General features: G+C 44.2%; 1 long non-coding RNA gene across 4 annotated transcripts; it reads left to right on the top strand.

Annotated features, from left to right (window-relative positions):
- The first annotated feature begins 48,132 nt into the window (after window positions 1-48,132).
- LOC115086456 lies at window positions 48,133-260,783 on the top strand. 4 transcript variants are annotated; one of them, XR_003855304.1, is made up of 5 exons: window positions 48,133-48,414; window positions 101,889-102,046; window positions 119,488-119,591; window positions 123,472-123,578; window positions 258,901-260,783. It is a non-coding gene; the product is annotated as an uncharacterized LOC115086456 (long non-coding RNA). The 4 variants fall into 4 exon arrangements; XR_003855300.1 differs by having other exon boundaries at window positions 101,889-102,228; XR_003855299.1 differs by lacking the exons at window positions 119,488-119,591; window positions 123,472-123,578; window positions 258,901-260,783 and adding an exon at window positions 117,436-117,865.
- The last annotated feature ends 27,575 nt before the right edge of the window (window positions 260,784-288,358 follow it).

Here is a 288,358-nt window from a genome sequence, read left to right as displayed (position 1 = left end):
TACACAGTTTTTACTACCGTTCAGATACGAAAGTTTTATCAAAATGTTCCCAGGATATGGAAATCTTTCCACATTAGGGTTGGTCATTTATAGCATTTGCTACTGTGTTAGACCCATTGCATATCAGGAGTGTAAGTTGCATCAATATGATTATCTAATTTATTATATTTAAATTGTCAGATTCGTTACTGACTTGTGACTAAACTATTATATATCAATCTGGTAGCTAGTTGTTGCAGTAATCAACTTTGTGTAAGACTTTTGTTTATCTTCTTATTGCGCTGTATCTTAAATAAACTTTAAATAAAAGTTTTCCTGTTCTGTGCCTATTCAAAAGTTCTTTTTTTTACATTATTGTCCTAGCATCTGATTAAGGTGTTTAATGCTAAAGCATTTCTCCCCAGGTTTTCATCACCCCAGAAGAACAAGGCTGGTGACAGACACACTGGGGCCCAGAGCAGATTCTAAAGAGGGGGCTCAGTCAGTGCCAGGTGCCCTGAAGCTCTGCCTCAGTGATGCCACTCACTTTCAACAAGGAGGTCCCTCAGGGTGCTGGGGCACCGAGGAATTGCCCTGCTTGCCCAGTCCCCCAAAACACTCCCGATCCAAGAGTAACCCCTGGCAAAATATGTAACTATCAGGAAAGCAAATGGCCATCTGCAGAAGTTTGAAATCCTTGAGAGGTTATGGCCTCCGTCTTTGTCATTCGCTCTGCAAGAAAAACATAAAAGGTTTGCTGCCATCCCTTATTTATTCATTTAAAATAGTTCTATGCTGCCTTCTCTCTGTGCCCTGCCCCCTCCTCTCCCCCCAGGTGACTCTAGAAAGATCTGGACTGCTCGACCAGGGTGGAGAAGAAATTCTGGGGTTCCATAGAACGGGAGCAGGAAGAGGACACTCCTGCAAGGCTACTGAGAGGAGATTACCACAAGGGGAAAAAAATGCACTCCACTCCAAAATAGTTGCTCCAAACAAACGTTTACTCAAAAAGATAGCCAAGTGCCAGGGGGTACAGCAAAACACAAATCCAGAAATAAAGAACAGAAGTGTGAAAAGATTGCAAACATTACTTCCATGCTGGCAGTTCTCATGCAGAGTGAGTCTCTTCATTTACTGTAACCCTGCTCCTCTTCCTACAGGTTTTCTTTTGAATCCCAAAGGGAAATGTACAGAGCTCTTCTTAAACAGGCTTACAGTGCTGGAGTGGCCCCCAGGAAATCTGCCCCGCTTGCTTCTGGTGGACAGACGTTCCTGGCACAACCTTTGACTCTCTACAGAAAGGGTCTTTTCCAGACATTGGAAAGTTAGACCAGGGGTACCTTCAGCTTGTCGCCCTTCCTTGCCTTCCAGTCCCTTCAACACGTTTCTAACCCCTTGTACAGCTTCTCTCTCTCCTGTGCCTTGTGGGACCTCCACCTGATCCATCCCCTTGGAGGGGGTAGGGAGAGAGAACTGATTCCATTGCTAGAAGATTCCTGCCAAAGCCCATATCAACAAATTCTAACCATTAATAAGGCTAAGCTGCCCTATATATAAAATATAGATTAAAAAAAAATTTGCACAAGGTGGATTGCATTGTTTTTGAAGAGAGGGGAAATAGAGAGAGCCTGCACCCTATGACCCTACCCTGTTCTAACCTCCTTCCCCTCCATCTCTCCAGGCAACATTTGCCTGGGCTGCTCCCTGTGTGACTGGCACTGAAAGCCTCTGCCAGCAGGAAACGCAGGGAAGCTGCTGATCCAGAGTCAGCAGGCCGCCTGCTTTTTGGGAGACTGCCTGGGGAGCATCTGGATCAGACAGGTCCACACTCCGATGCTCCTCTGCTATTAAAGTGAGACAGGGGAGGAGAACAGGGATCAAACTGGGAGGAAGAGTGGGTTTTTTCCAAACTTAGCCACCACTTCTCCCACTGCTGCCAGTCCTGTGTGGTTCTTTAGATCTCAAACAGAAGAAAACAAGAATGCACACAGTAGAGAGATAAGACAGGCAGAGAATGGATAATATCCAAAAATTCATAAGAAAGTGTCAGAAGAGATAATAAACACAGTGACTGATATAATTAGAATCTCAGTTTAAAAGAGGTGTATTGTATTTAATATTACTCTGACATGTAGGGACGATTTGAGAAATAGTGAAAGGAATGTGTATTCCTCAAAGATTAATTTCAATCTGGAAAACAGATAACAGTAAAAGGAGTATTGCAAAGTCTATGCAAAGTTACAGAATGATATCGTGAACTACCAAGACCAGATTCAAGATAGCAAAACTGCATTAAAAAATTAATTAATTTTTAGATAAGTCCTGGAGAACTGGCAGGCAGCAGGTTCTTAGATTCTAGGTGAGTTTGTGTGTGTCTTTGTGTTAGTTAAACTTTAGCACATTAGCTGTATAGCTGAAAATATTCTGTAGCCAAACTCTGGCAACACAAAACAGGGATTTGTTTGAGACCCACGATGTTCTCCTGAGAAATAGAGAATGGCTAAGGAGCCAATGCACTAGGACCCACAGAAAAAAATGTCTAGCATGCCCATCATAAAATATTTAAAATACACACTAAAATGCCAATTACATAAGAACTTAAGATATGCTATACTGGATCAAACAAAGGGTTCATCATGCCCAGAATCCTGTTTCCAACAGTGGCCAATCCAAGCACAAGTACCAGGCAAGTACCCAATTAACGGGAAGGTACTATATACTGTGTGTGCCTGCTAAAATGCGGCTGCTATAGTGGGTGTGCAAAAAAAAAAAAAAACCCCATGCATACTAAATAACAGATTTGTGTAATGTGCAACTCCATGTCAAAACCCCCTGTGCTGACCAGCCCAAAATGAAAAGGCTGATTCCATCCCCCACCCCCGAAGACAAGTAGATCCCCTCACCTCTTCCTACCTTTTCCTGACCCAAGAAATAAGAGGCCTTCCTGCTCTGATCAACCTTTCTCCTTACCCAACATAAGAACTAAGGGGCAGCTGTGTCCACCCGACCTAGCACGAGAAGAAAGGGACCTCTGACCTGACTCCAACCTCCAACAAGCCCAAGGCTTGTTGGAGGTTGGAGTCAGGTCAGAGGTCCCTGGGCCAGTTTTCTCCCCATCCCTCCAGAATGAGCAGGAAGGGCCTTCTGTGCCCTGATCCCTCCGACACAAGAACCCCACCACCTTCTAATTCTCCTGGGGCCGAAGAAGAGTGCTGCTGGATTGGCCCAATGGAGCCCATCTGGTCCAGTGAAGAGAAGCGTTGCTGATACTTATTTATGTATTTATTTGTTTATTTTAGTGCTTTTATATACCGGTAATCATTTGAAACATCTAATCGGTTTACTTAGGCCCTAAGGTGTTTCTACCATATTTGCTTGATTATAAGGACTCATTTCCATACTTCAGGCTGTCTTATTCTGGCCAGTATGGTATTTTAAATTGAGTTAGTACTTTCAGTAACTCCTCCTCTGTAATAAATACAGATTTGAGATAATTTTAAAATCAGTTTTGCCCTGTATCCTGTCATGCATGCATCGTCTTCTATGTCTTCTGCACGGACTGAGCAACATAATGTAAGATTTCTACAGTCTCCTGTCCTCCGCCACTGTTAATCCCATGTTCTCCTTTATTATATCCCTTTGGGATTTGTTTAACTCTTCCTTAAGCATCTTATTCTTTTACTTGATTGGTCAACTTTCACTTCCTGTAGGTCTTTGCTCATTTCAATGCTTTGTCTTTCTCCATTTGATTTTCCTAATAAATTTTGTCTGCCCCTCCTCCCCAGGTTAATTTTGGGTCCAATATTCAAAGATATCTGGCTGTCTTACATACCTGGATATAACTTCTCTGGTTAATTTAGAAGGGATATTCAGTGGCACCACTATGCCTCTGAATATACTTGGATAGGTTCTAGTTAAGCCAAATAAGTTATATCTGGCTAACTTTAGACCTGCTATGCAGCAGGTCTAAAGCCCTATACGGGCTATAGGGCTGATGAGTAAAGATGGCCGGTGCCATCTTTAAAGATGGTGCCGGCCATCCAGTGCTCCTACCATGTGACAGGGGCCGGCCAATGGCACGGATACCCTGTCACATGGTAAGGGCAAAGGGGCATCGGCGCCATTTATTTTTTAGAACAGCTGATGCCTGGGAACGGGAAATCTTTACCCGAGGCCTCCCTGGATCTCTCCTCTCACCCCAAGGCCCCCCTGGATCTCTCCCCAAGGCCCCCCTGGACCACCAGGTAATTTTAAAAGGTTTTGGGGGGGTCGGGAGGGGGGGTCGATTTAAAGGGTCGGGTGGTTTGTTTTTTTTTAGCGGCGCGGGCCTCCCTAAAAAGAAAATAAGCGATGTGAATTGGAATCAGAAATGATTCCAATTCACATATCTTAACGATCAGATTCCCCCCCCCCAGCCGAATCTGATCGTTAAGACGATCTGGCACACGATTCACATCTCTAATAAATAATTATCTGGCTAAGTAGTGACTGCCATTTTGCCGAATAAGTCCCTATTTATCTGGCTAAGGCCTGGATTTATCAAAATGTGACAAGTATTGCATGCAATAGCGGTGTGGTTTATGCTATTATACAGTTTATTGCAATAATTACCTATGCAAAGAGCTAAGTTACCACAAATTGTGATAACCTTTTCAATATGTGCCAGACCTGATGTATTTCCTGCATTAAACCACAGAGAGAGAGAGAGAGAGAGAGAGAGAGAGAGAGACTGGCCATAATGTCTTCTCCCTAGATAGGTATTTGTATCCCTATGGGATGCCCACCTAGTAACTGAAGGTGAGGTTTAGGTATTAGTGTAGGGGGTTAGGGGCCAGTTTGACATTCAACATGAGACGTACGAACAGAACAGTGCTCTCTTGTGAAGATTTGATGACCTTCGGAGTGAGGAAACTCACCCAAATATGAGATTTGTGCAATGTTCTCTCAACCTAGCTTGATGGTCTCTCTACCTGGGTAACATCAAGCTAGGTAGAGACTAAGTTACTAGGTGGGCCTCCCATAGGGATACAAATACCTATCTTGGGAGAAGACATTATGGCTAGTTTCTCTCTCTCTCTCTTCACATTGCACCATACAATGTGGTGAAAACACATTTTGATAAACGAGGGGGTAAGTAGCACTAAATATTGGCCTCCCCATATTTTCTGGATATTAGTATGCTAAGGAGTATACTCCTGTAGAAGGGGCTTTCTACACAGTGTACATTAGAGAAATGTACCATTGTAATCCAGTTGTTTTAAATTATACTTTTGGGGTGGTATGTGGGGTGGGAGGGGTGGGAGGTATGACAGGAGATTTTTATGTTGTTACCTATTTTACACCACTTTGTGGTATAGAAAATGAAACAAATAATATGTCCACGATACCTGCATGGGAGGCTGCTGTGAATTAAAGGTTAGGCAAGCAGGAGCTTTTAACCTCCTGCTCCTCTGTATTTAATTCTGCAGGTCCAAGGCCTTGGTGAGGATCCTACGAGTTGGGCAAAATATTTGCTGCTAGTTCACACCTGGTGGCTAGCAATTCATTCCTCTTGTAATTTTGTTTTGGAAGGAGATAGATTACCCAAGATCTGGATAAAAACCTCAGGGGCTCTAGTCCTTTGCAGAATAAGGTCTGGGAGTATGTTTTATAAATAAGGAGTTGGTTTCTAGTGGCTGGAAGATGCTTTGTGTGCTTCTAGAATACTTTTAATTCACTCATGTATTTACTGAGCCTCAGAGATTTCATGCTAACATGGCAGAAATTGTTTGAGGGCATGAGTGCCAAACTGTACCACATTTGGAGGAGAAAAAAAAACACATCAAGCTACCCATCCACTGCTCACCCAGCAAAGACAGAGAGGAGATGCCCAAAAGGTAAGCACAGAGAAGAGAAGTTTTGTTTCAGCATCAAGCAAGCAGTGAATTCCTGATATCAACAAAGGGAAACCTCAATAGGAAGGAGGAGCCTTGCCAATTATGGTAGGCACAGCTCTGACGTCTTGGAAGGTGCTAGAGATATGCTGTCCCTTGTTTTATTTTCTTCGGTATGTGCTAATATTTTTAGGGCATGCTAATTTTTTAGTGAACACTAAATCAAATTAGCCTGCGCTAAATTGATTTTGAGCATGCTATTCTGATTTAGTGTATATATAGAACATATATATACATATATATATAACGTACATTAAGGGGTAAATATTTAGCCGCTAAGTGGCTAGTTAAGTTAGCTGGATACCCATATCCGGCTAACTTAACTGGGATATTCAGCGGCACAGCTGCACCACTGAATATATCCGCATAAGTCACAGTTAGCCAAATATGTGACATTTGGCTAACTTTAGACCTGCACTATGGCATGTCTAGAGTTAACCGGCTAACTCCGCTCCTCCCGACTTACCTGGCGAAATTATACAGCTAGAAATTACCCAGGTGAGCATTTAAAAAAAATGCAGCTAAGCCATTTAGACGGATGTCGGGAATGTTATCCATCTAAACAGCTTTTGAATATGAACCCCAGAAAATGGAGTGCACACTAAACTAAAACTAAAAATAGTGCAAACAAATGAACGTTTTTCAGCTGTATCGCCCTAGAGGGTACAGAGGGTCTCCACCAAAGGAACACACCATCACATTTAATGCTTCAGTTATATATTATGGATGAAACAAGAAAGGAATGTACAAAGTAACAAACTGTTTCTGCTAAAGAACTGATTCATTAAAAACGTTATGTTGGAGTATTGAATTGTTATTGGCGCACTACACATAGAAGGCAGAGTGAATGTCTTGGGCCTTGGAGGTTAATCCGTCTCTCTGTCAGAATCCATGCCATGGTTGGGAGTCAGCGAGTCAGGAATTCAGTCCTGGTACTAAGTGTCAGCCCCGTATCCCAAGGTGAGTCCTGGGATGGGGGTTCCACTCATTTTTCCTCTTCCCTTTGCTAACCTGCCATGAGCAGAGATTTGGTGGCATCTTAATGATTTTTTTTTTTTTATTATTTTATTTTTGCTGCCCAGAGGTTCTTTGGGCCTTTCAGAACCTTGCTATCTCTTTGGGTTTATTCACTATAATCAGCCACAAATTGACATGTCTTCTTAACTCCAGGGCATCTGTCAGAATGTACTGTAGAGACAAGAGACAAAAGATCATCAGCCCGTAAACTGTCCTCCTGAGACTCTCAGTTCCAGGTTCACTATCAGGTCCTCATGGGTGGGATCTTTAATTTGTCACCTGAAAAATGCCCACCAGTATTTCAGATGAATATAAAATTTGACTGGATATTTGGAATTATGAGTGGTGGAGTTATTACCACAATTTTCCGCTTGCAGCTGGGTAAGCTATGGCATGAGATGATAGCATGACTTTCTAATGGATATCATACGTTTATCCCAATGTTCAGGAGCTTACTTCTTTGACTTATTTTATACCAATAGCTTAAACACTGGGGTGAATGTGATTGGTAAATGCTGAAATTCATGGACTATGTTTAAAAAAAAAAAATACATTTACAGTCACAAAAGAATCCTGCTACTAGAGGCTCTAGAACAATGGCGGCTGCTGTGGCTATAAAATACTTTGGTCATTTGCACTGTATATGATTTATCTTCTGGAGCCCATTACAAGCTGAGTGGGTTTTGTGCCAAGCGCCATCCAAGTTAATCTTCCTGCTCTGGTTCAGATAAAATGCTCAGGCAGGATGTAAAGCCTGTGCTCACACCTGCATTTCCAGCACAAATGGAAGTAAATTGCTTAACCAAACGTTGAGAGTGTTGATGCACGCCTATGCGCAGAGGGTGAAGGGCTTCATTTCTCAGTGCTCTCTGTGACTTTGCAGGTGCCATGGGAACTGGGCCAATAGCTGTGTTTGTTGTTCCTGCAGATGTCTTTCAAGCCTTGTGATCTGCTGCTTCAAATGCCTCTGTGACAGTGCCAAGTCTTCCATGGTCCACTTGGCAGGAAGACCTGGAATTCCAGTCTGGGACTAAGCAGAGATTTCTGGGAGAGATGAAAAACTCTGGCACTCCTTAATGAGAATTAATGCACGTTGCAGAAGCAGCATGGCATGCCAGAATGTGAAATAATGCTTCCATTAGTTTGCATTAATTGCAGTTATTAAACTGTTCTTCTACTCCACGGCACCATGTTCCATAGTAACTAAGGAATGTTTCTCCTTGCCTTGCATTATAGATGAAATGTCATGTTGGTGGTCTTATGCTGTTCTTTTTGAGAGATAGCATTTGCTGCTGACAAGCATTGCCTTTGATCATAGAGCGGAATGATCAACCTTAGCATCCCCAGTACTGCAATAAATATGTTTGCTGCAGAGTCAGACTATAAAAATGGAATTTATCCAATAATGACTGAGCAGTAAGAATACTGTTAACAACCTCACTTCTAAGACGATTCAGTACATGCTTTTCTTGTGAGATGTTACATACTAGAGATGTGTGAAATGTTTAAAGCCAAATTCCAACAAGGCAGAAATCTACTTTAGGTTTAATGGAAAATTTCAGAATTTTTCTTCACCAAGTCTGCCAGTTAAAATCTGATCCAAAGTCTTTCTGCTTTCCTTGGAAATCTGCTTTGGGGGTTTTATTCAACAAAATTAATTGAACCAACCATAGGGCCACCTGGGCCATGGCCCAAGCAATTTTAAGCATGACAACCATGGTTCTACCATGTCCAGTGAGACTGGGGTAGAGCTACATCATTAGAATTATGTTACTGTACTTTTGTGGGTTTTGATGATGACGTGTTGTACATGATTAAATTGATAACCTCTTGGGGCCATTTGCTCATGGAAGGTGATCTATAAATATGAAAACGAAAACCAGGCAGAGCTCCGGTGACCCTGGGCCCTGGCCGACACAGCCACGGCAGAAGAAGGGGAAAAGGAGCGTACTTCACACGTCACGTCCCCCCATCACTGGGATAAGAGAGCCACGCAGCCCTTTCCCCGTCGCTTCTCGTCATCACCGCATCTGACAAAGGAGGCAGCTGTGTGTGCCACTGCCCGTAAGGAGGACAGACTTGGGGGCTGGATGTCCGTCTGATGGCTGGGAGCCCGGAGCAGAGGAGAATGAATGTGAGTGCTGCCGGACAGGAAGAAGGGAGTTAGGGGCTGTTGGGCAGGAAGGGGGTAGAAATGGGGTTCGGGGACGAGAGCAGGCAAATCTCGGTTGACTTGTTTGGCCCGCTAACTGAAGAGGTAGTCCAGGGCTCCTGGAACTGGGGAACAAACCTTCCCCTCCCCCCCACCAACGAAATGATTCATTAGGGATGTGCAGAGCAAAATTTTATGTTCATATTTTTTATGTCCGAAAGGGGGTCCCACTTGCGGCCAATATGGACATAAAAAAAATCCAATGAGTTGGGTATATGTACATATGTGCAAAAAAAAAATTTAAACCCCCTCACCCTCCTTAATCCCCCCCCCAGACTTACCACAACTCCCTGGTGATCGAGCGAGGAGTGAGGACGTCATTTCTGCAATCCTTGGCGAGAAGCATGTGACGTCGGTGGCACGTCGAGTGACGCGGCGTCACGTGATTCCCGGCTCGTTCGCGCCGGACGGCTCGTTCGGCCCAAAAAGAACTTTTGGCCAGCTTGAGGGGGTCAGGAGGCCCCCCCAAGCTGGCCAAAAGTTCTTTTTGGGCCGAACGAGCCGTCCGGCGCGAACTTGCCGGGAATCACGTGACGTCGGCGTCACGTGATTCCCGGCTCGTTTGCGCCGGACGGCTCGTTCGGCCCAAAAAGAACTTTTGGCCAGCTTGGGGGGGTCAGGAGGCCCCCCCAAGCTGGCCAAAAGTTCTTTTTGGGCCGAACGAGCCGTCCGGCGCGAACTTGCCGGGAATCACGTGACGCTGCGTCTGAGTGACGCGGCGCCACGTGATTCCCGGCGAGTTCACGCCGGACGGCTCGTTCGGCCCAAAAAGAACTTTTGGCCAGCTTGGGGGGGCCTCCTGACCCCCCCAAGCTGGCCAAAAGTTCTTTTTGGGCCGAACGAGCCGTCCGGCGCGAACGAGCCGGGAATCACGTGACGCCGGCGTCACTCGACGTGCCGCCGACGTCACATGCTTCTCGCCAAGGATTGCAGAAATGGCGTCCTCACTCCTCGCTCCATCACCAGGGAGTTGTGGTAAGTCGGTGGGGGGGGATTAAGGAGGGTGAGGGGGTTTATATTTTTATTTTGGCTCAACAATCGCGATTTCCCACATATCGAACATATCTATGTTCGATATGTGGGAAATCCGATCGTTTATGTCGAATCAATTTTTTAAGTAAAAAAAAAATATGAGTTGCGTTTTACTAATGCGGTCAATCCGAATGCACACCCCTATGATTCATACTCTTCCACCACATACGAGGGATGCGTGGGGTAATTGTTATGGGTTTACTTTGCCTCTATTCATGTTTAGAACATGTTTTGGCCAAATTTTGTTTTGGGGATTATTTCATGTGGTTTTTTTTTTTTTTTAGGTTATTAATTTTCAGGAAAAGGCACACGTTATTAATAAAATAGTGCATGCTCATTCCCAACATGAATAACCCAAAACTCTGGACTTTCTCAAGAGGCACCAAGCATTTGTTATGGGTAAAATAAACAAAAAACACAAATTGGCTGTTTTGGTTCAGATTACCATTTGTTTTAATTGAATGATATCCCTATTACATGCTATAAACCAGGGGACGGTGATTCTGCAATATATTCTTTTTATAATGTGCTCTCTGGGGGCAATACTCAGTAGGCCGTTTAGTGGGCAAGTTATCCAGCTAAAGCTAGCGGGCTATCTTATCCAGTATATTCAGCGAGATAAACAGCCTCCTGAATACTGCCCGCAGAGAGCGCGTTATAAAAAGAATGTATTGCAGAATCACCCTCTGCCACTGCATTCAGATACAGAATCTCTCTGGGTCCTCTCTGGGACCATCTAAAAGGGTTACACTTCATAAAGAAGGGCCCTGTCTAAGTTCACATATCACTTCAGCATACGGATAATATGTACTGTTTATCTTTAGATTTAACTGTATCTTGCATAGGAGTAAATGGTTTATTTTTGGGAAAAAAAACACATCTTGGTGTCGATAATGGATTTTTTTTTCTTCTGTTTGGTGTCGGTATTCTAATGCTGAGGGGCCTGAAACTATTGCTTCACTCCAGCTAGCTAGCTGATACCTTGCAGGACCTGACGTGACTATGCCCCTTTGTACTCACCAAGGGTGAAAGATGGGTTACATGAATATTGTAGGTATTAAATCAAAGAGCACAGCAAATAGATTTATTTTTTTAATTATGCTGGTCCCAAATTCTATAATGACCTTTCTAAAGAGAGCAGGGCTCTTAATAAACTCCTAATCTAAGAAAGTATAACTATGCTTTTCCAATTTGCTTTCCTAATTCAGGGACGTCCATAATACTGTTTATTTATTTATTTATTTTTAGATTTTTCATTTTCCACTTTTCAGCACTTCAAAATGTACAGTAAAGCAGATTACTATTCAGGTACTATAAGTATTTCCCTACCTAAGTAGTGGATTTTCAAAAAACATGCAAGCGAGTCCATGTGTGCACGCTACCCAGCGCTCGCACATGGACGCGTGATTTTCTAACATGACCGCGCTAGGGCATGCGTGTTATAAAATTCTGGGTCAGCCTCTGCAAAGGGGGGTGTAATTTAGCAAAGTCACATGGTGATGCATCGGGGCCTTCCCCAATTCCCTCCCAGTCTCCTCCAATTAAGGAGCAGATTGGGAGGGAATTTCCCAACCCCCTACCCTAACCTCCCTTCCCCTTCCCCTATCCCTATCCTAGTCCCCCCTCCCCACCCCATTTTCTAACTCATGTTTTGCTCCTGCAAAGGAGCAGGAGCAAGTTGCAGGATGACGGTGCCACTTTACTGGGTGCCTCTAGCCCCGCCCCCTGGACCGCTCTGCCCCCACCCCTTTACCACCCCCTTTTAATGCCCCGGCACTTACACATGTCCCGGGGTTTACATGTGTGGCTGGGCCCGTTTGAAAATTGGCCCGACGCATAAGGCCCGGCCATGCGCACCGGGGTTTTTAAATCCATCCTTAATTTTGTACCTGAAGCAATGGATGGTCTGGTTTATTTGTATAATAGACCCTTCCCATGGTTTCACTAAATGGCCTGCTCTCTCCAGTGAGGCCTAGGATTCACCATACAGAATAGCAATAATAATAAGGTTTATTTCCTTCAACCGAGAATGCCAAACTGTAAAACTGATGTCATACATAGAAACATGCACGTCAGTCATAGAAACATGCATGATACTAATATCTTTACAAATTTTGCAGTCAGAACAATGATGCAGAGACAAATAACAGCAACCATTATCTTTGAGAGAGAAATCTAAACTGGGGCTTCTCGCAGGATTATAGCATTAGAGGTGCCAAATGCAGAGACAGGCAGAACTGTACCAACAACACATACAATTGAAACATGCACAATTTGAGAAATGATATTGAGGAAAATTCGAGAAACATTCCACATATTTCACTTGAACTCCACCACTTCAGGGGTAATATTGTTGCTGTTCTCTGTTCATCGGTGGGTAGTGATTTGTGGTAGATGGATATAGCTCTGTTACTAGGTGGATAAAGTTGCACCTTTGATCGTTTAGTTTGTATTCAATTAAATGTTTTTTGATGATTTAGAGTAACATTTTTGTTCTTGGAGTCATGCCCTGGCTTAAAAAAAACTTAGTCTAGTCTAAGTTTTATCTTTGCTTTTATCCATGCATTATAAATTATATGTTGACAACTTTATAACTCACTTCAAGCATTCTGTCAGAAAGGAAGCAGATGCGACATGCTGAAGTCAGAAGCCAGTATAAAGAGAGGCATAATAAAGATGGCACAGCTCACCCACTGGAAGCTGTAAATATTATAACATTGCTGAACCAGAAAAACACTGGAATCATGATCCTGACAGTACTGCAGAGAATGAAGATGTTGTGATCACCTGGGACAATCCCTTTCCAATTGATGAAAAGCTTAATGCAAGAAACCAGACACTGAAGTAAAGAACAAAAATATAAGAACGGCAGCGCTAATAGAATCTTCCATAGAAAAATAAACTACTCTGTACCATGTACGGAGAGAAGATCATAGAATAGACGTTCAATGGGAGACCAAGAAAATATGGCAGAAAGATAAAGAAATATTCCCACTTACATTGGGCACCACCGGCTTGATTAAAAAAGTTAAAAAAAAACAAACCCTTCCAAGAGTCCCTTGAAGTATTGCCTGTACATGTTACATCCTATGAACTCCAGAAGGCAGCTGTCTTTGGAACAATGCAAGTATTAAGATGAATAGCAAACTGAAAGACTGAAATCCTTACCCAACGTACAGGGTCATTTTTCAAATCGCCTTAGGGAGTTATCGCCCACGATAAATAACACATTGCGAGATGTGTATGGAAATTTTAAAATGTTTCCCAAATGGGAGGAGTTTGGGTGACGTTAGGGCAGAGGAAATTAAAATGAGGGGGTGCTTAGCACTGCATGCGATAGCGTAACGCACATCATCATTGGTTTTAATGTCGGAAATAACTACACCTTTTTTCCTGGCGTTATGCTATGCGATATACCCCAAATGGGATTTGTGCTAAAAATCACAAATCCCGTTTTGGGAAGGAGAGGGGAAGGGAGGGGAGGAGAGGGGGAGTAGGAGAGAGAGCCTCTGGGGAGGCACACATTTTAGTCAAGTTTTTATACCACTAGTAACTAGTAATTCATAGTGATAATTTGGGGTTGGTCTAGGTTTGAGGGTGTAGATAGGTAAAGAGTACATCAAAACAGGTCAAGAGTACGTTGTACAAATCTTATCTTTGTGTACCTTTCCTCACTCCAAATCATATCAAATCTTCACTGATTTGTACTGTGCTGTTCGTACCTCTGCCTGTGCATGTAAAACCCCCCAAAACCTAGACGACAACCAAAATCTCACTCCAAGTTACTAATTGTCCCTCCTACAGTGGTATAAATAGTTAACTTGTACAACAGCCTTATAAAGAATCTCTCTCTCTCCCCCCACCCCCTGGAGTGGTCATTTTGTGTTTCGCTGATGTCATTAAGTCCACCAATAGGACAGAACATGTTGAACATCTGTGTGCCATTGCTGAGCACAAAATGGCTGCTCCAAACCCTAGTAAGTCCCAAAAGCATACAGGTCTAGAAACTACTTTTGGGTCTCTGTTTTGTTTTTCATCTGGCTGGACAATAAAATGGCAAACTGCCCTGATATTCAAGCATGAAAGTTCAATATTAATATAAATATTGATAATACCCATTTCAAAATACATTTCAAAAGGGAAATTATCTATAAATTCACTCCATTATCTTCTCCATCTATTCTGGAATAGTTTAAGATTTTACAACTGGACTTTCATGTGCTATGGTTCTACCTTACAAGCAGCATAAAAATTCCAGATTATAATTGGTCACTAATGGAAAGATCTTATATTAACATGGATCAGGGTATAGTATTGGGCTCTCTTAGGGATAAAGAGTTGTGAAGTCCAACAGAGATATTTTGCAACTTAATGGCTCATTCCATAGCTGAAATAAGTTAGAGACTTTGTTTCCACAGACATGGTTTTTCTTCCCTTTGATACTACTTTTTCCCTCTATATTGATTTATTTTCCTATTATTATGTATATTTATAATACGTTATAATAAGATTACAAGAAATCAGAAGTTAAACATAGGAAGATAAAGGAAGATGCCAGCTAATAATAGTAGAGATGTGCATTTGTTTTAAAAGAATTAGAAAATTTCAACACAATTGTCTAATTTGTCATGGTTTGGGAGTGCTCAAAAATGAAAGACATTTTTCTGAAATTTCAGAAACATTCATATTTCTTTTTTTCTCTTTTTGCATTTTCAGATATAATTACAATATCCATTAACATAAGAGATAGAGGTTATACAGATTATATAACTTATTCATATCCAAAAACATGTCAAGGAAAAACTCATTAACTTAAATCTCTAAGCATTAAGGAAAAAGGGTGCCATAAATGAAATACGGAAAAAATGAGCTCTCACTTTTAACAAAATTAGTAATGGAATTACCCTCACATAAAATACAATTCATGCCAAATTATACCCCAGATTTGCACCTCGCTACTTCCCATCCAAAAACCCTCTAAGTTGTTCTGGTTCTAGGAAAATGTATTTCTCATTATGATATTTTAATAGACTTCTGCAGAGATACCTCAAAGTCATGCTGGCCCCTCTATCTATGACTTCTGCTCTCATTGTGATAAACGTTTTCCTACGCTCTTGAGTCTGTCGAACAATATCCGGGTAAATCCAAATCTGTTGTCCATAATATAATAGCATCCTATTTCTAAAGAAATATTTCAGCACTAGATTTCTGTCATATTCCAGTGAAAAAGTGACTAACAACATTCCTCTTGTTTTAATCTCAGTTTGAGTTGACATGACATCTTTAATAACTCTGTTATATTCAATGTCTGTTGTTCTTGTATCTCTGTATCCTGTAATATTATTGACTTCCTGGATATAAAGAAAGCTTTAGTTATAACGAGAATAGCCTCCTTTTGTATTTTAAGGCATTCTATCATACACTCCCTAAACATTTCCACCACCAACATTTTCTTCACATCAGGAAAATTAATCACACGAGATTGAGGTAATGCAGTGAATTTTCAATATTTTCAAATTTTCTTTCCGTGATGTTATTTGATTTAATTAAGTTGGACTGAACTTCTTCCATCGCGTTTATCTTTACTTGTACTTCATCAAACTTTTCCTGTTGCTGATAAACAACTTTCTCCAAATTTATATCTCTTTTATTTGTCTCAAGAAATGCCTTAGTTAATGTTGATATTGCAAGTTCAATTGACACTAAGGCAGACCATACAGAGTCTAGCGTCATAGTCGAAGGTTTATTCATAGAAACAATTGTACCTGAAATCAGTCTTTGAAGATCTTGAGGTATACTGGGTTCAAAGATTTGTGTTGCCAGTAGAGCCTTGGTATAGATATGTTTTCTCCCAGAAGGATTCTCACATCTCCCTCACTCGCGCTCTCTCTCCTTCTGCTCCATTCAATTCTGGGGACATTGACTCCCTCTTCCTCTCTCTCAGGGATCGATTTAGTTCTTCCTGCTCTGCCCCAGTCTGTCCTTGCGGTGGAGACTGTATCTCTGGAGCCCCCGGGCTCAACGAAATCATCTTGGCCATGGAGTGGGAGCCGAGCTCTTGGCTCTCTCTCTCAGTGGCCCTCGTTTCTGGCTTGTTGGCTTTCAGCTCGAAGAAGCTCTCAGTTTTTGTTTGCAGGATGTTTTCTTCTTTCCCAGGTAAAACATTTTTTATTTTAGCTTTGCGCTTTGTGTGCGGCATCCTGCAAAACTCCTGTTTCAGGAAAAAATTCAAAAGGAATTTAATCTACGCTAAGAGAGCTCCTCCGACGTGCCTTATGCGTCAGCCATCTTGGCTCCAGAAACATTCATATTTCATGTTAGGGCACCCTAACATGAAATTTGGGAACCACAAAAAAAAAAAAAAAAATCCCGAACCACAGAAAAAATGAAATTACCCGCAGGGGACCAGAACCAAACCACAAACCGAAAAAAAATAAACAATACTCATCACTAATAAATAGAATAGTAATAAGGCAATATTATATATTTTTTTCCAATAATCATTTTAGGGGAGAGTAAGTTTCAACATAAGGGCTAACAATTGAGAAAAGGAATTTTAGAAAAGAGGGTTGCCAATTACTTACATTGAGGGGAATTTAAAGAATGATATCATTTTGATATAATTTTCTCTCCTATAACATCCTATTGATAAGAAACAGAGGAAGTTGCCCAGAAATATAACGCACATTCTGAATTGACAGAATATTTGCAAAGAAACATAAGTAGAAATAAACGGGTAGATTTTAAATCCCCTGCGATCGTAAATCCCAGGATTTATGTGTGTGGCCGGGCCTTACGCACCAGGAATATTTTCAAGTGGGCCCGGCCACGCGCATAAACCCCAGTATGTGAATAAGTGTCGGGGCCTGAAAAGGGAGTGAGCCAGGGGGTGGGGAGGGGCAGGGCTGGAGGCGGCCGGTACAGCAGCAAATTCCCTGCTGGCATGCACAAGATACTAGTGCTCTGGAAGAGGAGCAAAGGTTAAAATACAAATGTGGGTGTTAGATAGGATAAGGATTGCTCCTCAGGAGGATCCATCCTCTACCTCAACTCCCGTGCCAGTAACAGCCTCCAAGCATCCCTGATCTGGAGGAAGGACTCGTGTTATTCTCAGCTGAGGAAAGCAAGTGGGGCATCTGACAAATGCTGGTATGCATCACTTACCAAAGGGGAGGGTGGCAATACTAGCCTAGGGATCACTTCTGCCACTCCAAGTCATAGAGAGGTTGAAAAGAGGAAGCTTTTCTCCCCAATCTGATCCCATGGGCCTTCCACCATTCAGGTGGCAGGCCATCAGTCCACAGCTATGCATCCAGAGTGGCAACCCACCTTAAATAAAATGGAGGGGTGTTCTATAACACTGTACCGGGACAAAAGGCAGGCAAAATCTGAAAGAGTAAAGAGGTACATCAGAGAAATGATTGCCCTTGATGACCAACTCCTGCAGGTAGCTCCCAATGACAAAAGTCCCTTGCAGGAGTACATTTAGTAAGAATGTCATCACATCCTGTACGAGCAATACTGTAGTTGCATGCATAGGGGAGTGGCATGCATTTAACCAGTGATATATGGACCAGCACAAATGCTGTGCATGCTTACTTCTCCCTGAAGGTGCACTGGTGGGACCTGGCTGAGGCAGGGCTGACAGCAGCTCTAATGAGGACAGAGCATCAGGGTGAGTGCTGCACACTCAGTTGATGGCTAACCCCCATATCAACCATAAGAAAAATGATGGAGGGTTAGTAGCCAGACCGGAGAGCCAGGAGTATTCAGCCAGGTCACTTTGAGACAGACGGCAGTACAAATAGGGGCAGATTTTTAATATTATGCGCAGGGGGTTCATTTGTGCGCGCTACCCGGCGTGCACAAATGTACACCCGATTTTATAACATGCGCGCGCTGCCGGGGTTGGCATGCAAGGGGCACATTTGTGCACCTTGCGCACGCTGAGTCCTAGAGGAGGACCGATGGCTTTCCCCATTCCCTCCAAGGCCGCTCTGAAATCAGAGTGGCCTTGGAGGGAACTTTCTTTTTGGTCCCCCCCACCTTTCCCTCCCTTCCTCTATCTAACCCTCCCCCCCCAGCCCTACCTAAATTCCCCTCTACTTTGTTTCATTGCATTACGCCTGCCTCTGTTAGGCGTAACTTGCACGCGCCGGGCTGGGTGCCAGCGCGCCAGACCCCGACACAGGCTGCTGTGTCGGGGTACTCGACTACACCCCCGGACCACCGCCATGCCCCTGAACCGGCCCCGCCCAGGCCCCACCCCTTTTTTCAAAGTTCCAGGACATACGCTCGTCCCGGGGCTTGCGCACTCCGCTGAGCCTATGTAAAATAGGCTCGGCGCGCGCAGGGGTAGGTTTTCGGGGGTTACGTGCGTATCTTACGCACGTAACCCTTTGAAAATCTACTCCATATGGTAAAGGCAAAAGAAGGTGAGGGATTTCAGGGTATCCATTGCTTTACAAATTTGATGCACCTGGAAGTGAGGGATGCCCTGATAATGGGGGCCTGTGATGACAGGAATCTTTTCCTGAAGGACCTGATAGAGAGGTGCTGGAAAATAGCAAGGACTTTCCAGTGAAGTGTGAAGATGGGGTAGCTTTTCCATATAAACCAGGAAGACGATACTGGGATGCCTCTCAAGCATCTGATTCAAGATGTTGGCACATCCTGGAATTCTACCTATATGATTAAAACATAAGAAGATAAGACATGCCATGCTGGATCCATAAAGCCCAGTATCCTGTTTCCAACAGTGGCCAAGCCAGATCCCAAGTACCTGGCAGGATCCCAAGGGGTAGATAGAGTCCAAGCTATAGTGCTTATCCCAAAATAAGCTGTGGATTTCTGCAACTCTACCTTAATAATAGTTTATGGACTTTTGCTTTAGGAACTTGTCCAAACTTTTTTTTTTAATGCAACTACACTAATGGCTTTCACCACATCCTCCGGCAACAAATTCCAGAGCTTAATTATGAGTTGAGTAAAAAAAATATTTTCTCTTATTAGTTTTAAATGTCTTACCCTGTAACTTCATTGTGTGTCCCCGGTCTTTACATTTTTCGAAAGAGTAAACAACTGATTAACATTGACCTGTTCCATTCCACTCATTATTTGATAGGCCTCTATCATATCTCCCCTCAGCTGTCTCTTCTCCAAGCTTAGGGAGTCCTGACCTCTTTAGCCTTCTTTCATAGGGGCATTGTTCCATCCCCTTTATCATCTTGGTCACCCTTCTCTGTACCATTTCTAATTCTTCATGTAGTGGACTCGCTCTCTGGTCCTGCAGGCTGGAAAGGTCAAACTCCAACGCTTGGACTGGGCACTTTAGATAAACAGTCCTTTAGTCTCTTGGCGTCCTTTACTAGTGTGGGCTTCAACTTTTAACTGGGCACCCAAAAAAAACTCACAATAGTTCTGAGACTTGTTATAGTCTTGGGGTTGTGGCTTGTTCATTTCACCCCTTTATAGTCACCAGGTCACAGAAATTATGGGGTACACACAATGGCCTGTGCCCCTTTCAAAAGGGAAAAAAAATCCTCTCGTCCAGCTGGAACTCCTCAGGTTCGCTCCTTCTGACTGGCTTACCGAGTCCCGTAACCCACAAGAAAAGGAAACGTTTTACACTGCCTGGCAAAAGTTATTCCACTGGTAACCAGGGAGCTTGAACAAGCACTACTTCCCCTCCCCTACCTTCAGCTGCCACACAAGGGCAGCCAGGTCCCTCCAGGGCTGTAAATGTCTGTAGTAGTGTCGTCTGTCAACAGAGTCCAACCAAAATAGAAAGAGAACAGTTTTACTCCGCTTAGCAGTCTACAGTGCAGTGCGGACTATCAAAACAAAAAGCCCCTTTAGCTGCTCCGGCTCTCCATCGTTTAGGTGAAGGATTCCCTGCTTTGACTGCTGCAGCAGTAATTAGTAACTTCACCTGACTGCCGCCCCTTTCAATTCATGCCGTTGATAACAAACAAGCAAAAAAAAAATGAAAGTCCTGACAGAGCCTCAGTCACCAAGCAGTGAAACTGCCAGCAAGGTTTTTTATATATATATATTTTTTTTTTTTCAATTTTTCAGTAACTGGCCTGCAACATAGTTCTCCTTGCAGGGAGGTCCATTAACAGATCACTCTTGCACACACGTGCCCTCCTTCAGCAGTGTAATGCCGCTGGGGATTTCATCCTCCCATTGAAATCCAGCCTGCATGCCATTCTCTGATGTCTTTATAAGAAAGCTTTCTACACTGACTCCCCAGCTAGGGCCTATCTCTGGTGTTATTCTCTCATGTCCACGAGCTCAGGATTTTCTTGGGCGTCCTTGGTTTCTCCAGTCTCCATGGGCTCAGGAGGTCCCAGCTCTGCTGCCTCCCTTGCCTCTACAGGACGTCCTTCTTCCGTTTGGGAAGTAGTCACCCCCTCCCCCTCTCCCCGTGCAGTACCTCCTCCCAGTCTAGATCTTGCCTCTGCCTCCTGAATGGCACCTGAAGGGCACTGCCCCCCAGGTTCTCCCCCTCCCCCGGCTTGCCTCCAGCTTCTTTTTGCCTGAGGGACCCTGGGAACTGCCGTTTTAGGGTGTTTTTCTTTTAATCTGGGCATTCTTCATCTTAGTCTGGCTCTAGGGGCATTCCCAGATGCTTACGGACTCCGAGTAGGGACAGAGAGAATCCGATCTTCTTCAATACACAGCTATATCATTTTTGAGATGTGGTGACCAGAACTGCACACAATACTTAAGATGAGTTTGTACCATGGCACGATACAGAAGCATTATGATATTCTCTGTTTTATTCTCCATTTCTTTCCTAATAATCCCTAGCATTCTATTTGCGTTCTTGGCTGCTGCTGCTGCACACTGAGCAGAAGATTTCAATGTATTTTCAACAATGACACCTAGATTCTTTTCCTGAGTGATGACTCCTAATGTGGAACCTTGCATTTTGTAGCTATAATTTGGGTTACTCGTTCCTAGGTGAATCACTTTGCAGTTGTCCACATTAAATTTCATTTTCCATTTGCATGCCCAGTCTCCCAGTTTTGCAATGTCCTCTTGCAATTTCTCACAATCCTCTTGTGATTTGACAACTTTCAATAATTTTGTGTTTCTTCCCCTTTCTAGGCATTTATAAATATATTAAAAAGCAGTGGTCCCAGTACAGATCCCTGGGGCACTCCACTATTCACCTTTTTCAATTGTGAAAATATACCATTTAGCCCTATTCTCTGTTTTCTATCTTTTAACCAGTTCCCAATCCACAATAGAACACTGCCCCCATCCCATGACTTCTTAATAACCTAAGAAGTCTTTCATGAGGAACTTTGTCAAATGCTTTCTAGAAATCCAGATACACTATATCAACTGGCTCATCTTTATCCACATGTTTATTTACACCCTCAAAAAAAGTAGCAATTTTGCGAGGCAAGACTTCCCTTGGCTAAATTCAAGTTGGCTTTGTCCCATTAAACTACACTTTAGAGATGTGCTTCGGTTAGAATTTCAAGTCAGGCTTCGTTTTGGGGCCCCCCCATGGGAACTGCATTTTTCCCGTGGTTCTGGGGGTTTCGGGGGCCCCAATTTCCGGGTTAGTGCACGCTAACTCCTGATAGCACACACTAACATGGCAGAGTTAGCGCGCACTAACCCGAAAATTAATTTTTTCCAAAATTTCGGAAAAAATTCAATAGTTTTTCAGTTCTCCCGAACCCAATCAACGACGGCGCCATATTCAGTGTCTCACTACATTCCCATACCACGTGCGAGAAGAACTCAACATGTGATGCTGTAAAAGACTTTGTTGGTCTATTCTGACCCAGAACAAACTGGGCACACTTACATTTAAGGAGTGGACAAAATCATCAAACATACCAATGAATTGAGAGATATGCAATTTTGTTATCATCGAACAGGTTCAACCAATGAAATGAGAGATACACAATTTTGTTACCTGGTTGCATAAGGAAAAAAACCTTATATAGAACTGAGTCTGTGACCAAGATTCTGGCACATGACCAGAGAATCCATCAGCCACAATGCAAATGATATGAGCATCCAACCACGCCCCAACGTGAATATGACCAGAAGGAGTCAGACTACAACAAAGATCCATGGAAAAGCAGATGTGACTAGACCTTTGGCATATGGGCATCCAGTTAGCCCAGGTGCAGATGTGACCAGAAGGAGACAGACCTGCAAGGAGACATGAGGATGTAACATGAACTCCTGGCTATGTTACAAGATACTTTACTTCAGGAGCTGTAAGATAGGAAACTGGGTAGATAGAAAGCACTATTTGCATATTATAAAGTATGGGGAATTGAACAATTGAACTTTGAAATTAGACATACCTATAAATATTTACTGAAATAAATTATTAAATGCATTATCTCAGAATCTTTGAATCTGTGCCAGGTTATATGTAAAGTGCTAGAGTGAGTGTGTACTGCGCGATCCATAGGGACACATTACCTGCCATCCTATTCGGCAATTGGAATTTAACCATAAGGGTATATGATCAATACATGATCTATACATTCATCATATAACAGGATAAGTGCCCAACCCTTCCATTAATAAAACTTCCTGTAACAATGTAAGTGTTTAAGAGGGTATTTAAATGAGGTAAAGCTGTGATTGAAATGAGGGCAAGCTTTTTTTACTTCCTTCCCTAAGATGTATTGGCATCAGTCCTTAAGTAAGCTCTGTGCGCTTCCTTTGTTCAATTCCAGATCTTGCTGACATCATCAGAGTGACTTTGCATGTCCTTATAGGAATAATGAACCTCATACATATGTAAATGAGGAAGGCAATTTATTCCACTCCATAGGTGGAAACCTGCATTAAATCCATCATTATCTATTCATCGCTTTAAGTCTCCCATTGACCTACTTTTCAAGTTCAGGATAATAAATCAAATATTTATCCAATCCTCCCGAATATTCCCCTTAGAATCTTTGTCAGCTTCTAAATGAATGAATCGAACCTCTACCGATTTAGGAAGTTCTGTATTACAGTTAGCAAAAGAAAATGAAAAGTGTGTCATCCTGACAGTTGCAAGAGAGATGTGTTCCAATTACCAATAATAACTGTAGCCTACAATACAGAAAATATTGTCTGTATCTAGCTTTAGGCTGAACTGAATCTTACAGAAGAAACAATTATTTAGCACTTTGAAATCTGTTTTTATTCTTGTGCAAAAAGAAACATCCTAGGCCTTATCGTTTAGAAAGCCTTAGTACAGTAGGGAAGAAACTCTTTTAAAAGTAGAGTCACTATGATGCATACTTTGTAGTGATTTGCACGTTACGCCACAGAAAATGAGAAGCTGCATGTTACTGTAAATATGAATGCATTAATATTTTATGTGGCTTGTGTAGCAAATTGTATTTGTGGTCTATTTTATTATCAGCTAATTGCACTCATTCACAAAAAGTGTGCTTGAATGGCATTTTGGTTAAGATCTAAACAAAAGAACAGCAAACATTGATAAATCAGTGGTTAGGTTTTTCCTTGGCTTTTTAGTCCTTGATTTCATCAGTATAAAATGTAGAGCTATGTATTCTTGCAGAGGCACACCTACCATGTCTGGTTTTCAAAATATCCTTAAAGAATGTGCGCCAAATGCATTGGTGTACATGAGAACCCAAGTCTGTGCAAATCTGTTTCATGGACATTCATTGTGGCTGTCTAGAAAATCAAACTGGTGAAGTGTTCCTTCAGGACTGGATTAGGAAAGGCGGCTCTAGAGTGACCCGAAATAGACTGATAAAATACAGCACTGTGACAGAAAACACTTTGGGCCTGATTTTAAAAAGCATTTACTCGAGTAAAAACCAGGTTTACTGGAGTAAATTCACTTTACTTGAGTAAGTGGGTTTTTGAAAATTGCTACAATATATGCCATTGACTTGTCTATAGGATTTAATCACATAAGTGCACTTTATTTGAGTAAATGGCTTTTGAAAATTGCTATAATAGTAGCTACATTTACGCATGTAACTCCTTTTGAAAATTACCCCCTTTATTTGTGGTGAGAGCCTTAACCTTTTGCATTACATCTATATCATAAGTATTGGAAATTGTTACCCCAGCCTCATCCTAATATTAATTAAGCCACATTTTCAGGTTATATGGAGTCTTTGTACCAGTAGTATGGGAGCAGGAGGGGCTCTACTTTATGCCAGACTATTTGAAGACCTTCTGGTTCTTCTTAAAGAGATTAATAATGTTCAAAGATGTATGAGATCCAGGAGCGGTTGGGGAGTAGTGCAAGAGATAGAAGGGCAAGACTTTTGAAGACTCACCATCTCATGTGAAAAGGGAGCGAGTTGGAAACCTTCCTGGGCAAGCATTCAGATTTAGCCAGTTAGCTCAATATTCAGTGCTGTCTGGCTACATCTAGCCAGATAATTCACAGTCATGCAACTAGAAGACCTAAATCTATTGTGAATAGGTAGATTTAGCTAGATATTTAGTCAAAAAAATGAATAAAATGCAGCTGAATATGCTTGTAAAGATATCAGAGGAAACGCACCTAGTTTTCTGCTCAGTGGGTAATAACATAGGGACTTGATACTAGCTGTTCGTGCATACATACACATACTTGCCCCTCTCTCCCTGAACAAAATGCGCATAACAACAATGTGGCATTAAATAATGGCCGCAGTTTATTAAAACATAACCCGAGCCAGCAAATTATACAAAATTCCAAAGTTAATTCCCCCCAACCATTTAGCTAGATATTTAGTCAAAAAAATGAATAAAATGCAGCTCAATATGCTTGTAAAGATATCAGAGGAAACGCACCTAGTTTTCTGCTCAGTGGGTAATTAAATATCTATCTACCGTAAAATACCACAGTAAACACTGTTGGACAGGTCACTCTGTACGTACAACAGTACTATGCGATGCATTACTACAAGATATATAAAATGTTAAATATGGTACTTATTTAATGTCCTGTTGTTTTATTTGCGATGGAGGCTCTGAGGACAAAATGCCCTGCTCGTACGAATATGGAAGAAGTAGACTTCAAGTTGCCCATATGATTTAATCTAGCAAACTGTCATTACAGGGTAAATTGTGTTTTCAGCAATTTTATTTAATTTCACTCGATATTTTATTGGCACAGTCTGTAGGACAGATACAATCTCTGTTGAAGTATATTCAATTTCAACAACACATACTCCCTGTCTCTCAAATTCAGAAATAGTTAGACACTGCCAGAAGCACTACATTTAAGAATCTTTACACTGGGCTTGCATTTCCAAAAGAGAAAAAAATATAACCATGTCTTCTAGCATTATCTAAGCAACAGCTTTATAGAAGAGTAGCCTAAGGGTCTGAACAGCAGGCTGAGAACCAGGTAAAGCAGTGGTCAAATCCTGCTGACGTTCCTTTTGACATTGGACAAGTCACTTCATCCTCTATCACCTCAGGCCCTGAATCACTGAAGCTTTTCTGCCATTCTGAGCCCAATATTGAGTAAGCTAGTTAATGGACAACTTGTTCGGCTAAAGTTAGCCAGATAATTTGTCTCGTATATATAGTGGGATAAACATCTCGCTGAATATACTTGTCTAAAGTTAACCTGCTACAAGTCTTTTAAAGAGATCCGGTTAAGTAGGAAGTTATCTGGCCGCACAAGGCCGGATAACTTTAGCCCTGGTCTGAAGCATAAGAACAAAAGAACATAAGAAATTGCCATGCTGGGTCAGATCAAGGGTCCATCAAGCCCAGCATCCTGTTTCCAACAGAAGCCAAACCAGGCCACAAGAACCTGGCAATTAACCAAACACTAAGAAGAACCCATGCTACTGATGCAATTAATAGCAGTGGCTATTCCCTAAGTAAATTTGATTAATAGCCATTAATGGACTTCTCCAAGAGCTTATCTAAACCTTTTTGGAACCCAGCTACACTAACTGCACTAGCCACACCCTCTGGCAACAAATTCCAGAGCTTTATTGTGCATTGAGTGAAAAAGAATTTTCTCTGATTAGTCTTAAATGTGTTACTTGCTAACTTCATGGAATGCCCCCTAGTCCTTCTATTATTCGAAAGTGTAAATAACCGAGTCACATCTACTCGTTCAAGACCTCTCATGATCTTAAAGACCTCTATCATATCCCCCCTCAGCCATCTCTTCTCCAAGCTGAACAGCCCTAACCTCTTCAGCCTTTCCTCATAGGGGAGCTGATCCATCCCCTTTATCAGTTTGGTTGCCCTTCTCTGTACCTTCTCCATCACAACTATATCTTTTTTGAGATGTGGCGACCAGATTTGTATACAGTATTGAAGTTGTGGTCTCACCATGGAGCGATATAGAGGCATTATGACAATTTCCGTTTTATTCACCATTCCCTTTCTAATAATTCCTAACATTCTATTTGCTTTTTTGACTGCTGCAGCACACTGAGCCAACAATTTTAAAGTATGATGCATAGATCTTTTTCCTGGGTGGTAGCTCCTAATATGGAACCTAACATCATGTAACTACAGCAAGGGTTATTTTTCCCTATATGCAACACCTTGCACTTGTCCACTTTAAATTTCATCTGCCATTTGGATGTCCAATCTTCCAGTCTTGCAAGGTCCTCCTGTAATGTATCACAATTCGCTTGTGATTTAACCACTCTGAATAATTTTGTATCATCCGCAAATATGATAACCTCACTCATCGTATTCCTTTCCAGATCATTTATATATATATTGAAAAGCACCGGTCCAAGTACAGATCCCTGAAGCACTCCACTGTTTACCCTTTTCCACTGAGAAAATTGTCCATTTAATCCTACTCTCTGTTTCCTGTCTTTTAACCAGATTGTAATCCACGAAAGGACATCGCCTCCTATCCCATGACTTTTTAGTTTTCTTAGAAGCCTCTCATGAGGGACTTTGTCAAACGCCTTCTGAAAATCCAAATACACTACATCTACTGGTTCACCTTTAACCACATGTTTATTAACCCTTCCACTATTTTTCCCTGCACTGAAGTCAGGCTCACTTGTCTATAGTTACCCGGATCGCCCCTGGAGCCTTTTTTAAATATTGGGGTTACATTGGCCACCCTCCAGTCTTCAGGTACAATGGATGATTTTAATGATAGGTTACAAATTTTAACAAATAGATCAGAAATTTAATTTTTGAGTTCCTTCAGTACTCTAGGATGATACCATCCAGTCCAGGTGATTTGCTACTCTTTAGTTTGTCAATCTGGCCTACTGCATCTTCCAGGTTCACAGTGATTTCGTTCAGTTCGTCTGAATCCTCACCCCTGAAAACCATCTCCGGAACTGGTATCTCCCTAACATCCTCATTAGTAAACATGGAAGCAAATAATTCATTTAGTCTTTCTGCAATGGCCTTATCTTTCCTAAGAGCCCTTTTAACCCCTCGGTCATCTAATGGTCCAACCGTCTCCCTCACATGTTTCTTGCTTCGGATATATTTTTAAAAGTTTTTATTATGAGTTTTTGCCTCTATGGCCAACTTCATTTCAAATTCTCTTTTCACCTGTCTTATCAATGTTTTACATGTAACTTGACAATGCTTATGTTTTATCCTATTTTCTTCAGATGGATCCTTCTTCCAATTTTTGAAGGATGTTTTTTTGGCTAAAATAGCCTCTTTTACCTCACCTTTTAACCATGACAGTAATTGTCATGGTTTTGCCTTCCTTCCACCTTTCTAAGTGTGTGGAATACATATGGACTGCGCCTCTAGGATTGTATTTTTAAACAATGTCTATGCCTATTGAACACTTTTAACCTTTGCAGCTGCACCTTTCAGTTTTTTTCTATTTTCCTCATTTTATCAAAGTTTCCCTTTTGAAAGTTTAGTGTTATAATATAAACATACAGGACCACACTCACTCGCAACCACCCTGAACATAAAAATGACTCCAAGACAAATAAGTTGGGAAAACAAAGGCCGCAGCTTTATTCACAAATGGTCCGAGCCCTAAAACATCAACCATTTATTGTTATGGGATCTCAACATTTCCTCCCCCCGTCTATCCGCCACTCCGGCAGGATAGCCTTCACCAGCCACCCGGCTTGCATAATTGGCACTCACTCCAAGTTCCGACCTCCGTTGTCCTCCGACAAGGAGCCAACCTGAGTGGACCCCTGCCTCCGCCTGCCAGGGGTCTGGCCCCAGCGGTCCCCGCCTCCTTCCAGCAAGGGACCACCCCCTGACAACAGCCCAGTTGTCAACCATCACATGCCTCATGTTGAAATCCCTTTACCATCACCCATCGCTTTAACTCTGCTGGCTCGGACCAAGCGCCCCAGCTGCGACGACCTGCACAAAACACAACTTGTTCAGTTCCATATACAAACAGTGAACAATATCACGAAATAGGGTGGGTGGGAGGGAAGCAAAATTGTCTCTCTTATACCGCCGCCGAACGACTAACTACTGTTCCCTCATGAAGTTCTGCAAATTCAAATTGCTTTCCCCCCAATCAGATGCCATCCACTCACCCCCAGCCAATCGCAAGCTGCCACACAACCTCCTGACCTACGCTACCTTCCCCCATACCCGGCATCCCCCCCCCTCCTCAAACGGACCTCTAACAACTCGCGCTCCTTAACTCTTTCCCTCCTCCTTTCTCGCCCCCCTCCCCCCACCAACGCTCTACGAGTGTGCCCTTAGTCATATTATCAGGTCTCCGTGGACACAAGGTCCACTTTGACCGTCATAATATAAACATACAGGACCACACTCACTCGCAACCACCCTGAACATAAAAATGACTCCAAGACAAATAAGTTGGGAAAACAAAGGCCGCAGCTTTATTCACAAATGGTCCGAGCCCTAAAACATCAACCATTTATTGTTATGGGATCTCAACATTTCCTCCCCCCGTCTATCCGCCACTCCGGCAGGATAGCCTTCACCAGCCACCCGGCTTGCATAATTGGCACTCACTCCAAGTTCCGACCTCCGTTGTCCTCCGACAAGGAGCCAACCTGAGTGGACCCCTGCCTCCGCCTGCCAGGGGTCTGGCCCCAGCGGTCCCCGCCTCCTTCCAGCAAGGGACCACCCCCTGACAACAGCCCAGTTGTCAACCATCACATGCCTCATGTTGAAATCCCTTTACCATCACCCATCGCTTTAACTCTGCTGGCTCGGACCAAGCGCCACAGACACAGGCATCCTATGTCCTGTGACCCCCCCAAAGATGCGGCCCCGTCTACTTAGGAAATAATACCTCCAGTACCTCCTGAATGGAATTTAAGAACAGATCAGTACCCAGGAAGGACAAATGAACCCCATCGGAGCCAAATAGCCCCGTACTCTTACCCCATGACCATTCATGGCGGACGTGCCTCCCCCCCAAGCGAGCCAACCAGGAACCAATCTGCTGGTTAGCTTTGGACCTGCTACGTTTCCACATCACATTTTCCCATTCAGTAGGTCTAGCGATTATATCCGACCAACATAGGACGGTGGTAGGCAATAAGATTGAAACAGTCATCAAGTCCTTCCGGACAATGCTGATGAATTGCCTACCAGCCATCCGTCCCCAGTCATTTCCCCCCAGATGAATCACCACAACACGAGGCGGTCTAAGACGTGTGCATTCCTTCTTCACATACGGAACCAACTCGTCCCATCGCATGCCTCTCTGCCCCATCCAATGCACTCGCACCCCTCTGTTCTGCAGATCCAAATGGGGACCATAAGGTCGACCCTGCGCGTGCTTATGTGCCCAATGAATATATGAATGTCCGATGATCCAGACCAACATATCAGCGGACACTGCACCTAAAAGAAACAACAATTAGTCGCTTTTCTTTGAGATCCCCCCTTCTGGGCGGATATAGCCTTTATAGGCACTGGACCTCCACCGTCCGATCCTCTGTATCACCCCACTGGACAATCCCGCCCCCGCTGCAGAGGTTGCCGCTCCAATTCGAAACGAGTGAGTTCCGAATTGCCTCCCCTCCAATCCTATCAGGACCAGCGCCCGACGAAGTACCGCTTTAAATTGGTACCTGGTCAACGGACTTAGATTCTCGTGCACCAAGAATGGAGACGCCCCCCCAGGTAGCGACTGACAGAATTGAATTGCATTTGCCACCGGGCAGGTATCCAATCCTGGCACAGCAGTCAGCACCACAGATGACCCGCGACCTTGCTGATCTGTCTTAGAACGTGGAATACCAAGTACCACCGATCGATTTGTCACAATGACATTCTTGGCCAAGAGTCCCAGGCAGTCCTTGCTACTGCCCGTTCGCGCCACTAATTCGCTTATCCTGAAGGCCCCGAAAAAAGCGAAAACAAAAGCCAAACGGAATAGCAGTATTTCATAATTGGACGAGCAGAGCGTACCTACGGCTCCCCATAACCGAAGCAAGATATCATGCGTGATGGGCAAACGATAGTCCGATCGCTGCCCCACTTCTCGCTGCCAACCCGCCAACAACCTTCGTACTACAAAACGCCCCGAAGGAAAACCCCAGCCATGAACACGCATAAAGAAAGAAAATCCCGCCAATTGCTGACTCACCGACGACCTCGCATAACCATGTACCCTAGCTTGTTCAATAAAACGCACCAGAGCCACGTCAGAAATGGGACCACCATGCCAACCCAGAGACGACAAAAATGCCGTCACCCTTCGAGCTCCGTTAACGTAACCTGTCCATGTCGATGTTGCTAATGAAGCTCGCAGCATACTCCAGGCTTCAGGGCACCAAATTTCCAGAGGGAAGTAGGAACCGGCGTTCCATAAGGCTCCGCCTCCGGCGCTAATTCTCGAAATGTCTCCCACTTGAAACGAGAAAGAGAGTCGGCCACACCATTAGAAACCCCCGGCACGTGCCGGGCCCATATCGTAACATTCAAGGACATACAATATAAGATCAGAGCCCGCAACAACTCCGATACTCGAATGCATTTTGCCGATCTTTTATTGATAACCTCGACCACCCCCATATTGTCACACCAAAAGACGACTCTCTTTCCCCGTAACCGCGCACCCCAGACATGAACCGCTACCACAATTGGGAACAATTCCAAGAATGTGATATTTTTTGTCGCTCCCGCTTCCACCCACGCACAAGGCCATCTCGCCGCGCACCATGACCCTTGAAAATAGGCACCAAAACCCGTAGACCCTGCCGCGTCAGTAAACAACTCCAGATCGTGATTAGACGACGGATCAGATTGCCAAAATTCCACACCATTAAAACCAACTAAAAAGGTATCCCAAATTTGCAAATCCTCCCGCATTCCTTTGGAAACCCAGATGCGATGATGACGCTTCCTAACGCCGGACATGGCGTGTGACAATCTCCTCAGGAATACCCGACCCATAGGAATTACCCGGCACGCAAAATTAAGGCTGCCCACTAACGATTGCAATTCCCGCAAGGTCAGTTTATGCCTGCCCAATGCCTCACGCACCAAACTCCGCAGTCGCTCCACCTTCACGACGGGCAGCCTGGAAACCATTTCCGCTGAGTCTAACTCAATTCCTAGGAACGTTAATTTCGTACAGGGTCCTTCCGTCTTGCCCTCAGACAACGGAATACCAAATTCCCTCGCCACGTCTTGGAAAATGCCCAACACATGTTCGCACTCGTCCGAGTCGGCCCCTCCCACACACAGGAAATCATCCAAATAATGCACCATCTTATTAGACCTAGCTCTTATCTGAACCACCCAGTGCACAAAGGAACTAAACGCTTCGAAATAAGCACAAGCTATAGAACAACCCATAGGCAAGCACTTATCAAAATAGTAACCCTGCTGAAAACGAAATCCCAGCAGATGAAAACTATCAGGATGTATAGGCAGCAAACGAAAAGCCGACTCAATATCAGCTTTCGCCATCAAAGCGTTTGGACCACAACTTCTCACTGCCCGAACTGCCGAATCAAATGAGGCATAACGCACTGTACATAACTCTCGAGGAATCCCGTCGTTTACAGACTTACCCTCGGGAAAAGACAGATTATGTATCAGCCTAAATTTTCCTGCCTCTCTCTTGGGAATAACAGCCAATGGTGATAAGACCAAATTTGGAAAAGGTGCCTCCGGGTAAGGACCCGCGATCCTGCCTAGGACTAGCTCCTCACTCAATTTTTTCTGAACTACTCCCACTAACCTTCGTACGGACGGACAATTACTCCCTCCCCCCACGTCCCGTCCCCCCCGTGAAAGGAATGCGAAAACCTCCTGTAAAACCTTGCAGAAGCAGCCCCGCCGCCACTTGGTTTGGATACAATCTTAACCAAGGCGACATCGCTGCAATACGAATCGGCGTCCATGCCAATTCAAATCCCTGGTTTGTTCCCACCCTTGGCCTGTTGGGGCGCAGGGGAACCTTTGCCTTGCCGTTTGAGGCATCGCAAGGCAGGGTGAGCTGCTCCGCATATGGAACAGGCGTGCCTGAATTTGCAATCGGGGAAGTTGCAATTGGAGCGATTAAATCGCCAGCAGATGTCACTACGCGCAGCCCCTCCCTTCCCCCCCCCCTCCACTCGAGAACTCTTTCCGAAAGGACCGATTTAAATTGGCCCCTGAGACCAAACTCTGCCCTGACCCCCCACCCGACGCCTTGGAGGCCATCTGGGTTAACCACAGGCCTACGTCCTGTGTACCCCAAGTAATAAATTTATTTTCCTCCATCCTGTCTCGGAACCTTTCGTCATAGTTTAACCATGACCACCCTTCGTAAGTTTTACTAGCTGCCAGAATCGAGTCTGCGTAAGCTAACAGCGACCCATACTGAGAGGGATCCTTTTTCCCCACTACGCTAGCTAACCTCAGAAATGCTCTCATCCAATTATGCATATTTCTTGCAACTTTTTGTTGCACCCCCGGAAAACGGTCACTCTTACTTTTCTTCTTCTTTTCTTTACGCCTTCCCCGTCTACCTTCCAACAACTGGAAAATATCTATGAATTGCCTGCACCAAATACGCTTGCGAATGGATTTTGGCACCTCCTCCCACAGTTCCGTTAAAGCCACTAATGCTGGGGCACCTCGTACCATAGCGCCTCCCACCATCTCGCCTTTCTTAGACGCCCCTTCCTCAGATGAACTAGAGGACGATGAAGAAGAAGATGAAGAAGAGGAAGAATCCGAAGAGCTAGAACGGGCCCTCCTCCGCTTCCTCTTAGTCTTCCCTGACCCAGCTGACCCCTTTTTTCCACTACTATCGTTGTCAACTTCACTGCTCTTCCGACCTTCACCTACTTGCCCCGTACCTGCCCTCCGCTCCCCCCTATCCTCATTACTACCGGAACCCCTGAGCTGTTGAACATCCCCCCCACCTTTCTTAGGGAAAATTACCCACTCACCAGCTGGATCAGAATCCCCCACCATCGTGTCTGCTAGCATCATCCTTTCACGCTGCCCAGCTAGAACATCCCTCGGTGCCACGCTCCTCCATGCCTCCTGGCCCGAAGGACCCGGCAATTCTCCGTCATCCTCCGTCTGCTCCACCTGTGAAGACAGCGCACCAGAAGGGGAAAAAAGCCCAGCACCAACCAACGCGCTCCGCCCTCCCGCCATGCCCCGTCTCTCCGCCCCCCGACTGTTCCGCAGCTGAAATTCCCTCTCGCTGCCTGCCCTGACGACACTCACTCCACCCAGACCCGATCCATCGCTGGTCCGGGAGTCACCTGGGGCCCGCTGCCTTTCACCCCTCTGCAGTGGCCTAAAACTCTCCTGCCTCGCACTCACCGCATTTCCCCTCTTAAATGCCTTCCATCCAGATTCCCATGAACCGACGTCCCCAAACGAGGAGAGCAATTGCCGGTCCCGGCCCATCCCCCTCCTAACTGATCCGCGCCCCCCCACTGACCGAGCCGACTCCCCTAACGCCTTTAGCAGCGCCTCCTTCTATCTCCCTTTCGGACCCACTGCTAACCCTCTCTCCTCGTGAAGCCCCTCTGCCCGACAAAACACCCTGCCGGACTTCCAACCACTCATCCACACCTCCCGAAGGCACCCTCACAGCCTCTCTCCCAACTCCTTCAGCTACCACCGCAGAATCTGCCCAAAAAGCAGCCCCTGCCCCACTCGGCCCCGCCCCCCTGCCTGCCTCCAAAACTGGTCCCCCCACTCGGTCACCACTCACTACCCCTCTCCGGACTCCTCCCCGCCCGAACCCTCGAGGCCGAACAATTCGAACGGACCGCCCCCGCTCCGCCCGCTCTGAATCTCCAGCTGTCTTGGTAAACGAAAAGGAGCTAAGGCTCCCGCCTCGGGCTAATACCCTCCCCCCGGCACTTCCCATAACCTCACCTTGAAGGCCGCCTCCACCCCCGCCCAGCTCTCTGCTCACCCAGTCTCTACTGTCTTCCTCTTCGAACTCCGCCTCCTCGCCAATGCCGGGCACCCAGGCCGCCTCCTCCGATTCAGGATCCGCCGCCATTTCACTGCTGCGCTCCCGCTCTGCCTGCTCCCATGATCTTGTCATGCCACCGACTCCGAACGCCGATCACTGCGCGTCCCCAGTGGGAAATAACAGCCCCCTACGACACAATTCAGCACCAATCGAACTACACGCAAAACAGTAAGAACCGAATTATCCCGCACAAGCAAAATTGTCTCTCTTATCCCGCCGCCGAACGACTAACTACTGTTCCCTCATGAAGTTCTGCAAATTCAAATTGCTTTCCCCCCAATCAGATGCCATCCACTCACCCCCAGCCAATCGCAAGCTGCCACACAACCTCCCGACCTACGCTACCTTCCCCCGTACCCGGCATCCCCCCCCCCCTCCTCAAACGGACCTCTAACAACTCGCGCTCCTTAACTCTTTCCCTCCTCCTTTCTCGCCCCCCTCCCCCCACCAACGCTCTACGAGTGTGCCCTTAGTCATATTATCAGGTCTCCGTGGACACAAGGTCCACTTTGACCGTCAGAACTGCAGATTTACTTATTGTCCCCCTTCCAGTTATTAGTTTAAATTTGATCATGTTATGATCACTGTTACCAAGTGGCCCCACCACTGTTACCTCTCTCACCAAATCCTGCGTTCCACTAAGAATTAAATCTAAGATAGCTCCCTTTCTTGTTGGTTCCTGAATCAATTGCTCCATGAAGCAGTCATTTATTACATCCAGGAACTTTATGTCTCTGACAAGTCCTGATGTTACATTTACCCAGTCAATATTGTGGTAATTGAAATCTCCCATTATTATTGCACTGTCAAATTGGTTAGCTTCCCTGATTTCTCTTAGCATTTCATCATCTGTCTGACCATTTTGTCCAGGTGGATGGTAGTATACTCTTATCACTATACTCTTGCCCAACACACATGGGATTTCTACCCGTATAGATTCTACTGAGCATTTAGTCTCTTGTATGATCTTTATCCTGTTGGACTCTATACCCTCCTGGACATAAAGTGCCACACCCCCACCAAGCTGATCCTCCCTATCATTGTGATAAAATGTGTACCCTGATGTAGCACTGTTCCATTGGTTATCCATCTTCCACCAAGTCTCTGTGATGCCAATTATGTCAATCTCATCATCTGCTGCTATACACTGTAACTCTCCCATCTTACTTCTTAGACTTCTGACATTGGCATACAGACATTTCAAAGTGTGTTTTTTGTTTGTATTAACAACCTGCTTTTCAGTTGTTAGGGATAATTCGGAAATCATAAGCTTCAGTGATTTTTTACATATAGGCACATGAACTATGTTTGCTTTTAATGGAACCTCTCTGTTGGGATGCCCTAACTCTCCTGTTTCATTAGTATCCTTCAGGGATACATTTCTCCGAACCATGCACTGCTGAGTGACTGTCAGCTTTGCCCCTTGTTCTAGTTTAAGCATTTCTAAAGTTATCCAGATATGTAACTGGATAGAACTGAAAATTGTCTAAGTTAACCAGATAACTTACTCCTCCCTAAAACAGCCCCAGAATGCTTCTGTTTTATCTGGGTACATTTTTGCCAGATAATAACTTATCCTGGTAAAATCTAGCCAGATAAGTGGCTGAATATGGCAAACTTTCCCATTTAGATGGATAACCTTTGGAGTTACTGTGAACCCTGTCATCCAAAGCAGGAGAATTAATCAACACTGTACAACAACCTCCACACTGTATATTTTAATAATATTATTCTGTTGTATTGTCAATCATATACGTCTGCTAATACACACTGTCAATCATATACGTCTGCTAATACACACTGACATTTTCACTCATCGCACAATAAATCTCTGGAATTTGTTGCTAGGGGATGTGGTTAGTGCAGTTAATGTAGCTGGGTTCAAAAAAGTTTTGGATAAGTTCTTGGAGGAGAAGTCCATTAATGGCTATTAATCAATTATACTTAGGGAATAGCCACTGCTATTAATTGCATCAGTAGCATGGGTTCTTCTTAGTGTTTGGGTAATTGCCAGGTTCTTATGGCCTGGTTTTGGTCTCTGTTGGAAACAGGATGCTGGGCTTGATGGACCCTTGGTCTGACCCAGCATGGCAATTTCTTATGTTCTTATGACATTTAAAAACCTTCATAAAACAGGATCATTACATCGCTCCTTCAATATATAATCATCGGTCCAAGAAAATAATACCTTCTGAATCTTTTTTTTTTAATTTTTAAATTTGCAATTAAAAATATCCATCTTTCAACAAATATTTGTATACAAAAAAGATGTATCTCTTGTCAAAAGGAGTTGACTGCACTGGTGTTAGATACGTGGCTCTTGTTTTAAGTGGAAAATCGATTACAGGAATCCCAATACTGGCCGTGTTTCAGAAGCAACATTTCCTGCAGACCCCGTATGGATTTCCTGGGAGGTTCAAGTAAGTTCCCTGAATGTAAGACTTGAAATATTTGAATAGATGATGCAAGAGCACCCATGGAACGCTGCTTGATACACACACACAGACAGTTCTCTCAGATACATTTTCAAGGAGCATTGCAACTAACGCTAGCATCTGGGAAATAAAGATAGCGAGGTGAAATTTTTTCCCCTGATACAGGAAGCATTCCTTCCGAAACACAGCTGATGTTGGGACTCTGGTAATTGTTTTCCCACTTAAACAAGAGCCACAGGTCTAGCACCAATGCAGTTGGCTCCTTTTGACACTAATGTGATATTTTGTGATGTGAAGTCCTGAACCCTTACAGCAGGCGCATAAAACAAATGATATGAGCTTGTGTCTACGGACGCCTACATAAATGCATCTCATTCGTTTTATGCACCTCCTAATTTTCTTCTTCTCCTAATTGCTCATATTTCTTAGATTACGTAGATTGAAGTTGGTTCAGTCCTCCTTCCTCTTCCAATTTAATTCTTAAATCTTCCCAATGGACGGGCAAGATGGCGGCATAGGCAGACGGCTAAACGCAGGTTGCCCGAGATTCTCCTGGATTAATACAGCGATTTGAGTTATGCCTTCTAAAAGAAAGGGGAAAGTAAGGATCTATCCACCAGAATCCTTACCTCCCTCGGGGCAACTAGACATCCTGCGGTTTATGCGTCAGCTAGAGCTAGAAGGAAGAAGCGCCGAGGAACCCGATGTGAGACCCAGCGTGGGAGAGCTGGGAGCTCCGATGAACGAGGCTTCCCTCAGCCCTGACACCAGACCTCTGCCAGCGCAGCGTGACCCCGACAGAGTTTTTACCCAGTCGCAGGTCGATGACACAGCCGGAGCGACTGGGGGGGTGGAAACAGACTCTGTTACAACGCCGGGAATAGAGGAACTTACCCGGGCAGAAGCTGATTTGGCTGCTGGTGTGGGAGCCTCGGGAACCTCCGGATCAGAAGTCTGCCTCGGTAGGAGGAATGAGGAGACTTCAAGGAACGGAGGTCAATCAACAGCATATCCCGGCGTGTTCGGTGAGTCCCCAGAGTTACCATCTAGACCGGACGCAGTGACTCTCGAGTCACTTTGGGACTTATTCGCGGGTCAAGGACATTCAATGAAAAGACTGGAAATTAAAATGGACTCCTTAAATTATAATTTTCAGCAAAAAATATTGGGAATTCAGGAGCAAACCACGGAGATAAATAATAAAGTTTTAGAGACTGAAAGCAAAATTCAGTCTCTTCAAGCTGTTAACCTGGCTGTAATTAAAGAACAAATGGCGTGCTCCAAACGTTTGGAAATTCTAGAAAATAACATCAGGCATTTAAACCTTCGAATACTAAATTTTCCTAAAGTTGCTGGGGAAATTCCCTTTATTACACTAAAAAGGTTGCTAAGAGAAGGTTTAGGTTTTTCTGACAATTATATGCCATCTATTAATTATTGTAGATTCCTGAATATTAAACCTTCCGAAACAGGAATGCCTGCAGCACCCACTATTCCATTAAATTTGACCAGCTTCCTGGAAAATTCAGATACGGATGTATTAGAAAGAAATACCTTGTTAGTAGCATTTATTTCTGTCTTGGACCTAAATAATGTGATGCGGAGATTCTTTCGAAAGTTTCCTGAATCTTTTTATGGTCAAGCGATAAGAATATATCCTGACTTAGCACAGATTACACAAATAAGGAGAAGAGAATTTCTTTTTCTCATTTTTTATTTTTGAATTTTACATTTATTACATGCATTGTTCCCCAAGAAACACGGTAATAATACCCAGAAAAATTCACAAATCATATACATCTGTCAATATATATATACTATTTTAAGTGTATATTAACCTAAATATAGGAATTATTGGGGGCAAAAGAAAATTGAGCGTAAAAAGGCAAACATAAAAAGATATTACTATAGGTATTCGATAGGTTCTGACAGTACTTTCTCATTAAGCCGATCGGGAGAAGAGAATTTCTGTCTCTTAGGCAGGATGTTGTATCTCTAGGATATAAGTTTACTTTACGCTATACCTGTAAGTGTATTCTCAAAAAAGGAGATGACTGTTTTATATTTCTTCAGGTAGAACAGCTCCGTCAGTTTGTGAATGCCCGTAGGCCTACTACTTCTTCCCCAGTTGATTAAATAAGGGCAACTTAAAAGTAAAAGCTCTGGTATGGACCTATGTTAAAGCCTAACGTATGTTGTAGATTCCTAGGATTCTCTCATTAAGTTTTTCCCTTGCCTCTCCTTTTATTTACTTCTTGTGAAAATTTAAGTTGTTTAAAAGGTAGAATGGTAAATGATTTATTTCCTTTACGTTTTGCCAAGGAGTTATAGTTTGGATACAATTAATAATTATTTTCTCTTGGACTAATTCGTGACATAATAGAGGTTTCTGTTATATCCATTGTGTTAATTCTACCTATATAAAACTGTTTTCTTTGTATAATAGTAAAAATGATAAATAAAGAATTTAAAAATAAAAAAATAAAAAAAAATAATAATTCTTAAATCTTCCCACTGATGGTGGTTAGAATATTAAATCTCAATATTTAATAAGAACTTAGGCCCAGATTTAATATCTTCCAAGAAATCCTTTAGTCATCCTTTAACACTTCTAAAAGTCCCTCTAATAGCAACACAGTTCTTGTTACTTTTATGTTGTATCTTCTTTGATTCTCTTGGTAGTGCACTTTACTGGGATCCCTTGCTTTAGATATAATTTGTATCTTTGTATCTTCTGAGTCCCAGGAACCACGGGTTATCAGTTCCAAGTGTAAAAAATATTAGTCAAACCCAAAAAGCAGAAAACTTAGGCAAGAAGCAGGAAGGGTGGAATAAAACTTCAGTAACTCTAACAGAAGAGAGAGCTTAAAACAGTTAATGCTAAAATATTCCTCACTGTGTATGCTCATTAAGAGACATATCACAAGCAGGTCTTCCTTACCCCACATCAGGCCTTGAATACAGGGACACCACAATCCAATGCAACCAGAGAGATGGGATCTCACTGGGAAATCCTCACAAATATGCTTGACTGAGTCTAAACCAATCTTTAAAGATATTTCAACTTGTGGCTGACCTCTGAAAAGGGAACTCACTCCTTTCCATTAAATTAGGAGAAAAAATTACACAGCAAGAAACAGGAAGTGTCTTACTGCTTGAAAGTCTAACTAAAAATTCATGAGGGTAGCAGGTGTTGTGGGATGATAAACAGCACACACCATTTGCATGTTCCCACTGGGAGGCAAAACCCACACCTCTCTCAAATATCTCTGCACAGAATCTCACCCCCAGCTTAATGGTACACTCCTTCAGTATGGGGAAACCACAGGTCCCTTACACTACTTATAGGTAAATGTGAAGGAAGATCCAGGACTTACACTGAAATGCCTAGACATTGCCTTTTGAAAGGAATCATAGAAACCTATGTTCAGCACAAGACAGGCTCTGATGTGAAACAGCTGGAGCATTCATGGGGAGAAGTTAAGCCTTTGACACTCCCTGATCATAATGTTTCACTTCCCAAGAGCAGAGGAAAACCCATCATAGGGATAGGGGGTGAAGAGGAGAGGAGAAGATGGAGGAAGGATAGTTAGGTAGTTTGTAAATTTCCCTCCCAGTCCATTCCTTAATTGGGCATTGCTTATGCTGTCTAACTCCATAGTCTGCCCGTCCTGAGGTTTAATCTTAACATCATCAGTATCATTTCTCTCCCTCGATATTGAACTACAGGCTAAGACATTACTGACTCAACTTCTAAAATTCTCTAGCCACTGCTATTACTGGCATTAGTAGCATAGGATCTAGTTAATTTTGGGGTACTTGCCAAGTACTTGTAACCTAGATTTGTCACTGTTGGAAACAGAATTCTGGGCTTGATGGACCCTCGGTCTGAACCAGTATGGCAACTTCTTAGGCCCTGATTCACAGAAGTTCAGTCAATATTCTTGCTTAGGATCAGCTGGTGCAAATACTGCCTTTACTGCCTCAGAAGCAGTAAGCAAAGAGAAACGTACTGCAGGCTTTGTGCATGGCAGTTCTGCTATCCACATTCTGATTGTGCCAATCTTGGATTGCTCTCCCACATTTTTCCTCTGCTTCAAACAAGAGGAAGACAAACAAAAGGTGGTAGCACATGCTCTACAAATTCCAATATCTTTTGTATTGTCCATTGACCTGCCTTCCTATTCTGCCATTCTGGACCTAAAAAAACCTTTACATTTAAGTGCAAGACTGTCATTTTTTTTTTTTTTTTTACTGACTCTGCCAAAGTTGCCAACCCTGTCAGGATTCCATCCTCTCCCTTTTCCTGACATGATATAATGTGTTGAAGTGCACTGCTTACTAGGGTTTTGGATATTAATAATGAATTTATTTAGTGATACTGTAACCTTGAATAGAGAACAATGTGTCATACATGCACACAGACACACATACTGTGTGCACTACTGCTGATTGACTTCATACTCAAAAACCCCCCCAAAACTTTTTAAACATAAATAGACAAAAATACAGGCTGCCTGTTTAGAGTCTTCTCTTCAGTCTCTGAGTATGCACTGCTCATCTCACTGTTGTCCAGACAGAGTCATAAATATCACTAGCACTGCTGCAATTGCAATCTATACACTATCTCCCACCCAGGGCTGGCTCTAGGCTAACTAGCACCCAGTATGAAAACTGAAATTGGTGACCCTCACCCTCCCTGAATAAACCCACAAATAGTTTTTACTTATTTATAGGGATGTGAATCGTTTTACGACGATTAAAATTATCGTCCGATAATTTTAATATCGTCTTAAACCGTTATGAAACACAATACAATAGAGATTCTAATGATTTATCGTTATAAATCGTTAGAATCGTGAGCCGGCACACTAAAACCCACCCCCGACCCTTTAAATTAAATCCCCCACCCTCCCGAACCCCCCCCCCCAAATAACTTAAATTACCTGGTGGTCCAGCAGCGGTCCGGAACGGCAGCGGTCCGGAACGGGCGCCTGCTATTGAATCTTGTTGTCTTCAGCCGGCGCCATTTTCCAAAATGGCGCCGAAAAATGGCGGCGGCCATAGACCAACAGGATTCGATGGCAGGAGGTCCTTCCAGACCCCCGCTGGACTTTTGGCAAGTCTTGTGGGGGTCAGGAGGCTCCCCCCCAAGCTGGCCAAAAGTTCCTGGAGGTCCAGCGGGGGTCAGGGAGCGATTTCCCGCCGCAAATCGTTTTCCGTACGGAAAATGGCGCCGGCAGGAGATCGACTGCAGGAGGTCGTGTATGGCCGGCGCCATTTTCCGTACGGAAAACGATTCGCGGCGGGAAATCGCTCTCTGACCCCCGCTGGACCTCCAGGAACTTTTGGCCAGCTTGGGGGGGCCTCCTGACCCCCACAAGACTTGCCAAAAGTCCAGCGGGGGTCCGGAAGGACCTCCTGCCATCGAATCCTGTTGGTCTATGGCCGCCGCCATTTTTCGGCGCCATTTTGGAAAATAGCGCCGGCTGAAGGCAACAAGATTCAATAGCAGGAGCCCGTTCCGGACCGCCGCTGGACCACCAGGTAATTTAAGTTATTTGGGGGGGGTTCGGGAGGGTGGGGGATTTAATTTAAAGGGTCGGGGGGTGGGTTTTAGCGGGTTTTAACGATTTTAGCGGGTTTTAACGATTTTAATGATTTATCACGATATTTTACCCCCCCCAAATGGCAACAATACGATTCCCTCCCCCTCCCAGCCGAAATCGATCGTTAAGACGATCGAGGACACGATTCACATCTCTACTTATTTATTATATTTGCAAAATATATTCATAAAAATTTCAAACAGAAAAATAGAAACATAATGGCAGAAAAAGACCATATGGCCTATCTATTCTGCCTATTCATTCAAATATTTTAGCATTATAATTACCTTAGATACTCTGTATTTATCCAATGCTTTCTGGAATTTTGATACAGTTTTTGGCTCTATTACCTCCACTAGGAGGCCGTTGTATGCATCTACTACCCTCTCTATAAAGAAATATTTCCTGAGTCTGCCCCATTTCATCCCCATCATGAACCCCTCATTCTAGAGCCTTCTTTCTGATGGAAGAGGCTCACCTCCTATGCATGGAAACCTTTGAGATATTTAAATGTCTCTATCATATCTCCCCTCTCTCACCTTTCCTCTAGGGTATAGATGCTTAGATCTTTAAGTCTATCCCCATATACTTTAGAACAAAGACCTCTGACAATTTTAATAGACACCCTCTGGGCCATCCTGTGTATATCCTTTTGAAGGTGTGGTCTGGAGACCTCCATAAAATAAAGTAGGGTTAAATAAATAATGAGCCCCTTCTTTCCCTAAAACAATTAAGTACAAAATGCATTTAAAGGAGACATATGAATCTTTTTTAAAGAAGTATTTTATGAATCTGTTTGCTGCTTGCTGCTGCTGAGGTACTGTCAACACTATCTTAATTTAATTAACATAGTTCCCATTATCCAAGAGGATCTCTAGCATGTTTGCAAATAATTCATGTCAAGTTAAGATATAAATTGGCAAGTAATGTTCAAAGCAAGTCCCTTTTGAAAAGGAAGTCACTGTAAGCAATCAGAACAAAACTAAGAGCTAAGAGGAAAACAATAACTTTAAGACTGCCCAAAAATAAAAGAAAATAATATGCTTTTAGAGTGCACTTCCAGCACACTTCCATTTCTCAGCTGGAAAGCATCACCAGAAGTTACAGCTAACAACCTTCCAAAAGACCATACTACTAATTGCAAAGGAGCCGGTATAAGCCATACCACTATTATAGGCAGTGGCCAGCAATCATGCAGCAGCTGCCTCAACCATAGCAACAACAGCAATTTAGACCATGGAACAGAGCTCAAAGACAACAGAGGAAGACTCAGCAGCCTCTTCAAAGACCAGTGTCTGCTTGAGGACTCCTATATGATCAAAAACCAAAACCCATTTACAGAAATTCCATTAAGGGGGAGATTACAATTTTCAAAACCCACTGCAGTCTAATCATTATGGACAAATGGCTTTTGAAAATTGTTAACAAAAGATAATCTCCAAACTTCAAAAAAAAACAACCACCACAGAATCTACCAGGTTACTAATATCATTCAAGCCAGGAACTGGAAGTATTAAAAAAGGTGATGAGGTCTTTAATGAAATCAAGAACCATAGAGTTATTTCCACTAAAACTGAGGGAAAGGATTCTACTCAAGATACTTTCAGATTCAAGGGGGGGGGGGGGGTAGGATATTTTGGGGGTTAGAGGGTCACATGATGAACTGATCACAAGCAAGTGTCCAGGTCTAAAGCCTCTCTCCTTCCCAACAAATATTGTTAATTGTTCTAGAACTGCATAAAATGCTGAGAGACACTACCAAGAAATCTGTCACAGTCCTCTGGGCAGATCAGGCCAGCAAACCACAGTGAGCTGGAAAGAAATCTGCCTCTAGCAAGCCAGGTGCTGTAGGTGATCAGGTGAGGAATGACCTACCTTGTATATTCCTCTGGATACTGCTCCAGACAATGTTTGAGAAATTGTCTGATAAACGCATCTCTAATACTGATGACAAACTGGGAACTGTCATTGAAAACGTTGCCAAGCATGTGCCTTCGAGCCGTGGTAAAGTGGATAAGTTAGAAAGGAGGCTCAAAGAAGTTACAGAGAAGCTTGATGGTTTGGAAAACAGGGTTCAGAGAAGGAATATGAGTAGTAGGACTCCCAGAGGGGGAGGAAGGAGCAAATCCAACAGTCTTTTTTCTCTATATAGATGCCTGATGTCCTGGAACTCTTGGTGAAAGGAGGCTTTTTGAAAACCCACTGTGCTCACAGGGTGCTTGTGCTTCCCCGAACCTGGAGAGGTCAACCTAGTATGGTGATAATGCACCTGCACTACTATGTGGACAGAGTGCATGTTCTAGAAAAGGCTCAAGCTCAAGGATCGATCATCTACAAACACCAACAAACCATATTTTTCCAGGACCTGTTTGTGGCATTGCAGAAAAATGAGTGGGGTACATCTCCACCAAGAAGGCCCTTCAGCACTGCAGTCTATATGTGCTTATTTATCCTGTCAGGCTTAAGGTCTTTGATGATAATAAATAAAGATCTTTGATATGGCAGGAAAGGTACAGAGATATTTGGATCCTCTAGGTGACTCATTGACAAAGCCGGAATGTGGGTGGATCAACAGGCAAGCAAGACTCTATTAGTAATTGTGCATAACCTTTTATATGGAGAAAATTGACATTAAAAAAAAAAGGACTCCATTTGTATACACCTTCTGAATCGTTGAGATCTATGGGCTTTCATTTATTAGACGTTCCAAACGTGCAGAAATATACAAGTGCACAGATGAAGTCAAGGGCTTTTTTTTTCATTACTCCGACAATATGGAATATGCTTCCTGTGAAGTTAAGGAAAGAGATCAGCATAAAGGATTTAAGATAGCAGGATGGAGAAGGGTTTGGCTGAAACAATGTTTGATTGATTTTGTTTTATTGATTTTATTTTTAATTATTTATTTATGAAATTACATTAAATAGAAAGAAAGAAAAAGTGGTTCGGAAACAACTGACAGAATATCTGGAACCAATGATATCCTTTACCCAACGCAATTCAATTTCAGAAGATACTTTAGTACTGAAACGCTACTTTTATCCCTTTCAGATACTGTAATTAGAGGATTTAATAGTGGACATAAATATGTTTTAATATTGCTAGACCTCTCAGCGGCGTTTGACACTGTGAATCACACAAGTCTTCTGCAAAGACTTTCAGAGATAGGGCTCCATGATAAAACCTTGCACTGGTTCATTTCTTACCTGAGCAACAGATCACATCAGGTTAACAACATGAACAATAGGGATGTGCATTCGTTTGCAATGAAATAGGAAATAAAGACGATATTTCCTATCTCGTTGCATTTCAGGGGGCTGACAAAACAAAAGGAAAACCCACGAAATTTCGTGAGGTTTTCCTATCATTTTTTTTGGGGGGGAGAAAGGGCACATTTAACCCCCCCCCCCACCAAACTCACCCCAACCCTTCAAATTTAATTAATTACAAACCCCCACCGTCCCGAACCCCCCAAGACTTGCCTGACCCCACAAGACTTAACGATAGTCCCTGGTGGTCCAGCAGAGGTCCCGAGAGCGATCTCCCCCTCTTGGGCTGGCAGCTGCCAGTAATCAAAATGGCACCAGTGGCCCTTTGCACTTACCATGTAACAGGGGCTACTGGTGCCATTGGTCGGCCCCTGTCATATGGTAGGAGCAATGGATGGCCTGTGCCATCTTAAAAAATAGCGCAGGCCATCCAGTGCTCCTACCATGTGACAGTGGCGGCCAATGGCACGGATACCCTGTCACATGGTAAGGGCAAAGGGTCATCGGCGCCCACCTTCTGAAATCTAGTCTCAACAAGAAAAACTGTCTATGTTTCTTCTGAGTCTGCCTGGCCACATCAGGGAATAAATTACAAAATAGTCTCAGTCTGATGCCAGAAAAGAGCCAATGTCTCAGGTTCCAAAACCTCAGTATTCACATTCACAAATTCCAACTCAGTAATATAAACTCAAAACAGTTCAGCTATATTGAAGGGACTGCCTTTCCCTTATTATTCAAGATCAAATCATAAGCCTGTCCTTTCCTAGAGTCTGGGGACTCCCTCTTCTCTCCTATCAGCCCACATTATATCGCCGGCCCAGAGGAGACAGTCTGTACTAGAGATGTGCAAAGCCCGAACCTTTTAGTTCGGGCTTCGTTTTCGGCGTGCCGTGGGAAATTTCGTATTTCCCGCGGTTCGGGCCTTTGTAATTCGGGGGACCCGAATTATGGGTTAATTTGGTTCAGTTTTCGGGTTCCCCGAACCAGGACGACTGAGGCAATGTTGTTGAAATTGCCTAATTCGTCCTAAACGATTGCACATCCCTAGTCTGTACGCAGTATTCCCTGTTTTAAGGTGGACTGGGGCCCGATAGCTAGGTCCTGTCCTTAAGGTGTTCCATGGTCCCTGGGTATATGCTCTGTCATACCTTGATGCTGTTTATACTTTTTTATGATTATATTTTGTCATGGCCCCAGCATGAAGGGATCCCATGGCTGAGAGTAGCAGTGAGGCGGCGGTGGTGGACCTCTGCTCAGCACTCCATCCTGCTGACTGAAGCCAAGGCAGGGAAGGTGTGAGGGGAGACAACAGGGTTACTTTCTGCCGCCACAATGATGAGAGGGAGCGTGCAGAGCAGTGGGAGCAGGCCCATGGAGGTGACCACTGCCACTACTGACATAGAGCTTCAGAAGAAAGAAGGCACCGGCTGCAAAAAAAAAAAAAAACTGCTGAGGGGCCTGGTGTTGGTCACAGTGGCTATGCAGGAATGGAGCTGCCCTGACCAAACCAACCGTATGATTGACCCCCACAAGGCATCTGTGACTATTTAAAATGGCTCCAAGGGCCCATTTTACTATCAATGGGTTCGGGGTAGGAGTAGCATTAAGACACCCAACAACTTACTCCAGTGCTGAAAATGCCACATTGGGAGATCTCCCTCCAATGCAACTTCTGCTTTGTTTCCCAGGCTAGCTGCTTCAGGGGAGGGGGGAGAGTGTGGCATCAGGCATGACTTTTGCAGGGCCATACATTTTAGACTGCTGGTTGCAGCCTCGTGTTGGGATCAGTGTAAGCACCGGCTGGCGAGAAATAAAAAAATAAGGGCACTCGGAAACGAGATACTGGGAACACCATCACATTGCACCGGCACATGAGTTCTGGCACCCTGTGCGATCGCACAGGTCACCTAACTGAGAAGTCAGCTACGCTCCCACCCTTGCCCTCCCCCAGTGAAGAGAAAAATCAAAACCAGCGACTGTGCCCTGCCTCTTTTTTTTCTGGCATAAAGAGTGTTTGTCAAACTTTTCACTTAGGCTGCATTTATCTGTGATCAAGAAGACTATTACCCACAGAAAACTCTAATATCACTATAGCAAATATGCTTCATGTCAGTGGGCAAAGTCTGATATTGAGACATCTGCAATATGTTCAAGTCAAAAATCAATACAGGACAGCAAGTCAACATTTTCCTTATCTTCTGTAAAACCTTTGTCACAGCACTGCCAAAAATAACCTAAGAATGTTCACTCTGTTTGAATGACAAGGTTATTGAAAGTACAGCCTTTATCACCATGAAAAAAAAAATAGCTTTTAAGAATGATACCAATTCCGAATTATTAAGAATTTTCTGTTAGCCATTGGCTGGTCTGCATGGAGGAGCATGAAAAGGCTTCTGACCCTTAGGACATCGATGGACAGTGATTGAACATTTTTCTGAACACTGTAGAGGAAGGAAATGAACAATTGTTAAATGAACCATTTTGGATTTTTACCTTAAACACCATTAAGCCACATGAAATGAATGAGGACCTGCAATGACATAATAAGCACTAATCAGTTTGTAAAGTGATTCCTTGCATGTCTCTTTGCCTCTAGAACGTGCTTGCTGCTTTAAATTCATTGGCATTTTAACACGTGACTTGGACTTTAAAATTGTTACTGCTTTGCTTTTCTGTGCAGGAAGCTCTTAGGTTTCAAGCAATATAAGAATATACTTCTTGAAGCAGATTGGATCTCAAATCATAGATGGTCGGGTTGCTTGAGTACTGTTAATGGACTTCCATTATAAAAAGCTTACTACTGCTTCAATAACTATTATTTTATTGCATCAAAAAATTGTTTTATTGAAATGTTTAAGAGATCTATGATTATACTGAAGTCATTGATATTGCAAGCTTAGTATTGGCACATTTGTCTGACTCCTATGTGAACATCTTTCAGTTTAAAAACTGTTATCTATGTTGCAGACGTTTGGTAGAATTCTTCTTCTTTTATTGGTGCATTGAAAATTCTACTTATTTAGTTTTTTTTTGTCAGTTATAAGAGAAATTCCCAAGGTTGTGGCTAATTTTTGGCTTGTGACCACAATTGGCATGCTGGGGGGAATCATTAGTTGGGAGTCAAACTGGGAGGGGAAGGGGGAATCTGACAGGGAAATGGTATTATCTTTGGAGGGAGGCTGGCTTGGCAGCTTCTGGGTCTTGATTCAGGGAAGTGGGAGCTAAGTCAGAGGCTTCTGACTCTAGTGGAGTTGTCTATCTCAGGAAAGCTTCTCCTCCATGCTAACTAGCCTTTTTCAGGGACGGATTTAGGATTTTGCTGCCTCTAGGTACTTTTGATGTTTTCATTCCCCACCAGCACCACCACCACCTCCTGTAAGGGTCTGTTACAGAGTAGCAACAGATTCAACAGAGCTGAAAGGTAGAAAATCTTAGCCAGCCTGCTGCCCCTAAATGTTTGCTATCTTAGGAATATACATTATGGGGTAGATTTTATAAATTTACGCGTGCGCGTACTTTTGTTCGTGCAGAAGATACGCGCGTAGTCGCGCATATCTTATAAAATCCGGGGTCGGCACGTACAAGCGGGTGCACATTTGTGCAACCTGCGCGCGCTGAGCCCGGCGCGTGCTGCCTGTTCCCTCCGAGGCTGCTCCGAAATCGGAGCAGCCTCGGAGGGAGGCCTCCTGACCCCCCCAAGCTGGCCAAAAGTTCCTTTTGGGTCCAACGAGGGTCCCGGAGCGAACCCGCGGGGAATCACGTGATGTCAGCGTCACTCCGACGTGACGCCGATGTCACATGCTCCTCGCAAAGGAGTTCAGAAATGGCGTCCTGACTCCCCGCTAGACCACCAGGGAGTTTTGGTAAGTCTTGGAGGGGGGGATTAAGGAGGGTGAGGGGTTTAAATTTTTATTTAGGATCAACAATCGCGATTTCCAACGTATTCAACATAGCTATGTTGAATAAGTTGGAAATCCAATCGTTTTCGCCTCATCACTTATTTAAGTTAAAAAAAAAAAAATAAGTTGCGTTTTACCTATAAGTTCAAAACGAATGCACACCCCTATTAGTTAGGTATGACAATCTAAAACAACTAAAATTAGATATATTTCCACTCTTCATATGGAGGTCAATATTCAAAATCTATTTAGATGCATAACTTTAAGTTATCCATCTAAATGGCAAGGTTTGGGAGATTCAGTCCCTTATCTGGCTAAAGTGTAGTTAGATAAGTAATTATTTGGTTAGAATAAGCTGGATAAAAAAAGAGGTGTTCCAGGATGTTTCAGGGAGGAATTAAGTTATTCGGCTAACTTAGACATTTTTAATCAAATCCAGCTAAGTTAATCTGGATAATTTTGGGCCTCCTTCAGAGCAGGCCTAAAGTTATCCCGCCTTGCATAGTTGGACAACGTGGGTGGTGCTGCAAAGCCTGGTAAGGGGTTGCATCCAGGGAGCCGATTGCATAGTATGCAGCCGTGGCTGGCAGGGGAGCATCCTCTGCACGTCTCCCTCCACATTGCAGTCTTGGCCTCCATTGCATCATGAGTTGATGGTTCACATCCCAGAGCACTGAAAAAAAAAAAAACCTGATTAGTGACATTTCAGACCTGCTCTTAGTAATTTGTAAACTCTCATTAAAACAGTCTATAGGACCTGAAGACTGGGAGGTTGCCAATGTAACGCCAATTTTTAACAAAGGTAGCAAGGAGTGATCCTGGAAACTACAGACCAGTGATGAATCTGATTTATGTGCCAGGAAAAAAGGTAGAAAGTATCATAAAGAGCAAAATTGCTGATCATATAGATAATGGGACAAAGCCAACATGGATTTAGCCAAGGGACGTTTTGCTTTACCAATATGCTATATTTTTTGAGGTCATAATTAAACACATGAATAAAGATGAGCCAGCTGATATGGTGTATCTGGATTTCCAGAAAGCATTTGACAAATTCCCTCATGAGAGACTTCTTAGGAAATTAAAAGTTATGGGATAGGGGGCAATGTTCTATTGTGGATTGGGAACTGGTTAAAAGAAAACAGAGTGCAGGGATAAATGGTAAATTTTCCCAATGGAAAAAAGGTGAATAGTGGAGTGCCCCAGGGATCTGTTCTGGGACCACTGCTTTTTAATATATTTATAAATGACCTGGAAATGGGAACAACAAGTGAGGTGATCAAAATTTGCACAGCTTCCACTCTACAAAAATCTATTTCATACACATGCATTGTGGATACCCTGAAAACCTGGCCTGTTTGTGGTTCTCAAGGACTGGAGTTAGCCACCCCGTCATATGTATTGGGAGGGACTGGGAACTGAGGGAGTCAGAGCAATAGTGAAGTGAAGAAAAGGAAACAGTCTAGGGTAAGACAGTCAACAATTTGGGTGGGTCTCATGGAGATGGAGTAAGCTTCTTGTTGTTTTGATTTTCTAAAGTCAATTGTAAATTTGTATTGGGTGACTCATAAGATTGTATGGAAAAGACTAGGCATATACGGGTAGATTTTAAAAGAAGCACGAGCGGCATACATGGGCGCGCGCTACCTGGTGCGTGCACATGTACATCTGATTTATGTGCCAGGAAAAAAGGTAGAAAGGTATCATAAAGAGCAAAATTGCTGCACGCATGTTATAAAATTGAGGGTCAGCGCGCACAAGGCTGTGCACACTTGTGCACCTTGCATGCGCCAAGCCACGCTGCCTTCCCCCGTTCCCTACCTCCCCTGTCCTTTCCCCCCTACCTTTTCCTTTGCTTTTTTTTTTTATTTCACAACTTACTTCAGCCCTGGGGCTGAAGTAAGTTGCGCGTGCCGGCCGACTGCCGACGCGTGATCCCCGGCACAGCGGCCGGGAGACTGACCTCACCCAGCCCCCTCCCCACCCCTTTGCAAGCCCCGGGACTTACTCGCAACCCGGGGCTTTACGTGCGTCGCCAGGCCTTTTTAAAATAGGCCCGGCGCGCGTAACCCTTTTAAAAATCCGGCCCATATATCTCTGCCTACTTGCAGACTCCTCTCTCTATCATAATTAGGCCACAACTATGGGAATGCACCAATAAAGGAAGGATCCCATATCCAAATCTGATTGCATCTGAATATGTTATCACCTGGGGGTGCAGACAATTAAGAACTCTTTTCTTAAAGGTTAACCTAGTGGTGGCCCATGGGAAATGATTAGACGCAGCTCAGAGGTCAACGGAATCCTTTTGTTTGATTTAGAGGAGATTCTAGGATGTGTTGTGTACCTGGGAGGAATGCAGGATAAGGGGAAATCTTGAAGGCCATGTCTGGTTCCTCCGTCAGAAGACCTGGTTGGAAAGGATTAAAGAGAAAGGTCTTTCAAAGTATAAAATGAAAATTTAAATCTCCTCAGGTCAATGTTCTTATCATTATTACTAAGTCACAAATATTGATTTCTTTTTTTTTGCAATGCCCAGATCAAGACAATATTAATTCCACATCCAGGCCAATGTTTGAAAGGAAAGAAAGCAATCTTGTTTTAAAAAAAAAAGAAATCAGCAAAACCAAACATTATAGTGAACAAAGAATGAGCACCAAGTGTCTCCTTATGTCAATAATCCTTACTTTAGCTGAAAGGAAATAGGAGGCATGTTTATTTTTATCCGGATTTTGTCATGAACATGCCCTTTCAATTCTGAGTCAAACCAGTACCTCCAATATTTGTAACCTTTAACTGTATTAATCTTTTGACCCCCTCCCTAAGAAGCATGGATTGTCTGCATTTCTGCAGAGTTATTTGCTCTTGGGCTTTTATAGCAAAACTCTCAAGACTCATTTTTCAAAACATACAGCGGTCCACGTAAACCCTTCATGGGGGCTGGAAAATCCTATTTTAATTTTTGAAAAGAAAGAACAAAACTCTGCTTACAAACCAATGGTTCCACAAAATACTGCACCAATATATTTTTTTTTTTGGGGGGGATATCAGTGAACAATATACTGCTGTTATGAATGTTCGGATGGGTGTCTCATGTGCGTGAGCTTTATCACTATCAGAGCATTAATGACAGTTTAGCGTTAGCTGAGTAAATAGCTGATCTGTAGGCAGTAACATATTAGCATAAAAAGATCAGCTGGACCCCTCAGCCTGCCCAGTTATTCCTGCCTGCAGTGCAAAGGCTCCATCCCAGCTTCCAGCCATAGGGCACCGCTACCCATAGGATATAATTCCTTATCCGTGACCGGGGAGTGAACGCACAGGGGGAGAAGGGAATGTAGAGGGGGGGTGAGAGAGGGAGGTGGAAGAGTAAGCTGGAATTCTAAGAGTCAGGGGTGAAATATGGGAAAGGAATGGTGAATAAGGAGGAAGTGAAGAGGAGGTGATGGAAACAAGAGAGAGAGAGAGGCAGAAAAGTAAAAAAAAAAAAAAAAAAAGGGGGCAAAATGATGTGCACTTCCGCTGCCTCGGAGCTGCTTCAGCCATTGCTTTGTTACTCCTCTCCCCCATCCCCTACTAGTGTTAAAGTGACAGATAAAGGGCAAGGCTGCTGGCCCCTGCAGCCCGCACACAGATGGACACAGCCAATAGGAAAACAGGAAACGAGCTCATCTTATGTTATCGCACGTTCACACCATCTTCCTTCAAAAATATGAACCAAAAGCGGTTCACAACAAGGATGATAAATACAGTCATCAATTTACATCTATATAAATAAAAATGTTAAATAGTTTGTACCAAATTGCTAATCTCAGCAACCACTTAACTGATTGCGTTCAAATTTGGACACAAGTTTCACCTCACATACGGCAAGGATCTTCTACACTTACATTACATATATGTCACACCGGGGGCTGGTAAAAAAGTTTTAAAATTTGGTTCCACAAAACAGCGACATCTGGTGGATGTAAGCGGAAGCTCTTACACCTTGCACAAATGCTCACCCCACACACACGTGACCAATGTTTGCGATTCACACACCCTCCGAGCAGACACAAATCCACCCTCCTCACAGACACAAATCCACCCTCCTCACCCCCCCCGCACACATGCCAATTGTACTTATTTCACACACCCTATTTTATATTTAATATTTAATATTTAATGATTTACGTTCTTTTGTTCAAAAACTCTGTTTAATGTAACGCCTTACCTGCGACAATTTTGTTCTATGGAAACCGACCTGATTTGATATTTATATCGAGAATGTCGGTATAAAAAACCCCTAAATAAATAAATAAATAAACACCCTCAAAAAACACAAAAACCCACTAAATACCATCATGCTACACCGAGAGGCCACTCGCATGCCACATGTTTGCAATTCCCACACCCTAGGAACTCACATACAAACACCCTCCTCACACCCCTCACGCACATGACCTTTCTACTTACTGCCCTCAACCTCCAAAAGCACGGAAAACTGCAGAATAGTTTGGGCTGCTCCAGCGAGGGGGGGGGGGGGGGGCAACACCGCTCCGGGACACATCGCATACACTACGGCTGTCGGCTGCCAGGAACGCCAATAGCGGCAGTAGCCCATGTGACATAGTAAGGGCGAGGGCCCGTTGACGCCACTTTCTGAACTGGCAACCGGCGCACCTTCGCCCTTACTATCTCAGTGAGACGACCGCTCCCATTGCTCCACCTTGAGGGCCCGGCACCAATACTTCCATGCCGGAACGAACGCCCGCTCCACCAACTACCATTTTTGAAAGGTATCGTCGAGCCTGCAAGGGGGGCGGGGGGCGTGGGAATGTTCTTGCGTCCATGTTCGGGGGGGGGGGGCCAGGGGGCAGTTCCGAGATTCTACAACTCTTGTGGGTTGGTCTATTTCGCCAGCCTGGGGGGGGGGGGGGGGGGGAGGCTTATATAAACACAACGTTTCTGTGGGGATTACTTTGGGGTGCAAAGGGGGAGGGCACACACAAACGCAAACACAAAATGTGCACCATTTCCGAAAGGTTACAAAACAGCCCTCACCAGGTGGGGTGTCACTGAGGTGACAGTGAGGGGAGGGAGAATGGGGAGGGAGGTAACTGTCAGGGGAGGAAGAATGAGGGGAGAGGTGAGTGTGAGGGAACAGAGTTGGAGTGGGGGGGGGGGAGGGAAGTGGGGGGGGGGGAGTGACCAAGGGGGAAGAGGATGAGTGACTGAGGTAAATGAGCAAGGGGAAGGGGCAGGGAGGGCAAAGATTCTGACTCAGCCACTGCAACGCGTGGCAGGGGTCCGCTAGTCAACAATAAAAACACAATAATTAATAATGTAACCCCTGCTATAACTATCAAACGACAGGGGGACTGGGTCTCCTCTCCCTCTGTGGAATGTGATCATAAAGATGCCTCATTTGCTCTTGCATTTCCTAAAAGATTCTAATTCAGAACTTAAGGCTAAAGCTTCTCTTCTTGTGATCTATGTAAATGAATCAGATAAGTGATGGACTTTAAAGCTCTTTTATTGTAAGGTCAAATTGTATTGGTCATAAAATCTTTGAGGTAGATCTTAAATAAGTACGCCGGAATTTATAAGATACGAGCGAAATCGGAGCGGCCTCGGAGGGAACTTTCCTTCCGCGTCCCCCCACCTTCCCCTCCCTTCCCCTCCCTTCCCCTATCTACCCCACCCTCCCAGCCCTACCTAAATCCCCCCCTACCTTTGTTGGGAAAGTTACGCCTGCTTGAAGCAGGTGTAACTTGCGCGCGCCGCCTCAGCATCCCCTGGCACAGGCCGCAGTGCCGGAGGACGCGGGACCGCCCTCCCAGCCCGCCCCCGAACCGTCTCCATGCCCCCGGATCCGCCCTGGACTGCCCCCTGACCCCGAACACAAGCCCGGACACGACCCCTCCAGCCCCTTTTACGAAGGCCTGGGACTTACGCACATCCTGGGGCTTTGCGCGCACCAGCGGCCTATGCTAAATAGGTGCGCCGGCGCAGGGCTTTTAAAATCTAGCCCTTTATTTTTCCTGACATGGTGAAGGAAACTCAGTCTCGAAGGAAAATCTTTCTGGAAAGAAGTTTTAGATACAGGTGCAACATTCCTGCTGAAATTTCCATGTAAATGTATGCTCAAGTTTCAAGATATTAGTTATATTTTCTATGACCCATCCCAGCTGGAAAACTACTACTTTTCATATGAATGCTTTTCTATAGGTGTATACATAGATCTAATTTAAAGGTGGCTTAGTATTTTATGTTTTTAGTTAATTTTTCCTCGTAATCTTTCCCCATTATAAGGTCAGTATAATAACCATCTCGTATATATTAAGTACTGAGTTTGTTTGCATTTTTCTGTAGCTAAGAATTCTTGGATGTAATTATTTGAAAATGTATAAAGATAAAGTTAAAATACTCATACTAGCGCCATAATATATTGAACATCATAATAAGAATCATCAGATTTTGCTACCACAATAAAGATCCATCTGCCTTATATATATATATAGGTCATACTTCTGAATATTGTGCTCCTATTTATTCTTATTTTCTTGTGCAATTACATTTTATTTAAACTTATCTCAGTGTGATGTCCAGAGATCCAGATGTGTTGTGAAGCTGCTTTCTAATCTTTGTAAAGCCCCAAATTCCAAAACTAATTCTTTAAAGAAATGCAAAATGCTCACAGTTCCTGACATGGATCTGTGTTTCAAACATTCGTTCTTCTTCAAGGGAATAGTCAACTGACTAGTTAGGATTAAATGTAAGAGATATTTGATGGAAATCTGCATATTGTTGGCTTGCCAGGGAAGGTATTCCTGTGTTTAATTAAAATGTATTTCCTACCATTTCGGCAGTACTTACATCTTCGTACTGAGGATATGAACTTAACTGCTTTTTTGGAATCTTTTACCTATTTATTTATTTATGTATTTATTTATGCCTTTTATATGCCGTCGTTTCAAAAGTAAATCACAACGGTTTACAAATCTAGCACTGAACTACATTTCAGAAAGATAATCAATTTCAAACTGCATTAATATAAAAAGTATGAAAATATATAAGAATAAGAGCGTTATTAATTACAGACAAATAACAGAGGAGAATAATTCCAAGGATTTATTTAAACAGAAAGTTTATGAAAGTAAACAAATCAAAGAAAGTTAAGAGTGAGATTAGTCTTTTTACTAAGTATATTAGAATCATTTCAGGTGAGTTCATAGGCTTTATTGAAGAGCCATGTTTTTAGATCTTGTTTGAATTTCCCTTTTTCAGTTGTTAGTCTTAGTAAATACCTACAGAACCTGAATGTAAACCGATGTGATATCTCAGATTGAATGTCGGTATATACAAAAAAAGATAATAAATAAAATAAATAGTAGACTAGGTAGGGAGTTCCAAAGGCTGACCATGATTTAAGTTTTCTTATGAAATGTTCTTTCAAAAATATGAATTCTCAATTCATGGGGGCAAGCGATTAGACTTTCTCCAGATGTGGCCCGAGCTACTCAAGATAGAAGAAAACACTTTTTGGCTTTACATCATGAGACCCATGCTTTGGGGGCTCTGTTCTTGTGGAGATATTTCTGTAAATGCATTGTCAAATTTAACAAATGATTGTTACATGGTTTGTTCCCTGAGCAGTGAAAACGTTCTACAGATTCTAAGGAGTTAACTTTATCATCTGTTTCCCATAATTTGAGCCTAGAATAGTCGATCCTTGTCTATACAGGAGCTTTCTTCATGCTAAGGCTATTTCCTTTTTAGTTTTCTCCTCATTATCTTTTCTTTTTCCCTTTTTTTTTTTTGTGGTCTAAAGGTTAATGAGATATATTTCCTTTTGTCAATATTACTTTAATGTGAATCTATTGTACTCTCATTTGTGTTCCTGTGCAAAGTGTTGTTTGCTTTGTAAAGTTATGCCATAATAATAAATACAAAGTTAAAAAAAAAAATATATATATATATATATGTACTGGTGAGCATACTGTAGAACTTAGAAATGTCTGCCATGGCAGAACACTATCCAGGGTCATTCATCAAAGTGCATTAGGCCGTTATAATAGTCTAACGCCTGTGAATACGCATGGGTTATTTTTCGCATTGTGAGATGTGAATGCTAATGTATTCAAAGGAGAGAAGATTATGAAAATGAGGGGCATAAATGCAGTGTGTAATAGGGTAATGCATGTTTTTAGTGCTGGAAATAACTACACTTTTCTTCTCGCATTAAGCTGTGTGATATGCCTGAAATGGAATTTGTGATAAGATTGTGAATTCTGAGAGAGAGAGAGATTGAGAGAGAGAAGAGAGAGAAGAGAGAGCACCTCTGGGGTGCCACACATAACCTATTTATATACCACTAGTTCCCATGTAGCGATGCATCAAGCTAGGGTTCGAGAACTTTGTAGAAATCTCTGCTCACGGTAAAGATGAAGGCCCCGGTGAATGTGTGTGTTTGTGTGACAGGAGAGGGAGAGGGGTGTGAGAAGGGGGAGGGGGTGAGCAGAAGGGTGTGTGAAAGATAAGAGAGTGGGGGGGGGGATGCTTGAGTGAGGGAGCCAATATGAGCAGATTGTGAAGGAGTGTGTATGTGTGTGAGAAATTGGGAGCTCGTGTGTATGAAAAAGGGATCGTGTGTATGTGAGGGTGCTAGCCTGTGTGAAGAGATTGTGTATGTGTGAGATAGAGCCTGTGTGAAGGGGTGCGTAAGAGAGAGACATAGGTAGCCTGAGTGAGGATGTATGTGTGAGAGAGAAAGGGAGCTTGTGTGGGTATGTATGCAAGAGAGAGGGGGCCTGTATGAGGGGATGTGTGTGTGCGAGAGAGTGAAGGAGACTGTATGAGGGTGTGTGTGTGCGTACTAAAGAGAGAGAGCATGTATATGAGAGGGACAGAGGGAGCCTGTGTAAGGAGCAGTACTGAGAACGGGGTCAAACTCTGGGACTGGCGATAGAGTGGAAGAGGTTGAGCCTAGAGGTGGAGGGCAGAGATACTGGCAGGTGGAGGAGTTGGGGCCTGAGAGGGTAAAGTGACCAGGGGAATAGGGAAAGCGAGTGGAAGGGACACTCTTACAGTGAATTTCTAGGGAAATTCTACTCAAAATATTTAAAATTCTGCATCTCTTTTTTCTGTATTAATTTAAAAAGTAATTACTTAAAGACTGTCATGTAAATTGTGTTATTTTGACCAATATAAAGGTTGCAGAATTTTGCAGAATTTTAAATTTTTTTGCACAGCTTCCCAAGTAAAAATATCACAGGCCCCAATAACATATCTTTGCAACGCACTAAAATAGCACACAGTGCAATAACTCAAAAAATATCCTAGCCACAACCCTTTTCCTTAGCATGGGGATTATCCATGCAAAATTTATAGCACTTTGATGAATCTAGGGAATAGATTATTAAAACAGTGGAAAATATATATTGTTACTGTATAGTACTTATTATTTGAAAAATGTATATAATACTAAAACATATGTATGAAAGTATGTATGAGTTCATAAACTCCCTCAATGATAAGCAAAATTAGAGAATAAATAACGATGTCCATAAATCCTAGGTGCAATGCTGTCCGCATGTGTTAATCTATAGGGAAAAAAAATAAACAGCAAAACGTAACCTGTTTAGAAAAACTGATTATGTACGCCAGGGCAATTTGTATGAGAGAGAGCTCTGAAATTCTCTGATGTATTTCATTTTTAATGAATCAAATGAATTCTAACATCTGTATTTCACATATTTGTCAGATGGCATTTAAAAAATACTATAATTGTTACTGTAATGATATCGCTAGAGATATCAGCGAGCCTTTATTTCTTGATTTTGTGGCTTCATAAGGGACCCATAATATAATGCTAACACTATTTTCTTTTCATGCACTTAGAATATCATTTTCCTCTACTGCTGTGACCAAAGTCCACTTTCTCCAATAAGCATTACATGGTCATATCCTACAAGGGCATCCTTCGCTATGCTAGAAATCATTTTCAGAACATCTGCTGACTTTGTATGCAATGAAAATGTATCAAATGGCTCCTCAGAAGCTGAATTACCAGCCCACTCCAGACTAAGGGACAAAAATGCTGGGGGATTCCGATACAATAGTAAGAATTAGAGGAGCATGAAAAATAGATGGCATTCTAGTAAGTCAACCCTGAAGAGAGCGAAAACCTGATAACTTGGCATTGAACTTCTTAAGACTGCTTTGATAGAAACTTACATGCCAATGAAGCCCATGTCCCTTTTGAGTGGAAGCAACGTGCATCCCTAACATTTCCTTTGTGTGCTCAAAGATCTGTTTCCTTTCTGAGTCTTCAACAAAGAGGAAGAGGCAAACATAGCCTTCAATGTACTTCTGTCAGGGAGGGGCTTATTTATTTAAATGTGCTAACACATATTTGGGATAATTTTCAAAAGGATTTGTGTGTTTGAAACTGGATTTTACGCACGTAAGTAGGCGTTTGAAAATTGCTACTATAAATGCTATTGAATTCTCCATAGGCTTTACCTGCATAAGTGCACCTTAAGCAAGTAGATGGGCTTTTGAAAACTGCTGCAATATGTGCTACTTTTACACACATGAAGACATGTGCACACCCAGAGGATTTGAAAAGCTGCCTACAAGTGTATTCATCTCCCAATGCATGAATATCTCATTCTGATTCAAAGAGGGGCATGGTGTGGCCATGGTTTAGGTGGGGCGCCGGCCATCCAGTGCTCCCTCCATGTGACAGGGGCCGGCCAATGGCACGGATACCCTGTCACATGGTAAGGGCAAAGGCCATCGGCGCCATTTTTATTAGTGGCAGCCGACGGCCCGAGAGCGGGAGATTGCTCCCGGGACCCCCACTGGACCACTAGGTACCTGTAAAATGTTTTTGGGGGGGTCGGGAGGGTGGGGGAAGCAAAGGGATTAGTTTAAAGGGTCGGGGTGGGTTTTTTGTTTATCGGCTCGGGCACAGCCGATAAACAAAACCGCGATCGGGCCCGATGAAAAAAAAACCACGTGAATCGGAACCGGAATCCGAACCGATTCACATCTCTAGTTATAACACTTCCCCACTCGCATGGCTGTGCACACCAGTTGCAAAATATGTGTGCCCGGGCTATTTGATTAGATACATGTGTATGTGCACGAAAGTTATAAAACTGCCGTGTCCCTGGACATGTGCCGATGTACACAAGTGCACCTGCTGAAAGTTACCTACAAATAGGGACGATAACTTTTTTTTAGCAGCACACGGGGGCACGTGTGTGTGTTCAAGGCTATTTTCTAACATATATGCGCTCATGCCATAAAACAGCCTGGCCGCGTGCACATGTGCGCTGATTTTTAAGTGGGCACATGCAGATGCATGTAAATCCCTCTTCTACCATGTATTTGGGGGAATTTTAAAAGGGCCATGCGTCGATGCCATTGCCAGTTTCTCCAGTTTGTTCCCAGTTCTCCCAGTTAAGGAATAGGTTTTCAGTTCCCCTTGCTTTAATAGCCTTTCTTCCCCTCCTGTTAGCCCCAACCCTTAAAACCCCGCTCATCTGCCTAGATTAGTTTTGTTTTATCACGTACACGTCATCCCCAGCAGAAGTAAGGTTCGCAGCAGGGAACCCCAGTGCACACCGGCTCACATAAATATTTACGCACACCTTTCAGGTTAAAACCCCACAATGCCCGAGTCCTGCTCAGATCCCACCCAAGCCCTGCCTCTTTTTCAGATGTTCATAGCGGCATTTACGCGTGTATCCGGGCCGCCCAACATATTCGCGCATAGAGATGTGAATCAGAACTGGAATCAGTTCCGATTCCGGTTCCGATTCACATCGTTAATTTTTTTTTGTGTGGCCTGATCGCGGTTTTGTTTATCAGCTGCGCCCCAAAACGTTTTACAAGTACCTGGTGGTCCAGTGGAAGTCCCGGGAGCGATCTCCCGCTCTCGGGGCCATCGGCTGCCACTAATAAAAATGGCGCCGATGGCTCTTTGCCTTTACCTTGTGACAGGGTATCCGTGCCATTGGCCAGGCCCTGTCACATGGTAGGAGTAATGGACGGCCGGCGCCATCTTTAAAAATGGCGCGGGCCATCCCCACTTAAGTGGGGAAATTTTAAAAGACGAGCGTGCCGACACCATTAGTCCTTTTCACAGTTTGAACCCAGTTAAGGGATAGGACTTCCAAACCCTCCTAGTTTAATAGCCTCCTTTCTCTCCAGTAAGACCCAACCCTTAAAACCCCACTGATCTGTCTAGATTTTTTTGCTTATAACTTGCACATTCTCCAATGCAGACGTAAAGTTAGGCGCATGAGTATTTATATGTCAATTTCAAGTTTAAATTCAGGGACGCCCATGCCTTGCCCAGACTGTTTCTGTGCCCCAGCCCTTGTTTGGATATTTCATTTGTGCGTGTGGCGGGAGATACGTGCACACACGTACGGCTTTTAAAATCCACTCAGCCTGAGCTGGTCCGACTTGCGTGCTTATCTCCCAGTTTGGGCACGTGCCAGGAAATTTGCCTTAAGGCATACTAATCACATGTCAGTACATGCTTACTTTTTGATGCATAAGCCTAAAGCCTCACACAATGATGTGGGGATATTCTTTGCATGTTCAGCTCAAATTGTTTTTACATGCCGACCCTCTGTATGTCTTAAACAAAATTCTGTCAGCAGTATTCACTTTTTTTGTTTTCTTTAGGAAGAGTTTAAAGCTTTCCAGTTTGACTTTAAGTTGTGCCTCCAGAAATGCACAGATATCAACAGATATTCAATAATAAACCAGTATTCAATGAATACTGTCAGCAGTATTCAATAATAAACCAGTATTCAATAATAAACGCCTTGATAAAACAAGCCCTATCAACAGATAGGGCTTGTTTTATCAAGGCGTTTTCCTATAGACACAGGCATGGCGAGAACATTTGGGAATAAGGCCGCAGAGGACTCCCATCATCCATACTATGACCAGATTTAAGGCTCTGCCCAGTGTTATTCGCCCTGCCATTTATTGCGTTTATGCTCATGAAGCCTGAGAAGGAAATACAAGCTCAGAGCTAAATGTGCCCAGTTTCAAAATTGCAGAAAATGAATTATAGATTTCTTTTTGTGTGCTGAAGAGATTAAGGGGTGTTAGTGGAATCAGGCAAGAAACATTTTTTTACCTTCATATAAAAGGGAATAACACAGAAGGATTATTGCTAAGTAGTATGGAGAAAGATAAGACTAGGATCTTGGCACAGTTTGATATATCTAAGGCCTTTGACTCAGTAAAAAAAAATGACATTTGTTTCTCACCTGGAACATCTTGGTATCTCCAGAAAAGTGCTCATATTTGAATTACAGAAACTTGAATGGATTTGAACCATTCTAGTTGGCAACAAATAGAGTATGGGGTACCCCAAAGATCATCTCTATCCTTTGTACCTTTTAACATTTATATGGCAACATTAGGATTTGAAAAGGCAAGAATGAATATGTGTTTTTTTAGAATATGCACACGATGTACAGGTTTATTTACCTAGTGAAGTCTCAGGGGAAATGCCATTACTGTCTTTCAATAGATGTCTCATTTATTAAACAATGGCTGAGATCAAATGGTTTATTATTGAATTACTGAGTATTGAATACTGAGAAAACGAAAGTATTCAAGTCAACTCCAGTTTAGTAACTGAAGATAACCAGATCCAAATTTTGTCTGAAATTCACAGCCTGGGAGTAGTCTTAGATCTTTCTTTGTCAATGAAGTCACATGTTAAGCTGTGTATCATGACCATGTTTTATATTGAGAGCAGTGCACTCTTTCTTGCCCAAGGGACTATTTATGACTGTACTTCAGTTGCTGATCTATATAGAAACATAGAAATGACGGCAGAAGAAGACCAATAGGCCCATCCAGTCTGCCCAGCAAGATTTCATACTTATTTTCTCATACTTATCTATTACTCTGACCGCTGATTTCAGGGCCTTATTGGTAACTTTTTGGTTCTAATTTCCTTCCACCCCCGCCATTGATGCAGAGAGCAGTGTTGGAGGTGCACCTAAGTGAAGTATAAGGCTTAATGTTTGAAGGTAGCAACCGTCGTATCGAGCAAGTTACCCCGATGCTTGTATACTCATACTGCTAAGATCAATGCTTTGTTAGATGTTGTCTAGAAGTAAATCCTATTTCTTCATTCCCCTCCTGCTGTTGAAGCAGTGAGCTGTGCTGGATATGCTTTCAAAGTGAAGTAACAAGCTTAATTTGTTAGGGGTAGTAACCGCTGCAATAAGCAAGCTACTCCCATGCTTATTTGTTTACTCAGACTGTGCAATTCTGTCCTTGCTGGTTGTTGTCTGAATGTAAAACCTCTTTTCTTCATTCACCCTGCCGTTGAAGCAGTGAACTGCGCTAGATATGCTTTCCAAGTGAAGTAACAGGCTTAATTGTCTAAGGGTAGTAACCGCCATAACAAGCAAGCTACTCCCACATTTATTTGCTTACTCAGACTATTCAATTCTGTCCTTGTTGGTTGTTGTCTGAAAGTAAATCCTCTTGTCTTCATTCCCCCCTGCCTTTGCTGGATACGCATTGAAAGTGAAGTAGCTGGCTTAATTGGTTTGGGGTAGTAACCGCCGCAACAAGCAAGCTACTCCCACGCTTATGTTGGTTGTTGCCTGAATGCAAATCCTCTTTTCTACATTTCCTTTTGCCGTTGACGCATAGAGCAATGTTGGAGTTGCAATAACCATGTGAACATTTATTGAATAAGGGTATTAATCACCAGGCAGTAGCCATCATTCCCGCAAGCCACCCCCATACCTCTTCTCTTCATTCCCATCCTCCAGGCTTTATGGATCCACAGTGTTTATCCAATGCCCCTTTGAAATCCTTCACAGTTTTGGTCTTCACCACTTCCTCCAGAAGGGCGTTCCAGGCATCCATCACCCTCTCCATGAATAAATTTTATTTATTTATTTATTTTAAGTTTTTCTATACCGGCATTCGCGATGAGTATCGCATCATGTCGCTTTACAATTAACAAGTGAAGAGGTAACAAGAGGTCATAAATAACAATAAATAACATAAATTAAAAAGGTAGTAGTAATAGTAACAATATACAAGTGAAAGTTAAGGGTTGCAGTTACAATAAAACAAGGTAGTAATATAACTTGGAACAGAGAAAAGAAGCTGGGGTTTTTAACTAGATACATATGATACATATATGCCTATCAATGCATTTGAGGTAATTACGAATTGCCCTAATGCTGTGGAGTTAATTTCTATGTTAAGGTAAAGTCAGAGTGATTAGTCAAAGACTGATTGAGGTTCAGTTTAGGTCAGGAAATGCTTTCATAAAAAGCCACGTTTTGAGTCTTTTCCTGAAAGTGGGGAGGCAGGGTTCCTGTCGCAAATCTGGTGGGATGGAGTTCCACAGTGTTGGTCCTGCGGTGGAGAAAGCCCTGTCTCTGGCTGTTATGTGTCGCATGGTTTTGGAATGTGGTATTTGTAAGGATTCTTTGTAGGACTCTCTGATTGGTCTGTTGGAAGTAAATTTTTTGAGAGGAATTTGAAGGTTGAGCTGAGAGTGTTAAATATCACCCCTGCACCTCCTTTCCTCCAGGGTATACATATTTAGGTTCTTCAATCTCTCCTCATAAGTCATTCGATGAAGACCATCCACCTTTTTGGTCACCCTTGTCTGGACCGCCTCTATCCTGTCTCTGTCCCTTCTAAGATACGGTCTCCAGAACTGAGCATAGTACTCCAGGTGAGGCCTTACCAAGGACCTGTATAAGAGGATAATCACTTCCCTTTTCTTACTCAATTTTCCTCTCTCTATGCAGCTCAGCATTCTTCTGGCTTTAGCTATCGCCTTGTCACACTGTTTCGCCGACTTCAGATCATTAGACACTATCACCCCAAGGTCTCTCTCCTTCTCTGTGCCCCTCAGCCCTTCACCCCCCATCGAATACAATTCTTTTGGATTTCCACAGCCCATATGCATGACTCTGCACTTCTTGGCATTGAATCTCAGCTGCCATAACTTCGACCAGTCTTCGAGCTTCCTTAAATCCCATCTCATTCTCTCCTCTCCTTCTGGCATGTCCACTCTGTTGCAGGTCTTAGTCTCATCTGCAAATAGACAAACCTCTTCTTCTATCCCGTCTGCGATGTCGCTCACAAAGATATTGAACAGGACCAGTCCCAACACCGACCCTTGAGGCACTCCGCTCATCACTGCTCTCTTTAGTGTAAGTTCCATTAACCATCACACATTGTCTTCTGTCCTTCAACCAGTTTGCTATCCAGGCCACTATGTTGGCACTCACACCCAAGCTTCTCATTTTATTCACAAGCCTCCTGGACAGGACCGTATCAACAGCTTTGCTAAAATCCAAGTAGATGACATCGAGCGCTCTTCCTCGATTCCTTAGTCACCCAATCAAAAAAGTCAATCAGATTTGCCTGACAGGACCTTCCCTTGGTGAAACCATGCTGCCTCTGGTCCATCAATTCTGCTGCTTGTAGATAGTTCACTATTCTTTCCTTCAGCAGTGACTCCAATACTTTTCCCACCACCGAGGTGAGGCTAACCAGCCTGTAGTTTCCAGCCTCCTTTCTGCTCCCACTCTTGTGAAGCGGGACCACCATTGCTTTTTTCCAATCACTCAGTACCACTCCCGTTTCAAGGGAACTATTGAACAGGTCACTCAGCGGAGCCGCCAGCACATCTCTGAGCTCCATCAGTATCCTGGGATGAGCCTCATCAGGCCCCATGGCTTTGTCCACCTTCAGTTTTCCTAGCTCTTCCCATACATTCTCTTCCATAAATGAGGTTTTATTCATTCCACTCCCCTCCAATTTCTTGTTAACTAGCATTGGTCCTTCTCCAGGGTTTTCTTTAGTGAATACCGAACTGAAGTATTAGTTTAATATTTCTGCCATTTCTTCATCTGTCTCGACCCATTGATCCTTTTCACCTTTCAATTTCCATATACCACTTTGGACTTTTCTCCTTTCACTGATGTATCTGAAAAAATGTTTTGTCACCTTGCTTTACCTCTTTGGCAATCCTTTCTTCCGCTTGACGCTTTGCTTTCTTGATTGCGTTCTTTATCTTCTTCAGTTCCACCAGATATTCTTCCTTGTGCTTCTCCCTTTGGGATTCTTTATATTTATCGAACGCTGTTCTTTTAGCTTTTATTTTGTCTGCCACCTCTTTTGAGAACCAGATAGGTTTCATTTTTCTCTTGCTTTTCTTTACTTTTCTAACATATAGATTAGTTGCCTTAGTAATTGCTACTTTTAGTTTGGTCCACTGTTGTTCCACATCTCTCTTGTTCTCCCAGCCTTCTAGTTCTTCCTCCATGTACTTCCCCATTTCGTCAAAGTCCATGTTTTTGAACTGCAAAACTTGGGTCTTTGTGCTACTTCTCCATATCCTATTTGTGATATGAAACCATACTGTATGATGATCACTGGTGCTGAGGTGGGCACCCACCTGGACATTAGAGACATTATCTCCATTGGTGAGCACTAAATCGAGTATAACTCCCTCCCTTTTGGGTTCCATTACCATTTGTTTGAACAGAGCCCCTTGCAGGACATCTACTATCTCTCTACTACTGTTAGATTCTGCAGAAGGGATTCTCCAGTCTACATCCAGCAAATTAAAAATCTCCAACAATCACCACTTCACCCTTCTTTCCCATCTTTTGGATGACTTCAACCAGATCTCTGTCAAGCTCTTCTATTTGATTTGGTGGCCTGTAAACCACTCCAATAAAAACGGATTTCCCATCATCTTTTTTTTGGTCGGCCCATAGTGCTTCTTTGCCCCATCTTCCTTGCAGCTCAGATACTTGGATATTGTTTCTGACATAAAGAGCCACTCCTCTCCCTTTCCTGTCGTCTCTGTCCTTCCTTAATAAGTTATAGTCCAGTATTGCCGTATCCCAATCATGAGATTCCGTGAACCATGTCTCCGTGACAGCAACAACGTCCAAGTCTGCCTCCACCATTAGGGCTTGCAGATCTGGGATTTTATTGCCCTAACTATGAGCATTTGTGCTCATAGCTTTCCAGCTTTTCTCGTTCAGGTTACTGCTTTTCTTGGACTCATTTTGTGACTTATTAAGTTGAGTTTTGTTATCCACTTCACCCTTTTCCATTGCATTTATATTTGGGGGGTGACATTCTAATTTCTTTCTGCCACTTCCGACTTCTAGTTTAAATGCCTATGACATAGGATTTGAATTTATCTCTTAGGATCCTTTTTCCTGCCACAGAGAGATGTAAGCCATCTTTGACATATAGCTTTTTATTGTTCCATACACAGCCCCAGCCCCCAATAAATCCAAAACATTGTTCCTTACACCAGGATTTGAGCCATACATTGAAGTTATCAATATGGCTTAGCCTCCTTCCCCTTTCCCTGAACAGGTAACACTTCTGAAAAGGTGATGGTTGTCGCCATGTGACTAATCTGCTTCGCTAGAGACGGGAAATCTCTCTGGATGCTGTTACTAGCAAGGTCGTTGGTTCCGAGATGAATGATAATATCACTTTTAGAGCCTTTGCTTTCTTCTTGGATCATTTGACTGTCTGAATATCATTTCTGCTGCCTGATGATCCTGGAAGGCATTTAACTATAGTGTTTCCCTCTAGAAGAGTTCCCAAATTAGTGCCTCTGATGACAGAGTCACCCAGCACAATGAGCTGTTTTCTTTGGTTATTGATTGTATTTTTTAATTTCTGTATGCATTGGGTTTCTTCTTTCTTTTCAGATACCATGTCAATCTCTTTCACCATAGCTTTGAGTCACTTCGACTATTGTGCAACATTGCTGGTGGATCTGCCAGCAACTTGCTGAGAACATTGCAATTATTGCAGAATGCCACAGCATGGATTTGTTTGGGTTTGCCTAAACTTGAGCATGTATCATCTGCGCTCCAGCATCTACACTGGTTACCAGTAAAACTTTGGGCAAGGTTTCATGTGATGGCTATGATACATAAGCTACTATAAGCAGGGTTGACAACAGTGTCTTGAAGAAAATGCTGTCATATTATGCCCAAACTACTTTGCATTCACAATCCATGGGTTTATTGGACGTGCCATTAGTGAAAGAGGGTAGGTTATCTCGAACTCCATCCAGAGCTTTTTCATTTGTCGCGCCAGCACATTGGAATAATTTGCCAGTTGAGTTGAGAGGAATGCAGGATGTGAGAGACTTCAGGAAGAGAGTAAAATAATATGTTTTTCAAGAAGCACATTGTATTAATGAGATGTGTTAATTGTATGGAATATTTATGGAATATATGGGAATTATTTGTTATATATTTGTGGATACTTATGCATTATGTATGTACTTATGTGATCCGCCCTGGGCAAATTTTAAATTTGGACATTGTGGACTATAAGTATTTTTAAATAAATATAATAGATGTGTTTTAATCATAACTGGTGCATTCAGACTTGAATTTTCTCTGTCGCAGGACTGAGCACTTCATTATAAACCAAAGGATGAGGGTGGGGGTGGCTGCCTTTAAAAGCAGATTAACAAGAAAAGCATTGACAGCAGCATCGACCACTGCAGTAATGATGGCAGGGAGAGAGCAGCAGTAACGACTGCAGCAATAGTAAACATTATGGGGTAGATTTTAAAACCCCAGCGCACATAAATACCGGGGTTTATGCTGCTTGGATGGGCCTTAAGTGCGAAGGGCCCATTTTCAAATGGGCCCGGCCATGCCCGTAAACTCCGGGACACGTGTAAGTGCCGGGGCTTTAAAAGAGGGCGGTCTGTGGGCGTGTGGTGGGGCGGGGCTAGAGGCACCTGCTACAGCGGCCATTTGCCGCTGTGCCAGGGGATCGCATGCCGGCAGGATACCGGTGTGCGCAACTTCCTCCTTAATTGGAGCGGACTGGGAGGGAACTGGGAAAGGCCCCGATCCATCACCGCGCATATTTGCAAAATTATACCCCGCCTTGCATGCGCCGACCCCGAATTTTATAACATGCGCGCATCAGTGTGCGCATGTCATAAAATTGCATGTCCATGTGTGTGCGCCGGGTAGCGCACACACATGGACGCGTGCGCGTACCTTTCGGAAATTTACCCCATGCTTATAGTGACAGCAGCGACTGTGGTAGTAGATGCAAAAATATCAGAGGCACAATCAACAGCAGTAACATCTGCAGAGCCAATAAGAGAGGTAGCAGCAGCAACAAGAGAAAGACAGCGAAGTAGGCATGGTGCAGATCTTTTTTCACATCTGGAGCATCCTGTGTGCACTGGATGATAGCTTAGGCTCCGGTTTTTAATCTGGGCTGGTGCTCTGCTGGTCTGCGATGAACTAGTAATATTAATTTCATTCATGCGGTGGCCAGAGCGGGAGGGAAGTAGGGTGCGTAAGGAGAGGCATTGCCAGTAGAAAAAAAGGACGTTATTTTGCCATCGTGCAAGTGATTAGTGAGGTCTCACCTGGAGATCTGTTCTGATGGGTGGACATACAAAAGAATATGGTCTAAAAAAAAAAAAAAGGGCTACCAAATGGTGCAGAGTCTGATCGTGAAGATGAGACTAAAGGAACTAAATTTCTTTACCCTAGAGTGCAGGAAAAAATTTCAAGAAAACTTGGGATAAGCGTAGAGAGGATACTTAGTTGTAAAACAGTGGTGAGATAGCTGAAGCATGACTAACTGCAGCCCATGAGGGTAACTGGGTTGGTACCAGCAGGCTACAACTTGAAAGCAAGGATAAAAAGAAAATAGGTGGTAGCTGCCTTGGTCTAGCAGGCTACAATGTAGAGGCTCAGATGGGGTTTTTCTCAGGTAAACTACATCCAAATTCACCTGGCAGGTTGCATAAAAACTTTAGTAATCTACAAATAAAGGGGGGTCATCTGGGACTGTTTGGCAGGTCAACAAGACATGGGTCTTTCTAGCTGTTCTCTAGAAATATGAGCAATCAACTGGCCTTAGACAGCAACAACAAATCATATGCGTGAGATCCCAACCTCTATGTACAGAAACATAGTATGAGGATTATTAACGATGACTAAAATAATTGCAATTACATAAAGTTAGAGACCAAATGGATCAATAGTACAACAGGTTTTTAGTGGTAGGGAACCATTTGTAAATGTCACAGGGATCTAAGAAGCCAGAAATTCAGGGAACAGCCACACTTGCATTAGTAACTGTTTAGATTATTAAAAAGCTTTCTGATTAAACATAGGAAAGCAAGGGGTGTTGGATGTGAACTAAATAGAGAATGCTGTATGCTCATCTAGCCAAGATGGCAGAGCAGAAAGAAGGATGGATCTTGTATAAGAAGTGATATTTTACAAGCAATCACTCTTTATGATTGACGGCTGGGATATACTGTTGGCAGTGTGGGCAGAGCAAATTCGTTTTTCAGGTTAAACCTCAGTTTGAGGAAGATAGTATATAAGCATTAACATATTGAAGGAAGCGGTTAATAAACACTAACATAACATAAAACTGGATGACTCGCTTGAACATTTCCTTCCATAAAATCATAAGGACATAAGACGTGCCCTGCTGGATAAGACCAAGGCCCATTGAGGCCAGCATTCTGTCTCCAACAGTGGCCAATCCAGGTCACAAGTGCCCGGCAAATCCCCAATAGTTGATCTATTTCTTGTATCTCACTCTCAGGAATAAGCGCTGCCTTTTCCAAGTCTACTTGGCTAATAACTGTTTATGGACTTTCCTCTTTTGAATCCCACTATTTTAGCTGACATGACCACATCCTCCAGCAACAGATTCCATCCACTATGTTACACTAAACAACTAATTGCCTCCAAAAGAAATGTATGCTGAAGCAAATTCAATTCACTTAACCTAATATAGTTAATTCTTCATTTCTTTAGTTTCTTACCAAAGTGTGCTCTCCAGTTCTACCGTAATATTATTTACTGAGTCTCAGTCTGAGGGCCATTTTAGCTTTCTCCCAAGCTAATATAGCTTGTTCACTTGGATTAAAAAATGAATGTAAGAGACTGGTTCTGGCAATTGCATGTTTTTGATGTAGATGTTATAATAATTAAGCTGCTGTATTGCAGATGAAGTGACTCTTACAAATGCTGCTACACCTTTTATTTTGTTGATTTTGCTTATGGCTTATGCTTTGTTGGCTTAACCTGATGAACTTGTCATAGGTTAGGGTGACACAGATCAAGTAGAAATGTTTCTTTCTAATAAAAAGTTCTCAAGCAGGGTAATGTGATATCTCCCAGTTTATATCTTTGATGGAAGTGTCACTTTCAATTGGTGTATCAGTGATTGATGTAGTACTTAAAACTCTTTGCCAAGGCCAGTATATCTCAGCATACTGACCAGAATCTAATGCAGGAAAAGAGAAATTTTAAAACCCATGTGTGGGCGTCCATGTGTGCAGGGTTCCCGGCACGCGCCCACGCACATGTTATAAAATCCACTATCCGCGCGCACATGAGCACCTGATTTTATATCAGTGAGCGCATGTGCACGTGAATGCCAGCTCATGCACATAAGGGGGAAATTTTACATCATGTGCGCAGCTACGGACAAGGACTTTTCCCAGTTCCCTCCCAGTCCACTCTAATAAAGGAGCAGGCGTGGAGGGAACTTCCTAAACCCCCTATCTAACCTGTTTCCCTTTTCCCCTATTTGCCCCGACCCCTAAAACCTTGCTAACTACACTAGTTTATTTTGTTTCCCAACTTACTCGCTCCCCCATGCAGCAGCAGATTTCGCGTGCTGGTCCAATCCTGGCGTGCGCTTCAGCAGACCTTCACCTAATGGCGCTGTCCTGGCCCGCCCACATGTGCATGCCGCATGGTGACATTTGTAGGTCCTGTGGTAGGAAAGGCCAGCAGAGGCACCTCCAGATGACATCATACAGCAGGGTATTCAACCTACGCAACACTCTTCTCCTTGCCACAGCAACATGCCCTTGCCTTGTTTGCAGAGCATGTTGCTATCTTTGTGCCTTGGTATGTTGCCTTTGCCTCTGTGTCTCCTTGCTGTGCCCTGCCTTACCTTTGCCTCTGTGTCTCCACATCCTACTCCTGCCCTCTTACCCCTCTCTGTTACCTAACCCAGTCCATCCTGTCTTGTCTTGGTCCCCCATGTCTGTCCTGCTTGGTTCTGTATGCCTTGACCAGCCTTCTGGTACTGACCTCTGCTACAGACATGGACCACTCCCTTACCTGCCATCTGTTTTTGATCTCTGCTATGGACTTGACCACTCTCTTGCTCGCCTCCTGATATTGATCTCTGCTAAGACTCCAGCTGCTGCTCATACTGCTGCCTGCCCCGACCTTAGAATGGACCCATATCCTGTCTCCTTGCTGCCAGCCCTGACCTATGCCTGTACCTGTTGGCTCCTGGAACCAGAGAACTGAACATGCAGGGAACAGGGGGCTGGTGTAGGTGAATCTCTAGTCAGTTCCTGTAGGGTATATCCACCAGCTGTCGGCATGGGACCAGTAGGCTGAATCAACCACATCACAGCCCAAGGGCTTATATCCATGACAGTTTGCTGAAGCCATGAGCTCAGCAATTTCATCCTCAGCTCAGGCCATCTTTGGCTTAGCATTCCAGTTCCAACAGCAACAGGACCAGCTTAATAACATTACCATCAACCTACAAGGTCTAGGGAGTCCTTGAGGCTTCCAGTCTCTGCGACTGCACTAGCATCTCCACCACTTACCCCATTTCAGGAAACAGACTACATGCCGAACCTTCCACTCCCACCCAGATATGAAGGTGATGCCAAAGCCTTCAGAGGATTCATCAGTCAGTGCAGAATACACTTTGGACTTCAGGCAACTATCTTCCTTTGGGACTTAACCAAAGTTACCATCATACTATGTTTTTGCATATAGAGGTTGGGATCTCACTCATATACAGGTCGATACAGTAAGGCCGCGGTAAAAACAGTGCGGCAGTGTCAGGCGCACCCTTCCTCCCCGCACGCACAGTTCTCTAGACCTAGCGCCTGATACTGTCTTCTAATCGCATGCAAATGCATGCCGAGGCTGTGAAGCGTTAGGGAAGGGTTATGCCCGCGCAACCCATTTTACTGTATAGGCGCTTAATACAGCGCCTATACAGTAACCTGGGTGCGCTGGTGCCTGTCATTTCAAATGACATTTGAAATGACAGGCACCAGGAAGTGTAAAAAGTGTAAAAAAACAAAAAAACAAAAACCTGTGTGTTATATAAAATTTTGTTTTTTTTTTAAATACCTGTCAGCAGCGGCAGGGGGGGGGCAGCCGGTCCCCTGCCCGCCGGCCGGTGGCCGGCGGGCAGGGGACCGGCCGTGGGTCCAGGTGGCCAGCGGGCGGGCAGGCAGCGGCGAGAAGCAAAAAAAGCGGCATCCGGGATCCGGGGGCAGCAGCGGCAGCGGGGGGGCAGCAGGATCCGGGAGCGGCGGGTAGGTAGCAGCGGCAGCAGGGGGGAGCGGCAGCGGGATCCGGGGGGTCCGGCAGCAGCAGCAGGATCCAGGGGCGGCAGCAGCGAGAAGCAAAAAAAGCGGCATCCGGGATCCGGGGGCAGCAGCGGCAGCGGGGGGGCAGCGGTATCCGGGGGCAGCAGCGGCAGGGGGGGGGGGCAGCAAAGAAGCAAAAAAAGCGGCATCCAGGATCCGGGGGTAGCAGCAGCAGCGGGGGGGCAGCGGGATCCGGGGGTAGCAGCGGCAGCGGGGGGGGGGCAGCGGGATCCGGGGGCGGCAGCGAGATCCGGCGTGTTCGATCGGGCGGGCGGGCGGGTAGGTGGCAAAAAAAAGATGGCCGCCTGCACGGGGAAAGCGTGCAATTGGCCGCTGAAGACGTGACGTCACGACGTTTGGCGGCCAATTGCACGCTTCCCCCCGTGCAGGCGGCCATATTTTTTTTGCCACCTACCCGCCTGCCCGATCGAACACACCGCCTCCTACTCGCCCCCCGGGTCTTGCTTCCGCCCCCGGATCCCGCTGCCCCCCCCCCCCCCGCTGCCGCTGCTGCCCCCGGATCCCACTGCCCCCCCGCTGCCGCTGCTGCCCCCGGATCCCAGATGCCGCTTTTTTTGCTTCTTTGCTGCCCCCCCCCCCGCTGCCGCTCCCGGATCCCGCTGCCCCCCCGCTGCCGCTGCTGCCCCCGGATCCCGGATGCCGCTTTTTTTGCTTCTTTGCTGCCCCCCCCCTGCCGCTGCTGCCCCCGGATCCCGCTGCCCCCCCCGCTGCCGCTGCTGCCCCCGGATCCCGGATGCCGCTTTTTTTGCTTCTTTGCTGCCCCCCCCCTGCCGCTGCTGCCCCCGGATCCCACTGCCCCCCCGCTGCCGCTGCTGCCCCCGGATCCCGGATGCCGCTTTTTTTGCTTCTTTGCTGCCCCCCCCCTGCCGCTGCTGCCCCCGGATCCCGCTGCCCCCCCCGCTGCCGCTGCCCCCCCCCCCCCCCCCCCCCCCGCTGCCGCTTACCCGCAAAATCGGGAGGAAGGGAGAAGGGACTACCACAGCAGGCCCGAGCCTTGCTACTTTTTCGTTTTTTTTTTTTGCTTCGGGAGGAGGGGACCGGACGGGGCTGCAGGAGACCGGACTGGGGCTACACCGGACGGCTGGACCGGGGACCAGGGCGGGTAAGCAATGTTTTTTACACTACACTACACTACACTAACACCTACTAGGGGGAGGCGGTAAACTAGCACGTTAAGGCCGCGGCAAAACAGCGGGTTACTGAGGAGATAGTATCAGCACCCGTTACAGTATCGGAGGGGAATAGCTAATTCCTTCATTATACAGCTTTTTCGTTCATTTACATGCTGGGTGCGGAAAGGGTTATGTGTTTATTTTAGGAAGCGCTGACGCGTGAAACTGGAGACTGTATTGCTGGACCGCCTTACTCGTCTGTATTGTGCGCTCCCAGCACGTTACAGACGGGGAATCTTTAACTGAACGTTACTGTATCGACCTGATAGTTTGTTGGGAGTTTCTGCCCTAGCTTGGGCGTCACCCCTCTATGAATGAAACGACCCTCTAATCAAGAATTTTATCAACTTTTATCAACCAGTTTCACTTGGTTTTTGATGAACTGAGTCAGGCCTCATCCACTGCCATGGATTGCTTCAGATCCAGCAAGGTAATTGCATCGTAGGTGATTATGCCAAACAGTTTCACACCTTGGCCTCTGAACTCCACTGGGGCAAAGAAGAAGAAACAGTTACTGAATGTAATCCACTTTGAAGCACTGAGAAAAGTGCAAAAAGCAGAAAATAAATAAATAATAATTATTATTATTATTATTATCTTTTGGTAGGGCTTGGTGGAATGAATAAAGAATGAACTGGCAGGCCAAGACATTCTGCCCACATTGGAAGACTTCATCGCCCTGGCCATTCGAGTGGATTTTCACTTTCAGGAATGGGCTCAGGACAAAGGGGCATCCAGTCATCCTGTCCAAGTGATTCCCAAGTTCCAGCAGCCTCTGGTCCCACAATGTGGCCACTGTCTCCTCCTTGGAGCCCATGCAACTGGGTGGTTCCCACCTCACAGAAGTAGAAAAGCAGAGGCATAGATGGCTCCATCTCTACTTCTACCACGCAGTGCAGGGACATTTCACCAGTCATTGCCTCAAAAAAGCAGGAAACCTCTGAGCCTAGGATTGGTTGAAAAGGAACCCCTAAGCTAACCTTCCACCATTTCACAGCTGCTTGTGCCTGTTCACCTCCATTCTAAAGTACAAACTGAGGCTTTTTTAGATTTGGGAGCCAGTGACAATTTTATCATGGAGTCTTCGGTTCACCAATATAAATTCCTAACAGTCACACTAGTTAAGGCAGTTACCATATCATCAGTGTACAGTGAACCCTTGCCTAGTCACCTCACTGTGGCTTCCCTAGCTTTTATACTCCAGTTGGGGCTTTTATACCGGGAAAGTATCTTTTTCTACATGCTTTCCAGGCCCATTTTCCATCATTCTTGGACTTCCCTGGCTCATGCACCACAACCCCTCTACAAATTGGGAAAGGTTTCATATCACCTGCTGGGGACCCTCATGCCAAAACCATTATTTCTGTCAGGTACTTCCACTGGTCACCAGAGCACGGACATCTACCCTAGATCTGCCAGATCTGCCTCCTCAGTTTGTGGCCTTTACCAATGTGTTCAGTAAACAGCAAGCAGAGATTCTGCTGCCTCATAGGCTGTTTGATTGCCCAATCAACCTGCTCCCAGGTAAAATTCCCCCTAGAGGTAGACTCTACCTGTTCTCCACACCCAAGACTGAAGATATGGCAAACTACATCTGAGAAAATCTGGAGCCGGGATTCATCAGCCCTTCTTCATCTCCTTCTTGTTTAAGACGAAAGAGTCACTTAGACCGTGCATTGACTACAGGGGTCTTAATGTTATCACTCAAAAGAATTGTTACAAACTGGCTAAAAGACAGGAAACAGAGAGTAGGATTAAATGGTCAATTTTCTCAGTGGAAGGGAGTGGACAGTGGAGTGCCTCAGGGATCTGTATTGGGACCCTTACTGTTCAATATATTTATAAATGATCTGGAAAGAAATACGACGAGTGAGATAAACAAATTTGCAGATGATACAAAATTATTCAGAGTAGTTAAATCACAAGCAGATTGTGATAAATTGCAGGAAGACTTTGTGAGACTAGAAAATTGGGCATCAAATGGTAGATGAAATTTAAAGTGGTAAGTGCAAGGTAATGCATATAAGGAAAAATAACCCATGCTATAGTTACACAATGTTAGGTTCCATATTAGTAGCTACCACTGAAGAAAGAGATCTAAGTGAAAGAACTATCTCTATTGCTGGACCACTACTATGGAACTCTATTCCACAGGAATTACGATTAGAATCAGACATCAAATTATTTAAAAAGGGGGTTAAAACTTGGCTTTTTAAACAAGCCTACCAAGAGCTGTTAGCATAATTATCTCACACTTCTGATTTTATACCAAGGTAATGTATATTTTAATTTTAATTATACTATCTCTAGTCTCTCTATACTACCTCTCTAAGTGTTTAAATTTTGATTATTTAGCCTTCTATTTAGTTTGCTATGTTAATTATTTATATTATGAAACAATGTATGTACTTCCTTTCTTCTTTGGAAATGCAAATATTTTTAAATGAATATTTGCTAACTACTGTAAACCGATTGGATATGCTTGCATGAAAAATTGTTATATAAAAATTATTAAATAAATAATAAATAAATGAATAAATTAGGCATCATAGTGGATAACACATTGAAATTGTCGGTTCAGTGTGCTGCGGCAGTCAAAAAAGCAAACAGAATGTTGGGAATTATTAGAAAGGAATGGTGAATAAAATGGAAAATGTCATAATGCCTCTGTATCGCTCCATAGTCAGACCATACCTTGAATATTGTGTACAATTCTGGTTGCCGCATCTCAAAAAAGATATAGTTGTGATGGAGAAGGTACAGAGAAGGGCGATCAAAATGATAACAGGGATGGAACAGCTCCCCTATGAGGAAAGACTAAAGAGGTTAGGACTGTTCAGCTTGGAGAAGAGACTGCTGAGGGAGGATATGATAGAGGTGTTTAAAATCTTGAGAGGTGTTAGGATTTGTAGTTATGTGAGCTCTGAGTCGAGGTGAGAGATGGTACTGCCCACAGGGAGGAGCCCTGTGAGCCTCACCGTCGGGAGGCGAGATATCAGTTGATGTCAGACACAGCTATAGATTAGAGTCTTTATTAAGAAATAGAGAGGCACTGCCTGTGGAGCGGGGAGTGCAGGAGAAAGTCTCAGAGTCTGTGTGGTGGGGAATACCCAAAGGGAATACCTCTGTAGTGAAGACACGGCAATGGTCAACAGAGGGGGTATTCCGATGAGGTTCCTCAGTAGAGAATATACGGTAGTGGTCCATGGAGCAGGGTATGCCTGTGAGGGTTCCTCAGTAGAGGTGACATGTTAGTGGTCCACAGCACGGGGTACACCGATGAGGGTTCCTCACTAGAGATGGTACGATAGTGGTCCTCAGAGTGGAGGTACTCACAGTAGCGAAGGTTCCAAGAGAAACCCCGGGGAATGGGGCAGGTAGCAGTCCAAGTCGTTAGGCCTTCCGAGGCGTGGATAGCCAGAGATGAGAAAAGGGACCCCGAGGAGCGGGTACCCAGAGTGTCTCACGCTGGAAAGGCAGCAACTGGAATGGGAAGTCCGTAGTGAGCGAAGCGGATTCAGCAATGTGGAAACTCATTGCCAAGTTGTCGGTAGGCAGGGTCAGCCGGCTTAAGTGTCCTGGTGGAATGATATCATCCTTGAGGGGATGCCCCTGAGTTTCCCGCCATCATGTGCTTAAGACTGGCCCATGTGCATGCACGTGCGCCTAAGGGATTCCGAGGGCAAGATGGTGGTTGTCAGCATCCGTGCCGTGCAGGGAGGCCTGGGAGTAGTAGGCAGGCCAGCGATAGCTGGTGGAGGCCGCAAGTCTTCCCAATTCAGTCAATGCTGTGAAGAAAGAGGTGAGCAAGAGCGGTCACAGCCGTCTGCGACTGATGGGCATAACAAGAGGTCTAGAAAGGGTAAATGTGAATCGTTTATTTACTCTTTCGGATAAGGAAGGACTAGGGGGCACTCCATGAAGTTAGCATGTGACACATTTAAAACTAATCAGAGAAAGTTCTTTTTCACTCAATGCACAATTAAACTCTGGAATTTGTTGCCAGCGGATGTGGTTAGTGCAGTTAGTGTATCTGGGTTTAAAATAGGATTGGACAAGTTCTTGGAGAAGTCCATTACCTGCTATTAATTAAGTTGACTTAGAAAATAGCCACTGCTATTACTAGCAAAAGTAACATCGGATAGACTTAGTTTTTGGGTACTTGCCAGGTTCTTATGGCCTGGATTGGCCACTGTTGGAAGCAGGATGCTGGGCTTGATGGACCCTTGGTCTGACCTAGTATGGCATGTTCCTATGTTCTTATTTCCCTTATTATGGAGCTATTTGAGCATCTGTGGAGGACGTAGGTCTTCACGAAATAAGATATCAATCTGATATACATACAGGAGGGCGATGAGTGAAAGATACCATTCAACAGCCAGGAAGGCCATTATGAATATCTGGACATGCCATTTGGCATTTGCAACACTCTCGATGTCTTCCGATATATGATCAATGAAATCTTCTGGGACCTTTTGTATTCCCACGTGGTGGTATACCTCAATAACATTCTCATCTTCTCCCACTTCCTTGCACAGCAATGTGAGCAGGTAAGACATGTGTTACAGAGACTCCAAGAACACCAATCATATGCCAAACTTAAGAAATGTACAATGAAGCAGGAGGAACTGCCTTTCCTAGGCTACATCATCTCCCTACATGAACTGTATATGGCACTTGAGAAGGTAAAGGCCATTCAAGGCTTGCCCAAATCCATCAGTATAAGGCTTTGCAATGCTTTCTTGGCTTTGCTAATTATTATCACTAGTTCATGAACAGGTACTCCTCCTTGGTGGCTCCTCTCATTGCTCTTACCTGAAGGGCGCTAACACCTGACACTGGATGGAAAAAGTCTTTCAGTCCTTTAACTGCCTCAAACAGGAAATCCTCCCTTTATATTGGAAGTAGTTGCATCTGCCACTGGGGTGCGCGCTTTCCTCACTCAATGCAGTGATGAATGGATTCTCATGCCATGCTTTTTTTTCAAGACATTAATTCCCAAAGAAAATAATTATATTATTGGAGACAGGAAACTACTGGGTGTAAAGTTAGAACTGGAGGAATGGTGCCATCTATTAGAGGGCAACCAACCATAATCTACATAGACCACAAGAACCCATGACAGGCCAGATGGTCCTTATTCTGCAACCACTTCAACTTTGAACTCAGGTATTGTCCGGGAGAGAAGAACCAGTGGGCCAATGCCTTTTCAGTCATCTGATAACAAAGATTCCTCAGGAACTCATCACCACATCATCGATCTGGATAGAATAGTGGATATGATGGCATTATCTGTTCCCCTGGGGAAGACAGTAGTCAAATGCCTGAGAGAAAAAGTTCTTAAATCGACATCAAAGAGTCACTAGAGCCCTTGAGTTACTCCTTAACCTTTACTGGTAGCCTCACATGAAATGGAATGTACTACACTACATGGAGTCCTACCCCACTTATGCAATTCATAGGAGTTCCCATGCTTGCCCTTGTGGATTGTTACAGCCTTTGCCAGCCCCCGAGGAACCCTGGACTCATCTGGCCACTGACTTCATCACTGACCTTCCCTTCTCTCATGGCTGCACAACCATCCGGGTAGTGGTGGACCAGTTTTCCAAAATGGCTCACTTCACACCTCTCCCAGCCTTCCATCTGCACCTGAATTATCCCAACTCTTTGTTCAACATATCTTTCACCTGCATGGGCTACCTAAACATCTTCTATCTGATCGAGGCATAGTAGTTCTGGGGCACTAAAGAAAGGTGGATGTGGTTCCTATTCACAAGAATGGAATTGGAGGCTGGAAACTATTTGCCAGTTAACCTGACCTCTCTAGTGAGCAAATTAATGGAATTGTTGCTAAAACAAAAAATTATGAAATTTATGGAATCCAATGAATTCCAAGATATCAGGCAGTATGGTTTCACCAGAGGTGGAATTGTCAGAGAATCTAATCACTTTTTTTTTATTATTATTTGAATATAGAGTTGAATCAGGGGAGAGTGCTAGATGTAGTAAGGCCTTTGTCATAGTTCCACATAAGAGAATTATATATAAATTCAGTACTCTTGGTATGGGCTCTAAAGTAAGTTAGAAACTGTTTAAGTGGGAGAAAACATAAGGTATTAGTAAATGAAGTGCACTCCGAAGAGAGGGATGCTATTGTAATGTTTGGCTGGCCACAGAGAGGCCCCAAAACACTCCCGAGTGCCTCTGATGCTGCCATACTGCTCCTGCCTTGGGGTTCCTTAGAAATGCAGCTAGGATTTAATGCTAAAAAATACAGAGTTTGCACTGGGCTTAAAAAATCCAAGGAAGAGGTAGAGTATAGGTTGTGAAACTCTAAGCATGAAAGAATAGCAAGCTCTATGAGGACGATAGCAGGATATTCTGTTTTTAATGTAGCCAAACAGATGATGGCAAAAGTCAGAGAGATGCTTGGTTACATAGGGAGAGGAATGGTCAGCAGAAAAAAGGAGGTGATATTGCATCTGTATTAGTCTCTGGTAAGATCTCATTTGGAATACTGTAACCTGTTCTGGAGACTGCATCTTCAAAAAGATATAAACTGGATGGAGTCAATCCAGAGGGTGGCTACTAAAATGCTCAGTGGTGTTCATTCTAAAGCATGTGGGAATAGACAAAGATCTAAACAAACATTTATACCCTAGAGGAAAGATGGGATATACAAAGCCATCCTATGCTTTAACCATATGGAGAAGTAATAGGAACAGAACTAGTTAAATATCATTTTAGTCTTTAAAAAAACACCGTTAAAGATTTAACATAGATATTATGAAATAGCATCTACTGCAAAATCCGCTTGCTTCAAGCATGATGGTTCTTGGAACATATTCAAATCTGTAGCTGTTTCATGAATAGGTGTGAACAAAGTGTGTGTATTGTTTATCCTTATCCTATCACCCCCTCGCCCCTATAGCAGAATGATGAATCTAGGGGCAAGGAAAAAAGTGCCAAGCAGCTGGTTAGTACAAAAGAAGAAAAGAATCAAGAGAAAGTTAAAATGTTTTGCATCTCTGCATGTATATCTATCGAAAGATGTTGGTCTTTCACAGAGATTATGGATCATTACAATTGAGCTGTGTGGTTTTTGTGAAGATATAGAGTGATAAGAACAGAACATAGTTCATCGTGATTTCATCCGGTGGCATAGGATTGTAACAGGAATACAAAATCTACAATTTTCATTCACCCTTGAGGTAACAGCCATAACAAGAATGGCAAGTGTTTAAACTTTTTTTCCATTATAATCTAGACTGTAATCTTGTGGTCTTTCTTCAACGCTATATGTAGGACTGAAGAAAATTAGATTTTTGGTTTGTAACCTTCACTGAAATGTAGGTCACTAGTAAACAACTTTAAAATCTGTTTTTGTCTTTTGTGGCACACAATTCCAGCAGCATAACATTTTAGATACAAGAGAAAAAAGACTTTTAAGAAGTACTCTGTATGCTAAAGACCCAATTCACCAACTTTGGTTTAGTCACAGTGTATGTGTATGTTAAATAGAGGCCAATTTACTAGCAATTTTATCACTGGTTAAAAAAATGCACAAGCATGCAAAACATATATATATTAGTGTGTTAAAGAACTCATCAGCTATTATCCCTTTATTCATTGAATGTTCTCCTTCTTAAAGATATTGAGGTCTTTATGCCTTGATAAACTCAGAACAAGAATAGCATAGCTTTTAAAGAGTCAGCATGCTAACATTAACATGGGAGGAGGTCTTGTCCTTGGAATCTCTCCCCTCCCCCCAAAAAAGAGCACCCCAGATCTTCCAACCCCAAACAATACAGACCTCTGGCACAAATGATTCCCCGTCAATTCTTCTACTCCGGAACATGTGGACTCAGCCTCTCCTAATAATACCCTCCACCAGAACCTGAAACTAAAACGTGTGAACTCTGACCTGCCTGATCCCCTTCCCACTCATTCAGCATTAAAACATGTTTTATTTTATTTTGGAGATTTTTATATACCGCGGTACGTATAGATCTACATCACCTTGGTTTACATTGAACAATAACGTAGCAACAGGCTTTACATATAACAGGTTATACGTGACGCGGACGTCACGTGCTCCTCTGCGCCTCCGCTCCCGGACCCCCGTTGGACCCAACCGGAACTTTTGGCCAGCTTGGGGGGGTCAGGAGGCCCCCCCAAGCTGGCCAAAAGTTCCGGTTGGGTCCAACGGGGGTCCCGGAGTGACCTCCTGCCACATGACCTACCTGTCACGTGGTAGGAGTACAAGATGGCGCCGGTGACCATGTGACAGGGGCTGACCAATGGCACGGCAGCCCCTGTGACACAGGCTATCGGCGCCATGAGGAAATCGCAGACGAGTGCAGGGATGGTTTCCTAACTCCCCGCTGGACCACCAGGGAGTTTTGGTAAGTCTTGGGGGGGGGGGGGGATTAAGGAGGGTGAGGGGTTTAAATTTGTATTTAGGGAACCGGTGAACGTATGGACAGACCCTCAACTTATGGAATTCTCCATATGTGCATATTGAACGAAATCGACCCTCAACTTCAACTTATCAACTTATCAACGAAAACGTTTTGTCTGCACATCCCTACCCTTTAATCAGCCCATTTAACTTGTACATGCTCTTCTGCAACCCATTATCTTTGTGACTAGGCAACTAAGGGCAATTTTACCATGCAAGGATCCAAGAATGCCTGTCTAATGCTACCCTTGTTGGTTATTTTAAGTTTTCAATTATTTCTTCTCTGTGCTTTACATTTGTAGTACTGTATCTCAGATTCTGCATCTAGATGTTTTTAGCTGTATGTAATTATCTTACTGTGCTCTGCTTTGAGCTTTGGAAGCACGGATATATAAATTGAATTAATGAAATGAATGCACACTTATATTCATTCTGCGCATCCTGTTAATGACTTGGCCTCTGGGTATGTTGTCAGTATTTGATTAGGTATGTTGATCACCAGGCATGGCAGTCTATTTATTTCTGCATTAAGTCCCAAGGATGTTTCCCAAGATTGGCAGGACAGTTACAATCAATCAAATAACACAGGATTTATACTGATTTAGGGTTGGGTTGTCACAAAGGTGTCTTCTGTGTTGTTGTTATGCAGCTGCAGTCATTTGAAACAGTGCTGGTGAAATATGATGAGAAGAAATCTCTGATCCCCAAGTGATATAGTTTACCATAGGGCACGGGTGCCCCATGTCAGATGGAAGCGAGCCACCGGTCAGCATCACAGATTCATAGTGAAGTGCTAGCTATGATATTGGAAGCCAAGAAAATCCGCCAGTCTTTCAAAGGTCAGAAGATCCAAAGATCTACAGCATTGACAACCTGGCCATGGACAAGCCACACAGAATGATTACTACCTAAAATATTGTTAGATTCCTCAGCGCTCTCAAAATATTGGTCTGTCTCCTTGCTCATGTTATGTGTCAAGTTTGAACTTATTTGTAGATCTGCAATACAGAATTATTAGGCAAGTCTGTTATACACCTAATAAATGTTTTCATAAGAAGAAATTTATTGGTGATAAATATTAGTGTGGGTGAAGGAGAAAAGGCTTCTCATTATTGCATATTAAATGGAACTGCATACCAATTAAGGGCTTTTGGACTATGGTATGCAGTTTTATCTAATCTCTATGATATCCATGGAGCATTGGCTGCCAGTGATAAAGGGCTTCTCATTTTGGGATGAAATATTAACATTGATTACAAAACGACAGAAGACAGACTAATAAGCGATTTGTGATTTGCAGTCAGGTTTGTCAGTTAAGCCATAAATTGACACGCTCCAATCCTGTAAGCTTTTCAAACTGCTTTCACTTTATAGCCAGCAAAGTATGGAACAACAGGATTGACACAAACAAAATAATTTAGGTGGATTGGAAATTTCTTTCCCCATCATTTCAAATATCCATAGAAAACAGATACATTTGAAGGTTTGTGCACATCTAGGTTACTTCTGTGATAACATTTGTGAATTTTGCGTAAGGAAGGAAGGGGAAAACACTTTGCTTAGTAGGAAAGTCAAAATTATTTTGCTTTTTTTCTTGTGGCTAACTTTTCTGAAGTTTCATCTTTAAACCTGCCTCTCTGTGGTTGAGATTACACAGAGGTTCCTCTCCAACCATCCCAGACAGTGAGAATTGTTAGCTTTTGGTGAGCTTTTATCCTTCTATGCTTTTGGGTTGAATTTCTCTGTCTTTTCCTGTGCATTAGCAAAGAGCATTAAAGTAGATGGACTCCAAGTGAGAGAAAATGCTTTGTTTTAGAACCCCATTTTCCACTTGACTTGTCTACATTGTTCTAGGGGCAGTCCTAATTATCTTGCAGTTTTATCCAATTACTTTATATCTCTGTGGACATTACAAATCCCATAATCCCATATAATATGAAGCAAACGAGGTTCACTTAGAGGTGAATATTCAAACGGTGTGTGCATAAGAATTAGCACTGGTGCGTAGAAAATGGCACTGCACGAATGCATGCTATTTTCAAAACGGCAACTTACACACATAAATCGGTTTCCACAAACTCTCTCTGCATGTGTAAGAAAGGGGCTTGCCAGGTCAGGGCCAACATTTGCATTCATAAGTTGTTATTTTAAAACCTGCCAAAGTGACATGCCTAGGTCTTTTCCTTGCGTATATTCACTTCTGCTCAATATCTGGTGCAAGTGATCATAAACTTTGTTAAAGTGAAAAAATGACAGGGCGTAGGGTCTGGGTGCAGTGGGGGACTTCAGGCTGAAGAGTTGTAGATGGACTGGTAGACTAAATGGCAAGTTATTTCTTTGCAGCACGCATGTTGTAAAATATCCTGATTTACACATGTTAAATTAAGTTTATGGGAGTAAAAGCATCAAATTAACACAATACAAATCTAGATGTGTGTCCTTGTAAAATTGGAGGTACAAATGCATGGGTATATGAGTTCTGCACATTTATCCAGCTAATTTCCAATTTATTTGGATAAATAGTGCCTTTCCCGCTACTTAGATGGACAAATTTGAACTTATTCAGATAAGTAGCAGCATTTATCCAGCTGTATTCTGGTTTATCCAGCTAAGTACAAGAGAGTTTCACATGTAAATTAACATTGTTACATGTATTAAAAGGACAAGATTTATGTCAATCATCAAATAGTCTTTATTTTGGAAGTTTATGTAACCAGAACCTTATTGGCACTATTGTATAACGTATTATTGTCTGCACTTGTATTTATGCGCCCTGTTTTTACCCTGCCCTGTTAATTGCATTTTCAGTCTGTTAGTTACGATGTAAACCGGCATGATGTTTGCATACTAATGCCGGTATATAAAAAGTTCTAAATAAATAAATAAGTATTACCCAGTTCAATTTTTTAACATTACTATTTGTGCCTTTTTGTAAACCGTTGTGATTGTATATAACTTAACGACGGTATAGAAAAGATTCTAAATAAATAAACAAATAAATACATAAATAAGTAGCAATAGGCCTATATAGGATAAATCGAAAAAGTGCTACTTCTCTAAGTATTGCTTTTCAGACTTATCCGGCTACGTGCCTCTAATAAATCGGCATTTATCCAGATAAGTCCGAACTTGCGCGGTTCGTGTTTTTGGCATATACAAGCAATTGTGCACGCATATGTACTCATATTTTATAAAATCCCGTAGCATGTGTCCATATACATGTGTAAATGGTCGAACACAAACAATTATGAAAGTTATCCTCCTAAAGGTGAATTTTAAAACAGTTGCACATGTAAAAATGAGCACAGGCATCCACAAGTAACGCATATTTGCACAACTGCTATTTTATAAACCTCAAGCATACATGCGCAACTAATCCGGATAAGTCTTTAAATGCACTACCTACCTGAATAAGCATGATAGCCGGATAATTCTTCAATTTCTAGTCATCCATCTATTTTACTTATCTGCATATGTAGCGCCTTTCTTTTACTTATCCTATTATCTTAATTAAACAGCTCTACTTAGCTGGATATTTGTCACCACTTAGCTGGATAAGTCAATACTTATGGGGCTATGTTTAAAATACATGCTGCTTATTTTTTGATATGAAATGTTGTTGGGTGTAATTATTGTCATTTTATATAGTGTGCACGTATTTGCATGCATGATGGAAAATGCGTGTGCATGTGCACGTGAGTCTATATGGGTGCCCTCATGCATGTGTACACATCCCTTTTTATTGTAATAAACCACACCTTAGTTGATATAGGGGCTTTCTCTTTCCTCCCCCACTACAGTTATTTTTTCCTAAGCACATGATTCTTTACATTGTGATACTGTTATTGCCTCTACCATTGCCATAGTTAGGCAGTTAAAGGTGTCTACTACTTTGTCTAGGAAGAAATGCGCCTTTAAATTCACATTGAGTGCACTCATTTCCAGTGCCATGTCCTGGGTTCTAGAGCTCTCTTTCCCCCTAACAATCTACACAACTTGCGGAGGGCAGACCCCTCTATTTTGGGATCAGTGGTTTCTCGCTTTTCTCCTTTATATTTCCAGCTCATCTTGGAACCAGTACTAAGACCTAGCACCTTTATTTTTTATCCCTCTCCCTCACTTTCAGGCAGCCATCACAGCTACAGTCTTTAGCCAGGGGTCACACATATAACACAGCTTTCTTTATAATCACTTCCCCTGGCCACTGGGTATCAATCAATGTGGAGCAAAAGCCCTGGCTTCCTGCCCATGGGGACTGGGAATGCTGACTATGTAGCATTCTGCCAGCTTGGGTAGCAGTCTGCACATTTAATCAAGGTTTTTGAGGCAATGTGCAGCACTGCCACTGTGCCATCTGGTTCAATCCACTTTTTGTTAATATTTATATTAATGTATATTTCTGAGGAGTTTCATGAAGGCTGATGTGCAATCCACAGAATTTCCTGCCAGCTTTGTGCAGAATTGTTACAATTTTGGGCCAAGAAGGCCTAAGGCCCAGACCTCCTACCTTTCGATGCCAGGCCCCGAGCTCGGTCCCTCCTGCTCTCGTGGCAGTGGGCAGCCCCCTTCGCGGCCGTGCCACGCATCCTGGTCCCTCCGGCGTGGCGAGGGTCTCCCCTCCGCCAGCCTGCATCTCCTCTCCTCTGGTGGCGCCTGCCACCACACGGCCCATGCCACCACCGCCGCCTTCCTCGGCGTCCTGCTCCTAGGTGCGTGCTCATGCCGCATGCCGAGATTTAAACGGCGGCAATAAAAGCTCCCATGGCTCCCACTGATGACGTCAGCAGCTCAGTGTATTTAATGCAACCTCTGGCAGTCAGAGCTTGCCTTGGCAGCAGGTTGCCTTGCTTGTCCTGAGCATAGTTCTTGAGTTGCTGTGTTACTGATCTTGAGTTCCAGTCTTCATTCCTGCTTATTCCTATTCCAGTATTTGTTCCTGCTCTGCCCTAGTTTGTTCGCCCTGCTCTTTGGACTGACTTTGGCTTGACCCCTGGACCAGACCCGACTACGAGTTTGCTGCCTGCCTCTGACCTCTGGACCGGACCTGATTTCTCTTGTTGCCTGCTTGGCTCCTGGACTGGATCCTCACTGTTCCTTGTCTCGCTCCACGCCTGGCTGTCCCCAGGTCATCCATGCAGAGGCCCACCTAAGAGCAGCCAGTGCCGACACCCAAGGGCTCAACCTGTGGGGAACGAGGTCTGTATTTGCAAAGTTCCTGTTTGCCTCTGCTTCCTGTCCGGCCTCACCTTCCAAAGTTGGTGACCTGTGGGGGTCTTCCCTCACAGGTAGCGCTAACCCCACCTCGGGCCCACTTCCGCAATAGAAATTTGCTATGGATGACAATGTTCATAATATATTTTTCAACAAGGAAGCCAACAAAAAAGATAATTTTCACCTCACTGAGATGTAGTTATATTTTTTACAGAAACCGACCAGTAAAGCTTTTCTTGTATGCCATTTTTCTACAAAATCATAACAAGTTGCTTTGTATGACCCTGTGTCTCAGTAGCTCATTCAATTTTAATTTAGATATAAATTTGTACATAGCAAAGTATGCACAAAATTGTGTTAGCTTGAGGCCAAAGATCTGCAAAATATTTTGCAAATAGGGTACTTAAATCTCACCTCATGGGGCTTATGGTACAGACTTTGCACCATCTTGATAGCAATTCCCTATCTGATGGGGAAAAAGTGTAGTGGTGGGAGTATACTACTGTCTGCCTGGCCAGGATGAAGAGACAGACTGTGAAATGCTAACACAAATTATAAAAGCTAACAAATTAGGCAACACTCTAATAAGGAATATTTGAATTTCCCAAATATTGACTGGGTGAATGTCTTGTTGGGACATGCTAGGGAGATAAATTGTCCAGATTCTATAAATTACTGCTTCATGGAGCAGCTGGTCCTGGAATTTGTTGAGCATCCTGTCCATGCTCGGCCCACGCCCGGGCCTGCTCACCTCACTAACTCCTCCACGGGTCCCGGGCCGTCCTTCCCTGCAGCAACAGCGAGCACAGCCAGGCCTTGGCGTCCCACGGCGGCGGTCGCCGGGTCTTCCACCTCCAGCCAGGTGGAAGACCCGGCATCATCCGTGGCATCATCCCTGTCCCTAGGCGTGCGCGCGTGGACTGGCCACTCCCTTAAAGGGCCAGGGGAGGATCCCAGTTCTGCAGCATGCCCTGATTGAACACTGTATAAGAAGAAGTCCCTGCTTCACTTCCTTGCCTTGGCAATCAGGTCGATCACTTGTGATTTCTAGTTTGCCTCTACATTTCCAGTCTTTGTTGCAGTCTCGTTCCAGCTTTGTTCCAGTGTCCTTCTGTTCCTACATCCTTCTGTTTCTGCGTCCTTCTGTTCCTGCGTCTCCCGGACTGTCTTTTCGGTACTGATCTCGTCCTGTTCTTGACTACATTGATCGCCGCCTGGATTTGACCTTTGCCTGTTTCACTGACCAAGTCCTCTCGCTGCCTGGAACCGACCTCTGCCTGATTACTGACCATGTTTGCATGCTGCTTGGAGCCGACCTCTGCCTGACCTCTGACCACGTCTGACTGCTGCCTGGAACCTGACCTCTGCTTTGGCTGACTATCCACGGACTGACTACTGGTACTGACCCCTGCTTTGGCTGACTACATTACTTTGACTCTGGCCTTGATCCTCTGGCCTGTCTCCTCTTGTGCTCTACCTCCTGATGTCAGGCACTCTCTGGGTCTGCCCAGGGCGCCTACCAATCCTGCACTAGGCCAAGGTTCCACCTCCCGGCACAACAGGTTGCCAAGGCCATGGACTCGGCGGAGTCTCCCACCATACAGACCATTCCAGGTCTGGCCACAACTATCCAAGAACAATGATGAGCCATAGAGATGCATCACATTAGCTGCTCCACTCACCGCAATGACCAAGAAAGGAACCAATCTCTGGGTTTGGAGTCCCAAGGCTCAAGCTGCATTCCATGCATTGAAGGAAGCATTCTGTTCTGGTCCCTGTCTATGACACCCTGACCCAAGCCACCCATTTGTCATTGAGGTCGCGCGTCCGCCATCGGAGCCGGGGCGGTGTTGAGTCAATACCCCTCCAGAGGTACATTGGTACCGTGCTCTTTCTATTCCCACAAATTTTCACCTGCAGAGCAAAACTACACCATTGGAGTCCATGAACTCCTAGCCATCAAACTAGGAGTGGCAACTTTGGCTGGAAGGTGCCCAACACAAATTTACTATATTCACAGATCACAAGAATCTAGAGCACCTTAAAGAGGTGCAACTATTAAATCCTAGACAAGCCCAATGAGCATTATTCTTCGAGCGATTCAATTTCAAGCTGCACTACCGGCCAACCTCAAAGAACCTCCCGCAGATGCATTATCGAGTTCCCTCGAGCCAGAGGACACCCCAGACATTCCAAGACACATTATAGATCCGGCCTGTGTGTCCCTTGCAGTTACCACCACAGTACCCAAAGGAAAGATGGTCTTTCCACGCTGACTACGAGAACGCATACTCCGCTGGGCCCATGACTCAAAGCTCGCTGTGGGTGAGCCAGAAACCTGGAAATTTTAAGACGCTTATACTGGTGGCCCAGCATGGTAATTGATTCCCGCAATTACATTGACTCCTGTCCTGTATGTGCATAACAAAAGCCACCCACGGTCGGCCATGGAGACTTCTCCAACCACTTCCAGCACTCACAGAACCCTAGTCCAGCATATCAACCAATTTTATCACAGACCTACCTCTGTCTCATGATAACACTGTCATCTGGGTCATCATCGACTGCTTCTCCAAGATGGGACACTTCATACCACTCCGGAGCCTTCCATCAGCTCCTGAACTCACCAAACTGTTCTTAAAGCATATCTTCCACCGGCATGGCTTGCCTAAAGAAATCATGTCTGACTGAGGCCCACAGTTCGCCGTGAAATACTGGCGATCATTATGTCAGAAATTCAACATTAATCTAAGCTTCACCTCGGCCTACCACCCTCAGGCCAACAGCCAAGCCGAACAAACTAATTGTACCTTGAAAGCCTTCCTAAGGTCTTTTGTAAATGACGAACAGGACAATTGGTATGACTTACTACCATGGGCCGAGTTGTCACACAACATGCACATTACTGCCACCATGGACGTCTCCCCATTTTCAGTAGTACTTGGACGTCAACCATGACTACCCTTGCCTGTACCACTCTCTGTTCCTTCACCTGCAGTGCAGTTCACTGCACAGACCATCCTCAACATTTGGAACCAAGTAAAGGAGCATCTGACCCAAGCTGCAGAACGTTAAAAAAGAATCGCTGACACTCATCGGTGGTAAGCCCCACTCTTCCGACCCGATCAAAAGGTGTGGTTAAGTATCAAATACATCAGACTGCAACTTCCTTCTCACCGCCTAGCACCATAGTATATTGGGCCATTCCCAATCCTCCAGCATGTAGGAGTGGTGACTTATGAACTCCAGTTGCCGCAATCCATGGGTATTCACAATATCTTCCATGTCTCCTTGTTAAAGCCACTTGTGCTCTCCTGGCCCTCTCGCAGAGATCTCCTCCTTCACAAGTCTCCACCAAACCAGATAACACCCTCCAGGTAAGAAAGGTCCTCGACATCCATCGGTGTCAAGTATGCTGGGAATATCTTCTCTCCTGGGAAGGGTATGGGGCCAAAGAGAACTCATGGGAACCCTCACAGAATATCCTGGACAAGGACCTCCTTAGGGCCTTCCATAAGGTGCACCCAGACAAGCCTCGCCTGAGGAGAGGGAGACCTTGAGGGGGGGACGGACTGTTGTGCGTCCCGTCCGTGCTCAGCCCGCGCCCAGGCCTGCTCACCTCACTAACTCCTCCACGGGTCCTGGGTCATCCTCCCCTGCAGCAACAGCACTAATACCTAAACCTCACCTCGAGTTACTAGATGGGCCTTGCATAGAGATATAAATATCTATCTAGCATGTGAATAGTACAGCTAGGCTCTCTTTCAATCTCTCTCTTTCTCACTCTCTTTCTTTCCTCCACCCCCAGGAGGATCCTGATAGCTCAGCTGGCCCTCCAAGAGCTTAAAACCACTCAAAACAGCATGTGTGAAAAACATCACAACTGCAATAAAGCCCTATCACACGGCTTTACACAAATGAAAATAGTGTAGTTAAAATTTGCATTAAAGCCATGTGATACAGCTTCACAAAACTGTGAGCCCAGCCCATTTGGTCAAAATTCCCACCCCAATATCCTCCCCTTTTTCTCGTTTGCATAGTACCAAATGTTATGGTGCTTTCGCATGCGTTAATGGTGCTTTCACATATGTTAAGGCGTTTTCACATGTGTTAAGGTGTTTTTTTCAAGCAAAAACACCTTAACACATGCGAAAACATCATATAGAACTTTTATTAATGACCCCCTTAGATTGTAAGCCCTCAGGGATAGGGAAATACCTATTATACCTGAATATAATTCACTTTGAAGCTCTGAAAAAAAAAAAGATCAAAAAGTTTTTTATTTTATTTATTTATTTAATTTTATATACCAGCAACCGTTTGCACATCGTGCCGGTTTACAGATAACTTATAACAAGGATATATATAGGCAAAGCCTTTACAAGGAACATAGTGTAACCTAAAACATAGTAACAGATCAATAACTAGATAAATAGGGGAGGGAGGGGAGGGGGTGATCGAGACAAAGGAGGGGGCAGGGGGGGGGTGAAGACGGAAACGTGAGGAGAAGATATGTACAAGGAAACAATGAACAAGTGGTATGTACATAGGTTGTGTGCAATATTTGAAAATGCACAAAGGGCAACAGTGAAAGGGGTAAGAAGATATGTACGGTGCTAATTAGAGATGTGAATCGTGTCCTCGATCGTCTTAACGATCGATTTCGGCTGGGAGGGGGAGGGAATCGTATTGTTGCCGTTTGGGTGTGTAAACTATCGTGAAAAATCGTTAAAATCGTGAGCCGGCACACTAAACCCCCCTAAAACCCACCCCCGATCGAAACCCCCGATCGAAACCCCCGCTGAACGACCTCCTGCAGTCGATCTCCTGCCGGCGCCATTTTCCGTACGAAAACGATTTGCGGCAAGAAATCGCTCCCGGAACCCCGCTGGACTCCCAGGAAACTTTTGGCCAGCTTGGGGGGGCCTCCTGACCCCCACAAGACTTGACAAAAGTCCAGCGGGGGTCCGGAACGACCTCCTCCGTCGAATCGTTTTTGTCTATGGCCGCCGCCATTTTGCGGCGGCCATTTTGAAAAATGGCGCCGGCTGAAGACAACATGATTCTATTGAGGGGGCCGTTCCGGACCGCCGCCGTTCTGGACCACCGCCGGATCCCCAGGTAATTTAAAGCATTGGGGGGGGGGGGGGTTCGGGAGGGTGGGGGATTTAATTTAAAGGGTCGGGGGTGGGTTTTAGGGGGTTTTAGTGTGCCGGTATTCCTGCCCTCCCCCTTCCCCTGATTTACGATTTTTTAACGATAAATCGGGGGAATTGGTATTGTATCGTGGCCCTAACGATTTTTTGACGATTTAAAATATATCGGACGATATTTTAAATCGTCAAAAAACGATTCACATCCCTAGTGCTAATAAGTGATAATTTATTGTGTGCATGGTGTTAAGTGAGGGGTTTGAGGTTGTCTTGAGGGGATGGGTGTGGGTCCTGTGGTGGGAGTGTTAGTACTAGATGGAGGTTGGGTTAAGGTGTTTATAGGTGGTGAAGGTGATTGGGGGTATGCTTGGAGGAAGAGCCAGGTTTTGAGTTTCTTTTTAAAGGTGGGTATGGAGGTTTCGGTGCGAAGGTCAAGAGGCATGGAGTTCCACAGGGAAGGGCCTGCGAGGGAAAGGGCCCTATTGGTGGTGGAGATGAGTCTTGTGGATTTTATAGAGGGAGGAATAAGGGTTCCACGAAGGGAGGAGTGGGTAGGTCTTGTGGAGGTACGAGGGAGGAAGGGTGGGTTTAACCAGTTGTAGTGTTCGTTAGTAATACTTTTGTGGATGAGGGTAAGGGTCTTGTATAGGATGCGTGAATGGATGGGCAGCCAATTGGAGATTAATGAGGGTGGGGGGTAATGTGGTCTTTCTTCTTGACATTAGAGAGGATGCGTGCAGTAGCGTTTTGAAGGAGTTGGAGAGGTCTGATGTGGGTAGCAGGGAGTCCAAGTAAGAGTGCGTTACAGTAATCGATTTTTGAAAAAATTAGTGATTGGAGTACTGTGCGGAAGTCATGGAAGTAGAGGAGGGGTTTGAGTTTTTTGAGGGTTTGGAGTTTGAAATAGCAACTGCTAAGGATAGATTTGATATATGGTTTGAAGGTTAGATGGTTGTCAAGTATAACACCCAAGTTTCTTGTGTCGGAGATAAAGTTAGGAGTCTGAAGCGTGGAGGGACAGGGTATGGGTGCATGTTTGGGGGAGATGAGGAGGAGTTCAGTTTTCTGAGGGTTAAGGGCTAAGTGCATGTCGGTGAGAAGTTGGTTAATGGAGGTGAGAATGGTGTCCCATTTATGTAGTGCAGTGAGTACAGTATCTGTGAAGGGAATGAGTATTTGCACATCATCTGCATAGATGAAGTGTGTAATACCAAGGTTGGAAAGGAGGTTTGTGAGGGGGAGCATGTAGATGTTGAATAGCGTGGAAGAGAGGGAGGATCCTTGGGGGACGCCACAGTCGAGATTAACAGGGGGGGATGTGAAATTATCAGTGAGGACTGTGTAGGTGCAGTTTTGGAGGAAGGACTTTATCCAGGAGAGGGCAGTACCTGAGATTCCTATATTGGTGAGAGTGTTGATGAGGATGTTATGATTTACAGTATCGAAAGCAGCGGAAATATCTAGCATGTCGATGAGATAGGATTTACCGGCATCCATTCCTTTGATGATGGTGTCTGTGAGGGAAAGGAGTAGGGATTCCGTACTGAGGTGTTTACGAAAGCCATGTTGTGTAGGTGGGAGTATGTTGGATTGTTCTATGTGGTCAGAGAGGCGGGAGTTAACTAGTTTCTCAATGATTTTGGAGAGGAAAGGGAGATTGGAGATGGGACGGAGGTTGGATAGGTTGGAAGGATCAAGGGAGGGTTTTTTTAGGATAGGTTTGACCACAGCTTGTTTTAGGGAGTTGGGTACCAGGCCTTGTTCCAGGGAGCAATTCACGATTTTGGAGAGTGAAGTGGCTATTGTTTTAGGAATAGCGAGTAGTAGTTTAGTAGGGATAGTGTCTGAGGGGTGGGAGGAGGGTCTCATCTTTTTTAAAATGTTTTCTATTTCTAGTGTTGAGGAGGGTTCAAAGGAAGTGAGGATGTTAGGTGTGTGTAGGATGGGGGGGGTTATACTATTAGTGTTGGGGGAATTTTTGGTGTTAGGGGTAAACTTGGCGGTGATGTTAGATATTTTGTTCTTAAAGAATAGGGCAATATCATTGCATCGGGTCTGTGTGGAGGGGACTTGGGGTGTAGACATATTAGGTTTGGTAAGATGTGAGACTAGGGTGAACAGTGCATTTGGATTGAATTGGAGGTGGTGAATTTTCTTGGCATAGTATTCCTTTTTTGTAGTTTGAATAGCGTTTCTATATGCGTGCATGAGTTGGTAATAAATGGTTTTTGTGGCAGTGGTGGGGTGTTTGCGCCAGTGTCTTTCTGCTGTTCTAAGCTGGATTTTTTGGGTTTTGAGTGTCTGGGTGTACCAGGGTTTTTTAGATGATTTGGTTTGAGTGATTGTTTTTTGAATGAATGGGCATAGGTTGTTGGCGATTTTCAGGGTAGTTTCTGTCCAGGTGGATATAGCACTATCTACTGTCTCCAGGTCAATATGTTTTGGGATGTTGGAGCAAGCCGTGGTCAGGGTATCTATAGGGCAGGTTTTACGGAATTGGAAGGATTTAGGCTGGGTGGGGGAGGAGGTGGGAGGGGTTTGTAGAGAGAGAATTGTGTTGATGATGGAGTGATCGGACCAGGGGACAGGAAGGCATGTGGGGGAGTGGATGATGTTTATGAGTGAGTTGGTGAAAATGAGGTCAAGGGTGTGACCAGCTTTGTGGGTTGGAGAGTGGATGAGTTGGGTAAGGCCCATTGCGTCTAAGGTTGTGATGAAGGCTTCGCATGTAGGGGATTGTGGGATGGTGTCAACATGCAGGTTAAAGTCGCCAAGGAGTATCGTGGGGATGTCGGGGGAGAGGGAGATGGTGAGGAATTCAATGAGGGGGGAGGGGTCTTTTTCTAGTAGACCAGGAGGGGTATATATAAGGCATATTTGTAGGGATTGCGATTTGAACAGGCCTACTTCATATTGGAATATAAAAAAGTGGAATATAAAAATCTAAATAAAATAAATATTGTGGAATCTAGAGTGACTGACTGGATTAGAAACTGGCTGAGTTGTTGGTGATAAAGGCTATTGATTAATGAAGCTTTTGTTGTGGACGTGGCCCCTTGGGCTGAGGTGGAGCTGGCACAACCTGCATGGAGGTGCCCTGCAGGTCCCCATCATTGGCAAACAGAGCTGGATGAAGCAGAGGCCCTACTGGAACATTACCAATACCAGTCCACTTTTCCCTTAGGTTGAGCCCTCATGTGCTGGTGCCAGCTGGACTTTGATGCGGGACTCTGTGGAGATGAAGATCTGTTGAGTGAAAGGGTTGATAAGCCAGCACTATGCAGAGGACAGACAAAGTCAGGGTCCAGCAGAGGTCAGGGCAGGCAGCAGGCAACTAGGTCACATACAGGCAGAGTTGGAAGCAGGCAGAGTTCAGTCATACTGGTAAACAGGCAGTGGTCAGTGGTAGGCAGAGGTCAAGCAGTATTGAGGTCTAATCCAAAGTCAAAAGGCAGAGGTCAATCCAAGGAAATGAGGAATGGAGAGAATAAGGAAGCAACACAAGCAGGAACGAAGACATTGGAGTGGAGACAGATGAGAGAAGACTGACCAAAAGAAGACTAGAGCTGCAACACAGACTGGACAGCCAACATGGGAACCAGGAATAAGGTAATGGAACACAAGAACACAAAGCAGGAAGAAGTATAAAGGAACTGGGAATCAGGAGTAGGAGTAGGAAAAATACTGAGGCAATGCACTTCTCCAATGGAGTCAACCTATTGCTGAGGTGGTAATGTCATCATCAGGGTGCTGTGAGGATTTCCAATCATGGGCCCTTTAAGTAGCAGCAAGTTGGGCGTGTGCGTGCTTAGGAACATCCCCTTGGAGGCGATGGCTGTGGCCTAGCAGGCCTGCATCAGACAGCTGCAACTAGTCGGGGAGGCCGACCACAGCATCGAAAGGCAGGATGAACGGGCACGAGCTGGAAATAAGAGCTTGGACTGCCGAGCACAACAGCTTTTTCTGAGGAAGTAGGTGTTACTAGGAGTGTGCCTCAGGGATCGATCCTTGGAACAGATTTTTTCAACATTTTCATGAATGAAATAGCAGAAGGTTTGTCAGAAAAGGTTTGTCTCTTTGCTGATTAAACAAAAATCTGCAACAGGATAGACAGCCAAGAAGGTGTGGAAAACATGAAAAAGGATCCAGCAAAGCTCAAGGAATTGTCTAGGGTCTGACAGCTAAGATTTAATGATAAAAAATTTAGTGTTGTGTTTGCCAGTTGTGGCAGGCTGCTACAACTGGCTGCAATCACCAACATTGCCAAAGATGCTGCCAGCACCAACGCGGTTCCAAAGCTGTCATGCTCCCCCAAGCCCTTCTTAGTAGGGATGTGAATCGTTTGAGTGCACAATACAATACAAATGCCCCCGATTTATAGTCAGGGGCATTTGTATTGAATCTTTAAATAGGATGCGGGAAAACCGGCACACCAAAAAAACCCTAAACCCACCCCCGAACCTTTAAAACAAATCCCCCACCCTCCCGAACCCCCAACGGGCCCGTATGACATAGTGAGGGCAAAGGTAGCGCCGGCGCCATTTTGAAGATTGGCAATACGGCCCGCGTGCTGGAGGTCGCTCCCGGACCCCCGCTGGACTTTTGGCAAGTCTTGTGGGGGTCAGGAGGCCCCCCCCAAGCTGGCCAAAAGTCCCTGGGGGTCCAGTGGGGGTCCAGGGTGATCTCCTGCATGCGTGACATCGGAAGCCAGGAACCAAAATGGTGCCGGCGCTACCTTTGCCCTGTCACATGATAAGGGCAAAGGGCCACCGGCGCCATTTCTCAATGCAGCCGTGGCCAGAGAGAGAGGGAGATCGCGCTGGGAGCCCCCCACTGGATCCCAGGTAATTTAAAACATTTTGGGAGGGTTCGGGAGGGTGGGGGATTTGTTTTAAAGGTTCGGGGTGGGTTTTAGGGTTTTTTTGGTGTGCCAGTTTTCCCGCCCTCCCCCGATTTACGATTTTTAACAATTTTTTAAAAATAAAAAACACGACAATCAGATTTCCCTCCCCCCCAGCTAAAATCGATCGTTAAGACGATCGATCACACGATTCACACCCCTACTTCTTAGGCATTCATGCATGGTACGTGCCAATACTCATAAGCCCCATGATAGGAAGAGTGGGAAAGGTGCCCAATGATAACATCAGCATGGCTGGGTATTTAAGTCCCAGCCACACCCTAGTAGATGCCTCAGCAATTGGTCTACTGCATTGCAGTGCTTGTTGCCTCAGCATTCATCTCTCCAACCCAGCCTTGCCTCATCTTGTCCAGCCCAGCCTTCCCTCATTTCTCCAGCCTGCCCTGCCTTGTCATTCCCCCTTTCTTTGCCCTTGTCTTCACCTCAAACTGACTTCTGGATTTGATCCTTGCCTGGACCTTGACTTCTCTTGCTTGCTGCCTGACACTGATCCTTGCCTGGACCTTGACTATTCTTTCTTTCTACCCACGACTGATCCTTGCCTGGACATTGACTACTCCTACCTTTTGCCTGCCTCTGACCCTTGCCTGGCCCTGGAAGTTCTATGATGCTATACATTAAGAGAATTTTGCCTAAGTTCGGCTGACTCCCAGAACCCAAGGGCTCAACTTGCAGGGAAAGGAGCTGATAAAGGTGAAGCTTCTGACTAGTCTCATCTGAGAGTACATCCACCTGCTGTCGGTGTGGGCCTAGGGGGTTCACACCCTAGGCTGCGCCAACCACGCCACAGAAACAAGTGTCCACGTCCATCAAAGAATTATGCATTTAGGTTGCAAGAACCCAAGGGAGAGATACAGTATTGGAAGTGAAACTCTTCTAAGCATGAAAGAAGACTGGTATCTGGGGGTGATTGTATCTGATGATCTTAACTTGACCAAACTTGCTGATAAAGTGATAGCAAAAGCAAGGAAGATGTTTGATTGCATAGAAAGAGGAATGGTCAGCAGAAAAAGGGAAGTAATATTACCCCTGTAGAGGTCCCTGATGAGACGTCATTTATAATATTGTGCACATTCCTGTTGAATGCCTCTTGAAAATAATATAAACTAATTGGAGTCAGTCCAGAAGGTGGCTACTATTAGACAGTGGAATTTGTTCTAAAGCTTATGGGAACAGATGTAAAGATCTAAGCATGCATAGGGGAGATATGGTAGAGATAGTTAATAGCACCAAGGTTTCCATGCTCAGGAAGCAAGCATCTTTCAACAGAAAGGAGGCTCTAGAATGAGGGGCCATGGGATGAGGGTGGAAAGCATGGGATAGCAGTGCTCAGGAGTAATCTAAGGAAATATTTTGGTACAAAGAAGATAGTGGATGCATGGATCTACCTCCCAGTAGTGGTGGTGGAGACAAATTACCTACAGTACCTGAATGTATATCATTTTGAAGAGTCTGAAAATAAAATACATTAAAAATAAACAATATTTCAATTTAAAAAAACATGGGATAAACAGGTGATCTCTGATGGACTGATGGGAGTTATAAAGCTAAATTACAATAGTTGGCTGAATGGGCAGACTAGATAGGCCATATTGTCTTTTTCTGCTATCATTTTCTATGTTTTATCAGGTCAGTGAAGTTAAACACTTGGTTTAAATAGTAGGGATGTGCTTTTTTTTGCTGTTAATGAAATGTTTCATTTGTTTGGTAAACCAAAATGAAAGAAAATTCACTGAAATTTTGTTTTTTTCAGAGGTTTTTTCTTTTAGTGCACACTATTTGCCATTAGTGTGCACTATTTGAGTTAGTGCTCACTATCTCCAATAAGGACAGTGTGCACTAACTCAAGAACTGCACACTAACATTGAAGAGTGCACACTAAAAACAAAACTTGGAAAAAAACACAAAACAAAAATCCTAACAAAACCTAAAAAAAAAAAGGCTACAAAATGGCACAAAAGGAAAGCAAGACAAAACAAATCTCAATGCAGATCCCCATTAAATAGTACAGAGTTATCTAGATCTGAGGCTGCATGCATACGGCCAGATTTTAGTAGATACGCCCGGGTGTAGATTTGTGCGTGCAACCCGGTGCACACAAACCTAAGCCCGATTTTATAACATGTACACACAGCCGCGCACATGTTATAAAATCCGGGGACAGCGAGCGCAAGGGGGTGCCCACTTGTGCACCTTGTGCGCGCCGAGCCCTAAAGGAGCCCCGATGGCGTTCCCTCCGAGGCTGCTCCAAAATTGGAACGGCCTTGGAGGTAACTTTCCTTCCGCCCCCCTCACCTTCCCCTCCCCTCCCTTCCCCTACCTAACCCGCCCCCCAGCCCTATCTAAACCCCCCCTGACCTTTGTGAAATAAGTTGCGCCTGCTTGTGGGCAGGCGTAGGTTGTGCGCGACGGCCGAGTGCCGGCGCGCTATCCCCCGGCACGGCCGCTGTGCCGGAGACCTTGGTCCCAACCCATCCTGCCCCCAACCCGACCCTTTTTTCAAGCCCCGGGACATATGCGCGTCCCAGGGCATGCACGCATCGCTGGGCCTATGCAAAATAGGCTCGGCGCACACAGGAGCAGGTTTAAAAGGGTTAAGCGCGTAACCCTTTTAAAATCCACCCCATATTGCATATGCCATTGCTGCTCAGTACAGGGAAGGGGAGCGGGTGGTATTGCTTCATGGTGTTGATCATCCTAACTTCAAATGCCTTTCCATTCTTAGATGCTGCTAAAGTTCTCCATGCACCCTGATTGTGAGGTCCTTAAGGGAGTGATCTTCCTTTAAGAAGGGATGAATGATCAGACAGCCAATCGTCTAATCTTGGAGTTCATGCAAGGAGTTCACTAGATCAGAATCATCAGGTGCAAGGATACACCGAGGTAAAAATGACAGCTCCCTTGTCTGGCTAACCTCAAGAATGTTTTTCACCCATTTTTGAAGACTGTTATTATGTGATCTGGCATCACCATTCACTGCAGCCATGCCACCTAGGAAATAATGGGATGGATACAGCACTGTTTAAGTTCAGGATCCTAAACTGTGATCTGGCTTCCAATTTCCAGTAAGCACACTTTTTTTTTTAATCCCTTGATGATCTTGTTCAGGTTGCCGATTTCAAGGCATTGAATTCTCAGGGTCCCAAGACAGCTCCTCTGAAACTGAAGGAAGAGGCTGCCAGGAAGGTTCTCCCTCCCCTGCACGTTGCAGACAACCTTTCACTTCACATGAAAAAGCCACGTCTCGGAGACACGTCTGAAGCAAGCAGAGAAATGCACATGTTCACGCTGCCTTCATAGGTTGATTCTCTCTCTCTTTTATTTTTTACTTAACATTTCCTGATTTATTCTTGGAAGGCAAAAAAAAAAAAATCATAGTGGTGGTGACACCAACCAACATTATTAACTATTCTTTTCTTGTTTTGCTGCCACTTTTGACTCTGACACCCAACCGGGGCTAAGGACACAGTCACATTTCAGCTAGATCATTTAAATAGTGATACAGCTAAGCTGTCAAAGCTTTGATGTGGGTTTTCTTTCTCTAGCAGCTCACCCTCTGTGGCAGGGGTTTGCTCTGTAGCTGGCAGCGGGCACCTGTGAATCTGTGACCCAGCTCGGCTTGCTTATTTGCACACCCTGCACGTCGTGCACTGTTTTAACTGACTTTACTCGAGAAGGATTCCTGGGAGTTGCTAGGAGACCTTTCAGGGTTCTCTTTTCACTTCTTATAAAGCAGTAGCTTTCCAGCCGATAAGGCTGCACCTTCAGGTAGAGAGGGATTTAGACAGACTCAAACAATGACAGTCGGACTGCAGAATAGATAAGTAAAAAGGGGGAAAAAAAACAAAAAACTTGGTTCATTACACAAGAAATACAGCGGGATTACAGTCAAGGAAAGATAGGGATTGTTTTCCTCCAGAACTTTGCACATTGCTTTACAATTATTTCAGCATTGCAAGTAGTCGGTCTGACATTAACAATATGTATGTTTAGGCTCAGCATATTTATATGGGGTTGCAGCCTATTTGATATTTATCATCATTATGATTGCATTGGGAATCTTGGCCCTATCGTTCAATCTTCTTATTCCATGTTCTGAAAGACTGGGCGTCAAGAAAGCAATCTGGATGTCTTGCAGGATTTAAAAAGCTGTTAGCAAATGATAGAGATCTGTCAGTCAAAAATGGCAAATGGTATTCTGCCTTGCTCAGAAAGCATTGTCTTTACATGAATCGTGATAGACGGAGGCATGTTGTAGTGATTAATGAAAGGAAGTGTCCATGACTTCGGATCCCACAACTCTCTCTCTCTCTCTGACACTGCCTCTGCAATCTGGGGTAAGTCTTTCATCTGTACTCAACTGCAATGGGGCATGCATGTTTTCTCTTCAACTGCAATGGGGAATGCATGTTTTCCCTTCAACTGCAATGGGGCATGCATGTTTTCCCTACAACTGCAATGGGGAATGCATGTTTTCCCTTCAACTGCAATGGAGCATGCATTTTTCCCTACAACTGCAATGGGGCATGCATGTTTTCCCTACAACTGCAATGGGGCATGCAGGTTTCCCCTCAACTGCAATGGGGCTTGCATGTTTTCCCCTCACATGCAATGGGGCTTGCATGTTTTCCCTACAACTGCAATGAGGCATGCATGTTTTCCCTACAACTGCAATGGGGCATGCATGTTTTCCCTTCAACTGCTATGGAGCATGCATGTTTTCCCTACAACTTCAATGGGGCATGCATGTTTTCCCCTCAACTGCAATGGGGCATGCATGTTTTCCCCACAACTGCAATGGGGCATGCATGTTTTCTCTACAACTGCAATGGGGCATGCATGTTTTCCCCTCAACTGCAATGGGGCATGCATGTTTTCTCTACAACTACAATGGGGCTTGCATGTTTTCTGTACAAATGCAATGGGGCATGCATGTTTTCCCTACAACTGCAATGGGACATGCATGTTTTCTCTACAACTGCAATGGGGCATGCATGTTTTCCCTACAACTGCAATGGGGCTTGCATGTTTCCCCTCAACTGCAATGGAGCATGCATGTTTCCCCTCAACTGCAATGGGGCATGCATGCTTTCCCTTCAACTGCAATGGGGCTTGCATGTTTTCCCTTCAACTGCAATGGAGCATGCATGTTTTCCCTACAACTGCAATGGGGCATGCATGTTTCCCTTCAACTGCAATGGGGCTTGCATGTTTTCCCCTCAACTGCAATGGGGCATGCATGTTTTCCCTTCAACTGCAATGGGGCATGCATGTTTTCCCCTCAACTGCAATGGGGCATGCATGTTTTCCCTACAACTGCAATGGGGCATGCATGTTTTCCCTTCAACTGCAATGGGGCTTGCATGTTTTCCCTACAACTGCAATGTGGCATGCATGTTTTCCCTTCAACTGCAATGTGGCATGCATGTTTTCCCTTCAACTGCAATGGGGCATGCATGTTTTCCCCTCAACTGCAATGGGGCATGCATGTTTTCCCTACAAATGCAATGGGGCTTGCATGTTTTCCCCTCAACTGCAATGGGGCATGCATGTTTTCCCTACAACTGCAATGGGGCATGCATGTTTTCCCCTCATCCCTCTCCCTGTTCTACAGATCATTCAAAACTGGTAGCCAGAGTTTTCCCCCTGTGTGCCTTCTCCTGAAGGAGCATTTGAAAAGTGCATGAGGATCCAGACAAGATGAAAGGCAGCTCTGAGAAATATGGGTCCATTTTCTAAACCAGGACCGGGAATGGATAAATAAATGCGCATACCACACACAGAGGCTGGGTTTTGTTTTCCCATTTTATACTTATGAATGTAGTTTCATAATATATATATACAGCCAAACATCATCTAGTCATGCAAAGGCTCATGTCAGGAAAAGAAAGCCAGACACTCACAAGGAGGGATGTGCATTTATTTGAAATGGCTTAGGAAATGCCAGCATTTCCAATGTTCTTTCATGTCATTTTGAAATGAAACAGCAGAAAAAAAAGAAAAAAAAAAACATTTTTTTTGTGTTTCTGGCCTTTTATGCCTGCTATTTTCAAATACCGCACTCTAAAAACAGAAATAGAACATACATTAAACCAAAATATATTTTAAAAGAGATGAAATAAACAAAAACAGGAAACAAAATGAAGCAAAGCATTTTTTTTAAAATGAACATCTCTGGTCAGAAGTATCAAACAAGGTCAATAATAGAAAAAAAAAAATCAATGAATCTAAAGTTTATTCACCCAAAAAATGCAGAGGGATTGAACAAAAAAGTAGATAGTGATACAATTATTTCAATAACATCAAAAAATTACACATTAATTAGGAAGCACATGCATATAACTATTAATAGTACAATTCAAGGAGTGCCCTCACCTAAAACTCTCAAGATTGAATTTTCAAAGGAGATGCATGCATAAAATTAGCGTATATGCGTGCGAATAGATTGTGCTTTTACAAACATCAAAAATATGCACGTATATTCCATTTCACCTGCAAAAAAAGTGCAGTCTAGGAGTGTTTGGGAGTGGTGCTAAGAGTTATGCACCAAAGTTGCTATTTTATAAGAGACTTACAAACATACATTTGGCAACTTATTTGCACAATTTTATACCTGCTGATTAATATTTAGCACAATCTGGCTACAGTAGTCTACGTACTAATCACTGGCAGAATGGACTTCTGCAATTATTTATTCAATGACATCTCCCTGTGCAATTCAAAATGCCTCCAGCTCCTACATAACACAGCAGCAGGAATCCTGGTAAGAGCAAAAACATCTGACCACCTAAAAACTATTCTATCTCGACTACCCTGGCTATCAATAGAGAACAGGATCAAATTCAAAACACTTTGCTTTGTCTTTAAGTGCATGAGCGAACAGTCCCCAGAATATCCCTCACAACTCTTCTCCCTTATGCCCCCAAGGCAGAACTCAAATCTTTCCAACTGGCTCTATCAGACTTTGGGCCTTTGGCTATTGCGCACCAAAAATATGCAACTTGCTTCCATGCTCCCTATGCTTGTAGCCCAACTATCTCATCTTCAGGAAAAATTAAAGGAAGGCTTTTTAGCCGAGTATTTTCCCATAGAGACTTCCTGTCCAATAACCTAGTTTGAACAGAAGTATTCCTATTTCTACAGCAACAACAAAATAACCCAACTCTGAAACTGTCATTAAATATTTAGATGCTCGATCAACATAATATATTGTAACCTACTCTAAATTTATTGTAATCCGCTTTGAGACCATTCATGTAAAAAGCAGAGTATCATATGTCAATAAATAAATAAATGATAAATATCAGATCCATCTGTTTGCTATTGGTTGGCTGGAAACATAAGAATATAAGAAAATGCCATACTGGGTCAGACCAAGGGTCCATGAAGCCCAGCATCCTGTTTCCAACAGTGGCCAATCCAGGCCATAAGAACCTAGCAAGTACCCAAAAACGAAGTCTATTCCATGTAACCATTGCTAATGGCAGTGGCTATTCTCTAAGTGAACTTAATAGCAGGTAATGGACTTCTCCTCCAAGAACTTATCCAATCCTTTTTTAAACACAGCTATACTAACTGAACTAACAACATCCTCTGGCAACAAATTCCAGAGTTTAATTGTGCGTTGAGTACAAAAAAACTTTCTCCGATTAGTTTTAAATGTGCCCCATGCTAACTTCATGGAGTGCCCCCTAGTCTTTCTACTATCCGAAAGAGTAAATAACTGATTCACATCTACCTGTTCTAGACCTCTCAAGATCTTAAACATCTCTATCATATCCCCCCTCAGCCGTCTCCTCTCCAAGCTGAAAAGTCCTAACCTCTTTAATCTTTCCTCATAGGGGAGCTGTTCCATTCCCCTTATCATTTTGGTAGCCCTTCTCTGTACCTTCTCCATCGCAATTATATCTTTTTTGAGATGCAGTGACCAGAATTGTACACAGTATTCAAGGTGCGGTCACACCATGGAGCAATACAGAGACATTATGACATTTTCCGTTTTATTCACCATTCCCTTTCTAATAATTCCCAACATTCTGTTTGCTTTTTTGACTGCCGCAGCACACTGAACCAACAATTTCAATGTGTTATCCACTATGACACCAAGATCGCTTTCTTGGGTTGTAGCACCTAATATGGAACCCAACATTGTGTAATTATAACATGGGTTATTTTTCCCTATATGCATCACCTTGCACTTATCCACATTAAATTTCATCTGCCATTTGGATGCCCAATTTTCCAGTCTCACAAGGTCTTCCTGCAATTTATCACAATCTGCTTGTGATTTAACTACTCTGAACAATTTTGTGTCATCTGAAAATTTGATTATCTCACTCGTCGTATTTCTTTCCAGATCATTTATAAATATATTGAAAAGTAAGGGTCCCAATACAGATCCCTGAGGCACTCCACTGTCCACTCCCTTCCACTGAGAAAATTGTCCATTTAATCCTACTCTCTGTTTCCTGTCTTTTAGCCAGTTTGCAATCCATGAAAGGACATCGCCACCTATCCCATGACTTTTTACTTTTCCTAGAAGCCTCTCCTGAGGAACTTCGTCAAACGCCTTCTGAAAATCAGAGTATACTACATCTACCGGTTCACCTTTATCCACAAGTTTATTAACTCCTTCAAAAAAGTGAAGCAGATTTGTGAGGCAAGACTTGCCCTGGGTAAAGCCATGCTGACTTTGTTCCATTAAACCATGTCTTTCTATATATTCTGTGATTTTGATGTTTAGAACACTTTCCACGATTTTTCCTGGCACTGAAGTCAGGCTAACCAGTCTGTAGTTTCCTGAATCGCTCCTGGAGCCCTTTTTTAAATATTGGGGTTACATTTGCTATCCTCCAGTCTTCAGGTACAATGGATGATTTTAATGATAGGTTACAAATTTTTACTAATAGGACTGCAATTTTATTTTTTAGTTCCTTTAGAATTCTGGGGTGTATACCATCCGGTCCAGGTGATTTTTTTTTTTAATAATTTACACTTTATTAATTTTTCATGACATTTACAAATGTAAAATCATATTTCTTTTACATAATAGAAGGAAAATTATTATAGCAGCCTTAAGTTCCAAATACAAACAACAAGTTATTCAACTATCCATAAACTAACACGCTGCTATAATATAAACTAATAATATGGGAGCCCTTTAATCATATAATTCTACTATATAATATTTAAATGGAGGGAGTAGATAGTCTAGTATCATTCTTGGGCTAACATTGATGAAACTTCGGTTTCCAATTGAACCTGACTCTTATCTCTAAGGAAATTTTCCAAATGAAACGGTTGAGAAAAAATAAATTTTTTCCCTTGATAATTAATAAAGAATTTACTGGGGTACTTTAAAAAAAAAGTAGCCCCAAGTTCTAATACTCTATTTTTTAGGGCAAGGAATTGTTTCCTCCTGACCTGAGTTGGTCTGGATACGTCAGGAAAGATATAAACCTTATGCCCACAAAACAATATATCTTTAGATTTGAAAAACTTTTCCATAACTATCTCTTTATCTCTCTCTGAAATAAAAGAGAGAAACAAAGTTGCTCTTTTATTTATGAGATCCACAGATTCCTCGAGAAAAGTGGAAATTCCAGGTGAATTTTCCCCCTCCCTCCCAGGATTATCTCCTGTTAGGGATGGAAAATAATAAATTTTTGACACTGCTGGAACCTCATTCCAAACCAAAATTTCTTTTACATATTTAGAAAACATCTCAAATGGTGACATAAGCCTCGTCACTGGAAAATTTACAATGCACAAATTTTTTTTACGCATTAAATTTTCCAGATTTTCCATATTGGAATGTAATACAATATTATCAGATGTATGCATACTTTCCAGCTTTTTTACATTTTCCATTTCCATCTTTACATTTTGAACAGATATCTCTAAATTATTCAAACTTTTCCCTTGTTCCTGTATAAGAATCTTATTTTTATTAACCACTGCTCCTAATGAGATATTCATCTGTGTTACATTGGAATCCAGTTTTACCATCATCTTCCACAAATCCCCCATTGTCACATTGGCTGCGTCCACAGCCGGAAGCCTGACGCTATCAATGTTAGTTATCAGGGATCCCTCACCTGTTCCTTGCTGTATTAGCTCTGAGCAGGGAGCACATGCAATGCTCGGCTGTTGTGAAAAATTTTCACCGTCACTTACTATTGCTGATCTTCTACTGGTTTCACCTGATAGTTCCAATGGGGGCTGAGGAGGTGTTGGCCCAATGCCAGGGCTCAGGGAGACTTCCAAAGTGTCCCTCTCTCCGCCCCTTAATGGCGATACTTTATAGACGTGTGCGTCCATAGGCCCTGAAGCGAGGGGAGCTGGAGAGGATGACACAATCTTTGCCTTTCTTTTCCGCCCCATATATTTCAAAATAAATCAATCGCAATCAATCCAAGCGATCCAAATCGATCTAAGTCAATCGCACGCGCCTTTGACGTGCGCGGCTTAGACGATGCGCCGGCGGCTCGATGCGCCGCAGTCCCGCATTCTTTTCAGGACCCGGGCGCAGGAGTGATGTCACCGGCAAGAGGATTCACAGCTGTGCAGGTCTTATTCGTCTCCACCTCCTTCTCGGGCTGCCTGGGTCGGCTTCTCTCCCACTTCCTACTCGAATCAGGCTCCGGTCTCTACTGCAAACCCGCGCTCTTTTCAGGACCCGGGCGCAGGAGTGATGTCACCGGCAAGAGGATTCACAGCTGTGCAGGTCTTATACGTCTCCGCCTCCTTCTCGGGCTGCCTGCGTCGGCTTCTCTCCCACTTCCTACTCGAATCAGGCTCCGGTCTCTACTGCAAACCCGCACTCTTTTCAGGACCCGGGCGCAGGAGTGATGTCACCGGCAAGAGGATTCACAGCTGTGCAGGTCTTATTCGTCTCCGCCTCCTTCTCGAGCTGCCTGCGTCGGCTTCTCTCCCACTTCCTACTCGAATCAGGCTCCGGTCTCTACTGCAAACCCGCACTCTTTTCAGGACCCGGGCGCAGGAGTGATGTCACCGGCAAGAGGATTCACAGCTGTGCAGGTCTTATTCGTCTCCGCCTCCTTCTCGAGCTGCCTGCGTCGGCTTCTCTCCCACTTCCTACTCGAATCAGGCTCCCCAGTCCAGGTGATTTACTACTCTTCAGTTTTTCAATCAGGCCTACCTGATTTGCATCTTCTAGGTTCACCGTGATTTGATTCAGTCCATCTGAATCATTACCTATGAAAACCTTCTCCATTACGGGTACTTCCCCAACATCCTCTTCAGTAAACACTGAAGCAAAGAAATAATTTAATCTTTCCACGATGGCCTTATCTTCTCTAAGTGCCCCTTTAACCCGTCGATCATCTAACGGTCCACCTGATTCCCTCACAGGCTTTCTGTTTTGGATATATTTAAAAAATGTTTTTACTGTGAGTTTTTGCCTCTACAGCCAACTTCTTTTCAAATTCTCTCTTAGCCTGTCTTATCAATGTCTTACATTTAACTTGCCAACGTTTATGCTTTATCCTATTTTCTTCTGTTGGATCCTTCTCCCAATTTTTGAATGAAGATCTTTTGGCTAAAATAGCTTCTTTCACCTCCCCTTTTAACCATGCCGGTAATCGTTTTGCCTTCTTTCCACCTTTCTTAATGTGTGGAATACATCTGGACTGTGCTTCTAGAATGGTATTTTTTAACAATGACCACACCTCTTGGACATTTTTTACTTTTGTAGTGGCTCCTTTCAGTTTTTTTCTAACAATTTTTCTCATTTTATCAAAGTTTCCCTTTTGAAAGTTTAGCACTAGAACCTTGGATTTGCACACTGTTCCTCTTCCAGTCATTAAATCAAATTTGATCATATTATGATCACTATTGCCAAGCGGCCCCACCACCGTTACCTCTCTCACCAAGTCCTGTGCTCCACTGAGAATTAGATCTAAAATTGCTCCCTCTCTCGTCGGTTCCTGAACCAATTGCTCCATAAAGCTATCAGTTATTCCATCCAGGAACGTTATCTCTCTAGCGGGTCCCGATGATACATTTACCCAGTCAATATTGGGGTAATTGAAGTCTACAGAAACACTGGTGCAGGAAAAAGTTCTCACTTCCACAAAAGTAGATACTAATGAAAAATGTTTATTCAAAAATTTAGAGACTAACAGAAGTTCATTTTGGCAACTCCATCAGTAGTAACATAATTCCCTTGAAGTCCCCCGACACGGTCCCGTGTTTCGCACTTGCTGCATCGGGAGGGACCAATATACAGTCAAAATCTACAATATAACAGAATTATAAACTAGAGTCAATAATGGAAGCAAAAGACTATGGGAAATGTGTTACACAAGCTGTCACATACTTTTAAACTTTAGTGTCTGGAGCGCAAGCGCCCTCAAGCATTTGACAGCCATTTAAACACTAAACAAACACAAAAAAGGCGCGAAAGAAAATTTCTCGCGACAGCTGGCGGAGCTATTCTCTTAGTAGAACAGGTGCCATTCTATATCCTTGTTAAGTCCATTCGGACAGGGTTAGGACATTTGGTATCTCCCTTACAGCATAAGAACATAAGAACATGCCATGCTTGGTCAGATCAAGGGTGCATCAAGCCCAGCATCCTGTTTCCAACTGTGGCCAATCCAGGCTACAAGTACCTGGCATGATCCCAAATAGTAGATAGACCCCATGCTGATAATAGCCAGGGATAAGTAATAGAGGTGTGAATCATGTGCCCTATTGTCTTAACGGTCGAAATCGTCTGGCAGGAGAAGAAAATCGTGTTTGGCACGATTTTTTAGTTAAAAAATTGTTTTTTCCGATTAGTGCACACTAACGGGGAGTTAGTGCGCACTAACCATTGTTAGTGTGCACTAACAGAAAATGATACAATTTGACACTTTTCAGGTCAGTTAAGGTCAGTTTAGGAATGAATATGTATTCCTATTGGCTGCCCTCTTATTTATTCATGTTACCAAGGTTCCCACTGACAATATATGGGGGATGGGAAATGGAAACAGTTGGTAGCTTGACAAAAAAAGTAATGTGATCAGTCAATGTGACTAGAACCTGTGCCCTAACCCTGATACCAGGGGTGTTGTGATCTTCCTGCACACAGTGCCCTATCCCTGATACCAGGAGTGCTGTGATCTTCCTGCACACAGTGCCCTAACCCTGATACCAGGGGTGCTGTGATCTTCCTGCACACAGTGCCCTAACCCTGATACCAGGGGTGTTGTGATCTTCCTGCATGCAGTGCCCTATCCCTATTAATACCAGGAGTGTTGTGATCTTCCTGCACACAGTGCCCTAACCCTGATAGCAGGGGTGTTGTGATCTTCCTGCATGCAGTGCCCTAACCCTGATACCAGGGGTGTTGTTATCTTCCTGCACAAAGTGCCCTATCCCTAATACTAGGAGTGTTGTGATCTTCCTTCACACAGTGCCCTAACCCTGATACCAGGAGTGCTGTGATCTTCCTGCACAAAGTGCCCTATCCCTAATACCAGGAGTGTTGTGATCTTCCTGCACACAGTGCCCTAACCCTGATACCAGGGGTGTTGTGATCTTCCTGCATGCAGTGCCCTATCCCTATTAATACCAGGAGTGTTGTGATCTTCCTGCACACATTGCCCTAACCCTGATACCAGGGGTGTTGTGATCTTCCTGCACACAGTGCCCTATCCCTGATACCAGGGGTGTTGTGATCTTCCTGCATGCAGTGCCCTATCCCAGTTACCGGGGGTGTTGTGATCTTCTTGCACACATCCCGGTATCAGGGATAGGGCACTGCATGCAGGAAGATGACAACACCCCTGGTATCAGGGATAGGGCACTGTGTGCAGGAAGATCACAACACTCCTGGTATTAATAGGGATAGGGCACTGCATGCAGGAAGATCACAACACCACTGGTATCAGGGATAGGGCACTGCATGCAGGAAGATCACAACACCCCTGGTATCAGGGATAGGGCACTGTGTGCAGGAAGATCACAACACTCCTGGTATTAATAGGGATAGGGCACTGCATGCAGGAAGATCACAACACCCCTGGTATCAGGGTTAAGGCACTGTGTGCAGGAAGATCACAACACTCCTGGTATCAGGGATAGGGCACTGTGTGCAGGAAGATCACAACACCCCTGGTATCAGGGTTAGGGCACTGTGTGCAGGAAGATCACAACACACCTCTGGTATCAGGGTTAGGGCACTGTGCGCAGGAAGATCACAACACCCCTGGTATCAGGGTAGGGCACTGTATGCAGGAAGATCACAACACCCCTGGTATCAGGGTTAGGGCACTGTGTGCAGGAAGATCACAACACTCCTGGTATTAATAGGGATAGGGCACTGCATGCAGGAAGATCACAGCACCCCTGGTATCAGGGATAGGGCACTGTGTGCAGGAAGATCACAACACTCCTGGTATTAGGGTTAGGGCACTGTGTGCAGGAAGATCACAACACCCCTGGTATCAGGGATAGGGCACTGAGTGCAGGAAGATCACAACACCCCTGGTATCAGGGTTAAGGAACTGTGTGCAGGAAGATCACAACACCCCTGGTATCAGGGTTAGGGCACTGTGTGTAGGAAGATCACAACACCCCTGGTATCAGGGTTAGGGCACTGCATGCAGGAAGATCACAACACCCCTGGTATTAATAGGGATAGGGCACTGCATGCAGGAAGATCACAGCACCCCTGGTATCAGGGATAGGGCACTGTGTGCAGGAAGATCACAACACTCCTGGTATTAGGGTTAGGGCACTGTGTGCAGGAAGATCACAACACCCCTGGTATCAGGGATAGGGCACTGAGTGCAGGAAGATCACAACACCCCTGGTATCAGGGTTAAGGAACTGTGTGCAGGAAGATCACAACACCCCTGGTGTCAGGGTTAGGGCACTGTGTGCAGGAAGATCACAACACCCCTGGTATCAGGGATAGGGCACTGAGTGCAGGAAGATCACAACACCCCTGGTATCAGGAATAGGGCACAAGTTCTAGTCACATTGACTGATCACATTACTTTTTTTGTCAACTACCAACAGTTTCCATTTCCCATCCCCCCAACCATCACCTCAGTGGGAACCTTGGTAACATCAATAGATAAGAAGGCAGCCAGCCAATAGGAATACATATTCATTCCTAACTGACCTTTACTGACCTAGAAAGTGTCAATAATTTGTATCATTTTCTGTTAGTGTTCCTGAGTTTCCATTTCCATTTCCCATCCCCCCAACCATCACCCCAGTGGGAACCTTGGTAACATCAATAGATAAGAGGGCAGCCAGCCAATAGGAATACATATTCATTCCTAACTGACCTTTACTAACCTGGAAAGTGTCAATTTGTATCATTTTCTCTTAGTGCGCACTAACGGGAGTTAGTGCGCACTAACACGATTTAACGATTTTTAACGATAAATCGTTAGAATTTCTATTGTATTGTGTTCTTTAACGATTTAAGACGATATTAAAATTATCGGACGATAATTTTAATCGTTGAAAAACGATTCACATCCCTAATAAGTAATGGCTTTCCCCAGATCCTCCTGGTTAATAACAATTTATGGACTTTTCCCCTAGGAACTTGTCCAAACCTTTCTTAAAGCCAGCTATGTTATCTGCTTTCTCCACATTCTCTGACAATGAATTTCAGAGCTTAATTATGCAGTGAGTGAAAAAATATGTTCTCTGATTTGTTTTAAATGAGTTACTCACTAATTTCATGAAGTGTCCCCAAGTCCTTGTATTTCATGACATGTCACCGAGACCTTGTATTTCATGAAGTGTTCCCGAGTCCTTGTATTTTTTTGAAGGAATCAACAACTGATTTGAATGTACTCATTCTACTTCTCTCATGATTTTATAAACCTCTATATCCCCCTCTGCCACCTCTTCTCCAAGCTGTACAGCCCTAACCTCCTTACCCTTTCCTCATAGGGGAACTGCTTTGTTGCTCTCATGGAGCCTTGACGTCTTTCTTTAACTCTTGGTGCCACTTTGCCCACTCCTGGAGGTCTGTTTTCATTTAGCTGGATAGCTAACAAGTTATCCAGCTAAATGCCAGAATGTTTTATTGTACGTCCCACTGATCTGAAAACATGTTTAAGATGTTTGATCAAAACCCACGGTTTTGCTGAAAAATAATAGTTTGGAAAAATATTTGAAACAGTGAAAAAAAATATTTTGAACAAGAGGTGTCCATGATGGATGTTGCAGACACCATTGTTCAACTGATTATTTTAATGAATACTTGAATTTGGTTTATGAGCAATGTCATCATTACTAGAACAACAGAGGAAAATTGGGGGGATCCCTTCCTATGGCTTTGAACCAGAGAAGAGACACTTCCTCGGATGGGGGAACCCCTTTCCAATATTACATGGACCAGGGAATGCATGTGATGCAGCTCAGGGCTCCACCGAAGATAATGTGACCCAGGCAACTCCCTGCTCTACAAGTTTTAGTAGGTTTATATATGAAAAAAAAAAAAGTAACAAAGGAAAAAATAAGATTTTGAGTCACCCGTAATCATTTCTGTCTTCTAGAAAGAAAATGATGTAAAAGCAAAGAACAACAGATCATAAAAGCAGATTTTAACGAGATATTAAAAAAAAAAAAAGAAGCGCGCTGCATTCTGAAAAAACTACATTCAGAGCAGAAATTGCCATAACATATAATCCATTAACACCCTCCGTGCTGCCTGCAGTCCTGCCCATATACACTTATATCCAACTACAGAATTCTTATTCATTCACTACAGCCTACGAGACTCAAATATATTTAGTCTGGCTTCAAGCTGATAAAAGTTTACATCAGAGCACTGCTTCAGCTCCATATCTCCCATGATTATTTGCATATAAGCATGTAAAATGGATTTTAGGAAAAGTGTGCATGTATGTTACACAGGTGTATATGTGTACCCTCTATTTTTCAGACTTATGCACGTAAGCCCTTTTTGAAAATCAAGGCTGAAATTCAAGTATACTTTCTACTTGCAGACATCAGCTCTACTCAGGCTGTTTTCAAATTTACATCCCTGATGAATAAATTTTCAAAGGGTTTCCACATGTGAAAATGCCTTAATCATGCATAAGTTATACACACATATGCATAAGCCAAGTATGTGTGAACCTGTGTGTTTATGTGGGAAAGTACACGTGAACAAACTGGGCGTGATTGGGACATATTGCAGTGTGGTTTGGATGCCTGCGGGTACTTTCCTATTTCGTAATAAACGGACATGCAAATGACATTAAGTGTGTGAATACTTTGGCCCTTGCTATTTAATGCGACAAATTCAGACTTTCTTTGTCTTTTTTGACCTGGCAATTGGCATGCCGGCTTCTTCCGGTGAGCAGAAAGGGCAGCTTGTTAGGAGTAGAGGCAGGGGGCATGGGGACTAACAGGGAAATCTGTGTCCTTCTCCAGAACTTTGCTTGGCATCTCTTGTCAGTTTCTTTTGTGAGTCTGTCTGTCTGTCCTTCTGTCTCATCCAAGGTTTGCTCTCATTTTGGGGGGAAACTTTCAGTGGATGACATATCTTTTTTTTTTGGGGGGGGGAGAGTTCACTGGGGTAGACTGGGGCTAATTGGGTTGTGTGTCTATGTAACTGGCACCTACTGGGTTAATGTGTGTGTATGTGTGTATGTGTGTATTAGGGATGTGCAGAGGGAACGCATACGTTGCATTCAGTATTTGTATTCGTTGGGGGGCAGACATGTTGCATTCGGCAAGGGGGGACCCTGATACGTTCATGCATTCGATCTTATTGGTTTCCCAGCTAAAATTTAATTAACTACAACCCCCACCCTCCTGACCCCCCCCCCCAAGACTTACCAAAATTCCCTGGTGGTCCAGCGGGGGGTCCGGGAGCCATCTCCTGCACTCACGCTGTCGGCTGCCGGTATTCAAAATGGCACCGATAGCCTTTGACCTTACTATGTCACAGGGGCTACCGGTGCCATTGGTCAGCCCCTGTCACATGGTAGGAGCACAAGATGGTGCCGGCCATCCATAGGGGAGAAGGCAGAGAAGAACAAAGTGAGATTTCTCAAGCTAGTAGGCAATGAAGCTATTGTGATAGTAGATATCTATTCAAAACCTGGCTCATGATCCTGCTGGCATAAACACAGATTGCTGCAGATGTCTGCTAAAACAAGGCTTACTGGCAGAGCAGGGCAGTCATTGAGAGAACCTTTGGCCTACTCAAAATATGTTTCTACTGCCTGGACAAATCAGGAAGATGTCTACCGTATAACCTAACAAAGGTCTATGATATTTTCTAGTCTTCTGTAGGCATCATAACCTGGCCAAAAGACAACATTTGCATCCTCCAGAGGGACAAGATGCTCATCTGACTTGGCCCAATGATGAAGAGGAGGAGGAGGAGACCTGAGTGAGGAAGAACTGCAGGAATATATTTCCAGATTCACCAGAAGACTGTAGAGGACAGGAAAACTCTGATAAAAGAAATGTTCAAAGAATGAAGGTCTTGCTGCACTGATGTGCCTCTTTTGTTCAGATTTCCAACAAGATGAGTAGAGGAGTAAACCTCTCCTCTCCTTAGACCAGTGGACTGTGATCCTGGCTCATGATCCTGTGACTTTGGGCAAGTCACTTCATTCCCCATTGCCTTAGATACCAGCTTAGATTATGAGCCCGCTGAGGACAGAGACATATCTACACTACCTGAATGTAATCTGTTTTAACGTGCTTGAAAAGCAGAAAATAAATGAGATTTATTTATAAAAGATAAGTGATATTGGTTGGTGCATAACAAAAAACATATTTTTCTAGGACTTCCACTCCTTTTGGCTGGTGGCTTTAAACCGTATTATAGCCCAAACCTGATGCTTCTGCACAGAGATGTGCAGTCACTAAGGGCATGGACAGAGAAGATAGTGGAAATTGGTGATAACTGCCGGGGGGCTCGAGGGATGATAGGGGCTCTTGAGAACAGACATATGGGCACCTAAGGATGAATGCCTGGCTCAATTGGTATGCCTCTCTTCTTCAGATTTCCAAGAAGATGAGGTCATCCCCATGTCAGCAGAGGGTGATTTCTCCAGCTAGGTCATCAGAAACATATGGGGGGGGGGGGGGGGGGGGGGGAGTATATAATGGGATGGTTTTATTGTTACAACCAAAAGAACAACAGAGCGTCCGCTGAACGTCAGCCAATAGTATCCACAATGATAGTGCAGACCTCCTATATTGAGTCCCAATCAGACTGATTCAATGACAGATTTGGAAGTCAAGTTCTTTTATTATTTGATACGGCAACTCCACTGACTTACAGCACAAACATCTTTTAAGGCGCCATTTTGAATACTAGCAATACAGCCCGAGTGCAGGAAGTCGCTCCCGGACCCCCGCTGGACTTTTGGCAAGTCTTGTGGGGGTCAGGAGGCCCCCCCAAGCTGGCCAAAGTCCCTGGGGGTCCAGCGGGGGTCAGGGAACGATCTCCTGCACTCGTGCCATCGGGTGCCAGGAACCAAAATGGCGCCGATAGCTTTGCCCTTACTATGTCACAGGGGCTACCGGTGCCATTGGTCAGCCCCTGTCACATGGTAGGAGCACAAGATGGCGCCGGCCATCCAGTGCTCCTACCATGTGACAGGATCCGGCCAATGGCACAGATACCCTGTCACAAGGTAAGGGCAAAGGACGGCCCGGTAGCCGGAGGACGGCCCGGAGCGGGAGATCGCTCCCGGGACCCCCACTGGACCACCAGGTACCTGTAAAAAGGTTTTTGGGGGGGGTCGGGAGGGTGGGGGAAGCTAAGGGGTTACTTTTAAAGAGTCGGGGGTGGGTTTTTTGTTTATCGGCTGGGCAGCCGATAAACAAAACGCGAACGGGCCCGATGGGAAAAAACCCACATGTGAATCTGAACCGGAATCCGAACCGATTCCGGTTCCAATTCACATCTCTAATTTTTATATGATAACTTATCTTAAACTGTCCTTGGAATGCTGGGAAATAAGTCTAATAAATGTAAAAAAGGATATATATATTTATCAAAAACTCTTGTATCCTGCTTATCTAAACAAATATCCATTTTTTTTTGTAAAGGAATGTCCTCTAAGTAGAGAATATGGATACAAAAATGGTAATGAAATTCAAGAAAATATGTGATAAGCTCAGATGATCCCTAATGGTGAGAAGATGAATTGGAGGCCAGTGATAGGCTGGGATATGTGATGTTCATACAGGAATGAAGAGGAGTAGATGAGATGTGCCTGTTATTCTCCCTGTCCGACATCATAGTCTGTGAATATGGTAGGATCAGGTTTTAAAGATTGAAGTATTTCAAACAAGTCTCCCTTCACTTTTTCTAGGGCAGTGGCAAAGGGAGAGGTAATGAGGATAAAGGAGGTGCAAACTACTTACACTGTAGGCCAGTGCACAGCTGGGATGATGTCGGCAGGCTGCAACTCCCCAGGTACTGTCCGGCAAGGCTAGATGTTTGAACAAATGAAATATGTTGTAAATTGCCTTGTGCTAAAATTGGAAAAGTGGTCTATAAATATAAAATATATTGTATTACTTTTGTTCTTCTTATTTAATTGTAATGAACATGTAAGTGGTTAAATAAGCCTTTTTATTTAAGATTAGCATAGACATACTTTTGACCAGATTCAGATGAGGCAGCGTAACCCCATTTGGTCCATCCACATTGCCAAGTTTCCCTCTGTCTGCTATGTCATTGCAGACATTTCTGTCTCCTTTCATCTTCCTGTATTGTTGTTGCCACTCTCCCCAGTATCTGTCTCAAGCAGTTTAGAATTTTCTCACTATTACCAGCTCTGATGGTTGGAAGGCAGCTCCTGGTGTCAACCACCATCTCTGTAAAGAATTATTTAGGCTGAGCCTTTCTCTTTCTTACCTTATATAATGTCTCTTGTCCATGAGGTTCTTTTTCTTTGGAAAATGCTGCCTTCTTGTGTTTTATTAAAACCTCATAGGTGATTCTAGGTTAGGATCATATTTCTCTCACTGTTTTCCTTTTACAAAGAAGTTTGCTGTAAAAAAAAAATGAATCATTGTGCTTCTCTGCAGTAGAAATGTGGTTGTGATTGGAAAGTCAAATTACTAATCCAACTAGATTACAGTGTTGGTAGTCTAAACTTTTCTCATCATTAAGATCAAGATAGTATTGTTTTTCAGTCAAGAACATCTTCACAGAAAATTGAGCAAGGTGGCAGTCTGCAGGTACATATGCAAAAAGCACAATAGAAGTTCTATCATTAAACATTGTAAGAACCTTTTGATAGAGTTATCTCATTTTTAGATATTTGGTTCCCTTCAATAGCATCAAATGGCATTTTTTCTAAGAGAAGCTGCAAAGGACCTGAATAATTTGTATTTTATTTCCAAATACTCTTTCCTTTTTTTTTTTTTGTGATCTTTGAAACCCTTTTCAGCACTGTATAAATATATTCATCTGCAAATCATATCAGTCAGCTACTCGTCATTGCAATTGGTCATACAGATTTAGGGATGATGGAGAATATTCCTGCATTTCTAATTACAAAAAGTAATAATTAGACAAGAGCTTGAATGAATTCAAAATGGGCTTATTTGTTGTGACACCAATTCAGATAATCAACTAATAGCATACAATAAGCTATGTATTGTTTATGCCAACCCTATGCACCATGGATTAATAGCAAATTTAGGCCTGGATTTTCTATAGGTGCACAGATTTGTGAATCCCGCAATAATGGAGGGCAGGGGAGCGAAGCAGGGGGCAGGCCTGCGAAAGCCAGCAGCGATTGCATCTCCACTGTGTTATCGCTGCTGGCTTTCGCACCTAATAGCGCCACCGTGAAAGGTGGTGCTATTGGACACGCCACTGGCGGCGATAACGGGTCTTACCTTATCACCGCCAGCGAAGTTACTGCCGCATCCGTCCTGACACCACCCGACTCCACCTCTTCCGGTCCTGACTCCTCCCCTATCAAGCTATTGCACTCGAAAAGGGACTTTTCGCGTGCGATACCGATAGGAAATGACTCCCTTAAAGGCATAAGTAGTAGAATGGGTACACCATCAATAAAAAGATTGACAGGTGAGATAAGGATGACATTAGCCAATCAGAATTCACTTCCTGTCTAGGTCCCATCCATGACCCAGTCCTGACTCCACCCATATCACACCCAGTCCCATAGAAATGAATGGACATTGCTCACCCATGCCTAACCCAAACCATGTCCCTCCTACCCCAAATCACACTCCCAATGTGTCATCAGAAATCACTTCTGAATGCCTTTCAATGACTTCACCAGAAATCCAACTGAACCACATTCCTAACTCTGCCTCTCCAAAATACTACACCCCCTAAAATATCGTTAGAAATGGCCTTGTTGCATTTGATTATGATAGAATTAATGAACCCTGTCCACTTCTTGATCCCATCACCAGAAGTAACATAATAGCATAGTCCAAGCAGCTCTTACTGGGGGGTGGTGAAACAGCCAGAAGCAGGAGCTCCTCTCCCTGCACGCTCTCAATCTGTGCACAGTGACTGGGAGAAAGTGCTCCCCACCTTCCCTCTCCCCTCTCTCTGTTCAGGTGGCTTCAGTGTTAATGTGCAAAGACAATGAGCTTACCTGTCAGGCATTCAGTGTGAAGTTTGAGCAGATCCATTGTAGTTTACAAAATGAATGACTAATGGCAGGGTGGGCGGGGGGCTAGAAACTCAGACAAGTCAAGTGAATAAAACAATCCTTGAGTTTTTAAATACAGACTACTTCAATTACTACCACACACAAGAACCATGCATGAGGAGATTTAAAGAATAGGAATAAGCGTAATAGAAAGTTTTGGTGGGATAAATCCTCCTCTTCAGCCTGTTAAAATATGTAAAGAAACAGTGATCAGAAAACAAACAACAAAAAGGGCTTACCAACCAAGAGGCTTATTTTTTACACAGACCTGCTAGAACACATTTTAAAAGAAATAACACAATCGTGTCAGATGTGTATGTACATTGGCAGGTTGATTTGGTTGACATGTCTGCCTCGTTCGATCATAGCAGGAGTTACAAATAAATGTGTAGCACTTACACGGTATGAAAAATAATATTTTAAAATTCAGAGAAGAAAACAGACCGGGCTGCTGTGGTGACAGTAAACCACATAACTCACGTGGGCATGCCTGAACATATATAACCAGACATAGAAATAAACCATATGATAGCTAACACATAATATTGGTCACCTGAGAACAAATCCCAGATAAAAAGACAGTAACTACTCACAATGGGTCGGATTTTAAGAGGTACGAGCAGGCGTAGATTTGTGCGCGCTACCCGGCGCGCACAAATCTATTCCTGATTTTATAACATACACGTGCATATAAAATCCAGGGTCGACGCACACAAAGGGGTGCACACTTGTGCACCTTGCGCGTGCCGAGCCCTAGGGCAGCTCTGATGGCTTTCCCTATTCCCTCCACCCCCCCACCTTCCCCTCCCTTCCCCTACCTAACCCGCCCCCCAGCCCTATCGAAACCCCCACCCTGACCTTTGTTTAATAAGTTGCACCTGCCTCTGAGCAGGCATAGCTTGCACGCACCGGCCAGTGCCGGCGTGCAATTCCCCAGCACAGCGGCTGTGCTGGAGGCCTCGGTCCCGTCCCGCCCCAGACGACCAGACCCCGCCCACTCCCCGTCCCTTTTTTCAAGCCCTGGGACATAGGTGCATCCAGGGGCTTGTGCGCGGTGATGGGTCCATGCAAAATAGGCTCGGCACGAGCAGGAGCGGGTTTTCGTGGTTACACGCGTAATATACGCACATAACCCTTTTAAAATCCACCCCAAAAGCTTTAGCTTTGCAGTTCTAAAAGTAAAAATAAATTAAAATAGATCTGTACGCAATCCCAGAAAGGCAAGAAATCGAATGCAAGCAGCAGTCAGCATTAAAGAAGGTCCTTAAATGTTGCTTCCTTCTTGTAAACTTCTGCACTGAATCAGAATGCTATCCACTGGTACAAATGCTGTGTGTGCACAATAGTAACAAACGAAAAGCAGAGGAAATCACAGAGACAGAGACTGAAGACTTCACGTTCGGACAAAACCTTTCTGATTTTCAGGTCAGAGCCTTTATTCTCAATTTTACTGATACTGTAGTGGATACTACAGATACGTTGCTGTACCAAGCTGTGGGAAATGTTGGGACATATTATTTGCTGTAAAAACTAGGTAAGAAAAAATGTCTTTCATTGTGATTATGCATTTTAGAGTGGGAGATTGCGATAATAGAGGTTGTATTTAGAACAAATGTATAAACGTATAAAAAATGTCAACATTATGTTCTACAGGGAAATGATGACTTTGTGGTCAGGAGAATATGGGGACTTGCTAATTATCAACCTGTCCTGTCTGTGCTGTTTTTGTCTATGCATCAAGGAACCATTAAACGCAGAAGGTAATCAATAAAGACAAGCGCCCCCCACTGGTAGACAGTCTTTTTTTTAAAAAACACATTTAAATCAATCATTTGTGTAGCTATACACAGGATTCTTAGAAAATGCTTGGCTATCATTTGTTATGATGACCATTTTGAATCTGTTATAGATGACCCAATTGAAAACATCATGCTTGCTAATGTGGAATACCCATGACATGCAGGAAAAATTAAGAATAGTTTGAACTAAGTTGTGCCTGGAATGTGTTTTAAATGTTATTTTATTAGTGGCATATAAAAGAGGTATGTTACGCCCATTGGTCGCAGATAGCTGTGACCACTAATGCTCATCTCATTTTTTGCTGCATTATCATCCTTTGGGAGAATGGCGGCCTCCGCCAGCCACCACCGACTAGCCTGGCATTTATAATGTACATTATAAATAAGTGCTTCAGTAAAAAATGTATAATTGAAAAAAACCCTAAAAAAAGGATTGCCGCAGATGATTAGAAGTCCGGGCGGCTCTCCTGTCAACATTCAGAGAACACGCTGACAGGCTTGATGATGCGGCTATATAATTGAAAACAAACACAAAATAAATATATCTAGTCTGGTGGGGATACGGCGATTCAGAGAAATTCATTGTGACATTTCCTTTTCTACATAGACCCTGTTATAGAGTCCATCAAGCTAGGGTTAGAGAACATAGTAGAAATGGCATATTTGTGAGACTTTCTTCACTCCAAATGACATTAAATCTTCACCAAGGTGCACTATGATGTTCATTCACTCTACCTGAGAAACTGGCACCTAAACCCTAAACCACCACCAACACCTCACCTCGAGCTATTAGATGGCCCTCCTATAGAGATATAAATACTTTACTACTATGAAAACCTTGTCGATAGAGTCTCTCTCTCTCTCTCTCTTTCTCTCTCTCTCTCTCTCTCTCTCATCTAGTTGCTAGTGCAAACCTCATTCTTCTCTCCTAGATAATATTTTTTATTTACAACCAATTTTGGAAAGTTAAGACTTGGTTCATGCTTTATTTTTGCCCTTAGCTGACTATTGTAACATCTTACATCTAGGATTACCCTGATCCAAACAAAGCAGTTAAAAGTTCTGCAAAACACAGCAACCAAGTTGATCTATGGCCTGTGGAAATGTTGTCATTACCCTCCAACTTTGCAGAAGTTACACTGGCTTCTGGTGTTATACTAAATTTAATTTAAAATTCTATGTTTGGTTTTTTGATCTCTTCATAAGGGTCACCCAAAATAGTTATCAGTTGTTTAGTTCCCTATTCTCTAGCAAGAACACAATGAGGTCCACATTCAGAAGCATTTAGTTAGATAACTCAGAAGTTATCTAGCTAAATTAATATTTTGGTACTTAGTCAGCTATAGTATTATCCAGCTAAATCTTAGCTGGATAACTTAGGGGCATTTCAGGGAGGAGTTACATTAGCTGACTATGGGGGTCATTTTCTATCCCTTTTCATGTGCAATAGCTAGAAAGGGGCGGAATCAGGGTGGTGTTGGCACCGGAAGAGGAGGAGTCAGGGCGGCATTGGGGCGAATGCCACGGAAACTTCACTGGCAGTGAAAAGGTAAGGTAAGACCCCTTATTGCTGCCAGTAGCGTGCCCAATAGCACCAACTTTCACGGTGGCACTATTGGATGTGAAAGTCGGCAGCAATAACACCGCGGTGGTGTGATCGCTGCCGGCTTTTGCAGGCCCACCCCCCCCCCCCGCTTCGCCCCCCTGCCCCCCGTTACCACGTGATTCAGGAAGGCGTACGAAGATAGAAAATCCAGCTCTAAGTTAGCCAGCTCACTCTGATGTTCAGAGTGTGCTGGATGACTTATCTGGGTAAGCCTGGTCAGGCCTAAAATCTGTCCTAAAGTTAGCTGGGTAAAGTTAGCCGGCCACCTTTAGGAAAGCCAGTTATATTCAATAGCTGGCTAAAGTTGTTATCCAAACAGTGACTGAATATAGACATCTATGCTCCTTTCAGTAGGAAATGTTAAAGATCTATCCTGTCATATTAAGATTAGAAGTAACACACTGTTCACCATTCTGTTTCTAAGCCTTTGTACTTTGGAATGTGTTGCTTTCTGAAATCTACTCTGAACTGAATTATCTAAAATTCAGGAACATGTGAAGCCTTTAACTGTTATGCCTCTAATGCAGTAGATCTCATATTCACACACTCATTAAAAGGTGGATTTTCACATGTAAATTGCACATGTAAATTGTACATGTAAAAAATAGCACTTAAGCATGTAAAATATCTTACACATGAGTATACGCTATTTTAGAATTCTCAACATACGAACGTAAATCAGGGTCCGTGAGTAAATTTATACATGTTATTTATTTATTATTTATTTAATGGTTTTATATACCGACATTCATCAAAGACATCACATCGGTTAACAGTAAAACAGTAAACTACGCTTTAGGTGCGTTAGACATGAAAACAGGTGAACAAATATATGCATTGTAAACTACGCTTAGGGGTAGATTTTATAAATTTGCGCGAGCGCGTACTTTTGTTCACGCACCAGGTGCGAACAAAAGTACGCTGGATTTTATAAGATACGTGCGTAGCCATGCGTATCTTATAAAATCCGGGGTCGGCGCGCGCAAGGGGGTGCACATTTGTGCAACTTGCGCGCGCCGAGCCCGGTGCGTGCTGCCAGTTCCCTCAGAGGCCGCTCCGAAATCGGAGCGGCCTCGGAGGGAACTTTCTTTCTAACCCCCGCACCTTCCCCTCCCTTCCCCTGCCTAACCCATCCCCCCGGCCCTATCTAACCCCCCCCCCCACCTTTGTTTGCAGATTTACGCCTGCTGAAAGCAGGCGTAAATCTGCGCGCACCAGCAGGCTGCTGGCGCGCCATCACCCGTCCCGGGGGCTGGTCCGGAGGCCTCGACCACGCCCCGGGCCGGCGCCATGCCCCCGGTCCCACCCCGAACTGCCCCCTGACCCCGGACACGCCCCCGGACACGCCCCTTTTACGAAGCCCCGGGACTTACGTGTGTCCCGGGGCTGTGCGCATGCCGGCGGCCTATGCAAAATAGGCGCGCCGGCGCGCGAGTGCCCTGCGTGCGTAAATCCGGCCGGATTTACACGCGCAGGGCTTTTAAAATCCGGCCCTTAAATTGTATTTGACATGAAACAGGCGAACAAATATATGCATTGCCATGAACAAAATATATGTCAGAAAAAAAAAATATATATGTCAGAAAGATTAGCTATATATGGATAAGTGGAGGTTCAAGATCACTATATGATGGAATATGATGGTTCAAAGAAACCTACTGTTATGCTCCTGCCCACAAGAAGCGTGTGCAGGTTCTTACCTCACAGCCACAGCCAGCCGGGCTGCTGACGCTGCTTCTTTCTCCCTGAATCAGCTGGGGCCGTTTCCACAGCTCTTGCCATGTGGTCTGCTCCTCGGCTGCTGTCTCTGCCTTTCCCCGACGTGCTGCTGTGATCCCGGGACCTTCAGCGAGCAGGCCGTCTCTCCCAGTGCCTGCTTTAGCCCGGGTCCTTGCCCAGCAGGGAAGCCGTCCCTGCCGGTGCCTGCAGTCTCTCACAGTTCCCTGCAGCCAGCACTTCTCTCTGCCGGTACCTTCAGCCCTTCCCCCGCAGCCAGCCTTGCCTCTCTCTGCTTCTGTCCGTGCAGCTGGGAGCTGCTCCAGTCCAGGGCTGCTCCGCGGCTTCCTTGGGCCCTCCACGTGGCTGAGGACGCCACCAGCTTCCAGCTCTTCTCTCCAGCCTCCTAGGGTGCGAGCACGCGCCTCTCTGCTGCTCTTCAAGGGCCAGCCAGGTGTGGCCCCCTGCTGACCCCTCCCTGGGCGTTGTCCACTTCAGCCCTACTAAAGGGCTCAGCTTTCACTGTGTCTTTGCCTTCGCAAGGAGTTGGTCACTCCTGAGTTCCTCGTTCCAGGAGATGCCTTGTATTCCAGCCTTCTGCAAGGTCCAGTGTTCCATGTTTCCTGTTGAAGCTTCTTGTCAAGTTGTTCCAGTCCTGATGTCTGCCTGCCATTCCAGTCCTGATGTCTTCAGTGTTCCAGTCCTGATGTTTGCCTGCCGTTCCAGTCCCAAGGTCTGTCTCTTGATCCAGTCCTGATGTTCCTGATGTCCATGTTCCAGCCCAGAGGTGTGTCTCCTATTCCAGTATATGTGTTCCAGTCCTGATGTTCCTGATTTCCTTGTTCCTGATCCTGATGCCTAACCTGCCTTGTGCTGCCAGGAGAGCAGCGTATATCCTTGCCTTGTGCTGCCAGGAGAGCAGCGAACCTGCTTCCTCTTTCCTGTGCTCTCCCGCTCTCAGCGTGGTCCGTGACCAGCCTTCCAGGGCTGTGTAGGGCGCGCATGGGACAGGGTGGTCCATGACTCAGTCCCGCGGGTGGCCTGAGTAGGGCGCCCTGAGGGTCAGTGCCCATGTCTTCCTTCAGCCCTCGTTCCTGACTCCACCTCTGTGCATCCAGTACCTCGACCTGAGTTCTCGTCTTGCCTGCGTCCATGTCTATGCATACTGCACCTCGTTCCTGAAGTCCACGTCTATGCCTGAGTCCACGTCTAAGGATCCTGCATCTATGCCTGAGTCCACGTCTATGGATCCTGCACTCGTCCTGAGTCCACGTCTACGCCTGAGTCTACGTCATTCCTGAGTCTCGTCTGAATCCATGTTCCAGTCTTCACTGTCCTGGCCTCCATCTGGCCTGCCGCTTCGTGCCGTACCCTGCGGCAGGTCCGAAAGGGCTGGGAACGGTTGGAGGACTGTTCACAAGACCAACATTGCGTTGTTGGGTCTTCCGAAGCGCGCAGGTCCAGAGGAGGGCCTGTCTTCCATGTCACTCCAGCCCTGCTCCCGTCCAGCCCATGCTCGGGCATGCCACGCCTCCCGCGGCACCTCTCCAGACCCTCTGGTGTCGAGCCGCGGCCCAAGGACACACATCACCCAGGAGTGGGATCGCTCTCCTAGCGCTCCACAACACCTACAGTCAGAAAAATTGTATATATGAGGCAGTATGTAAATGGGAATTATATACATTGCACTACAAATACTATATACATTGCAAATACTATATACATTGCACTACAAATACTGATAAGATTGCCCCTGTCACATGGTAGGAGCAATGGATGTTGCACATAATCGAAAAATTCTCCCCTCCCCCACGCGCGTGCGAGTGGGGTACCCACTTGCTCATGTGCGTGCCATTTATAAAATCGGGTGCAATTGTGTGCATGAATATCATATGACAGGGGCTGACCAATGGCACCGGTAGCCCCTGTGACATAGTTGGTCAAAGGCTATCGGCACCATTTTGAATACCGGCAGCCGAGGGTGTGAGTGCACGAGATGGCTCCCGGACCCCCCACTGGACCACCAGGGAGTTTTGGTAAGTCTTGGGGGGGACAGGGGGGTGGGGGGTTGTAGTTAATTTAAATTTAGCCGGGAAACGAATAAGAATTAACGTATAAACGTATCGGGGCCCCCCCTCGCCGAATGCAACGTATCTGCCCCCCGACAAATACGAATCCTGAATGCAATGTATGGCGTCCCTCTGCACATCCTTATTAGACGCTGTCCTAGAGAAGCATACGCCGATAGCCAGCTGGCGTGCAAAGTTTACTTTGTCTCCCAAGGAGCAATAAATATTAAACAAAAAAATTTAGGGTAGCTAGGTAGGGGTTAGGGGTCGGGGTGGACAAGGTAAAAAGGAGGAAGGTTAGGTAGGGGGATAGGGAAGTTCTCTCCAAATCCACTCCTTAATTGGTGCGGACTGGGAGGGAAATGGGGAAAAAGGCCGAACGCATTGTCGCACATAATCGAAAAATTCTCCCCTCCCCCGCGCGCGTGCGAGTGGGGTACCCACCTGCACATGTGCGCGCCATTTGTAAAGTCGGGCGCAATTGTGTGCATGAATATCATATTTTATAACAGGAGCGCAGTGATGTGCTCCTGTTATAAAATTGGCACATCCATGTGCGTGCGCTGGGAACTGCGTGCACGTCTGTTTAAAAATCGACCCCATATGTCTTTAAAACTGGAAGTGAAGCTATGCGTATATATCATTTATGAAAACTTATCCAATTAGATTTCACTTATCTGGTGCTACGTAATCAGATAAGTCTGGAAAGTGCTACATGTCCGGACACATTGCACTTTTCAGATCTACTCAGCTAAGTATGATAGCAGGATAAGTCTGTAAAATGCTACTTAAATGGAAAAGTCTTAAAATGTTACTTTTCTGGCTAAGTCAGATAACTGGATAAGTTTACCAGTGCACCTTAGCCAGCTGCCTGATTTAGACGGCTAAGTAGTGCTTTTTAGCCTTATCTGCCAAGCTGCTTTTCCACTACTTATCCAGTTAAGTTCTGATGTATCTGCTAAGTCCGAACTTGTGTGGCATGCGGTTTTTACACACATGAGCATGATTATGTGCATACATATTCATATTTTATAACATGCACTTATCATATGCACTTTACATGCACTCATATATATGCGTAATTGGGCACATGCATGCAGCTTTGAAAGTTATACACCTTGGCTCTACTTATGTACTGACCTATAGATTTTGTTTCTCCTTTGCTCCTGTTTTTTATTTTATTATTACCACTAGTATGAGGGATTTTCTTTCTTTTATGGCAGACACGTTTTTATTGTTGATAGAAGTGCACTTAGATTGCCTCACTGAGATTGTGTTTTCCTTTGTATTTTGTCTATCATTTTTTGATTTAATTTAATTATGTATGTTCATTTTGGTTTGTTAACCGCTTGATTTCTTCAGACAAGTGGTATATTAAATATAATAAATAATAAACCTGCTTCTCCCTAAGCAAGTCACTTTGACCTCCATTGCCCCAGGTAACAACTTAGTAATTGATTCACTAAGTGTTTTTCCCATAGACTCAAAATGGGAGAAAAGCTTTACTGAATCTGGCCCTTATACTGTGAGCATCTCTGGGGCGGTGGTCTACCCGAACTATAACCCATCTTGGGTATAGATTGATGAACGTAAATAATTAAATCCAAGATGCCTTATCCCCGCCCTGGTTCCAACTGAGCCGGAAGCTTAAAGGAGCAGGAGGATACTGCCAAGACATAAAAGCAAAATGAGTGTGTTAAGACGAATCTTGCTTGCCTGTTTTTAAGGTTAGTGGCTCTTTTACCATTGAGTTCTGTCAGTGGCCCGTGCAGCACCTTCTGGGGAATTTTCTGTGCCTGAAAGCCGAGGGTGACGTGTGAACGCTCTCAGCAAGCCAACAAAGGAGCAGTATTGAGTTGAAGCCTGGAGGGCAACGTTAGTGCTCACTGGTCTCAGATCTGTGCCACGCAGTAATTCAACAGCTCCTCTGTGAACTTCCTGCCTGGAACAATAAGGTAATTACTGTACTCATCAAGGTTGTGCCAGGTCACTGAGTCAAGCTAAAGCAGTAGGATGGCTCTTCTCAGCAGGTGTTAATTGATGAAAATTGCTCTATGTCATTATATCTAGAATGCATCTTCACTATTATAACCATCACTATCTGTTTCAGCTCTGTTAACAGATGGACTTTTTATTCTTTTCATTACTTCATTACTGTTTATTATTATTATATAAACCCCTCTTGGTTTTGAGGTCCCTAATACAGGGGTGACAGCAGAAGTACTTGGGGGCCACTGTCTCATGGATTTCTCTTAATTGCACCATCGAAAACTGTATTAAACCACTAAGGGGGTTCACCTGACAGGTGGGAGGACAAGCCTCCAGGAAACTAAGCTCCTGGGGGTAGGTACCTTGTATGATCTCTGACAACCAAACAGTCTCTCTTCCACTTGTACTCACGTGGGTAGATCTCGCAGTTCAGCAGGCTGGTTCTTGATGTGTAATAGAGCAGGCAGAGGCTTGGAGTGGATCTCAACCAAAAATAGTTTACTATAACTCGTAAAAATGAATCCCAGGCATAAAGGGAAAATCTTCAAACAAAACAACACGATGGTAGCTCCAAACATCAAAGCCTCTCCCTGTAGGCGCAGCCTCTGAAAAAGTGTCCAAACCTCTCCCCAGTGACGGGAAAGAAAAGCTTCTCTCTAATGTAAGGCAGGGAGCTGGTGGTTGGAAAACAGACCCCCCCCCCTCCCCCTCCTCAAAAGATGACAAAGAAACTTCTGCAAAAATCAAAGTTGACTTCTCCTCTAGGTCACTACAGTCCCCACTATCACTGGATGCATGACAAAGTAGCACCCAGGGCAGCTGCAGTCCCCACTTTGACTGGAGGCAGGGCTAGCAGCACCCAATCCTGTCCCCTCAGGCAGGAGAGTTCCCTCCTGAATTGGGAGCAGGCCAAAAAGATCAAACCAGCTCTCTCCAAAGTCAAAGCCCTCAAAACTCGCCTGGTGTGTCCCGGCCAGCAGCTTCCACTTCCAACAAAAAGCTACCTCCAACCACATTTTCCTCATGCTGAACCCAGCTTGTAAAGGGGAGCTCAGCCAATCCCAAAATAAGGGGGTGTGGCCAAACAACTGGGGAGGATCTAAAAATGCAAAAACCTCTCCCAGCAGCTGGAAAGAACGCAAAAGCATCTAGTAAGGGTGAAGCCTTCCTTATATTATTATTCGGTTCTGCTTTATTATTAATTTTGTCATTTTTAATGTTTGCTGCTTGTGTTATTCTGTTCCTACATGGATGAGGGATACTGCACAGCGACCTTTTCGTTTGTTGTCTTTCCAAGGTTTTCAGGCAACCTGTCTTGCATCATCTTCACCAGATGGTCTCCAATTAATCCTGGACAGTTTCCCAGTTATTTTCACTATGACGGCTTAATTTTCACAAGCACTAAGAGTTCAGCGATATCAGTTAACTAATGGAAGCCATTCAAGAGTTTAAATGTTAGTACTTGTTTTCCATTGCCTTGACGATCTGCGAAATAAAATTAACAACTTGCATGGAAAAACTGAAATTTGTATGTTCTTATTTGCATTTATTGGTATCCAGTATTCTGAACTGGTTATGTATTGCAATATATTTGTTCCTATCTTCTGTACTAGAATATCGATTTTCAGACCATTTTTACAAATTACCATAGGACTTAACATACAACTCATATTTGGTTATTGCTTTGTTTAAGTTTATAGAAGAATCCACAACAAAAAAATATCTTTCTGTAGCTTCGTTTTGCTAACGATAAATGCAGTGTCCATCTATTTAGCTCAAATAAAGCTTGTTTTGTCGTGGTAATAGGGAGGTTATGGACCACTTAGAGCAGATATAGGCAACTCCAGTCCTTAAGTGCTGCAAGCAAGCCGGGTTTTCAAGATATCCAAACTAAATATTCATTCGATATATTTGCATAGACCAATCCCATTCAGTGGTAGGAATCTGTTGTTTCTATCACTGAATGCAAAATTCTTCTCAATGAAGAGAATGTAGGCTGGGATGTGGTACAAAAACATTTAGTTGTAAGGAAAGAGAAGCATATTGGTGAAAGATCTCTTTATTATATGCTAAGCTCTGTAATAATAAACAGCAACAACTGGAATGGCCTTCCTTAAATTACGATAGAGGCCTGTTAATATTATGGGATCTGCAAATTTCAAAAGATCATGATTTTCCAATCAGCTGTTTCTTGCAACGGGCCTTTGATCAGCTGTTTCTCCCACAATTTTGATTGAGTTGACCACTACTGAGCTGTAATTATTTGACATTTCATCCCACAATTTAGGTAGGGCCCCATCTATATGGAAACCAACTGTATTTTGTGATCCTTTAGAATTTGATGGAAAAGATTATAATCCCAGATTATTTTTTCCATCCACCTGCAAAAATTACACTTTCATGGCTTAACTTCACCAAACCAAAGTCAATCACAACAATCAGAGCTGATCCATATTGTTTTATTGGCTATTGATAGACTACCTAGAAAACACTTTATAGTCAGACTAATGTTGCTAGTTCGAATCTGTAGACTAGGTCTGATCCCTGGACATTGCCCCAGTCACATGACAGGTCAGGTCGGCACCATTTTTCAAAATGGCGTTGACTGGGATGGGTGCAAGAGCGTGCCATGGGCAGCATCACAGGAGCATATTCCTCTTTTTAAGGTTTGGGGGGGGGTGTGAGGAGGGTTGGGGATGGGGGGAAACCCTAATGATTTTAATACCTTTGGGGTGGATGGAGCACTATACCCCCAATAATTTGTCTTTCCTATTGGGATGGAGGGTCCATGTTGACCTCAATGATTTCTTTTCTAAACATTGGGGGGCTGGGTTTTTTTTTGGAGAAGACAGAAGTGGGGGTGAGGGTGGGCCAATACCACATGTCAAGTTTTGGTTTTGTTTGGTTTTTTTACTTTGAGGTGTCAGGGGTGCCCCGGTGAGACTGGCTAACTCCTGCTCAACTGTTACTTTTTGCTGTGGCACATTTTTGTGTTTGCATGCCCCTTTAAATGTAGTGCAAGAACCTTGGGACCCATGTTACATTTACCGATTCCCCAGGACGTGTTGTTATTTTATTCCAGCCGGACTACTTAATGACCTACTTAATGACCTTCTTTGCATATTTTTGCATTAATCATGCATGCAAAGTCTGTAATGGGGAGTGAACCTGGGCAAGGCCATGCAAATTATCACACATATCGCGTGATATCACCATGATATAGTGCTCTATTGCACGATATGTGCTGTATATCGCATGATATGTTATTTAACTTGTTAGAGCACTACCACAGCTTAATGCATCACCCAGTAAGATTGTAAACAGGTAACTGGAATCCTGGTGAGAAGACAGACCTACTTCCATGAGCATTTTCTTGAGTGCTTCCTGAAGTTGTGTAAAACAGGTCTAAGCATTCCCTTTTGTGAGCAATAAAAAAAGAACTTTGAAAAACTTTTAGTACCAATACATAAGTTAGTATTAGTGGTGGATGAACTGTCTCAGAATAAAAGCATTCTGCATCTTGGTGTCTTCCACTGTGAAAGTCTATGTACTAAACAGAATTTAGCACACAGCCATGGAAACATAACTTACTTGCTGGTTTTAATGCCATGAGTACATGTGCCAAATTAATGGCAATCAGCATACTAGAGTTTAAACATGACTATGTTAAAAAAAAAGCACAGCTATCTACATATTAGATTTTGTTGTGCTAACTAACCCAAGGTGAAGGTGTCACTAACACCTGGATGGATTAAACCACCATTTTTTCACAGGAGGGGTCCCACTATTGCAGGGTCTCTGCAATAGTGGGCACCCTCCCCTCCCAAAACATTGTGGCTCTATGACACACTCTTTTGTCTTGCAGCCAACACCATGGGACAAAAAAATACAGCTAGCAGCTATTTAGGTGAGATGGTAGCCCCAACCTCAAGAGACTGCCATCGCCATAAAGGGTCACAGTCGGAAAAAAAATGTTTGCTATGGGGAAAGGAACTATTGGGTGGGGTTCAGGGCTGTCCCCAGTTTGCAGTTCACGCAAGGTTACAATAAAATGCATAGTGGTTCAGGGTGACTTCCATCCCAATATTAAATTAAACTCATTGAGGTATAGTGGCTCACCAGGTAACACTCTCCACCCCAAAGGCATCACCCAAAATCATGGTGTTCAGTAGGGGTACCACCCTCCCTCCCCCCAAATGTATAAAAAAAGAACCCCTCATTAAGGTTCAGGGACTGAATCTGAGCACAGAGGAATGTGACATGCTATTAAGTGCTGCTCCTGCCTGCCCAGAGAGCCCAAAGAAGAACTGGCGATATAGCCAGAGGTGGGGGAGTTACATTGATGTACTGGGAATTGGGGACACAGAGACATACAATCATATGAGATGGTGGGACATTATGCACTGGGTGCTGGGAAAAGTGAGGGAGACTTACATGGGAGTAGTGGTGAGGGGAAAACTGTAACTAGGGTTAGAAGCAGGGAAAGGGAGGGAGGAAATGGGGGCATGAAACGGATCAAGCCTAGAGGGATAGGACCCAGGATTGTGAGGGAGGGCGAGAGGGAGAGGGCCATGGAGAGCGGATTGGAACTGGTGGAACAGAGAGAAAGGAAGGAGCACATTTGGATGGAGGGAATATTGAGAGTATCTGGGGGTTTGTGGGTGGGGCAAACTGAATCTGGAGAGGAGGGAGAAAGAGAGAGAGAGAGAGAGAAGGAAATGGAAATGGAGGGAGATGGAGACATGATTAGGGATGGAGGTTGATGAGGGAGAGAGAACCTGAAATAGCAATAGAAAGCAGGATGGGGGAGGGAGAGAGAGGATCAGGGATGAAAGGACCCTGGATAAGGGGCAGGATGATAGGACCCAGGATAAAGAAAGAGAGGACCAGGTACTGGGAAATCAAGAGATGGATAAATAACTCAGAATAATTGGAAACGGAGGGGATAAGCAAGAAAAAGGATCCTTGATTTGGAGGTGAAGGAATGCAGGGAGGTAATGGAGGAAAAAGGGAATGAGAGAGAGAGAGAGGAAGAGGAGGAGGAGGAAGAATGAGGAAAGGAGAGCTTCAATGGAAGAGAAAGTATTACATATCCATTCAATTAAAGATCCTAGAATGGAGGAGTAGCCTAGGGTTAGAGCAGCAGATATGACCCAGGGAAACCAGGGTTCAAATCCCGTTGCTGCTCCTTGAGACCTTGGGCAAGCCACTTTACCCTCTATCAGGTACAAACTAAATTGTAAGCCCTCTGGGAATAGGAAATACCTAAAGCACCTGAATGTCATCTGCTTTGATGTGCCGAAAAGTGGAAAATAAAAAAAGAAAGGGACTGGATTCAAAGGAGAAGGTGAAAGGGAAGGAGCTTGAACTACAGAGTGGCTGCAAACAAAGGAGAAAAGAGGTCCCTGGGAAAGGAATGTGAATGGCCGAAATGATGAGTGAGAAGGATGAGACTGAACATTGGTAGGCGAGAGATGAAATTAGGGATACTTTGAGAATAGGAAGGACGATGGGATAAGAGAGAAGAATGGGAAATGGCAAAAGAGAAGGTAAAACAATAGAAGATGCAGAAAAAAGGCAAGGAGAAAAAAGCTAAAGAAAGGTAGAGAAGAGGGATAATTGGAGAAAGTGAGATTGGGAATGGTTTGTGGGGTAAGGGGGTCAGCAAGGAGGCAAACATTCTGGGTTCAGGACAACCCAGTGGAGAAGTAGTCGTGGTTAGAGCAAAGGCTGAGAATTAGAGAACCAGGTGTACAAATCCTGCTGCCACTCCTTATATGAGCTACCAATGAAAGTAAATAAATACATAAATAGATATCTGAAGAATAGTGAGGGGGAGGTAGACAACTGAGAGGGCAGAATGGAAAGGAGAGTAAGAATGGGGAAATAAGAATAATAAAATAACAATAAATTGGTTATTTACTCTCTGAGGTAATAGAAGGACCAGGGGGCACTCCATAAAGTTAGCAAGTAGCACATTTAAAACAAAGTGAAGAAAATTCTTTATCACTCAGTGCAGAGTTAAGCTCTGGAATTCATTGCCATAGGTGTTAGGACCTGGAGCGTGGACCCTTGTTCTGCGGTAGAGTCAGTACGGCCGTTAAGGACGGGACTCCTCGACGGCTCCTACCGTCAGATGGCGAGGCCTGTTGAGGACGTGGACCGAACTTCACCCTGGAAGCACGTGAGCCCTCCAGGAGGAGCCCGTAGGGCCACAACCGCTGGGACTTAGGCGACTCCCTGAAGACAGAAGATGGTCTGGATGCAGGCGCCTCCTGCAGGTCGTGGTTTCCAGACGGCTGGTGCCTCCAGCAGGTCGTAAATGATCTCTGTAGGGAGTAAGAAGAAATCCAGAAAGCCGGTCCCAGCGTCAGCAACCAAACATAGTCCGCAGCCAGTCCAGGGGTCAAAATCCAGAGCGAGGTCCAAAGCCGGTCCAAGGGTCGGTGTCCAGAGCGTGGTCCAAAGCCAATCCGAAGTCAGAGTCCAAAGCGTGATCCAAATCCAATCCGAAGGTCAGAGTCCAAAGCGTGGTCCAAATCCAATCCGGGGTCGGAAACCAGAAGAATCAATCAGCAGGGAAGGCAGAGCAGAAGCGGGATGAAGAACCAGGAACGCAGGAACCAAGCAAGACCTCAATACCAAGGCAAGGACTGAATGCTCAGCCCTTGCCTTAAATACAGGAAACCGAGGGAGGAGCTTCAGAGGGAGCCATGACACTTTCTGTCATGGCCCCTTTAAGAATCCTCTACAGCTGCGTGCGCGGCCCTATGGGCAAAAGGGGGAGGAGCCAGAGTCCCACGGAGCCATGCTGCCAACACCCTTAGCAGCGGGCCGGAGAAAGAAGAGGCAGAAGAGAAAGAAGACTGCCAGCAACTTGCGGGCAGCTTCCACAACCCGGCGAACCGGGTAAGTGAGGAGGCGGACGTCGGCCTGACTAGCTACTGCGGCCGACCGCAGCCGGCGGCCATGACACTCGGTCCCAGTCGTGGCCTGCCACGGCTGACGCCACTGACAGTACCCCCTCCTTTAGGCCTCCCCCTAGAAGGCTTGGGTTTACCCGGGTGGGTAGAGTGAAAGTCTGTGAGCAGCGATTTATCCAATATATTCTTAGCAGGTTCCCAGGAATTCTACTCTGGTCCAAATCCTTCTCACGATAGAAGATACTCCCATATCTTGCCTTTTTTCCGGACATCCAGCACTTCGTGTACCCTGTAAATGGTCTCATCTTCAGTCTGAAGCTGTGGCACCTCAGGCAGTTTCCGAGAAGGCCAAGTGAGGACTACTGGTTTCAAGAGGGACACGTGAAAGGAATTCTGTATGCGCAATGTCGCTGGTAGTCGAAGCTGATAAGTCACTGGCCCCAGTTGTCGAATCACAGGAAAGGGCCCAATGTAGCGAAGAGCCAATCTCATGGAGGGAACTCGCAGGTGGATGTGGCGAGTGCTCAACCACACCTTTTCACCAGGGCGGAATTGGGGTCTGGGCTGACGCCGCTTATCAGCAAAGGTCTTAGCCGAGAAGGCCGCTTTACGGAGCATCCATTGGTTACGGAACCAAAGCTGTTTTATCTGAGCTGCCATAAGTTGAGCTGCTGGAGAAGGTACCAGCAATGGCAACGGCAAGGGGGGTCTGGGCTGTCTGCCAAAAACGATCTGAAAAGGAGAAGCCCCCGTAGATACACAGGCGTGGGAATTGTGTGAAAACTCAGCCCAAGACAGAAGAGTCGCCCAGTCATCTTGACAAGAATTGACGTATAGACGTAAAAACTGTTTCAATCCACGATTTGTGCGTTCAGCCTGTCCATTGGCTTGCGAATGAAAAGCGGTGGTAAAGTCCAGAGCAATGCAAAATTTTTTACAAAGGTTACGCCAGTAATGAGCAGTGAACTGGGGGCCTCGGTCAGAAACAATGTGTAGCGGAAGACCGTGAAATCTGAAGATATGGCGCATAAACAGCTGGGCTAGACAAGGAGCAGACGGGAGGGAGGGTAGGGGGATGAAGTGGGCCATTTTAGAAAAACGATCCACTACTACCCATATAATGGTGTTGCCCTCCGAAGGTGGCAGTTCCACAATGAAATCTGTGGAGATGTGTGTCCAGGGTTTCGAAGGAACTGGTAGTGGTTGCAAGAGTCCTTGTGTTTTTCCTGTAGGAACTTTATGCTGTGCACAAGTTGGACAGGAGGCCACATATGCTTGAATGTCTTTGCACATACCCGGCCACCAATAGTGTTGCTGTAAAAGTGCCTGCGTCTGGGTGTGTCCAGGATGTCCAGCTAGCAGCGAGTCATATCCCCAGGCTAACACCTTGTTTCGCAGCCTCTTGGGCACCACAGTTTTTCCAGGTGGTACCGTGAAGGTTGCAGCCAAGCAGACGCGAGCCGGGTCAATAATGTGTTGCATAGGTTCCTCCATATCTTCTGCCGAAAAGGATCGAGACAGGGCGTCTGCCTTAATGTTCTTGCTAGCCGGACGGTACCGAAGTTCAAAATTGAAGCGCGTGAAGAACAATGCCCATCGGGCCTGACGAAGGTTCAGACGTTGGGCTTGTTGAAGGTATACCAGATTTTTATGGTCCGTGTAAACTGTAATCCGGTGCTGAGCTCCCTCCAGCCACTGTCGCCATTCTTCAAAAGCAAGTTTAATGGCGAGAAGTTCCTTGTCTCCAATAGAGTAATTTTGTTCGGCCGGTGAGAATTTCCTGGAATAATAAGAGCAGTGATGAGATGTTCCCGTAGGGTCGTTCTGACTCAAGACGGCCCCTACTCCTTCTGCTGAAGCATCTACTTCAACTACAAAAAGTCGTCTAGGATCCGGGTGTCGCAAGCATGGTTTCTTGAGAAACAAGTTCTTGAGTGCCCGAAATGCCTCCTCTGCTTCGGGAGGCCAAACTTTAGTATTAGCATCTTTACGTGTAAGAGCCGTGAGGGGTGCTGCTAATCTGGAGTAATTCAGAATAAACCTGCGGTAATAGTTAGCAAAACCCAGGAAACGTTGCAGTGCCCGTAGTCCATTGGGTTGAGGCCAATCTTGTATGCATTTTAATTTGGATGAGTCCATCTGAAAGCCTTCTTTAGAGATTATATACCCCAAGAATGGTAAGGATTCTTTCTCAAAGATACATTTTTCGAGCTTGGCATAAAGGTGATTCTCTCTTAAACATTGTAATACTAGGATAACGTGTTGTCGATGCACCTGTAAATTCTGAGAGAAAATCAAGATATCATCCAGATAAACGACAACACATACGTATAACAGATCCCTGAATATCTCATTAATGAAATGTTGAAATACCGCTGGAGCATTGGTTAACCCAAAAGGCATGACTAAATATTCATAATGTCCATCCCTGGTGTTGAATGCCGTTTTCCACTCATCCCCTTCTCGGATCCTGACGAGATTATAAGCTCCTCGGAGGTCTAGTTTCGAGAAAATTTGGGCTCCTTGTAAACGGTCAAAGAGTTCCGCTATGACTGGTAGCGGATACCGGTCCTTTATGGTAATGGCGTTCAGCCCACGGAAGTCTATACATGGGCGTAGAGTTCCATCTTTTTTCCCAACAAAAAAGAAACCAGCTCCAGCAGGAAATTTGGAGCGTCTGTTGAAACCTTTCAGTAAATTGTCCCAAATATATTCAGACATGGCTTGGGTCTCCAGAGCGGATAATGGATAAACTCTTCCCCGAGGCGGGGTGGTGCCGGGAATCAGGTTGATGCTACAATCATACTCACGATGAGGAGGCAAAATGTCCGCAGCCTTTTTGGAGAAGACATCAGAGAATTGCTGATACTGTGAAAGCAGACCCTCTAATCGGGAAGCGCAGATGAAGCTACGAGATGAATTGGGTCCAGAGGTACAAGTTCTCCCACAATTTGGTCCCCAGCCGATCAGTGTCAAAGATGTCCAGTCGAACTGTGGATTGTGCTGCTGTAACCAGGGGATGCCCAGGACTATGGGGTGAATAGCCCTCTGAATGACATAGAAAGAGATGCTTTCAGAGTGGTTTGGAGAAATGTGGCATTCCATCGGAACGGTGTGATGAGTTATCCTCCCCGGCAGAGGATCTCCATGGATGGAAGAGATAATCAACGGCTTAGGACATAAGCACGTAGGAATGTGTAATTGTTTTACCACATCTTGAAGGATAAAATTTCCACCAGCTCCTGAATCTACTAAAGCTAGTGCGGAGAATCGATGTTCTTCAAACCCCAGAGAAACATGTAGTGTGAGTGGGGGAGCCGGAGAGGTGATGCCTAGGGTTACTCCCCCGATGGAGCCTAGGCTTTGGAGTTTCCCGGACGAGTGAGACACCAGGCAATAAGATGGCCTGCTTCTCCGCAGTAAAGGCAAAGTCCTGCTCTCCGGCGTCTTAGTCTTTCTTCTGGAGAGAGTGGACCCCGACCCAACTGCATGGGTTCTTCAGTAACTCCTTCAGGTTTAGTAGAGGTTTGGGAAACCAGAACCGGGCGAGGAGACGCGGCACCAGGAATATGTCTCCTCGTACTAGATGCCTCCCTTGCTCTCTCTTGAAGACGCCGATCAATTCGGGTCACTAACTTGATGATAGTGTTACGGCTGTGGCTGCTGTGCAACCGCCTCACCACCAGGGGTCCCTCTAGAGCTGGCTTTCCTGACAGGCCCAGTCCATCTCCTCTGTCCACTCTATGCTCTGGGTGTGCCCTTATAACCCTGCCTGACAGTTGCCTCGGTGCTTCGGCATCGAGCTCACCTGGGCTCCCTGCTCTAGCCTGCCTTGCGTGGCCTTCGGGCCTTCTACCTTGTCTTGCCCTGCCTTTGGGCCTTTCCTTTCCTTGCGTGGCCTTCGGGCCTTTCCTTTCCTTGCCTTGCGTGGCCTTCGGGCCTTTCCTTTCCTTGCCTTGCGTGGCCTTCGGGCCTTTCCTTGCCTTGCTTGCGTGGCCTTCGGGCCTTTCCTTGCCTTGCCTTGCGCGGCCTTCGGGCCTTCTGTCTTGCCTTGCCTTGTGTGGCCTTCGGGCCTTCTGTCTTGCCTTGCCTTGTGTGGCCTTTGGGCCTTCTGTCTTGCCTTGCCTTGTGTGGCCTTTGGGCCTTCTGTCTTGCCTTGCCTTGCGCGGCCTCCGGGCCTTCTGTCTTGCCTTGCCTTGTGTGGCCTTTGGGCCTTCTGTCTTGTCTTGCCTTGCCTTGCGCGGCCTTTGGGCCTTCTGTCTTGCCTTGCCTTGCGCGGCCTTCGGGCCTTCTGTCTTGCCTTGCCTTGTGTGGCCTTTGGGCCTTCTGTCTTGCCTTGCCTTGCGCGGCCTCCGGGCCTTCTGTCTTGCCTTGCCTTGTGTGGCCTTTGGGCCTTCTGTCTTGTCTTGCCTTGCCTTGCGCGGCCTTTGGGCCTTCTGTCTTGCCTTGCCTTGCGCGGCCTCCGGGCCTTCTGTCTTGCCTTGCCTTGCGCGGCCTTCGGGCCTTCTACCTTGTCTTGTCTAGCCTAGTCTTGGTGGCCTTCGGGCCTTCGGTCTTGCCTTTCCTTGCCTTGCCTTGTGCGGCCTTTGGGCCTTCTTCCTTGATTTCCTTACCTGGCCTACGGGCCTTCTGGGTGTGTGTGGCCTACGGGCCTTCTGACCTGTCTTGCTCCGCTTATGGTGTGTGGCCTACGGGCCTTCTGTGTGTGTGTGGCCTACGGGCCTTCTGACCTGCCTTGCCCCGCTATTGGTGTGTGGCCTACGGGCCTCCTGTCTGTGTGTGTGTGGCCTACGGGCCTTCTGACCTGCCTTGCCCCGCTATTGGTGTGTGGCCTACGGGCCTTCTGTCTGTGTGTGTGTGGCCTACGGGCCTTCTGACCTGCCTTGCCCTGCTTACTGTGCCCTGACCCAGCCTGGACCCAGACACTGCTGACTGCCGCCTGCCCTGACCCAGCCTGTACTTAGACACTGCTACTTGCCGCCTGGCCTGACCCAGCCTGTACTTAGACACTGCTACATGCCGCCTGCCCTGACCCAGCCTAGACCCAGACACTGCTTCTTGCTGTCTGCCCTGACCCAGCCACGGTTTCCAGCCATCCCTGTCTCTTTCCACCTGGAGCCACCCCTTTGGGTGGTGTTCACTACCCCTGAACTCAGCCCAAGCGTAACAGTATGCCGAAGCCATCAAATTTCCAGGGGAAGAGATAGCTCTGTGTGCTAAACCGGTGAGTCAACTTTTTTTTCCCTATTACAAGATGCCTCCTTCAAAGTTTTATACCTGCAATTCCTGTCAGACCTTGAATTACCTAAGCTATCAGAACTGTCTAGCCTGTCAACTTGCTGGTCAGGAACACTGGTTGTGCAGTAACTGCAATAAGAGAAATGTCTCTGTTTATCAAGAGTGTTTAAACTGTTCTACTCCACAGCCAGGATGGTGGAAATGTTCATGTATTCCGTGCCTTTTGCCTCCAGGCGAACCCTGCCCCCGCTGCAAAGCTAACGGGCCATCTGTTTCTCCCAAAAGCTCAGCTAGTTCTACTACCGGGCGTTCAGCTTCTGGCCCAGTTAGCAACATTATTTCATGTAGCAGTTTGTGGATTAAGCATTCTAGCACTTCATCTCTGGACACTTTTGAAAAAACTTGCTACCAGGAAACAAGTATTAATTCTGAAAATCTTAGAACTCACCGGGTTAAGAAGCCTTCTATAACTTCCACGCTAGAGCCTCAGAAACGAAAGCTGAGAGAAGTAATTAACTCTAGCAGAGCTCTGCTTCCCACAGCTGCACTTAAGACACTAACGAGCACCTTCCCGAGACGTCCTAGAACTGCCTGTGCCCTCTCTAAGCAGCTCCTCCAGAAACAAAAGCAGGAGCTTCTGACTCAAAGTATCAAGCCCACGGCAGTACAATCTTTGTCCTCCCTGCGCCTTAATTCTAACCTTGTTGCTCTGCCTTCCAAGCATGCTGCATTACCCCATGCGAGGCCTGAACCTGTTTCATCACCCCAAGAGGGGTCCAAGTCTGCTGGTTCTCCCCGCAAGGGGTCCAAGCCTGTTTCGTCACCCCGCGAGGGGTCTGAACCTGTTTCATCACCCCGAGAGGGGTCCAAGTCTGTTTCATCACCCCGCAAGGGGTCCAAGCCTGTTTCATCACCCCGAGAGGGGCCTGAACCTGTTTCATCGCCCCAAGAGGGATCCAAGCCTGCTGCCTCACCCCAAGAGGGGGCCAAGCCTGCTTCATTGCCCCGAGAGGGGCCTGAACCTGCTACAACGCCCGGAGAGGTGTTCGAGCCTGTTTCATCGCCCCGAGAGGGGTCCGAACCTGCTACAACGCCCGGAGAGGTGTTCGAGCCTGCTTCATCGCCCCGAGAAGGCGCCGAGCCTGCTTCATCACCCCGAGAAGGCGCCGAGCCTGCTTCATCGCCCCGAGAGGGGTCCGAACCTGCTACAACGCCCGGAGAGGTGTTCGAGCCTGCTTCATCGCCTCGAGTGGAGTCCGAGCCCGCTGCTTCACCCCCGGAGGGGCTCGAATCGGTCCTGCTGCTGGCCCCGGAAGGATCTGAACCGGCCCTACTGACAGACTGTGTCTCTCAGCCGTCTGAAACTGCTGAACCGGTTTTGCTGCTGCCCCTGGAGGGGTCTGAACCGGTCCTGCTTCCGCCCCCGGAGGGGCTCGAACCGGCCTTGCTACCGTCCTCGGAGGGGTCCGAACCGGTTTTGCTGCTGCCCCTGGAGGGGTCTGAACCGGTCCTGCTTCCGCCCCCGGAGGGGCTCGAACCGGCCTTGCTGCCGTCCTCGGAGGAGTCCGAACCGGTCCTACTGACAGACTTTCTGACTCAGCCATCTGAGTCTACTGAACCGGTCCTGCTGCCGTCCCCGGAGGGGTCCGAACCGGTCCTACTGACAGACTTTCTGACTCAGCCATCTGAGCCTACTGAACCGGTCCTGCTGCCGTCCCCAGAGGGGTCCGAACCGGTCCTACTGACAGACTTTCTGACTCAGCCATCCGAGCCTACTGAACTGGCCCTGTTGCAGTCCCCGGAGGGGTCCAAACCGGCCCTGTTGCAGTCCCCGGAGGGGTCCGAACCGGTCCTGCCAACAGACTTTGTTATTCAACCATTTGAGCCTGCTGTACCGATCCAGCTGCCGACTCGGGAGGAGTCTGTGCCGGCCCTGATGCCGACCCTGGAAGGGTCCGGACCGTCCCTGCTGTCGTCACAGGAGGGGTTAGCACCTGCCTTGTCGTCTCAAGAGGGGTTATGGACTATTTCACTGCCCCAGGTGGGGTTTGTGTTCCCCTTGTCACCCCAGAAGGGGTTATGGACTGTTCTGTTGCCTCAGGAAGGAATGGAACCTGCCACCTTGCCCCAGAAGAGGTCTAACTCTGCCGCCTTGTCCCAGGAGGGGTTATGGATGATTTTGCTGCCCCAGGTTGGGGTTGTGTCTGCCTTATCACCCCAGGAGGGGTTAGGGACTGCCTTGCTGCCTCAGAAAGGAGTTGAACCTGCCGCATCGCCCCCGGAGGGGTCTGACTTTATTATTGAGTACCCCCTGCAAAAATGGGACCCTGGAGGAGGGGGAGGCCTTGAGGGGGGGGTACTGTTACGGCTGTGGCTGCTGTGCAACCGCCTCACCACAAGGGTTCCCTCTAGAGCTGGCTTTCCTGACAGGCCCAGTCCATCTCCTCTGTCCACTCTATGCTCTGGGTGTGCCCTTATAACCCTGCCTGACAGTTGCCTTGGTGCTTCGGCATCGAGCTCACCTGGGCTCCCTGCTCTAGCCTGCCTTGCGTGGCCTTCGGGCCTTCTACCTTGTCTTGCCTTGCCCTGCCTTCGGGCCTTTCCTTTCCTTGCCTTGCGTGGCCTTCGGGCCTTTCCTTTCCTTGCCTTGCGTGGCCTTCGGGCCTTTCCTTTCCTTGCCTTGCGTGGCCTTCGGGCCTTTCCTTTCCTTGCCTTGCGTGGCCTTCGGGCCTTTCCTTGCCTTGCCTTGCGTGGCCTTCGGGCCTTTCCTTGCCTTGCCTTGCACGGCCTTCGGGCCTTCTGTCTTGCCTTGCCTTGTGTGGCCTTCGGGCCTTCTGTCTTGCCTTGCCTTGCGCGGCCTTCGGGCCTTCTGTCTTGCCTTGCCTTGTGTGGCCTTTGGGCCTTCTGTCTTGCCTTGCCTTGCGCGGCCTCCGGGCCTTCTGTCTTGCCTTGCCTTGTGTGGCCTTTGGGCCTTCTGTCTTGCCTTGCCTTGCGCGGCCTTCGGGCCTTCTGTCTTGGCTTGCCTTGTGTGGCCTTTGGGCCTTCTGTCTTGCCTTGCCTTGCGCGGCCTCCGGGCCTTCTGTCTTGCCTTGCCTTGTGTGGCCTTTGGGCCTTCTGTCTTGTCTTGCCTTGCCTTGCGCGGCCTCCGGGCCTTCTGTCTTGCCTTGCCTTGTGCGGCCTTCGGGCCTTCTACCTTGTCTTGTCTAGCCTAGTCTTGGTGGCCTTCGGGCCTTCGGTCTTGCCTTTCCTTGCCTTGCCTTGTGCGGCCTTTGGGCCTTCTTCCTTGATTTCCTTACCTGGCCTACGGGCCTTCTGGGTGTGTGTGGCCTACGGGCCTTCTGACCTGTCTTGCTCCGCTTATGGTGTGTGGCCTACGGGCCTTCTGTGTGTGTGTGGCCTACGGGCCTTCTGACCTGCCTTGCCCCGCTATTGGTGTGTGGCCTACGGGCCTCCTGTCTGTGTGTGTGTGGCCTACGGGCCTTCTGACCTGCCTTGCCCCGCTATTGGTGTGTGGCCTACGGGCCTTCTGTCTGTGTGTGTGTGGCCTACGGGCCTTCTGACCTGCCTTGCCCTGCTTACTGTGCCCTGACCCAGCCTGGACCCAGACACTGCTGACTGCCGCCTGCCCTGACCCAGCCTGTACTTAGACACTGCTACTTGCCGCCTGGCCTGACCCAGCCTGTACTTAGACACTGCTACATGCCGCCTGCCCTGACCCAGCCTAGACCCAGACACTGCTTCTTGCTGTCTGCCCTGACCCAGCCACGGTTTCCAGCCATCCCTGTCTCTTTCCACCTGGAGCCACCCCTTTGGGTGGTGTTCACTACCCCTGAACTCAGCCCAAGCGTAACAGATAGAGTCCAAGGATTGAGGTAACTCTCGGGCTGCCATTTCGTCTTTTATTCTGGATGACAGGCCTTCCAGAAAAATAGATCGGAGATAATTCTCCTCCCAATGGAGATCGGATGCCAATGTCCTAAATTCGATGACATAGTTGGCCAATGGTCTTCCTCCCTGTCGGAGTTGTAGAAGTTCGGAGCCCACGACTACTTGCCTCCCTGGATCGTCAAATACTGCTTGGAATAGTTCTAAGAATTTAGACAGGTCTCGGAGGACTGGATCTGAACGTCGCCAGAATGGAGAAGCCCATGCAAGAGCCTTGCCCTCCAGTAACGATAGGATATAGGTGGTCTTGGTGAGATCATCGGTGATAGGATATAGGTGGTCTTGGTGAGATCTCGACCAGTGCATACTGCACTGGTCGAGAAACCCTTGACAGGATCGGGAATCACCAGCATAGCGCGGAGGAGTAGGTAGTGGAATCACAGTCCGGGTATTACTTTGTACCATCGGAGGTACAGGTGGCGGAGTAGCCTGAGCTACTGCCATAGTGTCCATCCGGGCATTCAGTCTTTCTAAAGATGCTGCCATGGATTCCAAGATGTGCTGTTGTTGCATGATCTTCTGGGCTAAGCCAGGAATAGCCTGCCGGGCTGAGGCCTCTGCCGGATCCATGGCCTTGGTATTCTGTTAGGACCTGGAGCGTGGTCCCTTGTTCTGCGGTAGAGTCAGTACGGCCGTTAAGGACGGGACTCCTCGACGGCTCCTACCGTCAGATGGCGAGGCCTGTTGAGGACGTGGACCGAACTTCACCCTGGAAGCATGTGAGCCCCCCAGGAGGAGCCCGTAGAGCCACAACCGCTGGGACTTAGGCGACTCACTGAAGACAGAAGATGGTCTGGATGCAGGCGCCTCCTGCAGGTCGTGGTTTCCAGATGGCTGGCACCTCCAGCAGGTCGTAAATGATCTCTGTAGAGAGTAAGAAGAAATCCAGAAAGCCGGTCCCAGCGTCAGCAACCAAACATAGTCCGCAGCCAGTCCAGGGGTCGAAATCCAGAGCGAGGTCCAAAGCCGGTCCAAGGGTCGGTGTCCAGAGTGTGGTCCAAAGCCAATCCGAAGTCAGAGTCCAAAGCGTGATCCAAATCCAATCCGAAGGTCAGAGTCCAAAGCGTGGTCCAAATCCAATCCAGGGTCGGAAACCAGAAGAATCAATCAGCAGGGAAGGCAGAGCAGAAGCGGGACGAAGAACCAGGAACGCAGGAACCAAGCAAGACCTCAATACCAAGGCAAGGACTGAATGCTCAGCCCTTGCCTTAAATACAGGAAACCGAGGGAGGAGCTTCAGAGGGAGCCATGACACTTCCTGTCATGGCCCCTTTAAGAATCCTCTTCAGCCACGCGCGTGGCTCTATGGGCAAAAGGGGGAGGAGCCAGAGACCCGCGGAGCCATGCTGCCAACCCCCTTAGCAGCGGGCCGGAGGAAGAAGAGGCAGAAGAGAAAGAAGACTGCCAGCAACTTGTGGGCAGCTTCCACAACCCGGCGAACCGGGTGAGTGAGGTGGCGGACGTTGGCCTGACTAGCTACTGCGGCCGACCGCGGCCGGCGGCCATGACACTCGGTCCCGGTCGCGGCCTGCCACGGCCGACGCCGCTGACAATAGGATGTGGTTACAGCAGTTAGTGTAACTGGGTTTAAAAATGGTTTGGACAAGTTCCTAGAGGAAAAATCCATAAATTGCTTTTAATTAATAAGCAATAGTAGCTTGTGATTTATTTAATGTTTGATACTTGCCAGGTACATGTGATTTGGATTGGCCACTTTTGGAAACAGGATACTGAGCTTGATGGACCCTTGGTCTGACTCAGTTTGGAAATTGTTATGTTCTTAAGTAACAGGAAAGGGCAAAGGACAGGATGAAGTCTACCTATGAGTGAACCAATAGGCAGATAAATTAGATGTAAAGAAAGGATCAATGTTACTACACAACACTGTACAAACAAAAAAACAGCACAAGAGACATGGAGTATTTCATAAACAAGACAATAGTTAAAAAGAAAAGAAAGTTAGTTAACAAGAATTAAAGCAGACAATTGGGCGTAAATTTAAAAGCAGTTTAAAAAAGATGGGATTTAAAAACGGCGAGAGAGGAAGCAAGACATACCAGTTCAAGAAGACTATACCATTCACAAGGTGCAGCCAGGTGGAAAGCACGGAGTCAGGAACTGTTGGTAAAGGAGAAGGGCGCAGATAGGAGTGACCTGTCCGATGAGTGGAGTGCACAAGGAGGAGAGATCATGAGGTCCTGCAGAGTTAAGATATTTGTAGGTGAACTGTATGCAGGAGTGGAAAGAGAGCCAATGCAGTGACTTCAGAAGAAGGTTATATGAGCATAGCAGCTATAGTGAAAGATAAGTCATGAAGCTGAGTTTAGGACAGATTGCAGTGGAGAGAGATGGCTTGACAGGAGACCTGTCAGGAGCAGGTTGCAATAGTCTAAGCAGGAGGAGATGAGAGAGCAGATAAGGGTTCTGGTAGTGTGTTCAGATAGGAAAGAATGGATTTTGGTAATATTATAAAGAAAGAAACAGTATGTTTTAGCAGAATTTTGAATATGCATAGAAAAGGAGAGTCGAAGAAGACTCCAAGGTTACGGTCTGATGAGACTGGGATGACAACTGTGTTATCCACAGAAACAGAGAAAGGAGGAAGAGGGGAGGTAGGCTTGGGAGGAAAGATAATGTCTTGGCCTTGTTGAATTTAAGGTGACGGTGGAACATCCAGGCAGCAATTTCAGACAAGCAGGCTGAGTTCTGGGACTAGATTTCTGCTGACATTTCTGGTGTAGAAAGATAGAGCTGGGAGTCATCAGCATAAAAATAGTATGGAGAGCCATGAGAGGAAAACAGAGCCCCAAGTGAATTAGTATACATTGAGAAGAGAAGAGGGCTCAGGAAAGAATCCTGAAGCACACCAATTGATAGTAGGGATGTGAATCGTGTCCTCGATCGTCTTAACGATCGATTTCGGCTGGGAGGGGGAGGGAATCGTATTGTTGCCGTTTGGGGGGGGTAAAATATCGTGAAAAATCGTGAAAAATCAAAAAATCGCAAAACCGGCACATTAAAACCCCCTAAAACCCACCCCCGACCCTTTAAATTAAATCCCCCACCCTCCCGAACCACCCCCAAATGACTTAAATAACCTGCGGGTCCAGCGGCGGTCCGGAACGGCAGCGGTCCGGAACGGGCTCCTGCTCCTGAATCTTGTTGTCTTCAGCCGGCGCCATTTTCCAAAATGGCGCCGAAAAATGGCGGCGGCCATAGATGAACACGATTGGACGGCAGGAGTTCCTTCCGGACCCCCGCTGGACTTTTGGCAAGTCTCGTGGGGGTCAGGAGGCCCCCCACAAGCTGGCCAAAAGTTCCTGGAGGTCCAGCGGGGGTCAGGGAGCGATTTCCCGCCGCGAATCGTTTTCGTACGGAAAATGGCGCCGGCAGGAGATCGACTGCAGGAGGTCGTTCAGCGAGGGTTCCGGCGCCTCGCTGAACAACCTCCTGCAGTCGATCTCCTGCCGGCGCCATTTTCCGTACGAAAATGATTCGCGGCGGGAAATCGCTCCCTGACCCCCGCTGGACCTCCAGGAACTTTTGGCCAGCTTGTGGGGGGCCTCCTGACCCCCACGAGACTTGCCAAAAGTCCAGCGGGGGTCCGGAAGGACCTCCTGCCGTCCAATCGTGTTCGTCTATGGCCGCCGCCATTTTTCGACGCCATTTTGGAAAATGGCGCCGGCTGAAGACAACAAGATTCAGGAGCAGGAGCCCGTTCCAGACCGCTGCCGTTCCGGACCGCCGCTGGACCCGCAGGTTATTTAAGTCATTTGGGGGGGGTTCGGGAGGGTGGGGGATTTAATTTAAAGGGTCGGGGGTGGGTTTTAGGGGGTTTTAGTGTGCCGGCTCATGATTCTAACGATTTATAACGATAAATCGTTAGAATCTCTATTGTATTGTGTTCCATAACGGTTTAAGACGATATTAAAATTATCGGACGATAATTTTAATCGTCCTAAAACGATTCACATCCCTAATTGATAGTGGAATGGCAGTAGAGGAGGAACCACCAGAGGAAATGCTAAAAGTGTGATGGGAGAGGTAAGAAGAGAACCAGGACAGAGTCCCAAAATCCAAGTGAGGACAAAGTATCAAGGAGTAGATGATGATCAACAGTGTCAAAAACAGCAGACAGGTGAAGGAGGATAAGGAGAGAGTAAAGACCTTTGGCTTTAGCCAGAAACAGGTCATTGGAAACATTGGCAAGGGCTGTTTCAGTTGAATGTAGAGGGCAAAAATCAGACTGGAATGGATCAAGAATGTCTTGAGATGTAAGAAAGTCTAGACAGCAGCAGTGAACAGCACATTCAAATACTTTGGAGGCAAAAGAGAGAAGGGAGATGGATTGATAATTGGCAGGACAGGTGTAGGATCCAGTAAGGGGTTTTTAAGGAGTGGTGTGATTACAGCACGTTTGAAGGCAGCAGGAACAGTAGCAGTGGAGAATGATAGATTGTGGATGTGATAGAGAGAAGGTATGACTGCAGTAGAGATGGAGCTGAGGAATCGGGTGGGGACAGGGTCAGAGGAACAAGTAGTGAGTATGGAGGAAGAGAGAAGATGAGCAGTGTCCTCCACTGTGACTTCAGGAAAGGAGGAGAGAGTGGCAGAGGCTAGGGGAAAGGTAGAGGAAAGAAGTGGAGGAGAGGCAGGTAAAGGTGAAATAGTTGAGAATAGAACGATTTTATGAATCTTGTCATGGAAGGAGTCAGCCATAATCTGGGGAGGAGGGGAGGAGGGAAGTGAGGAAATTTCGAGGAGGGAATTGAGTGTGGCAAAGAGACAGTGAGGATTGGATGTAGGATAGTTTGTCAGTTGGACATAGTGGTCTTGGTTGGCAAATACAATAGTAGAGTAGAAAGTGGTCAGCATGAATTTGAAGTGTACAAAGTCTGCATGGGCATGGGTGTTACGGTTTTGGGCTGTAGCCTGGTGTGGTGAACAACACCTGCAGGAGTAACACAGGACAGGAGGATGGGAGTAATAACAGGTGATCTGGTGAGGCTGGGTAGAGTCTCCGGGTGCAGGATGATAGAATTCCTGCAGCTGAGTCTCGACTGGAACTGGGTGCTGGCTGAGAAGAGTCTCTGATGTTGGGTGCTGGCTGAGAAAAGTCTCTGATGCTGGGTGCTGGCTGAGAATGATCTCTGGTGCTGGGTGCTAGCTGAGAAGGGTCTCTGGAGCTGAGAGTGTGGGGGTAAGGGTGAACTTCAGGAAACATTGGAACAGCATGTGAGTATGAGTACGAGTGCAGGTATGTGTGGTCTGTTATCCCGGAACTGAGTGCAGGTATGGGTGGAATCAGGTAGCGTGCAGATAAGCATGAGACTGAATACAGGTAAGCATCAGCTGGAGGAGGGGAACCAGGGCAAGGAAGGCAGACAACGACAGGTCTAGACAAACCAGGCAAGGACTACACTGAACAAGAAACCACAAAATACCCGAAAGCAGCAAGGCAAGAAAGCAGAGGGAAGCAGGAGAGCAATAGGGCAGCAACCGAAAGGGATTCAGGGACAGAGGGGACAAGAAGGCAGGCAAGGCTGAATGCCTGCAGAGGAGGATCAGCAGAGGCCCAAAGGCCACAGAGCAAGGCAGGGAAGCGGGAAGCCCGAAGGCGCATAAGGCGAGAAACAGAAGGCTATAGCAGGGAGCCCAAAGGAACTTGATGCCGAAGCACTGAGGCATGGGCTAGGCGGGGTTAAATAGGGAGTACTGGACATGGAGCAGATAGTCAGGGAAGACTGGGCTAGCCAGGGGAACGCGCTCATGGGGGACCTCTGGTGGTGAGGAGGCTGCACAGTAGCCATAGTCGTAACAATGGGAGTTTAGTCAGAGACGCTCTACAGGGCGGGCACATGAATGTAGGTAGCAAATTCTAGGAGTAAGCCAAGGCTGGGGTTTAGTGCACCTTACAGGATGGGCAAGAGTGTCTAAGGCTGAAGAGAGTATAGTGTTATAAAAAGAAACTGCTTCATCAGCAGATTCAGACAATGAGTGGAGGGAAGGAGAGATGAAACAGCAGTGGAAAAGATACAAGGGTCACCAGCTTGGAGATTTGTAAAGGTGTAAGTGGTGACTGGATGAGTCTGTGGGGGAGGGTGGTTTAATATGAAAGTTGGATCTACACTATACAGGCCATCATATATTTATCCCAGCTCACTAATTTATATCAAAGCAATAAATCACTTTCTTAAGTGAAAAAGATTTCTTTATTAAATTACAATCCCATATATAAATGTTGTCCTATGAAACTTCCAAATGGAAATATATTACTTTTCTTTTTCAACCAACCAATCAACAGCATATCCCAATTCATCATTCACACCAAACTACCCCATACACCTCTCTTAACCCTAACCCTAACCCTAAGAGAGGTGTATGGGGTAGTTTGGTATAAATGATGAATTGGGATATGCTGCTGATTTGGTTGAAAAAGAAAAATAATATATTTCCATTTGGAAGTTTCATAGGACAACATTTATATATGGGATTGTAATTTAATAAAGAAATCTTTTTCACTTAAGAAAGTGATTTATTGCTTTGATATAAATTAGTGAGCTGAGATAAATATATGATGGCCTATATTGTGTAGATCCATATTTGATATACAACAGGCACAGTGCTGTTTTTCATATTGTCAATATGAAAGTTATCAGGTGATGGTCTGAGGCTGGAAGAAGTGAGGTGGAGACGTCTGAGAAACAACAGTTGGAAGCAAAGACTAGGTCAAGGCAGTGTCCGTGCTGATCAGCAGAGGTGGTAAAGCAGAGAGTCAGAGATCAAATGAAGAGGTTAAAGAAAGGAGTTTTGAGGCATAAGGGTTAGCGGGATCATCAACATGGAGGTTAAAATCACCAAGGGTAAGAGAAGGGGAAGATGGGCCAATGAAGTAGACAAAGAATACCTGGAGGAAGGGGATGGACATGAAAACAGAAAGTCTGAGAATGCTTGGAGGGAGGGGAAGGGGGACGAGAGAAGAGAGAGAAAGTGCCTGATGGGAAGGAACTTGCAGAGAGTTCCTGGAGAAAGGGCGAAGGAAAGGAAAATTCCTGGAAGGAGGGAATGCCTGAGAGAGGAATAGAATGTTAAGAGGAGAGAATTCCAGGGGGGAGGAGAGACTGCATGTGAGGAAGGGGAGAAAAGGAAGAAAATGACTGGAGAGGGAGGAGGGATAGGGACTGAGTGGATCTTGCTTGGCTTGGCCTCTCCAACCAAAAAGGCATTCTGCTGTCCCTGGTGTGAATGCATCCGCACTCCCGTTGGCAGTAAAATTGGGAAAAAGTAAAAATGTCATTTCATTATTTGTTTCATTTTTTGGGGGTTTCCCCCTCACATTTTGTTTCATCTAATGTTTATTTCATTAAAAAATATGAAATAAATATTAAAAAATGCAAAAACAAACAAAAAAAAAAAGAATTGGGGACTCAAAGCTTTCCGTCCTCACCACCCAACCCTCCAACTCGAACAAATGCCGGGGCCAGGATCCTTCCCAGCCTCCACTTATTCAGTCCTGGGAGGGATCCGATGCAGGGCTGGGGCCTGGGCTGAGGTCCAGTTATCGGGACCTGGCCTCTGGACTGGGCTGTGGTGTCAAAATAGATAAGTTTTCAACTTTTTCAGGGCCTAGGCCTTTGCTCTGGTCTTGGAAAAGGTCCCAGCATCGGGCCAGAGCGGAGGCCAAGACCCCGGCGCACTCCGGCATAGGCCGCAGCCCCTGCATTGGGTCATAGCCTATGCCTAGGCAAGGCCCTGGCTTCGGGCCTATTCCTAGGCTGAGGTGCTGATGTCATATCCAGGCAAAGGCCAGAGCCCCAGCTTTAGGTCTTGGCCTATTCCCTATGCAAAGCCCCATATTCAGTCCTAGGCCTATGCCAGACAAGTTAGGTTTGTTTTTTTCTTGGTTTTCAAAACCAGACCAAACTCTGATGAAATTTCATCAGAATTTAAATCATTTTGTTTTGAAAATCACCCAGAACGAAATAGGAAATTTAATCTCATTTCGTAATTCCTTTCTTCTGAATGCTCATTCCTAGTTGGCAATAATACATGCAACCTAAATCCTAAGTCATTCTTCCAAAAAGGCCAGTAGCAGCCCAAAATATACCCTCCCCCAAAAGTAAATCCCCCTGAGAAGCTCCTATCACACAATAGCAACCCCCCCCCCTCAAGAGGAACAACCTCGCCCCCGTGAGGATTCCCACCTTCCTCCTGAAGCAACCCACCCTTGCCGCGCAACACCCGCAGCAGACACCAACCACTCAAGCCTCCTCTCACCCCACTGGCCCTGCTGCAGCGAAGATATCACTTTCTTAATAATTCCCCCAGTCCAGCCTATCCTCAGATGAGTCAGGAAGAACAGAAGCTCCTGGAAAACAGTTGCTCAGTCACTGCTGGTTGTTGCCCCCTCCCCCTCCGTGCTTTCCACCCTGCATTGCCCAGCATAGGGAAGAAAACATGGCCAGGACTGGGCTGCCGCATCCAACCCATCTCCATACCCCTCGTGCAAGGATGGTGATAGTGAGATAAAGGAGCACCACCAGCCGCCATCCTGCTTTTGGAGCTGAAGTCAGAGAGCCGGTGTTGTATTGGCCTCCCTCAGCATAGGCTTGCCAGGCCCTGGCTCCTAAACAACTCATCTATTTTTTAGCTGAATTTGTGAAAATGTGGGTGCGTGCATGCATGAGTACTTGGGCGTGTGGGTATGCACGTGTGAGAAATCAAAAGAAGAAGAGCATAATTGTCACTGACTAATACACATGTAAATAGAAAAATCTGCATATCAAAGAGTTCCTTCATCTCGGCAAATATTGTCACTTGCAGTTCTAAGATAACAACAACAGCTTGTGCTATGTGAGCCCTCATTTGTAAACTGAAGATGAAACAGGTTTAGATTTTTTGTTTTTTTTCCTATTGCCAAGTCAGACTAAAATAGAGAGCGAACTGGGCTTGGGGTTTGGTTTGAATAATAGTTAGCTCAAGTAATGTGTTTAGGGCACGTGCATAAATACCATTATGACAGCACTGACCCAGCTGCCGTGGAGCTCTTATAAAGGTTAACATCTTTATCCTGCAGGGGATAAAAATGAAACTTTTTTTTTTATTTCAGCCAAAGGAAAACAAGGAAGGCTGAGCACCCCTTCCTGGCAGCTGTAATTGTTTTCTTTTTTTTTTTAATCTAATAGGAAGCCCATAGGGCTTAAGAAGAATTGAAGACGGACAGTTTTTGTCACCAGCAGTCTTTGATGCATTAAGCTCCCACGGAGAAATCTACGGCTGAGGCCTTGCCAGTGGTGCTCAGCAGAGCTCTTCCCTGCTCTTCATCTAATTGAGGGCTGATAGGCTCCAGACTGTCCTGCGGACCCTTTCAAGTGGCAGCAGGCAGCTGATGTCCAGCAAGACCCCCCCATTAGCACCTCACCTGCACAATACCTAATTCATCTTCTGAGGAGGTGCAAGAAGCTAATAGATGGGTAGAGTCCTCCCAGGTTCTGGAGAGACGGCGTTTCAGTCACCCAGAGACTGAAAGCGCATCTGTAAGGGAGACAGCTCAGCTGCCAGGCCAGGGGAAGCGGGGCAAGGAGGTTAGCAGGGAGAGGAAGACTGTCCAAGTGGCCAACGTTCTACAGGGCTGCATGTCTGCCAAAGTCAGGAGATCGGAAAACTCGAAGCAGGGACGTTAGTGGACCTCAGCAAATAAAAGCAAGCATATTCAATATCAGGAGATGCAGCTCTGAGGTCCGGCATAGTGCAAGAAAACTCAAATCAAGCCCCTCTCAGTGCAACCTTTCCAAGCTAGTTACCTGCTAGATTGCTTATTTATCTGGGAGACAGGGCTGTCTGTAAATTGCTCAGCCTTAACCTGGCACTCACTTACAGCAGGGGGGGGGGGGGAGTCAGGTTTGGGAACGATCTATTTTACCAGCCAAATTTAGCTCATAATTAATAAATAAATAAATAAATAAATAAATAAGGCACAACATCCACGGTCCGATTGTACTGATGGGTTATTTTCAAAGGAAAAGTAAGTGTGGATTTTCACTTAGAAAATGTGCGCAAAGCCTGCAGGTGCAAAATACCCATGGAGTTTTCACGTGGGTGGACTGTTTTCTACATTGCCCCCCTTATCACATCTGAATATGAATTCAGATGTGGTAAGAGGTGCCACCCAGATCCAGAAAGGAAGGCCTTCTTAAGAATGAATTCATCATCAGCTGGGAAAAACCAAGTTCTGGATGCTTGACAAGGGGCCTTCCTGTCCACTAGTGGAAGAACCCACTCAAGGGGAAGGCACACTAGATCTGGTACTGACAAACGGAGACAAATCGTACTGTCCTCTTGGAAAGGAAACAGCTAAGAGGCAATTTGCAGTAGCCCATGTGTTTCCAATGTACGTTGGCATTTTTGTATCCATGGGCCTTGTAGTGCATTTGCAAAGTGAAACAACATGGAGAGTTTCCCTTAGGAAAATTGCCTTCAGGGCATGCAGGCACCACAGTGGCCTTGTCCTTTGCATCTCCTGCTTCTGTGGGTGGTGGAACAGGGCACCTCGTGTATTTGAAAGTCCAGATGTACAGACGTTGGTTACTTCTCCAGACTAAATGCATCCCTGGGAATGTCTTTCAATCGGGCCAAACGTTTAAGCCTTGTGAAAGCCTGTGCATGCCTTTAGCTGCTCTGAAGGGACTTAAAGGTGCATTGATAAATTATAGAGGACATTATACTTGAAGTTCTTAAACAAATAAGAGTGGATAAGTCCATGGGACCCAATAGTCTACATCCCAGAATACTAAAAGGGTCAAAGAATGCAAACCTTTTGTATCTCTGTTCAACTTTTCCTTGGAGAAAGGACAAATTATGTGGAATTTGGAGGAGAACGGATATAATCCCTTTACTTAAAAGCTAGAAGAAGGAGGAGGGTCACTGTAAATCTTAAAATAGGCAATCAGTTTTTAGAGCTATCAGTATGCAGGACTGCATAAGCAGAGGCATCATCAGCAAGTAATGGAAGAAAAGATTCCCACTGTTGATGTCACTAGTGAGATCCCACTTTTGAGTACCATGCTCGGATCTGGAGGTCATATCTTTGTAAGGACATTGAGAAGGTGGACGTAGGTCAGCACGAACCCTTCAAAGAGAGGTTTATAACATTCAAAATGTAATCACCGAAGGAAAGACGAGGAAAGGGGGGGATCCGATAGAAACACTCCAATATTTGAAAATCTTCAATAGATTACTCATAGATGAAATGAGTTAAGAAAAAGAAATTCAAGGAGAAGGAGTGATGATCTGAAGTTGCAAGGAGGAAGGCTCAGCGCAATGATGAATAAACACTTCTTTAGTTAGTAAAAGAGTGGTACATGCCTGGAATAGTCTTTTGGGAAAGGTAGTGAAACTGATAATTAAAACCTTGACAGGGTTCAGGCATGCTTTGGACTGATATAGAGGACAGAGGTAAGAACAAGGCTAGAAGGCTTCAAGAGGAGAGATGGTAAAGTGAAAGCAAGGCATGGATAAGGGAATCCCAACATTGCAGGTCATCGAGTAACCAGGTGGGAGCTGGCATGGGTACATACATGTTTACCAGCATATAAAGATTAGATAATTGCTTCTATGATGTTTTGTTATCTACATTGTCTATTTCTATTCAGTTCCTTTGGTTTACTTTCTCCTTTTTAGTTCTCTTTTTAAATCACTTTTCTTTCTTTCTTTTTTTCTCTTCTCCCTGTATAACCAGTTTCTTTCTTCTCAAATGTCTCTTTTTACCTCCCTCCTTATCCTGCTTTATAGCCTTTCCATCTTATCTTCAAAATGTTCTGATCGTGGATTTTTTTTTATCTCACTCCTCCTTCCACTTATCCGTTCTTCTATTTTCTCCTTTCTTCTCATCCATTCTCTAGTCTTCTCCCTCCATTTCATCCATTCAAATCCTGCTGTCCCACCCTTCCTCACTGGGATGGCACTATGCCATGCTACATTTCCTGTGTGGGCAGCACAGTTCTGGCAATAATTTTGAGTTCGTATTGTTCGCTGAAAGCATTTGGAATTAGAGTCCATGCCACATGGAAAATACTGGTGATTTGGAGTTGCACGCATGGTTCTTTGTTGAACCAGCTGGAGAGAGCAGCAGTAGCAGAAGAGGAGACAACAAGAATCTTGGACCAGCAGGATGCAGGTAACAGTGCCAAGCCAGGTTGGTACATGAGGCAGACCACAGCATTGAGCATTGAGCTTGGGCCGGCAGCAACGGAGGGAACAAGCAGGTATTTGGGCCATTTAATTGATTCTACCACAATCCCAAAATGCAGATTATAAGGCCATTGTTGCAGTCACAGAATTAAGAAAAACTAAAGGCCTTAATTATACTGGACAATATATACCATATGCTGCTTAAGGGCCTGATTTCCTAAGGTTCTTTTTCTTACTATCAGGTGAATTTTCAAAGGAGTTATGTGCATAAATGTAACATACTATCATGCAATTTTCAAAAGCCATTTACGCATGTAAAGTGCACTTACACAAGCAAATCCTATGGACAATTCAAAGACATATAGGGGCGGATTTTAAGAGCCCTGCTCGCATAAATCCGCCAGGATTTACGCGAGCAGGGCCCTGTGTGCCGGTGCGCCTATTTTACATAGGCCTACCGGCGCGCGCAGAGCCCCGGGACTCACGTAAGTCTCGGGGTTTTCCGAGGGGGGCGTGTCGGGGGCGGGCCCGATCCGTGCGGCGTTTTCGGGGCGGGACGTAGCGTTTCGGGGGCGGGTCCGGGGGTGTGGTTACGGCCCGGGGCGGTCCGGGGCTGTGGCCGCGCCCTCCGTACCCGCCCCCAGGTCGCATCCCGGCGCGCTAGCGGCCCGCTGGCGCGCGGGGATTTACGTCTCCCTCCAGGAGGTGTAAATCCCCCGACAAAGGTAAGGGGGGGGTTTAGACAGGGCCGGGGGGGGGGGTTAGGTAGGGGAAGGGAGGGGAAGGTGAGGGGAGGGCAAAAGAAAGTTCCCTCCGAGGCCGCTCCGATTTCGGAGCGGCCTCGGAGGGAACGGAGGTAGGCTGCGCGGCTCGGCGCGCGCCAGCTATACGGAATCGGTAGCCTTGCGCGCGCCGATCCAGGATTTTAGCGGATACGCGCGGCTACGCGCGTATCTACTAAAATCCAGCGTACTTTTGTTTGCGCCTGATGCGCCAACAAAAGTACGCCAAATCGCGCTTTTTGAAAATCTACCCCATATTGTAGCAATTTTCAAAAGCCCACTTCCATGGTCAAAATGCATTTATACATGTAAAGCCAATTTTAAAGCATGCAAATGTTTTTGGAAATCGGGCCCTAAGTGTCTATGGGAAGAAAGCTTGGGAAATAAGGCTTTAATTTCCTTAAATTATAGCCTCTTTGTAAATACATTGAGTTTCAAAAGTTTACATTTGGGATATCTATAAACAGTAACCTGAAAAGCATGTGATACTCGAAGCTGAGTGAGCTTCATCCTTATATCTATTTATTTATTTATTTATTTGTTTATATATTTATTTAATTAATTGTTTCATATAATGTCATTCCAATGGTATATAATGTAAAACATTTATAAATAAAATAAGTGTTACAGGGTAGATAGACATTCTTAGAAATGGTAGTAGTACAAAGGTAGACATCTAACATAGAAATAGAGCTAGATAAAAAGGGTTAGTGAGGGGAGGTGAGATATTGAATGAGAATTATTTATGTTATCTGAGTTAAGGGGGGGTTAACTGTTACAGTCAAGTGGAAGGCATTTTTGAATAGCCAAGTTTTTAAGTTGCTTTTGAATTTCTTTTTATCTGTTAATGTTCGAAGTTCTTATAGCTATATTCAAATATCTAAAAGTCATAAATAATTACTAGGGATGGGCATTTCTCAGTGGAAACAAAGCTAAAATACCAGAGGTGCTGTAATGAGGCAAGAAGTGGATGGACTCAAGAATAACATAAGGAATCAGTTCATCTCAAAGCGAGTGGCAGATGCGTAGAACAACCTTTCTGTTGACATGGTGGAGAAATAATATCTGCATGAGAATTCAAGAAAGAAATAGACAAACACAGAGGATTCTTATTTGTGGGGAAGGGAGAATAAAGCAAGAGATTAAGCGGGGTCTAGAGTATCGCATGTTGGTTAAACATTTAATTTTACAAAAGTGTTACATTTTAATAGAAATTAATACATATTTTTCTAAGAGAAAAAGGACTACAGTTAAGGAAGACAACTGCTTCGATGGGATGTTAACTTCGGCTTGCTTCTCTCTCCTTTAGGTCACTCAAATCAGATTATTATCACCATCCTACAAATGAAGTTCTTTGTGCCTTTAAGAATACACAAAATAAATCCCATGTCAACACGTGCTTCATGCGCGTGAGTCTCAGATTACATTGGATGGCAATTTAAATGCTGGAGGAATTGAACTTCTTTTCTCATGAGTAATTATGCTCGGCCTATGTCAGATCAATCAGTTCACTTTTAAATGTTGAAGTTGTGGTAATTCTTCAGGGCACGATTGGCTTAACGGTTATCAAGTGAAGAGCATAATATTATTTTTTTCTGATGATTTACAAGCTGAATTGGTGTTGACCAGAACATGGATTATAAATGTGTTTCCTGAACAGTATGTGCCAAAAACTCCAAACCTTTATTTTTTTCTTTTAAGAAATTTCAGTTTAAATAATTGGAGATCCTATTGGGGGTAAACAATATCGTATCATTTAAATGTAGAGGAATGAGAGAAAGTAGCACCCCTGCTATGGAGAGGAGAGGGGAGAAAGAAAGAGAGAGTGGTGGAAGAGAAGAATGGCAGGAGCTGGGATGAACCTACAGTAAATGTAAATGATAGGGGAACATTTGCAGGGTGGTTGAAAGAGAAGAAGTGAGGAGTTGAGTTAATATATATACTGTATAAAGTGCCATGACTTCTATTGTCAACAGACAGATAGACACATACAATTCATTATAAACTTTGTCTTCAGAACCCTACGATGATCTCTCAGGGAACAAAATGAATGGAATACAATAAAACTACAGTGGGAAGAAAAATGTGATTGGAGACTGATGTGGTAGGACACTGGAATAGTGCTGATTCAGGGACATTGAGGTCAGAAAGGTTTCTCCTTTTCATATGCTTTGGAATTGACTACAGATGGTGGGAGGGGAGAGGGATCTGCCTTCATCTTGATTACCTTGTAGATAGAATGCATAGGAATATTACAGAAAATGGAACTTTGGTCATCTTTTATGCAAAGCAGATACATAAGATAGCAATTAATGGAGAAAAAAGCACTGTGTGAGAAAAAATTGTCTAAAGCAGTAATTGAAAGTGATTCCATTAATATGAGAGAAATAAAAGAGATATAAGATGTGCTATAACAGAACATTAAGACTCATGTATCATCTTCATAAAATATGAACCCAAAGAAGTATACAACAAAAGTAAGCATACAAAAATACAATGCTCAATATTAAGCAAGCCATAGTGAATAGTGTAACCCCATCCCGACTTTTACTGGGGAATGGGCCATAATGTATTACAAAAAAATATAAATGCAATTTACAATGCAATTATGTAATAAACTATGCAAAATCCTCGGCAAACTATGCCATCTAAAATATATTTTCGATGAGGGGGAATTCAGGATACATGATTTCCTGTTTTCCAACTTAGACTATTACAGTGCCCTCTCCATAGGTTTTTCCAATTGTCAGCTAAGGGCTTTCTAATCACTCTTAAATGCAACTGCCTGCTTGTTAACTGGAACCCTCCTAAAAGGTGAATTTTAAAAGCTAGACGTGGCATAAATCGGAAAATGGGCACACATCTGGCACTGGCCATTGTCTACCCAATTTGATAAGGCAGCTAGATGAGCACACAAGAACCGATGAGTGAATATTTTGCATATCATCTTAGATGGTAACTTTCAAAGAGGTGTGGGTGCACATATATACATGTGCGTTGGCGCATGCCCAGAGACACTACAAATTTATAACATGTGTACATTTTAGAAAATGGCCTAGACATGTATATCTGTTCGCCTAATTTTATGCTTGTGTGTGCCCAGCAGTGTAAGTCAGCTTAGGGATACGCAAATACCTGTATTTTATAACAACACGCTTCCATCTGAGGACTAGGTTCACCAGTTAATCCACCAGTTTGCCCAGTGTTCTGCTAGGTCCTCCCAACCCCTCTGTTTCTTTAGTCTGCACTCCCCCCAGTTACCCCAGACCCCTCAAACCCCTCACAGATGTCGGTAATCTTTTTTTATCTTACAGCTCCCCCATAGAAGAAATAATGTCACACGGCACTGGACCTTGGCACGTGCTCAGGCGCATACATACTTGCACACATCTCTTGCTCCCCCCTCCCAGAACACCATGCCCCTTTTTTGCCCATTATGAGATAATTGTGCATTGGCACTTGTGCACGCATCTAGGCTGCCTTATAAAATCGTGTGGACATGGGTAAGTGCCAGATGCACACCCGTTTCCCGATTTCAGCACGTGGCCAGCATTGAAAATTCACCCCAGTGCTGAAAGCATTGCATTGGCTCTTGCTTTGTCAGAGAATTAAGATTAAGTTGCTAACTCTGATGTTTAGGGCTATTCATGAGGAAGGTCCAGATTAATTAAGAGCTCTAGTTTCTAAATATGTTCCGGCACACTATTTAAGTTCAGCAGAGTCTTCCTAGTCTATGGTCCCAGGAATTAAAAATGCTAGTGCAAGAAAGAAGGAATCAAGCTTTTTTCCTGGACTGCACCATTATTGCGGAACAGCCTTCCTGAGGAGATCCAGCGGTTAGAGGATTACAGTACTTTTCAAAAACAGACTAATGCCCACCTGTTTGGGGAAGCTTTTGATTGACTTTTTAAATGTTGGCTTTAACAGGTGTTTGATTGATGCATGGTAGTTTTATGTGTGTTATATTGTAAACCACCCAGGACAGGTATCTGGGATTGGTTGGGGTAAAAATTGCTGTGAAAAAATAAATAAATAAAATTTCCTTTAAAAGATGAGATCAGGATTTAAAGCAAGATTAATATATGAAACCAGTATTTTAAATCTGTTTTTGCAAAAGATTTATAAAATGGATCGGTCGGAGATACGAATAACAATTTTTCAGGTCTGTTGGAGGTGAACTGTGAAAATATGCATAAAAGAAAAGACAGCAACAAATGACGAGAACCAAAAATGTTTATTAGAAAACATCGGGGAGATAAATAGTCTAGGATGGTATTCAAACTCCAGACTAAATAGATCAAGCGGGAGAAGTGTATGCTGATAGCATAACGCAAGAAAGGAGGCATTATATTAAGTCATTTTAACTCCATTTCTCACCTGCCAATTCACAGATGTCCCCATTTTCCCATGACATCTACTAAGGTCCTTGTCCCAGGATAGATTTGACTGAAATTTGGCAGGAGTGTTGGCCTGTCCATGGAGAGGCCCCTTGAATGATAAATGCATATGGAAAGTGGCAACAGCAATCATCACCTTGTACTGATGAAACACACTAAAAAGGAATAGAAATGGAGAGTATTCATAAACAATCCACACTTAGAATATTAATCATTAAATGTTCCCAATAAAGTAAAGAAAATAAACAATAAATATGTTAGAAAAAAAAATACCCATCAGGCTTAACTAAGGAAATGTGTATTATGTGGCAGAATATTTCCCATAGGTGAAATCACACAGAACTGAACAAATCAATATTATTAATACAAAATATTAGTACCACTCAATCCCCACAACAAAGAGACAAGGATCACTCAATAAAAATTGTATTACAAAAAAAAAAAAATAATAATTATGTGATTAATATTTTAGTTTGATTAGTTCATTAGTGACAGTCAATATTGCAAATATAGAATTTCACCTCAGTGGCTAGAAAATAAATGGAGATTCTCCTGAAGGACAGAATAGTAAAAACCTGAAATCCAGAAACCTGCAGGATACTAGAGAGCGATTGAGTCAAAATATGATGTATTTGATGACTGAAGAATTAGATCAAGGCATGCACTAAAATGTTATTTACCCAGATTTCAGGGAAACATTTGATGCTGTCCCATGTAGGAGGCCGATAAATAAACTGAGCAGCCTGGGAGTGAGAACCAAGGTGATGGATCAGAATAGAAGCCAGTTGAGGGAGAGACAACAGGGGGTAGTGGTAAATTAAATTCACTCTAAGGAATAAAAAGTCTGGATCCAGATTTGTCTAGTTTATTAGTGGTTGCACTTTGATTTTTCTTTTTTTTTATGTGTAGGAAGGATGGATAAAGATGTAGTGAACAGATTTTTGGACAAAGGGCAGACAGAATCTTTCAGAGATCACCTTCTGTGATACTCATACTGCTGGTATATTGGGTGGAGCCAATCTTATCTTTCTTTCTGGGTGGGAGGTGTCTAGATGCTGTTGAAGAAGGACCTTGATTTTCTCATCAAAGAAAGAGGCAATTGTATGTATTTACTGTTAGTTTTGATGTAGATGTAGGATTCACTTGTGATGTTTTGATCAGGCAGATATTTCAAAGTGCTTTTTGCTTAGGTTCGGGGCTTGTGCAATGCAATGGGAGAAGTTTGTTTCTTTGACCTTTGTTATAACCTTATAGTATGCTGCAATGTGTAAATTGCATTGCAGTCTATGCTCTTTGAGGAATGTTTTCCATCTTTTCCAAGGTGAGTGTCTGAGGTGAAGGCAAGGCATTGTATAGGACCTTTATTGCATGGGCTGGGGCAATTTTGTCTAAAGCCTTTGCTAGGTTGTAGTTCTGTCTCTTTTCTTGGCCTGTTATAGATTATGGCTTCTTATCCATAGGGGTAATTCTAGTGCATTTAATAGATTTTCAAGGATCTATACTTTTCTATTTCAGAAGACTTTCCATCTAATCATGTCTGCCTTTTTAAAGTTACTGTGCAGAGTGAACTTAATTAGTGAGCAATCTGTTCATGAAAGTGGTGATATCTTAATGCTCTCTGCCAATGCCTGATATTCATGGATCTCCACTCCTAAGTGGAAGACCAGATCTGGTATGTGTCCCTTTTCATGTGAGGAGGATTTAAACTTCTACATGAGAACTAGGGTTATCATGGTGGCAAGGAAGTCGGCCATGTATAATGTTGGGTTTTCTGTGTGTAGTGGGTGCCTCGGACATGGAGGAAGAATTATCTTCCAGGACCTTGGGCTCAGTCATTCACTAGCTTACTCATGGCTCATACTCTATGTAGGCAATCTCACCTAAGGTGCAAGATGGTCCAGGAAAGGAACCAGGAAGTAAAATGAGTAGAAAATGTAGAAAATCAACTCAACCCAGTGCCATCCATTCAACCCTTTAACTGGAATCAGCAGGAAGAAATTCAAAAGGAGTCCAGTAGTGGTGTTCAATATAAATACTTTTCTGCAACTTAAAGTATTCAAGCCAAGAATGAGAAAATAAAAAACAATATCAAAAAGAACAAAGTGAGAAAAGCAGTAGTGCCCTTGCCAATTCTAGATTTTTTCCACTTCTCTCCCTTCTCTTGCACCTTCATCCTTAGCAAATATGGCCTCATCAGAGGGGTGGGATAATGAGAGTGTGGCTTCAACCAATATCTAGGAAAAAATATCTCCAAACCAAAAATATTCAAAATGGGTTCCAAATCTCCCAAAACCTTAAACTGTAATCCAATTATCCAACACTGAGGCTCTTGATTCTCTTTTCAAAAGTATCTCATTCTCCCTCTACCCTCACATGTCTGGTCACTTGGACAAAAAGATATCCAACCCCAATCCTCAAGGAGACAGGGGGAGCCACTTTTCCCTTTAGAACAAGAAGTCAAACATTTTCAAAATCAAACAATTCTCCTCTGTGGAGACTCTGGATGAATCTCAAAAACAGCTTTCCTTCTCTATCTCCTCTCTGCTCTGAGATCAAGGGAGAGCTCATAGCCCTCTCTGTTGAGATTCTGGGAGGGACCTCTGGCTCCTTCCTCCTGGCTTCTTCAGCTGTACCTAACCCTCTGACTATTGACCATGCCCCAAGGGAACCTTATTTCCCTAAAAGGTGGGGGTTTGGCAAAGGGGGGATTCAAAAAATGCAAACTTACTCCCATTGTCCATAGAAAAATCTGGGGATTATATTTAGTGAGAGGCATAGCCACATCACATATTTGTAAATTAATATCATAGTAATTTCAAGTTTGGTGACTCTTAGCATCAGATCAGTGATCATTTTCAGCAATTCTTGAATGGATGAGATATTATTTCGAGGTCAATAGACCACTAGGAGCACTTTTGGATTTTCATCTCCTAGTTGGGTTCTGATACCTGTGAGAGTGGGATTTGGCACATGTTGATAGTGTTTCAGGACAGGATTTCCATGCCTCATCTATGTTTTTCTGTTATGGGTCTCTATATAATTGAGAAACCGTCTGGGCAAAATTGCTGTAGTTCCATGAAATTCCTCCTGCATCACCTAAGCATGTTTCACTTATTCCTAAAATGTGTAGATTTAATTCATTTATGCCCTGGATGATTGGATATAATTTTTGGGTGACTGAATTGGCATTTATTAAGCCTGTGTGTCCATACAACATGTAGCTGGGGAGCCTGTAGACGTTCCAATGTTGATAGGCAGTATAGGTATCTCTTAGATCTTGCCCTTCCATTTTGTTTTTGTGGTCTGGGATGTCTGTGATTTCCTGTTTATCTTGATTAGATTGTAAGCTCTATAGAGAAGGCACTCTTTTATGTGTATTGTACAGTGCAGTGTGTGCCTGGTAGTGCTATAGAAATGGTAAGCAGCAATAGCAGTACTGGGATGAGAGAGAGAGGGACTGGAGCAGGACTGGAAAGATCCCTAAAATTCGTCACCTGGTGCCTATGTCTGAAAAGGAGCTTTGGGGGAAGAGCAGGAAAGGAATCTGCTGCATTCTGGCAGTGAACCTCTCATGGGCGACTGGGAGGAGAGCTGGGTTCAAGCTGGTGGCAAGAGAGAAGCTGGGTCCAGGCTGGCAAAAGGGCTACCATGATCGGACGAGTGGGAGGGAGCCAGGCCCGGGCCAGTGGAGAGCCGCTGCTTTCAGGCAGATGGGGAGAACAGCTGCGGTGGCCTTGCCCTCGAAGAAGGGACAGAAAAGAAGGGCGGGGAGGACAGGCTGGAGGTAGAAAATTGAAACAAGAACATCATACTAAAGGGATAAACAGACATGACAAAGTTAAAAAAAAAATACTATTCATAAATATTTTTTTTTACTCTGGCACCTAAAAATTAGTGCTGGGACCCAGTTTTCTCTAAATTATTTTCACTCCTGGGCATGGGGGGAAGGGTGGGGGGAGGGGGGAGGGAAAGGGAGGAGATTTGACAGCGCTTGCGAAGTGATAAAGTTCTTCGGTCACTGGGGATTTCCGTAGCTGTACAGTAACATTACGCTAATCACTGAGAAAACGTGATTGTGCGGGTAATTTGCAAAACGCCTGGAGTTGTAAATGTTTAAAGTTCTTTTATGTGGGTACTTCAGGAAGGTTTTGAAAAAGAACTAGAAACCTACTCTGCCCTTCCTCTGGCGGGAAGTTGCAAAATAGCCCATGCGCCGTTGAAAATCCGATGTGCGAGCGCAGTTTTCCTCTCCTCTTGTTGGAGTGTCTGACAGAAAAAGCACTGCAGAACCAGCGCGCACGCCAAACTGTATCAGGGTCATTTCATCCTGTTAAATGGCTTTGAAAAATTGCCCTCTGTATTGCTTTTTTTCCTTTTTTTATGTAAAGTGCAGTGGTTGTCGTGTCAGTAGTCTGGCATATGTGGAACTCACTCCATACAACTGCAACATGCTTTCGAGAGCTCTTCTTCCTTCGGTAGACAATGTGTACCTGCGATGTGAAAGGAACACGTAAAGTGGTTAAAATCAGTAGGGATGACAAGAAAATAAAATTAAAGGGTACAGAAAGGGCAATGACATGGCAGTTCCCAGGTTCGGGTGGTGATTCGAATTGAATTCAATCAGATAGTGTTTCTGAGCTGGTGCCAGGATAATATTGAGCTCCAGCCACCTTCCCAGACTCCTTGGCTTCAGACCCTCCCTGCACAGCAGGGAGTCATTATTGCATGCTCTTACACATGTGTTACTAGGAGCCGGTGAAGAGAGGCATAGGGCAAGTGTGCACAACTGGTGGGAGAGTCAGGTATTCACCCCAATGTTGATGACACACGCTCAAGACTACTTAAGCTGCCTGGTGCTAGACTCCTTGCCTTGGCAACAGGTTCCTTTGGCCTGATCCTGATCCCTGCTTTACTTGCTGTCTGTCTGTTTCTGGATGTCGCTACCGCCGCCGCTGCCTGTTCACTGCCTATCTTGACCTCGGAATGTTCTGGATTCTGCCTGCCTTGACTTTGGACCATACGGAGTTCTGCCTACTTGCTGCCTGCCTTGACCTTGGACTGGTTACTAGGGATGTGAATCGTTTTTGAAAGATTAAAATTATCGTCAGATAATTTTTAAATCGTCCAAAATCGTTAGAGTGCAGATACAATACAAATGCCCCCGATTTATCGTCAGGGGCATTTGTATTGTATCGTTAAATAGGGCGCGAGAAAACCGGCACACCAAAAAAACGCTAAAACCCATCCCGAACCTTTAAAAGAAATCCCCCACCCTCCCGAACCCCCCCAAAATGTTTTAAATTACCTGGGGTCCATTGGGGGTTCCCGACGCTATCGCCCTCTCTCTCTCTGGCTACGGCTGCGTTGAGAAATGGCTCCGGTGGCCCTTTGCCCTTATCATGTGACAGGGCAAAGGTAGTGCTGGCGCCATTTTGAAGATTGGCAATACGGCCCACGTGCAGGAGGTCGCTCCCGGACCCCCGCTGGACTTTTGGCAAGTCTTGTGGGGGTCAGGAGGCCCCCCCCCAAGCTGGCCAAAAGTCCCTGGGGGTCCAGTGGGGGTCCGGGGGCGATCTCCAGCAGGCGTGACGTCGGGAGCCAGGAAACAAAATGGCGCCGGCGCTACCTTTGCCCTGTCACATGATAAGGGCAAAGGGCCACCGGCGCCATTTCTCAACGCAGCCGTGGCCAGAGAGAGAGAGAGGGAGATCGCGTTGGGAACCCCCAATGGACCCCAGGTAATTTAAAACATTTTGGGGGGGTTCGTGAGGGTGGGGGATTTCTTTTAAAAGTTCGGGGTGGGTTTTAGGGGTTTTTTGGTGTGCCGGTTTTCCCGCCCTCCCCCGATTTACGATTTTTAACGATTTTTTAAAACAAAAAAACCCGACGATAAGATTTCCCTCCCCCCCCCAGCCAAAATCGATCGTTAAGACGATCGATCACACGATTCACACCTCTACTGGTTACTGGATTCTACTTGCTTGGTACCCACCTTGACTCTGACTGTGTTGGATCTCATTTGCCCGCTGCCTGCCCAGTTCCTGAATCTTCTCTTGGTCTCTGCTGCTCGCTGCTTGTTCCATTCAACGTGTGGACCTGAAGTCTCTGCCTGGGAAACGTAGATATTCTGGTCTTCTTGTGCAGTCCTTTGGCTACCTTACCACACAGTGGTCCATACTGCCTACTGACACCAGCAAGGGCTGCCTTCATTACAGATAGCATCCATAGCAGCATTGTAGGTAGTGCTTCTCCTGTTCTCCACCCCCTTGAGGATTCTAGAAGGCATTTTATATTTTTCATTATTTTGCTGTGCCTTTGGAGGAGATTTCTGAAGATTTTGGGGTAGAACACTGAGTTCTGGGGTTTACTTTGATGCCTGGGAACTTTGATTTCCAGTCACCCTAAGATTGTCGTGGATTTGTGGGAGTATGATGCACAAACTTGCTCCTCTCTTTCTTATATACACACTTTCACTCACACAAGCTCATACATACATGTGATCCCCAACAAATCCACAGGCGTCTCCAGCTCTTCTTTGGTTGGGATCTACCAGAGCGTCAGGCCCTCATCTTCATTTAAGCTGCTGGCAGGTTGGAATCCACAATTCTCTCTCTCTCTCTCTCACACACACACACGCACAATACTCAGCTCTGTCATCAGGCCTAGTCTTTGACCTTGGTGATGGGACCAAGCCTAGGGCCAGGCATAGGCCTCAATGATGGGACTGGGTCTTGGTTCAGGCCCTGCATCAGTCAGTCCTCCATGAAATGACTAGAACTTGAGTCGGAACCTGGTTTCAACCTAGGCCTTGGCACCAGGATTAAGTCTAGGGTCAATCAGGCCTAGACCTAAGCAATGAGACCAGGTCTGGGATGGGCCCAGCTCCAAGCCAAGTTATTAGAAACCAGGCCAGACCTCAGGCTGGGCCCTAGACTGGCTTAAGCCTTAATTCTATGATCCAGCCCCAGACTTGGGCCCAAACTTGGTCCCTCAGGCTTGTCCCCAGTCCTTGCCCTTTTTTTGTTTTGTTTTCCATTTAAGTCAATAGGGCTAAGGATTGCTTCACCCATTTATATTAATATATAATAAAAATAAAAATGTATTTTTGTTTATTTATTATGAATCAAATGAAGGGATTTGACCTACAAAACCAATGGATGAACCAAAAGGGAAATATTATCTCTGTACATCCCTAATGCTTGAAGACCTATCAAAGCCATTTTTAACTATAATCTATTTCTATAAGGCCCATGCCACATTCAGATCTTGGAATATACTAGGAATGGCCAACTCTAGTTCTCAAGAACCACAAACATTCCTGAATTTCAGGATGTCTCCTGAATATGCATGAGATAGATCTGTATCCACTGCCTCCATTGTATTCAAATATATTGCATGCATATTCATTATGGGCATCTTGAAAACCAGGCAAGTATGTGGCTCTTGAGGACTAGCGTTGACCACCCTTGGAATATAAAATCTTGGTATATGCTGATTGTTATAGAATATTTAATGTGTCTAAAGAATTTTTTTTTGTTCTTATGTCCAAATGTTTAAGATCTATATTGGACCAAAGCTATAGGAAAGAATAAGTTGATTGACAGCTTGTATCTTAAAACACTTTTCAAAATCAACTTCAATCTCCTATATTATCATTTAGTGGTCATTTCTCTCAGTAACTTGTGCCAAATGTGTGCACCTTCACCTACCCCTAGGTATTTGAATATGCATGCATTCCTGCTCGTTCTTTTATGCTATAGCCATCAGTCAGAGAGATGGCTTTCAGTTTTGCTTAAGTGCCATTTTTGGAATTTTTCTTTCGGACATTTTTTTTCCAGGTCTAATGTTAGCCCTGATGTAATCTGAGAATCTCTTCAGTATTCTGAGCTGATCTGCTAAATAACATTAATAGGAACTATAAAGCTTCAAGTCTTCAAAAACAGTCATTGTGACATCTATATATCATTACTGTCTATGGAATTAAGATGAAATATATAGCCCAAAAAGTTAATAAGAGCACTCGGAGGGTTCTGTGTCAGGTAAAACAAGAGTGGTGACAAGGAATCTCTTTGAATCATTCCTCACTGGATCTTGATGCTAGGAATAACATATTGTTCATCTTATAATTCAAATGAACTGTCGTCTTTCAGATTATCATGCTAAACTTGATATACTCAATCACTCTAGAATTAAAGGCACATTGCATATACATCTGAACAGCATGAGAAGTATTAACAGTGGTGACACCTTTGGCGATATTCACCATCCTTTAGGGGTAATGTCTCCAAATGGGTTGATTTTGCACATATCTTGACAGGAGGGAACCTTCCTCATAAGCCAGGGCATGATGAATATGATCTCAGCCTTTTAAATTCACTGCTCATGCTCTTCTTAATACTTGCATTGTGCCAAAGGAGCGCTTCCTTCTGAAGTTCATAAGATGTTATATGCACAGGCAACATACGTTCCTGGAAATTCTTTTTAACCAGGCTAGTGGCACCCAATACAATTGACACTATTCCTATATCTTTCTGTAACATTTTATTGTTCTCTGCATTATATGATATAATTGAGAATTTCTTTCTCGCCATATGAACCAAGTGTGGTTGCTTGCTACTGACATTTCGTCAGCGATGCTGTTCTTGTACTTTTCTCCTTTACCACAATATCTGGTTTTCTTGCAGCAAGCTTTATATTTTTAGGGTAGGGATGACCCAGGTGATCACAACTTCTTCATTCTGTGCAATTCTCTCAGGGTCATTTTCACACTGCTTTTCTGAGACAACAATGTTATAATGTTTACATTATTTCCCATGTTTACAATGATTCCTGGTAATACATCTGCTATTAGGAGTGCCTGCCTGTACCTATTGCATGAAATGAGAAAGATCTTCCAAGTCTCTATCTTTTCTATAGCTGTCCTGCAAGCAAAATTCGATAACCTGTAGAATTTTAAATTCCTTTGCACTCAAGATGACTGTTTGGAATCCTGTTTGCGTCCTCATTTGTTTTTAAGAATGAAGTGGCTTTTCTTACTTACCCTTTCAGACTACAAAATGTATTTATATATCAATGAAATGTGAAGTTTAGTGTCATCCAGGAGAGAGGTTGCAAATCTCATGCTGGGCAGTAGCCTTCTCTGCAGCAGGTCTCCAAAGTGAAAAGCCTCTGGCATGTTAAAACAACGTAGGTAAAGAAGGCAAGAAATTCAGGATAAGGTTTGGCTCTAAGGGCTGGGTCGCTCAGGCTAGGGCTCAATACAGGACTGGGCACAATGAATGAGACCAGTGCAGCACAGACTAAATTAGAAGCCGTCAAAAGATTTTTTTATAAACTCTGTGGGAGGTCTAAAATACTACATCCCTCTCATGTCCAGCCTGAAGAGAAAATGCAGTGCGAGTGCTTTTCCGCATGCTCAGAGCAGCAAAGGAAGCACCCTAAGGTAACAAGACTGGATTGGAGCAGTGGTGACAGCAGTGGCATTGCTGATTAGAAATGGAAATGGTGGGAGCAGAGCACTGCAGTGAGAAGAGTAGCTTGAAAACCCCTAGGCTGTACCTTCAGGGTTGAGGCAGAAAGGGGAAAAAAGATATCAAAAAGCTGAGAAGTAGTGCTGTAGGCATGCAAAGCAATAGATGGCCAAGGCAAGAGCAAAAGTCTCCGGGAAAGGGTATTTGGAAGGATTCAGAGGCTGTTTCTACTCAAATGATAATGGTTTCTATCCCATCCACCATCAACAGTATTTTATTTGGTAGAAAAATGCTCACAAAATATACCGGAAATCATTCCACAGAACTTATTGAATGGTCTGGGCCAGAGTGGGGGATTTCAGTCTTAGTCAGAGCTATGGCTACCTGGCTGTCCAGAAGCATATATGGTTCAATGGATTACTTCAGCAAGTGTGCATAGCAATGGAGGGCCAGGACAAGAACAGTACTCAGAAAATACCATAGGGGAAGGGAATTGAGAATGGGAAGGAACTTCATAGATAGCCGGTATAGGAGCAAGAGTCATCAAGTACCGCTGGAGGCACCGGGAGCAGGGCAGAGGAGGGAAGGGTGGGAAAGGGAAGTAGTCCAATGCATATGATGCCAGGCAATTCAAAAGGTTCAAAACTGTTTTTGGTTTTTTTTGGGGGGTGAGCATAGCATGGGTTACAGAGCATTTGTATTACATTTTTTGGGAGGGGAAGAGCATTAGCCCACTGCTCCTTTTAATTCTTTTATTTTGGCAGTTTCTTACAGTGCTACTTAGCCAGATATCTTTTAACTATCCAGATATATGTTATATTCAGCTACGTTAGCTAGACAACTCAACCCACCCCTGGAATGCCCCGGAGCACTTCCAGTTTTATCTATCTATAATTTAGCTGGATAAGTGGCTGAATATGCCTATTTTGTCATTGAGATGGATAACTTTTGAGTAATTTGTCTAAATGGCTTTAGAATATGGACCTCATGGGTTTCTTGTGAAATTTACTTGTGAAACTTAAATCACAATCAGAACATGTCAATGATTTCTCATCAGTGTGGCTTTCCTGGTAATTTGTGAGGTTTGCTTTATTAAAAAGATTTTACTGTATTCTATAGCTAAACACGTTATTAAAAAAGGTTTTACGATATTCTGTAACTGAATACTATCCATAGACAGGGTGCGCAGCAAAGCCTATCTGCATTCTAGTGCTTGATCCTCACTAGTGCAGCTGCCTGCCCCTGCCTCAGCCAGGTCCCACTAGTGTGCCATATGGGAGAGGTAAAAGTGTAGTATTCATGGTGATCTAGATGTCGCTGGTGAAATGTACAATATTCCCTTCTTGCCATATCTAGTAGCACTTGGATGCAATTACAGCACTGGTTGTACAGGCTGTGGATCACCTTTCTACTGTATGTTGTCATGGAGAGGAATTTATAATTTGGGGATAATACCTGCAGTAAAAGCTTAAAACCTGTGTTTTAAGCTTTTACTGGCTGGTCAAGGACAATCATTTCCCTGATGTTTCACATTAAAACTTTAGATGCTGCTTGCCTCTTACTACCTTGACAGAGCTACTATAACACTACCCCCATTTCCTCCATGGTGCATTGTCACTTCTGACATATGGCAGAGGTCTTCTGGCTTGCCAGCTGACTGATGGTAGTTGCTGACGATATGAGAACACTCTTCCCCTTTTCAACCACTCCTCTGACTGGAAAAAGGGGTCCCCTGTCTAGTACTGCCACCTTCCCCAGATGCCAGTGCTAATGAGTATTGCCCCTGCAGGTGATACTGCATTCCATTTTTTGTGAGATGCTCTACTTGCTTCTCTCAACTGATGTCCTTTATGCAGTGAAGACACTGCATATAATACAGGTCCTTTCTGACTTTGAAGTGCCTCCAGATCATGGATTTCTTCTGTGATCTTTCTCTGCATCCTTGGGTGTGGAGTTCACATAGAGGTTCAATCCTGAGAAACATGCCAGTGGCATCACTCGCACTGTATCTGTGCTGCCTGTTCTTAATCACCATCCTCACTTTGCTAAGTCGCCCTCATTAATAAACTGGATGCTAGGACACTACTGTATAAGCTTTCTATATATTTTTCTTCTATTATCCCTTCAATGTCTCCTGATTCAGGAAATACAAGAAAAGATTCTTCATCTGAATCTGATTAAAATATTTCCTTTTTTACCTCAGTGGTAGTGACTAGAGAAAAGTATACTGCTAGTTTTTGTGTAACTCTTCTTCTATCCTGCTGCCTTAGTACTCTCTGCCTTGGATGATAATTCTTACTCTTTTGCCTCTGTTCCAAAACAGAAGAGAGGGAATCAGACTCAATAGTGTGCACTAAGGTATGCTCTTGGGATGTGTGAAGCCCAAACCTATTGGTTCAGGCTTCGTTTTTGGCCCGCCATGGGAAATTTTGTATTTCCTATGGTTCAGGCCTTTAAAATTCAGGGAGTGCACACTAAACCCAAAAACAAATTTGTTCTAAAATTTCAGGAAAAATTCCTTTGGGTTTTGGACTCCCCGAATTTCATTGAAATTGCCTAATTCGTCCTGGATGAATGCACATCCCTAGTATGCTCTACATATTTCAATTTCTTATGGGTAGAGCAGCTGTCTGCCATTCTAGGCTTGAAGAAGTACCACTTTAATTTAGGTGCAGGACTATTTTGCCAAGATTTCCTTTCCCTTTTCTGCCTTTCCATGACATGATGGAATTTGTCACTGGTGATTTGGATATTAAAATTATGTTCTATTTATTAGTGGTATAATAACTGACTATACACTAATTGACTGTACCACACTAATCTGTGCAAGTGGAGAATTATCACATAGACAATGCTATGTCGTAATATTCAATAGAGCTAAGATTGTAGATAGAGACTCCACAAAACACTGGCAACCTGGTATGCTTCAGTTTCTATGCAGTATTATGCAATGCTTACCTTGCTGGATAAGTGCCTATTGCCCAGGCAAAGACAACTCTCCCCATTCTTTCCTACCCACACTCAGACCCTCCTCCTCCAAGGAGGAAAAAAAATAGCAGCAAAGTTCTACTGCCTATCTTTGCTGTCAGGCACAATGGGTGAAACCAGTGCAGTATAGACTAAAATTTGACCTTCTTCCAAGACGAGTTCTACAAAAGTAATGCACAGTAATTCCTGCACATGTTTAGTCTTCAGGATCAGTGTCATTGGATCCAGAGAGCAGGGATAGTCTGGATTAAAACAATTCTTCACTGTGATATGTTGGCTCTGTGGTTTCATTGACAACATGTCCTACCCAGGCTCTGACAACACAGTGAGGATACTCATGATTCACTGTGCTAACTGCTATAATTGCCTTTTCCTTGTTTCCCATTGAATTTTATGGTCCATAGAATTCAATGGGCCATAGAAATGAATGGAGAACTAAATGAATGAAATAAAAAGGAATTGTTTCATTGGTGGGACTTCCCTCCATTTATGGGGTCCCCTTTGTTTTGGAATTCCCTTTTGTTTTAAACAAATCCACATCCCTAATTGATACTATTATGCACATTTTCCCAATCCCCTAAACTGGAAGCATTGTATGCACCAAATTAGAGTGAGGATTTATTTTGTGGAGTACTAGTTGGAGAAGTACTAGGTAATGAGGAGCTGTAGAGGGAATGTATTTGTAGATAAAAGAAGCTTGAAAAATATGCAGAATTTGACAGTTCAAGCTCCTCTCTTGCCTATAAATACTATAAAGATTATCTCTGCCACATTAATTCACTTTATTTGATTCCTTATTTGTATTTAGCTCACACCATCTCTTTGGTAGCTTAAGGTGAGTTTATTCATGCATGGTGAGTATTTACCTTTTCTTTTTCCAAATTCAGCTTTATATTTTCTTACCAAATATTCTGCATCTGATTTCTCTCTGAAAAATAAATCCAGGGCTCTATTCAGCAGTATTATTTATTTATGTTCCTCACACTCTTTTATAACCTGATAGTTTCAGAAACAACATACTGCTAAATAGAAGTCCTTGTTATCAAGCTTCATAAAAGGTTATTGAATTTGTATGCTAGAGCCTGTTTCTGCTAGGGACTTTATTATGGATCCCTTCTCTGAAATCCAAAGGTCAGAAAGACCACAAGACTAAGAAAAATCTATACTAGTAAGGTTAAGGCAAGAACTTTTCCTAACCAAAACAAGCAATAATATGTAAATTGTGAACTATATCTTAAAGCTTGTTATGACATTAGCCTCAGCAATTATAAGAAAATTAATTAGGTTTTCAGATGCAAACAGGAAGCTCATAGAGCAAATTAAGCTTGTATATAAATAGCTACATTTTTCAATAAGATGCTATAGAGACAAAGCAAATGTGTACTTTTCAATCAGCACAAAGCAACATGATCTTCAAACTCAAACCACCAACATAGTTTGTGTTTGTTGCGCCCCTGCCCGAGGCTGCTCTGCGGACAGGGCCTTACCCTTCTTCCGTGGCTCGGTCTGCCACCGAGCGGCGCTGCCGCCTCCTTTGCGGCCTGCTGTTGCTGGCCATCCTTCTTCTCCTGCGCGGCCAGAGCCGCGCCGCTGACGCCTCTTTGGGGGAACCCCCCCCCCCCCCCACCAGGAATCCCTTCTCTTCACAGCCTGTGCCACTGCCGGAGCTCCTCCACTTTGGGGGAATCACCTCACGGGGATTTCCCTTCACCGTGGCCTGATCGCTGCCACCGAGCCTTCTCTTCAGTGGCAGGTGCCACTCCCCGATGTCCTCAGGCCTTCCTCACTCCTCTGACTCTACTGCAGGCCTTGGCTCTTCCCCCCTGTGTTCCAGGGCTCCCTCTAGGGCCTGGCCATGCGGCTTCTTCTTCTATTTAAAGGGACAGCACAGGAAGTTCCTCTTCAGCCCTCCCAGATGACATCTTCAGGGCTCTTCCTGCTCCTGCCCTATAAAAATGCATTGCTTTATTCCTTCAGGGCCTTTGGATAGAGTAACACCCTCCAGGATCATCATCCATCCTCGGAGTTCCACTGTTCCAACATGGTTATCTTCAAGCTCCTGTCCAGAAGACTTCGTCTTCAAGTCTTCTCTATTCATGATGTCTTCTTCGTAATGTCTTTGTCCAACGTCCAGGTCTTCCCTGTTGACAACCTTCTTCGTGGTATGTTCCAGTCTCAGGTTTTCCTTCCACAAGCCTTAGGATCCCTCGTCTATTCATATATGTCCTGATGCTCCGATGTCTCAATGTCCTGATGTCCCGCAGACTGCCTGTTCTGAGTCCCAGATGTCCTAGCGTCCCGATGTCCTTCATCCAGATGTTCATCCGTCTTCTTCTTCTACAAAGACTTCCAGATCCTACCATAAGCAGAGGCCCATTCCTGTTGTCGTCCATCTCTTCAGATGTCCAGGTTCCCTGATGTCAAGATGGCTTCTCTGAGGTACTGCCCTCTGCACACCTCTCTCTTCACTACACTTCTTTATCCTGGAGAACATGTCAGCAGATCTTGGTGTTCCCCAGACTCTCTAATCAGTCTATGCTTGATAGATTGGAATTCCTCCATTGGACTTCATCGAGTGCTGCCTGACTCCTCTCTGTCTGGTGTCTTCCCGCTCCTAGTGTGGTCCGCGACCAGCCTCCGGGTTGTGTAGGGCACGCAGCAGACAACGTGGTCCGTGACCAGTCCTTGGGCTGTGTAGGGTGCCTTGAGGGATAGCACTCCCTAACTTCAAAAGCCTCGTCTCTTCATCTTCTCCAAGAGTCTCATGTTGTCTATCTTCGTACTCAAGAGTGTTTCTCTTCACCCTCTCCAAGCATCTCATCTTCGTCTTCAACAGTACACCTCTTCTTCATCCATGTCCAGGAGTCCTCATCTAGTCCAAGTTCCAGGAATCTTCCTTCTTCTATGAACTCTGATGCTTTACTCTTCAGACCAGGAGTCCCTGTTCCGGTTCCATTCTTTATGAGTTCGAACTGTATCAAAGCTTGAACTTGCTTTCCTATACTTGGGGTATCTCGAGGCTTCTCTCTGAGTTATCTCATGGACCAGGGGCTCACACTCACACAAGAGCAAGTGATCACGCCTCTATGTACCTTCCCAGGGCTTCCCCGCATGCATTCACCATGGAATGCATAGCCACAAGGCATGTTCACAACAGTGTTTAAAGATTTGGTGGCTATGTAAGTAAAAAGTACAATAAAAGATTTATTATCTGACATGCAGTTAATGAATTGCAATTAAATTTGACATAATCACTAGAGGGAGGACATTAAGTAAAACTAATGCAGTAGCTTATAACTTTAAAAAGGGAGTCTATGATAGACTAAGAAAATTAATTATTTTTACAAAACTAAAAGGAGTCATTGCAAAGGCTAAAAGTTTGCATGAGGGGTAGACATAATTTAAAAATACTATTTTGGAAGACCAGATAAAATGTCTTCCATGTAATAAGAAAGATTGAAGACTAAAATGACTGTCAGCATGGTTTAATGGAGAGGTAAAGGAGGCAGTTAAACCTAAAAAGACATCATTCAAAAAAAAATGGAAAACAGAGCAAAATAATAATAATAGACAAGAATATAAGCATTGGCAAGATAGATACAAAACAATAATAAGGTATGCCTAGAGAGAATTTGAGAAAAAGCTTGCCAGTGAGATAGCACTGGAGGTGTAAGCTTGAATGTTAGTTTATGCTTCCAGCACTACCTCTGCTAGAGCAGTGCTTGAGGCTCTGGGAGGAGGACAGAGGGTCCTTCACTCCCAGCATGAAAAAGAAGGTATCAGGGAGGAGGGGTTGGGAGGCTCAGGGAGAGAGCTAGTGATAGATATCTGCCCTGCAGGGGGGTGGGGGAGGGACCAGCTTATCTTAATTTTTAACAATAATTGGGACACGAGGCCCAGCATATATCGCTGGGCACTTTACAAAGTTTACAATCAGTTTGGGGGTGAGCACAGCATGGCTGAGAGAACATTTGTATTATGTTTGGGAGGAGAGAGGGGATTGGCCTGCTGGCCTTTTTATTTCTTTTATTTTGACTGTTTCTGACAGCCTACTTAGGCCTGGATTCATCATTCATCACTGAATGATGAATCCAGCGAAAATGAGGGGCGGGGGGTGAAGGGGGGGGGGGCAGGCCTGTGAAAGCCCACAGCCTTTGCACCACTGCGGTGTCTTCGCTGCCGGCTTTCGCACCGAATAGGTGGTGCTATTCGGCGCGCTACTGCCGATGATAACGTTGGTATCGTTTTCGCCAGCAGTGAAGACACCACTGACTCCTCCCCTCCCCCTAATTAGCATTATATCTTTCCGCATGCGATATGGCCTTATCGTGTGCGTTAGGGCCATAACACACATGATAAAGCTTTAGTAAATGACCCTATTAGTTGGATATCTTTTAAAGGTATCTGGTTAAATAGCATGTTTTCCTGCCACATAAGGTAGGATAACTAAATAACCTATTCTAAATAAAAGAAATAAAAGGGCCTTATTCAAATATAGCCAGTTAGTTTTTTTAGTAAGCTGGCTACATGTAACCGGATAACTTTAGGCTAGTATATTTAGTGAGATGTTTAAGAACATAAGAACATAAGAAAATGCCATACAGGGTCAGACCAAGGGTCCATCAAGCCCAGCATCCTGTTTCCAACAGTGGCCAATGCAGGCCACAAGAACCTGGCAAGTACCCAAAAACTAAGTCTATTCCATGTAACCATTGCTAATGGCAGTGGCTATTCTCTAAGTGAACTTAATAGCAGGTAATGGACTTCTCCTCCAAGAACTTATCCAATCCTTTTTTAAACACAGCTATACTAACTGCACGAACCACATTCTCTGGCAACAAATTCCAGAGTTTAATTGTGCGTTGAGTAAAAAAGAACTTTCTCCGATTAGTTTTAAATGTGCCCCATGCTAACTTCATGGAGTGCCCCCTAGTCTTTCTACTATCCGAAAGAGTAAATAACTGATTCACATCTACCCGTTCTAGACCTCTCATGATTTTAAACACCTCTATCATATCCCCCCTCAGTCGTCTCTTCTCCAAGCTGAAAAGTCCTAACCTCTTTAGTCTTTCCTCATAGGGGAGTTGTTCCATTCCCTTTATCATTTTGGTAGCCCACTAAATATCTGGGACAAGTTATCCGGCTAACTTTAGCCAGATAACTTGTTCACTAAACGGGCTACTGAATATTGGCCTCTTAGGTTTCTTTGAAGGTGTAAATAAACATGTAGATACAAGTGAGCTGGTTGATATAGTATATTTGGATTTGACAAAGTATCCTAGAGAGACTCCTCAGGAAATTACAAAATCGTAAGGTAGCAGGCAGTGTCCTATTGTAGATAGGACACTGCCTGCTATCTACTGGTTAAAGGATAAGAAACAGATGGTAAGACTAAATATTCAGTCTTTGAAATGGACAAAGGTCATTAGAGGAGTACCGTATTGATTCGAACTGGGACCTGTATAATTTAGCATATTCATAAATGATCTGGAAATGGGACCGGTTTTGCAGATGACACAAAATGATGCACAGCTGTTAAAACAGCAGTAGGTTGTAAAGTACTGCAGAGGGACCTTGTGAGACTAAGAGACTGGGCACCTAAAAAGCAGTTTCTATTTAAAATGCGGAAAACTGCAAAGTGATGCACAAAGGAAAACAAAATCCAAACTGCAGGTACACAATGCTGGATTCTGCATTGGACGTCACCACTCAGAAAAAAGACCTTGGAGTCCTTGTGGACAGTGTGTTGAAATCTTTGGCTCAGTACGCATCAGTGGCCAAAAAAAGCAAAGAGAATGTTAGGAATTATCTGAAAAGGAATTCAAGATAAGATGGAAAATATCATATTGCATCTGTATTCAGCCATGGTACTGACTGCGCCTTGAGTGTTGTGTAGAGTTCTGGTCAACCCATCTGAAAAAATGCATAGCAGAACTAGAGAATTTACAGAGGAGCATGACAAAAATGATAAAGAGGATGGAATGGATCTTTTATTATGAGACTCTATGTAGGCTAGGGTTGTTCAGCTAGGAAAAGAGCTGACTGAGAGAGGACATGATAGAAGTTTACAAAATCATGAGTGGGGTGGAATGGTTAAATAAAATACTAAGACTCAACTGTTGCCAGAGGACGTGATCAAGGTGACTTGCGTACTAGGGTTTAAGAAGTTTGGACATGTTCCTAGAGGAAAAGTCCATAATACACTATTAGCCAGGTACACCAAAGAAAGCTTTTGTTCTCCCTGGGAATGAATAACAGAAAATAGGTCTACTTATGGGCTACCTCAGGTTCCTACATTCTGCATTGGCCATTGTTGGAGACAGGATGCGGGCATTGATAGACTTGGTCCGACTGACATAGCATTTTTTATGTTTTGCTGTTCTTATACTCGAATATGCTAGATATCTGACAGTCTTTTGCTTCCTAATGCAGCCCCTCCCCTCCCAGGGGAAACAGGAGGGGAGGGAGTAGAGAGAAAGCATAGAGCAGAAGGGCTATTCTGCTACGCTCTACCTAATCTAGCCCTTCTCTTACTGCTTCCTAATCCAAACCTTCCCTTCTGTCATTTCTGCTCCCCTTCTGTCCCTGTCAGGGAACAAGAGGGTAGAGGTCAGGCTGGAATAAACAGAACTGAGCATGGATTATCTATTCTGTTCCCTAATATGATCCCTGACTCCTTTCAGTCTCCCCCCTACCTATGATGCTGCCTGAGCCAGATTCCAATTAAAGGAGCATTCCAGATGGAAATGTAATGGTTAGTGTTGTTTGTTTTTTTTTTCCTTTACGTATGTACCTTCTCATCTCGTTGAGGGTGCATAGTAGGTGCATAGGTTTTTGAAACTTTCATGGACATGCATCATTTTCTCCTCCCTCCAATTCTCCCACTCCCCTTCACCCCTCCAACTTAAGTAAAGGACCTGGGAATGCCTCTTTTCACTATAGCTACAAATATGCACATCTGGAAACTATGCACAAACCTTTACCCAGTGGAAAATCCACTGGCATACTCATTCACTCTATCTGTTGTATTCTGTGCAGTTCCCAACAAAGCCTTCTAAAATGTCCACATACACAGACAGGTGTGCCACGTGTGTGCAAAGCAGATTTTAAAAGTTGTGATTTATGCGTGTATATGCATGTGCGCAAGCAAAAAATAAGGCAAAAGGGCTTGGGTGGAGCATGAGCATTCTGGGGTGAGGACAACTGCTACCCATGTAACTCCGCATTTTTAAACCAAATGCCTCCGCGTGCGGGGCTGCATAATTTTACTGCTTGCTCCTGTTGAGAAACAAGTCTGCAGATCTCGCATTTATGGGCCTACACGACAGGGTGAGGGATCTATGTCAACTGCGGAGCATGCAGGATAAAGAACCAGGGAGGTCAGAATGACCTTGAGATTGACTGGGCAAACTGGTGGACTAATTGAAGAAACTGGGAATGTCCCTTGCGGGAGCATGTTTTAAAATCCACTTACATATGAACATTAAAGCCAGCAAAATCCTATGGAAGATACACGAACTTGGTGTGCTCGAGTAACCACTTAAAATTAGGAGCATACTTTCATACAGTAGACATATTTTAAGTCATACATGAGCCAGTGTGCCCATGATTGAAAATTCAAGTGCATCTCCACCCGCGCATTGATACTTGCATGTATGGGCACATGCACGCTCATTTTAAAATTAGACTGTAAGGAAAAATCTGCTTAGCTTGGAGATTCCTCACATTACATTTACCTATGAGCATACAGAGACGTCAAAGATGTTTCACAGATAAAAGGTCACATTTTGGCTTTGTAGATCTTAATGTCAAACTGGAAGAGTAATCACAGGTATCAGAAGAGTCTGATGGCCTTTTTGAGGGAGTTGAACATTGCATATCTACCTTACAAATCTTTGTTCATTTTCTCATTTAAACTTTATACAATGTACTAATTATCCATTATTATGGCATGACATTACTGGCATTCAACTTCCTTCCTAAGCAAGAAAAAATAAGAAAGATAGCACTTAGGTTCTTTCAAAGAAATGTTGTAATTCATAAGCTTTTGAAAGCGTCTTCAGATATTCAGATACAGACAAAAGAAAGAGCCTCTGTAGTCTTGAAAGTTCATGTTCTACAAAATCATTTTTGCTGGTCTGCTAGAAGGTATGACCAGGGGGGATATGATAGAGGTCTTTAAAATTATTAGAGGTCTAGAAAAGGTAAATGTGAATAGGTTATTTACTCTTTCAGATAATAGAAGGACTGGGGAAACTCCATGAAGTTAGCATGTGGCACATTTAAAACTAATCAAAGAGAAATCATCAGAACTAGATATTAAAACAAGAGCAGTATTGATTGTTCAATTTGCTTTTATCTCCGAGAGAGATACAGTTATGAGATTTTACTTCAAAAATCAGAAATTAAAGTTTCATGGGCAATGTATTAGTATATTCCCTGATAAAGCTAGGGATACACAACTGAGGAGGAGGGAGTTCCTTACTTTAAGGGAAAAAGTGATACAACTGGGAGCAAAATTTATGTTAAGATTCCCATGTCGATGCATTATATCTTTTCAAGATTCAAGATATATATTCAATCAGCCTGATCAACTCAGGTCGTATCTGGATTCCCGCCCCTAAGATTTCCATAGGAGGGAAGTGTAAAAGGGGGGTTTGGTAGCATACTAGATAATATTGAGTTATATGTTGTTGTTGCTGCTCTGAATTGCTATTTTTTCTAGTTCTTTTATTTCTTTACTGTAATCTATTAGAAATATTGCACAGATTGCAAATGTGTTAAGTTGGTATAAGTTCTGTAATGGATAATTTTGAGTTGCAAATGTGTAATGTCTTTTTGAAAATTTGAAATCTCAATAAAGATAAAATTATAAAAAAAAAACTAATCAAAGAAATTCTTTTTCACTCAACGCACAATTAAACTCTGGAATTTGTTATCAGGGGATGTGGTTAAGGCAGTTAGTGTAGATGGGTTTAAAAGGATAAGTTCTTGGAGGAGAAGTCCATTAACTGCTATTAATCAAGTTGACTTAGAGAATAGCCACTGCTATTACTAGCAATGGTGACATGGAATAGACTTAGTTTTTGGGTACTTGCCAGGTTCTTATGGCCTGGTTTGGCCTCTGTTGGAAACAGGATGCTGGGCTTGATGGACCCTTGGTCTGACCCAACAAGACAATTTCTTATGCTTTTATCTCTTTATGTTCACTAGTCTCCCACAATTCTCAGCCACGGCAAATACCATAAAATTTGTCTATGTGGTTGAAAGCACATCTTAGGCCCTGGCGGCAAAGGAAGAGGATGCAGCCGAGTCAGGGCTAATGCAAGCACTAGGCAGACTAGGCAGTTGCCTAAAGCACCAGAAATTTTCGGGAGGTGGTTTTGTGCTACCACCAGCATTGATCTGCATCGGCCCAGCAGGGTTAGAATGAAGGACTGGAAAAGCATCCAAAGCCGTGCTGGCGCAGTTCGAAGGAGCATCGGCTGGGGCTGTGGGGCCAGAAGGAGGGAAAACAATGACAGCTGGGCTCGCGCATTGCAAATAAGCGGCAGCATCAGCTGGGATGCGCAGGGCAGAATGGTCAACTCAGGAAGCACAGCATCATTCTGACAGATCAGTAGGTACGTCATCCGGGCTGAGACTGATGACAGGACCAACGTGCATGGATAAGAGGAGGAGGAGGAGGGGAGTGTGTATGTGTGTGTGTGTGTGTGTGTCCTCGGAATATTGTTTGTTTCATATACAATATGTTAGTATACATGAATATATTATAATTAGATTTGGGAGGTCCAAAGGGGTGCAGTCTGGATGTCCAATACCCTTGCACCAGTCCTGAACCAATATGCTAAAGGCCGCAGGCTTCTACTTCTTTCCCACTGTGGAGGGTGAGTGAGTAGATTGGAATGGTAGTGGCAGTGACTGGGAGGTGGGGAAGGGCATCAGAAGGGAAGTAATGCACTGTTCCCATCTACCACCGCGACAACGTTTTCTTTTCTGGAGGGGAGAAGGGACAGGAATATGCAATTCCACTGAAGCCAGTGAATGAGTGAATGGATGAATGGGGTGTGGGATGGAGGGGATTGTGACAGGGAAGGAGTGAATGATAGGGAACCTGGGGGAGGAAACGTATGTGATAGGATTGTGGCAGGGAGGGAATGAAGAAGAGTGAGGGGGAGGGAAAGAAGGAGGATGAGTGAGGGGATCATGGGGGTGGGGCCAAAGCCATGAACGAGAGAGTTGGGAGAAGGGAAGTAAGCCTGGGAGAGTGAGGGGATCAGGTGGGGCTGAAGTGAATGATAGACAGTGAGTGGATAGGGTAAGGGAAGTGAACAGAGAAAGTGAGGGGATGGGGAAAATTGAATGAGGGAGAGTGAGGGACTGGGGATGGGTGGGAGAGTGAGTGAGGGGATCATGTGGAAGGAGAGGAAGTGAGGGGATAATGTGAATGTGGGAATGTGGGGTGATGAGAGAGAGTGCCAGGAGAAACTAAATCAGGGATAGTGAGTGAAAGGATGTTAGGGGTGGGTGGAAGAGTGGCTGAGAAATCATGGGTGGGGGAGGGAGGAGAGTGAGAGGGATTGTGGAGATGGGAGAGAGTGCTATTGTGAAAGTGAGGGAAGAAATGGGAGAGAGTTTGGAGATTGGAGTTATTGTGGAGAGAGAATGAAGGGTTCACCTTGGATGCATGAGTAGTAAGGAGATTGGGAGGGGTGTAGGATGTCAATAAGAGGACTATAAGGGCTATTGGGATGTGAGAGGATCAAAGGGGCTTTGGAGGGGAGAAGAGGACATCTCCCCTCCAAAGCCCCTTTGATCCTCTCACATCCCAATAGCCCTTATAGTCCTCTTATTGACATCCTACACCCCTCCCAATCTCCTTACTACTCATGCATCCAAGGTGAACCCTTCATTCTCTCTCCACAATAACTCCAATCTCCAAACTCTCTCCCATTTCTTCCCTCACTTTCACAATGGCACTGGGGACTGAGGACATGGCACTGAGGACATGACTGGGGGGCTGTTGCTTCCTTCCTTCTTCACCCCAACCCAATATTTCCTCCTTCTCCTCTACCCCATCCCCTTCTCCTTCTCTTCTTCATCCTGATCTTCCCTCCTCTCTTCCTCTTCTAGACCATTCAAAACACTCAGTTTCTTCCTATCCTCTCCTCCCTGATCCCCCTCCTGCTCCTCCTCCCCATTCCTTATTTCTCTTCCCTCCCCTCTCCTCCCCTCTCCTCTTCTACCCTCATTCTCTTTCCTTATTTTGCCCAGTTCCTTATCCTCTCTTCCCTCTGTTCTTCTATCTTCCTCCATTCCTTATTCCTCTACCCTTCTGCCTCAGATTCCTTCCTCATTTCCCTCTTCTGAGATCCTCTCTCTCCCCATTCCTAGATACCTTCCTCTTCTATATCCCCAGCCTTAATTACTAAATATCCCATTTCCTCTAATAAAGAACCAAGTAAATTACTGGTAACTGGATACAGAAATGATAGAAAATGACTTTATTTTTATAAATAATACATTATATGGTTTTCAAATATATGCAAAATTATGCAAATTTCTCTCATACTGACCACAGGAGTTTGAAAAATCTGCCTTGGAATTTGCTAACTCTTGCTGCAGAATCTCGATAAATCTGCCACAGGAAACCAAGGGTGCTATTAGAGTGACTCCAGTTTTCTCAGGACCAATGCTACTAGCAGAACTGCACTACAGGTTTTTTTTGCAAATAAAAACTTTTATTTTCTTTATGCATGTAAGTCGCATAACGTGGAATAACCAGACGTGTTTTTTATGACATAAACTCCTTCCTACGTGTGTTTAAATGCCAGAACCAAACAGAATTATGAGAGAGTTCACGCCTTAGAAAGCACCTCTAAACAATAGGGCTTTTTATTAGATCCTTTAAAGTTTAATGAAACAGAAGATGGAATGTGAATGAATTATTTCCTTCTTCTTCTTTCTTCTCATATAGTGATCTAAAAATCAATTTTCATCCCAAGCTCTGTTTCTTTTTTCCTGGACAGGGTTCAGCCCTGGCCCTGGTTTTTCCTTCAGTTTTCATGCATTCATTTGCAGTTTCGGCATCTCTCGCTGTCCTGATTAGAACCGCCTGCTTAACTCATTGGTCGTTCGCTGCGTTCTGCCCCCATCGGTTTGCCGTGCTACAGCATGTCTGTACAAAGAGGTCAGTCAACGGCATACACAAAGTTTATGTAACCAGCCCATTCAGGATTGGGCAAAAGAAATAGGGACTGACCTTTTTTTCTCATTATAAGTGATTAATTTCCTTTCATAAGAAAAATAAAAATAACTTCTGGGATACAGTAGAGTCTTCTACCTTTAGATTTTTTTTTTCCGCATACTTTCTTCTGTCTCAGTTGGCCATATTTTACTATTGTGCGTTCTTGGTGGAACATTTCAGGTACTGATATGTATTCACAGCACTGGTCATACTGCAATTGTTAGGAGTATTATACTGCTAGGGTATTATGTGATTGACTTGTAATTACTTTGCATTGCCTTCAAACCACTGGGCATAAAAATTGCTCCACAAAGAGGCTCACAGCTGTTGGCAGCCTGCTAAGAGCAGAGGAGCAGGCAGCTTTATTAACTGCTAATTGATTATTGGAAAGTAAAACCTGCTTTAAATTACACACAAACAATTTCTTTAGTGGTTACCAATTGACTCTCTGTTTCCACTCCGCAGAACACCACTGTAATTGTAGGCTTCCTATTGTTACTTTAGAGAAAGAATTGCCTTGTCAGATTAACCACTAGGCAGTATTTCAACTGAACAGGATAAGGAAATGAAGATATTGAGGAATAGAAAGGTAATGGAATGAGATTTGGCGCTGCAGGGTGAGTGAAGTCGATTTTGGGAAAAAAAAAAACCCTCTGAACTTCTGGTGATGCCAGCAGGAATCATGACTGCATGAGAGTGGAACCGGCAGTAATATCTATTACATTTTAGTCTAGGGGTGTGCATCCAAAATTATTCAGATTTTATTAATCTTGGTTTTGATTTTTTTTTTTATTTGTATGGTTCTTTTTTTTTGTTTGTTTTGTTTTGTTTTGCTTTAGAGGATGGGTGTGCACGGGCACCACTGAAAATGGGATGCCTGGGCCTATTCTCCACATCCCTTCATGGCCAGGTCAGTCTCTCCCATCTGGCACCGTTGAAATTGTCTGTTTTGTTAAAAATGAAAGCACATCCCTAGTAAATATAAATAACAGATGAGTCTGTCTGACATCAATTGAGCAGGATAATTAGCAGGTATAAACTTGTGCGGAAAAGTTGACAAATGTATGCTTGTGAATCTCTTATAAAATAGCAACGTGCATGTGAATCTCTGGCCTTGCCCTGGAAGGCCCCTGGACCGAACCTTTTTCCATGTGTAAATGTGCACGTGAGACCGAAAACGCCAGCATAATTTTGATGTTTATAAAATAGTGTGTACACGAGTATGTGCTGCTTGTGCACGTATATTCTAATTTTATATGTGCAAATGTTTTGACAATTCACCTCAAAGTGCAGAAGTTGAATTGGCCTAATTAAAAAGGAAATTGGTGTAATTTCTACATACTTTTGCTAATTTATGTGGGCTATTGCATAATTACCTCCTTAGAGATGAATTTTAACAGTGTAACATGCAGAAAAATGATCATATATGCCCATAAGTAGCCACTAAGCGCATCGCCCTTATTTTATAAAATATGCACGTACGCGCATGTATACATGTTTGTGCACATATATACAAGTATAAAAAAGCGGTGGTCTAGGTGAGGCCAACACAAACCCACAGAAATTGCTATTTTAAAAGACATGTAAGTGCATACCTTTTCCTATTTACAGGGGTAAGTAATAAACTTATTTATTGTGTAGTACTGACAGGGAGAATATCTGGATAAACTGAGGGAAGTTCAAGCTGGCGAAACAGGAGAATCTCAAAGAACTGGAGAAGAACAGGGTGAACTGGTGGACTAATTGGTAAAACTGGTAATTTTCTCAGTGCAGGCATTTTATAAATTTGGCTGAGCAATGCGTGCAAATTGGGACTTAGGCATGTATGTCCTCATCTACCTTAATGCACAAATTATATGCATATATTTGTTTAAAAAGGTGGGTAAAGTATGCACATTTAATGCATTGAAGTACATGGTTTTAGTGCATCATTTGCACTCATGTATAAGCCTACATATGCATGCATGTTGTGTAGCAAACAATCCAAACATACACATATTTTATAATATGTACATATGTGAAATGCACTTGTTATAAAATGTGCACACCCCTATACACATGTATGTGGATTTGCACATACATATTTTAAAGTTATCCTCCCTATGTTTTATCATCAGACAGGGTAAATATTTTATGCCTATATATATACACACACACCAAGGAAGAATGAGCAACTTACCTGAAGATTTATCAAAATGCTATAATTTTCACATGGATAATGCCTGCAATAAGGAAAAGGGGCATGGCTAACATAATTTTAGAACTACTGCATTCTAGGGATATGAATCGAGCTTCGGACGATTGAAAATATCGTCGATATTTTCAAAATCATCAGAAATCGGGGGGCTCCCCCAAAACGATAGGAAAACCCCACAATATTGTTCGTGGGAGTTCTCTTATCGTTTTGGGGGAGGGCGGGAAAAACGGAACACAAAAATAACCCCTAAACCCACCCCGACCCTTTAAAACTAATCCCTTAGCTTCCCCCACCCTCCCAACCCCCCCCCAAAAAAACTTTTTACAGGTACCTGGTGGTCCAGTGGGGGTCCCGGGAGCGATCTCCCACTCTCGGGCCGTCGGCTGCCACTAATCAAAATGGCGCCGATGGGGCCCTTTGCCCTTAACATGTGACAGGGTATCCGTGCCATTGGCCGGCCCCTGTCACATGGTAGGAGCACTGGATGGCCCGCACCATTTTTAAAGAGTCTTGGGGGGGGGGGGTCAGGAGGGCGGAGGGTTGTAGTTAATTAAATTTTAGCCAGGAAACAAATAAGGATGGAACGCATGAACGGATCAAGGCCCCCCCTTGCCGAATGCAATGTATCTGCCCCCCCACGAATACGAATTCCGAATGTAACGTATGTGGTCCCTCTGCACATCCCTATAATTTGGTACTTGTGAAGTGCCCAGACAGGTATTTCTGTGTGTGTGAGAGAGAGAAAATAACACTTTAAAAGGCTGTCATATTAGTCAATTATTTATATCACTATAGGAGGGCCAGCTAGTAATTCAAGGTGAGGGTTTGGTGGTGGTCTAGGGTTTGGGGGCCAGTATTACATGCAGAGAGAGACATACGAACAGCACAGTAGACCTCAGTGAAGATTTGATTTTATTTTCATTGAGGAAAGTCATACAAAGAGAGATTTCTACAATGTTCTCACACCCTAGCTTGATAGTACCCTGGTAGAGTGTCCATCAAGCTAGAGTGAGAGAACATTGTAAAAATCTCATCTTTGTGTGACTTTCCTTACTCCAAATCATGTCTAATCTTCACCGAGATCTACTGTGCTACTTGGTACGTCTCACTGTGCATGTAAAACTGGCCCCAGAACCCTAGGCCACCACCAAACCCTCACCTTGAGTTACTAGCTGGCCCTCCTATAGTAGTATAAATAGTTGACTGCTATGTATGCCACCCTAGAGGTTCTGTCTTTCTCTCTCTCTCTCTCCCAAAAAGGAATTTGCAATATTTATTGTAAATGGTGTTTTGGGCATATTAAACAGCTTAACACTTAAGAAAAAAGGTTTAGTTATTTCCAGCGTGTGTAATCCTATCACATGGTGCGATAATGCCCCTCGGTTTCATTAATCCCGCCCAAACCCACTCCTTTGAATATATTTGACAAATTTACATTTGCTTCCATTGCGATAAATATCGTGTGCATTATGGCATTATCACGAGCATTAATGACATAACACATTTTGATAAATGAACCTGTTAGTAACCAAATATAAAAAAACCAGAGATCTCTAACATCATATCTGATGATATTCAACTAAAATACTTCATTTAATCCTACCTATTATCCCCTGCTTTAAATCTTTTCAGTCATGGCTTTAATCTCTTAACTCAAAGCCTATTTTTTTTTTGTTGTGTCTTGTTAGTCTTTCTTGCCTAGATGACAAACTCTGCAGAGTAGGAATTGTTCATTTTGTGTTGCTCTTAAGCACTATGTATATTTAGTATATACCCTTATAATAATAAGTAAAATGATAAAAGTTACAAGTTATATTTTTTCATTTGGATGGATGCTTTGTGTGTGTGCTTGAGAATGTTTGCAGAAAACAATAGATAGATGAGCTTAGAGTTGAGTGAGTCCAAAGAATAAGGTTGGGCCATGTGGAACCTTTTAAGACAATATCTCAGCTGTGTGAGTCACTTAAAAGACAATTTATAATGTTATTGTGAACGAGACGGTGGGGTGAGTACATGTAACTGAATATCCATACCCTGCCACTTTGGTTGCCTCCCAGTGTTTAGATCATGGTGTCACAGCATGGTTTCTGGTGATGTTACTGGATGCAGTGCTCTCTGAACTCTGCTGCCTTTCCAAGGGGTATACATGAGGAGTGGCTCCCTGCCACACCCACTATAATCCCACCTTTCTCCCATGTCTATTAAAGGATAGATAAATGAAACAAGCATTGCATAACCTTTGCTCCCCCCCCCCCCTAGTGCCCCACTGGATTATCCCACTAATATAAGTTTTTTACCATTTTGTAGGCCATTCAGTTTGGAATTGAACAGTACTTTACACATTACTTAAATGGATTATTTATGGTCAGAAAATCTGATAGCGAAAAACAGCATCAGATTGACCATATTAAGTTTTATTGCATTTCGTGAGGCACATGATGCTGGAGCAAGTTATTTATCTATTTATTTATTTATTTATTGTATTTTTATTCTGCTTTTCAGCTATTTCAAAGTGAATTATATTCAGGTACTATGAAAAAGTGGATTGTCGAAAAATTGGGTTGAAACGAAAGCTGGGTTCAGAGAACATGGGGAAGACTGCCAGTGAGTGTTAAACAGAATTTGGTGATGGCTGTCCGCTAAAATTGTCTCAAGAAAGCCAAAACAATATTGAACATTCCATCAACAAGCAGAGAAAAAGCTGTTAACCAGTTCATTTTAAAGTCGTTTTGCAAGCTAATGGTGGGATCTCCAGCTATTAATTACATGCTGTTTAATTCCATTTTGAATGCTGATTAAAATGGTATATTGCATGTTTCTATCAGATTTCTGGTTGCTGCTGCAATGGGGGCGGCAAAGGTTATGCAACACCTGCTAAATAGTCTTTGGTGCTCCCAGAAGATGGGAGAAGAGGATGAAATACAAGAAAGTAATAATTTTTAAAAATCCATTATGCTGTTCCAGGTTCGTTAGAGGACTCAAGATGGAGCAAGTTATCTGTCTAAAAGACCAGACAACTTAAATAAAACAAAGATATTCTAATTAAATCTCTTGTTGAGTAGTAAATGATGTTCAGTGCAGGAAATGGATTCTCTTTTAGGAAGCAGATAAATCACTATATATATTTCAACATTTATATAGAAACATATGCTAACAGTTCTCTCCTTTCCTTTTCTCTTTATGTGGTTCACCTCATTCAACAGAAAAACTATTTCTCTCAGTATTCCTTGCACCTTTTGTTATGTTCGTGGACCCTTGGGCTGGTTGGAACAGAAGATGGAGTGCTGTAGAGGTCCACAGCGAATGTCCCAACCAGGAGGCGGTTCGGAAGCTCGGTGCTGGCTGACGCTCTGGTCTACGGTGAAGTCCTTTGCGACCAAGGACTAGACCCTCACTGGACAGATAGACGGTGTTGGACCGGAGAGGAAGAAGACTCTTCACCCTGGAGACCAGCACTCCCCCGGGAGGAGCTCTTAGGAGTCCAGCCGCTGGGACTTTAGGAGATTCACCCTGGAAGCCGAAGCTCCCCCAGGAGGAGCCCGTAGGGACACGGCCGCTGGGACTTAGGCGACTTCCTGATGTTGCGGGTGGTCCGGATGCAGGCGCCTCCTGCAGGTCGTGGTTCCGGATGGCTGGCGCCTCCAGCAGGTCGTAGGAAATCCAGGAGTCAGAGTCCAAGGATGGTCCACAGCCAGTCCAGGGGTCGGTATCCAGAGAGCGGTCCACAGCAAGTCCAGGGTCGGAGCCAGAGAGCAATCCAAAGTCAGTCCAGGAGTCAGAGCCAGAGAGCGATCCAAAAGCCAGTCCAGGGGTCAGAGCCAGAGAGAGATCCAAAGCCAGTCCAGGGGTCAAGTCCAGAAGAATCCACAGCAAGGGGAGCAGGCAGAAGCGGGATGAAGACAACCAGGAACACAGCAATCACAGGACAAGTCCAGGAACCTTGTTGCAAGGCACAGAGGAGAGCTAATGCAGGGTACTTGTACCCTGAGGCGTCTGACGTCATCCTCTGTGCAGCTGATGGTTTTCCCGCGCTGGCCCCTTTAACTATGACTCCTCCCCGTGCGCGCGCGTCAGGGGGTGGGGCCAGCTGCGTCTGAGACGCGTTGGAAGGCCTGCAGGCCCGGGGGCAGCTGCATTCGACCCGGGGAAGACTCGAAACGGCCCGGATCGCCCCCGAGGTAGGTGGAGGACCCGGGGCACGGCCCGGGACCACAACAGTACCCCCTCTCCTACGCCCCCTTCCAGGACGTCTGGGTTTACTTGGGTGATCTAAATGGAATTGATGGAGGAGGTTTTTGTCCAGAATATTGACGGCGGGTTCCCAGGAATTCTCTTCGGGACCATAACCCTCCCAGGAAAGAAGGTACTTGCAACGCCTGTGATGATGCCGGACATCCAACACGTCTTTTACTTGATAGATGGCATCGTCCTGTGCCATAGGTGTGGTGGATGTGGGTGCCTTCTTATGATACGGGGAAAGAACCAAGGGTTTCAACAAGGAAACGTGGAAGACGTTGTGAATTCAGAGCGTGCGTGGAAGTTGAAGGCGATAGGAGACAGCCCCAATCCTGTCCTTAACTACGAAGGGTCCAATGTACTTAGGGGCCAATCTCATTGAAGGAAGTCATAGACGAAGGTATTTAGAACTCAACCATACCTTCTCACCAGGAAGGAACACTGGGGCTGGCCGGCTCAACCGATCAGCCACTCTCTTCATGATAACTGCCGCACGCTGAAGCCTCTTTCAGGTGGACTGCCAGATCTGGCGTAACTGTCTGGCAGTGGTTTGCACGGTGGGAGAAGGCACATCTACGGGTATCGGTAACGGAGACCGCAGGCATCTGCCATAGACTGTGTAGAAGGGGGATTTACTAGTGAAAGAGTGCTTGTGATGATTAAAGGAAAATTCTGCCCACGTGAGCAAGGTCACCCTATCATCTTGCAGGTCTCCCATACAGGCACGAAGAAACGTCTTCAAAGACCGGTTTAACCGTTCCACTTGTCCATTAGCTTGTGGATGAAAAGCGGTGGTGAAGTCAAACTGAACCTCAAACTTTTCACACAGTGCTCGCCAATATCGTGCCGTAAACTGGGAACCCCTGTCTGAGGCAATGTAAAGAGGAAGCCAATGAAGGCGAAAGATATGTTGCGTAAACAAATTTGCCAGTTCAAGTGCTGAAGGGAGTTTGGAGAGGGGCACAAAATGGGCCATCTTGGAGAATCTGTCAATGACAACCCAAATCACCGTCTTCCCCTCTGAGGCAGGCAGATCTACGATAAAGTCAGTGGATAAGTGAGTCCAGGGTTCCGTGGGAATTGGCAAAGGCTGAAGAAGTCCCCAGGGGCGACCGACGGGAATCTTCTATCGGGCACAGGTTGGGCAAGAGTTAACACAGAGGCGAACATCTTTCTTGAATTGGGGCCACCAGTAATATTCAGAGAGTAATTCCTGGATCCTGGCTATTCCCTGATGACTGGCTGTTAGCGAGTCGTGTGCCCAAGAGAGAACCCTTTTTCACAGTCTGAGGGGCACCACAGTTTTCCCAGTCAGGACCGTATTGGTGGCTGCGAGGAGAACTTGGGCTGGGTCAAGAATGTACCGCGGTGGATCTGGCAAATCCTCCATTTCAGCGGCCGGTCGGTAGCGGAGACGAAAATCAAAGCGACTGAAGAATAGAGACCACCTGGCCTGCCGAGGGTTGAGACGCTGGGCACGGCATAAGTACTCCAAGTTTTTGTGGTCCGTATAAACAATCACTGGCTGTTGGGCCCCCTCCAACCACTGGCGCCACTCTTCAAATGCCAATTTGATGGCTAGTAGTTCTTTATCCCCTATTCCGTAGTTCTTTTCAGTCGATGAAAATTTCTTAGAAAAGTAGGAACAGGGTAGGAGCTTCCCCTTAGGGACTGATGAAACAAGAGGGTAGGTTGTCTAAGAATGCCGTCAGGGCAACAAAGTGGATTAGACACCATAAAGTCCAAAAATAACCTTTTTATTGAGTGGAGACAATATATTCAAACAAGCGCCCGACTCCGGCCGAGTTTCGCACCGCCAGGGGCTGCCTCAGGGTCTGTATGAAGAAGTTCTTTTTGAAAATGCTTTTTGTGAAACAAACTTCATTACACATTTACTACAGCAGACACTCGCATTCTCCATTACCTGAGAGGAGAATGCGAGTGTCTCCACTCAATAAAAAGGTTATTTTTGGACTTTATGGTGTCTAATCCACTTTGCTTCCCCTTAGGGGACATCTGACTTAAAACAGCCCCGACGGCCACGTCGGAGGCATCTACTTCCACAATAAATTGTCATTGAGGATCGGGGTGCCGCAGGCATAGGTCCTGAAGAAATGCTTCTTTTAAGGTCTGGAAGGCTTGTAGGGCAGCTGTAGTCCAATTCTTAGCATCTGATCCCTTCTTGGTAAGTGCCGTCAGGGGTGCCACCAGCTGAGAATAATGTGGGATAAATTGCCGGTAGAAATTAGTGAAACCAATAAACCTCTGTAGCGCCGTCACCCCCACTGGTTGGGGCCAATCCTTTATGGCCGCAACCTTCTCAGGATCCATGTGAAATCCCGTAGAGGATACAATGTACCCTAAGAAGGGTAACGATTCTCGTTCAAAGAAACACTTTTCAAGTTTTGTGTAAAGCTGATTATCACGTAACTTCTGTAGAACTTGGCGAACGTCCTGGCGATGTGTCTGTAGATCCTTGGAGTAGATTAGTACATCGACAAGGTAAACAATGACGGACGTGTGTAACATTTCCCGTAGAACCTCGTTCATGAGGTTTTGAAATACTGCTGGGGCATTGCAGAGGCCGAAGGGCATGACCCGGTATTCATAATGTCCGTCTCTTGTGTTAAATGCGGTCTTCCACTCATCTCCTGGACGAATTCTAACCAGGTTATAAGCCCCACGAAGGTCTAATTTGGTAAATATTTTGGCCCCTTGTAGTCGGTCCAGAAGTTCTGGGATTAAGGGCAGAGGATACCTATCTCGCCGAGTAATACTGTTCAAGCCTCGGTAGTCTATGCAGGGTCGGAGGGACACATCCTTCTTTGCCACAAAAAAGAAACCTGCCCCAGCTGAAGATGTCGATGGTCTTATGAACCCCCAATCCAAGTTCTCCTGAATATATGCCGACATGGCTTGAGTCTCCGGGAGGGACAATGGATAAACCCGTCCTCACAGCGGTATGGCCCCGGGTGAAGATTAATTGCACAGTCAAAGGGGCGGTGCTCCAGAAGGATCTCGGCTTTTTCTTTGGAGAACACATCAAGATAATCCTGATAGTGAGGTGGTAAACCCAGCGTAGTAGTCCAGAGAGGAATCGGTGGCCGAGTAACCGTGGCTAGGCAGGAATTAAGACACTCAGGCCCCCAGGATGCTAGTTGAAGGGAATCCCATGCAATCACGGGTGAGTGCTTCCGAAGCCAGGGAAGACCTAGGATGACCGGGTGCATAGATCTCTCTAAGATGAAAAAGGAGATCTTCTCCTGATGCAGGATGCCAGTGCGAAGAGTGATAGGTTCTGTGCGGGTGGAGATGACTCCAGGAAGTATTTTTCCCTGGATGGAGGACACACGGAGAGGGGGTCTTTGGGGTTGTACCTTGATCCGGAGTTGTTGCACCAGTTCCTGAAGAATAAAATTACCCCCTGCTCCTGAGTCAATCAGAGCTTGTGTGTCGAACTCCTCCTCCGGGAGGATTAAGGTCACTGGTACAAGACATGGGGAGTCAGGAGCGGTATGACCTAGGGTTAGCTCCCCGGCTGTCCCTAGGTCCAAGAGTTTCCCGGACGCTCACTACACTGCACCAGAAAATGACCCTTGCCGCCACAATACAGGCATAGGCCGAGCGTCCGGCGTCTCCTTCTTTCTTCCTGGGAGAGACGCCCCCGACCCACCTGCATGGGCTCGGTGTCCTGGGTCTCTAGGGCACCAGGCTGGGAATTCCTGCTACGGGGCGGAATGGATTCAGCAAGTCCCAGCCTAAAAGTTGGTTTCTTATCTCGAAACCGGCGCTGGATGCGGCGATCTACCCGACCTGCGAGATCGATCAGGGCGTCCAGGTCCTCCGGTAGGTCCCGGGCTGCCAATTCGTCCTGGAGGTTTGGTGAGAGACTTTCCAGAAAAATGACGTGCAAGCTGTCGCTCCCCCAGTTTAATTCTGTGGCGAGGGTTTGGAACTCTACAGCGTATTCTGCCAGCGGACGGTTCCCCTGGCGTAACTGGAGTAACTCTGAGGCAGCCGTGGACTTGCGGGAGGCTTCATCAAAGATTCGTCTGAAAGCGGAGACGAATTGCTGCAAATTGTCCAGGCGGGAATCTTGCCGTTCCAAAAGATTAGAAGCCCATGCCAATGGCTTTCCGTCCAATAGAGAGATAATGAAGCTTGTCTTGATACGGTCTGTCGACCTCCACTCGAAACCAACCTATTCAAATCTAAACATCTCCAAATCCTCCTCCTCTACGCCCCACCTGGATGCCTACAGCACAACCTCTCTCCCCTAATCGAATCCATCACAACCCACATCAACTTACAAGAGCCAGCCATTATACTAGGAGACTTCAATCTCCATATCGACTCCCATCCACTTTCTCCAACCAGTGAACTACTCCTATCCACCATGTCTGCCATTGGATTCACCCAAATCATCAACACGCCCACACAAAAAGCGGGCCACACCCTGGACCTAATCTTCCTAAACAACAAAATATCCGCAACTGGACCACCCTCCACAACCCCCATCCCATGGTCCGACCACAGCCTCATACAAGCCAAGCTTCAACTCCAATCAAACCCACAAAAAACAGACAACCGAATCATCGAATTCACCAAACCATGCTCCAGTGAAGATATCGCCGAACTGTTACCGGAGGCACTAAAAACAATCAACCTAAATGACGCCAACACCGCCACAAACTCCTGGATATCCATCAACGCAGACATAGCCAACACATTATGTCCCACGATAAAAAAGGAAATCAAACAATCTACAAAGCAAAAAGCCCCATGGTACACCCAAGAACTGAAAACCTCAAAGCGAACACTGAGACAAACTGAAAAACAATGGAGACGAACCCCCACCTCAAACCTGAAAGACAAATACAGAACGCTACTACACAACTATACAACAGATCTCAACACAGCAAAGCGCAATTTCTACACGTCAAGAATTCATGATTACCAATTTAACCCAAGGACCCTCTTCGCCTATGTCAAAGATTTAACCAACCCCATCCAAAATGACACAACGCCTAACTCCAGCAACATCTCCAGCGAAAAACTAGCTCAATTCTTCAAGGACAAAGTCGACAACATTATTGCCAAGATTCCACAAACCCACAACGACCCCACTGCCATCCACCCCCCCATCCACATATGGTCACAATTCGCACCTGTTGCTTCTACAGAAATCGAACCCATCATCAAAAAAACCAACCCTGCATCCCACCCATTAGACCCCATCCCCGTCAAAACCCTAAAACTCATCAGAGAGATCATTGTCAAACCAATAACCTACATCATCAACTTATCCCTCGAACAAAGAATCTTCCCAGAAAAACTCAAAAATGCCATCATCAAACCAATCATCAAAAAACCTCAACTCGACAAATCAGACCCAGCAAACTACAGACCAGTCTCTAACCTCCCATTCCTAGCAAAAATCATAGAAAAAACAGTCAACAACCAACTCACAGACCACCTTGAAACCCATAATGTTCTTCAGCCAGCACAGCACGGTTTCAGAAAATTCCTCAGCACTGAAACCCTCCTCCTCTCCCTTACTGATACCATCCTCAGAGGCCGTGACAAAGGCAAATCGTTCCTCCTGATACTCCTTGACATATCAGCCGCCTTTGACACCATCAATCACAGAACACTCCTCGCCAGACTTAAAGAAATTGGTCTTCAAGACACCACAATCAAATGGTTCAAATCCTACCTCTCAAACAGATCCTACATCGTCAAGACAAACTCATCCGAATCCTCTCAAGTGCCCCTCACACATGGGGTCCCACAGGGTTCTTCCCTTTCCTCAACCCTCTTTAACATTTACCTCCTCCCACTATGCAAATACCTTTCAGATGCAAACCTCACCTACTTCGTCTATGCAGACGACATACAAATACTTCTCCCCATAAACAAGTCCATCCAACTCACCATGGAAAAATGGAACAACCTCAGCTCAAATCTGTCCCAATTACTATCCCAACTATCACTATGCCTCAACCAAGCCAAAACAGAAATTCTTCACATCCACGATGACCGTCCCTCTTATCCCCTCAAGTGCACCCCCTCCAACCACCCAGGAACCTCAATCAACACGGAAGTGCCACAGATCTCACAAATCTCACTCACTCCATCCACAAGAAACCTAGGAGTAACAATTGACAGCCAACTCAACTTTCAACGACACATCTCCAATACAATTAAGGATGGATTCTTCAAACTCCAAACCCTGAAAAAACTTAAACCCCTTCTCCAAGCGCACGACTTCCGAACAGTCCTTCAATCAATTATCCTCTCAAAACTCGACTACTGCAACTCCCTTCTCATCGGCCTACCAGAAATCCACATCAGACCCCTCCAAGTTCTACAAAATGCCGCCGCCAGAATCATCACCAACAACAAAAAATCCTCCCACATCACACCTACCCTCAAAGAACTCCACTGGCTACCCATCACACAAAGAATCCATTACAAAACACTCACCCTCATGCACAAAAAAATACACAACAACAAAATGAACTGGCTAAACAACGCAATACATCCACACCCCACACAAAGAACCCTCAGATCCACCAACACTGGCCTCCTAGCCATCCCCAATCTCAAATCTGCACACCTCAACGCAACCCGCAAACGAGCCATAACAATAGCGGGACCCACCCTATGGAACACCCTCCCCACCTGTCTCAGAAATGAACCATCACTGCAAACCTTCAAAAAACACCTAAAAACATGGCTGTTTTTAAAAGCTTTCCCACCCGACCCTTAACCTGCCCGAACGCAACCCACTCCATCCCATACTCAAGTCCTCTCACCCCCCTGAATCCCTCACTCCGCTACTTCCTCCCACCCCACCTTCCCCCCTCCCTTCCCTCATCCCCCCCACCTCTATTCCTTAATTACCTACCCAACAAGTCCCTTATCCCATTTCTATTTTATCAACAACACATTCATGTACATATGTTATTTTCTATAACCATTTGTTATATCCTATAACCTTTTGTTCCATGTACCACTGTTATAATATGTTATAATTGTTTTTTGTAAAATAGGGCGGACTACGCCCTAGTCCCTTGGTTATCTGGAAACCGATGTGATATCTCGATTGAATGTCGGTATATAAAAGAAATAAATAATAATAATAATAATATTAAAGCGAATATAGCACTGGATTAAAAACCCTCGGCATAGTTTCGCATCTCCAGAATAACGTAAAGGTACCGGAATCTGGATGGGAGCGGTAGCTGCAGCAGAAGCCCCTGTTCCTGATACCGTGGAGCTAGCAGCTGTGGCTCCTTCTACTCGATCAGCTAACCTCTGAACTGTTGTCGTCAGGGCATCAAGGCAGGACTGTTGTTGTTGCAGCCTTTGGGCTATACCCGGAATGGCTCTCAAGCCGGCTAGGTCCGCCGGATCCATGGCCTTGCAAACTGTTATGTTCGTGGACCCTTGGGCTGGTTGGAACAGAAGATGGAGTGCTGTAGAGGTCCACAGCAAATGTCCCAACCAGGAGGCGGTTTGGAAGCTTGGTGCTGGCTGACGCTCTGGTCTACGGTGAAGTCCTTTGCGACCAAGGACTAGACCCTCACTGGATGGATAGACGGTGTTGGACCGGAGAGGAAGAAGACTCTTCACCCTGGAGACAGGCACTCCCCCGGGAGGAGCCCTTAGGAGTCCAGCCGCTGGGACTTTAGGAGATTTACCCTGGAAGCCGAAGTCCCCCCAGGAGGAGCCCGTAGGGACATGGCCGCTGGGACTTAGACGACTTCCTGATGTTGCGGGTGGTCCAGATGCAGGCGCCTCCTGCAGGTCGTGGTTTCGGACAGCTGGCGCCTCCAGCAGGTCGTAGGAAATCCAGGAGTCAGAGTCCAAGGATGGTCCGCAGCCAGTCCAGGGGTCGGTATCCAGAGAGCGGTCCGCAGCCAGTCCAGGGTCGGAGCCAGAGAGCGATCCAAAGCCAGAGCTAGAGAGTGATCCAAAAGCCAGTCCAGGGGTCAGAGCCAGAGAGCGATCTAAAGCCAGTCCAGGGGTCAAGTCCAGAAGAATCCACAGCAAGGGGAGCAGGCAGAAGCGGGATGAAGACAACTAGGAACACAGCAATCACAGGACAAGTCCAGGAACCTTGTTGCAAGGCACAGAGGAGAGCTAATGCAGGGTACTTGTACCCTGAGGCGTCTGACGTCATCCTCTGTGCAGCTGATGGTTTTCCCGCGCTGGACCCTTTAACTATGACTCCTCCCCGTGCGCGCGCGTCAGGGGGCGGGGCCAGCCACGTCTGAACGTCGGCGTCTCTCCCAAGGAGGGAGAGACGCGTTGGAAGGCCTGCAGGCCTGGGGGCTGCTGCGTCCGACCCGGGGAAGACTCGAAACGGCCCGGGCCGCCCCCGAGGTAGGTGGAGGACCCGGGGCACGGCCCGAGACCGCAACACCTTTATTTTCTATTTAAAACTTTGTTAGCTGTGTAGGCTCCCACTCTTTGTATTTCTTTTCTTGCAGGTTCAAACACCTTCAGGTAAATGACTTAAACCAAGTACATTTGTTCTGTATTGTATAACACTTTCTGAATTTAACTCCTGTTCTTTGAATTGTAGGTTTGCCAGAAGCAAGAATGAACATCAGATAAACAGTTAAAACTCACAATGACTTTTCCTACAAACTGGGTTGACTGCTTTTGGTGCACAATGAATTCCTGAAAGTTCTTTTATTTTATGCTGCAAGTCTTTTCTTTCCCCTCTCCAGAAAGCACAAGTGTAGTTCAATATATTTCCCAGACTTATCTAGATCCATATGGGGTTATTTATTATATAAAAGGCCATACTAAATTAGCTTGGGGCTCAGTTCATGCAAAAATCCATGTAACATGCGTGTACTTTTATGAAAACTGAGTAGAGGCATTCCCAGCACAGAGCTGGGGGAGAGTCAGTCCTTACATGCATACTTTTGGTTTTGCCGTATGTGCACAAGTTCCGCCTTTCAAACTAAGGGCCCTATTTACTAAAGAAAGCCTTTAATAAATAACACCCTAAAGGTGTAACTTTACTTCAGTGAATATGTTCTCAACAAATTACTGGGGTATTTTCAAAGCAAGGATATGCATCTAAGACTATTTGAAAATTACCTTCATAATTGTGATCCAAACAGAGCTCTGTTTATCTACTGATATTTTGATCAGAAAAAAATATGCAAATCTGTGTGTTAGTAAATGTGCATGCAACACATGAATATGTTCAGTTGGGGGCCCTTTATCAGGTGGGCTCCCAGTCCTCTGAATGCTGACCCTGAGAAAGTGGTTGGTTCCAAGGAGAAACGTTTCTGTGCCCCTCTTGTCTCCATCAGTTGGGTTATTCACAGTTACGGTACATCTATACTTCTTATGCTTAAAAATTTTCAAAGCACAACCATCTCCCTTGCACTGTTTAATAGGGATATGAAGTCATTTGAAAATAATGGGTAAAACACAATAAATCAGTATATTTTCATTTCATTTGTGGATTTCTAAAATGAATGGAGGGGATCCCATAAATTAGACAAAAATTTTCATCTCAATCGTTAATGATTCCCATTCAAGTCAATGGCCTATTGAATTCTAGAGCTGTGTACTACTGAGCAAAGAAATAACAATTGACTATAGTAACCAGCTCATGCCTGGGTGACTTCACAGCCTTGTCCCAGATAAGGCAGTACAAGCTGGTAAGGAAACCACATAGAGGACAAATCTCGGTGCAGCATCTTTTCAACTAGTCTATAGCTGCTATCTGGATGAAGTGATGCTGACCTACTCCCACTGTAAAGTCTGAACATGTGAAAGAAGTTCTGTATTTCATCTCTAAGAACATAAGAACATGCCATACTGGGTCAGACCAAGGGAACATCAAGCCCAGTATCCTGTTTCCAACAGTGGCCAATCCAGGCCATAAGAACCTGGCAGTGGGTAGAGAAGCATATGTTTGAAGAATCTGAGTTTTAAAAAAGCTATAAACTTTTGGATTTCTCACTGGTAATGGGCTGTGTTGCGACCACTCTGCCTCACTTCTCTTCTGCCCTTCTCTCCCTCCTTAGGGAAGATGGCTGCTTCCGCTGCTGGTTGCCGAAGCCCTCGGCGTCTCTATACTAGCATGGGCGTCCCCGTCCGCCATGCTTCTCCTGAGGCCTCTAGGGCAGGTCTGCGCACACAGACTGCTCTTTTACCTATGTCATGGCAGGAACCTCAGGGGCGGCCCCACCGCATAACATCAGTACCTCCAGGTACTTACTCCTCCCCTCCACTTCCTTCCAGTGAGTTAGCAAGGTCTCCGTTTGCTACTCTGACACCTCTAGCTGCGGCTAGAGATTCGCTCCTACTGAAGCTCTGGGTACCCACTCCTCGGGGGCCTCTCGCTTCCACCTCACCCTTTTGGGTGCCCTACCTAACTTGGGACAATCGCCCCTCGGGGGTCCCTTCTATTCTCTTTCAGGAACCTCAATGCCTCTAGGTTCTCATGCCTCGAGGGCCTATTCTGCCTTGGGTATCCTGCACCATTGGACCACGGGTCCTTCTCTCATCTACCTACAGAAGTTACCAGCACCGCCCTGTGAGTATCGCTACACTCCAGCTCTCTCCATTCCACCCTGCAGGTTCTCGGGTTATCCTGCTCAATGGAACTATACCGGACCTTCGCTACATCTGAGTGAGATCATCTTCCTCACAGATTATCTGGAGTTCATAAGAAATATGCCAGACTACTGCACTGTCCTTTCCTTGGGCAAGAACCATCATTCTACAAGTGGTACAATAAAGTTTTCCTTCATCAGTGTCTGCTTCATTGAGTTTAGCCTATCGCTGTGGTTCCCCACATGGCCCCTCCCCATGGGAGGAGTCATCTCCACAGCAACCAAGGGTCCACATCATGCCACAAATCCAACAGGCTGCTTCTGATCTCACTCACTGTACCAGGAAGACAGAAGTTGTGCCACTATTTCTCTTTTTTGTTTTCTCTTCACTGGAGGAGGGTCAGGATAGGAGACAGTGTGGAGACTGTAGAAGTATATAGAAACCAGTGAGGTGAGCCGGGTTGTTATGTCCCAATGCCTTCTTCTCCAAGAAATTCACCCCAGCTCAATGGAACTATACTATAGGTGATCAAGAACTCTTGGCGGTCAAAATGGCCTTTGAAGAGTGGCACCAGTGGCTCGAGGGAGCCCAGCATCATATAATGGTCTATACTGATCATAAGAATTTAGAGCACCTGAATCAGGCACAGCATCTCAACCATTGCCAGGCCCTTTGGGGCCTCTTCTTCACGCGCTTCAATTCTAAGCTGCATTATCGCCCTGCCTGTAAAAACCAGCGAGCAGATGCTCTTTCATGATCCTTCTCCTCGGAAGAAGCACCTGATAGTGTGAGTCACATCATCGACCCTGCACATCTGATCCTAGCAGCTGCCCAGATGGTTCCCACAGGGAAGACTGTAGTGCCACGCAGGCTCCAGAATCGAGTGTTGGCTTGAGGTCACGACTCCACTTCTGCTGGACATCCCAGATGGGAGAGAGCACTAGCACGTCTACTACATTACTACTGGTGGCCTGGAATGCGTTCGGACGTTCACGCCTGCATGGCCTCCTGCCCAATCTGTGCCCAACAAAAAACACTTACGGGTAAACCCTGGGGCCTGCTTCAACATCTGCCTCTACCTAGTGAACCCTGGACCCACCTTTCAACAGATTTTCTAGTGGACCTCCCTCCCTCCGGGGGAAATGCTGTTATTTGGGTCACTGTGGATCGATTTTTCAAGATGGGCCACTTTGTTCCCCTGCCCATTCTTCCTTCTGCTTTGTGCCTAGCACAGCTCTTTACTCAACATGTCTTCCGATTCCACGGTTTATCTCAGCACGTTACCTCGGACCATGGCCCAAAATTCACCGCCAAGTACTGGCAAAGTCTCTGTAAAAAATTCCGGTCACTCTGGATCTTACTTCAGCTTATCACCCACAAGCGAATGGCCAAGCTGAAAGAACAAATCGCTCCCTTAAGCAATTTCTGCGAATGTACATCAATGCCCGCCAAGACGATTGGGCCAAACTACTCCCATGGGCTGAATTCTCACAAAATTCCCATCCCTGCACTGCCACAGGGGCTTCTCCGTTCCAGATAGTCTGTGGAAAGGAGCCTCTCCCTCCTATTCCACTGCTGCTTCCTTTACCTTCGCCTGCTGCCCAAATGACTGCAGAGAACCTGAAGAGCCTATGGTCACAAGTACACAAGATGCTTCTTAAGGCCAGTGGGTTGGCCAAGAAGTTCTCAGATCGCCATTGCTGTGCCGATCCTCAATATCGCCCCGGCCAAAAGGTTTGGCTCAGCACCCGATTTATCCAGTTATGGGTGCTGTCTATATGACTCGCACCCCGCTACATTGACCCTTACCCATCCTCCGGCAACTGGGTTCAGTGACCTATCAATTCCGCATACCATCCTCCTTGAAGATCCTTAATGCTTTCCATACCTCTTTGTTGAAGCCTCTAGCCTTATTGTGGCCCTCTAGGAAGATACCCGAGACTCCATCCATGACTGCTGAAGATGAGACCATCTACCAGGTAAGAGAGGTCCTTGATGTTTGGAGGCGGGAGCGCAAGTGGGAATACCTGCTTGCTTGGGAGGGCTTTGAGCCTGAATAAAATTCATGGGAACCCTCTACCAACATCCTTGATAAAGCTTTGATCAAGCAATTCCACCGGGACCATCCCAAGAAACCCAAACCCTCGGGAAGGTGGCTTAGAAGAGGGGGTACTGTTGCGAAAGTTGGCCGCAGGGGACCGCAGCCAAACTCCCCACGTACTGGCTCGGCTGACTCCATCTCCTCAAGCCCGGGAACCTTGCTTTGGCCAGCAGCCATGGCCGGCGAGCCGCACCACGTTCTTCCTCCCGGGTCGCCTCGCCGACACTGCGTGCAGGACGGCACACTGCCAGCTCCAGCTCTGGCCTTCCTCCTGACACCCAGTTTCCCAGGCGCGCACGCGCACCACCTGACCACTTTTCAGGGGTCACCATGGGAGGGGCCCGGACTCCTCCTCTCAAGCCTGCAACTACTTAAGGCTAATCCTGGCTCCAGTTCCTGTTTGGATTCTCCATCGTCTGATCTCCTGGTTCCTGTCTTCTGTCTTCTCCGTGCCAAGACCCTTGCCTGCCTGACTATGAAATATGCCGTCCGCCAAGACCCTTGCCTGCCTGACTACGAGATATGCCACCTGCCAAGACCCTTGCCTGCCTGACTACGAGATATGCCATCTGCCGAGACCCTTGTCTGCCTGACTAAGATACGCTATCTGCCAAGATCCTTGCCTGCCTGACTATGAGTGTCACCACCAGCCTGAGACCCCACATAAGTCCAGCCGATACCCAAGGGCTCAATCCATGGGGAACGAGGGCTGATAGTGGTGAAGGCCCTGTGGGGTCTCAGGTCTCCTACAGTCTCGCCTGCCATCAGCAGGGTTCTCTGGAGCTCCTCCCCATTGGCTCCCTATTCCGCCGGCCCAGGGATCCACTCTTGTAATACCAGAGAGGCAGGATTCTGCAGGAAAGTTTCTTTATGACAGACATTAGTGCATATATGACAAAAACAGTGGAAGATGTGGGCTTTCAGGGTATCCATTGCTTTGCATACTTCCTGCACCTGACGGTGAAAGATGCTCTGGGGCTATGGTGCAGAAACTGTGGGAATCAATTCCTGAAAGACCTGATAGAAAGGTGCAAGGGCATTTCCATTGATGCGTGGTGGGCAGATTATCTGTGACAAGCAGGAAGAATTCAAGTTGCCTCCTACACACCTGATTCAAGATGCTGGCACCCACTGGAAGATGCTGCAGATGTTAGTGGAGCAGCAAAGAACCCTTCATGATCTGTCTCTGGAAACAGGAATAGATGTGGAATACTACCTGGGGCATCACAACTAGGTAATGATGAGGAGACTGATAGAAGTCCTGAAGACCTTCAAGGATGCCATGGAGGATCTGAGTTCCAGAAGCATGGGTGGGGTCATCTCTAAAGTAAATATTCTGGAGGAAAAGGTGTTATGGTTTCCATGAGCAAGAAGAAATGGAAGCAAAGCTGTCTCAGTTTCTGGATTCTTTGCTGCACCAGGTGCAAGAGAGACGGTAACCTCTCACGCAAAACATACATTCGTCCTTGAAACTCTTTGTGATCCATGGGTGAAAGGGAGTTCTGTCCTCCAGTCCCAACATCTCACATTCATGAAGGAGAAGCTGGTAGCTAGGCTGTGTGAACAGGATTGCCAGAGGCAGTGAGGATGCTGCACAGGATAGGCTATCACCTATCACTTCCTTCTCACGTCAATAAATCAAAGCAGTGTTGCCCGCAAAGAACCATCTATCTTGAGACAAGAGATAGCTAAAGCAGCTGACAAGAGAGACCTTTGAGCCACCACAGCAAAGGATACCCCAGGAGAAATTTCTGAGACAGAGTATATTGCAGAGCCCATTGAGGGCATGGACACAGATGCACTGGCATACTGGGCACATGTGTGACTGCTACAAAGTAAAATGTTATTTCTGTTTCCCCTAAGGAATCATTTCACTGTGATGTAAGCTGGCTGCTATTACCTCATGACAAAAAAAAAATGAATCACAGCCATGGGGCTGCTCTAACTATCAATGTTTTTTTTTTATTTTTAAGGGGCTGTTCATAGTGGCTTACTTCCATGTAAAAGTGAAAACAGAAACTCATTTTTTTTCTTTTAATATTTAGCATTTTAACCCAAGGTTTCATTATGATTACTATGCTTTGCTCAAAGTCAGTATCTTTAGAATTATGAAAGAACTGAATGTAAAAACAAAATAACATTGCAAATGATGAGCATGCTGGATTTAAAGTTTGATAAGAAAGTGCTTGACAGAAAATAATAATGGCTAATATTAAAATAAAACAGAAGGTTCAATGTAAGTGGTATGAATTACTCAAAAAAGGGAAAAAAAACAACTATTGACTCTTTTGAAGATGGATAGGCGTGATATTGATTTCCTACAAGCAGTGAAACTTTTTTGAAAAAACATGAAAAGCTATAGAGAAAATGAGGAAGAAAAGAACACAGAAACATAATAAATGGCAACGTGTATGGATTACCTAGTTTCCCAGTTTCCTTCCTTTTAGACTATACTATAGATCCAACTTGATGTCCATTTTTCTCTTCTTCACAACCAAGAATCACATTATTTATTTATATTTAAATTGTCTGCTTTCCAATCAAAGAGCAAAGCACAGTACAATTAAAAAAAAAAAACAAAAAAAACTCGTAGCATGGGATCTAGAGGCAGTCATGGAGGAAGTTCACTTGATGCAACGGCTGCCATGGAGATGAGGTACATGGAAAACCATGAATGGGATATTCTTATACCGGGCTGCACTCCATTTAGGAAGTAACAGGTGGGAAGAAAGGAAGGAGGAGTGGCACTATAATTAACAAATAATAATAAAGAGTTGCAGTGCTTATAGGTAAGGAAGAAACACCGTGGGTTAATCTTAACCAAAAAGCCTGATACTTTGAAGCAACTCCAACATTGTTCTCTGCTTTAACTGCAAGACATAAAGGGAATTGGATTCAAACAGCTACCAATGTGGTCCCCGACTTTTATGGTCTGAGAAACTGAAAAGCATGGAAGGTTACCTACATGGCACAGCAGATACTGCCATAACTTTGTTAGGTAGACTGAATGGATCATTTGGTTCATTTCTGCCGTCATTTTGACTGTGTTCCCCATGTACAGACCGACACAAAGCAAGCAATAAAATGTTTATTGGTATATTTATTTATTTTTATTTAAAAAATTCTTCTATACCGTCGTTAAGTTGGACAACCATCACAACGGTTTACAGCAAGGCACGATAATAAAAGGAGTGGTATAGATTACAACTTAATCATGTGCCATCATAATACGGTAACATTTTAATACAATAAACTATGTGTGTAAGTTAAGCTTGTATATTGGGAGTAAATTAGGCGGTTTGTATTTAACCTTAATATGCATTTGTATGTTACAAGTAATAACTTCAATAATGGTGTGTCCTTGTTAATCAGCTGTTTTTCTCCTTGAGTAGAGTACAGAGTATTGGGAAGGAAGATAGATACCTCAAAAGGCTTGAGTGAGCATGAATTTCCTTCCTCAAATGCTTATATAACTGCATTTATATACTAGAGATATGATTCGGCCTTCATTATCAGCCTACCGTGGGAAATTTCATTTCCCGTGGTTCGGGACGATATTTTTTCGGCTGTTCCGATCTGAAAAAAAACAAAAAACCCACCCCAACCCTTCAGATGTAATTAATTACAATCCCCCACCCTCCTGACCCCCCAAAAACTTGCCTAAAGTCCCTGGTGGTCCAGCAGGGGTCCCGGGAGTGATCTCCCACTCTTAGGCAGTCAGCTGCCAGTAAACAAAATGGTGCCGATTGCCCTTTGACCGTACCATGTGACAGGGGCTATCGGTGCCATTGGCTGGCCTCTGTCACATGGGAGGAGCAATGGATGGCTGGTGCCATCTTAAAAAATTGGTGTAGATGTAGGTGGAGTGAGTAGAAGCACAAGGGGGACTGAGGTATGGGACCATCAGAAAGCTAAGGTGGGTGAATGCTGTATATTTCTTGGGATTAAAGCACCTATCGTCAACACTATAATCAGGCATTGATACATAAGGGAATACATATACTTTTGCCACTTATCACCACTATCATAGCCCTTACCTTTAATGAGGGTTTGGGTAAAAGGTAGATACATAACCGCACATGGTAAAGGGAGGAGGAGATTTTCTCGCATAAAGTTGGAGAGATAAGAAGTATAATTGGATGCAGGCAGTCTTTCATAGATTATTCAAGCAGTGAGAGGGTAGATATTAGATAATAATAGGAGCATGATTGATTCATACTCTTGGAGTATTATCACCACACCAGGGCATATCACATTAGACGGTGGCAAAAAGTGGAATGAGATGGTTAGACAAGGACACCAGACCAGCTTCCATGGAAAGATGTAAAGGAAAGTATATCAAGCAATCAGATATATTTGACTGCCTACAAACTCAGACAGCAAGTATGCATAACAATTAGAGGTATAGGGCTAGAAAATAACACAGACATTTGTGATGGCATATTAAAATGAAACCCTTGTCATCATAGCATGTAATATTACCAAAGGATTCCAGTCATATGTACATAAAAATTAAAAATGAGAAAGAACAGAGTGATGGCAATCAGTACAACCAGGGGACGAATAGAATCCTCATTCTGACAATGAAAGGACAAGATTGAATGTCAGATAAGTGTATGAAAGGTCCTCACAGCTGTGGGCATCAAGCAGGTGATGCAGTATAGGCCGAGGTAGACTAGATCCTTCGCATTCTTGTGTGTAGAATTCTTTCCATAAACTAGATCTTCTGGGACATAGGTGGTACAATATAATATAATTTGATTTAGTATTAATCTTGCCATAACTTCTTCCATTTCTCTTTTACAGGGGTAGGCCTCTATCCATTGGGAGGAAAAGGGCAGACCAATACCAATAAATATAAGAAACTTAGCTTAGTACTGGTGAATGACCGTGTGGCACCCTTGGTCCATGCTTGGGAATAGAGACATAACAATATACACAGTTTTTGACAAAACTGGTGCATTTTATTCTAAATTTGGAGCCCATAAACAATTGTTTAACTGTGAAAACATCAGGACAGCTGATATGTGTTCTGGGTAATGTAATGTATACATAATAAGGTGTAGGGTGGTCATGGAAACATCAGGAGAGTACCAGACATCCTATTTTCCTCTTTTTTCACATCCCTTTGCTAATCATATTGAGGTTTCACTAGTCGATGCCAAATTCTGCATGGAGACTACTTTCTGAATGTCAGGTTGGGCAAGGGTCAGTGTCAGTTCCTGAGCTGCCCTCTCTGCCTGATCATTATAGTAAGAGACCCAGTCTCCTTTTCTAGTATGAGCTCTTACCAAACAGAGTTTTTAAGTCCTTTTGTGTACTGCTCTTCTAAAAGTTCCAGGATAGAAATCCATAGAGGAAGAAAAGATATAGGAGACCCTCCAGTCCCAACAAATCCTCTTTTATGACACTTCTGAAAATGTTATGTCAGAGTAGAAACTTCATAATGTGAATCCATGTATATGTTAATGTCCAGATCTTGAAACAAGGTTTGGGACAAGAGTCAAAGCACGACAGACAATTCAGCACAGTGGGCGCTATCTGCGTTTGGCAAGATTCATTTTTCTTGATGAGCAGGCTGAAAGGACTACCATTAAAAGGCAAGGCAGTAAACCCCATCTTTCCCTGAGTGCAAGAACGATCAGTGAACCAAATGAGGGCTCCTGGCAATGGACTCGTTCCAACAGTAATTCCCAAGGGCAAGGGCAATGTCTCCACACCACGGACATGTTCTGGAGACCAGGGAATAGCCTGCAACTGTTGGGACAAGAAAGCATAGGGTGGCTTTTTTGGAAATGGTGATCCAGGAACTTAGTAGTAATGCTTGATATTTTCCCAGTCTGGGAGCTGAAAAACCAACTAAATAATTCTTCCACATTTGAACAATTGAATGTGGGGCCATTAAAGAAATGTCAACCCAAGGTATATGGTTAAGGAGCTTTTGGTCTGCCTGTGCGCATGCAACTATTGCCTGTTCTCAGTCAGTGAAAGAATCTTCTACAGTAGAAAAAAATACTGAAAAAGAATGCCAGAGGATGCTCTGTTTCCCCCTGAGCAGCTACAGCTGCCCAGCCTGCATGTCCTTGGTATACAACCTAATTTACAGGTTGGCTTGTTGTGTACAATGATAAAAGGGGTGCTGTCATGACTTCTTGTACCAATACAGAAAAAATCTTCTGATCCTCTTGGGGGATTGATATGAGATCAAATCCTTTCACTCTCCCTTTTACATGTCTTCTTAAGGGTTTTGATCAAGCACTATAGGCTGGGATCCATAGTCTACAAAAATTCAGCAATCCCAAACTTCTCTCATTTGTTTCACTGTTTTGGGTGTGATCCAAAATACCAACAGATGAGCAATCAGAGTACACACAAAACAAGTGCAGATGAATTTATGCTGATCCAGAGATTCTCATTCATAGTAGTTTTTTATTTTTATAAACTGCAACTCCACTGTCTTATAAGGGTCCCTTTAAACAAGTACGTATGAGTCAGTGGAGTTGCCATTTATAAACTAAAAAAAAACTACTATGAATGAGAATCTCTGGATCAGCGTAAATTCATCTGCACTTGTGTTGTGTGAACTGTTTTGGGTGTGGCCACCCTGTGGGCTTACTCCTGCATTTCTTTATCTATCTCTTTTCCCTCTTGATCAACCATACCCCAAAAATTTAATCCTAGTAAGTCAAATCTGGGCCTTTACCAGGTTGATCTTGAAATTCTCATCAGATAGTAGCAGCAGCAGTAGCTCCATTCATAACTGGACAGAAGTGACCAATTGGTCTGTGAGGAGTAGGTCATCAACATACTGTATTATGGTTACATCAGGTGGTAGTTGGGCTTAAAAAGGTGCCAGAACTTTAGCTAGGACCATAGGAAAGATAGAGGAGCTTTCAGAATACCCACGGGGAAGGCAAGTCCACTGGCATGTCTGTATTTGTACTGAAAAGCTGTCAAGAAGTGAGGAGGGATGTAAGGGTATGCAAAAGAAAGCGTTTGACAAATCCAGAATGGTATGTACTTTACCCAATGGATGTTTCTGCAGTAATGTGGCTGGGTTCTCTATGCAAAGAAATTTGGAGTTGACCCGGTAATTGAGATGCCGGAGGTCGTGAATCATTCACCAGCGTCCATTGTCCTTTTGGACTGGAAATAATGACATATTGTAAGGGGAACATTAAGGTTCAATGATGCCATGTTGTAAATAATAATTCTGAAATTTCTCTCCATACGTCTGTGACTGGGCCCATTTGGGTCCATGCATACCATTCCATAAATGAATTTTAACTGGCAGTGCTGATTTGGCTAGACTAAATGGGCGATATGTGGTTGCCCATGCATGTGAGTTGGGCAATAAAATGGGGGCTAGTAGAGGTCATTTGACCAGCTGCCAAGACTGTTGTGGGAGACACAATGCCTCCCTCTCAAGAGGAAAGAAGGATAGCTGAATATCAAGCTGCGTTGACAGGTCCCTTTTTAAAAGATTAACAGGATACTGCAGGGACAACAAACAGGGAGCTGTCAATCTTTGACCTAAACACTCAATTTGACATGAGTATGTTAATCGAGTCTGGGTGGTAGAGCCCTCAAACCCCATGGTGGGTATGATTTTGATGACAATGAGACCCTGGAAGTTATTGGAGCCTGGGATCCTATCCTGGTATACTGGGAAATCACGGGAAGGTTCCCAAGTAGGAAAACCTGCCTCACAGTGATTAAAGAGCACCTCATCCTGTCTTCCACTCTGAGTGGAGTGGCATTCATTAGCGAAATGTCCCCACTTACCACCCTGGTGTGCCCTCAGGCTCTTACTTATCAAACCACCATAGGGACCCAACTAAGCCCTGCTGGCTGTCTGAACCCATGAACTCGAGTGGGAGACAGCTGGTATAGGTGAATATCCAGCATGTCCTGCTTCAGAGCGTGTTTGTCAGCTGTCGGCATAGGCCACATAAGTTCTCCTATAAGACTGCGTAAACTATACCACAGCAACACGGGCTTGCACTGTATGCCACCCATCATAATTTACTGAAGCCATGAGCTTGGCGTACTCTCCTCAGGCCTCCACTATATCCATGCTAGCACATTAGCTTCAGTAGCAGCAGGACCATTTGAATAACATGGCCAGGTACCTCCAGCGTATCGCTGCCCGATTTGTTCCAGCTTCCACTCCAGCACCCATGATGCATCACACTATGCCCAAGTTTCATTTTTCTCCTCTTCCAATGTAAGGTGGAGATCCAGTGAAATGTAGAGGCTTCCTAAATCAATGTTGCATGCAATTTGAATTACAGGCAGTTTTGTTCCCAATGGATCAATTTAAAGTGACTTATATTCTATCCTTATTGGATGGTTCCATTCTGGTCTGGGCCTCATTCCTTTGGGAAAGAGATTATCCACTTTTTCAAGAATTCCTGCACATCTTTGAGAAGCCTGGTCACATGGCTTCTAAAGTGTCCAAACTCCTGCAGATCAGAAAGGGCTCTCAAAGGGGTAGATTTTCAGACGAGCGCGAACAGCCTACTTTTGTTTGCGCTCCAGGCGCAAACAAAAGTACGCTGGATTTTAGTAGATACGCGCTTAGTCGCGCGTATCGGCTAAAATCCTGGATCGGCGCGCGCAAGGCTATCGATTTCGTATAGCCTGCGCGCGCCGAGCCGCGCAGCCTACCCCCGTTCCCTCCTAGGCCGCTCCGAAATCGGAGCGGCCTAGAAGGGAACTTTCCTTTGCCCTCCCCTCACCTTCCCCTCCCTTCCCCTACCTAACCCACCCGCCCGGCCCTGTCTAAACCCCCATCCTACCTTTGTCGGGGGATTTACGCCTCCCGGAGGGAGGCGTAAATCCCCGCGCGCCAGCGGGCCTCCTGCGCGCCGGGCCGCGACCTGGGGGCGGGTACGGAGGGCGCGGCCACGCCCCCGGGCCGTAGCCACGCCCCCATACCCGCCCCCAAAACGCTGCCGACACGCCCCGCAACGCCGCGCGCTCCGGCCCCGCCCCCCGACACGCCTCCCGACACGCCCACTCCGAAAACCCCGGGACTTACGCGAGTCCCGGGGTTCTGCGCGCGCCGGTGAGCCTATGTAAAATAGGCTCACCGGCGCGCAGGGCCCTGCTCGCGTAAATCCGCCCGGTTTTGGGCGGATTTACGCGAGCAGAGCTCTGAAAATCCGCCCCAATATGTGGGGGAGTACACAGTGCACTTCCACACTCTGACCTATGAACCTCAGTGAGGCAGTGACAGTGTGATTTCAATCTTCAGGCAAGGACTCTTAGTGCATTAAGGATGAACTGCCTGTCAGGGATCTGGCTGATACGTTGCAGGGCCTAATCAGTCTATCCATCTATCTGGACCTGAGATTCCAGGAAGGGTCCCAGAAGAGTGTCCAGAACAATTTCCTCAAGAGAGAGATGTACCAAACGTTATGGAGAGGTACAGGGATGACCTAGGGTGGTGTTGTGAAGTGCTAGATGTGACACAATATAGGCACAGGTTGAGATTACAGTGCCTCTGCTACTACTCTGCAGACAGCTTGTTGTGGTCAATCTGCATAGCCTCTACTGATGCCAGTCCCAACTCTGTTATTCATGATTACCCCAAATTGACAGCCCTGCTCATAGCCCTTACCAAGAAGGGCTCAGACACCAATAACTAGACCACAGGTGCTACCCAAGCCTTCAAGCATCTCAAGGAGGAGTTTATCCTTGATCCATGTTTACAACACCCGGGGTCCACAGTATACAGAACCCCAAAAGTCATTAAAAGAGTCCCAAACACAGACACAGATATGGATGAGAGCGGGTGGGTGTTTGCAAAGGGAATTGCCCACACAACAACTCCAAGCACAGTTATGGAGAAGTACAGGGATGACCTAGGGAGAGGTACAGGGATGACTAGAGATGTGAATCGGAACCGGAATCGGTCCGGTTCCGATTCAAATCGTGCAATTTTTTTCGTCCGGCCCGATCGTGGTTTTGTTTATCGGCTGTGCCCGATCTGATGGTTTAAGGTTTATTATCATTTATATACCGTTGTCTCAGCAAGCCTTCACAGCGGTTTACAATATAAATAAATAAACAGTAAGGAAATTACAATTCAATCATAAAAGATAAAACAGCTAGATTCTAAAAGAAAGAAATTACAAACTCATAGCTGTTAAAATATAAAATATGAATAAAAACTATAAGACCAATAAGAACTATATACTAAGAACAATAAAACTATATACATTGTAGCCTTGCTTGCGAATTAATAAAAAGCGGCCTGCACTTAATTTTCACTGTATGCTGCATTGAATAACCAAGTTCTCAATTCTGCTTTAAATTTGCTTTTTTCTCACTGTGTCCTTAATTGAGTTGGTAAAGAGTTCCACATCTTTCAGCCTGCGATGGATAATGCTCTTTCTCGGATCTGGCTGAGATGTGCTGATTTTATTGTGGGAATTGATAGAAGACCTTTGTCCGCCGATCTCAAATGACGCTGTGGAACATGCAGTCTCAGAGCTGCATTCAACCACTCTGTTCTTTCTCCATAAATTATATTATGGATTATACATGCAGCCTTATACAAAATTCTATAATGAACAGGTAGCCAATGCAAGGTTATTAATGTCGGAGTAATATGGTCAAACTTTTTTTTACCGGTTAAAAGTTGGGCAGCTGTATTCTGAAATACTTGAAGTGGTCTGATGGTAGATTGAGGTAAGCCTAAAAGGAGAGCATTGCAATAATCTAAATTTGCGAACAGTAGAGCCTGTAATACAGATCTGAAGTCGGGAGGTTCCAGTAGTGGTTTCAGCTTTCTTAAAGTTAAAAGTTTAAAATACCCATCTTTTAACTTGGTTGTGATATGTTTTTTCATGTTAAATTCTGAGTCTATTATTACTCTCACATCTCTGGCGGAAGATGTGGGCATCAAATCAATATTATCAAATCTGAAGGCAGGGATCTTAATTTGCGAACATTTTCTTTCTAATAGTATTATTTCAGTTTTTTCAGTATTTAATATTAATTTCATTTGGGATAGAAGTTTTTTTATAGCATTGAGATAAATTGTTATTAGTTTATAAGTAAAATCTATATCATTTTCTATTGGGACTAAAAACTGTATGTCATCTGTGTAAACATAAAACTTTAAATTTAAACCAGTGAGGAGGTGGCAAATTGGTAATAAATAAATATTAAAAAGAGTTGCCGAAAGAGTTGAGCCCTGAGGTACACCCGTTTGAAGAGAGATTTTTTCTGAAAAGGAGTTATTTATTTTAACTTGAAAAGTATGTTTATCAAGAAAAGAAGCGAACCATCGTAAAACTATATTAGAAATTCCAATTTCTTGTAGCCGTGTAATTAAAATATTGTGCTGGACGGTATCAAAGGCAGCGGATAAATCTAAAAGAATTAAAAAATATCTTTTGCCAGAGTCAAAACCTCTTAAAACTGTATCAGTCAATGGTAATAATAATGTTTCGGTTCTAAAATTCTTCCTAAAACCGAATTGACTGGAAAACAAAATATCGTTTGATTCTAAAAACTGATCAAGTTGAGTTTGAACAACTTTTTCTAAAATTTTTGCGATAAAACATAAATTTGAAATAGGTCTAAAACTGTTTAATTAGGAATTATCTAAATTCGGTTTTTTTAAGGATGGGTCTAATAATGGCATTTTTTAATGATTCTGGTACTGTACCTTCTGTTAGGGATGAGTTAACTATGTTTGCAATGATTGGTGAGATTATGTCTGAGATGGGCTTAAGTATTTTTATTGAAATGGGGTCCATTGGATATCTTGCTGGATTCATCTTTTTTATGAGATTTTCAATTTCAAAAGCGGAGGTAAGATCAAATTCATTCCAATGTAAATCTGTTTTGTTAGACATTACTATTTCTTGGTTTGGATTTGTTATAATTTTTGTATTTAATAAATCTATTTTCTTTTTGAAGAAAAAGGCCACTTCATTAGTTCTATCCTCTGACAAATTAATATCTCTTTCCATAGGGTTTTTTGTTAAGTTTTTTACAATTGAGAATAATATCCTAGGATTATGAAGAAACTTTTCGATTTTATTTTTAAAGAAATCTTTTTTGGCTTTATCAATTGCTTTCTTATAAAAATGTAGTGTTGTTCGATATTTAGCTAAAGAATTACTATTTTTATTTTTTCTCCAATCTTCTAGTTTTTTTAATTGAGATAAACAAAAAACCCACCCCAACCCTTTAAAATCGCTCCCTTAGCCTCCACCACCCTCCCGACCCCCCCAAAAACATTTTAAAATTACCTGGTGGTCCAGCAGGGGTCCCAGGAACGTTCTCTCATGCTTGGGCTGTCGGCCGATAAGCAAAAACCCCACCCGACCCTTTAAAACTGCTCCCTTAGCCTCCACTCCCGCTCTCGGGCCGTCGGCTGCCACTAATAAAAATGGCGCCGATGGCCCTTTGCCCTTACCATGTGACAGGGTAACCGTGCCATTGGCCGGCCCCTATCAATTGGTAGGAGCACTGGATGGCTGGTGCCATTTATAAAGATGGTGCCGGCCGTCCACTGGATGGCCCGCACCATTTTTAAAGATGGTGCCGGCCGTCCAGTGCTCCTATCATGTGACAGGGGCCGGCCAGGACAGTTTTGAGGATTTTGACTTTTGAGAGCTGTTTTGGTTTTTTGACCTGCTCCTAGTTCAGCAGGGAACCCTCTTGCCTGAGGGGACAGGATTGGATGCTCTTAGCCCTGCTGCCAGTCAAGATGGGTTTTACAGTTGCCTGAGCTACTATTTTGCCCTGCAACCAGAAAAAATGGGGACTGTAGTGAACTATAAGAAGACAACTTTGTTTTTTGCAAAACTTTCCTTGTCAGCTATTGAAGGAAGGAATTTGTCTTTTCCACCACGAGCTTCCCTTCTTACTTTTGGAGAGTTTTTTTTTTCTTTTCCCATCACAGAGGAGAGATTTGGCATTGGAGCACTGATTCAGAGGCTGACCCTGGATAGAGTCCTAACTACTCTCAATACTCCTGACCATCCCCTGCCTCTGACCATAGCCTGCCCTTGGACCACATCCTTAATCTTCAGCAGTGACCTTTGCCTAAGTCCTGCCAGCCCCGGCACCCAAAGGCTCAACCTGAAAGGAACATGGGCTGGTAAATTTGAAGCTCCTGACTGGCCTCTGCTTCGCCCAGGTCCACCAGCCGATAGTGAGAACTTGCAGGACTCCACCCTGCAGGTAGAGCCAAACTTGCATGAGTCCAAGTGTCCACAAATATAACACAGGGTTGTTCTCCCTGTTATCTTTTCTTGTTCAATGCACTATTACTCCCCATTGTGTACTGGTCTTCTGTATTTTGGCACCCCAAGTACATAACATTTTGTTCTCTTTTATTATTTTCTACCTCATTACCAGTCACCTGGGTTTATCTCATTCTTTCTTAAAATCTGTTACTGTTCTTGCCTCAAGCAACTTCACTGGGAGGCTATTCTGTTCATTCACCATCCTTTCTGTAATGAAACATTTTCTAATGTTACTCTTCAGCCTATTTCCAGTTCTGCCTCATATTTTAGCTCTATTTTCTAGAGCAAACTTTCCACTGAAATTGTATTGACATATTTCAATATCTCAATCAAAGCTTTCTTTTTTCTACAACTTATACCTCTTCCTGTGCATCCTATTATTTCTCTGGATTTGGATGAGGCCTTGTTACTGTAAGGAAAGCTTCACTCTCTACTAGATGCTTTTGCCTTCTTTCCAGCTACAGGAAGAGTTTTTTGCCTTTGAGTGTCCCCCTTATTTTGGAATTGGCTGAATCCCCCTTTATAAGCTGGGTTGAGCATGAGGAAGAAGTTGTTGGAGGTAGTTTTTGTTGGAAGTGGAAGCTGCTATCCTGTGTGGATCTCAGGAAGCCCCCTGGTCTGCGCCAGTGGGATACACCAGGACAGTTTTGAGGATTTTGACTTTTGAGAGCTGTTTTGGTTTTTTGGCTGAGGGGACAGGATTGGATGCTGTTAGCCCTGCTGCCAGTCAAGATGGGTTCTTGGTTATTTTCACTTTCGAATAATAGAAGGACTAGGGGGCACTCCATGAAGTTAGCAAGTAGCACATTTAAGACTAATCGGAGAAAATTATTTTTCACTCAACGCACAATAAAGCTCTGGAATTTGTTGCCAGAGGATGTGATTAGTGCAGTTAGTGTAGCTGGGTTCAAAAAAGGTTTGGATAAGTTCTTGGAGGAGAAGTCCATTAATGGCTATTAATCCATTTTACTTAGGGAATGGCCACTGCTATTAATTGCATCAGTAGCATGGGATCTTCTTAGTGTTTGGGTAATTGCCAGGTTCTTGTGGCCTGGTTTTGGCCTCTGTTGGAAACAGGATGCTGGGCTTGATGGACCCTTGGTCTGACCCAGCATGGCAATTTCTTATGTTCTTATGTACAGTTGCCTGAGCTGCTATTTTGCCCTGCGTCCAGCAAAAGTGGGGAATGTAGTGACCTATAAGAAAACAACTTTGCTTTTTGCAAAAGTTGCTTTGTCATCTATTGAAGGAAGGAATTTGTCTTTTCCATCATGAGCTCCCTTCTTACTTTTGGAGAGTTTTTTCTTTTCCCATCACAGAGGAGAGACTTGGATATTGGAGCACTGATTCAGAGGCTGACCCTGGATAGAGACAAGATAGAAACTGAAGATGCTATTTTTTTCTTTTAATGATTTTGCCATTCTTACTGGACTTTATTTTTAAGTTAAAGTAAAACAGTTTTTGTTGAGCACCACTCCAAGCCTCTGCCTGCCCTTTTATACCTCAAGAACCAGCCTGCTGTCAGATTTGCCTACATGAGTACATATTGGATGTGACCATACCAGGTACTTACCCACAGGAGCTTAGAGTCAGAGGCTTGTCCTCTTCCCCTCTGATGAAACCCTGGTGTTTTGGTTGGTGCAAGTGACAGGAAGGAAATATCCTGGAGGCAGTGGCCCCAGGGACCTCTGCTATGACCTTTGTATTAGGGACCTCTAAATCAAGAGGGGGGTCATATTTCACTGTTTTGTAACCTTGAGATCATCAGAGTGTTGAATTCTATAGCTCGTGGGTGGCCCTGTGAGTCACTGTCCTTAACTTCATGGCCGGAACACTCCGACCGGCTGCTGTCTTCATTGCAACAGGATGCCGCCGACTCTTCTTGTGGCAGAAGGCCACCAGCCACCATGCAGCAGGATGCCACTGGCTCCCTTTAGGCATGTACACACCTGATGTTGGACCTCTTAAAGAGGACATGGCAGGAAAGTCCCTGTGACCTATTTAAAGGCAGCTTTCCCGATATATCTTGCCTCAGCAACAGATCCAGCTACATATGGTAGTGCGTGTTGTTTGTTCCTGCCTTCATCTGCCCAGCCTGTTCCTTTATCTGACCAGCCTCTTCCTGTCCTCTTCTGCTCAACTTCCTCCTGCCTTGCCTTCATATCCTGTCTATGTCCTATCCATCCCTCTTCGTCTCCCTCAGACAGATAACTGCTTTTGACCCTTGTTTGGACTCTTGAACACAGCCAGCCTCAACACTTGCCTGGACTCTCAATACTCCTGACCGTCACCTGCCTCTGACCATAGCCTGCCCTTGGACCACATCCTTAGTCTTCAGCAGAGACCTTTGCCTAAGTCATACATAGTAACATATTAACATAGTAATGACAGCAGAAAAAGACTAAAATGGTCCATCTACATCTAGTCTGCCTTGCAAGCTTCCCAAGCTAGTAATTGCCACTCCATGTAGGTTACCCCCATGTTTCTCTTAAGGGTAGTAACTGCTGCTCCATGCCAGTTAAGCTTTTTTATTTATTCCCATCCTCTAGCCTTTTAGAGATCCACAGTGTTTATCCCATGCCCTGGCAGCCTTGGTACCCAAAGGCTCAACCTGAAAGGAACACGGGCAAAGTACAGTCCTGACTGGTCCACCAGCTGATAGTGAGGACTTGCAGGGCTTCACCCTTCAGGTAGAGCCAAACTTACATGAGCCCAAGTGTCCACAAATATAACACAGGGTTTTGCTCAATGCACTGCTACTCCTCATTGTGTACTGCTCTCTTGGATTTTGGCACTCCAAGTACATAACAGTTTGTTCTCTTTTATTATTTTTTGCCTCAGCTCAGGCCTCAGAGCCTAGGCCTATGAAGTCCTCTTCTTCAAGTTAATTAACTCTGGCACATTCACCCCAGTGGGCGGTGCTATTTTGATGTTCGGCAAGCCATACAATGACATACACCAAAATGGCGCCGTCCACTGTGTTGAATGTGCCAGAGTTAACTAAGTCCATTGTGACTCCAGTGGTTGGAAACATTTGCTATCAAGTGCAGAAAAGGATCGAGGAACTGGAGCTCCCAGGCTTGGATTCCAAGTCCTGGTACTGACCCTGGACTAAGGACCAGACTTTGGGATCTGGGCTCCTGGTCGAGGCCCTGGCATCAGGACCTGGCCCTTGGGTTGGGTTGGGCATTGGGTCTGGCTCTGAGCTGAGTTCCCAGCATCGAGACCCAGCATCTTGGTCGAGTCACCGTTTCAGGCCTCGGCTCAGGCTCTGACCTAGGCTGAAGTCCCAGCATTGGTACCTGGTCTCCAAATCGGGTCACGGCAACAGGCCTAGGCTCAGTCTCTGGCCCAGGCCAAGGCCCAGGCATAATGACCAGGCTTCTGGATTGGGTTGTGGTATCGGGCCTGGGTGTGGGCCGAGGCCTGGCATTGGAACCCGGCGTTTGGGTCAGGTCATGGCTTCAGTCCTGTGTCCAGGGCTTGGCCTAGGCCTAGGCCCTGGGGTCAGGACCCAACCTTTGGGTCAGGTCATGTTTTGGGCCTGGTTCTAAGCCAAGGACCAGCGTCAGGACCCGGCTATCATCCAGGTAAGGTTTTTATTTTTTAATTAATTTTCAGAGGTCTTTGCTGAAGCCCTGGCATCGGCCTGTGTCTCTGCCAAAACCCAGTGTCGTATGTTTGGCCTCAGCCTATGCCCTAGGCGAGGGCCTGGCTTTGGGCCTAGACCTAGGCTCAATGCATTAGTTTAAAGTGAAACAAACAAGTAAGGTTTGTTTCATTCGGAGAGCCACTGATTTGGTTCGGGGGCCCCCCGATTGAAACAAATTAACCTTATTTGTTGCATTTTGCAGTTTTGTTTTAAATGAATGCACATCTCTGATATATAGAATATTTAGGGATATCTTGAAAATGCAAGTGAATAGTTATCCATGAGGATTAAATGTTCCATACACCTGTTCACTGTCTACTGTTTTCTAATGGACTGTTTGCTTATTGGACTGTATCTCTGAAGAACTAATTTTGGTCTCAACTTTAATTATACATTTTTGGTTCAGTAAATTTGTGTTTATTGATTGGATCAATAAATCTATATGTGTCTAGTGTTATTTGAGTGACCATAAAGGTGATCCACTAGTGCCTAGAAGCATGTTGCTTCCTTCCTTTCTGAAGAACCACTGAGACTATAGTGAGTTTGGCAGGCCTCAAATTACTTGCAAACCCTTTGGATGCAACTAAGAAGAGCCTAATGGAAAAGAGAAATGATCATGTTCAGTTTAGTGTGATCATGCTATTTTACTGCCCAATAGTAACTAACGTGGTCACCTTATTTAGCAAATTAATGTTTTTAAATGTATGTGCACAATAATAATATGAACACACCATTTTTTAATGTGCACATGCTAAATTATTTTGTAAAATCCTTGTGCATCAATTATTAAGTGGCATTTTAAAACACAAATAACATTTTTAGCGCAAATATGCTAAACATTTTTATTGCACAGGTCCCATAGCTGGATGTTCACATCAATGTATTTTGCACAGCAGCTTTTTGAAAGTTTTTAGGTATAGCAGATAAGTGGGTAGTTTTTAGGTGACAGCAGTGACTGCCTGCTTAGGAAACCAAATGAAAACTGACTTCCTCATGTAGATATAATGAGATCCATATTTCAGCACCATTTGTCCGTCTATGTTTAGACTTAGCCAAACATAAGGTGGGGTTTGAAAATCCTGCCAGGCTGAACAGGCCCAAGACAGCCAGATAACTGTTTAACTGTCTAAAAAGTTATCTAGCTAGTTCAGGGATGAGGCTAGGATATTCTGAGATGGAGTTGGCTATCCAGCAAAGTTATTGGGATAAATGTTGATTTTCAGCATTAACCTGTTAAATTAGCTGCATATCGTTAGGACTGATGAAGAGCAGTCCTATAGTTAGTGTGATAAACTTATCTGGCTATCTTTTATATGGCTGTGTATATTCAGCAGAACAGGTGTGCCACTGAATATCCCAGCAAAGAGCCAGATAATTTTGCATAGACAACTTTACTAGCAATATGGACCTCAATAACTATAAAAATGATTTTTAATTGATAATTAGATGCTGAGATGTAAGAATGTGCATTCATTTGAAACAAATGGGCAATCAAAACAAAGCAAGACATTTTTGTTTTTGTAATTAAAATGAAATAAATGGACAGTGCCCCTGAAAATACTGAAAATGTTCCTTTGCATTCATGCTCAGATCTCATGCATGTCTAGTGGATGTCACTCAGGGAAAGTCATTGAACTGTTACTGAACAGAATGGAGCTGGGGTGGGAAGGGACACAGTGGAATTGTCCTCACTGATTATGTTACATCAAGGGCTTTATTTATTGTATGTTAAAGGATGCTCTTGTCCATACTTATAATTATTATTGCATTTTACTTCATAGGTAGAGTTTATATTTACATTTAATGTGTTTTTCTTATACAGTAAAAGGTGAATTTTAAAAGCTTGGCATGCGCAATAGTTAAGGGATGCGTGAAGAAGTCGAGGTCACGTTTGCTGACCGGATTTTAAAACCTGGCCAAATTCCCACGTATCTCCTGCAGCATGCACATCTCCAAAGATTTCCAAAAGGGGTGAGGCATGGGTATGGTCTGGGTGAGAAATGGACATTTCAGGGCATGAACCAGCTATGTGCATGTAAATACTCATTTGCGCTAGCATGCGCCGAGGGCCCCTGTAGTGTAACTTAACTTCTGCTATGGATGACATGTAAGATAATAAAGAAAACAAGGCAGATATGTCATAATTTAAGGAAAGAGCTAACTGGGCGGAGTGAAGTCTATTAAAAGAGGGATTTCGTAGACCTATCTCTTAACTGGATGAACTGGGGATGAACTGGTAAAAATGGGAATGACGTCCGCACACACCCCTTTAAAAAAAAACCCCAATTTATGTGATAGAAGCGGGATTTGTGTGCACATGTAGTGCCCACTTAAAATTTGGTGCATGTAGGAGGCTATTGACATGCACCAAATTTTAAGTGGGCACGTGCATGTGCACACAAATCCCACTTCTACCACATATATGTTTGTGATAAATACCAATAAATATAATTAACAAAAAAAAAAAAAAAATTGGTGCACATATGCATGCGGCCAGATTATTTAAAATCATATACGCCTAATATATGTGCATATGTTTTAAAATGGCTGCATCCCTGGGCATAGGCCAATGTATGTGCACAAATGGGCACCCTTTCACCAATTTGAAAGTTACCATCTAAATGTATAATTGTTATCCACTGAATATATTGGATCAAAGGAGATAAAAATTATTATAAATAAATAAATAAATAAATAAGGAAGAGCAGGACTGATTAATGTCAAACATTCTTTCAACCTGCCTCTTTGCAGTTGGCACCTGCATGGATTGACAATGAGTTTTTCTTTTTTTTAATCTGAAACTGAAAGCAACAAGCAGCTTTGGGTAGTCGCCTTTTTGTATTAAGTAATTTGTCTGATGGATTTCTAAAAGAGAGGCTTTCCTTCTGAAGCCCGGTCTCAGGGCCAGAGGAAACACTTGCGAAGGATTTTGAAAAAAAAAGGAGAAACCTAAAGTAAGATGGGCTGGGCTATTTCCTGTTGTCACAGTGCAAATTGTGGAGGGGAGAGACTGCAATGTAATCTTTCTGTTCACTGTTTCAGAGTTACTGTATCATTGAGTAGCCATGAGTAACAGTGTGTTTCCTGCTGTGTGCACGCGCAATACTGAGAGACCTTTTTTTTTTATCTTTTTTATTTATGCAATTTTTCAATATACTCAAGACAATAAAATTCTTGATAGATAAACATGGAACCAATAATGAAACATTACCTTCCTTAAACAGGAAAAGGAAAAAAAAATAAATAAATAAAAGGAAACTGAAAGAGATACATTGATTCCAATATCAAGTCCTCAAATAACGGGATACAATATTACAAATTCAAGAATTGTTTTAATGTGACAGGAAAATAGATGCTTATAGCAAAACTTCAGTAACCACAACTCAACTTAGAGGCATTGCAACTGGAGAGGAAGCCTCAGATAACCTACTATTCAGAAAGCTAGTCAGCTGGCTAGGTTCAAAAAATGTATAAGAATTCTCTTGAAGTCTAATATAGCACTTGCATGGAAATTTAAGAAAAAACACAGCTCCTAGTTGCTGAACCTTTGGTCTTATCAGGAGAAATTATCTACGTTTCCTCTGTGTCTACCTGGCCATATAAACTATAACTAGAAGTTGTAAAAACAATTCAGAATGATGATGGGGAAAAAGTCTCTGTCCGGTTCTAAGATTAAGGAAACAATCAATATCTAACAAGCTCAGAATCGAAGCTTCCAATAACGGAGTCACATTTAAATTCTTCTCAGCAGGCACAATTGGAGCCAAATCACCCAAACCAGAGAGAGTCCCTTCTTCTTTTCCCTTAAATGGAGGCAAATAATATACTTTAGACATAGATGGAATTGCTTGTTCAGGAACTTTCAGTACTTCTATCAGATACCTCTTAAACAGCTTTTTTGGAGAGGCTGTAGAAAGTTTAGGAAAATTGATAAAACATTAATTTCTACTTTTAGCATAATTTTCCAAATTCTCACATTTTCTTTCTGTGGAAGCCCTTTCCTTAAAAATACAGTCCTGTATAATCTTCATTTGCTTAGCCTCAGTCTACATTTATAAAACTTGGCATTCCAATTCAATGGACTTACTCTCAATAACCTGCATATGTTGTTCCAAATTATCATTTTTCTGTTACAGGACCAAGGGGCCCCATGAGGGAACCAGCGGTAATCAAACCCTCAGCATGCAGCACCATGCTCCCTGACTCCAGCTCAGCAATCTTAATGACTTCCTGTTGGAACCTCAACATGAAGTGTGGACCCTTGGCCTGTGTTGGGATTGACGCATCCTGGGAGGAATGTCTGCCACAGGTTCCCAACAACAGGAGGTGAGGCTGATGGAAGGCAGGGGCCAGCTGGAGCTTTGCCAATACCAATCCCATTCCCCGCTGGTTGAGCCTTTGGGTGCCGGGACCGGCTGGACTTAGGTGGGCCCCTGTATGAGAGTTCCGACAAAGTACTGGAGGCAGGTTCCTAGTAGTGGCATGGTCAGGTGGGAAGAAGTCCTGGTCTGAAGTCCTGGGCAGGCGGCAAGCAAACAGCGTGAGGTCCAATCCGAAGTCCTGGGCAGGCGGCAATCAAACAGCGAGAGGTCCGATCTGAGGTCCTGGGCAGGCAGCAAGCAAACAGCGTGAGGTCCAATCTGAAGTCCTGGGCAGGTGGCAAGCAAACAGCGTGAGGTCCGATCCGAAGTCCTGGGCAGGTGGCAATCAAACTGTGTGAGGTCCGATCCGAAGTCAAAAGCCAAAAGGTCCATCCGAGGGGTAAAGGAGCAAAGAGTGAGGAGCCGGGAGCAGGAACAGGAGTGGAAGGAGGGAGTTGGAGCCGAAGACAGGAACAGGGACTGGAAACTGGACGGAGGGCAGGAACCAAAGAGAAGAGGCACTAGAACATCACTACAAAGCAGAAGACTCATTGCCAAGTCAGGGAGGAGTAGTGGGAGCAGGCTTAAATAGGCCAAGCGTGGTGACATCATCCTGCGGGGCCCATGGGAATGTCCCACCATTGGCCCTTTAAGGGGAGGCCATAGTCACACGTGTGCACCTAGAGAGCGGACCCGGCAGGCAGGAAGCTGGCGGCATCCCGCACCCTGAAGGAGACCCGGTGCAGAAGGACCGGAGGCAGGACAATTGGAAGGAGGTGCGGGGGGTCTGGGGGTGAGCTGACCAGCGGCTTTATGTAGGGGACTGCGAGGAGCAGGGCCAGTGCGGCCGGTGCAGGCAGTAAGTGCAACACTTCCTTCAGTGACTGCACCAAGCGCAGCTCCGGTGTGTGGTCAAGGGCTTGGATTTCCTTTTCCTTTTCCAGCCCATAGGTAAAAGAAATTAAAGGCGAAATAGACCAAAACAAAGGAGGATGGACATCATGTGCATCTCACAATAGGGAAGCCATCTTGGATCCCCCAGAGAGAGAGATATTTTTATTGTAATAGTTGCAGTGTCTCTGACCAGTAACCAATAAATTAAATACATAGTTTTGTTCTTTCTGACTTTTTGAGAATCAGTATACACTGACAACAGTATGTGTACAGTCACTAACAGCAAGCAGATGGTATGTGGCAAGCTTTGTAATAAAAGAGACTGTATGTTATCTATTCTGCTGGTGTACAGTATTACAGTACCCAACATTTAATATAACAATAACATTCCTAGCCACTACTAGCAACTGAGTGACTGTCAAATTCCATCATGGCATACAAAGCAAAATGTAGACCTGGCACAACAATGATGGAGGAAGAGGGAAGCCTTTTCTTTCAATGATTCCTAGGATGAGCACAAGTAGCACTACTGATGAGAGCAGTGAGAAGATCAGGACTCCTCCACCCAAGATAAAGAGAGATTTTTTGGGGGGGAGAGAAACCACAGGCAGGGTCGGGCAAGAAGAAGCTCCAGCTGGAAAAGCATCTGCGCCTGCTTCTACTCCCATTTCTGTTACAATGGGGCAGGGGGAGAAAGGGTCCAACAGAGAGTGGTGTCAGTAGCATAGGGGGAGCATTAGAAGTGCAGCGTGCAAAAGCAGCAAACACTCCCCCTGATTCCTCCTGAGCAGTGTCTGCAGTAGATACTACAAGAAAGTATTGATTCAGATGAATCATGTGAGGGATTCTCAGACTCAGAGGATTTTGAACTTCTAGAACCTCAGGAGTGTTTAGGAAGACACGTTGCTAACATGCTATCCTATGGTGAGCAGCTGCAGGAAGCAGAAAGTGGTACTGCTAGGAAAGAGAGCCATTCCCAGGAAGAAGAGCCAGCTCCTGGCACTCTCATGGTGGCGTGGAAAACTCCTTCCATTGCTGGCTGGTTTTGCCATTCCTTTTGGTACCTTGGCGTTCTCATGCCATTGTTTGTGCTACTTTGATCCTCTACCAGTGCCATGGATTGTTCCTGCCACTTTAGGTGCTCCTTGCCTCTTCTTGTGGTGCCTTGGGATGTTTATGCCACTATTAGTGCTGCTTAGCTGATCTTTTGGTGCATTCCTTGTCCATCTTTTGATGCTTTTGGGTCTTCATGCCACTGTTAGTATTGCTTTATTTTTCTTGTGGTGTCTTGAGGTAGTCATGTAACACTCCAATACTACCATGACAGTACTAAATTCTTCTTTCAGCTAATACAAGAAACTATCAGGGTTTGCAAGGATATACTCCTTTCAAAAGGGTTCTTAGAGACTGATTGGTCTAATTCTTAATAAACACTAGTGTGGATGCCAATTAAATTGTTTACCAGCTTGATAGATTAGATTGACAATAAGGCATGATGTTATTACATTGACAGAAACCATTGCTATTACACTAAAATAGATTGATCCAGGTGGTATAAAGGTTTTACTATCTCCGCCATAATCACCACTTTATGATAAATCTGCACAGCATTCTGGGTAACAAAACTATCCAAGAGTCAATTCACAGTCAGATGTTCCCTTCAGCCTCTCTTTTTAGTACTTGAATTAATGGTCTCTTCAGCAGAGGTCCCTGCACCTGGAAGTTTACAAAATGTTGTGCATAGTCCTCTCTGACAGCAGCTTGGGCAATGGGCATTGATATTGTCAGTAACTTTTAATTGTCACTTCACCAAGCAATTTCCTTATAAAGGAGCACATTTTAATCAAGAATCAAATTCATCTTGAAGCAGAAAATCTACTAGATTGCACAGGTAAGGCAGCAGGTTATGCTTCAGAATGAGAATCTGAATATATCATTCCCATCACGAATAAAATCTCCTATGAGGGGCTGTCAGTCAATACTTACCTGATTCCTTACTAACTTGGGGTGGATATTGCAGGATCCTGAAACTTCCACCTGCCAGCAGACTGTGGTATAAAAAGAATCTGTCATTTATATATTCTTTCTTCATGTCCTCAGTTACAAGGACATTTTCAAAGGCCCGCACACGCAAATACCGGCGGATAGTTACGCGCGTGGCCAGGTCCTGCCCCTGCCACGCACATTTTCTAAAGGGCCCGGCCACGCGAATAACCACCAATATGCGGATAAGTGCCGGGCAACTCAGAAAGGGTGGGCCAGGGGGGCAGAGTCTGGGTGAGGAGGGGCAGGGCAGGGGGCAGGCCGGGACAGTGCCATTCGACGCTGTCCTGGGGAAGTGCATCGGCAGCCGGCCAGTGCGTGGAATCTACTGCTGCTCCAGAGAAGCAGCAAGGAAAAAAAAATTAAGTGTTAGGTAGGGGGGTAGTGGTCGGGGAGGAGAGGAGAGGGTAAGAGGTAGGAAGGGTAGGGTTAGGCATAGGAGCGGACTGGGAGGAAACTGAGGGAGATCCAATTGCATCACCGCGTGTGGGCTTTTAATATCCCCCCTCCCCTGCACGCAGAGGAGGCCATCCGCCCGCACATGCCTGTGCGAATGATAAAATCCGCCGCGCATGTGCATGCGGATATTGTATTTTATAACACGCACGCGCCGACAAGAGCGTGTTATAAAATAGCCACGTCCATGTGCGCGCACCGGGAACAGCATGCACATGGACGTGCCAGTGCTCCTTTGAAAATCGACCCCTTAGTATACAATAGAGCAAGTGGAAGGAAATCCTTTTCATGTAGTTGGTACCACCTACCATGCCACAGGGATAATTTTATCTATTAGGGTGTGTGCCCCCCCCCACACACACACACACACACACACACATTACCTTCTATCCCCAAACCATATTACTCTGAGTGAGCCTGATCCTCCCAGATATTGGAAACTCAGAAAAGTTGGTTAGTACTTGAATGATGGGCCTCCTGGGAACATCATCAGTGCTGGTAATGAACACAGCACATTACGTCACAGCTATCAGTGAGTATTGCTAAACCAAAAAAGATGCCCTAATACAAAAATCATGTACTGCCTTACGACAGGGTTATGTAGCCAAACATTTCAGTTGCTTTTTGGTTTCATATTTTTGTATTGTGTTGTTTCATCTTACTGCAAGTAATTTTTTGACATGCACTAAAACCATTTTAGGGTGTTTTAGATCATATTAATGCACACTAAAAATAGCCTTAGTGTGCACTAAACGTTTTTATGTACAATAAAATGTTTAGTGTATGTTAAAATATTTCATGCACACTACATGAAACAAAAGACAGCACAGCACATCCCTTCTCTGCAAAACCACTGCCCAGGAAACAACATTTCAGTACAATTTGGTTATTCAGATTGTGAGTGCCTTCTTATGATGGAAAGGATTTCATTTCTGGCAAGATAATAGTGTTGAAAAGCTTTGAAAATACTCTCTATGGAACTATTCTTTCTTTCTCCTAAGTATATCAGGGGTCTTCTAAGGTGGTTCTTATCAGAGCTCCATGCAATCATGCCACACATACGTACAAAGATATCGCTATAATGCACAGGGAAAGTAATATTCAAAATAATTTTCATGGGTTAAATACTACTTACCCACAGAAATGGCCTGACATACAATTGTCTGCCCAATATGTGGGTAAACTTAAGAGCATATGGTTTGTAGGCACCTACTTTTACCTGCAGTAATCAGAAGTGTTCTCAGGGGTGGAATCTAGAAATGTTTGCATTTTCAACATTATCAGATTTAGAAGCGTTGCTCTTGTAAAAACGCTCACATACGCACATATTTATTTATTTATTTATTTATTTATTTATTTATAGGGTTTATATACCGGAGGTTCCTGTATAAAATACATATCACCCCGGTTTACAAGAAACAAGAACTATCATGCACATGCAGCCCACATATGTGGGCTGCATGTGAGCAACGCGGATCTTAAGAAGCTGTGAAGTCCAAGTGTACATACCCGTGCATGCGTCAAGAATAAGGAGGCGGAAAGGGGGTGCAGCATGGGCAAACTGGTGGATGAACTGCTGAAACTGGCAATGATGTGGAGGTGCACCCCTTTTAAAATTCTCTGACGTACGCGGCAGAAGTGGGATTTGTGCATATAGGCAGGTGTCTACTTAAATTTGGACACACACATATCATATGCATGTGTTCAGGCTATTTTATATCATGCATGTATCTACGAGTGCAAGTTATAAACTGGTCACGAAGCTGGGCGTCCACCCACGCACATGCGCCAAAGAGTACCCGTGTGCCCATTTGAAAGTTACCGTCCCTGTGTGACAAGAGGAAACACCACAGCCTACCTTACTTTTCAGCCTTCCTTCATTTCCTTTCCAAATCTTTTCTTTCTCTTGGGCTCAGAGGGTTTCAGAAACACAATCTCTCTGCATGAGATCCAGCAGGGAAATTAGCTAATATGGTGACCGCTGAACTGTTGTTTCAGTTTCAGGATGAAAAAAAGAAATCATGTGAATCCATGCAGGTGCCAGCTGATTAAAAAATGCTTCGTCTTGATTGGTCCTGCTCCTCCCATGCTCTTCCCCACACTGGCTTTGGTTAATCTAGAATCAGTGGCTTCACTGGTTTGCCCTGAGTAGAAAAAAGGAAAAGAAACCTGAAGTTTGTTTGCCCCACTGACTTGAATGGGAAACAAAAACTTTCATTATTTTCAGGGGCACTTTCTATCTGTTTTCTAATCCAAAAGTGACTGCTCTGTTTTAGGAGGACTGCTCTGTCTTAGGAGGAGGTTATTTAGTCAGAAAAGCAAAGGACATGGATAGATATCTGCGAGGAGTGTTTATTTTTACTGAGGTAATTATTCAAAAGGTTCCAGCCACCTAATTTGGGGAGTGAGGTGGCTTCGGCCAGACCCTATCTCCTGAATCCCCCCCATGTTCAGCTGATATATATACAGCCGCCGCCTTTGACTGGGTACCTATAAAGGCACTGCTGGTGCTCTCGCCTGCTTGGGTGGGAAAATTAGCCAGCAACCATAGGCATCAGGATGGAGGGTGTCCCCCCTAAGAAAATATCAGCTGGCAAGCATAGGTGGCAGTTGATGGCCCAACCTAACCTCCCTCTACCCCAGCCCACACAAAGCATAATGAAAAAGCCTTGATTCGGTTCAGATTATCCATTCATTTAGAACGAATGCACATCCTTACATGCTGTGACCACCATGGGAGCAGTCCTTGGTGAATCAGGCCCTTGGGTAGTTCAAACCAGGATCCTTGATGTCTGTTCAAAGCCAATCATTTATACAATTTTAGAAAGGGTTATCTCATATTTTAAATCATGTTTGAACAATGGCCTATGTTTAGAGGTATACTATCTCAGACTGTATCAACCTCGTTTTCATTATTGTGGGGCCTCATCACAATCTCCACAATAATGAAAGTGACTCATTATTTTGATTGGAGATCATTTTCTCTGACCTAGGAACTAACAGGTTCAAAAACTGGGAATCTGTTATGTTTCTTTCAGTTATCTTAAGCTAACAAAGTGTTGCAAGTTGAAGAAAACCTTGCATTCCCTTTGTTAAGCCTAGCCATAATGATTTAAATACATTGCCAATCAAGATTCTCTAACATGGTCACTAGATATTGGCCTATGACCACAATGAGGAATGCATGCCACTGTTAATGATAAAAAGGTAATTGCAGTTACAGTATAGGGTAGGGATGTGAATCGTTTTCCATATCGTCTTAACGATAGAAATCGTGTGGCAGGGCAAGAAAATCGTCTTAGGCACGATTTTTTAGTTAAAAAATCATTAAAAATCGTTTTTTCCGATTAGTGCGCACTAACTCCCAGTTAGTGCGCACTAACTCCCGTTAGTGCGCACTAACTCGAGTTAGTGCGCACTAACTGAAAATGATACAATTTGACACTTTTCAGGTCAGTTAAGGTCAGTTTAGGAATGAATATGTATTCCTATTGGCTGCCCTCTTATTTATTCATGTTACCAAGTTTCCTACTGACAGTATATGGGGGATGGGAAATGGAAACAGTTGGTAGCTTGACAAAACAAGTAATGTGATCAGTCAATGTGACTAGAACTTGTGCCCTAACCCTGATACCAGGGGTATTGTGATCTTCCTGCACACAGTGCCCTATCCCTATTAATACCAGGAGTGTTGTGATCTTCCTGCACACAGTGCCCTATCCCTAATACCAGGGGTGTTGTGATCTTCCTGCACACAGTGCCCTATTCCTGATACTGGGGGTGTTGTGATCTTCCTGCACGCAGTGCCCTATTCCTGATACCGGGGGTGTTGTGATCTTCTTGCACACATCCCGATATCAGGGATAGGGCACTGCATGCAGGAAGATCACAACACTCCTGGTATTAATAGGGATAGGGCACTGCATGCAGGAAGATCACAACACTCCTGGTATTAATAGGGATAGGGCACTGCATGCAGGAAGATCACAACACCCCTGGTATCAGGGATAGGGCACTGTGTGCAGGAAGATCACAATACCCCGGAGGAGTGAGGGTCAGGCAGCTCCCCCCTGTCTGTGAAGCCAGCCTCTCACTAGTAATGCAGGGAGGGAGCTGTCTCAGACTTCACCATCCACCCCCCCCCCCTCACCCACACACCATTCACTAGCTGGGACATGGGGGAAGTCAGGAGTGAGGGTCAGGCAGCTCCCCCCTGTCTGCGAAGCCAGCCTCTCACTAGTAATGCAGGGAGGGAGCTGTCTCAGACTTCACCATCCTCCCCCCCCCCCCCTCACCCACACACCATTCACTAGCTGGGACATGGGGGAAGTCAGGAGTGAGGGACAGGCAGCTCCCCCCCTGTCTGTGAAGCCAGCCTCTCACTAGTAATGCAGGGAGGGAGCTGTCTCAGACTTCACCATCCACCCCCCCCCCCCTCACCCACACACCATTCACTAGCTGGGACATGGGGGAAGTCAGGAGTGAGGGTCAGGCAGCTCCCCCCTGTCTGCGAAGCCAGCCTCTCACTAGTAATGCAGGGAGGGAGCTGTCTCAGACTTCACCATCCTCCCCCCCCCCCCCCTCACCCACACACCCTTCACTAGCTGGGACATGGGGGAAGTCAGGAGTGAGGGTCAGGCAGCCCCCCCCTGTCTGCGAAGCCAGCCTCTCACTAGTAATGCAGGGAGGGAGCTGTCTCAGACTTCACCATCCTCCCCCCCCCCTCACCCACACACCATTCACTAGCTGGGACATGGGGGAAGTCAGGAGTGAGGGTCAGGCAGCTCCCCCCTGTCTCTGAAGCCAGCCTCTCACTAGTAATGCAGGGAGGGAGCTGTCTCAGACTTCACCATCCACCCCCGCCCCCTCACCCACACACCATTCACTAGCTGGGACATGGGGGAAGTCAGGAGTGAGGGTCAGGCAGCTCCCCCCTGTCTGTGAAGCCAGCCTCTCACTAGTAATGCAGGGAGGGAGCTGTCTCAGACTTCACCATCCTCCCCCCCCCCCTCACCCACACACCATTCACTAGCTGGGACCTGGGGGAAGTCAGGAGTGAGGGTCAGGCAGCTCCCCCCTGTCTGTGAAGCCAGCCTCTCACTAGTAATGCAGGGAGGGAGCTGTCTCAGACTTCACCATCCTCCCCCCCCCCCTCACCCACACACCATTCACTAGCTGGGACATGGGGGAAGTCAGGAGTGAGGGTCAGGCAGCTCCCCCCTGTCTGTGAAGCCAGCCTCTCACTAGTAATGCAGGGAGGGAGCTGTCTCAGACTTCACCATCCTCCCCCCCCCCCTCACCCACACACCATTCACTAGCTGGGACATGGGGGAAGTCAGGAGTGAGGGTCAGGCAGCTCCCCCCTGTCTGTGAAGCCAGCCTCTCACTAGTAATGCAGGGAGGGAGCTGTCTCAGACTGGTATCAGGGTTAGGGCACTGTGTGCAGGAAGATCACAACACTCCTGGTATTAATAGGGATAGGGCACTGTAAGAGATGACTGTAGTAGATTGAATAAAGATCTGATGTTTCTGCTCTCCTCACACCAAACAAAAACAACACACAAGCAGAGAAGCCCTTCTTACAAAGCTGAGCTAGTGAGTTAAGTAGGAGGAAAAGTAAACATACTGGTGCCAGTGTGGCTACTTAAAAAATACACTTACCAACAATCAATTACATATATTTGAACTGTGTACAGTTCCAGCCAGGACCACCTTTCTAAAATGCACAGTGATTGGCAAATTCAACATGCACTAGCATTTCAGGTGCCTGCTAACAAAAATAATAAACAAACAAGTTCTAGTCACGTGAGTGCTGATCATTACATTACTTTTTTTGTCAAGCTTCCAACTGTTTCCATTTCACATCCCCCCAACCATATTGGTAACATCAATAGATAAGAGCACAGCCAGCCAATAGGAATACATACATACATATTCATTCCTAAGTGACCTTTACTGACCTGGGAAGTGTGAACACTTTGTTTCATTTTCTGTTGGTGTTCGTTAGTTTCCAGTTCCATTTCCCATCCCCCCAACCATCACCTCAGTGGTAACCTTGGTAACATCAATAGATAAGAGGGCAGCCAGCCAATAGGAACACATATTCATTCCTAACTGACCTTCAGTGACCTGGAAAGTGTTTATTTGTATCATTTTCAGTTAGTGCGCACTAAATCGAGTTAGTGAGCACTAACGGGGAGTTAGTGCGCACTAACTCGATTTAGTGCGCACTAACACGATTTAACGATTTTTAACGATAAATCGTTAGAATTTCTATTGTATCGTGTTCTATAACGATTTAAGACGATATAAACATTATCGGACGATAATTTTAATCGTTGAAAAACGATTCACATCCCTAGTATAGGGAGCAAACACATATTCTATTTATCTCTGTAAAGGCATCTACCCCCATCATGCTTTCATGCCAGCACAATGACTTTTGACTTTATCCAATCAGAAAATTTATTGGCTAGAAAACAAATTTCTCTACATAGGCAGCAATTATAGAACAGAACTTCAAGTTTGCAGAATTAATTGAATCAGCATGCAAAAACTTTTCCTATTGCAGTAAATCTCATTACAATCAACCTTTTTATGACATGCGCCAGCTTATGGTATGCAAATTCTGATGAGTTATTTAGAGTACTGTCTGTCTTTCTGTATCAGCTTCATTTTCTAACTGCAATATAGAGCTGCTCTTAAGAGTCTGTAAATCTGCTTGCAAATATCTAACAGTTTCCCTAAAACTTTACAGAAGTTCATTTTATCTAAATGATATCAATGTATTATAGTTTATAGATAATACTGAACTAGGACGTTAACTTGGATAGTAATAAAACAGCAGACTGCTACTCTTTTATGTGCCTTTGCATCAAATTAGATATTGTCCTCTTCCAACAGGGATAATAAAAGTGATAAACCAACTACAATTTAGATACACATAGAAGACAAATTATCTTGGGTAGAAACATTTGTAACAGTATTTGACTAAAAACCCATAAACCGAACACTGAATTAAGTTAGTATACAAAATACAATTTCAGTGTGTCAGTGCATACAGTTAGAATAGAAAGAAATTTAGCAGGGCAAAATGGTCAGCAAATTATTGTGGCAAAATTTTCCTCTGTATCCTCCAATGATGGGACATTCTATTCCTCCTATCTTCTCTAAGTTAACTTTTACGGTGGAGTTTGAGATGAATAGACCATCAAAGCAAAAGTCCTGCAAAACATGAAAGAAAAAAAAAAACCTCAGCTGCACGCAATAAAGGCAATCCTTTCATTTATGAACTAACAAAAACATTAGCAGGGTGATCAACAGCAGAAGAAATAAATGTGATGGTACACCATCTTGAAAATTTCCATAGGTATAAAAGGGAGTCTAACTTTCAAACCTATTCGTGGTACTGGATAAGTATGCATAATTGGATACGCGAAGATTAATTCTATTGTATAATCTGTACAGCAAGTTGCTCCACATTTCATAAACTACAGCGTAGCTCAACTCCGCATGCATACATATATGTTTCTGTTCGCGCAAATATTTGCATTGCAATGAAAGTGCTTACTTTTTCTAACTATTTTACAAACATTCATGAGTATAATTTATGCATTAAAAAATATCATGTACGCATAAAAATCCTGATTTATATATATAGAGAGGTAAGTATATTTTGAAGTGTGCGCTATACCATTTTGAAAATGCTTGGGCGCATACTTGAAATCAACAGTTTACCAGCACCTCTGCCAAATCGCCTAATCTATCTCCAGTTCACCTAGACTCTCTAAGACTTTACCCTGAATGCCCATCAGTACAACCCTACCTCCCACCAAAAAGCTGCACAGAAAAATCCAGTTTCACTTGTGCCAGGCAATTAGCAGGGGTAACAGTTTGATAATTTTACCCGTACATTTCTTATAAAATAGCAACTTCTGTCGTACATCTCAACAACACACAGAAAAATCCTAGACAGCATCTTTTTATGCAGTTAAATGTGCATGTGAAACTGAAAATACAGGCATATTTTCCAGGTTTATACAATAACATGAATGTGATTGTTGTTATAAAGCCAGCTATCTGCACATACATGTGTGCACAATGTTATATTGACACGCGCATGTGCGCATGAATGCTGCCTCGAGCGCGTAAGTGGAGTGAATTTTAGTAGGTATGCGTGGTGACGTAATAGGGCTATGTACCAGTTTGCCCCAGTAAAGGAGATGACTTCCTAAACCTCCTAGCTAGGTTGCCTCCCTTTTACCCTATTAGCCCTGAGCTTTAAAACCCCACTGACTAGCCTCATTTTTTTTTGTTAAGTGCCATCCATAGCAGAAGTAAAGTTACATGGTAGGGGACCCCGGTGTGCACTTGTGCACGTAACTACTTATGCGCTGACTTAATGGTGCATTCTCAGCCTGCCCGTGGCCCTCCCACGCCCCACCCAGATCATGCCCATGCCCCACCCCTTTTCCAGAAAATGTTTTTAGACGCATACAGGGATATATGCGCACGGCTGTGGTGCATTTAAAATCTGCGTTGGGTGCACACGGGTCCAAGTCACATGCATATCTCCCAGTTTTGGTGTGCACAAGCATTTGAAAATCGACCAGAAAGCTTTGGAAATGTAGAGGCCATTAATGTAGAGGCCTAATTCAGGAAAAACGATTGCACATCCCTACTAGAGATAGGCAGATGTAGCTCCTGTTCACAAAAGTGGAAGTAAGTTTGAGGCTGGATACTACAAGCTGGTTAATCTAATCTCTGTGGTGAAAACATTTATGGAATCACTATTAGAGCAGAAGATTGTGTAGTTTTATTTAATACATTGGCTTGCAAGATCTGAGGCAGCATGGTTTTACCAAATATAGGTCTCACCAGACAAATCTGATCAACTTCTTTGATTGGGTCACCAGAGAACTGGATCAGGGAAGAACACTAGATGAAGCATACTTGGTTTTCAGTAGGACCTTTGACACAGTTTTGCATAGTTGACATAAAGTGAGCACCCTTGGAACTGGCCCTAAAATGACTGGGTTAGAAATTGGCAGAGTAGGAGGTGACACAGGGTAATGGTAAATGGAATTCACTCAGAAGAGAGGGGCATTACTAGCAGTGTGCTATAGGGATTTGTCCTTTCAACATTTTTGTGAGCTACATTGTGGAAACATTTTCAGGAATGCTTTGTCTTTTTGCAAATAGTACAGCATCTGGAACAGGATAGACATCCAGGATGATGTGGAAAACAAGAGGAGGAAACTAACAAAGCTCAAGAAATGGTCTAGAATCTGGCAGCTAAGATTTAATGCTAAAAAATGCATAGTTGATCATTTAGGCTGCAAAATCCCAAGGGATCAGCACAGTAATGGATGAAATAATGTTAAGCACAAAAATAGAGTGGGATGTGAGGCTGATCATATCAGATGACCTTAAGGTGGCCAAACAGGCACATAAGGTGATAGCAAAATCCAGAAGAATGCTTGGCTGCCTAGGGAGAGCAATGGTAGAAGGAAAAATGAGGTGATATTTCACCTGTATAAGTTCCTGCTGAGATCTTTTTTTGAATACTGTGTACAGTTCTGGAGACCACAAAAGAAAAGAAACAGGATGGAGCTCCTGACCCCCCCAAGGCTTGCCAATAATCCCTGGGGGTCCAGCAAGGGTCCGAAAGCGATTTCGTTTTCAGCTGCCAGTAACCAAAATGGCGCCGATAGCCTTTGCCCATACTATGTCACAGAGGCTTTCGGCACCATTGGTCAGCTCCTGTCACATGATAGGAGCACAAGATGGCGCCGATGGCCATGTGACAGGGGTTGACCAATAGCGCCGAAAGCCCCTGTGACATGGTAGTTCGGGCTATTCGGCACCATTTTGAGGCACACGGCTTGCAGCACAGCACACCGGGCACGGAGGGCACGGAGGGAAAATGGACCCCGGGACCCCACTGGACCACCAGGGATCTTCGTAAGTCTTGGGGAGGGATCGGGATGAGGGGGGGTTGTTATATATGTACGAAAATGCTTAAAAATGTTTTTAAATGCTTGGGGTGGTTTTTTTTTTTCGCTTCGTTACCGATTCTTTTTTCGGTCCGGTTTCGGGTTTCTCGTTTCGTTTTCGGGCAAACGAACCGAAAACAAAACGAGAAGACCCGAATTATACCACGAAGTATTCGAACCGAAAAACGACCCGGTAGAAAAAAACGAAGCACATCTCTATGCTGGATATGCGTGAGGTATCAGTTTTTTTCTTCTCCCCTGCCGTTGAAGCAGAGAGCTATGCTGGATATGCATCAAAAGTGAAGTATCAGGCACATTTGGTTTGGGGTAGTAACCGCCGTAACAAGCCAGCTACTATCTATCTATGTACTATCTATATATGTACAACTATGAGGAATGATGAGAATAGGAGTTGACAGAGACATTTAAATAACTCTAAGGTTTCCATGGATAGGAGGCGATCCATTTTCAATGGAAAGGAGGGGTCATGGGATGAGGGTGAAAGGAAGTAGACTCAAGAGAGGGTGAAAGGAAGTAGACTCAAGAGTAATATAAGGTAATATTTCTTTACAGAGAAGGTCATAGATGTATGGAACAGTCTCTCCCATGGAAGTAAAGGAGGCAAGGAAAACCGCATGGGATAAACCCAGGAAATATCTGAGGGAGTGGTAGGGATTGAAAAGCTGTGAATGGGCAGACTAGTTAGTTATCTGGATAAAAGCCCTGATTTCAATATTTTGTGCCCACAAAATGTATTTGGATAAAAAGAGGTAGTGGTGGAGGCATTCTGGAGCAGTCTAAATTTTAGCCTGTGTGGACAGATATTGTGGGCTCTCCAGCTAAAGTTACATGCATAAATCTGCTCAGAAGAAGTTAATATTCAGAGATCTGGTAAGCGGGTGAGTTATCCATGTAAATTATAGAGATGTGCTTCAGGTTAGAATTTCATGTCGGGCTTCGTTTCGGTGCCCTCCCCACGGGAATTTTGTTTTTCTCATGGTTCAGGTTTTTTTTTATTCGGGGGCCCTGATTTTCGGGTCAGTGCGCACTAATGTGGCAGAGTTAGTGCGCACTGACTCGAAAATGAATTTTTGCCGAAATTTCGGAAAAACTTCAATCGTTTTTCAGTTCTCCCGAACCATTCCGAATTAGGCAATTTTGTTGAAATTGCCTAATTCGGGAAAAATGATTGCACATCCCTGAAGTATGCATGTAATATGGACCAGGAATTCAGCAGGACTTAATGGATAAGTTAGTCTCTGTTGAATATAAGTGAATAAAGTTACTCATATTACTTGGGCAGAATAATTTTAAGACAAGTATTTTTCCAACCAAATGTATGCATGGAGGAAATGTTCAAATCTTGGATTTTGTCCAGCTAACTCCAAAGCCTCTTAGGACCGACCTCATTTTCAAAAGTATTTACGTGCTTAAAACAGGGTTTTTACTATATAAATACACTTTACCAGAGTCAGTGGGCTTTTAAAAATTGCTGCAATACATGCCATTGAATTGTCCATAGGATTTACCCGCATAAATGCACTTTAAGATGGTAATTTTTAAACAGGCGCGTAGGCACACGTGCTAGAGATTCCCAGCATGCACCCATATATATTCAAATATATGAGCACTTATTATAAAATAGCCTGACTACGTGCACACATGCACACAATTTTAAGTGGACACAAGCCTGTGTGCTCGCAAATGTCACTGCTACCGCATAGGTGAGGGGATTTTAAAAGACATGCATGCTGACACCTTTGCCAGTTTTCCAGGTTGGTTCCAGTAAAGGATATGACTTTCAAACCCCTCTAGTTTAATAGCCTTCCTTCTCCCCTGTCAGCCCCGACCCTTAAAACCACACCGATCTATCTATTTTTCTTTATTTTTTTACTTACACATCTTCCATAGCAGAAGTTACATGGCAGGGGATCCTGTGTGAGTAAGTATTTACATGCAAATCTGTAGCTGAAATCCAAGAACGACTATGCCCCATCCAGACCATGCCCACGCCACGCCCCTTTTTTTGGTATTTTACATTTGTGCGCACAGCAGGAGATACGTGCATAGTCGGGAGGCATTTAAAATCCACTCGGTGTGTGCCAGCCCAACTTATTCAGGTATCTCCTGATTTTGGCATACACCAGTCTTTTAAAATTAACCTTTAACTACAGAAATGGCTTTGAAAATAGGCACACTAATATGTTACATTTATGCGCGTAACTCGATTGAAAATTCCCCTGTATGTGTTTAGATTTGATGGTGAGAGATAAATGAAATGAAGTTATGCATTAGTTGTTTTTATCTAGTATCCTATCTGTGCCAGAAGTATGTGTCAGGGACTGGGGATAGGCATTCAAGTGAATCAAAATAGTATTCAAGTGAATCAAAATAGTATTGTTTTAGATACTACTTAGTTTTTGTGTTGGTTTAATAGTTACATCAATATTTAATTGTATGTTATACTTTATTGGATGGTCTACAGTCTGTTCAGCCTGTTTTCCGTCAAAACTGTTATATGGAATTTAGTTTATTTAATACCTATTAATAATGTCAATGTAAAGCCTGTTGCTAAGTTATTGTTAAATGTAAACCGCGGTGATGTATTTCTTTACGTACTGCGGTATATAAAAACCCTTAAATAAATAAATCAATTAGATGAAATTTCTTATTTCATTTGGTTCTCAAAGCAAAACAATTGAAAATCTGATAAAATGTCATTGGTTTTCATGATTCATTTTGAAAACAATAAAATTGATCCATTGGGCCTAAGCCCAGGCCCAAAGTTGGGGCCTCACCTAGGGAATAGGCCAAAGTCCAGAGCAGGAGCTTCAGCCTATGCTTGAACACAATGCTGGGGCTCAGGTCTGGGCCTAGGCCTGAGGCCGGGGTCTTGTCTAGGCATAGACCATGGCCTGATGGAAGAGCCATGTCCTGGGCCTGAGCATGATGCTAGAGTCTCAGCAGAGACCTGGGTCCAATGCTGGGGCCTTGACCAAGACCCACAAAATTGAAAAAAACTTACCTGCTCCATCGGGGTTCTAGTGTTGCAGTCCAGGCCCAGGCCCAGAAGCCGAAGTTCAGTATGGATACATAACCCAATGCTGGGGATGAACCCGGAGGCCAAGTCCCGACACCTGGGGCCCTTTCCTGGTGTCAGGTCTGGGTGCAGGCCAAGGCCCTGACAATCTCCAGATGAGGCCATAGCATTGAGCCTGGGGCCTGGCCTTGGCCTAGGCCTGAGGCCAAGGTATAGGGACCTGGCCTCTGGGTCAGGCTACAGCATGGGGACTGGGTCCAGGATGAGGCCCAGGTGTCAGCATTGGGCTTGGGCCTGGGCCCTGGTCTAGGCTGAGGCCCAGATGTCGGGTCTCGGCCTTATCTAGTCCTTCATTTGAATGAGATCTGTGTAGAAGGTTAAGTGAGAATCAAGAATCACCTTGTAGTCTTATTAAAAGCATTGTTACTGCTGATGAGCTCGTTCGATGAACGGCTCAAACTAGGAAGTCCAATAAAAGGATCTTACCTCAGATTTTACTGACCTTTATTTAAACAGATGGACCTAGTGACCACATTCCAAGTTAGGCTTTGTAAGAAGTAGGATTTAAACTAAATATGGTAAGATGGAAAAAGAACTGTTAAAATTAAATATTGTGTTATTTAAAGGCTTAGTAATATAAATTGCTATTGCAATGCAGATGTTTGTGTATGTAAATTAAGAAATTAAGTTTAATAGCATGACGATACTTTCCAGTTTAATTTTAGCTTTCTCTTTGCTGTGCCTTTTCCATTTTTTTTTTTTTTAAAGAATACCTTTCAAATATAAGCCATCAGTCTTCTAAGAACAGCCTAATAGAGAGGGGGTACTCCACTGCTGAATTGTGGGGAAGAAAAACGACAGCTTGAAGCTGATAAATGGCAACATTTAATTAATTTATTGCCTCTAAAGTCCAAACCAGAATTATTTCTCAGCAGACCCCAAGCATTGGAAATAGCTGTCTTGCATGCATCATGACTTCTAGTTTTATCTGATAAATTATGTTCCATCAAAAGCCGCAGTCAGCAGTTATTTATTCTGCTAGGTTACAAATTGGCTTCTTCTCCTCCTGAATTAATTTTGATCCAATGCAATTTGCATTTGTATTGCTGCATGAAAATGGTCTTATGGAGCCATAAGTCTGATACAGAATGCACCAAATTTACCGCAACAAGTGATGTGACTTGGTTTTTTTTCTAAGATTATAAAAGGACTCAGGAAAGGAACCATTCACCTGGATTTTAGGTACCTTCATTATTGAAATTCATTTTTCACTTTGAGTGGGGAAATTAATACCTCACTATCTAATTCTAATTTGCGCTTATATACTGTACCTCATTGCTGGTTCATCAAATGACCACCCAATATGGTTTACAATAATTTGAAAAATGCCTAGTCAAAATAGATATTAAGACACATACTATATAATCAAATACAGATCATCAAATGTATCATACATAGTAAAATGCATTCTAATGCATTCTAAATTTCTCCTACCATGTGACAGAGGCCGGCCAATGGCACCGAGAGCCCCTGTCACACGGTAAGGGTAAAGGGCCATCGGCACCATTTTGATTAGTAGAAGCTGATGGTCCGAGAGAAGGAGATCGCTCCTGGGACCCCCGCTGGATCATCAGGGACTTTCGGAAAGTCTTGGGGTGGTGGTCGGGCAAGTCTTGGGGGGTCAGGAGGGTGGGGGGGGGTTGCAATTAATTAAATTGGAAGGGTTGGGGTGTTTTTTAATGTGCCTTTTCTCCCCCCCCCCCCAAATATAAGATAAGAAAACCACACAAAATTCATGGGTTTTCTTATCGTTTCGTTGCCCCCCCCCCCCCATGAACCATGACGAAATAGGAAATATCGTCTCTATTTCCTATTTCATCGTAAATGAACGCACATCCCTAGCAGCAATGTCCAAGTCTGCCTCCACCATTAAGACTTGCGGGTCTGGGATTTTATTGCCTAAACTGCGAGCATTTGTAGTCATACCTTTCCAATTTTACTCCCTTACTATGTTGCACTTCCTAGGAACCTTTTCTGTATTTTGGAGCTGATTAATTTTGTTATTTTCACTTCGCATGTCCGTCACAGGTGTTATTCTGCCATAACCTACCATTGTCCAATTGATTCTGGGTTTTTGAACCCTGGATGTCTGATAACACTGTGGGAGTGGGGGCTGAGGTACAGGTTGCTGTAAACTTGGGGAAGGTGGATGCCTACTTGTCACATGTCTAGTTCTACCAGAGCCCACTGTAAACTATTTTTTCCAGGGATTCTGTAATGACTATCGGAGATGGGTGACAGATGATGGATGTTTTAAGGAAGGGGAAGTTAATTGAAACCTGGCCAATTGCTCCCTTAGATGGATCAGCTCCATTTAAATTTTAGACAGCTGAAGACAAAATGGACAACCCTTGGTTCTCGATATGATAGGCCATGGGACATAAGCACCACAATTGTTGCATTGAATTAAAGACATTCTCTCTAATTAATTAAAATCAGAAAGATAAGGTAAGGTACGGTTAGTCCCTAGCAAATATTTTAATAGGTATTTTAACTAAGAACTAAAAGTATGTGTTATCCAGTAAAGATTAATAGGTAGAATATGCAAACCAATTTTTACAAGCAATATGACAGTATAAGTTATTAATATCTAGACTGTAAGGACCTACTATGTAGTTGGAGATGAGGTAATTGAAGCTAATTATTTAGGAGACCAGGGAAGAGTATATACGAAAGTAAAGCCAGGGGTGGGTGGGTAGAGGGGAAGGGAGGGAGGGAGGGAAATAAACAATGGCTAGGAGAACTGGCTCTTCTTTTTTAATTCTTCGCCCTAGAAAGCAGACAAAATAGCTCTCTTTCAGGTATCAATTTCAAATCTGCCCCTTTCTAACAGACAAGGTACAATATTTTGCTTATATAAAGCCCTATTACATTAAGCACAGGTAAATTACAATTAGCATTGCACTTAGTTTCAGCAAGGCTTTGAGTCATGAAGATCCCAGCTCCAAAAGACTCAGTTTCCCCAGCACATGAGACTGTGGCAAACCAAATCCAATTAGCCCCACCTCCGCTAACCATGGCTAGGAGGACCGGCTATCCTTTTTTAATTCTTAGCCCTAGAAAGCAGACAAAATAGCTCTCTTTCAGGTATCAATTTCAAATCTGCCTCTTTCTAAAAGACAAGGCACAGTCTTTTGCTAATATAAAGCCTTTTACATTAAGCACAGGTACATTACAAATAAAATTGCACTTAGCAGTTTCAGCAAGGCTAAAAATGCTAGTACGGTATTTTCTTAGTAGACTGGAATTATGGGCAGAGCTACATTTGACTGTTACTTAAACGTTGCATGATCATGATGTAAGTGCAAGGAGTCCCACCTGTAAACTTCAGCTGCAGAGTCTTTCTTCCAAAAAACCAATCTCAACTAGTATTTTCTTAGTAGACTGGAATTATGGGCAACTAGCAGAAATACAGATTTTTTTGCTTGGGCCTTCAAGAGTCCCCATTATAGTCAAGCACCTAACATTTTTGTTTAATTAATAAGAGCAAATAACATTAGGGGCGACAGGAAGGCCTGATTGCTTCCCAGCCCAGAGGGTTATTACAATTCCTTAACCCAATTTTTTATTCATGTAAAAGCCTACTATGCCTCTGAAAATTCATCCTTAACATATACGATGACGGGTCCATATCAGATTGGATAGTATATTACAATATAAATATTCAGCTCAAGAAAGATTCAGGCTTGTTAGCAAATTTTACTGTGTTGCATGATAATATCGCTATATAAATCGATCCATATCTATTTAGATCAAAGGGGTAATTTTTAAATTAACCACAGGGCTTGTAGTGCCAGGGGTATGGAATGTAAGCTTTCCCTTTGAAAGTCCTGATAGCTGCAAATAGTGGGCACAATGTATTCATGTACCACATGTGCAAAAGTCCAGTCTTTAGGCATCAAAGGGATTCAAGATGACAACCTAATTATTAGGGATGTGAATCGTTTTTCAACGATTAAAATTATCGTCCGATAATGTTTATATCGTCTTAAATCGTTATAGAACACGATACAATAGAAATTCTAACGATTTATCGTTAAAAATCGTTAAATCGTGTTAGTGCGCACTAACTCGAGTTAGTGCGCACTAACTCCCCGTTAGTGCGCACTAACTCGATTTAGTGCGCACTAACTGAAAATGATACAAATAAACACTTTCCAGGTCACTGAAGGTCAGTTAGGAATGAATATGTGTTCCTATTGGCTGGCTGCCCTCTTATCTATTGATGTTACCAAGGTTACCACTGAGGTGATGGTTGGGGGGATGGGAAATGGAACTGGAAACTAACGAACACCAACAGAAAATGAAACAAAGTGTTCACACTTCCCAGGTCAGTAAAGGTCACTTAGGAATGAATATGTATGTATGTATTCCTATTGGCTGGCTGTGCTCTTATCTATTGATGTTACCAAGGCTAATACTGAGGTAATGGTTGGGGGGATGTGAAATGGAAACAGTTGAAAGCTTGACAAAAAAAGTAATGTAATGATCAGCACTCACGTGACTAGAACTTGTTTGTTTATTATTTTTGTTAGCAGGCACCTGAAATGCTAGTGCATGTTGAATTTGCCAATCACTGTGCATTTTAGAAAGGTGGTCCTGGCTGGAACTGTACACAGTTCAAATATATGTAATTGATTGTTGGTAAGTGTATTTTTTAAGTAGCCACACTGGCACAAGTATGTTTACTTTTCCTCCTACTTAACTCACTAGCTCAGCTTTGTAAGAAGGGCTTCTCTGCTTGTGTGTTGTTTTTGTTTGGTGTGAGGAGAGCAGAAACATCAGATCTTTATTCAATCTACTACAGTCATCTCTTACAGTGCCCTATCCCTATTAATACCAGGAGTGTTGTGATCTTCCTGCACACAGTGCCCTAACCCTGATACCAGTCTGAGACAGCTCCCTCCCTGCATTACTAGTGAGAGGCTGGCTTCACAGACAGGGGGGAGCTGCCTGACCCTCACTCCTGACTTCCCCCATGTCCCAGCTAGTGAATGGTGTGTGGGTGAGGGGGGGGGGGGAGGATGGTGAAGTCTGAGACAGCTCCCTCCCTGCATTACTAGTGAGAGGCTGGCTTCACAGACAGGGGGGAGCTGCCTGACCCTCACTCCTGACTTCCCCCATGTCCCAGCTAGTGAATGGTGTGTGGGTGAGGGGGGGGGGAGGATGGTGAAGTCTGAGACAGCTCCCTCCCTGCATTACTAGTGAGAGGCTGGCTTCACAGACAGGGGGGAGCTGCCTGACCCTCACTCCTGACTTCCCCCATGTCCCAGCTAGTGAATGGTGTGTGGGTGAGGGGGGGGGGGGAGGATGGTGAAGTCTGAGACAGCTCCCTCCCTGCATTACTAGTGAGAGGCTGGCTTCACAGACAGGGGGGAGCTGCCTGACCCTCACTCCTGACTTCCCCCATGTCCCAGCTAGTGAATGGTGTGTGGGGTGAGGGGGGGGGGGGGGAGGATGGTGAAGTCTGAGACAGCTCCCTCCCTGCATTACTAGTGAGAGGCTGGCTTCACAGACAGGGGGGAGCTGCCTGACCCTCACTCCTGACTTCCCCCATGTCCCAGCTAGTGAATGGTGTGTGGGTGAGGGGGGGGGGGGGAGGATGGTGAAGTCTGAGACAGCTCCCTCCCTGCATTACTAGTGAGAGGCTGGCTTCACAGACAGGGGGGAGCTGCCTGACCCTCACTCCTGACTTCCCCCATGTCCCAGCTAGTGAATGGTGTGGTGGGTGAGGGGGGGGGGAGGATGGTGAAGTCTGAGACAGCTCCCTCCCTGCATTACTAGTGAGAGGCTGGCTTCACAGACAGGGGGGAGCTGCCTGACCCTCACTCCTGACTTCCCCCATGTCCCAGCTAGTGAATGGTGTGTGGGTGAGGGGGGGGGGAGGATGGTGAAGTCTGAGACAGCTCCCTCCCTGCATTACTAGTGAGAGGCTGGCTTCACAGACAGGGGGGAGCTGCCTGACCCTCACTCCTCCGGGGTATTGTGATCTTCCTGCACACAGTGCCCTATCCCTGATACCAGGGGTGTTGTGATCTTCCTGCATGCAGTGCCCTATCCCTATTAATACCAGGAGTGTTGTGATCTTCCTGCATGCAGTGCCCTATCCCTATTAATACCAGGAGTGTTGTGATCTTCCTGCATGCAGTGCCCTATCCCTGATACCGGGATGTGTGCAAGAAGATCACAACACCCCCGGTATCAGGAATAGGGCACTGTGTGCAGGAAGATCACAACACCCCCAGTATCAGGAATAGGGCACTGTGTGCAGGAAGATCACAACACCCCTGGTATTAGGGATAGGGCACTGTGTGCAGGAAGATCACAACACTCCTGGTATTAATAGGGATAGGGCACTGTGTGCAGGAAGATCACAATACCCCTGGTATCAGGGTTAGGGCACAAGTTCTAGTCACATTGACTGATCACATTACTTGTTTTGTCAAGCTACCAACTGTTTCCATTTCCCATCCCCCATATACTGTCAGTAGGAAACTTGGTAACATGAATAAATAAGAGGGCAGCCAATAGGAATACATATTCATTCCTAAACTGACCTTAACTGACCTGAAAAGTGTCAAATTGTATCATTTTCAGTTAGTGCGCACTAACTCCCAGTTAGTGCGCACTAATCGGAAAAAACGATTTTTAACGATTTTTTAACTAAAAAATCGTGTCTAAGACGATTTTCTTGCCCTGCCACACGATTTCTATCGTTAAGACGATATGGAAAACGATTCACATCCCTACTAATTATAATGGCCATTGCGCAATCATAAATATGGGACATTTCATGCATATAGAAGATTTTTCTTGTTCCATCCATACCCCTTCTGATGCAGACCAACGAAACATGGACTGTGTTGGGGTATATTTTGTTGGATGACAGACTATTCAAATGTTTGAGAAAAGTTGATTTTTTTATGTGCATAAAAAAATTTAAAACTTTATGAAAAAGCCACAGTGTGAGTTGATCTATGGTTAAGAACAAGGCAATGAAGGCTTTTGAAGGCCAGTAGTACCTATTATGAGTGATCATTTAAATGGTACCTGCCACTTCCATATGGAAGATAATGCTAACCACTATGGGGTAGATTTTAAAAACATACGCGCGTGTGTCCATGTGTGCACGCTACCCAGCACGCGCACATGGATACGCAATTTTATAAAATGAATTTCCTTCTATTGCCACCATTGAAACTCGAAGATCAACTGTCTGAAATTTCCCCTGTATCATACGAACGTGACCTTGGAGTAATTATCGACAGTGAACTAAACTTTAAAACTCATATCGCAGTTAAAATCAAAGAAGGATATCATAAACTATTAACCCTGAGATGACTAAAGCCTTTTCTAAACCCTTCCGATTTTAGAACAGTACTGCAACTTCTTATATTTGCTAATATTGACTATTGTAACTCACTCTTTCTTGGTTTACTTCTATCTATAATTTGCCCCTTACAAATTCTACAGAATTCAGCAGCCAGAATTTTAACCAATACCAAAAAACATGAACACATCACTCTGATTTTAATGTCCCTACATTGGCTGCCTATAAAGTTCAGAATCAAATACAGGGTTTTATCCATTTTACATAAGATTATACATGAGGAGCAGACCGATTGGCTAAATACAGCAATCAAACGATTGGCTAAATACAGCAATCAAACGAAACCTACGATCAGCAAACAAAGGTTTATTAACAATTCCATCAGTACGATCTGCACAACTCTCCCAAGTAAGAGAACGTGCAATCTCATTAGCAAGCCCAAAGTTATGGAACTCACTTGCTGTTGAAATACGGTTACAACCGAGTCCAAAGAAATTCAAAAAGGACTCCCAACTCAAGACCTGGCTATTTATGAAGGCATACCAAGACCCCTAACAATGCGCTTACCCTCCTACATTTACCCTCCTACATTTACCCTATTCCACACTAGCTTTGTTATGAAATGCTCTTAATATTTATTCTCCTTTTATAATGTATTTTTTTATCCAAATTTGTATTTATTGATTACAATAATATTTATTTATTTATTTATTTAACACTTTTCTATACCAACATTCCTGAATAAATTCAAATCAAATCGGTTTACATGGAACATGGGGTATAACTTGATAAACCATTTAACAACAGGCAAAGTTACATATAACAAGGAAGCAGAACTTGGGGAGGCTAAGGTAGCCGGAAACAAAGGACAGCATAACTAAATAGAGAAAAAAAAGCAAAAAAAAGCATAAATATGATGCCTAACCAAGTGGGGGGCCTAGACTAGGCGGGGCGTCTTGACCGGTACGAGGAGTCCGATTAGGTAGAATATTTATGGTTTTGAAAGTTAATGGAAGGCTTGGAGGAAAAGCCAGGTCTTAAGTTTTTTTCGAAAGGTTAGAGGGCAGGGTTCTAACCTGAGGTCTGTAGGCATGTTATTCCAAATGGCAGGACCCACTGTAGAAAATGCTCATTCTTTGGTGTTTGATAGACGCATGGATTTCGTTGGGGGGACTTGCAGGGTACCTTTATATGCTTCTCTGATGGGTCTTGAGGATGAGTATAGTTTGAGTGGGATCTGAAGGTCTAGATGTTGCTGATTGTGAATGGTTTTGTGAATTGTAGTGAGGGACTTGTGCAAAATTCTGTATTTTATTGGTAACCAATGTAGGTTCTGGAGTATGGGAATGATGTGTGCTCCCCGGTTGGTGTTGGTTAGGATTCTAGCCGCTGTATTCTGGAGCATCTGTAGTGGTTTGGTGGAGGAGATGGGGAGCCCGAGGAGGAGAGCACTGCAGTAGACTATTTTGGAGAAGAGCGTGGTTTGGAGGATGGTCCTAAAATCCTGGAAATGGAGGAGGGGTTTAAGCCTTTTCATGACTTGAAGTTTATAAAAACAATCCTTAGTTGTGTTGTTGATGGATTTCTTTAGATTCAGATGGTTATCGAGGATTACTCCTAAGTCTCTTACTTGCGTGATCTGGGTGTTGGGCGGTGATGGATAGTTTAGGACCATGTGGTCGGAGGAGATGAGAAGGAGTTCAGTCTTGGCAGCATTGAGAACCAGGTTCAGGCTGGTGAGGAGGCGGTTAATAGATTGGAGGCAGATTTCCCAGTAGGTGAGTGTTTTAGGGAGGGATTCTATTATGGGGATCAGAATCTGTACGTCATCTGCGTAGCGGCAGTGTATTAGTTTTAGATCTGTGAACAACTGACAGAGGTTGCAGGAGGTATATATTGAAGAGGGTAGGTGACAGGGAGGAGCCTTGGGGTACGCCTAAAGTTGATTTGATGTCTGGAGATTCTTTATTATTAATTTTTACTTTGAAGCTTCTGTTGCTGAGGAAGTAATTGAACCATCTGTGGGTCGATCCTGATAATCCGATGTCTGAAAGTTGATTTAGTAGGATGGCATGGTTCATGGTGTCAAAGGTGGCAGAGATGTCTAGAAAGACTAGGAGGAAAGAGATCCCTTTGTCTAGGCCCATGAGGATGTGGTCTGAGAGGGAAATAAGGAGGGTTTCCGTGCTAAATGATTTACGGAAGCCGTATTGGGATAGATAGAGGATTTTGTGTTCCTCCAGGTAATCTGAGAATTGTGTATTTACCAATTTCTCCGTGATTTTAGCCAGAAAAGGGAGGTTAGAGATAGGGTGGAAATTGGAGGGTTCTCTTATGTCCAGTTTGGGTTTCTTCAGAAGGGGTTTGAGGGAAGCAGTTTTTAGACTGTCAGGGTAGATTCCTTGGGAAAGGGAGCAGTTTATGATGTTGGCCAAATGTCTAGAGATAGAGTTCGGGATGAGAAGAAAAAGTTTTGTTGGAAAGTGGTCTGATGGGTGGCTGGATGGTTTTAGCCTCTTGAGTGTGGACTCGATCTCCAGGGGGGTTGTGGGTTCAAAGGAGTCGAGGTTGGCTCCAGAGTGAGGTGGGGTGTTGGAGTTTAGGAAGGAGGGGGTTGAGTTGATGGAGAGGCGTGCTAGTGTGTCTGCAATTATTTTCTGAATGAAGAGTGCTAGTTCATTTGCTTTGGATTGAGCCTGGTCATCTGGTATAGCAGGGGTGGAGGATTTTGTGAGTTGGGAAACATAGGAGAACAGGGCCCTGGCATCAAATTGTAGATCGTGAATTCTGCTGGCATAGAAGTCTCTTTTTGTCCATAAGATGGAGTTCTTGTAGAGATGTAGGGTGCATTTTACAGTCGGACAATGTTGTGGTGTTGGGGGCCTTAAGCCATTTGCCTTCCTTATGTCTGAGGTCTTGCTTCATCTGCTTAAGTTCTGGGGAGAACCAGGGTTGTTTCCTTTTTTGAGTCGAGTTGATTATTTTCACTGCTTTGGGGCATAATTTATTTGCTATTGACTCTGTGATATTGTGCCAAGATAGAAGGGCTGTGTTGGGGTTGGTGGTATCCAGGCTGGGGAGTTCTTTGGATAGGTATTCACTGAGCGTATCTGATGGACGTGGTTTCCTGAAGTGGATGGTAGAGTGGGGCTGAAGGGGCTTAGGGTTTCCTTGAGTCATGAGGGTGGCTGATATCATCGAATGGTCTGTCCAGGGAACGGGGGTGCAGTCTGGCACATTATTTGTTCTTTTCTGTCTTATTATTATTTTTATCAGTATTATATTCATGTTCTTATATGTTGTATACTGTCTATCTCTTTTATCATCTTGTAAACCGTTGTGATGGCCGAACCAAATGATGGTATACAAAATCAGTTAATAAATAAAATAAATAAATAAATAACATGCGCGCACTGGCTCCCACGTTATAAAATCCGTGGCGGAGCACACAAGGGGGTAGAAATTTGCAAGTTTCATGCAGCGACACATCGCGGCCTTCCCCCGTTACCTACCACCTACCACCTACCCTAATCTCCCTTTCAATTCCTCTCTCCTCCCCACCCCCTAAATGTTATGTACCTTTGGGGGTTTCTTTTGTTTTTTTAAGTTGCTCCTCATCCGGAACAGAAGCAACTTGTGTGTGCTGGCTGACTGCTGGCGCACGCTTCCTCGGCATAGCGTCAAATGGGCACTGTATCGGCACCTCCAGCAGCCCCGCGCCTCCTCACCCCTGGACCACCCCTTTTCATCAGCTCAGCTTTTGTGCACGTAACAAGGGTTATGCGCACAGCTGGGCCCCTTTTAAAATGCATGCAGCAGGGCAGATTTTAAAATGTACTTGCGTGGTGCGCACAAATGTAGGCCCGATTTTATAACATGTGCGCACCGCCGCATGCATGTTATAAAATACGGGGTCTGCAAGTGCAAGGGGGTGCACACTAGTGCATCATGCATGCACCAAGCCCTTGGGGAGACCAGCTGGCTTTCCCATTCCCTCTGAGGCCCCTCTGAAATCGGAGCGGCCTCAGAGGAAACTTTACTTTCCACCCACCTTCCCCTCCCTTCCCCTACCTGTCCCACCCCCCAGCCTGAAAATAGCTCCCTCCATAACTTTATTTCGCAAGTTACGCCTGCCAGAGGTGCCCCGCCCCTGCACCGCCCATTTTTTCAAACCCCAGGACTTACACATGTCCCGGGGCTTTATGCGCGCCACCATGCCTTTTGATTTACACGCATAGGGCTTTGAAAATCTGCCGCGGCATGCACAAGACCCGGCCACGCACATAACACCTGTTTTTTACGTGCCCCAGCCGTTTAAAAACAGGCCGTATGTGTGGGGATTTCTAGATTTAACAATGTGCAAATGTACCCACATAAAAGAAGCCCCATGCATACTTTCCTTCCGCTGATCTCCCTCCTCCATGACTCTTTGACAGGCCAAAACTTTTCACAATGTAATCAGAGTGGCTACTTTTACCTACAGAGGAGGATAGGTAATCTTCACTGGAAGTGCTCACCCTTCCAAATTATTTAGAAACGGCCCCTTAATGATGAATGTTAAATACAACGGGTTTTTTTCTAAATCACATTAATGTCTAAGCTGAATACCCAGGTAGGTGTGGAGTGATACTTTTCGAGGCTACTCTAAACTTCAGTGTGGTGTGGTTGAAGAAGGAAATCCCTCTTACATTCCAGTCGCTTCTTGCACTTCCAAGTCGACCCATCTCTTCTACACAGGCACTGTCTCTTCCAAATTCTCCACCTTATGCACTCCCAACACAAGAGCTGCAGAGGTTCCAAGGAGCCATACCCCACTCACATAGCCACTGCAGGAAGAGGAGATGAAAACAACATTTTCCTGGGTCTTTGGTGAGAGAAGGACAACATCCTTACCCAGTGTGCAATCTTTCTCCCACTTGATCTTGAGAGGTAGTTCAAAGGGAAAGGCCAAGAAAGGATGCAGTGAGAGAACCAGTCATTAACCAGAATGGCCACTGATGTGCCATTGTGCTTCTTAAAACTCCTTCATCCATAGTTTTACCACTTCATTTTCTGTCCTCCCCTTCCCAGCCCAACCTTCTGGTTTCCTCTTCATTCTTTCACCATTTTTCAATTTTTGTCATAAAAGGGCAAACTCTAACTCTGTTCTTCTGTACATTAATTTGTAGCATTTGGATATTCTTCTAGGAAAAACATCACTATCCAACAAATTTGCAGAGTACTGACTACTTCTTGTATTTGTTTCTTTGGCTCTGTATACATCAAAGAAGGTCGGTCTTCCTTTGACCTTGCCAAACTTTCCTAGAGGGCAATGTGCTCTACTGCTAAATGTCTTCAGATATGGATGGGATATATGAAGATAGAACAGATATTCCTTGCCCTGACCTGTGAACATTGCTAAATGCTGCACAGTATACAAATCTTGTTTTGCCTGACGTTTTTGCATGCTATAACTTGTTTATAATGTTATTTCTCTATTCTTGTTTCCCCAGAACTATACATGACTCAAACTGTAGTACAAGAGTTAACCTGGAACTTGATATGATGTTTTAACAACAACAAAAAATATAAAGAATGATGAGCTAATAATTTCTGGGAGATGTAGGACAGGATAAAAGCTGGAAAGATGCAGATGATAATACTGCAAAAGGTTGAAGACTAAGATCAATGTAAAAAAAATCAAGAATGACAAGAAAAATCAAAGGTCATAACGTCTGAGTACAGCAAGAAACAAAAGACATCTTGAGGTACTAAGATTATAATGGAAAATTGGAATGAAGATTTAAAATGTTGAAAAAAAAAGAAAAAAAGCATCCGTAGAAGAGAAATGAAGACTGTATTGCAGTGACAAGTATCTGATTTAGAATTATTCCCAAGAATATGTTATATGTGTGCTTGTTTTTATTTATATTATTGACTAGTACTTCTGTACCCCCGAGGGCCCAGAACAGAGACGGACTCTGTGAGAATATGGATGAGAGAGAGTCGACGGGAGCTTTGGAGGACCAGTTCCAAAAATTGCCCTAAGATCCAAGAAATTCTAAGTCCACCTCTGCTTCTCCTTGTCTACATCTTAAATACTGGGTAAAGACTGAGTCAGAGTAGCAACTGAAAACACTGTAAACAGGTAAAAGGACTTTAAGTTTTGTCAGGGACGGTAGCTGAATCAAAGGTATAAGGGAACAGAATCAATCACATGTCTTTGCTATAAATAAAATTGTCATAAGCCATAGGTGCACATCTGTTCCCCTTTTGCATTGGATCCTGGATGCCTCTGAGGTTGTAAGATATATGAGTCTGCTCCCAGGAACTTACTGAATATCCATCTTTTCAAAGTATTTAAATTCCTTGCTGTCAGCAGTGGATTTAGTGCTGTGAAGAAGGCATGGCTAGAACAGGATATCATCCCATTTTTGAAGGATGAAGGACTGGAGAAATATGACATGAGGTAGAAAGCTCGGTAGGCCAATTCTCAGACATCATTAAAGAACCAGTAAACAAAAATAACATACACAAGAAGAAGGGACTGTGAAGGAGCTGAATGAAACGTACATGTCATATTTTTATGTACTGGGGGAACCACAGCTTCACCCTTTTTCTATCCTATACTCATTCAGTAATGTAGTGAGGTTGCCAGGTTAGCCTGCTTAGATAGTTGTTCATTAGATCTACAGTTGTACCAATCAAAAATCCCGACACTGAGAAAAAGAAGAGTGGATAAGATATCTTATCAGAGTGGATTCAGACGGTGTTTATAAGAACATCACCATGTGGAAAAGTAGCTTCTATTAAGCCTCAGTAGGAGTTGTTAAACTTGAATTGGAAGATCATTCTCCTCAAAACCTACTGTGTCAATGAATGGATTACCGGTAATTAAACATCTGCAGTGTGGTACAAGCTGGATGTTTCAGGCCTTCAGTGTTGGAAAGTCTGCCAAAGTATAACTTTGAACCAAGACTGTTAGTGCTAAATTTAAAATCGAGCAATGTTATTTGCAAAGATTTTCTCCTCTTTGTGTAACAATATGTGCACTTTAATTCTGATTACAATCTTCTATTTATAATTTTAAATGAACAAATTTAAACCAAATGCAAAAAAATAAAAATAAAAATAAAAATGAAAGGTAAAGCAAATACACTCAAATGCATTTTAATACAGTTCATGAGGAAATGGGCTACACTAAGGGACTCATTCACTAAAAGGTGAATTTTAGAAGCCTGACTCCCGTCAAAACTGGGAGATATGTGAATATGTCGGGCCGACGCACGCTGAGCATATTTTAAAAGCCGCCCTGTTATGCGTGCATCTCCCGCTGCAAGTACAAAATATTTTTCCAAAAAAGTGTGGGCGGGCCATGGGCGTTCTTGGATTTCAGATCGAAGCTAAATACTTATGCACACAAGTGTGCTCCAGAGTCCCCAGCCACATAACTTTACTTCTGCTATGGATGGTGTGTAAGTCACAAAACAAAAAAAGCAAACAAAGATCATTGGGTTTTCAGGGTTGGAGCTAACAGGTGAGAAGGGAGGCCATTTGACTAGGGGGGTTATGAAGTCCTATCCATTACTTGGGTGAAATGGGAATGAACTGGGACAATAAGCAATTGAGTCGGCGTGCGTGGTTTTTAAAATCACCCACTTACACGTAGAAGCGTCATTTGTGCGCATAGGTGCGCGCCCATTTAAAATGGTGGGCACGTGTGCGCGGTCAGCCGATTTTACAACCTGCATGCACATACCCGTGTGTGTTGTAAAATAGCTGCATCCATGGGCGCAAGATGGCAAACGCATGTACTTGTGCACCCGTTTAAAAGTTACTGTCTAAGGTTTTCTCTCATGCCATATTTATGGGACAAATCCTTGAAGAAAATGGCTCTATAATTTCAGTTTTGTTGATGATAAAACTATTTTGAAGTGAACTGCTACTTGCTTTACAATGCCCAGGATTTTTGTGGCTAGGCTACAATATATAACAAAGAATAATCAAAGAATGTAAGAAAGAGAAAAGATGATTGTATACTGAGCAGATAGGAACTATTTTAAATAAAATGACCATTTTATTGGTTTCAATATCTTCTGTTGCAAAAAAATGCAAGAATAAACCAATGAAGTGGTATTGCATGATCTTTGGAGAAAACATGGGTCCCTTTTTTCATTCGAGTTCTTTTTGCTTTCCTGGGGCAGTTAGCTTTCCAACATAGCTACCAAAAGAGCTGAGATTCAGTTCTGGTCATGTTAAATGACAGTTGTTTTAACCAATAGGATTTTTGCATTTCTGGTTGCATAATATAAGGGACAGGGATGAGACAAAACAAGGTCACAATTGTGCCGAACGGTAATTTTTTGTTGTTGTTGTTCTTGTTTTATCAACAAGGAGGCTCCATTTCAGTTTCAATTCAGTTTGAGGGACATTACGTGATATCTACTGCAACTAGAAACCCGGATCCTCCAAGAAGAGAACCAGCATTCAGTATTTGAGTAGTCACATATATATGACCTGCCTTTTTGTCATTACTACATTGCTGTATTTTTTTGCAAATTGTTTTGATGCTTTCATCCTCTTTTTTTTTTTTTTCAAAAGATGTTTGATAATGTTTATTACGATTGAGATATCCAAGTGCACCACTGCATGTTTGAGCATGGTACACTCACTATCTTTACTTTGTTTTTTTTTTTGCCTGCAATGATTAAAATCTGTGAAACTGCAGGTAATGCAGCTATTTAAAAATATTCGGGTAGATTTTCAGAGGCCCACGCGTGTGGCTGGGCCTTGCGTCTGCCGGGTGAATTTTCAATTAGCCTGGCCACTCGCGCACACCCAGGTACACGCACAACTGCCGGGCCTCTTCAAAAGGGTGGGGTCTGGGTGAGAAGGGGTGGGAAGGGGCAGGCCAGGACAGCGCCATGCATCACTGTCCCAAAGAATTTCGCACCAGCAGCCGGCTGGCCTGCACAGCTTACTTCAGCCTGGGGACCTGAAGTAAGTTCTGAAACAAACCAAAAAAAAAAAAAAAAGTAGGTAGGGTTTAGAGCATGAGGAGGAGAGGGGAAGAGGGAGGGAGTTTAGGTAGGAGGGCAGGGAAGTTCCCTCCCAGTCCGCTCCTTAATTGGAGAGGACTGGGCGGGAACCGGGGAAGGCCCAAATTTGTCGGCGCACAGAGGTTGCATTAATTCTCCATCCCCCCCCCCCTTGCGCGTGCTGCCCGCACATACATGCACGGATTATAAAATCCAGCGCGCATGTGCGTGCGGCCATCGGATTTTATAACATGCGCGCGCATGTTATAAAATCGTTGCATCCATGTGTGTGCGCCGGGAAGTGGTCTAAATAATATACTTGTGGAAACTTGCTAAGTTTGTATCATTAGTGTGCTTTTTGTTCTTTATGGATTATACAGTAAGAGCACTTTAAATATTATGTAATGCTGCAAATTTAATGTATATTATATACATATTGGCATCATAAGTGGAAACTGGACAAAATCTGTGAGGATTACCCTAATATTTTTATCACTGTATATCATAAACTACCAAAATAAATGCGAATTCTGTCAGTACATGCCAAAGAACTAGATAACTAAAAGAGGTGGGCTGGGGTGGGGGCAGGGTGTGAGTGGGATTAGACCGGCACTCGCATCCTGCCGCTGCACTGCAGAGTGGGGTAAGTATAGAAACAAAAAAAAAACCTAGTTAGAGGGGTTTTAGGGGTCGGGGAGGATAGGGGAAAAGGGAGGCAGGTTAGCAAGGGGGGTTAAGAACTCCCCTCCTAGTTCGCTCCTTTATTGGAGTGGACTGGGAGGAAACTGGGGAAAGGCCTAGACGTTCACCGTGTGCAGCGTGAAAAATTCTCCCCCATACACGCTCGAGTTGGCATTCATGTGCACTTGCATGCGCCGGTAGAAAATCGGGCGCATGTGTGCGTGGGTAGCGAGTTTTATAACACGCATGCATCGACACGAACATGTTATAAAATCGGCACGTCCAATTGTGCGCGCCAGGAACCGTGCACACATGGATATCAGAATGTGGGTTTAAAAATGTACCTTATAATTGGTAAGGGTGGGAAGGGGAAAAATTTCAATTCATTTTTCATTTCATTTTTGTTTATTCCCCACAAATTTTTTTTGTGCAATGTTTATTTTGTTTCTTTAGTTTTAGAAAAAAGAAAATAAACATTGAAAGCCCCCCCCCCCCCCAAGAAAAACAGAAAATCAAGAAATGTGGCCTCCTGTACGCCCCGCCCATCCCTTCCGCCCAGAAAAATGCTGGGGCCAGGATGCTCCCTGGCCCCCACATACCCGGTCTGGGAGAGAGGATCCAAAGACAAGGCCTAGGCCCTGACCCAAGCTGGGGCATTATGTGGGCCTAGGCTGAGGATGTGGTGACCTACCATGGCCTAAGCCTAAGCAAGGCTGAGGCTTTAGCCTGGCCCTAGTTGTCAGGACTGGATCTCGATCCTAGGCCAGCGCCCAGACCAGATCCTCCACTGGGCCAGGCCTGAAGGCTGGATGCTGACACCAGTGCCCCAGCCCAGCCTGACACTTGGACGCAGTTCTAAGCTGGGTCCTGATGCCTGGGCCAAGGTAGGTCACTGCGTCCTTAGCCTAGGTGTCCAGGCTTTGGACTTCCTCTCCCTCTTTATCATCTTCTTTTTGTGGCTCTTCTTTGCCAACTGATGCTGTCTACTGGGATTGTTGAACTGGAGTTAATTAATTCCAGTGCACTCTTCCCAGCCGAGGGCGCCATTTTAGTGACCAGCAGTTGAATTAGCTGCCATACATAAAAATGGCACCCTCTGCTGGGAAAGATGCATCAAAGTTAACTCTGGCACAATGACCCCAGTGGATGGCATCAGTTGGCAAAAAAGAGACAAAATAAAATACATAGAAGAGGAGGTTCAAGGCCTGGGCACCAGGCCTGGGTCTGACCCTGGGCAAAGTCCCAAGCATCGGGACTCAGCATCGTGGATGGGCCCGGTGTCGAGCCTGGCTTAGGGCTGAGGCCCGGGAATTGGGACCTGGCCTTCAGGCCAGTCCGTGGGGTCGGGCTTTCAGGCCTGGCTGATGCATCGTGCCTAGTCCCAGGCCCTGGCTTTATCTGAGGCCTAGGTATTAGACCTCAGCCTTGGAGCTGGCCCCAGCAATGGGCCTTGATCTGGTCCAAGGATCTTGCATCTGGACCTGGCCTCTGGGCTGGGTCCCAACATTGGGCCTGAGTCTGGAATGAGGCCTCACATTGGGACCTGAAGTTGGGACCCGGCCTCCTAGCTGGGCCACAGCATCAGACCTGGATCCATGTCCTGGCCTAGGCCAAGGTTCAGCCATCAGCCCTGGGTCCCATATCAGGACCGGGCCAGGATATGGCATCAGATTTGATAAGCATGGCAGGAGGTCATCAGGAAATTGTCTGGGTCTTTGGCTCTGCTTGGATCTTGGCCTAGACTTTAGCATTGGGCCTGGGCCTAGGCTGAGACCCTGGCATTATGCTCGGGTGTAGGCCATGCCCCCTTCGAACTGTAGCCTATGCCTAGACAAGGTCCAAGCTTCTGACCTAGACTTTGGCTGATACGCAGTGTCATGCAGGACCCAGAAAACAAATCGGAAGCCGATCCAAATTGCTGATAAGCGAAGAAACCCGAAACGATCGGTATAAAGCAGCCTTTCTTGGAATGAGCCCGACTCTGGCCAAGTTTCGCTCCCACAGGAGCTGCCTCAGGGGCTATTAAGGGCAAGAAATATAATTTTAAAATGTAAATTATGATACACATAATAAAATTATATTTCTTGCCCATAATAGCCCCTGAGGCAGCTCCTGTGGGAGCGAAACTTGGCCAGAGTCGGGCTCATTCCAATAAAGGCTGCTTTATACCGATCGTTTCGTGTTTCTATGCTTGAGTGTAGGCCAGTGCCCCTACCTTGGGTCTCCGCTTACTCTCTAGGCTTCCTAGGATCAACTGCTGACTTTTTAATTATATATATTTTCAAAACGAAACAAGATTCCTACAACATTTTGTTAGCATTTAGCTCATTCCATTTTGAAAACAATCCAAAATGAAATAGAAATGTGATGAAATTTCCTCTTTCGTTTCCCATGAATGCCCATCGCTAATAACTGGATATGTGAAAATGTAATATACTATCATAGCAATTTTCAAAACTCATTTACCAGCCTTAAGTGCTCTTAACACAGCTGAAACCTATAGACAACTTAATGATTTATACTGTAGCCATTTTCAAATTACTAGTTACACAGTTAATTTGCATTTACCCTTGTAAATCCTTTTTGGAAATGAACCGCTATCCATACAACTACTGATATGTATTCAAACTACTAAACTGTGGGAACAAATTGCCACAAATTGCCAGGTTCTTATGGCCTGGATTGGCCAATGTTGGAAACAGGATGCTGGGCTTGATGGACCCTTGGTCTGACCCAGTATGACATGTTCTTATGTTCTTATGTTCTAAAAATGAGAAAATGAAAGCAACAACCAAAAATGAAAGCAAAATTGACCAAAATGCAAATCCTCACCAGAAGAATAGAAACAAAATGGAACAAAAATGTTGGACATGCAAATAACTTTTTGATAAAGTCCCCAGTGAGAAACTCTTCAAGAAATTTAAAAAGTCATGAATTAATAGGCAAAGTTGTATTTTGGATTGGTAATTGATTAAACTGGAGCATTGGACTAAATGCTGGCCAATTTTCCAAATGAAGAAATCTTATTAATAGTACCACAGGGATCTAAACTGGAACCTGTGGGTATTTAACATCTCCATCTGGAGAATGGAATGAGTGAGATAACATTTTCAGATGATACAAAATTATTTAAAGGGTTTAAAACAGCAGCAAATTGTAAAGAACTGCAGGACTTTTCAAGACTAGAAGCTTTGGGCATCTGAATCAGATGACATTTAATGTAAAAAGTTTGCAAAGTGATGCACATAGGGAAAAATAATTCCAACTACAGGTATACAATTCTATATTAGGAGTCACCATCAAGAAAAGGAACTTGGGGATTAAATATCTCTATCGCTTTACTACTGGACATGATTTACCCAGCATAGTTCTCAGAAACGTATTAGTCACCCATGACTCCGTGCTGGTATGGCTACATTTAAAACCAAGATAAAACAGACTGAGAGGTGCTGGAGGAAAACCCTTAATCACACTGATAAAGAAGTTTTCCTGGAGTTATTGCAGCAATATAAACTTTTAATTGAGTTTAGTTTTGTTTACTTTATTGCTCTTATTATACCAGTTTTAAAAACAAATCAAAGCAGTTTACAATAAAAAAAGTTATTACTCAACAATAAAAGGTACAAAAATATATAACAATATAAAACAATCTAAAACAATCAAGTAAATCTAAAAAATGTAATAACAACTCCAATTATAACACAGTTGGATTCAAACTAAAAAAAATCTACTCATAAATAAAATCAATTAATGTTAAATGCCTGTTTAAATAGCCAAGTTTTAATTTCTTTCCTCACTTGCTGTAATTCTGTTCAAAATGAAAAAAGAATTAGGAACATATTCCATGATAAAGGCGCTTGTTAGGAAAATGATGAATGATGAGTAGACTGAAACCTAATTTCAGAAGGTGGTGGAAATTTAGGAAGTTGCTGCTGAGAAGATAGCAAAGATCTCAAATGTGATTTACTTAAGGGTGCTATTTTATCTCCTCTACTTTTTTTAAAATCTCTTTATTTATAACTTTTATACCTTTTATATACCGTGCAGAGTAATGGTAACAATAAGAGCAGAAATTCTTCAAATAAGATGTATAGTTCAGTCACAGACTTCTAATGAAGATATACAGTCACAATAATAAATAAAATTATACAAATTTAAGAAGTACTTCAGAGTCATCTCTTCTACTTTTTACTATCAGTCTATCTCTCTTAGATACTATTGATCAGAGTAAGAGCATTGGCATTTTTTTGCTGATGATATGTGGGTAATTGCTTACATTCAATGCAGTTCTGAGGAAGAACTGGATGGTTTCAACTCTTGTCTTGATGCTATATAGCCTTTGGATAAAGTACCTGAATCTTAAGGTCAATCCAGACAAATCAGAAGCTCTATGGATTTCTAGGAAAGCAAGGTCAATTTCAATACTTGGTGTAAAGATTGACTCCAATCTTATTTTCAGTACTCAAATTTTGAAAACTGGCCTTCAATTAATTATCTGCAAACTATTTGTCAGATGAAACCTTTTCTTACTCTAGTGCATATTCTTCTTTTAACAAGAATTAACTATTGCAATATTCTATATCAGGATTTGTCACTTACTTTACTTGGACATCTTCAGCTATTTAAGAACACAGCTGCCAAATTGATATATGATTAAAGAAAGTTTGATCACATTACCCCAGGTTTGAAAAAGTTCATTGGTTTCCTTTTTTTTTTTTTTAATAAGAATTAAGTTTAAGATCTTGTGCCTTGTTTTCAATAATGGGGCCTATACATTTTTGTGGTTGACCAGTAAGATCTTGTTCCTTGAAAACAAGGCACAAGAACTTAATTCTTATTAAAATAGGAAACCAATGAACTTTTTCAGACCTGGGGTAATGTGATCAAACTTTCTTTAATCATATATCAGTTTGGCAGCTGTGTTCTTAAATAGCTGAAGATGTCCAAGTAATGAAGGGATGTGAGGGTAGTTTTCCAGATACCACAATATGTGCTATTTTAATGCATGGTCCAAGAAAACAAACCGGTAACCGATCCAATGTAGCGGACAGCAGAAGAATGAAAGGGTGGATCGGTTAAAATGGACTTTATTGAAACTTGCCCGACTCTGGCCGAGTTTCGCTCTGCCGAGCTGCCTCAGGGGCTTGTTGAACCAGAAACTTGGCTCTATATACTTTTGCTGATTTTCAAGGATGAAGGAACATGAGTAAACACACCGAATCCCGACTTGTCACTTGTGATTCATAAGTCACTTGTGTGAGCAGTATTGATGCGATTCTTTGTTGAACTAGCACCCGGTCACATACCGCTCTGACAAACGCTGCAAGAAGGGATTCGGTGTGTTTACTCATGTTCCTTCATCCTTGAAAATCAGCAAAAGTATATAGAGCCAAGTTTCTGGTTCAACAAGCCCCTGAGGCAGCTCGGCAGAGCGAAACTCGGCCAGAGTCGGGCAAGTTTCAATAAAGTCCATTTTAACCGATCCACCCTTTCATTCTTCTGCTATTTTAATGCATTGCATAGAAAAGTGCCTAGGGAGGCTTTTATCACAAGTTGAGAGAGAAAGAAAGAAAGACTCTTTATAAGGATCTTATAAAAATTAACCATTTATACCACTGTAAGACGGACAACTAGTAACTGGGGGTGAGGCTTTTGTAGTGGCCTAGGTTTGGGGGGACAGTTTTACATGCACAGTCAGAGGTACAAACAGCACAGCAGATATCAGTGAAGATTTTATATGATTTGTAATGATGAAAGTTACACAAAGATGAGATTTGTACATTGTACTCTTGACCTAGCTTGATTCACTCTCTACCTAGCTGCTATCAAGCTGGTTGAGAGAACATTGTGTACACATCTCATCTTTTTATACCTTTTAATACTCCAAATCAACTCAAATCTTCACTGATGTCTCCCAAAACCTAGACCTCCACCAAAACCTCACTCCGAGTTCAAAATGGTCCCTCTTACAGTGGTATAAAAGTTGACTAATGTGCATGCCGCCCTAGAGGATCTCTTTCCCTCCCTCCCCCCCCAACAGGATTTGCACTTTTTATAGCAAATCCCATTTGAGCATAATGCACAGCAGCATAATGTCAGGAAAAAAGGTGTAGTTATTTCTGGCATTAAATCATGTAATAGCACTGGTTTGAGATATCAGAACGACTTTCAGAATGTATCTTGTTCAGTTATCCTCAAGAATGCTTGAAGTTCAAGAAAGAGGATGCTGGATTATACTCATTGCTATGGCACCTTTCAGTATGGAGAACTTTGTATCCAAATCAAATGTTCTTTAAATCCACGATTAGGAGCGTTGTATTGTGCTTCATGCGATTGTGCTTTACAGCGATGGGACTTCTGTAACTCCAGATATCCTTTGAAAACAAACACTATCTGGTTAAACAGAAGGGACTTCAAGACTTCTTGAGGATAACTGAACAAGATACGTTCTGAAAGTCGTTCTGATATCTCAAACCAGTGGATACTTCTGGAGAATATATTACACTAGAGCATACACTCTAGATGTTACTCAATTTGAAGAGCCCCTGATGCAGCCATACAGCAAAACTTTGGCCAGAGTCGGGCATGTTACATAATATCTGAATAAAATCCTTTCCAAGGCATCAGTCTGGTTTTGTTTTTCCATTTCCATGGCTTTCCTGGACCATTTATCATCTTGTTTTGTGGGCCCACCCTACAGGATCTGTTAAATACAGAGACTTTCAAGCCAGTTATTTAAGTCTCTGGTCTTTTCCCCTTCTTTTTTGTGTTTACTTAAAACAGTAGACCACTACTCTCACTTCAATTGCTTTCAAGATCAAGACTTTGATTGCATTGATGGATAATGTTTCAAATATAATCAACTTTCAGATTCATGCAATCAGACTGCAACCAGTATTTTAACTGGATGGCCTGATATTTCTTAATGCTTAGAACAGGAGAAACTTCAAACATTCTATCTCATTTTGAATTACTCATCATGACATTTATAACAGCAAGAGGCACTTATCTCACAACTTGTTCATTTTCGGCTTTCTGTTAACAAGTGTGAGCCCGACTATCAAGATGGAAGATAGAAAAAGTAAATAGTCCGCCCTGATGCAACGTTAAAGCAAAACATTGACAACGTTGGCGGCGGCCAAATAAATTTCAGTGGTTTCTGAGGGCAGACATTTGTAAAAACAAAAAAGAAGGGGAAAAGACCGGTGACTGAAATAACTGGCTTGAAAGTCTCTGTATTTAAGAGATCCTGTGCCAGTATTGAGGTCTTCCCTTCCACCAAAAAAATTATATTATTTATTTTATTTATTTAAAGACTTTTATATACTGGTATTAGTGGGGGACATCATATATTATAGAACAAAATAATTTAAAAAACCAAAAAAAAACCCAAAATTAAAAATATACACAATTGATAAGAAATATAATATTGTTTTAATAAGGAATTAATTAAATTGAAATAAAAAGGATGATTTTTTAAAAAATAAGTTGAATGTATGATCCAATGAGACTCTTGACAGTATATGTCAAACTATATTAACTAGTTGATTATTGGTATCATTTGGAAACTATTTATTCCCTGATTGATTATTTGAACTTGTAATGTGGCCCCTGCACAAAAACATTTGCCCACTCCTGCTCTACAGCATCATGATTGGGTAGTCATGAGCCAGATGGTGAAAATCCTGAAGCCTTTTAAGGATGCCACAGAGGAGCTGAGTGCCACAAGCGCCACCTTGGATGTCATCCCTATAGTAAACATCCTGTTAGAAAGGTTGGAGATCTTTCAGTAGGAAGAAGGAATGAGAGGTGAGGTGCTGTGCTGTTTGGTGTCCCTGGAAAAGCAGGAGACAGAGAGACTAGGACATCTGACCAGAAACCCCTCATACATGCTCACAACATTATGTGATCCATGTGTGAAAAGGAGACTTGCACTGATGGCCAACAAACTAAAATATTTGAAGAACATGCTGACAGAGGAGGTCTGGGAACTAGAACGCCTGAGGTTGAGGTAGAGGCGGGATATAGCACAGAAGGAAACACCATCATTAGCTAGGTCAGACAGTAGTGAGAGTCAGAGCAGCACCCTGTCATCCCCATCTAGCACTCCTAATTTGCTCAGAAAGAATTCTCAGTCCTGGAACAAGCGATCATGAAAGCAAGTGAGAGGAAAGACATACAGCCAAGCCAAAAGAAATGGCAGGACAAATCTCTGTGACATGCTATCTCACATAGAACAGGCACACAGATGCGCTGGTATATTGGTCAGGTAGTTCCTTCAGAAATAGAGGTATGTCTTCATAAGAGCAAAAGTAAGGCTTTTTTAATAATAGGACCCATCTTTTAGGCTGGCCTGACAATGGAGCAGCAGATAATATCTATTATTGTGTATCCTGCCTGTTTTGCACTCCCAAACACCTGAGGTCCCTGAGGAGCTGTTGCTACCCTTGCTCCAGCTATAGTCTCCATGATCCAATACACAGCAGGGCTCTACCTATTTTACCTTACTTCTAGCTTTGTTCACTGCCTTGTCATTGAGTTCCCTAGCTCTCTACTTTGCACTGGCCTGCCTTGCATTGCTTTCTGGCCTCTGGGCCTTCCAGCCTTGTTTTGCTTTGTCCTTTGGCCTTATCAGGCCTTCTGCTTTTGCCTTGTCTGGAGGTCTTCTCAGGAAATTGTTGCTACAATAGACTAACAAGGCTATCTCTCTGAAGTTCTGAGGATTGAGAGTGCGGAAAATACATTTTCAATAATCACCATAATAGTAACACATTCATTTCATTAAACACTATACAGGGTAAGGCATATATCTGTAGAAGCTGCTGCAACAAGTTGTAGACAGGAAGGGTACTTCTTGTGTACCCTTGTCTAAAAGAAGTGAATTGAATGGATATTTATGTTATAAAATGTCCCCTTAATGCCATTGCCTTTTGTGACCGTCCATGGTTTATCTGAGCACGCTCAACCGAAAACATTGTAGATTTCACTACTCAGTTCCCCTTAAGTGAGCACAAAACAAATTTTGAGGAGTTAAATAACAGATTTTGTAGCATTTAATCTTCAGCTGCCTCAAGGAGCATACGTAATTACAAATCTTTCATAATATTTTACTAATATTTTCATTTAAGCAGATGAAAATAAGGTGGGAATATTTTCACAATAAAAGAAAAGAAAATGAATGTGAACGTGAGACCTTCATTGGAGAACACAGCTGAGCGCACAATAGTAAGAATGTTGCACAGAATTATGACTAATTTATAGATAGATTTAGATTAACCAGATTCCTCAAGGACCCATAACATAAATTTAAAAGCACATAAAATATGCAATGTAAAACTTCCTGACTTAGAGAGCATTATGTTGAGTCTGTTAAATGTTTCTTGTCATCTAAAGAGCCATAACTGCTTCAGACCTTCAGTCTTGGTCAGAGTTTCCCCTATAAGAATAATTTCTCAAGGAATTGCTTCTATGAAAAATAACAAGACATGGCAAAGCAGAAGGCAGAGCAGCAGCAAATATAATCAACTCTGAAGACTCCTGGGTCTAATAAATAGAGGGTATGCATTTTGTGGAATTGGTGCTTTTTAGGCAGGTCAATAAGGAAGGAAGAAGTGCTCATGGTGGCTCTTCTACTGGACTCATTAAATACCTTTTCTCAGGCTTTTCCAAGAATCTTTATTCTGTTAATGAAATATTAGGGATGTGCAGAGAAAAAATGAATGTTTTGGCTCATTCATTCATTTCATAGGTCACCAAACTTAATTTTGCTCATTTCACACACACCCCAAAAGTTGTTTTTTTCATTCATTCATTCCATTTGATTAATTTGTTTCTTATTAAAGTCAATGGGGGAAGCAATGCAGCCTATTTTGGGCTTCAGAACTGGGGTTTTCCAATTAATACTAAATATACGTTTGCATAGCCATTATCAGATGCAGGAAGAGCACGCCAAGGCACCAAGTCTGTATAAAAATGGTACCAAAAGAGATATGAACAGTCCAAGGAACTGGAAAGGGGCAAAATGGTACCAGTAATGGCAAGAGTTCCAGGCAACAGCGGATTCACGATGTCGGACCGGCCCGGGTATTCGCCGCCCAGGCCGACCCAGGACACATCACGTGGTCTGCCGAGCGCGGCTCTGTCACGGCCGCGCACGGATGACCACGTGACTGGAGTAATCGGCCCGCCGGGGGATGCCCGATCCCTCGATAGGCCAATCCGCCCCTGGTTCCAGGAAAGGGGCAAAGTAAGCAGAAAGAGTGACAAGATCACCCAAAAGAGAGGCAAAGGGCAGCAACAACAGGGGCATTAACACCCCAAGGCAGGAGTGGCATGAAGAGCCCAAGGTACCATGAAGGGGGAACAAAGCAGCAAAGGTGGAAGGAAAACCGCCAGAGTACTGAGAGAGGGTCAAAGCAGGACAAAGACAAATGAGGTTCGTTTCATTGGGGGACCCTCCGATTTGGTTCAGGGCCCCCAAAATGAAATGAATTAGCCTTATTTGTCGCATTTTGCATTTTCATGTTCAATGAATCCACATCCCTGGTAGTAGTCAATGACAACCCATGGCTGCCTATAAAATATAGGTTGGGTCATCTCTCTGGGCCTAGCCTCAGCTGCTTGGGCTTGTAAGCTGAGTGAGTTGTGCTACTGCTTTAGCTTTATAATCTGTTTCAATTCTAAAGGCTCACTGGCTTGCTGCTTATTTATGCTTACCGTGCCTTTGGCCTTCGTGTGAGATTCTTTTCACTGTGTGTCTCTGTGGCTTGGCATTTTTCCACTGGCCCACTGGCCAACTGACCTCAGTGACAATGAATTATAATAGTATACATCCATTTAACTGTTCTCCTTCTACATTACAATTTCAAACCTTAGCAGTCAGTGTGTGTCAATGTGTGCTATTACAAGCAAGTAGTAGTAGTTTTGCCTTACCCTTAGGGTCTCTTTCTGTGTGCAGTCTGGCAGGCAGGCACAATGGCTGTGTCTGACCTCATTGAATTAATGCATTGCATGCTAGTGTTCAGTTGCTGACTGCTGAGTTATTTTCAGTAATATCTCATTCAGTTTATTCCGTATGGACTGTAGTGCTGGAAGTGGATTGGATTTTCAGATCTAGACATAATATTTTTCAGCGTATGTGCAGGGCATAGAGGAGAATAGAGATATATAAGCAAGTCAGCAAGCAAGTAACAGTGGCAGACTGGCTGTCTGATCTCAGTCAGTTAATGATAATTATAATTATAATTATTAATTTATTATTATTGTTTGTGCTGCTGAGTCTGCTGACAGCTGGGCTAACTCAGAGTGCATTTCACTAATATTTCTCATTCAGTTTGTGCTGCTGGAAGTGAATTGGATTTTCAAAGCTAGTCTTTCACTACAGCAGTCAGTGAATTGTATAAGGATTAATAATAAGTGTCTACTAGTCCTTAAAGAACTGCTGCAGCACAGCTCATCACAAAGGAGGCTCAGACTAGGACAAGACTTAGTGAGCACACTAAGCTGAGTAAAACATATTTGGAATTTCTGTTCTGTTGTACTATTAGTAGTAGTAAGGTCATCTAATTTTCAAATGCAGTCTGTCCTTTCTGGATCTGCAGGCTCAGCAAGGGTCTCTCTCTGTAGAGCATCCTGTGAATCTTTATATTTCCATTTTGGTTGTTTGTTGTTTACCTTTTTAATCATTGACACTTTTCTATGTTGTTCCTCCCAGTTCTGAAGCATATAGACTTACTAGTTGTCGTACTACTACTACACTACACTGTACATACTCTCAGTTGTACTCACTGCACTGATTTGAGATTTTGCTCATTAGTATAAAACTGTTAGGATTTGTGTGTATGTGGGCCTGGGCCGAGGTGAGAGATGGTACCACCCACAGGGAGGAGCCCCGTGAGCCTCACCTTCGGGATGCAAGGTCTCAGTTGTGAGAGGAGTAGAGCAACAAGTGCTGGAGAGAGAGAGCAGAGATGAGAGGCAGAGGAAGCCAGAGAGAGTGACCCCAGATGATGGAGTCATGGAATGTCAGTGCAGGGAGCTGATGCTAGTTCTAGCTAGCGAGTCCATGAATCTTTATCTTTATTCTTCTCAGCCAGAAGCGAAAGATAAAAAAAAAGCACCTTAATTAGGAATGTGAACCGATTTTTTTTCATGTCATTTTTGTTTCATGGTTTTTGTGCTTAATTTCATTTTTTAAATGGTTCAGGGGTGGGGTTTTTTTTTATGTTTTCCTAATTTCAGACTTAGTGCAGTCCAGTCTTCAAGTTCCATCTCCAGGAATTTTCCCATTCAGAAAAGTCTTCATGTGACTCCTCCGTATCCTATTTACAATATCAAACTATACCGTTTAATGATCACTGGTGTTAAGGTGGGCCCCTACCTGGACATTTGAGACGCTATCCCCGTTTGTGAGCACTAAGTCAAGAAAAACTCCCTCCTTCGTGGGTTCCATTACCATTTGTTTGAACAGAGCCTCTTGGAGGGCATCAACTATCTCTCTACTTCTGTTAGATTCCACAGAAGGGATCCTCTTCTATGTCCATCAGATTAAAATCTCCAACAATCAACATATCTCCCTTCCTTCCCACCTTTTCATTGTCTTCAATCAGCTCTCTGTCTTGTTCTTCCATTTGAGTTGGAGGCCTGAAAACCACTTCAGTAAAAATGGATGCACCATCCTCTTTTTTTAAGACGGCCCATAATGCTTCTTCCATACTCCCTATTCCTTGCAGTTCAGTTGCCTGAATATTGTTTTTGACATAAAGAGTAGGGATGTGAATCGGGCTTCGGACGATTGAAAATATCGTCGATATTTTCAAAAACGTCAAAAATCGGGGGATCCCCCGAAATGATAGGAAAATCACACGATATTGATCGTGGGGGTTCTCTTATCGTTTCGGGGGAGGGCGGGAAAAACGGCACACAAAAATAACCCCTAAACCCACCCCGACCCTTTAAAACTAATTCCTTTGCTTCCCCCACCCTCCCGACCCCCCCAAAAAAACATTTTACAGGTACCTGGTGGTCCAGTGGGTGTCCCGGGAGCGATCTCCCGCTCCTGGGCCGTCGGCTGCCACTAATCAAAATGGCGCCGATGGCCCTTTGCCCTTACCATGTGACAGGGTATCCATGCCATTGACCGGCCCCTGTAACATGGTAGGAGCACTGGATGGCCCGCGCCATTTTTTAAAGATGTATGATTGAGCATGTGAAAGAGAGGGAACAAGCGCGTGTATGGTTGACCATGTATGCAATAACCCACTCCCCTCTCCCTGCTAATCCATGACCATCTCAGGACATCTGGAAATCAAAATTTCCCAGGTAAGGACAGCAGGAGATTTATTTTATCCTTAGTTTTAATAATTGGGTGTTTGATGTAACAGCTGTTTTGAAATATTTGATTACTATTTGGAAAAGCTTCATATTAATTTTCAATTATTGCATGTTCTACATAAGAACATAAGACATGCCATACTGGGTCAGACCAATGGTCAAGTCAAGCCCAGTATCCTGTGGCCAATGCAAGTCACAAGTATCTGGCAAGTACCCAAACATTACATAAATCACAAGCTACTATTGCTTATTAACTACCGTCATAGCAGGTTATGGATTTATGTTCTAGGAATTTATCTAAACCTTACACTAACTGGGTTTATAATTTTTATTAGTATGGATTTACTATTATGATTTATATTTCTTTCTTTTGATGTTTTATGAGAAATGGTGATGTTTCGGTTTATCCATAGCTTTACTGCATAGAAAGTCTGCCTTGTTGCAGTTTCCAGTTCTGTTTTTGTCTGCATGTTTCTATTTACACTACATGGCCTCTTTATTCAATATTTGGTGAGGGTCTGTCTGTGCTCTGCATGTGTGAACAAGGGGAAGTGTTCTGCTAGCGTGTAGATTCTGTGGTGTAGATTTTGTGTAGGGATCTATATCAACCCGGCTTTTCTGTTTTCCTAATAGGAGGTGTATTTGTGTTTTAGGGCCTAGTGTAATATTTATAGTGTTGTCTTTTCACAGGTAGGTTGTACTGTTTGAGTGCTCTGAGGGCCAAACCTACACCTAACACTTACCATAGGCCTAATACCATAGAAATATAGAAACCTAGAAATGGCAGCAGAAAAGGACCAAACGGTCCATCCAGTCTGCCCAGCAAGCTTATGCTAGCATCTGACGCACCATACAGATCATCCCCATAATTAGTTTCCTACACCGTCAAAGTCAGGGTGTTTGTCGCTTGCTGTCTGAGTCCAGCTCCCTGCCACTTCCTGCCTTTGAAGCAGAGAGCAATGTTGGAATTGCATCAACAGTATCAGGCTTATTGGTTAAGGGTAGCAACTGCCACATCAGCTAGTTTCCCCCATTTATGGTCTTCCCAGACCGTAAAATTCAATGTCCTTGTTGGTTGTGGTCTGAATGTAATGTCCTTTTCCTTTTCTCACTGTCATTTAAGCAGAGAGCAATAATGCATCAGCAGTATGAAGGCCCATTAGTTAAGGGCAATAACCGCCACACCAGCAAGTTACCCCATTGGTTAAGGGTAATAATCGCCACATCAGCAAGTTACCCCATTGGTTAAGGGCAATAACCGCCACACCAGCAAGTTACCCCATTGGTTAAGGGCAATAACCGCCACACCAGCAAGTTACCACCATGCACTCTTTTTTTTCATTTCAACCTCTGGACCTTCTTTTGCATGTCTCCTCCCATGCTCCTCCCACTTGCATACTCACTTGAACACTTGCATACGCAATTGCATTGCGGTATTTATTGCACGCGTTAGGGCGTTATTGCGCACATCAAGGTCCTATCGTGAAACGATAAATGACCTGGTTAGACTGGCCCTATTTACAATGCATCTTCCCATAGTCATAAAATAGGAGAAATCCTTCAGTATACAGACCCTTTCAATCAGTGTTTCCCAACTGTCCCCTGGAGGCACAACTACTAATCAGGGTTTTCAGGATTTCCACAAGAAATATGTATGGGGCAGATTTATATTCATTGGGTCTCCAATGCATGCAGTTCTTTTTCATGCATGTTCATTTTGGAGATGCTGAAAGCCTGCCTGGTTAGATGAGCTTCCAGGAGAGAAGTGGGAAGCCTCGCCTTTGGAAACATCTGCTGGAGTTGCAGTGGAGCTTGTCCTTGGAAAGGTAAATAATAAGATCTTATCATTTGCTCAGTATTTCAATAGCATTATAAACCAACAATGCAATCATTAAAAAAAAAAAAGAAGAATGTCTCATGATTCACTCTGACAGATTCTTTTTTATAAATACTTTTGACTGCTAGAACTATAATCAGCAATAAATATAAATACAGACCTTCTCAAGCAATGTTGTTAACTGCATGTGATAACGTGTTATATCAAACTATGTAATATTTAAGATTATCGGATGGCTCCAGGTCATCAGGGACAGGATGAGCCAGTACTGGCTTTGCCTGACCGTGCTGACCTGTATCTATTTGCTAACTCCAGTAATGTTGCTTGCTGTTGTTCTTTAACTTGGTCATGTTTAATTAAAGATATGCAGACATCCTCGAGAGATGTTCATGAATTGATCTGTCAAATTTGAAGGAAGTCCACAGGTTTTTCAAATTAGAGGTCTGTTTCCTAGAAAGCATTAATGTGTTAATGCATGTTAAATGCCAAATTTGGTGCTTAATGTGTGTTAAATCTGCAATAATGAGCATTATTATTGGTAATCCTTGCTTAGGCATTACGGAGAGCATATAAAAATACCCTTTAACGTGAGAAAAATACTAATGAACTATATTGTATCCAAAATTAATGCCAGCAGCTCAATCATATTAAAATGGTTTTAACAGAAATTGTGCTAAACTTCACAATTTGCATGAAACCATGAAAGTTAATTAAATCTCAAGCAAAGTAGTTAACTTTGGCCAAGAGCACTGGGAGGCTAATGTAGCTGCTGAATGTGTCTCGGCCCAGAGCTCCGCCGCCTGGAGGCCACCCATGGCCTAATGTGTTTCCTCTTCTCCCCACCAAATTCCTCCCCTCCAACCCCTGCCTGAGCTAGTCCCCCCTTCCCCAGGGTAATGAATACCCTTTCTGTGTTTTTCCTTCTCCTCACTCCTCAGGAAGTCTCAGTCCCTCAAGCAAGTCATTCCTCTCCTGCCAATACCTTGGCCTGGCAGAGGATTACATCGGAAATTTACATTTCCTGAGGTTTTTCAGACCATGGAAAGTTTATTTAGATCAACGCAGATTAATCCAAGGTATTTGCATTTCAGCTCATATAAATTTGCGCCATTCACAGGTTTACTCTGATTTGTGTCTTCACTCATCTCGGGTTCTTGAGCATGGTGCAGATGCAAATGAATGGGATTATGAGGATACAGTGGAGGAAGACTCTGCAAAAGATCTCCATTGTTACAGAGAAACATGATGGCAAAAAAAGACCATATGGCCTATGTAGTCTGCCCATCCACAGCAACTAATTCAGCTTTACAATCCCTACTACTCCCTTAGAGAGTCTCTATGTTTATCCCATACCTTCTTGAGTTCAGATACTGTTAGTCTCCACCTCCTCCGAGGGATGCATTCCCCACCCTCTCTGTAAGGAAACATTTCTTTAGATTATTCCTGAGTGTAGCTCCTTTCATCCTCTTCCCATGACCCCTTATTGTTGCTTGAGTGTGCGGCATCTCAGGAAAGAGGAAATGATAACCATAGTCATACCTGCAGGATGTCAGTATCGCATGTCGTTATATCATAGAAAATAAACATTGATACTCTAACAGGAACTTATATATTCAGTACAAAGGGCATTATCATGTCAAAAAGAAAGGGGTCTATATATTAAAGCATGTTAAAAAAGCATCGGGCAACGCATGTTACTTGCTGGTTTGAATGCAGATTTTACTAAAATAGTTACATTTATTTATTATATTTTTAAGATTCATATGCTGTTTTATCCACAGTCCTAAGCAGCTCACAATAGAACATGCACAATACAATGCAAATACATTAAAACCATAAAAGTACTTTACAGACATTAACAGAGCACAAAATCTGAAATTCGTTCTTGTCTACGCTACTCTGCCGCTTCCGTGCTGCCCTTTGGGGTAACTGCTAACCTGGGTACCCGCTCCTCGGGGGCCCTCTGCTTTATTTCAGGTGCCAGGGATTTGGCAGCATTCACATCTAGTGCCCCTGGGTGGGTAAGTGGTACATGTAGATTTGAGGTCTCCCTTACTCTGCTCATGCAGCTTACAGCATCAACACCACTACTCCCACAGAGAGATGCACCAACCTCTCAGAGGGAACTGGTGGCTTAGGAGGAAAGGTCCACCACAGCTGCCGAACCTTCTTCTTTACTGACTCTGATCCCTGAAAGCCCCTCCAGCAGCCATAAAGATGTGTCAGTGCCTCCAGGTCCAATGCCTTTCGAGGGCAGCATCAGCCTATCCAATTTTCTGCACATCCCACTGGGGTCCTCTGAGTGGCAGCTGCCACCTTCCTTAGGACACCTGGATTTCCCACCCACCGACACTACCAAGAGCGCAGGGCTCTTTAAATTGCAGAAGAGGGCTCCAGACTTGAGCAAAGCCTTTTGCTGTTCTTCTAGTCCTGCCTTCCTGATCGCTACTGGAGCTCTGTGAGTGACAGCTGCCTCCCTCCTTGAAACACCTGGACGTCCCGCCCACTGACACCACCAAGAGCGCAGGGCTCTTTAAATTGCAGAAGAGGGCTCCAGACTTGAGCAAAGCCTTTTGCTGTTCTTCTAGTCCTGCCTTCCTGATCGCTACTGGAGCTCTGTGAGTGACAGCTGCCTCCATCCTTGAAACACCTGGACGTCCCGCCCACTGACACCACCAAGAGCGCAGGGCTCTTTAAATTGCCTGACAGGATGCTGGACTCCAGAAGGGCCTGTTGCTGCTATCACGATCCTGCTGTTACCTGCCTTCCTGATCCTCACCTGGCTTCTCTGAGTGACAGCTGCCTCCTTCCTCAAAACACCTGGAAGTCCCATCCACTGACACTACCAGGAATGTCCTGGTTTTCTCCACAAGCTGAAATTACTGAAAGCTAAGTTACAAAAGCTGGAGTAGTTATGGTGCAAAACCCACCTCAGCAGTGATGAGGTTAAATACAATCAAGCCTTAAATAAATCAAGTGGCCAATATTCAGTACATAAGAACATAAGAACATAAGAAAATGCCATACTGGGTCAGACCAAGGGTCCATCAAGCCCAGCATCCTGTTTCCAACAGTGGCCAATCCAGGCCATAAGAACCTGGCAAGTACCCAAAAACTAAGTCTATTCCATGTAACCATTGCTAATGGCAGTGGCTATTCTCTAAGTGAACCTAATAGCAGGTAATGGACTTCTCCTCCAAGAACTTATCCAATCCTTTTTTAAACACAGCTATACTACCTGCACGAACCACATTCTCTGGCAACAAATTCCAGAGTTTAATTGTGCGTTGAGTAAAAAAGAACTTTCTCCGATTAGTTTTAAATGTGCCCCATGCTAACTTCATGGAGTGTCCCCTAGTCCTTCTACTATCTGAAAGAGTAAATAACCGATTCACATCTACCCGTTCTAGACCTCTCATGATTTTAAACACCTCTATCATATCCCCCCTCAGTCGTCTCTTCTCCAAGCTGAGGGGACTTATGTAGTTAAGTGGCAGTGGTTGAATATCAGGTTCTGGTCAGTGTCTGCCAGTTAGCCAAATAAGTATTTATCTGGCTAAGTAGTTAGCCAGATAAGTGGTGAGTGGGATACAGGCATTCTGTATCCCACTCACTGCCCTAAGCTACTTTTTTTTTTTGTCATCATTGGGTGTGCTCTCAGCTACCTGCATTGCCATTGGCCAATAGCAAAGACAGCCTACAGCATCTTTGGACCCTGATTGCAGCAGCCATGGGGGCCAATAAGAAGGAGCAGAGCAGGGGACTGCCTCATCACAGTGGGGCCAATCAAGGAGGTAGGTGGCGGCCCCAGTTCTATTCTCATTTGCAGTCAGTCAAGAAACAGCACAGCAAGGGACAGCTTGAAACAAGGTCCCACCTTCTCCCCCATGCAAAAGCTGCAGCAGAAGCATCGGGACCTGGGACTGCCGGACCTTAAGAAATTTGTGATGCCTACACACAGGGCAGAGGGTGAAGAGGCTGCTGTGCCTGCGAGTGAAGCAAGGCTGGCAGGCAGGCAAGAGGCATCAGTAGTTGCTCTCTGTTAGGACTCCTGGTGTATCAGCCTGAACTGCAGAAAATTTGGTTCCTGGTTCAGAGATACTGCAGGAGAATTGGGGAGGGAAAGGAGATTGAGGCTCACCATCTCTTCTTCCCCAGAAATCTGACTCTCAGCTTGAAAGTGACTGACTGCTGGGGGCCAGGAGAGGAGAAGAAAGTGAAGGACTCAACTGATGGTGACTGGGGGGGGGGGGGGAGACAGGGGGGTGAGGGACTCGACTGCTGGGGATCGGGAGGGGAGAGACTGGGTGAGGGACCCGACTGTTAGGGAGGGGAAAGGGGTCAAGGGACTCAACTTCTGGGGACTGAAGGGAGAAAGGAGGTGAGGAACTTGATTGCTTGAGACAGGGAGAGGAGAAGGGAATGAGGGACTCAACTGCTGGGGACTGAGAGGGGAGAGGGTGTGAGGGACTCGACTGCTAAGATCTGGGAGGGGAGAGGGGGTGAGAGATGACTGTTGGTGAGTGGGAGGGGAGAACGGCCGAGGAACGACTGTTGGGAAGGGATGAGCTGCAGCGGCTGTTGGTTCTGCCTCTCTGAGAGGGAAAGTGGGGAGAATTTCCCATTTCTGTTTTTTTTGGGAAATGAGCCTCTCAGAATATTTCTGTTGTGTACAGTACAGGAAATGCATTTGTTTTCGTTTCTCTGGTGTTACACTGCTGGCAAAGTCTGGCTTTTGGGGTTTTCCAGTTTAGCTTTTGTATCACTATTTCTATTGCTAATATGTAGTCAGTTCTATAATTGGTGAGGGTCTCTCTGTGTTTTGCACGTGGGACCCAGTTGAGGTATTCTGCTAGCAGGTAGCTTCTGTGTCAGAATCAGTAGCAGTCAGCTTGTTCTGTCTTCCAAGCTGCACCTCCTAGTGCAAGGGCGTATTATGAGCAAATGTGAGCCTGCATGTGAGGGAGCATGCCTGGGAGCCAGTGTGAGAATTCCCATGTTAGAGAGTCTGTGGGCTTATGTATACTTTTAGGGTATCTTTATTCTGTATTTGGTGAGGGTCTGTGTTTTGGATGACCAAGGTGAGGGGTTCGGCTAGCTTTCAGTTTCCGTATAGGGATCTATAGCAGCCTGACTTGCTCTGCTTTCCTAATAGGACACGTATTGGTGATTTAGAGCCTGGTGTAATATTTTCAGTGTTGCTTTTTTATAGGTAGGATTGCCTGCTGGAAGTTAGTGCTGTTTTGGTATGAGAGGCTTCCTATATTGTAATTCAGTTTACTCGTGGCTTTCTGAGGGCCAAGCCCACACACAACACACCTTACAAGAGAGCTAATACCATATGGGTTCCAAGGGTCTTTTTTGCAGGGTATTCTGGTTGACACTGTAGCAGTGCCTGTAAATATAATATGCATGTGGTAAATGATATTTTTACCTCAGAAGTCTCTATTTTGAATATCATTTTTCATGTAAAATCAGTTATTAGGAAAGGGTCTAGGAGGAGCTGGGAAAGGGGAGGACCTAGGATGATGTTGGGAAGAGGGGAGGAGAGAACCTAGCGAGTTTTTAGGGTGGGATTAAGAATTACAATATAAATGAATTTAAAGAAAGCTAAATATTGTTTTGGGTTGATTCTTTCATTTGCAAAACCATATAATACTAAATCTTTCCATATTTGTACCCCCCCTCCCCCCAGAAAAATGTCACTGTGTCACCTTCAGTCTCACTTATCGGGACATTAAATGTCACTCTTTGGAATGAAGGGGCTGGGATGGTGGTGGTGGGGACAGGTGATTTAAGCAGTTATATCAGGAAGGGAAGGAGGGAAAATTTAGGCGATTATGCCAGAGGGTGGGGGGAAAGAATGTGATTATGTGGGGCGGTGGGGTGTTGTGCATTTACTGAATCTCCTGCTGAGAATGTCACCGCACACCTCCGGACCTGCCCAATAGCTCTGCTGCTAAATGTCCATTAATGTAAGTTAGCCGGATAAATCTTACTTAAACGTTTGAATATCTACCCCATAGAGAGGAAGTTATGAAATCTAAAAAGCCCGTTGAACATGCGATAATTTCTTCATAGGGTCACTAGATATATAGTACACCTAATTTAGCTTTGGCTCAAAGACAATCCTCTGTAGATATACATCCTCAAGCTTACGATTCTTTTTTTATTTATTTTAAGTATTTGATTTATGTGCTCAATTTAAATCCACCCCCAACACCCGATAATTTACAGACTGATCTCAATGACTTTCTATGGGCCCAATTTAACAATCTTTCTTCAGATGAGGACATTCAGATTGTAAAAAACCTGAACCAATCCAACTACCCTTTAAACTGCTGCAGTAGTGCAGTGATGAGGGTTTTGATGGAAGATATTGGTGAGCCACTATCTCACCTTGTGAATGTTTCACTAGAATATGAGGTGCTTCAAGATGCCTCGAATCAAGCCTCAGTACACCGCAATATGATGACCCATCTGAGCTCTCCAATTACCATCCACTATGATCATCCAATTATTCCTTGCAATGATTAGCAAGGCTGCTGTTCTAAAACAATTTCAAACAGTTTGGGACATGCACAAGATCCTGTAACAATTCCAATTCGGGTTTAGATTAAAACACAGTACCAAATATTTGATCCAGTCCAGTATTGATGGTATTCAAAGGGGTTTTGATAGCAGCACTAGTTACATCTTAGTCTTCCTGGTATCGCAATGACACAGAAAATGTCTTATGCCTTTGTATCACTCGATGGTGAGACCATATCCTGAATGTTGTGCACAATTCTTGTTGCCACACTGTGAAAAAGATATAGTTGCACTGAAGAAAGTACAGAGAAGGGCAACCAAAATGATAAAGGAGAAGGAATGGGTCCCCTATGAGGCAAGGCTAAAGAGGTTAGGGCTATTCATCTTGGAGAAGAGAAGGCTGATGGGTGATATAACAGAGGTCTATAAAATCACAAGAGGTCTAGATTGGGTTAAATGTAAATCGGTTATTTACTCTTTTAAATAATAGAAGGACTAGGGGGTGTTCCATGAAGTTAGCAAGTAGCACATTTAAAGCTAATTGGAGAAAATTATTTTCCACTCAACACACAACTAAGCTCTGGAATTCATTGCCAGAGGATGTGGTTAGAGAAGTTAGTGTGGCTGGGTTTAAAAAATGTTTGGATATGTTCTTGGAAGAGAAGTCAATTAACTACTATTAATCAAGTTCACTTAGGGAATAGTCACTGCTATAACTGGCATCTATTTAATGTTTTGGGTACTTGCCAGGAACTTGTAACCTAGTTTGGCCACTGTTGGAAACAGGATTCTAGGCTTGATGGACCCTTGGTTTGACCCATTATGAAAACTTCTTATGTTCTTATTCTCTTATTCAAACATTCACAGCAAGTGAGATGTGGCTCACAGGTCTCCTGTTTGTCAGCTATATTATTTAATATACAAGCCGTTAAGCCCGTCACAACGGGCTACATTACATTTTTGTTTTCGGTCCATTTTCGAAAACAGCACCCTCCAACACTTTTTCTCCCTCATTCTCCCTTCCCCTCAGTCACTCACCCCCTTCCCACCCCTCAGTCTTACTCACTCTGTCTCCCACTGCCTCCTTCCCCTCACTCTCACCTCCCTCCCCTTCCCTCAGTCACTCCCACCTCTCTCCCCTTCCGTCAGTCACTCCCTACCCTCTCTCAATCCCATCCCCTCTCCCTCAGCCCTCCTCCACTCCCTTTTTCTCTGCTCCACAACTTCTTACCCTTCCACTTACTCACATCCCTCTCCCTCATTCTCCCTCCCTCCCACTCAGTCCCTCCCTCCCCCTCCCTCAGTCCCTCCCTCCCCCTCACTCAGCCCCTCCCTCCCCCTCACTCAGTCCCTCCCTCTCCCTCCCTCAGTCCCTCCCTCCCACTCAGTCCCTCCCCCTCACTCAGTCCCTCCCTCCCTCCCACTCAGTCCCTCCCTCCCTCTCACTCAGTCCCTCCCTCCCCCTCACTCAGTCCCTCCCTCCCTCCCTCCCACTCAGTCCCTCCCCCTCACTGTCCCTCCCTCCCTCCCTCCCACTCACTCAGTCCCTCCCTCTCTCTCCTCCCTCTCTCTCTCTCTCCTCCCTCCCTCGCTACTGGCCGCCGCTGCTCCTCGTCGTCGTTCGCTGCCGTCGCTGCCGCCGCCGCCACCCGACGCCGTTGCCGCTGCCACCCGACGCCGACGCCGCCGCCGCTGCCACCCGACGCCGCCGCCATCGCCGCCGCTGCCGCTGCCACCCGACGCCGCCATGTTTTTTGTTTTTTAACGCTGGCTAAGACCGACGTCCTTGCCCGCACATGCGCAGTAGAGCTGCGCTCTACTGCGCATTTGCGGGCCGTCGGTCATGGCCCATTTATAAGGTAGATATTTAAGGCCAATCTGTAAAATACTTTCAGGAATGAGATTATGTTAGCATTTCTTTCCTGCTGCAGCCGATGTTAAAACCACCCTAGGTCTAATTTCAGTCGGTATGACTGCCATTAAAGGTTGGCTTGAACTGAAACAAATTATTATTCAACCAATCTAAAACTGAGATCATTTACCTCAGTAAGTCACCATCTGCTACCTACCCTTTATCTAATACATGTCAGAGCTGTTCTATCCTTTTTCTTAAGGAAGTCAGCAACCTGCGAGTTACTTTTGTCCCAACTCTTTCTTTTAGGCCACACATTAAGAAGGTAGTTCAGCAATCGTTTTGGAAGCTTAGAATATTACATAAGTGTAACTGACCCTATGGCCACGTTACCAGTAAGCCCTGAGTACAGTTAGTGAGGGATAATTAGGAGAGGTACTATCTGTACAGCCCCTCCCTTTAAGGGTGCTGGAATGAGCCATCTCCTTTGAGAGGCCTTTTAAGCAGCTCCCTCCTGAGAGTAGTTTGAGATGTTTTTGACATTAGAGGCGGTAAAGTGGAGCTCGGGGGCTCGAGGGCTGCTTCAGAGGCCTTGTCCACGCCCCGGAACACCCCCGGGCCGGCACCATGCCCATGGCCCCGCCCCTGGAAAATCCCCGAATGCCGTGCTGTCCCCGACACCCCCCCAACACGCCCCCCAAGCAAAGCCCTGGGACTTATGCGCGTCCCAGGTCTTTGTGCGCGCCGACGACCTATGCAACATAGGCGCGCTGGCGCGCAAGTCCCCTGCGCGCGTAAATCTGGCTGGATTTACGCACGCAGGGCTTCTAAAATTTACCCCAAGGTGCACATGTGTGCACCCCCTTGTGCGCACCGACCCCGGATTTTATAACATGCGCGCTGCAGCACGCGCATGTTATAAAATCAGGTAATATTTAAAATAGGCCCCATTGCTTCATGACAATGCTGCCCTTGGCCTAGAGAAATGCCAAGGTCAAAGTATTAGGTCATAAGTGTTTGCTAAAGCTCAAGACAGAGACAGGCTCTTGCTCACAGGTTGGTCAATAGTGTGGCTGGTAATGGAAACAGAACATTTACAGACCATGTGAAAATCTCCCTGATGGCCTTATCATGAACTTACCTTTGGCCCCATTCCACCTGGTATGCAGTCAATCCAGCCACCTCCATTTTTTCTGGTACAGCTCCTGGGCCGTCTTCTTCAGGTTGTCAATCTATCCAGAAAAATAGGAATTCAAAGCTGAGTGTGCATGCACTGTAACTGTTACTGTGACCTCCATACTGGTCTGGATCTATGTTTTCTACTGATATCTGGAGTGAGTAGCATGGCTCTTTGCACTCCCTTATTGCTCCTGGAAGTGGTGTGCTGCTCCAGGCCCAAAAGTACCCCAGAACAGGGACACTCCACGAAATGCTGTCATTTTTTGTTTCAGGCTTTATCAAGTCTTTATCAAGTCTTTGTATAACTTTAAATACCTGCGCTATTCTGTGATTCTTTTTAGAAATGCGCATTTATGTATCTTTTCCATTTCGATTTAAATCAAGTTAGTGCACGCTAAATCAAATTAGCGTGCACTAACTTAATTTAGGGTGCTCTAAAATGAAAATGAACCAATAAAAACAAGTGAATAATAAAAATAAAACAAAATGAAAACAAAATAAAAATGAATATTTTCTGGTTG

This window comes from Rhinatrema bivittatum, chromosome 1, assembly GCF_901001135.1.
Source record: "Rhinatrema bivittatum chromosome 1, aRhiBiv1.1, whole genome shotgun sequence".
Taxonomy (NCBI): Eukaryota; Metazoa; Chordata; class Amphibia; order Gymnophiona; family Rhinatrematidae; genus Rhinatrema; species Rhinatrema bivittatum.
Note: the sequence above shows the minus strand (reverse complement) of the source record. Positions and strands in the feature narration are given on the sequence as shown.